This window comes from Triturus cristatus, chromosome 2_2 (genome assembly GCF_964204655.1).
Source record: "Triturus cristatus chromosome 2_2, aTriCri1.1, whole genome shotgun sequence".
Taxonomy (NCBI): Eukaryota; Metazoa; Chordata; class Amphibia; order Caudata; family Salamandridae; genus Triturus; species Triturus cristatus.
In genome coordinates, this window is record NC_140582.1 from 605,598,157 (window position 1) to 605,886,514 (window position 288,358).

Below are 288,358 nucleotides of genomic sequence, written 5' to 3' on the forward strand. Positions count from 1 at the left end.
CGCTATCCAATCAATTGACCACGGTTGAGACTCTAATTCAGTCCTAGACCGGAGTCCTGGATCAGTCTATAAAGGGTATTGCCAATAACAAGGTGAACCTACAAAGAACAGACCAAGAGATGAAAAGAGGGGAGGAACTAGAGAAGGGCTTGAAGAGCATCGGCACCAGAGCTATTCCCTCCTCCACTCTAGCTGAGAGGGTCCTTCACACATGCAGTTCAACTGCCTTGGCAACTAATAATATCTCCACTTTCCCGCTCAGATTTTTCTATAGACCTCCATGGGCTGATATAGACTTGCAGAACCCCTGGATATCAGTTAGAAATAAGATAGATTCCCAGAAGGGACCACAGCCATTGGCTTTTAGAATTTTTAGGGATCCCTGGAGAGCGGTTAACAGGTTGAGTCCTTCTCTGAGCAAAACAAACAAACAAACCCTGATCTAGGTAAACCCTTAGAAACAATCAATAAGGTGGGGAGTGAAATGCCTGAGCCAATGATTAGTAAGGGACAATTAAGGACCACGATGAGTAACCTCAAGATGGTTGTGCGCCCAAAGGCGACGGTAACCATAGGTCAAAGTAAAGGCTTGCATGTATTCACAGACCCTAGGTTGGGGCTTAGATCATGGACCATGTTAGGGCTCAAAAGCAAGATCGGTATACCTGATTGTCATAGATTGATATCAGATGTCCATATCCTTTGCCTGCAGGAAACATGGGAGACTTCAGCCCACTCTATTGACGGATACCTAGGCTTCTTTGCCCTGGCTAAATCCTCAGAGAGGGGAAGGGCAAAAGGGGGACTTGCGACCTACATCTTGAATATTACACCTTTTAAAATTCTTACATTTTTGAATAAATCTTTCTACTGCCACTTATTTCTAATGTGAAGCGGGTGAGGCTTCCGATATTCTCTAATTAGTTTTTATAACAACTGTTTTGATAGTTTGAGAACCCAAGTAGTAATGGCTTTGGGCCTCGCTATCCATAGAGTCTCGGTTTCGCATCCTAACCCTGTGAGCATTATCTAGGTAGGTGATTTTAATATACATTACCTGTCCATATGTAGTCAAACCAATCGTGGTATCATAGATACGCAAGGAGTGGCCTTCACCCATTTTTAAAATGGTACATATGGATCAATCCTGAACAGTCTTATGGGGAAGTTAAGCGTTAGAATCCAAAATAGGTCACTGAACGAGAGTGATAGCTTAGCGACCATTTTCTCTAGAAATGATTATGAGTCCACTATTGATTTCATTATGGCTTTCGAAGCTCTGGACCCAGATATCATAGGTTTTGAAGTTGCGTTTACAAGTTATAGTGACCATGCAATGCTAGAGATCAGGATGACTTTACCTATGAAAACGAAAGGCAGAACAAAGTTGGGATTCAACCAAATCCTGGCATCGACAAATGGGGTTTCTACCAAATAAGAGAAAGTAGACCATTCAGCTTTTCTCCCATTCAGCGCACTATTTCAGAGATTGATCTATGTCTAGACTCCGAGGCTGACCCAGTACAAACTATTTCCTCCTTTACTGCTGTCATTGGATGTGTCAAACAAGCACTAAGTCATAGGACACAGCCACTGCAAGCCCAAGAGAGAGGCTGGTTTGAATCTGAGTGCAGACTTCAAGAAAGCAGTTTCATATAGCGCTAGAGCAGCAACCAAAGGAGCTGACATCAATTAGGCTGGCTCATGTGCACTTCAAAGAGACCCTCACCTGGAGAAGTAAAAGTATTATAGAAGCGGCATGGGAGGAATTGGTATGGGCAAGGGCATTAAAGGATATTAGATCCTTCCGGAAGGTAATAAACAACAATTATTTTAAGGGGCCTCATGAGCCGTCAACTGAGGTGCATATTGCAGAAGAGGTCTCGGTCAATCATTTCTCAGCCATATATGAAGACCATCTCCCCATGAGAATAGAGCAAGTGGCACATAACAGCCCTAGGAACCCAGATACCCACAGTACAGACACCCTACAGTATCCCCTCCAGCCCGTGAGTCCGGCTGAGGTCGCAAGGGCACTAGATGAAAGAAGCAAAGGGAAGGCCTCAGGCACAGATGGGGCACCACTGAAAATATACAGGGAGCAGCAAGAACTCTGAGCTACGCTGCTTATAAATGTTTATAATGCTACTACAGTGGTATCCCGAACTATAAAAAAGGTGATAAGTCCCGACCTCAAATTTATATACCATTATCATTGTTGGATGCCACTGCGAAGGTTATGGGGCTCATTTTGCTCAATAGACTGGAAGACTGGGCAGCAGCAAATCATATGCTGGTGGACACCCAATTTGGCTCTAGAAAGGAACTGAGTACAGCCCATCAATGCTTGAATTTAAGTACAATTATAGAGAAGTACACAGTGGCAAAAAAGGGGTCGCTATATTTATCCTTCATGGATTTGTCCGCAGCTTTTGACTGTGTATCGCACTCAAAGATGTGGAAAATCATGGAGGATCTGGGGATTGAGGCAGGAATCACCAACTATATCAGGCAACTGTATGTGGATGCAAATGCCTGTGTGCATTTTGGAAGGAAGGGTGAATGCTTGGCTGGTTTCAACATCAGAAGAGGGTTCAGTCACGGGTGTGTATTAGTCCCCTTCCTGTTCTCTCTCTATATGAATCCGGTAGAGTCAGCCCTAAGCCTAACCGCCAGAGACTCAGGGATGTTGGGTTCCCGCCACCTCCCAATCCTACTTTATGCAGATGATGCAGTATTAATTGCTAGAACTGGGAGGGGGTTACAGGGCCCAATAGACAACTATATTGCCTTTATGGTGGACCTGGATTTGAAGGTAAATGGCTCAAAACCTTACACTATGACCTATGGTGCCAAACCTAGGACAAAACCTGTTTCTTATGCAAAACGTCATAAACTGAGTGATTCACCCACCTTCTGTTATCTAGGGATACTCTTTGATAGTAAGAATTCATGGTCCCCTATGATAACTAACAGGTGTGTGCAAATGGAGAAATCCATCAGTGGGATATCCACGTTCACAAAGAAGTTGTGTCTTAAGGCAATAAGGGAACTCTTTACCATATACGCAAGTAAAACATTGTCAGTGGCCTCATATGGCAAGGGGGTTTGGGGAATGGTCAACACACAGAGTATTCAAAGGGTTGAGGATTCATTCCTTAAACGTATTTTATCTCTCCCCTCAAACTGTTTGCACTATGTAGCCCATGCCGAATTGGGAACACCATACCTCACTGATAGGTTAAAGCTGGCTCCGATATTGCTTTGGCGCAAAATTTGGTCGCATGAAGAAATGGGATTTAATAAACAAATTCTTAGTGATGTAATGAATTTAGATTACACAATGGAGTTCCCATGGCTGAGATACGTCAAATCCGTATATGAGGAGATTGGCATATCAAATATTGTACTAATCCAGATTCCTGTAAATTATTATATAAAGAAAAATTTAAATATTGTGTCCGGAATAAGGCCATGGGAGACAGATGGGTGGGCGAAAGAGTAAAACCATCTGTACTCGCTTATAACAGAATGCCCCCCAGGAGGGTTTGAAACCATATTTGATCGGAGCTGGACTGGGATCGCAAACCAGACCTGGCAATTATGTCTGACTGGTCATGGTTGAAGGGAGGGCTGGCAGGAACACGGCTGCTTTGCTTTTCTTGCAAGGGGCCGATTTTGTAGCACTACGGCAAAACCGGCTCCCAATAACAAAAACGGCCCCTACTGGTCCAAAACCGGCCTCCACCCTTCCGACTCACCTGGGAAATGCCTACTGCCCACTACGGCCAGCCCTGCATTTGATCTTGGTACACAATGACCAGCAAAGGTTTATTCTGACTTGAATTAGGGCAAATAGGATGCTGCTAATGGTAGGGTTTCCAAATAACTGTCACTTACTGTCAGAGTTAGCATTGTGTCCCTGTGACAGTGTGTTGCCCATAACCAATTTGCACATTGTATTTTTTTGTAAATTTTATGGAATTCCTAGGAATAAATATATTTTACCCGTACTTAAAACACTTAATTTTAGACAGTACAGACCGGCTCTTTTGTTTTTCCAACAATTACATACACAATATATATATGCTGTGCAATCTCTTCTTTCGTATGACAGGTATTGAAAGTAAGGGGAACCTGCAGGAGGTATAACTGAAGCAGTTTACGGGATGACTGTTGTACAATACAATTGTGCAACAGAATTTTATAATGTCTTTTTTTTCTTTACTCTGAATTTCTTTTTAAATGAGCTACTCAAGTGGATCAAATTGTTTTTTAATTGGCTAGTCCCTTGGCCGTTTGCAATTGAATTGTATATCTGAAGAGAAGTTTTTAATATTTATGTTTTTCTATTTAATCTGCAGCATACTTTTAAGTTATTGAAAAATATTCAATAAAGCTATTACTGACTGATAAGAATGTGCAGACATGATCATGGAATTGACATAAGAACAGTCCACGCGTACAAGATATCAAAAATCAGATGAATATACCAGTTTTATACAATTCACATAAAATGAGTAAAGTGCCATCATGCCTCATGCAATCCATACATGGGCCATATTATATACAGTAAAAGTAGGATAACAGCAGTGAACAAAAATCCTTAGCAGCAAACCAGTAAAATTGTCAACATCAGGAGGCAAATTATCTCTCTGCCCCCTAAACTCAGAGAATAGATAGTACAATTACAGTACTAAATTGCAATGATGCCGTCGCTGCTTAAACATGCTACAATACATTAAATTAACGTGTATCTTTGATAAGACTATATAGAACATTTTAAAATTCTGACAATATAAACAGCCATCAAGATATCTCAGGTTGCACTAATAGCAGGTCAGGGCCCGCCTTTTTAATTAACTTAAGATACAGCCAAAAATAGCACCTCTACACATATCTTTAATATCTCTTATGGCATTTGTAGAGTTGCATATGTGGTTGCCTGACAGAATCATTTCATGAAGATTTATTAATATTTTGCAGAAACGTTGATCTACATGTTGGTGGATAATGTTTTGGACAGTTAGTAGGTAAAAAAGAAGATTAACAATTGCATTGCTGTGATAATTTATACTATTTTGATTTTAAAACTAATGTCTTATCACTTCTGTGTGTTTGTTTTTCTGTTTTGTTTAATTTCTTCTAATTCTTCTTTGTCATTGAAGTTACATTTTTTCATTGAAAAGACATTTTAGTTTTTAACAAAATTAGATATTCTCCAAGATGAGCGGCATATCTGTTTTTCAAACTATTATATTCTGTTACCAAGCTAATGTCTGCATTAATTATTGTCTCTTTTACATCTGTAATATACAGTCCTGTAAGTGTTTCTATCTCAAGATAGAGCAACGTATGCCATGCTCTCTTTGACTAGTGGTGACCGAATGTTAATATGAGCATAATCTAAGCTTATCCCTTGTGATTTATGTATTTGTACCACATAAGTCAAATGAAGAGGAAACTGTTCTTTACAAATATATAAATCTTTAATAATCAAGATCTTGCTACACGTTGGGAGATATGTTTTTGCTATCTAATGTGGTCGAATTTGATCAAAATATAAATTCAACATCTTAATTTTTTCCAGCTGTAACAAAGTTCACTACAAATTCGACACCTCCAATTACTAGTTCTTCTGCATTTAAATTTCAATATAAAATTGCATGACAATTTTAACATAGCTGTAAATCTTTCTTCAATCCCAGAGTGCGTGAAACCGATTTTCTCATCTTTTGTAAAGTAGTAGCTAAAGGTTTGCTTATAGATATGTTTTGTCCATGGTTATCCACTTTATCTTTAGAAGGAAGATGTCAAACTCTTTCTTTTTCCAAATGTAGCATGCCATAGTTTAGTGTGCACATTCTTCTACAGTTAGCATTAAACGGACAACAGGTTACGATTTTGAAAGAAGGTAATGCGTACTTCAGCAAGTGAATAAAGACTCCGAATTATTTTTTTTGTATTTCGTGTCTTTGGCATATGCTTTGCTTCATTTGTTACAATGCCAAGGCAAATGTATTTCAATGTCTTGACATAAGCTTCATCGTTAACTTGAATCATATTTTGAGTTAATTCTGTATATGTGAATTGCAACCAAATGTTGACAATGCTTATACTTCTCAAAGAATTCTGAGTTTGGTCTTGCATACATTTGTGGAAAATCCGTTGACCTTTTGCATGTGTTAGTTGTAGTAAGTCTCCAAACACATTCACATGTCTGCCTCCAAACAGCACATCATAAGACGTTTGTAGTACCTCCTGCATACGAAGATGAACAAACACCAACATTAAGTTAGAAACCATACTAACTTCAACCCTAATCAAAACATATTTTTTTATGGACTCTGCCAACATCTTAGCATGCATCACTATTTACTTTTAAGTATTCCATTTTATTATCATGCTCTACAGGTAGTAAGAATAGACAATGTAAGGCAATGTCTTTGATATTATGTGCTTTTAAGGCAGTAGGAGCAGTAACTACACAAAATCAATTAGAGCTAGTAACTTTGTGCACATAAGCAGTAATCACTATAATAAGAAGGGATTTCCCTGTGCCTTCTTGTTCAGTTATATACTGAAGTATAGGTTCATAAGTCGTACAGTCACACATTCAATTGTCATGTTTAAGTCCAGGACCTACTGAATTTTTTGTGTATTTGTACAATTCGTGCTGTTCACTATTTAATTGAGATACCTAAGTTATCTAAATTATGTACATCCTTATTCACTTGGTCCATTGCATTTTGAACCTCTTCCATGGCAACCACAGCTTCAGTATCAATATTGGTTGTCCAAGTGGTTCAGCAGTTCTGGAACTGGATGTATTATTTGTAGATGAAACATTGTGTTGAATTGCTGTATTAATATTGTTCTCTTCTATTTCTTAATTGAGCAATTTAAGTATGTCGAAATTCAGGCACTGCAATGCCATTTTTGTAAACATTAAATGCATCTTCATAGCATTGAAATGGAACTGCAAGTTGTTCTTCTTTGCACCATGGTTTGAATAGATGAAGACTTGCTAAATAGTAAAAATCTTACTTTTCTCCTATGTCATAACTAAGTTTACAATGATTAATAGAAGTAGGTTTACTATGACGTATTTAACAACCATTGGTATCTTCTACTCGAACTTTACTAATGTTGATATCTTCTGTGACATTGTTGCTATATGTGTAGAACTGCGCAACTTCATAGAGGCATAGTTTTCCTAACAATAGACTTTTCGATGTGTAGAATGTGCCCAACATATTGGTTTTCAAAATGTCTTTGTTTGTGGGGTCAAAATGTGCAAGATATTCAATTCGATAACGCTTTTCAGAACTCTTAGACGTGATGATGATGACAAGCCTCAACTAAGCCACATGATTGCCTTCAATTACCATATAAGCTTGAATAACTTAAGGGGTCACATGTTCAAAGCTACTAACCTCATGGCGAGATAGAATTTGTAGGCTAAATCTATATATTTGTTTGCTTAAAAATTGGTTGGCAGATATTTCTTCCCATACTTCCTTAATATCTGTTTTTATGCCTTTGCAACAAAGGAAAATAATAACGTGCAACCGCTGTTGAGTTATCTGCAACAAATTGTATATGCATGTTAGCATCCTATATATGTAGAACGAAAGAGTTGTAGTAATTGATCTGTAGTGATGCTTGTGGTCTTCTAAGATTTTACTTATTTTTTGGTAATTCACCAGTAACAGCATATCTTACATATGACATGAAATTGCTAGCTAGTCCTTTCTGTAGAACTGATCTTGGGAATATAAATTGGCATTTTGAGTAATATTTAGATTTGCTCCAATATTTTCATAAACAGTATTTACCACAATTATGTGATTGAAAGAATAAAATTAGCTCAGACAGAGTATTGCTCTTCTCTGGTTTTTGGGATGTCACAAGTCACTTAACGTTCAATAAAATTTAGAACTGAGTCATCTGAGTCATATCCAAACTTAGGTGGTTCCCTGATCCAGAGACGCATATGAATGTATGGTGTACCTCTTGCCTGAAACTCTTTTCACCAAAAGTAATCAAGTACTTCTTTCACTGGGACATAGCCTATTTTTGCTTTTTTTTGTGCTTTCAACCTCCTTTCAGTTAGTGGTGGAAAGGAGTAAGAAAGCAATAATGGATCCCAGAAACCTATACATTTCTGAAAAGTAGGAAAACTTCTGAATTCAGCAAGGGGTCAATTGTGTAAAACCTTCAAGTTTGTTTTTGTAGAAACTAACAGTTGAAAATAAAACATATTGAAATTAAGTTGAAAAAACCAACGTTTTTACCTGTAACTTCCAAGTATGGCAGATGTTTGAAAGCAATATGTCATTACGTCTGCTGGACCCTTCTGGTTGCGGGGATACATAGGACTTGTAGGTTCACCAAAAGCCAAAGGAACCCAGAGCCAATAACTGAGCTGTGTCTTGCAATAGTTTTTCATTGTGTATCGGGTATACTGCAATTTATTTGTTAAAATATAGAGAGTGAAAAATAGGTATCAAGGAAACGTATATAGTTCCAAAGTGGGAACAAAATATAGAGTTTAGAAGCAGTGGTTATTTGCAAATCTCCAAAATTGTGTCTACCCATACAAGCATGTGAATTAGAGGACATGTTTCAAAATGACTTTTCTTTTACACATTGTCTTACATTTGGAAGGCAGCAATGCAAATAAAGTAAATGGCAATAACACTTAATCTACTATTCTGTATTTCCCAAAGTCTCCCAATAAAAATGGTACCTCACTTGTGTGGGTAGGCATAGTGTCTGCGACAGGAAATGGCCCAAAACGCAACATGGACACATCACTTTTTTCCAGTGAAAACTGACCCCTTTTTTCCAATGTGCCTAGCTGTTGATTTTGGACCCTAGTTCAGCCGGCACCTAGTGAAAACTAGTAAACCTATCCATTTTTTAAAACTAAAAAAACACACAAAAAGAGGGTTGTGGCAAAGACCCGCACCTGTCACTACAAATGGCTGGCTGGCCTGGTGATGGTGCTTGGAAACCAGATATTGCACCCCTCTACACTTCCTATTGGGATGAGATCCCAAAAAACAAGTACAAAATAATGGAATAAGCGCACATCAAGTTAAAGTATCAATCTTGTTTCAAATTACATCAAATTGTCCATGATGACTTGAGGAAGAATGCTAGGTCCAGATTTTTCTTTATAATTCTTTTCTTTATTGAAAAATGGATGCAATCATTAAAATCCAATATTCACAAAATCCATTGTGCCATTTAGCCAACGCGTTTCACCTCCGAAGAGATTCCTTCAGAGCTCTAGATAATATAACGCATTTCGTCTCTGACGAGACTTCTTCAGGGCTAAAGGAAAACATACATAAATATAATTTAAAAACAAAACAAATGTACATATACCTAAATAACAAACATAATATAGTATTTCAAGTCATCTAAGAGTGTTGTTGAGCTGGCCAAATCAGATTATTATTACATCATTCAAATGATTAATCTGAACATTTCATAAATGCAGTAGTAGAATTGTAAAGATTATGTTCAAAGAAGTTCAGGAAGACAAAGAAAAAAAAGCATTCAATTTGTAATACTTCTATCTATGAATTTTCAAAATTCAGGAAGACAAAAAGAAACTATCATGACATTTAATATGCTTATGTCTATACATAAGCGTAATCTAAATGCATAGTGAACAGAAATCTTAATAACATGCTCATTTAATGAGCACCAATTCATTATCAACATAACTATTGTATCAAATATATGATGAATATATACATCCAAAATAGGTGCACGTGAAATGCCCATTGTACAGAATATGCAAACCCTGGAGGCATTTTTTCTAAGCAAATTACCTATTAAAAATGTTTGTAACAAATTGTGTCTTCAACATACCTCTAGATAATATCGATGTATTATGTCCAAAAATCCAATAGTAAGAAAATTGTAAAAGCATATAAGATCGTTTGCGTTACGGAGTATATATCTATAGCAAAAAAAAGACATAATAAGAAAACGTATTTAAAAAAGCATCCTTTATATGAAGCTTAAGACCAATGTAATATTTGCTGACTAAATTATACAATGAAGACAACCCATTTTTTATGAAAGGCAAGCAAAACTCAAAGGTGAATACTTATATTGATGGAATATTTTAAAGGCACATTATCGATATATTCATAATCTCACTAATCCGATGAGTACCGTTTGTCAAGAAAATAAGAGATGCAGCAGTAGCTACATTAAACGCAACATTATCGATACTCAAAAATGCAATTAGTGTTTTGTACCAATAAAATCTGAGATAATAATAATAAGTATATCTCAGTCTATATATTTGAAAACACAGAGGACTGGGTCACGTGCGCTATATGATTACTTGGCAAACATTAAAATACGAAGGCGCCATCTTTGAATTGTGACATAGACAGCAATAGTATAGATTAACGTTGGCGAGCATCAAAACCATTACGGTAAAGGTGAAATTAACATAACTATTAATGTGCTCGGGTTTTGTATAAAAGTGCTGCGTAAGAGGCAATCGCAAAGAATTCAGTAGCAATGAAATGGGCATTACTATTTCCGCACTTTTTTTGAAATCTGCGTGCACAGCCTAGTTAGTCAATACCCGATACAGTGCGGGGGCACCATCTTTGGTTAGTACAATTGGCACACTCTGCTTTTTTTTAAATAAGCGTGCACAACCTAGTTATTTAACACCCGAAACAGTACGGGAGCGAAATTTAAGAGTAGTACAATTGACACAGAAAATCATCTGACTATATTATCACTAAATCATAAACTACGTGAGAAATATCAAAGAGTAAACCAAAAAGTACCTCACAAAGATGATGGTAAGGTTAACATCATCTGCAGATAAAATGGAAAGGAGAAAAAAGAATAATTTTTAAATTACTTTGATCTGATAAAAGCCACAATGTGAATTATATTTAAATGACCAGAGATTTGACCAAAAATTCTGACAGCACATACCAATAAGCGGCAGGGTGGCCAGCAACGAGCATCTAAGCTTGTATAACGGAGAAGGTGCAAACCAGAACAGGTAATTGCGCCCATTTAAATACTGTGATCTACTAAATTGAAACACCTGAAACGTTAGTGACAGAAAGCGGACATGTACCGCCAGAGTCTTATCGGGTATGGGCCTTTTTGGAAAGGTTTAATACAAAATAGAGTGTACTCTACCGAATTGAAAACATGCAAAATTAAAAACAAAAGGAGGACATGCACCACCAGAATCGTAAACGGTGTGAGCCAATTTGTAAAGGTATAATACATAGTTGTTAGACCTGACATCCTTGGCGTGGGTTTTTCCCCTATCTTTTGCCTCTGCTACCTGGATTTTTGATGCGGTGATGAATTTCGTTTTTGCTGGTTTAGATGCTTTGGACACTCTGCCACTGCTAATCAGTGCCAGAGTGTAAGTGATCCCTGTGTAAAATATCATATTGATTGGATATACCTGATTGGCATATCTGTATCACCATGAAGTCCCTAGTAAAGTGCACTGTGTGTGCCAGGGCTGGTGATGACAGATGCTACTAGTGGGTCTGCAGCGCTGATTGCGCCACCCACCTGTGTAGCTCTAAAACAGTGTCTCAGGCCTGCCACCGCAGGCCTGCCTGCAGTCCCCGGACTGCCATGTCCTCCTGGCCAGTGTCCACACTGGCCGGGCCTAACCCTTCCCTTTTTATACACGTCAGTCATCCCTATGGAAGGCCCAAGGTACCCCCCTGGGCAGGGTGCAGTGTATGTAAAAGGTAGAGCATGTACTAGTGCAGGTAACATGTTCTGGTAGTGAACAACGGCCATTTTGTGTGTTCACTGCTGCAAGGTTATCTTGCTCCATAGGCTAACATGGGGGAGGCTGGTGCCAATGGCTATCCGCCTATCTTCTCATAGGAACAAGATAAGACATGAGTGTTTGATATCCCTGAGCTCAGCATTTAATAACACATCTTTTAGGAGAGGTTGTTCTTAAATCCTGAGTTGGAGAATAGTACTTTTTAGAGAGTAGCTGTTCTCTTGTCTGACCCTTCTGCGTGCCTGTGGATTGACTGTCTGGCTTGAGAGTGACAGGGGCTGGGGATCCCCCGGGAGGTTGGCTGAGTCAGCCCTCTGCTGAATGGCGACATTTGCAAGGAGAGTGGAGGGAGGAGATAGCGCCTGGGGTTGAATAGGGCTGTGCCTGCCTGCCACTCTGCTGGCTCCACCTCCTGCTGGGCGGCTGACGACTCTGCCCCTCATTCTGAAAAGAATGTAGAGGCCAGAAAAACAAAGTGCTCCAGCGACACCCAGAACTGGATCAGACCGGGCTCAGGACCCACTTGCACAAAGACTTCAAAGACTTTTAGGGGTATAAGTACAAGACCCCTGACAACAGATTTTTAGATTCTACCATCAAGAGGAACCTCTGCTGAAAGACGGACCGCTGAAGAACTAAAGGAAGATTGCCGTGCTGTGTGCTCTCAAGGCTGACCTGTTCTGCTGTACAACTGAAGCTGAGGAGGAGAAGGGGTCTTGCTGTGTGCTGACCCTACCCACTTGACCAAACAAGACTTTGCTGTGTGCTGTGTCTTCAACCGAATCTCCAAGGGCCTGAGAAGAGCTGGCCTCCTGTTTCGCGACCCAGGGATAGAAAGGTTGCCAAGAACTCAAGACTCTGCTGTGTCCCCCCTGCGCTGCTGTGTGCCGCAGGGACCGTGGACTGTTCTACCAAGCTTCTCAACATCTGCCTGTGAAGTGGGCTGGCCGCTCTCTGTCTTGCTAGAGAGTGCCGCACTGACCCGGGCCTGACACCGGTTGCCGCATCAAGAAGATCGACGTGCTCATCGGCACGTGCCTTGCCGCGACCCGGAGGCTCGAAGCAGATCGAGAGTCGTACTTCCCTGCTCTACGAAGCCGCGCTGTGAGTGGCTGACTCCGGTGACGTCGACATCGTCACTGGGGGCTCGTCGAGGGAGTTGTGGAATCCTTGCACCGAACAGCCCGAGGAGCGCTTGTACAACGAGTGCAGCGACACCGCCGGAGCAACGTAGCTGCCTAAACATCAAGAGCCTACAAACTGATTCATTCTCAGTGAGTATCGAATCACACAAGAGACTAGAGACTATCGTCTTACGATCCCGACCAACCAAGAGAGCGAATATTGTGTAAACCTGTGATGCTTGATTTCAACTGCGGAAGCTAGATAAAGATATATTATTTTTGATATAACTCACCTGTGTGGTCTAAGTTTGTGGTGTGCGGAGGGGGGATCATTGTGGTGTCTACGTGCAAATACCTTACACATTGCCTTGGGGATAAGCCTGTCTGCTCGAGCCAAGCTACCTAGAAGGTGAGCAGGGGTTATCTACCGTGGGTGTCCCTGTACCCTGACTAGAAGCAAGGGTCCCTATTTGGTCTAAGGTGTATACCTCTGCCAACTAGAGACCCCCAGATCTAACAATAGTGGAATATGAACCTTGGTCACCGTACTGTGACGGGAAAAAACTTTATTAAAAATGCTCTGTATGTATGTTTGTAAACTAACCGAAGTAGTAACATTAGGTTATAAGCACTCATGATGATACAGGTGCATGCACAATTCATCAAGGGCAATATTTAAATTGAATGTGAGTTATAGCAAAACAAGCATCCATAAGGATTTGAAACCTTACGATATAAATGAGGCATAACGTGATCATATTGGTTAACGTTAGGTTCCAAGCACTCGTGATGAAAACGGTGCATGCTCAATTCATTGAGTGAAATATTTAATTGAATGTAACTTACAACAAAGCATGCGTCCATAATAATTTAAACCCTACAATATAAATGAGGCATAAAGTGATCATATTGGTTATTCAAGAACCAATAGATAACCCTGGTGGTGATAAAGTCATGTATACTTAAGGTCTTATAAAAATTAAACGGCAATTATTGCTGCCTATAGTGAAAGCAACAAAGTCTGAAATAATCAATCATTAGAAATAGAAGAAAGCGTGTTTTGACTACAGGAAATAAAAAACAAAATATGATTATCAAGCCTACAAACACGAAGCCTAAAGCGATCTTCCAATGTGATTCGATCTGATGAGAGTAGAGGTAAATGGCAATATCTATAAGTGCGTACTTCCTAAACAAAAGACTCATTTCTTGTATAATAACAACAATTTCACAAAGATAACTGGGAGAACAGTGCAGAAGGACATAATTCATGAGATCACAAAAAATAATGAAATTCATTATTTTGATTCAGTCCAAATTTTACACTGTGGAGGCGGCAGATCCACTTAGCTTCAAGTTGTCTCAAATCCAGCTCTCTGTTTCTGCCTCTCTCATTTACAGTAACGTGATCAATGGCATGAAATTCAATACCTTTGCTATCTTTCTGTTCATTGTGGATATGACTCGCAATCGGATATCTAAGATCACAGTTTTTGATTGCCCTTGCATGTTCTTGAATACGTATCTTGAGGCTACGTATGCTGCTGCCAACTAAACACCCAGGAGAATCCAGGATGGGGTAACTTGTGTGGCTCTCACTAGGTTCTGTAATCCAGAATCCCTTGCAAACCTCACACTTTGAAAAAAAAACACATATTTCTCATATTTCTGTGATGGAAAGCTCTGGAATCTGCAGGGAGCCATAAAATTCCACCCACCCAGCATTCCTCCAAGTCTCCTGATAAAAATGGTACCCCACCTATGTGGGTAGGCCTAGTGCCCACGACAGGAAACCAAAACGCAACGTGGATACATCACATTTTCCCAGTGAAAACTGAACATTTTTTCACAAAGTGCCTTGCAGGGGTTTTGTACCCTAGCTCTGCTGGCACCTAAGGAAACCTAACAAACCTATACATTTTTTTAAACTATATATCCAGGGGAATCCAGGATGGGGTACTTGTGTGGCTCACACCAGGTTCTGTAACCCAGAATCCCTTGCCAACCTCAAACTTTGTCAAATAAAACACATTTTCCTCTCATTTCTGTGATGGAAAGTTCTGGAATCTGAAGGGAGCAACAAACTTCCACACACCCAGCCTTCCCCAAAGTCTCCCAATATAAATGGTACCTCACTTGGGAGGGTAAGCCTAGTAACAGCGACAGTAAACGGTTGTACGATGGTACAACGCAGGCAATTACTTTGCATGACTATGCCACGCATTTTTAGCGCACATGTTTTACCGCGAATATGCATTTAAAACACATGCCAATACCGGGCATTGTTTTTAGATTTAAAAACAATGTATTTGTGGGGGGAGACCCCCACTTACATTAAATGCGTGGTATTGGCATGCGTTGAAAATGCATTTTCGCTGTAAAAATATGTGTGCTAAAAAATATGTAATAACCTCGTTGTAAAGGCTGTTTCCCCAGTAAACAGCCCAAATTGCAATGTGGACACATCACTCTTTTCCAGTGAAAACTGACCCTTTTGTTGCAATGTGCCTAGCTGTGGATTTTGGACCCTAGCTCTGCTGACACCTAAGAAAACCTATCAAACCTGTACAATTTTGAAAACTAGACACCCAGTGAAATCCAGAATGGGGTGACTCGTGTGACTCTCACTGTTACCCAAAATCCCTTGCAAACCTCACACTTTGTAAAAACAAACCTATTTTTCTAATATTTCTGTTGTGAAAAGTTCTGAAATCTGTGGGAATCCACAAACATCCACCCACTCAGCGGTCCCCAATGTCTCACAATAAAAATGGTACCCCACTTGTGTGGGTAGGCCTAGTGCCCGTGACAGAAAACAGACAAAAATGCAACGTCGACACATCACGTTTTTCCACCGCAAACTGACCCTTTTTTAGCAACGTGGCTAGCTGTCGATTCTGGACCCTAGCTCAGCCGGCACCTAGTGAAACCTAGCAACTCTATACATTTTTAAAAACTGGACATCCAAGGGAATCAAGGAAGGCTTTTGCTGGGTTCTATTACCCAGAATCCCTTGCAAACCTCAACCTTTACGAAAAAAACACATCTTCCTTACATTTCTGTGATAGTAAGTTCTGGAGTCTGTGGGCAGCAACAAACTTTCACCCACCCAGCATTTCCCCATGTCTCCGGATAAAAAATGGTACCTCACTTGTGTGGGTGGGCCAGGTACAGGGAAGTGCCCAAAATGTTTTGTGGAGATATCAAAATTACCTATCTCAAAATGACCTGGTTTTGCACGGGAGTCACCTGCTTTTTTGGTTCTGGCATCGGAGACCATCTAAGGAAACCTACGTAACTAAACAGCCGGGGGATTCCAGGAAGGTGTGGCTTACATGGATCCCACAACGTTTTCCTACCCAGAATCCCCTTCAAACCTCAAATTTAGCTGACAAAATCTAATTTTGCTCACATTTCTGTGTGGAACAGTTGTAGCATTACCTGCATTCCCCCATGTCTTCTGATAAAAATGGTACCTCACTCTTGTGGGTGAGCCAAATACCTGCGACAGGAAATGGCCCAAAACGTATTGTGGAGACATCAAAATTACCTATCACAAAACAACCTGGTTTTGCAAGGGGGTCACCTGCATTTTTGGTCCAGGGCTCGGCAGAGCCCCCCTAGGGAGGGCAGAAACCAGCAGAGCAAAAAGGTCCCCCTTTGGAAGCGACCCTTCTGGGAAATAATCCCTGGTGCATGATCGCAACAACATGCGCGATCCTGCAGCAGGAATGCCCTGCAAAGAGACATCAGGGGAGAGTGTTCCACAATAGAAAGCATTTTCAGTACATGTGCAGGTCATTTACATACCAGAACTCTACATCGCCAGTGTGTGTGTGCAAGGTTTCCAGGTTCCACCCAAGACTCGCTAGTCCTACATAACAGCTCCATGCCCTAATAAATGACAGACCTTGTTTTTGTATTGTAGAAAGGTTGTAGCCTTCCAAACATAATCTGATTATGTTGCTTTTGTGATTATATTTTTTAGGGGCCTCAATTTATCCATGTGGCTTTTAAAACCTCAGAAAAACCCAACAATGCCAGGCAAAGTCCGCTTCAAATCTGCGTTCCATTAGAGTGTCAGAGAACACCAGGCTGTCATTGGTATAGTTTATTACATGTGCGTCAAGAATATCCTGGAAGAGGTAATTGATAAACTCTTAGAAGTAAGCTGGTACATTCCACAGGCAAAATGGCATCAGGGGTACTCAAAGTTACCATATCTATTTTCGGGAACGCTCTGCTACCGATGCAAGCTGCAGTGAGGGCAGAGCAGGTGGGCTTAAAACAGCTCGAGGACCCAGAATTAACACTTTGTGTTCTAGATTCCGTGGGTGTCTTCTTCACTTCCGGGTTCCTCCTACCACTTCCGGGTAATTGCGGCAGTTTTCAATGGTCCCCTTCATTCTGGACTCCTTGAGTCTCTCGTCACCTGGACCTCACCAGATAATCAGGGGAGCGAGCCGGAAGAGTTTCTTCGGGGCTGCCTGATTGTGACCTGTCTCGAGTGTATTTCCGCATCTGGACCACCTGCAAGAGAAAAGACAGAACCACAGCTAAAGAATCAGATGCTCTAGTAATGGCGGTAACGCACTTGCAGTGGCATGAAAATCTATTTGTTTAAATGAAGCTATACTTATCTAACTGAAGTTACCCATTGGAATTTTGGAATGTATCCGTATTCTTTCTGCACATTGATAAGGCTGTAACACCGAGAGTAGCAGCCTGTTAATAGTTCCCTGCATGTAAGGAGACTCATGGTTAGTCTGCATATTTTTGCATTTGTTATGTTACTTAAATTTGAAAATACATATATTGTGGTAGGTATTGGATAAATGTATGACTTATTTTTGGGCTATACTTTTTCTTTTCTTTGTATCTACATTGATGGTAAGAGATTTACCATGCATTCCCAATTGAATAGGTATTCTATACACACAATACCTTATCTCTTTGTCTTTGTTTTCCTTGATTATAGAACTATTCTGATTCCTGAGGGACGTTTTATTGGATTATAGTGGAAGAGGGGAGTGAAACAGGTAGTGAAAATAGCTACTTACCTTATTGATATACACACATTCTACACTCTCATCCCTACTGATTCTTACTCTTGTTCTCTAATTTCGGGGACATACAAATCTTACGTTAATGATTACCTGCTACAATGGTCATGCCGAGGGACATATCTTCAGTTTCTTTCCCTTGTTTCCCCTCTTCCCCTTATACGCAGGTTTTGCTTTGACTAAGCTGGGCATACTTGGAAGTTGAGGGAATGGGGGACTGGCTTTTCAGCCTCTTGCATCTCGTTCCTGCAGAAACTTAAGGTGAGCCCTGATACCTATTATTAAAAGCTGTCTTGTATTCATCTCCCTCGTATATGTACTAAATCGTAGGTACCTTTAAATCTAGATTGGTGAGTATCTTACGTTTTTGACATTTGATACAGTAGGACAAGGACCAAATGAAGGGGATATATGTTTCTGGAAGTTATTTCACATAAATCTGTGTAATCTATGCAAGTTCGAAAACTACCATCAACTTTTGGTATGAAGAAAATTGGGGCCCCTGATTGAGATGTCAAATAGTGGATTGTAAGAAAGTGTGTTAATAATTGGTGTGGATGCGAGTCCACTACAAGGAATAAAACCACAAACTTGCCAGTGCAAAATACAGCTTCAATAATTTAAACCTGGCCTCAACCTACTGGGAATTATGGCACAGAGCAGGCAGGCTTAACTTAGGAAAATGGGTAAAGCATTAAGCAGTGCCAAAACTGTTAAAAAAAGGCAAACACTACGCAATAAAATCCCTCAACCTAATTCTAAAAATAAAGAAAAATGTAATGAGCAAAATGGCACAAAAACACCAAAAATCCATTAAGGGCAACTGGAAATATATATTTTCAAGATTTAAAGCAAAAAGTTCAAGGAAAAATAAAACCCCAATCAGGAGTCACTGTTCGCAGTTTACCAAGACCTAGCTGTGATTACAAGCTGATAGCAATGAAAAGGCGGGTTAAATACCTGAAGCTGGTCATCCCAGTGACAGATTTTACCTTGTGCCTCAGTCTCTGAAATGGAAGTCTAAATCCTCTGACAGAGCAAGGATTGCAGACTGTAACTGCAAAGTTCTCTCGAAGCCAGATAACTTTTGGGTGAGATTCTGCTAAAGCAGTTGGAAAAACTCTTAATGGGAGAAATAAACATTTTGCAGCTGCCGACATCCTGTTTTCTGTTGGGTACTTTTCATGATTTCATCCAGTCAAGATTTTTACTTTTGCTCTTTTATTATGGAGCTCCTAATACTCCAACAGAGAAAGCCTGAAGCAGTTTCCGACAAATTCTCAAAATCATAGAACTTTGCCTCAAAGTCCTTCTGAAGCTCCAGAGATCTTGGAAGTCCAAACATTTTGTAAGTCCCAATTTTTCAGAATTTCTGAAACTTCTCCTCTTAATCACGTCTAATGCTCCCAGGACCTTAGCGGCAGCACATAGGGGCCCGGACTCACTCCAGAAGCAGCCACCGGCAGGGTCCAGTTCTGATACAGTTGCTATTGGTTAGCTTTCCACTTCACAAAAAAAGGAGCCTTGTAGCTTGTTTTGTCCCTGTAGTCATACAGGGACAAAACAGCCCACTTCACCTTGTTGTCAACATCTTAGTCCTGGATACAATTGGAAGCAGATCTTACCCTTCATGGTTCCACGCTAAATTAACCTGTTTTAACCCTCTGGTAGCTTGGCACAAAGTATTCAAGCTTAACTTAGAGGCAATATGTAAAGTATTTATGAAGTGCACAACCAGTTATAATGTGAAAATACAACACAAGAAAAATCCCAAACCATTTTAGAAATATAAAGTAACATTTATTAAACTATTTTGCACCAAAATGACAACATCCAATCAGTAGAACTGGAGAAATGCCATTTTAAAGATTTAGGTAAAAATAGTGCTTAAAAGCTCAAAGCGCCAACTGTGGTTATGTGGTCACGCAGGACTAGGACAAAGTCACAAGTTCACACTGACCCCAATGGAGTGCTGGCAGGCTACAGGGAGCAGGTTAAGCCCGCAGAGAATTTTAGCAAATGACCTAGATGCGGGCCGTTTCATCATGCTGGCCTCAGCGGTTGCGAAGAACGATCAGGGGGGCTGTGTTGTGTTGCATCACGCTGCGTTGGTTCTGATGAGGAGCTGTGAGGGCTGCTATTGGAGTTGCATCACACTGCACCAGTTAGTTCCGAGAAGCACCACAGCTGAGCTGGCAGACCACCTTTATCCCCCACTTCCAAGGGTCCAGGACTGGAGAGGCACCAGGGGTTAAGACTCACAGCAGGCAGAGTCCATGTGCAGAGTTCAAGATGGATGAAGCTGTTGGAAGGGCTAGCCCCAGGGGAGGACAGAACAGGTGCTTGACCACCCTGCGCCCACCCTTCCGGGACACCACACCATAGATTCTAGAATACGTATGCTTTATCTAGCAATATCAGGATCTTTATGATTTAGGATCTGGGTCAATGCGGAAGCGTATCCGGCGCACAGCTCTCAATCCTCGAGCCGGGGGATACGAGATGATCTTTGGGGTCCAGCCGGACCTGAATGTCTCTTGAGCGGGTGTCCACTCTGCAGGACTCGAGTCCGGGTGTCGGAGGTCGGACAATCTTCCAGGAGCCGAGAGTCACTCAGCAGGGCTCAGAGTTCTCTAGGGTGCAAGGTGAGCTGCGACCACGTCAGCAGGGCTCGGATGTCGTTAGGCAGAAGTCCGTCTCTGCCAGGTAGAGCCGCGACGCTTTCTGCAGGGCTCACCAAGGTTCCAAGAGTTCTGTAGGATATTGTGGGGATGTTCTTCAGCCGCGACCACGTCAGCAGGGCTTGTTCGTTCCAGGATTCAACTGCCGAGGGTCCCAGGGCGCCCCTTGTTATAGGTCGACTCCTCTTTGATGTCCGGTGTCCTCACGGGCAGGGGTCTTAGCGCCTGGGGGTCATTTGTTGGGGGTTCCTGCCACGCGGCCCTTTGATCCTTTCAAAGCGGGGTCGGGAGGGATCCCAGACATGCAGCAGGCGTGGAGCCAGCCCTCAGGGTGGCCGGAGGGCGATTGAAACCATCTCTTGGGAGGAGGCCAGGTGTGAATGAAACTACTCCTACCTCTCCTGCTGACCAGGAGCTCTCTCTCCCCCCAGCCGGCATGGCGCGACTAGGCCGGGGTTGCGCTTGGGACGAGGCGGCCATCGGGGGTGCGGGCCGGGTACTGGAGGCCGCGAGGCCGGGGGAATGGGACGGGTGCCAGGTGTCGGGAAGATGGAGGGGAGGACAGGGGTAACCCCGGGTTCTGGGTCGGGGAGGCTACGCTAGTCAGTGTAGTGTGGGGTGTAGGGGGTAGCCTGGTGTCGCTACGGGTCTGAATGGGCCACGCCACGAGGCCGGGTCCAACACGCGTCCCCCCCAGCTGAAGGCCGGAGAGAACTACCCATCTTCTTGGGGGTTCTCTTCGCTGAGGCGGAAGAATCTGGAGAGGCCGTCAGCGTTGGCGTGGTCGTTGCCAGGGCGATGCTCTACTGTGAAGTCCATCCCCTGGAGGGAGATGGACCATCGTAGCAATTTGGGGTTCTCCCCCCTCATCTGCATGAGCCACCGTAAGGGTCGATGATCCGTCTGGACTCGGAAGTGGGTTCCGAAGAGGTAGGGTCGCAGTTTCTTTAGGGCCCAGACTACGGCGAACGCCTTGCGTTCAATGGTGCTCCATCGTTGCTCTCGGGGCAGTAACCTTCGGCTAATGAAGGCCACAGGCTGATCTACGCCCTTCTCATTGAGCTGGGAGAGGACGGCTCCGATGCCATGCTCGGAAGCATCCGTTTGGACCACAAACTCTTTGGAGTAATCGGGGGCTTGGAGCACAGGGGCTGTACACATGGCGAGTTTCAGGGCGTCGAACGCCTCCTGGCAGGCAGGGGTCCACTGTACCTTTTTAGGTTGTCTTTTGGACGTGAGCTCCGTGAGAGGTCCTACGAGGCTGCCGTAACCTTGAATGAACCTCCGGTAGTAACCAGTAAGGCCCAAGAAGGCTCGGACTTTGGTTTGGGTGGTTGGTGGCTCCCAGGCCAGGATGGCGTCAATCTGAGGTTGGAGAGGGGCGACTTACCCGCTGCCGACCTGGTGCCCCAGGTAGACCACCGATCCTTGCCCAATCTGGCATTTGCTGGCCTTCACTGTGAGGCCGGCTTGGCGCAGGGCACCCAAGACCCTCCGGAGGTGCTGGAGGTGCTCACCCCATTCGGAACTGAATACCGCAATATCGTCCAGATAGGCGGCGCTGAATTCTTCCAGCCCGGCCAGGACCCTATTCACCAGTCGCTGAAAGGTGGCCGGGGCATTTTTCATCCCGAATGGCATCACTCGGAAGCGATAGTGCCCATCCGGGGTGGAGAAGGCGGACCGCTCCTTGGCGCCCTCCATGAGTGCAATCTGCCAGTATCCGCAGGTCAAATCGAAGGTGCTGAGAAACTGAGCAGCCCCAAGGCGGTCAATGAGCTCATCTGCGCGGGGGAGGGGGTGAGCGTCTGCGCGGGTGACCGCATTGAGCCCCCGGTAGTCCACACAGAACCGTAGTTCGGGGGCCACACCAGGGGCAGCTGCTTTCGGGACCAGTACCACGGGGCTGGCCCAAGGACTGTCTGTGGGCTCGATCACCCCGAGAGATAGCATCTTCGATACTTCTGCCTGGATGCAGGCCCGGACTCGGTCGGGGACGCGGTAGGCTCGGTGCCATACCGGTGGGCTGTCTCCTGTGTCCACGTCGTGGATGCACCAGTCGGTGACCTTGGGGACGAGGGAGAACAGGTCGGAGAACTGGCCCAAGAGCCGGTGGCAGTCCTCGTGTTGTCGGGGTGTGAGGGAGGGGAAGAGGATCACCCCCTCTACGGAGCCGTCTTTTTCCTTGGCCCGCAGGAGGTCAGGAAGAGGCTCCGTTTCCTCTTCCGCCCCGTTGTCTGTGGCCAGGAGCAAGCTCAACTCCGTCCGCACGAAGTGAGGCTTGAGGCGGTTCACGTGGAGGACCCGAAGGGGGTTCCGAGGGGACTGGACGTCCACCACGTAGGTCACCTGACTTTTTCGTTCGACCACCTTGAAGGGCCCGGTCCATTTGTCTTGGAGGGCGCACGGCTTCATGGGGGCCATCACCCAGACCTGCTGCCCGGGCTGGAACTCGACCAGCGTGGCGTTCTGGTCGTACCAGCGCTTAATTTCTTCCTGGCTCGTCTCGAGGTTGGCCTCGGCCAGCTCGCGGAACTGCCGAGTCTGGTTCCTGAGAGTCAACAGGTACCAGAACACGTCCTGTGGGGGGTTCCGGGGTGCTATCTCCCACCCCTCTTTGACCAAGCTCAGGGGGCCTCGGACTGGGTGCCCATACAGCAGCTCAAATGGGCTGAACCCCAAGGACTTCTGGGGAACTTCCCGTTAGGCGAACAGGAGGCAGGGGAGGAGGACGTCCCAATTACGCCGCAGGGGCTCCTCGAGACCCATGATCATTCCCTTCCGACCCTGTTAAACCGCTCCACTAGACCATTGCCTTGGGGATGGTAAGGGGTCGTGAATTTATACGAGACTCCACACTGTTGCCACAGGGATCTCATATATTTGGAGATAAAATTGGTACCTCGTCGCTCACGACCTCTCGGGGGAACCCTACCCGGGAGAAGATCCCCATTAAGGCCCGGCCCACCACGGGGGCCGTGACGATGCGGAGGGGGATGGCCTCCTGGTATCGGGTGGCATGGTCCACTAGGACGAGGATAAAGCGGTGACCCTGGGCGGTCTTGGGATCCAGGGGCCCCACGATGTCAATTCCGACCCGCTCAAAGGGGATACTGACGACTGGGAAGTGTTGGAGGGGGGCCTTGCGCTTCCCTCCACTTTTACCACTGGCTTGGCACGTGGGGCAGGACTTGCAGTGGGCCTCTACGTGGGCTCGCATTTTTGGCCAATAAAAGTGCGTTACTAGGCGATGGTAGGTCTTGTCCTGGCCCAAGTGGCCGGCCAAGGGTACATCATGGGCCAAGCCCAGGAGGAAGTCTCAGAAGCGTAGGGGTACCACCAGGACCCGGGCTGACCCTAGCTCGGCAGCCCGCTGTTCGCTATACAGGAGATCATTATCCCAATACAATAAGTGGGTTCCCGTTTGGTCGCCCGCGGCTTGGGTGGCGGCTTGCTGCCGGGGTCCGACCAGGGAAGGACAGGTCGCTTGTTCTCTGCAGAACTTCTCTCGAGAGGGGCCCCCTTCATGGCGCCACTGGGCCAACTCGGGCAGATCACCTAACTCCGTGATCTGCACGTGGTCGGGCTGAACGGACCCGTCGTCGGCAGGGGGCTCTTCTCCTGTGAATAGGGTGTGAGGTTCAACAGGATCATCTCCGGGGTGGGCCACGGAGGGAGTGCTGGGGGCTTCGTCCTCGACTCCCCCGCGGGGGGTAGTCGGGCTGCCATGGATCGGGTGGTTGCGCACACCCATTCTGGTAGACCCATCATCCCGAGGTGGGTCTTGCGCTCGACCTGTCTCCAGGGGGAACTTTCCAGGTCGTTTCCTAGGAGGCAGTCCATGGGTTGTGCGGTTCGGACAGCCACCCGCAAGGTTCCGGTTACTCCCCCCCATTCGAATGGTACCAGGGCCACCTTACACAGACTCTCAGTGTTGTCGGAAGCTATCACAGGGCAAAAAACATTGGGGATGATCTGGTCCGCTTGGACTAAGTGGCTGAGGACACCAGTGATGCTCGCCCCGGTGTCGCGAAGGGCCTCCACCGGGTGGCCGTTGACCTTTACAATCTGGCGGTACTTCTTGGTGTTTGCGGGTAGGGGGGCCCCGGGAATCATATCTCGATCTCCTAGAGAGACTAGGGCCATGGCTGCAGGTTCCCATCCCTCGGGGTCCTCAAACTCCTCTCCTAGGGTCACGGTGGCCATGTGTCGAGCTGGGGGAGTTGTCGTGGGGGGTTTCTGGGCCATGGAGCACTTAGGGTCGCTGGCGTAATGCCCTAGCCGTTGACAGCGGAAACATGTGATATTCACCCGGGGCCCTTGTCGGCCGGGGGTGGCGGCACTGCCTGGTGGAGGAGCTGAGAACCCCGGGGGTGGGTTCCTCGGGGGGCTACGCGGGGGCCCGGATGGGAACTCCCTCGGTCTCCCTTGATTCCCCTCCCTCTCTGACGGGGAGGTCCTTGCTGACTGCGGGTGTAGTCTCCTACGGGGTTCCGGGGGACCCGGGTGTTTACCCAGCGATCTGCTTCGACGGCCAGCTTCCTCGAGTCTGTGAGTTTGCTGTCGAGCAGGTGCTGGCGTAGTTCTACAAAACAGTTGGTGGACAAGTGTTCCCAGGCAATGAGGTCGGTCAATTCTTCGAAGGTGGTGACCTTGCTGCCCTTGATCCACCCTTCCAGCGCTCGGCTGTAATAGTTTGTGTATTCCACCCAGGTGGTGCCTGGGATCTTTCGGCAGTCCCGGAACCGCTGCCGATACATTTCGGGGGTGAGGCCGTATTTTGTGAGGAGGGCCTCCTTCATGTGGCTGTAGGATGTTTGCATGGAGGCCGGTAGGTCGAGGAGGGTGTCTCGCCCTTCGCTCAGTAATCGCCCCCACAACCAGGCCCCCCAGTCTTTCTGTGGAACGCGGTGGGAGGTCATAGCTACCTCATAGGCTTTGAACCACTGCTGAATGTCATCATTCCAATAGTACTCTTTGACCACATCCTTAGGGATGTGGACTTTCGGTTCCCCCAGGGGTGCGGGTTCTTGGCCCCCCAAGGGTCGAGCTCCCTCGCTCCGTGCTCTGAACTCCATTTCCTTCAAGCTGCGCTCATGCTCCAGCCGAAGTTTCTTTTCCTGGTGTTCCCGTTGTAACTTCTTTTCCTCTAGCTCCCCTTGTACTCGGAGTTGTTCTACCACTAGCTTTTTCTCGGCTAGCCTTATCTCGCCCTCTATTTTCAGTTTGGCCATTTCCAGTTCATGACTTCGGTCCCGTTCTCTGTCTGTGGCGTCTTCCGGGGACCAGCCCCCACCCGCTGTGTTGCCTTGCGCTTGGGGGTTACTGCTTGTCCTCGGGAAGCTCCTGAGCTCGTCCGGCCGCTCTGTCTCCTCACCGAGTTCATCCAGTCGGGGGAGGGCGGCTCCGGACTCCACCCAGGCTTTCAGGGCTTGTTGCATGTCTTCCTTGGTGTTTAGACCAGTGGTAGCGATCTTCCGTTGTTTGCAAAATTGCTTCAGCTCCTTGTGTGTATATTCTTCTAACCGCTGTACACAAAACGTAGCGCTCGCGTCAGTTTCAGTGGTGCTCATGGTGGCTTCTTCTGTCGTCTTTGCTCGGTAGTGCGTCAGCCGTTCGTTATACGATCTCTAGATTGCAGGCTCGTATGCCACCGCTGCCACCAGTGTTGGAAGGGCTAGCCCCAGGTGAGGACAGAACAGGTGCTTGACCACCCTGCGCCCACCCTTCCGGGAGAAATAGCCGAGCACTGGGCGGAGACCCCTTCAGGACTGGGTCTCACACTTAGGATCGTCCACGCTGCTTCAGTACCGGGCAACACAGAGACACCACACCGTAGATTCTAGAATACGTATGCTTTATCTAGCAATATCAGGATCTTTATGATCCGCAAGAGTATGTACAAGTAGAGCAAGGGCTCACAAAGTCTCGGTTGGGGTAGGGGTAGCGGGACAGTCTTAGGATCTGGGTCAATGCGGAAGCGTATCCGGCGCACAGCTCTCAATCCTCGAGCCGGGGTATACGAGATGATCTTTGGGGTCCAGCCGGACCTGAATGTCTCTTGAGCGGGTGTCCACTCTGCAGGACTCGAGTCCGGGTGTCGGAGGTCAGACAATCTTCCAGGAGCCGCGAGTCACTCAGCAGGGCTCAGAGTTCTCTAGGGTGCAAGGTGAGCCGCGACCACGTCAGCAGGGCTCGGATGTCGTTAGGCAGAAGTCTGTCTCTGCCAGGTAGAGCCGCGCCGCGACGCTGTCTGCAGGGCTCACCAAGGTTCCAAAAGTTCCGTAGGATATTGTGGGGATGTTCTTCAGCCGCGACCACGTCAGCAGAGCTTGTTCGTTCCAGGATTCAACTGCCGAGGGTCCCAGGGCGCCCCTTGTTATAGGTCGACTCCTCTTTGATGTCCGGAGTCCTCACGGGCAGGGGTCTTAGCGCCTGGGGGTCGTTTGTTGGGGGTTCCTGCCACGCGGCCCTTTGATCCTTTCAAAGCGGGGTCGGGAGGGATCCCAGACATGCAGCAGGTGTGGAGCCAGCCCTCAGGGTTGCCGGAGGGCGATCGAAACCATCTCTTGGGAGGAGGCAAGGTCTTAATGAAACTACTCCTCCCTCTCCTGCTCACCAGGAGCTCTCTCTCCCCCCAGCAGGCATGGCGCGACTAGGCCGGGGTTGCGCTTGGGTCGAGGCGGCCATCGGGGGTGCGGGGCCGGGTACTGGAGGCCGCGAGGCCGGGGGAATGGGACGGGTGCCTGGTGTCGGGAAGATGGAGGGGAGGACAGGGGTAACCCCGGGTCCCGGGTCGGGGAGGCTACGCTAGTCAGTGTAGTGTGGGGTGTAGGGGGTAGCCTGGTGTCGCTACGGGTCTGAATGGGCCACGCCACGAGGCCGGGTCCAACAGAAGCCTTTTCTGTCTCTACGGATCTGATCAGGAGGCCAGCCAACTAGCCATTGGAGTCACTCTGGAAGTCAGGAGTTCAAAGTGCAGGTCCATTCCTTTACTTAGGCCACAAGGCAGAACGGCAGTCCTTCTTGCAGCTGAGCAGTCTTTCTTCTGAGTCTTCTCCAGGTCCAGAAGTCATCAGAAGTGCAGGTCTAAGGGTCCAATATTTGTGAAGTGGGAAAAGCTTCTGGAGTTTCCCCCTACAGAGGTATCTGGAATTTCCTGCCTCCCTGCCCTGGTCTCAGCCTGTCTGAGGAAACAATAGGCTAGTGTGAAGTCTTTTGTGTGTTAGCTGAGCCAATGCCTTTGAAATGCAAGTGTGGTAGGTGACAGCTCCATCCCCTTATCAAGTCAGAGATGGCCCATCTTGATAACACCCAAATCAACTATTGTGATGCTGTTTGGGAGGCATACACAAAGTCCAACCGCCAATTACATCATGTGACCCAGGAAAAGATGGCAGGCATTAACTGGTTAGGACAAGAACATTCCAACTTTCTAAAAGTGGCACTTTTGGAATTGTGACTTTAAAATCCATGAATAGAACCTGGTTCACAGTTCCAAAGTCGGTAACTGCAACTGCAAGGCCACATTACCTCCATGATCCTTCAGTCATTCCCAGTCGACTCTTGGTGCCAAATGTGGCTTTTAAACAATGTCATTTAAACAGAACCTATGTAGTTAAAACGATTTTTCTTTTTGGACTAATAAAGAAAATTACACCTTAGATAATCCACTTATACCATACTATCAACTACACACTATAACACTCTATAGATCACTCCAGATGAAATGTGGGAAAGTTACTAATAAGGAGAATTTCATTAGTTAAAAAACATTGAGTTTAGTAGCATAATAAAACTCCCATTATGACAATGGGTTAAACAAGAAAATAATATTATAAACACAGTTTGCACAAACAGACAAATCAATATACATAAAACAAAATTTGATCATTAAAACAATAAAAAGAGTTTTTTTATCTCATACAGAAATGACAATTGGACATTTATATAGAAGGAAAGACAACAACTGACACCAAAATTGTGTCTCGACAATGTTAATTTGTAGCTTATGTGGACAGAAGATGACTGGAACTCATCAAACGACGTTCGTACAGACGCGTGTGTAGAGCCATTGACCTCATTCTGTAATACGTTTGGAAACAAAGAACCATCCCCTGTTCAGTAAGACATCTTTTTAGATGACGTACGGCTATTCCAACAAACTTGTGTAAGGGTTTTTAAATTGTGGAGATTATGTCACCCTCGGGGACCTATTGATTAAAACGAACTAATATATGGAGGGAAACCCCACCTGAATATCTCGAGATATATATCATCACTACGACTCAGGCCGTCTTCAATCCCAGAAGTCCATTGCCAGTGATTTTATTGCGGCAAGACCAAAGGAATGATCATTAAACTTGTCTAACGGAGGAAAAATATTGCCAGTCCTGAAGAAGGTGGTTTTTATGATTCCATACCACCGAAACGCGTCGACGCATGAGCTTTTGGTTTAATTTGTTTTGGGACACAACCTTAGAAACTAGGGTGAATTATTCCCAGTTCTTTTTCTGTCCACATAAGCTACAAATTAACATTGTCGAGACACAATTTTGGTGTCAGTTGTTGTCTTTCCTTCTATATAAATGTCCAGTTGTCATTTCTGTATGAGATAAAAAACTCTTTTTATTGTTTTAATGATCAAATTTTGTTTTATGTATATTGATTTTTCTGTTTGTGCAAACTGTGTTTATAATATTATTTTCTTGTTTGACCCATTGTCATAATGGGAGTTTTATTATGCTAACAAACTCAATGTGATGTTTTTTAACTAATGAAATTCTCCTTATTGGTAACTTTCCCACATTTCATCTGGAGTGATCTATAGAGTGTGATAGTGTGCAGTTGATAGTATGGTATAGGTGGATTATCTAAGGTGTAATTTTCTTTATTAGTCCAAAGAGAAAAATCTTTTTAACTACATAATTTCTGGTGCTCTGTACCTTTGGACTTTAATGAGCTTCTCTCCTTGTTTTTCAAATTTTAAACAGAACCACCACACTCAGAAATGGCAAGGTACAGCCTTTAGAGAGAGGTTATCCACTGACTATAATGTGTGCTCCCATTGATGGTAGGAGTCCAGGAGAGCCTCCTGCTAAAATAGGGATGCTGGGATATCTTAATTGATGGACTTGGCCCTCTCTGCAGGCTGCAGGGTCACACCCAAACATTTTGCTTTCGTCCATCCTATTTTTCTGAATTTGTTTTAGTTGGCTTTAGGACTCTGGGCACTTTACCTCTGCTAGCTAGTGCTAAAGGTTGTGTGCTCTCTCCCTAAAATATGTTAACATTGGCTCATACCCAATTGGCATATTTAATGTACTCATAAGTCCCAAGCACAGTGCACTATATGTGACCAGGGCCTGTAGTTTAAATGCTACTACTGGGCCTGCGGCATTGATTGCGCTAGCCACATAAGTAGCCCCTCGACTATGTCTCAGGCCTGGCTCTGCAGGGCCTGTGTTTGCAGGTTTCTGCTACTTCGACTTGTCATTTAAAACTACTTGCCAAGACTTAAACTCCCCTTTATTACATGTAAGTCGCCCCTAAGGTAGGCCCTAGCTAGCCCTATGGGCCGGGTGCTGTGTAAATAAAAGGTAGGACAGGGACTTTTATGTTTTGCATGTCCTGGAAGTGACAAACAGCCTATTTAGTTTTTCACCACTGTGAGGCCTACTCCTCTCATAGGTTAGCATTGGGAATTTCCTTATATACCTTTAAGTTCTAGTTCCTGATCAGAAAGGAGTTGCTTTTTCATGTTTGGTATGTTTAGAATTGTAATGATGAATCCTCCTTACTGGTGAAGTTGGATTCCACATTACTGTTTTTAGAAATGCCACTTTTCTCTGTGCTTATAACTCTGTGTGCTTTGTAGCCTGTCTCCAATACATGTCTGGGCTGGGTGACAGCGACACTTTGTGCATTCCGTCTAGACAGCCACACCAAATAAAGGGCTGGGTGTGACAGGTGATTCATCTGCATTCATCTGCATACTGATAGCCAATCCAAAAAAGCTTTATTCGACTTATTAGGTAATCAAAGCACACAATATACATATAAAGGAATTACACATTATTTCCAGATGAAATTCATAAAAGAAAAAATCATTTTAAAATCCATGCACACAATCTAAAATAGATTTATAAAATCTTTTAAGAAACACTATATACAATGTAAAATTTTATATAGAATGAATTAATTAAAATGTCATGGGTACTCTAAAACAAGCTGTCCAATCGGATGGGAGGTGAATGGCTACTCAATTATTGGGAAGCAGCGAGACAGATGTATTTATTAGGCTATTCTCTCCATGAGGGACCGTGCTCTAATTGCCCATACTCACCCCAAAAATGTCGCCAAGGCAACAACTATCACTTCAGATGTGTCGCTTCTTAAGATTCTTTCTGCCTCCAGCGCCCTTCTTGTTCCTAAGAGTTTGCATATTGGGGACAACCAGATGCACCGTGGAGCTCTGTAGCCATTACATTCAAATAGTACTGTAGTGAAGATCGTTATCTATATATGTACAATGCTAAGTTAGCACAACCGCGTTAGATGTTAGAAAGCCATCTTGACGCTTTTGCTGCTTTTGCACACGACACTGTAGTCACATGTTATTAAATTCAGAAGTGCTTACTCGACTTTGCCTCACATGAGAACTGTTTGTTGTTCACATCCCAAACAGTGAGCAGCGACCTTGGTCTGTACACAGTGTAAAGAAACAGTCTGGGTCGCTAGACGGTGCATGTTGTTGAGTACAGGTTGATTGGCCCACTAGTTTAGCCATAACACGCACGCAGCTGCAAATACCTGAAAGTCGGGTGCTTTTAATATTGCAGTGTTACACGTTTTCATTACATTCGGAAGAAGAGCGTTCCCAGGAGCAGAGCATAGCTGATCCTGTGATGTGAACTCACTGAGCTGATCTTTACGGTATGGGGTTCCCCATACAAGACCTTTTATTAGTCTAATAATAATACTCTTAGCTTGCTAGAGAAAGGAAGGTGGCTTAGATCCACTGTCATTTTAATATGATTGCTCCTTTCATTTTCTATGGTATTGTAACTATGCTGATGGTTTTGATTTTAATCGTTTGTCTGCTTATGTTAGCCAAACTGCTGCATCTTAGGACACGAGGTTTATAAAATAAACTCTTTAAACTTTTACCGTGTCTCTGTTTATTCTGTTGTGGACTGGTATGAGAATAATTACGAAAAGGTATTTCTGATTCCCACCATTCCTGAGAAATATACTAAGTCGCTTGTTCTGGGTTGTCTATACATTGGGACCGCCGAGCTAAACCTCGGATAACAAATGGGACACTGATACTGGCCGGATAAGGGGTTCTGGGTTCTGAGGTGAGTTTTTGGTACACCACAATTCACTGAAGGCCTGGGTTCCTGCGCATAGTTCTGTGCATAAGCAGAATCCCTGCAACATGGCGCACCTAACGTTTGGTCTATTGATTTGAAACGCCTTAGTAGTACTTGTATTAGTCCACAACACCCTCACTCTGGTTTCCGGATAACGGGAGTGACGGTTTAACCTACCTGGGTTTCGACTAATAGGTTCATTCAAGCTTGATCATTAAAAAGGTTATTTTTTCTGAACCCCAGTGCTACTGTTGATATCGTTGATACTCTTTATTGTGTCCTAATGGCGGTTGACATAGCCGCGCATAGTCGGGCACCTCTGCGCCGTCATTTGACGACGTATGGGGTGCCAGATGATGGGATGGCTGTAATTTTTGTGGTAAGCGCTGATGCGTCATACCCGTATGAGTTGTTCTACTCATGGGTGACTTTTCCGGCTGTAGATGACGATGATACGTTTCATACCTATACTGCCACACAGCTGACTGCGGTCTATACCCCATATAGGACACAAGAAATTCCAATCTCTGCCTGGCAGCATACTATTTGGTTTAATGGCGCCCTTCCCCATGCGGTTGCACCGGCGAGAATGGGCCCATTGTCTATTGCAGGGGCCACATGGCCGGTGCTAGCTTGCTTTACGCCTCATCCCCGCTATCTCACGGTGGCGGTGGCTGACTTGCGGGTGCTACACACAACCCTGATTACGGTCCATAGGGCTTTAGTGCAGTACGTGTCATGCAACGTGCAGGTGGGGGCACCTGCTGTTGTGGGACAACCTACGGACCACCACGCGGTGGTCATTAGTCCTGTTATGGTTAATTCGGTGGTCGGCAAGCGCCCCCAAAGTAAGGATGAATTTCCTTATTGGCTTGCTGAGAAATTTGACCAGTTGGAAGCGGTTTTTCCAAATACATCTCCTGTGGAAAAACACAGGATCCTCACCATTACTTTGCCTAAAGACCTGGTCCCGGATATGGCCGATTGTGACAACTGGGGTAAGGTCTTTGCCGCGACCTATTCAAAGTGCTATGGCACTCCGTCTATGTCTGTGCTACCATCCGTCATCAAGAAGGTTCAGGAGAATCATGGTGCGGAGGCTGCTATTGAATCGGGAATGAGGCTTGTCGACAGCTTTGATGTGGTATGCTCCATGGTAATGGGCAACCTCAAAGGTGATGCCATGCAGTTCCAAGTTGCAAATATGATGGACCGCGTGGATGACGTCGACAAGCCCAAAGAGTTCGCTAAAGTAATTGCGAAGGCATATAGGGCCGTGGGTCGTAGTGCCTTGGGTGTAAAACCGACAGTGATCATTCCTGATATAGTACAGCAAACTAAGGTGAGCTCGTCTACAAAAGACGAACGCCCCAACTTTCCTCAGCAAAGTTGGAGAGCTAAGAAACAGGGGAAACAGCAACAGAAACAGGGGTCACGTCCTACCTCACCGGTACAGTCGTCGACCGAACGCACATATAATCTGCGCGATCGATGTCGTATTAAGTCACCTGATAGATTTCAGGTTTCTGAACAACGCTCTCCTCGTTCTTCACAGGAAACATCGGCTTCACAATCCAGTGGCGGAGACCGTGGGAAGGGAAGGGGTGCTCAAAGTCGTGAGCAGCCCCGCCAGTCGGACGGCAAAGGCAAGCAGGACGAATCTGCGCGTCAACGACCCCCGTTTCAGAAGAAGACAGTTGCTGCGCTTACAGCGAGGTATGCCTCAGATGGTACGGACGCAGCTTCAGAACCTGACATGGGTGCTAACGCTCCTAGACAGCGCGGCGGAAGTTACAGTAGTGCGACAAACACTGCGTCCATATCTGGTGGCGACAGCAACTGATATATTCGTGAATATTGAAACTGCTGATACTCGGGTGTCTCCCCCTGATAGACTGTATAATATAGTCATTCAAATTGAAGGTGACATACAACGTACAATTCAAGGTTTTTTTGGGGATAATCTGACCACTTCCTATGATATTCTGTTGGCGGAGGCAGATTGGCCCCCGGCTTTCATTTTAGATGCTCCTAGAGGGGAGGAGGTGATCCTCCCGTCCTTTGCACACACAGTGCCGAAGGTCCAAGCTAAAAAGTACGCCGAGGAATGGGCTCAGGTGCTAGCACCTGCGTTATATCGAAATCAAGTTGGCTGGGATAAATTGTCTCCCGGCCATGAGATTCCGTTGCGGACTACGCCCCAACCTCAACCCCAATACCCCATGCGTCGCGAAGCTAGGCCTCACGTCGCGTCGATCCTTGAACAATTGGAATATCAAGGAGTAATCGAAACGTATGTCACCTATGAATAATCCTTTGTTCACTGTGACGAAGCCTGACGGGTCGTACCGCCTAGTTTTGGATTACCGGCACCTAAACTCTCATTGCCGGACATGTGCAGTACAAAACACCCACAGTTCGGCTCTCGTCAATAGTCTCGTGAGAAAAAGGTTTAAAACCACACTTGACATTTCCAATGGCTTTTACAGCCATAACCTGTCCTCTCTTAGTAGTGAGTGGACGGCGTTCACCTCAGGTGGCAAACAAAAACAATTCAAAAGATTACCAATGGGCTATAAGTACAGCCCTGGAGTCTTTGCCGCTCGCGTGGTCTCTCTTTTAGAGGGTGTAGACCCTGATGCGTACTCGTATGTGGATGACATTTATCTCACAGATGACGAGTTGGACCCGCATCTCCGTCGCGTTGATCGCATTATTGTTCTGTTTGCAGACTTCGGTTACAAATTCAACTTTGCGAAGTCTCACATTGCGGAATATACAGTGTTGTTCTTGGGGTACAAACTCAACAATGAAGGTCGAGGATTGGCTCCGCACTTTCTAGAGAAGTGCGCATGCCTCCGTGCTCCTACGTCACTGAAGAAATTACAATCTCTGCTGGGTTTTCTGAATTTTGGTCGAACTTACATCCCGGATTATGCCCAGCGTATCAAGCCACTTTATGCCTTAGTACAACCTACTTTTTCCAAATCTTGTTGGCTGCCAGAGCATTCAGCTATATTGCAGTCATTGCAAGCTGATCTCCTTGCTTCAAAATACTTACTGACGCGTGATAACCACACTAACCTGGTCATAAGAATTGTGCCAGGCGCAGTGGGTTTCACATACTTAACGTTCAATGAGGGCGACACCATCCCCATTGCTTACAAATCTCACTTGTACACTTCGGCTGAAATGCGATTTTCCACTGTCGAGAAAGTTCTAACGGCAGTGCAGATGGCGATTCTGAAAGAACGAGCGCTATCGCAAGGTAAACGCATGTTGGTGGTAACACCATATCCTGCCCTTGAGGCGGTGATGAAAGCAAGTGTACCAAATTCTAAAGCTTTGCATCCAAGGTGGATACAATGGGCCACTTCCTTGACATCGCCGGACGTCACATATATCTTTGACGAGGCACTTCAGACTCAGGAGTTTTTGCAGTATGAATTCGTTCATCCGGCTCCTCTGTCCTTGCGCCCGCTCGAGGATTACCATTGTGTCATATACACTGACGGTTCTGCGCAACCGGCAACTGGATCAAAGCACGCCTATTCAGCGGCTTGCGCAATTGTGGTCGGTGCTTTCGTAAATGGAGAATTCCAGTCCGATGTTGTGCATACGCAGTCATTGGGTGATTGTACCGCGCAGTTGGCGGAGCTTCGTGCTCTAGTGCTAGCGCTAGAGTTTGCTGATCCCAGACTCACCACCCTTATAGTGAGTGACTCCTTTTATTGTGTCCAATCTTACAACGACAATCTACATTTTTGGTCTCAGAATGACTACCATGATTCCAAAGGTAGCACAATTAAGCATAAACTGCTTTGGGTTCGAGTGGCAGATCTTAAAGAACATCTGCCACTCGTGAATGTAATTCACACTCTTGGTCACCAGCGAGTTGGTGTCCATGCTGTCAGCAACAGCCTAGCTGACGAGGCAGCAAAAACAGCAGTGGCGACATACTTAGTAGCAGCAGTTACAAGATCCAAAAGTAAGATCGATGATGACATCTTGGCAGCTATTGCTGCTACAGAGCAGGGAACTAAATTTCCGAGAGGTTTCCCTGCTCGTTACCATTATCGCTTAAGTCCTGATAAAGTCCCATTAGTGAGGATTAATGACGTTGGTGACAGATTGATTCCCAACGCGGACTGCAGACCTTCTTTGATATGGGCGGCTCACGAGGGCATGGCGTCCGCGCATGCCGGCGTTGCAGCTACTGTATCTCTGTTACAACAACGTTACTGGTGGTGCGGTTTGTATAAACAAGCCAGAGCTTATGTTCTTAATTGTGACATTTGCCAGCAGATTAAGCCTTCATCTGCGGCGCACCCACCACAAACTCAGTTGTACATATCTAATAAACCAATGGGTTGTGTTTATTTAGATCATTGCGGTCCTTTTACCTCTGATACTGCGTACAAATACATCTTGGTTGCAGTTGATTCGTGCGCACGTTTTCTGTGGGTGTGGCCACAAAGGAGTGCTGATTCTCGCACTGTCATAAAAGATTTGCGTGTCTTTGTTGGAAGTTTTGCATGTGGTACCTTTCATTCTGATCAGGGCCCTGCGTTCGCCTCTAAGGCGTACAAAGAAGCCATGAGAAATTTGGGGGTCCAAGTCAAATTTTCGTCTCCATACCGGCCTGAGGGTAATAGTGTAGTGGAGCGGATGAACCGTGACTTAAAGCAATCTTTGACTGCCAGAGTTTTAGGTACTGGCCGGAACTGGCTAGCCCACTTGTATGACGTGCAACGTGCACTTAATAATCTCCCTAGAAGGTCTCTGGGTGGGCGGACCCCATACATGATGCTCTTTGGTGTACGAATGTTTGTCCCAGACCTTGATGGTCTAGACATGGCGGCGTCAGCCGCACCCTTTGACGTAGATGAACACTGTGCTGTCTTGCAGAATCTTCAGGAAGCCAGAGACAGTCTAGCGAAGGAACACTTACCCTCCTCATCTGATGCTGCGCTTCAGGTTCCGGTAGTCGGCTGGCTACCTCGAGTTGGTGATCTGGTCTGTGAAAAGGTGGAGAACAAGAAGGAGTTCGGCCCCTCTTATCGTGCACCAGTTCCAGTGCTTGGAGTACAGGGTACTAGAACAGTCATTTTACCTCCACTTCCTGGTCGAAAGGATAACAGGTACATCTCAATTGACAATGTCAAGCTACAGCGAGTGGCCGATTCTTCTTAGTATGACTCCGGCAGTTTCTTGCCCTTCGATGCTGAGAAATTCTGTTGTGGCCCGAGCTTCTAACACCGTGCCGGATGTTGCCATCGAGATGCATACCGTTACTGGTCCCTTATTGCCACCAACACCTAGTGGTCTGCCTGAAGATGTTGAGTATGCTTATCCTGCGGATGTTACGTTGCCTGTTTTACAATCCACCACAGTTGCCCACTCACAAGACTCTTTTGATTCTCATTCAATAACTTCCATTGCCCCGTCCAAAGTTTCGATTTTTGTGGCCTGGTTCAAGAGACATTTTTTAATTCCCCCTTGGACTTACATTTGGCTAGTGCTCATATGTGTTTTTTTGTTTATGTCCATTGGCTTTGTGGTAGTGTTTTTTAGACTTATCAATGCACACTACCTGAAAGAAAGATCTACGATTCAACTAATTGATGGAACTTTGGCCCCCCACTCCTCATCACATATTATGAAAAGGGACCAGACTTTTGTGAACATTACTGCCTGGCCTGTACGTGATGGGATCGCTTGGGATGCCGTAAAATTTCAAATTCATGGCCCCACTGAAGTAATTAATGTGCCAAATGTATTTAGTGTTTCTATGGGTGATGTCGTTAAACAGAATATCCACTCAGATGACTGGGATGTTCAGGCCATAGAAGCACTATATTCTGATTTGAAATATTATGCTGCATTTGATGCTGAGGATTTGTATTTAGATACTGCTAATTATGATGAGCAATTTTGTTATCAACATTATGGCACGCATTTCCTACACAAAGCAAATACGTTTAGAAATGTTGTAAATTATATACAATGGGAACACTGCTCCGCCCCTAGGATGGGCAGCTCTGCCACGTTGGTGGAAAAATTCACCTATTTTTCTGATTTTAGTGTGTGAAATCCGGCCTCCTTTTATTTTAAGGTTGCACCTGAGTCTGCTTCTAAAGTTAGACTGACACACACCAAATTGTTGTATTCAAAGTCCTTTATGGAGGAGTTGGCAATTGGCGGGTATGATCTGTGGAAAGCTACTATCGATCTTAAATCGGTTTCGGGCTCCAAACCGTGGCAAGTACAGGGAACAGAAGCTTTGCATCGTGCCTGTCTTATCCCGAATAACATGTTATTTTTAAATTCGTCCATTTTTCAGACCACCTGTTTTGGATTGGCTACTTCTAAAAGATTACATTCTCCCTCCGTTCCGGGTCTGGGTGCTTATCCCGAATGGGGTAATCATACGGATCTATCGCTTGCAATGTTGCAGACGTATGTTTCCAACACATCCTTCAATATTTCTGAACTGAATCCGGAAGTGTGGTTGGTGTGGCAAACGAGTTCGGATTCCTGTCAACATCGGTTTCTGGATTTAAAGCAGGGGTATACACCGGTTCGTGTAGATCCCCGTTTTGAATCTTCTCATACTGTAACTACCTACTCAGTAGGGAAGTTATGCCAGTCTTGGCTGCAACATTCCACTTTAGCATCTGTTAAACTCCATTTAGCACGATTAAACGACAAAATAGATTTGAATGATTTTGTTAAGGGTCCTGCAGTTGGCAGGTCCAAAAGATGGGTGTATGCTGTTTACAACGAAGTTTGGAAGCTATCACAAATTGAGGCTGCATCCAGATTACGTGCTATTGATCAAGCCAATATGGAAAAGGTGTTGGCTGTTATAGATAATAGCATTAACACCCTGTCTTCCAGAATTTATACCTTAGATAATATTGTATCATCTGTGGTAGACATTGTGCAGGATGATTTGTCTGTATTGTATCATGGTCAAAATCAATTGCGTTCTGTTATGCAGTTTGCATGGACGTTGCAAACGTTAAAGGCAGGGAAAGTCCCTTGGGATTACATGAACACTTCATCTTTGTTCCTTCCTTTTAATTTAACTGCAAAACAACAGTTCATGTCCATGAAAGATGCTACATATTCATTACTACACATTGAAAAGTTAGAACCTTTGCCTTTCTCGGTTGCTGAATTGAATTCTGCTGTGTGGCTTGTACATGGGTTGATCACGTTACCGTTCCCCCTGTTTAAATTCAGTTTGTGCGTGAAACATTATGCTCTAGGCTGATATGAACAACTCGGTACTGAGTTCTTGCACGAAGTTTGGTCACTCCCATTCACGTATAGATGTGTGAGAGACGGCAAGGAGGTTTACTTGAAAGGTGAAGAGTGCACTTCCACTCCGGATCACTCTGTTGTGTGTAGGCACATTCAATTGCATGGTGCATGCAATGTGCACGCCCTTAATTTAGCATGCGTCCTGAAAGGGATTCCTGTGCCAGTTATAACGCCGTCTTTTACGCTGCTTGCTAACGGTAGTTATTTGCTATTAAATAATGAAGCTTGCTGTGGGATGTTAGTGGGAATTCCCTACATAGTGACTATATCACAGAGAGTAGTTTGCTGTAATAACGTCCTTTTCCCACCCCCGTACGGCCAGCTCGATGTATCCATCTGGCCTTCCATTCCAACCTTGAAAGCAGAGTTCAACAAGATGAGCAGAATAAGGGCTCTAATGTCTCAAAAAGAAGTCGCGTTGACTTCATCCCGGGAAACTTTTGTCCTTCATGTAGCAAACACCCGCACTGAGGTGCAAGCGCTTTTGAATACTGATCTCCCCCTTCATTTTGGGACCCTGATTCAGACTATCTTTAATGCCTCGTCAACAAGTGGCATGGCTCATTTTTTTTAAATTGTGGGCTCCGGCCTCGTGACCTCCTTTCAAACTATTTTTGGTGTGATCCCGGCCTTTTTTCATTCTATTTTTTCCAGCGTCGTCGAAGGTCTCCCTTTACTTCTCGCCCTCATAGCTGGAATACTTTTGTTGATCTGCGCCCTGCGCTATGGATGCACAACTTGCGTCACACGACAGCATGTCCCGGCTGCTCCATCTTCGTAACCGGATGCTTGAATACTATGGCACTTTACCACTGGCAACTCTAAGCATAGCCTATGGATTGTCCTTCCGGTTTCCCTACTTTACTTGTGTGCAGCCCGTCTTTCATTGCCTAGATTGTCCGTTCCAATGGGCTCTGGATTTGTGTCTGTCGAACTCGGTGTCTCCTGCCCCGGATTATGATCGGCTGATGAGCCCCTTAGTGGCTCATGAGTTGGACTGTTCTGGCGTCGGGATTATGGCCTGTGGAGCAGCACATGGAGTCCTTGGGAAATGGGACATCGGAACGGCTGCGATTGACTTCTTAGCAAGAAGTTATCTTGAAGAACACGCCAGTTGTCCTCATCTGGTGCTGGAGGCTCCGGTGGTAGAGGAGCATGTATGTTCCTTCCCCGTCCTGAACTGGATGGCAGATAATTTTGCGGAACGTTCCAATGATTTCCTCTTGGAAGCTGTTGCAACTTATTGTGCTTATACATTGATGGATTGACTATTGTACTATCATTTCGTCCTAAGTCCTTCAGTGATGTTTTTTTTAATCCTCTACATGGTTTTTTTACTCCGTTTTAATTTTTTCTTTATTTTCTTTCTTTTTTTTTCTTCGAACTTTTTTCACTTACCTTATATGGACTTACAGTTCATGCCCTTGATTCCGTTCTATCAGACTTGAACTCTGCGTTCTTGCAGTTGCGCCCCTGCTGGTTAGTGGTCCGATCAAGGGTGGGTGTAGTAAAGATCGTTATCTATATATGTACAATGCTAAGTTAGCACAACCGTGTTAGATGTTAGAAAGCCATCTTGCCGCTTTTGCTGCTTTTGCACACGACACTGTAGTCACATGTTATTAAATTGAGAAATGCTTACTCGACTTTGCTTCACATGAGAACTGTCTGTTGTTCACATCCCGAACAGTGAGCAGCGACCTTGGTCTGTACACAGTGTAAAGAAACAGTCTGGGACGCTAGACGGTGCATGTTGTTGAGTTCAGGTTGATCGGCCCACTAGTTTAGCCATAACATGCACGCAGCTGCAAATACCTGAAAGTCGGATGCTTTTAATATTGCAGTGTTACATGTTTTCATTACATTCGGAAGAAGAGCGTTCCCAGGAGCAGAGCATAGCTGATCCTGTGATGTGAACTCACTGAGCTGATCTTTACGGTATGGGGTTCCGCATTCAAGCCTAGAGACCTTTTATTAGTCTAATAATAATACTATTAGCTTGCTAGAGAAAGGAAGGTGGCTTAGATCCACTGTCATTTTAATATGATTACTCCTTTCATTTTCTATGGTATTGTAACTATGCTGATGGTTTTGATTTTAATCGTTTGTCTGCTTATGTTAGCCAAACTGCTGCATCTTAGGACACGAGGTTTATAAAATAAACTCTTTAAACTTTTACCTTGTCTCTGTTTATTCTGTTGTGGACTGGTATGAGAATAATTACGAAAAGGTATTTCTGATTCCCACCATTCCTGAGAAATATACTAAGTCGCTTGTTCTGGGTTGTCTATACATTGGGACCGCCGAGCTAAACCTCGGATAACGAATGGGACACTGATACTGGCTGGAGAAGGGGTTCTGGGTTCTGAGGTGAGTTTTTGGTACACCACAATTCACTGAGGGCCTGGGTTCCTGCGCATAGTTCTGTGCATAAGCAGAATCCCTGCAATAGTACATGGGATAAAGATTCATTTCCGGACTGGCACACCAAGCACAAATCATCACAAGATATGGACCATTTGCTAGTAAAGGTTCTTATAGGCAGTGTACCAACCCTGAACTGGAAATATAATTTCCGCTCTAAGGGCTTTGTGATGATGTCCCAATACCGATCTAACTCAGGTACCAATTTGCCACATAAGAAATGGCCAGTAAGGGAAGCTGACTCACAGTTCCTCACCCGATCCGTGTGGGCCATTTCCCAGTATTTAGCTTTCAAAATCTGCTTTGGGGGAAAGATAGCATTCTCTGGATCATCCCACAGTGAGCTCATACCCATATAAAATAAAGTGGCTCTAAGCTGTCTTGGCCATCTTATTTTGCGTAAACTATCCACCCTGATTACATCTAGGAAGCCGGCCGCATACTCTGCTAGCTCTGGGGTGGACCATAGTCTCCGCCAGTACAACAAAGTACGCAATTTTGCAATTTCTGCGATTGGCTTCCGCCCAAGGTCAATCAGCAATGGGCGCATCGGGGTGCTCTGGGGCAGTCTCGCTATATTTCTAAGGAACTTATTCTCCAAGATGGTTAGTTTGGCTAGGTTCGCGTTGCCCCAGAGTTCAGCACCATATAAGGCAGAACTAATTACCTTCATACTGTATATCTCCATGGCGGGGCTGATTATCTTAGTAAAAGAGGAGTTAACAATACCCCTACCAGTTGCCTATGCTTCAATGATGCTAAATCAACTTGATGTGACCATCTAAGCCCCTCCTGAATATTAACCCCCAAATACGTGAACTCCTTGAACTGATCAAGCTTGACGTTATTTAGTCTGATGCCTCCTTTAAACGCTCTATGTGGGTTAAAGGTCATCAGTTTTGTTTTGGACACGTTGACCTCCAGTCCCCGTTGAGCTCAAAACTGAGAGGGCCCTTTGGAGCCCACTCGGAGTTTTAGGGAGGATCAACGTGTCGTCCGCAAACATCAGTTTAGGGACCTTTTTGCCTGCCAGTGTCGGTGCATCAGTGTTTGTTAAATTCATGCAATTCACTATCCCATTTATATACAATGAAAATAGGGTCGGGCCAGCACACATCCCTGACGTACTCCTTTATCCACTGGAAAAAATTCCGTTACTTCTCCCTGTTTACCCCAACAAATCCTGGTCTTATTACTTTCAAGCAATCTGATAATAAGAGAAAGCAAATCAAGTGGTAGCCCCATATCTTTTAGTATCGACCAGAGTTTTCCTCGTGGCACAAGATCAAATGCTGCCCGAAGGTCAACAGAAACGGCATATAAACTCCCCTTACCCAGGGTCACTGTTTTCCAATGCAACAGAGCGAACCTGAATACTTGATCTATAGTGCTAGTAAAAGCATGAAATCCTGCTTGGAGGGGGGATAAAAAACCGTCTTCATCGATCCAATCTTGCACTTTATTTAAAACCAACCTGCCCATTACCTTTTGGAGCGAGTCAATGAGGCTGAAAGGCCTGTAGTTCCCTGGGCACGTTTTATCTCCTTTTTTAAAGACGGGTATGATCTCCGCACCTTTCCAGGAGTCTGGAATCGGCGACCCCTGAGCTATAGCATTTGACAATAAGAAAATATATTTTCCCCACCTTACCTTATTGGCAGGAAAAACATCCCCCGGTATTCCATCCAAACCCGGGGCTTTTTCTGCCATGATAGATTTTAAGGCCACCTCAACATCCACCCTACTAAATGCTTCCTCAATAAAAAACTGCTTAGTGATACAAACTGCACTATCATGCTCACTAGCTGCATATTGAAGTTTAAAGTGGTTAACCCACTCTGATTGTGAGACATGGTTATGGGGCTCAGCAGCCTGCCCTCCTCTGTTCCATTTATAAGTATTCCAAAATTGCTTTGGATTCCTGTTAACGCAGGCCTCCTTCAGATCATCCCACCTTTTGCTGTCCCAGTTCCTTTTCGCTTTAAGTATTGCCCCCCGATAGGTTGCCCCTGCTAATCGTAGATGTACAGGGTCCCCTAATTTTATAACATCTCCCAACTCTGCACGCGACCTTTTACAGTCGGCACTATACCATTCATGTACTTTAAGAGTAAATACCTTTTTTGGGTTTACTATTTACTACAAAGTGCTTACGCAAATGCCCAAAGAATTCATCATGTATGGTAGTTGGTAATTTGCGATCAAGTAAATTGGGCAAATTAGATGCACTAACATTTAAATCGCTAATCGCCCTGTTTAATTCATTATCAATGCTAGACAGCACTAGGGGTAATTCTTTTAATTTGGTCAATTTTAATCGTCTTTGGTCATTCGATGGTACCACATCCTTAGACATATAACTGTCTTCTATTTCTCTGCAAGACTTATAATTAAACATGTCCATATCTACACAGAGCGGATTATGGTCGTTTTCCAATCTACCATGTATTATCATATCCCTCACTGTATGCCACAATGCTAGGCTATCCAGAACATAATCAATCCTGCTCATGCTATAGCCATTATTAAATGTGACAGCCCCCAATTTACCGGACTTTGTACGGCCATTAAGTGCCCGTAGCCCATTTTCCATACATATGGAATTAATATGGATCACCACATCAGTCCATCTTTTTATTGGCTCTAGCTCTAGCTTTTGGGACTCCCAACCTTAGATCTTCCTCATCTACTATGCTGCCCTCCTCATTCAAAGGTTGTGTTAAAATCTCCCGCAATAATCAAAGGTAGGTGTAACGGGCTTGTGGTGACAGATACGCAGGACCAGGCTAATCAGTTATCAGGAGGGTTTTATTGCACACAGTAGGCTGGACAGTCTTGGCTTCCGAAATTATACAGAAAGATTGGGGAGTCCGACTTGTCTGGACGGCAAACAAAGTTCAGTGTACGCTGTGCGGGCGTCCTCTTAAGTAGTTTGTCCGGCCAGGATTCTCAGTCCGGTTTGACCCAAAAAGAAAAGAAAATCAACAATTAGGAGTGTCGCCTTGCAACGTAGGAAGAAGGGCCGGGAGTGAGGGACACCGTGTTTTGGTTCTGACGACTCGCGTTTTCTGGGAGACGTGCCTAAGTGCTCAGGGAGGGGTACTGCTAAAGGGGGTGATGGTTATTTATAGAGGGCTAGCAGGGCTCACGGTGTCACAGCGAATGGGGGCTCCTCTTTCCCACCCAACCCGTGACTTTTCCCCGTACCTGCTCCCGCCACGCTCCTCCCCTGGGAACATGGCAGGGCGCTTCTTGGAGGCGTTGGCCTCCTGGCTTGTTGAGGTCCGCTCCCGGGGTTCTCTCGTCAAGGGTTGCTCTCTCTCCTTCCGTCCACTCGTCTCGGTCCGTCTTCCTCCTCCACTCCGGTTCTCTCTCCGCCTCCCGGGAAACGCCGTCCGCTGTCTTCCTGGTTTCTCTCTCCTTTGAACTTCTGCCGCTTGTGACGTCATCCAGGGGAGGGGTTTCGGTCCATGGGAACTCCGCATTAAAGGAACCATGTCCTTTTTCTTGCCTCCAGTCTTGTGGAATGTACGGAGTCCATTCGTCCGTTCGGGGGTGTTCCTCTGGTGGCTGTAAGACAATAGAAGGGGGCAGAGAAGCGTCGGATGACCAGCTATTCCATGAAGTCTTTACTGACTCGGGTATGTCCCGTGCCCTGTCACAGTAGGCATGACTGATCACTCTCCAGAAGATCGTCAAGTGCCGCTAAAACACTCGACCTTCAACCTGATACTGATAGCCTTCTTGGGCAGGAATGGGGAGAGGTGGCTCTCACTTATATCTGAATAGCTTGTTTCCTGCCCTCACACATAGGGCTGATTTACCACCTGTTGGAAGTCTGGAGTCAGGGCTGGGCTGAAAGGGATCGTTGTGCACTTCAGAGACTTGCTTTGAAGACACCCCCTACATCAAAGGCACTTTTGAGTATTAGTACCAGGACTCTGGCCCAATCAAGACAGTACACTACTGGACCTGGGAATAACTCTGATGGAGTAAAGGCTGCTGTATGAAGGATTGCCACTGTGCTGTGATCGACTGTTCTGAGGAACTGCTTCTCTGAACCTCTGCTTTTCTGAGCTGCCCTGCTGCCTGCTGACCTCTGCCCTGCGGAGGCCAAGGACTGAACCCAGAGTTGCTCCAAGGGCTTGCAGGTATGCCTCCTGTTTTCTGAAGTCTCAGAGACATAAAAAACGTCCTCACTTTCTGCTGGAGCTGCTGGACTCTGCCTTCTGTGAGTCCGACCCTTGCCTCTAGTGCCTGATCCAAGCTCTGAGTCACAGAAGTGGGTCCTGCAGCTGCTTTCATCATCCACAGCTCCTGAGCCCTTTAAATCAGGCTTTTGGGTTCTTCACAACTGCGAACAGGACCGTTCGCTCCGGAACTGCATCACTCGCTCAAAGGATCAGTTGAGTGGACGCAAATTTGTCTCTTCGCACAGCAGCATCGCCACTTGGGACCATGAGTGACCACCTACACATCAGAATCAAACAAAGTACAGAGGATTATTAGTAAAAACTGAAAAAATTCTCACCACGGGCAAACTGTTGTTACATAAACCAAGGTTTGCCAACAAATGCACTAACAATCTACGCGATATTCTGGTACATACCCGTCCAAAAACTACCAAGTTGATCTCACAGGGGACCCTGTGGCGTGCAACACCAGTATGAGGACACTACCCTTGTGGTGAATGTGGAGTATGTAACCTTACAAAGGCAACTAAAGAACTTGCCCAGGAAAAGTCTGGACCCAAAAGAGGCATACGAACTGTAATTCGAAAAACTGTGTGTACCTTATCACTTGTCCTAGCAACTTGAGATATATTGGCATGACTACATGCCCCGTAAAAACGTGAATCATGGAACATCGTAGCAATATACGGTGCGGTAGATCTACCACCAAAATGAGCACTCACTATATCTCGCATCGACATGGACCTAACGAACTGCACTGGACGGTGCTCGAAAGCAATCACATCTGGTCCAGCCCAAAACTTTTTGAGACTGAACAGAGATGGATTTTTCGCCTTTCCACTCAAGAGAGGGGCTTGAACGATGAAATCCCGTAGTCAGAAATAACCTAACATCAACACCACAGAGGGTGTACCTGAGATACACCCAGTCCTCGCTGCTGACTCCTGACACACACTGAGACTCTTTCACTCATTCCAGTCCTAGTCCACTATATTACTGAGACTCCAAAGTAGGCGCCGCCTTCCCTGTCTTCACTGTTCATGTAGACACTATCTCGTGTACCCTCTATTTTAATTACTACCCCCTTCTCTGGTTGGTACTACCATTAATCACCGATCTCCCTAACTCCTGACCTACCGGTTACCCCCCAAAATCTCTTTAATCTTTTGAGATTGCCACTTCCTTGCCTCCTACATAAAGCGCATCAAATAGCATTGGCAGACATTGTCTACTATGACTTTCTTATCAATCTAAATTGCCTTCATAGGTTTTTGTTTTTCTTTTCAACATAAATATATGTATATATCCCTGAGGCTAACATTAATATTTCACTGTGAAGTGTCACCACATATAGCCTCTTCTGACCACTACTCAGACTCATCAGGGAGTCTTTCTTCACTGAGTCAGGCTCCCTGTCCCGGGACAAAATGGCGCACCCGCGGATGATCCCGCGCGACTTCAGCGTCTCTCCCAGGTTTAAGAACTCGGCCGGACCGCAGTTACGGTAATATTCAGGTGAGGACAAGATTTGTCACTACAGAGGCGAGTCCGCACCCACACTAGCGTAAGTCCAACGCAGCGCTTCTCTCTCACCCTGTGGGCCATTCCTTAGCCACGACTCGTAATTCTTATTTATGCATGTTGGTAATCAACTCGCCCCTTCTGTAGAGAGCGGAACGCTGTTGCAGCCCTTGTTTATTGTTTGTATACGTTCGCTTCAACCTTTTTTTGGCATGCACACCCGAGCCTCGCAGAGACGTGCCATGCACACGCTCTGATTATGCACATCACCCTTAATCGCACCCTGACTCCCTGGTACACCTTGCCGGTACCCAGCAACTTTGTTACCACACGCGGCTTTTTAACTCTTTTAACTTTTGCCTTAGCCGTGGTTTATGCGTAATAATTGCATGACGATGGAGTGCACGTTCCCTGATTTTGACCCACTCATACATGCTCCACCAAAGATGCTCTGTTATTTGCTTTGAGTGTGTTTGAAGGCAGAGTTTACTTCCCTTAGTCAGATATTGACTTCCGTTGTTCCGTACACAGATTCTACACCGAGGAGTATAATTACACCTCTTACCCTACTGAATCTAACGATCTCACCATTGTCTTACGGGCACTATCCCACTGAGGTACACGATATCCCGGGCTGTGAGACTGGGTTGCGTGAGGACCTTCCAGGGTTCCAGCCCTATACTCGTTCTAATTACGGATTCGATCTTGTTTTGTTTTCTCACGATTCGGGTTCACGACCAAACACGCCACCCAACTTTGGCAGACTCACACTCCGTTGCATGGTACCACCCACCCTCTCACTGCTCTTGGGGTGGCATTCAAGTGCGCTGTCAGTGTTTGTACTTGTAACTTCCTTTTACTCCCTTTCATCTAGTGGGCCCGTTCCAGTGGTCGGGTCGTCTTGCCCTCATCTATGAGGTCTCCGATCCTACTCCTTAGAGGTAAGACCTGTTTCTGGTTCGTCTCTGACCAACCCTCTCATAGATAACCACTAGGTTTTTCCTCATAGGTCCCAGGGGAATATTTTACCCTTATTTCCCGCGTTAGTTCATATATTCCCTCTAACTTTGTTTTATCCTATTTGTTTATATCAGACTAGAGACCTTCGCGTCTAGCACGGGCACCAAGCCTATTCCTGTAACATTGGACAGGTTTACCACCACCAGTTGTTGATGGTACTCTCTTTCTTTTGCCCTCTCCCATTTTTTGTCTCCACCTCTCTAGGTGGAGTCACTCTACAAGAACCCTGATTTAGGGTATTTTGTTCATTTGGGGTAGATCCCATCCCTTAACTGACCGACAGTGGTCATTACACATATAGATCTACCTCCGGTCCTGAAGAAGTGCCGCTCTATCTCGGAGCAGTGAAGGCACGAAACATGTTGACCCCAGTCAACCATAGGCTACCCAGATACCTTGACTCATTGCAGTAGCCCCACTAGTTTTATTTAGTCCCAGCCCGACACTCCAATTAAAGAATCAACAGGGCCAGGGCCTATTTTAATCACTTTTTTCTACACCAACTAGGAGCCATTGACTTGCTTCACTCACACACATCCTTCACATACGGCGTTATCAGATCAGAATATCTCCGCTAAAAATGCCACCAGCCCATTGGACATTGCAGCGCCGGTCCAACGAGGAGCGCCCAATGATGAAGCATGACACCCTAACAGGTGTGTGAGGGCATTAAGATCTGAAAAACAGATCTCCCCCGAGACTACAAAATTGCAGGCAGTTAGTGATCCTGATCACCTCGGCCTTAAGAGAGGAACTGTTTCCTTGTTGATATATCAAGTACACTCCGAGGAGCACAGGAACAGGACCTCTATAAATAACCAGCTCTTCCGTCCCCCCTTGATTAAACGCCCCAGCCTGTATGTCTGTGCCTCTGAGCAGCTCTTTGCACCACGCAGATCACCACCAGCGATGCTCACCGTGCTCCTAGTGAACTCTGTCCCTGCGAACGGAACTCTTGTATCAACTTGAGAAGGTAAAACTTCAGCAGGACCTGTTTGGAACTATATCTGACCCACGCTCCATTGCAGTTGGCTTGACGTTTCAGATTTACCTCGGTCTAGCGTGACACCAAGTAGCCTTTTTCACATTTAATCTTTAAAAATGTCTTTCTCTGCTTCTGCTTATTGGATGTGTGCCATTTTGGTCAGGTTTTACTAACATAAATACTCTCTATTTTTCTAAACCTGTGTGTAGTTGTTTTGTGGTGTTTTCATTGAGTTAATGTATTTTAAGTGGTGCACAAGTACATATTGCCTCTTGAGTTAAGCCTGACTGCTCCATGCCAAGCTACCAGAGGGTGAGCACAGGCTAATTTAGGGTGTGTATCTGACTTACCTTGACTAGGGTGGTGGTCCCTACTTGGACAGGGTGCAAACCCCTGCCAAGTAGAGACCACCCCATCTCTAACAGCAGTGTAAACTGCACACACAAGCTCTGCAGTGGTAGGCCTGAGACATGTTTTAAGGGCTACTTGTGTGAGTGGCACAATTAGTGCTGCAGGCCCACTGGAAGCATTTAATTTACCGACCCTTGGCACATGCAGTGCACTCTACTAGGGATTTTGAGATACATTAAATATGCCAGTTGTGAATAAGTCAATCAAACCATGTTTAGGAAAGAAGCGCATGCCGTTTAGCATTGGTAAGCAGTGGTAATGTGCTCAGAGTCCTAAAGCCAAAAAAAACAAGGTCAGAAATAGAGGCGGAGGAGAGCAAAAAGTTTAGAGTGACCCTTCAGAGAGGGCCGTTTTCCAAAAAGTCAGATTTACCAAACCATGCAAAGTCACCTTGGCTGGCTATGCATAAATTGTTAAATCTAGAGTAACGCTAGGCAGAGCAAGTTGCTGCCATGCATTTTGCTCCGCAAGGAAGACTTTACATAGGTGGAGAGTGAATGTTCTCCCTCGTCCACTCATGCGTTTTTGCCACATTTCCAGATTTTCTAAGAGTAGTACACCTGGGAATGAAACAAAATTGTATGCCTTCCAAATATCTTTCTTTCTCCTCATTGTTCCCTCTTTCTAAGTGTGATTTATCTGTATGAAAGGTCAGGGACTTATGGTTTCTGGCCAAAATTTACAGCTGCATGTTAATTTTCAAAGGCTAATGTGGGTTTCTGCTTCATGAACATTACCCACAGGACTGTTAAAAGGAAGAGCAGGAACACTGTGCTGATGTTATATTTAAGTAAATTCAGAACTCAGTGGTAATCTTAGTGCTATTAGCAAACAGTGGTGGTTGGTGAATTTTGAAAGTGGTAGGGCTTACATTGGTGACATAAATTGCAGCAAGTGTCCGAGACTGGGGTGGGGTCATATATACCACCTCCTACCTTTGTCACGATGTGAAGAGGGTGGGATTGGATGCTTTTCATCTTATTCCACCCTTTTGTATGTTGCAAAAGGCTTGGGTAGGAACATCACAACCAACTTATTGTATTGCATTGCATTGCAGCATTTCTATAGCGCTTAGTATCCCTATGTGGGGCGCTGAAACACTGCGCACATGGATAGCACGCTACATCATGTTGGAAGGATGTTGTCTTTGTTTTGATCTTAAGTGGGAAGTGTTTCCTTGTTGTGCGTGATGACCACCGAGGTGCGGATATTGTGTTATGGGACGCTGCGCATAGCAGTGTGGTCGTTGATGAAAGGGAGGCATAAATGTACAGTTTTAAGGTTTTTAGTATGCTGGTAGCTTTCAACAGCTCTGCAGCTCACTTTATGATATTTCTTATTATATAGTCTACGTGGCTGTTTAATGCACTGGGTTTGTCCTGAGCTGGCATGGTTGGAAGGAGAGAACTATAGAACCCATAGACGTATTCCCTAGAAACAAATTTTAATTTATCAACAATTCTTGAATGATTCTACAATTCTTAAGAGATGCTTAGGAGGGTTGCATAGCAGGCATGTCAAAGACCACACGTGTTATCATCTGGGAGAAGATTCTGAATTTGGAAAACTTGTTTACAATGCCTTACTCTAAACTACTGAGGCGGAGGGAACTTGACACTAGTTCACCTAATAAATTCTGCCACAGGAGTCAAAATAAAAAAACATAGAATATCGATTATCAGAGGTACCAGTTTCTGTTCAAGATGTTTTTATTACATATAAGGTAGACAATACGGTGGTTTAAAAACCTACTTTTTTTAGCTAGGGAAGTAAGGGCCACAAGAAAGACAGAATACTTCAGGTTTTAAACGACATCCAAAATACCATATCAACAGCCACCTCTACCATCCTGATGAAACCTATCAAAGGTTCTCTCAAGGGACAGCAAACTCTAATAACAAAAAAGATTCGCGAAAAGTCTTTGATTCCACTGACAAAACCTACACTTGGTTTCAGGTAAGAAGACAGAGTTTTAAGAAAATGTAAAGTGCGTGCGGCGTCTTTTTTTATTAATAAACGGTTTTAGGGGGCAGCTCGTCAATGATTACAGGGGACTAACCTTGCAGGACTACTCACAACAGAAGGATCAAAGAGCGAAGTACATACATTCGATGATGCGCTCTTTGCAATATTTCTGCAGTCAAATTGCATGTTTATAGATTGCACACAGTTAATACCAGCACATAACCCGCTCAACGCGCTCAAAGCATTAGTAGATACAAAAACTGATGCAGAGGCAGAAGATGTGATGTTACCAAGACCAGGCGCACCATTTGGGAAAGTCAAGATTGAACCCATTGCTCACTTCTCTACAATATAAGCCCCCGAGCTTTAAAGCCAATGGAGAAAACGGGATACATGCCAAATATGTATCTGTGGGCAGTGTAAAACGTGCGGGTTATGAAGATTGATTGGACCCCGGAAGTGGTTGGAGAGCCCTGTGTTCCCGCCAGAGTCCTGAGAGAATGTGCCTGTCCTCTTAGCTGGTAGTGATACCGGGCAGGACAGCCAAAGATGACCTCACTTTCCCTAATCTCTCTTGTTGCTGCCGCTGTTGGCTCCTCAGATGTGTAGAAGGATTAATAAGGAGCGGCTTGAGTGTGCTAAACTCAAGGTCGGGAGAAGCAAGCTCCGTGGCCCATGACGCGGCTAGAAAGAACCGTTCGAAGAGAAAACGAATGAGAGGTCCGAAGCCGTACATTCCAGGCTCGCCCGGGTTGCCCCAGAGCAGCAGACACCAACAGGAGACATGCACGAAGGATACCGAAATAGGAGGGCCTCAGTCTAATGTTTCTAAATCTGACAATCATCTTCGAACTGCACGTTTCTTGACAATGGGAAAGCATGCCTCTGAAAAACATAAAAAGGACAGCAACGTAGTTGTTTAAACAAAATTATCCGTGAGAAGAACTATTTACAAATTAAATTCAGTGTTTATTGGGTTAATAAAAACAAAAAAAAACTTAAAGCATACAATTGAAAAAGATCTAGAGCCATATTGTAATACCTTCTGTTAACAGTTCACCATCCAAAACCAACTTTATGGAATCCTGAGGATATCCTTATGCACTTTCTATAGAGCTGTATATCATTGAGCTATAATAAATCCTGGATGTCAAGAGGAACAGGTTGCACAACTTCGTTACAGACTATATGGCTGAGCTTTGTAAAACAGAGCTAATTCTATATCCTTATTTGTCTAAGGGAAACAATGTGGCATCACTGATGGAAATTAAGTTGTACTTCTTCCAGCATGGCTGTCCAACAACTTTCCACTCTATGAATAAGAAGAACCTTATTAATTAGTAACATACTATTTTCATTGCAATAATATTCGTTGTTTAAAGAAATTAGAAAGGAGGCATGCATTAAGGAAGAGAGCCTATATGCTACCTTGCCATTTTTTAATTACTCCTACCTGCCTCGACAGGTTCCTTTAGGTATTTTGTTTGCAGAGTTTTATATAGCACGAACTTGACCCGAATCGGGTATCAGAGTGCTTAACATAGCACCATGAGGACTCAGGACGCACATTCATTTTGGTTAGGCACAGGGAGATTAAGTGATTTGCCCAGAATCACAGGATGCTCAGCTTCATTACCGAGACTCGAACCCAGTTCCCCAGATTTGAGATCGACCACCCTAGCCGTTAGGCCAACTCTTCTCCTCCTCTATTTGTTTAAGAATTACAACACATCTAAACAATAAACCCCATAGGGCTGTTATAGAGCTCTTTGGCAAAGCAAGGTGGGACGGGGGATAGACACCTCCATAGCTGCTCGAGCAGTGGTTTCACAGAAGCCTCAATAGGAAGTCTCACAAAAGGCGATTGTCCTTCAAGCATCATTGAATCACGTTGATGCAAAGCTAAAGGTCAAAACTTGCTAGTGTGGAACTACTATTGGTTACAAGGAACGACAACGGAAAAACCAAAAGTGTTTAAAAATCACAATGAAGTTCATATAAAGAAAACATTTGTAGTAATAAAATTGAGCAAAGCTGACAAAATGTAACCCTTTTCACTTGACGATATAATGACCAACTCCGAACACAACGTCAGCAAAAGAGTAAAACATTTTAGGGTCAATTGTAGAAAATTTCAAAAGTAACCTTACATTATACGGCTTATAATGTTAATTGTTAATTGTTGAAAATAAAGCTATCACCATATGCATTTTTGCAGGAATGGGGTCTAAATAGAGGTGGATGTTTTCTTGGCTCTTCTTCTCTGGAGTCACCAGTCACATAGTTATGTCCAGCAAAATATCTAATAAGTCACATTGACTGAGTAAGTGGTTCTAGCGAAGAGACTTGGTTCCCCTGATTGACAGGCCTAACATAAATCTCCAAATACACTTCGTTTACCAAACGAGACCAAATGTATCAAAAAGTCACAGATTCCCTCTTGCTTTTGTAACATGTTTCAGAATTTTAGGGATATTAAAAAGGTTAACATGAGGACTCATGGGAAATTGTGACTGTCACATTTTCACACAGGATAATCCTGGGGCCAGTTGCACTGAATAAAATAAATATGCATTTTCTCAAATAGTATAGTGACACCCCCAAATAAATACATTCTTGGCTTTGAATTTACATCTAGGAGCTCTAGCTCTGGCCTGCTATTTTGGTGTTGGTTCTTTTCACCTGCACCAAGAATAAAAGCCAAAACAGTGTTCTTTGATGTAAAACAGGGGAGAGAGCAAGACAGAAAGAGACAGAGATATGCATTTTGTGGCTGAATTTCAAAATGAGGGATCAGATAATCTGGAAGTAATACCGGCTTTCCCTGTGTGATCGTAAGCAAACATCTTATTTCACAGTACCTCCATTTTTATTATCACATATGAGAGCACTTTTGAATACTTGACTTCAAAATATGGAATGTACAAGAACCTTATAGGTTTGATTTAATATACTATAACTTTGCTCTATCTATGAAAATAACCTAGGCCACTTTTAGGGTTTACTGGACTACTAACTTGCCTCTTAATTCACAGATGGCATCAACAACAAGGTGATGGATGGAATGCTTGAATTAATCTCAGTCATTGGCAACCGCTTGGGCTGGGTTGCTTGTGTAGGACCTGGCCTGACAGTACAGCCTGGACTGTTCCCAATGGAGCAGTGTCAAGAGTGATTTGCGTGTGGGTTGGTCCAAACTGAGGTGGCATGGTGTACAAAATAACGATGGCCTATGATGCGGCCCGTGTGGGTACCAGTGGCTGGGATTATTTCAAGCATTACATCTATCCATCACTTTTTTGTGTATCTTAGTTCACTAATGGCATTGTTGTTAAGGGTAAGTCATTAATGTTTTTAATTTCAGTTTTAAAATTTTAATAAATGCCTGTTTATGTAGCAACAAAATCAGATGTCCTGAGGTGAAATGCTTTAAGAAATAAATGTTTTGAATTTTGAAGTGACTGTATGATATTTTCTGCATTGTGTCCTTGGTACGATATACATGCCAATTGTTTTCACAGCTTGGCTCATGCATGAACTTTTAGTGCCAAGTCAACTTGCTTAACCCTGTTAATTTGCTGGCACGTCCACCTTTATTTCCAACTTCGTTTTAGTACATGAGGTCTTCAGTCATTTGAGAAAATTAATTGTAAAAAATGAGGACTAAAAGCATGGAACACTGCCTACATGCACTGCTTAGACAAGTCTACCATCGAGGCTTCTCGTAGCAGAGACGAAGAGTGCATGCAGTGAAAATAAATGTGAATCCCAGGTATGCCAGGACAATGTGTTGTACAGGCTCTTAGTCATGAGTTCCCAGAAAGAACTAGCAGGCCCAGTTGGGATGGGCAGGGACTTAGCTTCAGGCACGGGGGTGTTTGGGGTGTGACACCCCTCAAATGCATTCTTGACTTGGTAGTTGGGTCTGGAGGCCCTGAGTCGAATTTGCTATCTGTGTGGTTTTTTCCTCACTCCCATTTCAGAAGAACTTTTAACTTGTTCATTTTTTGGAGGGGAATCTCAAAGGTATATAGTGACTGGTTTACCCAAAAATCTGTAAATATGCCCCCATAGAGGGACTCCTTGAATGGGGGCAAAATTAATACTTTTTGCAATTCACAACAATTGGTAGCAGTAGGCTTGGAAAGCTGCCCCAATCTCCAGGCATACTGTTATTAATCAAACACGCAAAAGGTGATGAAAATTATGCTTGCAAATAGTCTAACCAGTGGTAATCGATCGGGTAGCATTCCACCCCATTGTTTTTCACCCACTGTGCCACTCTAGACAGAGGTCCATCAGTACTGGCCCTGTTCCCCATGAAAAAAACAGCCATCCGAAAACTTGGTCATCTCACCTTTCTGCTCTGCAGCTCTCTGCTTTTTTTAATTGGATAATTTGAGATTCCCTACCCCCGAACCTCACTTACTAAGCCAAGGCTCGATCACAATGGAAGGTCTGTGGCTGTTCTACTTTCAGGACATGTTTCTCAAACACCCTCTCCCTGTCCCTGAGAGAAGATTTAGTTCCACAAAAAAGAATGTGCAATTAATCTGTCTACGAGTGTACTACTTCGATTTGTGAATTACAAACTGGATTGTACACTCGTAAAAAAGGCTATTTGTGGCTGTATGCTGAACGTACACACAAAAATAGGTTTATGAATCAGGCTCCTTAAATTCTTGTGAGAATTTTATTGTGCTGATGTAAAACTTTCTGAGCAGATCAAAGTCACTTGCTAACTGTTTTTCACAGGGAAAGGGGATGTTCCCTATTCCCTGCACTTCCCCCAATTATGCAGCAGCATACATAGGAACACCCTCTATCTGCCATTCAGAGCAAATTTACTCCCACATGATATAATAATGTGTGAGTACTTGGACATAAAAATTTAAATGTATATTTTGTAATGCAAAACATGAGGCAGATAGCATTATATAGAAGGATATTGTTGCGTAGCTTATTCTGGTAATACAAAGATTCGTTTTAAAGCTAAAAGCAAAAATCTGTTTGTAGCGCCCCAACAGTGAATTAGAATTACAGAAGTCTAGTGAAGGACCCTAATATTGTTTAGAGTACCTTGAGGCCCAGATATATGAAACGTTCATGCAACGCAACACAGCAAGACACCTTGCTGCGCTGAGTGAAAAGGGGAAGGCGGTAATTCGCAATATTGAATATTACATGGCTCCTTTTTGTCCTCTCCTTGCGCTGGCTCACAAAGTGCTGGTCTTGTAATGTGTAAGGAAGATTTAATGGACCCACTTGGAAGACCTTGCTGTTTAAGAATTCCCTGACTGGAGGGAGGCAGCGCAGATGTTGTTACACAGCCTCACTATACACCTGGAGACCCCTGCATTCATTTGTGGAGATAAGGTGGATGCAATGCCTACCATTAGGGACACGCTCATTGGCTGTAGGATCCAAGCGAAATATGTACAAAGGAGTCTGAGAATGGGCCACTACAGCAGCACACAGAGTCTGTCTCTGTGTAGAATGCACTTGTGTGGGGCAATCCCAACGCACATTAACCCCAGCACATATTCTATAACCAGACCCATAATATGAGCTGCTTTGAGCTGATGCAATCTGATGTGTACATGGCTGCATAGTACCATTTAATTCCAAGTCTATACATTTAAAGTATCGCGTTATTTGAATAGATGGCATAGTCTAGAAAATGCTGCCTAAGAACATTTTTTTCTTAGTACCCCCAGGGGCACCCCGCTGTCCCCCCTCCCCCAAATAATGTTACCCAATGAAACACACGAAACAGTTGTAGGTGGGTAACAATTGCTGCAGGTTTATTACATAATTCCAAGATATGTAATGGGTGGGTTATCTTACGGGCGATCCAAGGGCAGGCAACCATCTGGGTTGCCTGCCCGCCTGATGAGCCGGGCAGCGCGGGAGCGATGCCCGCCGGTGCTGCCCTCCAGGTGATTCTTTCTACGATCACGTGCCGTTGGTAATTCTACTCACGCCCCCCCTCTCGGGGCGGAGCGTCGCATAGCAAGCCCCCGGTTGTTCAGGCCCACAACCGCCCGCAGGACTAGCGGGGCGCCGACACGGCTTCCGGGACCTCTCTGGAGGCTCCTCGTTTTGGCTCAGGCACCCCCTATGGTGCCGCGCAGAGGTACCCTTTGTACTGGCCTGCTTCCAGATCGCCCTGTAACTCCGCCTGCAACGCAAAAGAAAACATTACAACGCTCAGAACAACCCCCCCACCCATGCCTACGCCGGGTAAGCGGTAGGGAGGGAAAAGGCGAGGCGGGCGACAAAAGAGGTCGCCAGTGAGGGCGGGGGAAGGCTAAATAGCCTCCCCCTCGGCCAGGAAGTGACACGCATTGCGCGTCACCTCCGGCCCTGCCAACGGAGGGGGGCTCCAGTCTGCGTCCCCGCCCCCCCCTCCTTAGGGAGGGGGTGGGGAGGGGTGACCGGGGCCCCGGGGCCACTAAGGCGCCGACCGCCGAGTGGCCCCCTGCGGGGGCCGCGGTCAGCGGCATAGTACCCCCAGGGGCACCCCGCTGTCCCCCCTCCCCCAAATTAGGTTACCCAATGAAACACACGAAACAGTTGTAGGTGGGTAACAATTGCTGCAGGTTTATTACATAATTCCAAGATATGTAATGGGTGGGTTATCTTACGGGCGATCCAAGGGCAGGCAACCATCTGGGTCGCCTGCCCGCCTGATGAGCTGGGCAGCGCGGGAGCGATGCCCGCCGGTGCTGCCCTCCAGGTGATTCTTTCTACGATCACGTGCCGTTGGTAATTCTGCTCACGCCCCCCCTCTCGGGGCGGAGCGTCGCATAGCAAGCCCCCGGTTGTTCAGGCCCACAACCGCCCGCAGGACTAGCGGGGCGCCGACACGGCTTCCGGGACCTCTCTGGAGGCTCCTCGTTTTGGCTCAGGCACCCCATATGGTGCCGCGCAGAGGTACCCTTTGTACCGGCCTGCTTCCAGATCGCCCTGTAACTCCGCCACAGCCCTGGAGGCGGCTAACCGTCGCAGCCACGGCCCCCCACCAACCCGCTATAGTCTTACCTGCACCTCTCCTATCTAGGGCGTCCTGCAACTAGCTGGAAGGGAACCATCCCTGCAGACAGAAGAGTTTGACATTCTGCCACCTCATGACAGTTTGACAGTGCTCGCGGGACTCAAACCCTGTGAGATCCCTTATAACCACAGGCCCAAGACTTACCAGTGAGCTATAGCTCCTGGAGTTGTAGATGGCCCCATCTATGTCCCCAATCCCTAGACGCTATCCTAATCGGATAGGGTCTGTTGAAATAAAGGGGCCTGTGAAGATGTGCAATAACTATTCGCCCCCCAGCGGGTAGGTTACACCTATTCACAATCCTGGGCCTGCCCGCTTTGACTATTATGACGAGAAGGGTTTTACTTAACATTTGTACAGTCCCCTCAAATAGTTAACCTGGGGCACGGGGGTGCACCTAACTGCCAGCGCGTGACCATGGGCAAGGGGCGACTCTTGCCCCTGCCCACCATCCCTTATACTTTATAGGAATTATGCCCCTACGGATCCCTCAGTGATGATCCCTTAGGCATACCAGCTTCGGGAATCTGTTTGGCTTAAGCATTGCGCACTGTCATAATGTCCCCTTGTGTTTGCCCCGCTGACACCCCAGTTATTGGGACAGCAGCACCCATAGCGCGGTAAAAGTGTCCGTAAACCAGGATCCCAGTCTCCTGCAGCTGCAGTACGCGACCAGTGATTCCGGTGGGGAGTGCCACCAACCGCAATGGTCCTCCAAGCATTATGGAAAGCCCATTTTTACCTGGGCCTATCTCCAATTGATGGTGATCCAGCTGAAGGCCAGAGGCCCGCCTAAGGAGCCTAATCACTTGTTTTGCTACCCGGCTCGTAAACCACGGGTTGCAATCCGCTCGCGAGCAGCGCACCCGCAACCACTTGGACAATCACGCCGGTAACCTTGTGCCGTGATTTAGGCCCTAGTGATGCGCTATGTGGTGACCACTTATTATTTTGCCGCTATGTCAGTGCGTCCCCGAATTCAATGCGATTGGGGCACTGAGCTGCACCCATATCTAACCCATCTAGTGGCTCAATCCAGACTTCCTTTAGCATTAGATAATAACTACCATTCTATCTCGGGTGCGTTGCCCTGCCCGACTAGGCACCCACCCGGGTGTCTAGGTTACAGTTAGATATGTGTGAGTTCCCCAGATCAGTGACCGTTGAAGGCGGCCCACATAAGCATGTTGGCGGGGCCGAGTTGCGGGCTTAAGCATACCTCTTTTAGACTGTCGGCAGCGACCCGTGTTTAACTGTTACTAACATGGCAATGACAGTTCTACGTTAGGACTATCCCCACACTGGTCCGCCCTGCCCAAGGACTGATGCACCTGGGAGGGCGAGGCCGTAAGCAAAAGGTTGGAGACGAGCGACACGTGGTCACGTGTGGTCAGGATCGGACTGCGCGACCCTTGCTGTAATTAGCACCTTTATGTCGCACGAACTCGACCCGAAGGTATGGCAACGCTGTGCATGAGCAACATATTTACACACATATTCAGGCACGGGAGTGAGATCATGAGCCGCCAGGTCCGCGACCCTCGGGAACCCGGGCATACCAGGTCCAGCAGCTCGCATACATATTCGGGCACGGCGATATTCATTGATTTACCCAGCGTCACAAACCCAGCGCGAACTCGATCCGAAGGTATAGGCGCGCAGTTCATGAGCACCGTATTTACATACATAATCGGGCACGGAGAGATTAAGTGATCTGCCCGCAGTCACAGCGCGACTCGGCCGACGGTATATGTAGCGCAGTCCATGCGCACCGTATCTACATACATATTCGGGCACGGAAGTGTGATCATGAGTCGCGACGCTCGGGGGGCCAGGTAGACCAGGCCCGGCAGCACGCGTGTATATTCGCGACCCTCGGGGGTCCAGGTGGACCAGGCCCAGCAGCACGTATGCATATCTGGGCATGGGGTGATCAGTGATTTGCCCGGAGTCACAACCACAGCGCGAACTCGATCCGAAGGTAATGGTGCGCCATTCATGAGCACCGATATACATACATCATCAGGCACGTGGATAGTAATTATCTGTCCAGAGTCACAGCGTGACCCGCCCGAAGGTGTTGGGAGTGCAGTACATGAGCCCCGTATTTACATACCTATTAGGGCATGGTCGATTAGTGATTAGCTCAAACCGTAATGCGCGCAAAATTATTAGAGTGCTGGACACAAGCACCGACCAAATACCATTCATGTGCAGGAGTCGTCGTAATGCCCGGAATCACCTAATGCGCGCGAATGTGGGCACGAGCAAATTCTTGCGAGTAATACATGCACTTGAATCATGTGTCTGCATTATAGGAAGCCAGCCACTACATGTTGCATATTTATCTAGCGTGAACTCGACCGGAAGGTATTGGAGCAAAATCTTGTGAACAATGCCTGCACTTGTATCAAGTATCTGCCTTATAGGAAGTCAGCACATACATGTTGCATATTTGTATAGCGCGAACTCGACGCCAAAGGTATTGGAGCGCTTTATATGAGCACCGTATCTACATTACACAAACCGGCACGGGGAGCGTAGAAGATTAGTACCCATAACATGATCCCCGTGGCAGGTCACGCGAGCACCGCACCAGATTAACCCTTGAGGTGCGGGGGGGGGGGGGGATTCGTAATACCCGTAATCGCGTGATGTGGACAGTGCATGTACTGGTATCATGTATCTGCCTTATAGGAAGCCTGCAATTACATGATGAATATTTATATAGCGCGAACTCGACCGGAAGGCATTGGAGCACTTTACATGAGCACCGTATTTACATTACATCTTCACGCAGGGTGTGCTTAAGACATTCATACCATATTACCAGCTCCCCGAACCAGATCATGCGAGTACCGCACCAGATTATCCATTGACGTGCGGGGGTTTATTAATGCCCGTAATCGCGTATGTGAACAATGCATGCACTTGTATCATTTATCTGCCTCATAGGAAGCCAGCAATACATGTTGCATAATTATATAGCGCGAACGCGACCTGAAGGTGTTGGAGCGCTTTACCTGAGAACCTTATTACATTACACATTCAAGGACGGGGAGCTTACAAGATTCGTACCATACTAAACGATCCCCGTGCCAGGTCCATTGCGCCTGCCGCAGCCCACTGCATGCCCCCCCCACCCCCAACTGCAGCGGGAGGGGGGGGAGATAACCTTAACCAGGGAGCGCCACAGGTGTTGCACCGCCCGCGATCAGCGGGGACCCAGGCAGCTCCCAGCCTTGCAGTGCTGGTGTATTAGGGCCGTGAACCGACGCTAATCTCGTAACGGCTCCCCCGGCGCAGGGTGTGCGGCTTCTTTGCCGTCAAACCCCATTCATCTACTTTGCACGCGCATGAGCATCGTATTGACCCTACCCAGGGCACTGGTAACTCAGTACCTCAATCACGTTCGAACGCGAAATCGACACGAGGTATTGTGGCGCCTTACTTGAGTCTCGCAGAACAATATTAACATGCTTGAATGCCCCAGATCACGCGAGCTCCACACGAACGCATTGAAGCGCTTGCAAGAGCGCCGGCTGCATAGCACAAAGTGTATTGGAGCGCTTACATGACAAGTCCAAAACTCCGTGATTATGCACTCTAGGCAGCCCCCAATTCCTGTTGGACCCCGGCCGCCCCGTCACCAATCTCGATGGATCAACATAATTGCGCGAGCTCGACCGAAGGTGGTGCTGCGCTTCACATGAGTGCCGTATTTAAACTTCTAAATCTAAGCACTGGGCGCTTCGCTCCCAAGTACAATCTTGCGTGAGCGAGTGTCAGGAGCAACCTGTTGTATATTTATGCAGCGCGCCATCGCCCCGAAGGTATTTGAGCGCTTTACCTGAGTGCCCTAATTACATTACACAACCAGGCACTAGGCGCGTAATTCAAACCAAATGATATGCCTTTGATCACCGGGCCACACAGGTGCTCGAATGTCATAATCACCGTCTAAATTTACACATCGGGGCCGTGAATAGTTTAAACGCGCGTAAATGCTTGTTTCTTGTTGGGCACGGGGAGATTAAGTGAATTGCCCAGAATCACGGGATGTTTTGCCGACGCCGAGGCTTCGAACCTCGTTTCCTATTACCAATGTCGGCAGCTCTGGCCGTTACGCCACAACCTCTTTTTCTCTCGCCGATATTGGTGAAAAGACCAGTTTTAGAGTTTAGGGTTTAAAGGATCTACCAAATGTATGCCCATTTCTTTTAATGGACACCATTCTCTGACATTCGCGCTACATTCCCCGCGTCATCACCCGGACCCCACTCGAGGCAGGGGGGGGGAGGGGGAGGGTTAAATGATTTGCCCAGGATCACAGGAAGTAGTAGCGCGGGCACAACCGGAAGGTATTGAAGCGCTGGAGGCACCATGTTTACAACCACAAATCGCGTGTGAGGACCTGAGCCTGGGTCCTCGCATATGAATTCCTTTGCATGCCTAATGCGTCTTCTGTCGGGAACTCGAACCGAAGTAGCAGGCTAACATATCACAGCTACATCTTTAAACAGGGGGGGATTGAGTGAAATACCCCGAAAACCAGCAAACGCGGCCGCGAGACTCAGAAACCCGACCGATTGTGATTTTATCTAGCGGGCACGCGACCCGAAGGAATTGCAGCAGGGCCGTATCTACACAACCATTCCTACACCGGAAGATTACGTGGTCTGCCCGACTCCCTATGTAGCGTTGGACCAACCCGAAGGTAATGGGAGTGCTTAACGTGAGCGCTGGTTAAAGCGCTGTTGTAATTGTGAGGAGGGGGGGAGCAGGAGTGCCTATCCCCCCCCAATATTATTTATTACATGTACGTTTGAATAGCATCTAAGCATTTAGCCTGTTGTATTTACATAGCACGCGCTCAACCCGAAGTTATTGGAGCGCTTGAAATGGCCCGTCTAAGCATCCCGCCTGTTGCATTTATATAACGCGCGCTCGACCTGAAGTTACTAGAGCGCTTGAAATGGCCCGTCTAAGCATGCCGCCGATCACAGATATACTCACAAGGGCAGCAACGGGCCCGCGCGGGACCATGGAAGGCCCCCCGCATTGAGGGGCGCAGCAGGCAGGGAGCGAAAGGAGTCCCGGGCCCAGCAATTAGGCCACCGGCCATTGGTGCCCCTGACCCGTGCCCGAGGGGAAGCCAGTCCTGACCTGGACCTTTGAAGGGCAGCAGGCCCCGTAAAAGCGACCGACAAAAGGCGAGGCGGGCAACAAAAGAGGTCGCCAGTGAGGGCGGGGGAAGGCTAAATAGCCTCCCCCTCGGCCAGGAAGTGACACGCATTGCGCGTCACCTCCGGCCCTGCCAACGGAGGGGGGCTCCAGTCTGCGTCTCCGCCCCCCCCCCTCCTTAGGGAGGGGGTGGGGAGGGGTGACCGGGGCCCCGGGGCCACTAAGGCGCCGACCGCCGAGTGGCCCCCTGCGGGGGCCGCGGTCAGCGGCATTTATTTCAAAAGGTGTCGTCACACGACCGACCGGCTTGCATTGTGAATGCTGCAGCCCTCTATGCATCCTTCCCTTTGAGCAGCCCACTGACCTCCATTTTGGAACTGCCTCGTCATTTCAGCCAAGAGTTTGAATCAGGGTCATGGCTTACATCCATGCGCATTTCTTTGTTTACTTCCAGGTGTGTCACCTAAAGAATAGCCCATGAATAATAATTCAGAAACTGTGCGATTATCAGCAGAGATTAATTAAAGAAATCTTGTCTAAGAATAAGGAATGCCACTGAGGCAACGACAAACAACAGTACAAGAAGCATGAAATGCTGCTAAGAACTGCTTGTGAAATAAACAACGCGCCTTGTGCTGCAGACCTGCGAGGCTCCTTCGGCAGTTCTTCTAAGGAAAAATGATTAAATGAGACATATTCAAATGGCACAGGCCCCCAACCTCACTGTAATTCGTAATTGCTAGCTGTCTGCCGAAACACATTGCATCTAATTAAGTGCGCATAGCGAGGTATACATTTTTTAATTATCTGGCACGGCTGCACAGTGCAGTCTCTATCAAGATGCTTTTGAATAATAATGAAAAGTGTTTGTGCATCCCGCTGTCTTCTCGGTATACGGGGAATCAGGGAAAAGTCTGGCTTTATTAAATCAATTCCTATCAGTTAATAAGACGAAGTCAAAGGTTAACGAAAACTGAAAATGCATTCTGTCACTTCAGACTACTATGAGTAAACTGATTAACAATGTCAACCTTTCCAGATGTTGATTAGGCAGAACATTTTGCTCGTCAGACCTGATACTGTCCCCGGAAAGACCTTTCAATATCGGTTTCTCTATCAAGAGTTTTTTCATATCTTAGATTTCTTCAGCTTCTATACGAAAAGGGGCATTTTTGTAACTAGTTTTCTTTTTTTTCAACATACAATTTTCAAGCCAGTACAATTGTCAAGCCAGAACGTACAAAACACGAACACTGTTCTGCGGTGTTGTAGGCCACAAACAATCAAAAAACACACACACAGACACGCGCACACACACACACATGCGCGCACACACACGCACACACACCACACACACACACACACACACATCAAAGTCAAAGAAGGATGAGAAAAGAAGGTTCAAATACAACTGTTTGGCTACAGCCTTACATGGGAAATGGTTTTGTAGTAAAGCATGGAAATTCGCCTTGTACAACTGGTACATTCATGCAATCAATATATAGAATACACCAGTGATGCGCCTGGAAAGGATTGAATCGGTAGCCTGGGCCCTCACTTGTACCCAATTGTTTTAGCCACACCTCAATTGCTCATTCCGGCTGCTGGTCAAGTGCCACTCGCCCCCTTATAGACAAGTAAACCTGTCACGGGTGCAAATTTAGAACCACCAGGTGTCATAGCTGGTGTTGTCACAAAGCAGTAAGTACTTTCAACTAACTCCCCTCATCAAATGATAACTCAGTACTCAAATACTCATATTACTGTTTATACTGAAAGTAATGTGTGCGATCACAAGGTTGTCCACTGAAGGATATATATGAGGAAACACACTTCGTCCCTTGTGTTGTTTTCTGATTGCCAACTCAATTCAATGAAAAAGGGTGAAGAAAGAGCACCGACTCTGGATTCAGTCACAATTTAGAAATCATGTCTCTGGCAGGGCTGGAAAGGCATGGAAATTGTGAAATGCTGGGCAATAGGAACTGGGCTCATGCAAACATACCATACAGTTTCAGTAGACATCATCACTTGTGGGTTATCACAAGCCCTTCCAGGCGGCTAGAAGTGGGGGAGCCTACATTTACTGTGTTCTCATGGAGTAGACGCTTGCCTACATGTCGATTAGTTGCTCTTATTTCTCCACAAGTCCTTCCTCCTCAGATAACTCAAATAAATTGAGGAGAAGGAAGAATCTTTGATTGTAGTCTTATTCCAACTTAAATTTCCAAATATATCCCTCATTGACCACTTGTATTTAAATAATCCTTGCTCACTTAATTTATTTGCACAAGTTCCTGTACTGAGGGCCATAAACATTAAATATTTATCTCTGGTTCAAATTTGTAAAACAACTATGAATTGAGGAGAAATGATAGTGCTGCAGGTATCTTTTACGTCAGTGCACATTCTTAATGTAACCAAAGGTTAGTTCCCTGAGCAATGACAATCAGTATAAGTCTCTATAACATATATATTTCAAACAAAAATTCATAGAAAGTCGAAGTGTCCAATATTCATTCAAAGTCTTTATTTTCAATTTCCGTAGTCTCTCATGGGGGACTTGTTAAGACACAGATTCCATTCTTGGATCATACAGCCATACAGCCAACACGTGTTTCCTCTATGGTTACAATTTCCATAAAGACTTCCTCAGGGCTTAAGCAACTGTTACTAAAAAATGTGAATCCTTAAATCATCAGTGTCTACAGTAAATTCATAAAATCATATGCCAAGAAAGGTGCTTCCAATTTCAATGGGTAATATTCATAATTAACAATCTTCCCACGGACAGCGTGTCCCAGACTTCTTCTTATTTGATATCTCCTCCAGTGTCGAGGTGTGGTAAATATTTTATTACCGGTACTATTTTTTATGCGGTAAAGTCTAGTAAGAATAACTCAGTATAAATAAGAGGCAGAATCCGTGGTATTAGAGGTTCTGAAAGGCTTTATTCCTCTACAAAGGAATTATGGTTCGAACCATAGGCATCAAATTCCATCACCACGAGGGTTCAGGAAGGGAAAAGCCATACATTATTGACAAGTAAAGATATTTATATGAAAAGCATTACATTAAGACAGATGCAGGAAGCGTAACAGCTGATAATACAGATAATACTACACATACGTAATGAAAATAGGCGTAAACATAGGCGTAAACTAAAAACATCATTAAACATGATGTCACAGGTGGGTGGATCCATAAAAGAATCCTGCAATGTCAGCAGAAATACTTGGCAGAGATGCGTGCGCAGCCGCATGACATGTGATTGACGTGCAACTAGAGGGTGAAGGGGACTTGACATTTAGCTCTACATGTGGAGACAGAAGTCTGGGGGGTCATGTCAACCTAATCCCAAATCATATCTAATATCTTATGTTTAAAGAACTGTATTATCCAAAAGGAAAGGTCTCTCGGACGGAATCTATTCTATACTGACTGTTAGTGCGTGTACAAGCGTCTAAGTGTCTACATGAGATGCGAGGGGGCAGGAATCCTCCATAGTAACGGGGCTATGAATTACTTGCGTGAGGACAGTGAGGCCTGGCCCTTTGCTCGGTAGCTGGAAGAATGTTTACCTAAACTACTAGACAGGAATGCATCGGATGAGGAGCGGAGCAGATAATCTTGAAGGTGAAATACAGTTTTTTTGGCAGGCAACGGGCCGGATCAGGCATTGTTAGCCGCGCAGGGAGTAGGACAAAGTTCATGGATACAGATGCGGGCTCGGACTGGAGCTTTCAGAGGCAGAAAGCAGGAAAAGGCTTGATGGCAGAATTCAGGGCCTACTCGCCTGAATTGTAAAACGTGGAAATTGAACCACATAAAGTCGGTGGCCTTTCATACTTAGGAACGGAATATCCGACTCATTCATGGCGGATCTGAAAGAGGACATGTTGACGGTGGACGCACATGTATTTGCGTCTTCATAACTAGAACTGGAGGGAACATACATGTACTTGTAGCATGTACATGGAGCCGTTGGGGTCTAAGATAGGGGACATAACTGATCATAAAATTCATATTTCCTCATTCCCTCCTTGTCCCCTACGGACCCTCAGGAGATATCGATCTTCATCAATCCATCAATCTGTTCATATAGCATCATTTGTTCTTCTTTTTTCTTCCGGGATTTTGAGCGAAAACTTGAAGGCGGGATACACGATGTGGCACACAGACCACAAATCGCTGGCCCACATTGTAGACATAAGCAGCAACTGAATAGTATGAGAAAGCCAATACCTAGGAAGGATAGAATCCTCCATCCCCAGGCTGACAGCACGCTCCAGAACCAACCGGACCAAGTCCAGGTGCCTGGACTCTGGTGTATCTGGCTTATAATCTTATGAAGGCGAGTTATGGCTTTATATACTGACGGCGAGTTGTCTGGTATGAAAACACAGCAACTTGATCCGATGACCCTACAAGCTCCGCCCCTATCGGCCAGAATGACGTCAAGGACAAGACGATTTTGAAGAACAACAATCCGCATCGCAGACTGCTCCTCTGTTAAATTGCCTAGGGCGGAAGTAGTCTCATTCACTACTGCTTCAAGGGTTCTAGTTAATCTACGTATCAGTTTACTATTAGTGACTGTACCTATATAGGGAAAGAAACCTTTATTGAAATCTGTGTATTGCTCCCATGCCGTTTCAGTGTAATCGACAATCGGGAGATCTCTCTGCTGTCTATTGTGTACTAAATGGGTATTTCTGTGATAGTCAGGAGGGGCTAGGAAAACAGGTGGCAGAAGGAATGCTATGTAACAGGTACCATCCCAATCTAGAGGTAAACGTATATATGCAGTCTGGCCACATATGAAGTAGGAATGACGAGATGCTCTGAATGTAGACTTGCCTTGATCACTGAATTTTATCACAGTGGTACATTTACTATGGCCCAGGTGTATGGAACCATTCTTTCTTACACATAATTCACCTTTAACTGGAAATACTGACATAGCGGGCAAGATTGGTGTAGCTTCGGATTCAATATTCAGGATCATAAGATTAAGTGTAAAGTTACCTAATCCATATACTTCATTTTTTAGATCAGTTCCTGTTCTTTTGGGAAGTCCCTCCTTGTTAGGGTAGCAGACTTTAAGTAAAACTAGGTTCAGGTTTCCCCATACCCAATTGTCTTGGTAAACTACTGTATTTGAATCTAGGGAATTAATCAAACTAAACCATGCTCCACAGGAGCCATTGTGTGTGAACGGATACGGAAAGAGAGGCAAAACTCCCTTATAGTTCTGATAGGGAGGGAGTCGGCCACATATCCAACAATTGGTAGCATTGCTGGTCTGATGGGAATGATGTAACATACTAATAAAAGTGTTGTTGCGCAGCGCAAATCTATAAGACAACTCATGCGGAGGTAGTTCGCTAAAAGAATGTTCAGCAGTAGCATTGTAAGCACGCTTAGAAATAGGGTAATACATATGTAGCAATACACTAGAAATGATGATCAGAAGACTTAGAAAAAACAAAATTAATAATGTCATTATGCAGTGACTACGAAGCGATTTACAGTACGCATATTTTTTAAGCTGTATCTGTCTATTTTTCTCTCTATTTCGGTCCAGAGGATACATGTCAGAGACAAATTCAACCGATTCACCTTGGAGAGGACTTAAACAATCAAATTGTCTGACTTGCTAGACCTTAGTTTCAGTTTATAGAGTTCGTTCTCCGACCTTTCAACCAAGGGGAGCTTTGAGTCTGTCTGTGAGGGAATACAGGGCTGAGTGTTCACATCGGACGGTAGTCCATAAAATTTCTTGATATGGCTCGAGTGCAACCACCCTTTACGTCCCTCAATCTTCACGGCTGTCCTTGTAGTCAGCAGGACGAGCTTGGGCGACTGCCACCTAGGCTCCAGCTGGGTCTTCCGGTCAAAATTCCTCACAAGAACCAGGTCACCTGGAACCACGTCATGGGGCTTCACCTCAGTGTTATCGGGAAAAGCTGCAGCTACCTGTGAACGACAAGATTGTAGTGCAGACATCAAGGAAGCCAGGTAATCTGTCAGCATATTACAGTCAATATCAGTGATTTTACGAGGTATAGGCGTCCCCCACATATTTGGTGGTCTACCGAAGATCACCTCATAAGGGGATAGCCCTGTTCGAGAATGTGCTACCATTCTCATGTAAAAGAGCGCAACTGGTAAGGCTACTATCCAATCGACACCTTTTTCTCTACATATTTTGGACAATCTAATTTTCAGAGTTTGATTATGACGTTCCACGAGACCTGCTGCCTCGGGATGTCGGACACAGTGAAATTTCCATTGATAACCTAATAAGAGTGAAACGTGTTTCATCAGTTCGGATGAGAATGGCTGGCCGTTATCTGAGTATACAACACGTGGTAAACCGTACCGTGGGAAGAATTCTCGAACTAACTGTTTGGCAGTAGTCGGGGCAGTGTAATCTGAAACCGGGTAGGCTTCTGTCCAACGGGAAAGAGCACAAACAACTACGAGAACATATTTGAATCCTCGACATCGTTCCATCTGGATATAATCCATCTGGAGGACTTCAAAAGCGTGCTCGGGAGGTTGAAATCCACCCTGCTCTACGGGAATGCTTTTACCTGGATTAAACTGACAACATATCATACAGGTACGTACTTTCTGTTTGGCTGCTGCTCGCAAGTGTTTGTTGAACCAAATGTGTTGAATGCTGTCTAGCATAGCTTTTTCTCCTAGGTGTGCTGGACTATGTATTGTGTTAATGATGACTTGAACCATGGAATCGGGAAGAAACCATATAGATTTTCCCTTCGTCATCCATCCTTGATCCGTTTGGATCCCTCCTAATTCAGTCCATTTCTTTATTTCTTCTGGTGTAGCATGTGTCTGTATGTCAATTACATCAAGGGCGGGATCCTTAACTGTCATGCAATGTGTTGGTGTCGGGACTATTGTCTTTGTCGTGTCAGTTGTATGAGTCTGATTCTGAGCAGTCTGTTTAGCTGTTCTGTCAGCTAGGTCGTTACCCTGGGAAATGATGTCGGTAACTTTTGTATGGGCTTTGCATTTCATAATCGATATTGCAGTAGGTAGATGAATTGCGTCTAATAGGGCTTGAATGAGGGGTCCGTGTTGGATGTGGGCACCGTGAGAAGTTAAATAACCTCTCTCTCGCCACAGTACGCCGAAGTCATGGACGACTCCGAATGCATAACGTGAATCTGTGTATATGTTGTCTTTCCTATTTTTGGCTTGAATACAGGCTTGTGTCAGAGCGATGAGCTCTGCTGCTTGAGCTGACAAAGTGTTAATACAATTGGTTTCAATGACTTCAGTGTCTGTTGTGACTGCATAAGCGGCCACTAACTCTCCTGTACTTGTTCTCATACATGAACCATCTACATACAATGTTAGGTCCGGATCTAATAAAGGGATATCTGTCAAGTCTTGTCTGGGTTTCGTCGTGATAGTAATGACTTCAATACAATCATGTGCTAATGGATCTGTTCCGTTTACTGGCAAAAGTGTGGCAGGATTTAATGTATTACAACGTCTGATTTCTATGTGTGGCTGAAACAATGTTAATTCATAACCGGTGAGTCTTGCTATAGTCAAGTGTTGTGTTTGTGTGCGGTTCAAGAGAACCTCTACTGCGTGTGGTACTTGTACTGCCAATTGATGTCCTAACACTATGGCATCGCTTTGTCTGATTGCTAAAGCTGTTGCTGCCACTGATTTCAGGCACGCAGGAAGAGCCTGAGCTACGGGATCTAATGTACTAGAAAAATAAGCACATGGTTTGTGTGATCCTGCTTGTTCCTGAGTGAGTACTGACAAGGCAGTACCTTCGCGTTCTGTAACAAAGAGTGTAAAAGGCTTACTGTAACATGGTGTTGCTAAAACAGGTGCTTGGCATAAAGCTTTCTTTAAGCTTTCAAAGGTTTGCGTATGTTCTTGAGTCCAAGGGAGGACAGTCGATGTGGCTGCCTCCTGTGTTGTCAACTGAATGAGTGGTTTTGCTAGAAATGCATATTGAGGGATCCACTGCCTACAGTATGAAGTGAGACCTATAAAAGCCCGCACCTCCTTTTGTGTCTTAGGTGGTGGTATGTTAGCAATTAACTGGATGCGGTCGGGTGTAAGCTGTCTTCCCTCCTTGGACAGCGAGTGCCCAAGATAAACAACTTGCTGGACACAGAATTGCAGCTTAGAAGGGGACACCTTGTGCCCCTTGTCGGCCAGAAATTGTAAAACCGTCAGTGACGCTTTTTCACATTCAGGTTCGCTTCGGGCGGTGATCAGCAGATCATCGGCATATTGAAGCAGGGCAGTGTTAACTGGCATGTGGATACTGTCAAGTTCTCGTTTCAGTGCTTGGCTATAGATGCTGGGGCTTTCTGTGAATCCTTGAGGAGCGCGTGTGAATTTAAAACTCCGTCCATTTAAACTGAATCCGAACAAATATTGACTTTCCGAATCTATTGGGACGCTAAAGAAAGCATTTTTGAGATCAATTACAGTAAAGAACGTTGCTTCTGAATCAATAGCTGTTAATAATGAAGAGATATCTGGGACCACAGGGTATTGTGGTACAATACATTTATTTAATTCGCGCAGATCAATAACTAATCGATATACTGGTGGTGCTTTTGGATCCGTTCTTTTAAGAATCGGAATTATCGGTGAATTACATACATTGGAGTCTGTTTCCACAACCACTCCTTGTGCAATGAGCTCGTCAATGATTTGCAGTAAAGCCACAACAGCATCTGGTGGTAACTTGTATTGTCGCATTCGTGGTAGTACCACTCCTGTTTTTAGTGTAACTCGATATGGTGTAATGTTCATGCAACCAACATCAGTGGGGCCTTGTGCCCATAAATGTGTAGGTAAATTCTGCAGCCGGTGATCCATGTCTCTGGACACGTAGTGACCTTTGAAGTCACGTAAAAATAATCGTACTCCATCCGGAGAACAACATATTATAGCTCCTAGAGTTTTCAATGTTTTTATACCTAACAAGTTTTCTGGACATGATTTAGTAAGCAATAAATCTGTAGTTCGTGTCAATGGACCAACCGTAAGTGGTAGGGGTTGCGATACTTCATTAATGATAGGCTTTCCTGAGAATCCAAGGGAAATATTCTGTGAGCCTGAGAGGGGTACCCCTGGAACTTCACTGCGTCGTATAGTTGTTCTGCTTGCCCCTGTATCAAGTAAAAACTTTCTGTCTTCCCCTAATAGTTCACTATGTACATAAGGTCCCTCTTGATCTACTGGAACCTCAATAAGGGGTAAGCCAACTTCCCTCTCTAGGCTATTTCATGTGTATCGTTGATAATCGGGATAATCAGTTTGTGCATACTGGTACATCTGTTGTGTCGTTGCTTGTGTTGCAGCGATAGGCTGCTGCTGTGATGTTGCTACGGTCTGTTGTGGAGCTGCCTGTTGCGGAGCTGGCCTAGATTGTGCATGCTGAGGGATTTGTTGTTGGTTCTGATCCTGTCTAGGTGGACGTGGTCTTTCCTGGGTTTTACCCGTGGCAATATTATGTTTCAGAACTGCACAATCGTGTATATAATGACCTTGTTGTTTACAATAATTGCATGTCCCTTTCGCCGGACCTGCGGAATCACCCTTTTTATGACCATCAGCTGGAACTGACTGAGCCACAAGCATTTTCATTTTCGTGTCTTTCATACGTCTTTGTTCATGTTCTTGTTCTTCTCTAATTCTATTGTGGTGATATTGTAACATCTGTAACATCTGTGACGGGGTGTTACCTTGCCAGGTACTCTCAAATTTCAATACTCTATTCTTAACTTGCGGTAGGGAATTTTCAACTAATTTTGTCACAAACAGATGTGGATATGACTCGCTACTTGCTTTTATGCCACTATTTATACCAAAACATTTTTCAAATCGAGAATAGAAATCACTAGTGTCCTCATCTTGCTTTTGTTTACAGGCTGAGATTGCACCCCAGTCCTCCTTTTTCGTAGTTAATAAACGTGGCAATACCTGCACTAGTAATCCTGGTAGTGCTGTAGTCTTTTCCCCAAGCCCTGATCCTGCAGCTCGGGCCTTTTCTTCGTTTTCTAATGCTGTCCAATCTATCTTTTGGTCTCCTACCTCCCATTCCTTTTCCTTGAGTTTCTCGTAAATACCGGCAGGCATTAACACTTTTAATATTTTCATAATGTCGGGGTAGGTATACTCTCCCATGAGTAACATGTCTTTTATCTCACGGTGGAAACCTGCTGGATCCTTGTCATGGCTGGGTACTACTTTCTTCATTTCTAATAATTCAATTTTAGTTATAGGCGTGTACACAAACACGCGTTTAAAGGTATTATCTTCACCTCTGATTGGGTGTACTTCGCGTAAGGGATTCTGTCTATCTGTGTGATACATTTTTCTTCCCATAGTGGGAACTGGAACATGTTCTGGGCATACGAAAACTATATACTGGTTTCGAAATTCTAGAATTTCTTTAATTAAATCAGTACCTGACCCTCTCCATTTATTCGTGAGTAATTCGGTCAATATGTCAGGTAAGGGTCCTGGATCGGAGTGTTGGCTTATATATTATATGAGGAGGTGTTGAATCATGTATATACCAGCTAAACGCTGTTCGTATGGGGTAAGGTTCAGAAACGTGTGTGCTAGTGCATCTTCACTGTATTTGTCGGGACTGTCAGCCCATTCTACTGCTGACCTGGCCAATTCTTGTTCATCCATGGAATCGAGCATATGGTACCCCCTTCGGTCTCGGAGTAGTTTATCAGCAGCCTGGAATAGGTGTTCAGGAGACCTTGTATGTAACATAGGGGCTTGAAAATTTCTGTTACATTCTGGACGTATCGGATGTATCGGATCATTGAAGCATCTGGCATTATTAAAAGATCTTCCTTTACCTACATAAGCCATTGTCTCTAAGTGTCCAGTGGGCATTTCTGATTCTTCGTCCTCCTCTCCCTCTGATTCATGTTGGTCTGTCTCTAATCTTTCTTTATGTATTCGTTCTACTTCTTTGCGGATCTTTCGGCACATAACTACTATACATGTCTGTTTATCGTGTTTCCCTTCTGATATATTCTGACCCCATTTGGTAAGTACTTGTATTTCCTTCTGCTCTACCTCAGGCCTGTCTTGGTTTCTGATCACACAGTTTATGAAGAAGCGTAACAGTTGTCTCTGTACATCCACTTTCTGGTATTCCATGGCTTCGTCAATACTTTCAGGGCCTCGCCCTGATTGGACAAAGTGGTATATATTATCTAAATGTGCCACCATTCCTGGTAGCGTCGCTAAATACCTTGAAGCTCGTCGTATACGTAGTGATGAGAGCAGCATACCGTCCCGTCTACCGGGCACAGGATCATATCTACAATCCACTAGATGCTCTTTAAACATGTCGGAAGTTGCTAGTTGGGGTGTACGTTCGTACGCTAAATCTCTAAGGGATAATTTATTTCCTCGGGGTGGCGTGGCAAAAATGTCTGTCGTACCTCCTGTCGCACCGTCTGAGGTGCTAGGCACGAAAGGATTTGTTGGATGTAAGATAGAAACTGTAGATGTAGGAAAAGCGGTAGAAACAGATGGTCCTGTGGGAATGTGCGTAGGAGTTTGTTGTTGCGGGGATACAGACGGATGATCTTGGCGTTGAGCACCATCGGTGGGCGGTGCGTGTGGCGGAGCATTAGCATATTCAGGAGCTACATCATCTAAGTAGGAAGAAAGGAAAACGTCTTTTGCTGTTTTGGGATGTGCTTTAATCGGGAGTAATGGAGGTGTCAAGTCTTTCGGTATTTCCGGGGTGGCCTGAGGTAACCCTTCGGCCAGAAGAGGATACATAGCATTCATAAGAGTGTTTCGTTGTCTATCTACTTGTTCTGCTTTTACTCGGGTACCTTCCTCAATTAATATATTTTCTCGGGCTTTATTTGAATTCTCCCTACTTTTCTCTTCCCGTCTGAGCGCTTTTTCTGTACGTCTATATGATTCTTTACGCCATAATTCAATGGCATCTTTCTGTGACTGTCTGGCTTTATTTTTCCATAATACTTCTTCTACTCTCATGATGCAATCTGCATCCCAGGTCCCAGCTGCGGGCCATCTCTGACTTTCTGGTAAATCTTTGGTGTAGTCCACCCATAAATCAAGAAATAATACGGCATCTAGGCCATGTTTATGATACATAAAGTACCCTGGAGTGTCCCTAGGCGGAATGGGAACAGCTTCTTCGAGTACCCCTTTTCTGGTTTTGATCTGTCTTAATTTTGAGAAGAGCGGCATTTTTAGACCTTATTACTTAATCTTGAACACACTTAATACAATAAACACAATAATGAACAATCATTCACACCACAATATGTAGAACGTATTAAAACATTTAACATTTAACAGTTAACGAACGATGATAACTAATAGGAAACTTGTTACTGACATAATACTAACACTAGATAATACTGAATTATATGCAAGACATACTAGATATACTGCTAAACAGTACAGATACACTGCTGAAACAGTGCAGACCGGATTTGTGTACCCAAACCCGTCTTGACCGGCACAACCTATGTGCACGTCTGAATGCCTCCCCGGCAACGGTACTCACCGGGTAGCACGGAACGGAAGGCCTCGGAACTGAACTGAACTGGACCGGACTGGACTCGACTGGACTGGACTCGACTCGGAGCTTCGGAACCTGGTGGGCCTCTGTATACCTCGGATCTTGCTCTCTCAGCTAGGCTCTGGTCGGGATACTTCGCACTTCTCACCGCCTCGTCTGGGTGTTGATCGCAGCCTCAGTCGCCCCCGCTTGGCCGGAGGGAGATACAGGAAATCCTGCGGGTACGCGTTTTTGTCCGTCCAGCTGTGGCAGGAGACCGGGCCTGCAACGCACCTCCGGCGCGTGAGATGAGAAAGTGTCCCTGTTCGGGCGCCAATTTATGTGGTAAATATTTTATTACCGGTACTATTTTTTATGCGGTAAAGTCTAGTAAGAATAACTCAGTATAAATAAGAGGCAGAATCCGTGGTATTAGAGGTTCTGAAAGGCTTTATTCCTCTACAAAGGAATTATGGTTCGAACCATAGGCATCAAATTCCATCACCACGAGGGTTCAGGAAGGGAAAAGCCATACATTATTGACAAGTAAAGATATTTATATGAAAAGCATTACATTAAGACAGATGCAGGAGGCGTAACAGCTGATAATACAGATAATACTACACATACGTAATGAAAATAGGCGTAAACATAGGCGTAAACTAAAAACGTCATTAAACATGATGTCACAGGTGGGTGGATCCATAAAAGAATCCTGCAATGTCAGCAGAAATACTTGGCAGAGATGCGTGCGCAGCCGCATGACATGTGATTGACGTGCAACTAGAGGGTGAAGGGGACTTGACATTTAGCTCTACATGTGGAGACAGAAGTCTGGGGGGTCATGTCAACCTAATCCCAAATCATATCTAATATCTTATGTTTAAAGAACTGTATTATCCAAAAGGAAAGGTCTCTCGGACGGAATCTATTCTATACTGACTGTTAGTGCGTGTACAAGCGTCTAAGTGTCTACATGAGATGCGAGGGGGCAGGAATCCTCCATAGTAACGGGGCTATGAATTACTTGCGTGAGGACAGTGAGTCCTGGCCCTTTGCTCGGTAGCTGGAAGAATGTTTACCTAAACTACTAGACAGGAATGCATCGGATGAGGAGCGGAGCAGATAATCTTGAAGGTGAAATACAGTTTTTTTGGCAGGCAACGGGCCGGATCAGGCATTGTTAGCCGCGCAGGGAGTAGGACAAAGTTCATGGATACAGATGCGGGCTCGGACTGGAGCTTTCAGAGGCAGAAAGCAGGAAAAGGCTTGATGGCAGAATTCAGGGCCTACTCGCCTGAATTGTAAAACGTGGAAATTGAACCACATAAAGTCGGTGGCCTTTCATACTTAGGAACGGAATATCCGACTCATTCATGGCGGATCTGAAAGAGGACATGTTGACGGTGGACGCACATGTATTTGCGTCTTCATAACTAGAACTGGAGGGAACATACATGTACTTGTAGCATGTACATGGAGCCGTTGGGGTCTAAGATAGGGGACATAACTGATCATAAAATTCATATTTCCTCATTCCCTCCTTGTCCCCTACGGACCCTCAGGAGATATCGATCTTCATCAATCCATCAATCTGTTCATATAGCATCATTTGTTCTTCTTTTTTCTTCCGGGATTTTGAGCGAAAACTTGAAGGCGGGATACACGATGTGGCACACAGACCACAAATCGCTGGCCCACATTGTAGACATAAGCAGCAACTGAATAGTATGAGAAAGCCAATACCTAGGAAGGATAGAATCCTCCATCCCCAGGCTGACAGCACGCTCCAGAACCAACCGGACCAAGTCCAGGTGCCTGGACTCTGGTGTATCTGGCTTATAATCTTATGAAGGCGAGTTATGGCTTTATATACTGACGGCGAGTTGTCTGGTATGAAAACACAGCAACTTGATCCGATGACCCTACAAGCTCCGCCCCTATCGGCCAGAATGACGTCAAGGACAAGACGATTTTGAAGAACAACAATCCGCATCGCAGACTGCTCCTCTGTTAAATTGCCTAGGGCGGAAGTAGTCTCATTCACTACTGCTTCAAGGGTTCTAGTTAATCTACGTATCAGTTTACTATTAGTGACTGTACCTATATAGGGAAAGAAACCTTTATTGAAATCTGTGTATTGCTCCCATGCCGTTTCAGTGTAATCGACAATCGGGAGATCTCTCTGCTGTCTATTGTGTACTAAATGGGTATTTCTGTGATAGTCAGGAGGGGCTAGGAAAACAGGTGGCAGAAGGAATGCTATGTAACAGGTACCATCCCAATCTAGAGGTAAACGTATATATGCAGTCTGGCCACATATGAAGTAGGAATGACGAGATGCTCTGAATGTAGACTTGCCTTGATCACTGAATTTTATCACAGTGGTACATTTACTATGGCCCAGGTGTATGGAACCATTCTTTCTTACACATAATTCACCTTTAACTGGAAATACTGACATAGCGGGCAAGATTGGTGTAGCTTCGGATTCAATATTCAGGATCATAAGATTAAGTGTAAAGTTACCTAATCCATATACTTCATTTTCTAGATCAGTTCCTGTTCTTTTGGGAAGTCCCTCCTTGTTAGGGTAGCAGACTTTAAGTAAAACTAGGTTCAGGTTTCCCCATACCCAATTGTCTTGGTAAACTACTGTATTTGAATCTAGGGAATTAATCAAACTAAACCATGCTCCACAGGAGCCATTGTGTGTGAACGGATACGGAAAGAGAGGCAAAACTCCCTTATAGTTCTGATAGGGAGGGAGTCGGCCACATATCCAACAATTGGTAGCATTGCTGGTCTGATGGGAATGATGTAACATACTAATAAAAGTGTTGTTGCGCAGCGCAAATCTATAAGACAACTCATGCGGAGGTAGTTCGCTAAAAGAATGTTCAGCAGTAGCATTGTAAGCACGCTTAGAAATAGGGTAATACATATGTAGCAATACACTAGAAATGATGATCAGAAGACTTAGAAAAAACAAAATTAATAATGTCATTATGCAGTGACTACGAAGCGATTTACAGTACGCATATTTTTTAAGCTGTATCTGTCTATTTTTCTCTCTATTTCGGTCCAGAGGATACATGTCAGAGACAAATTCAACCGATTCACCTTGGAGAGGACTTAAACAATCAAATTGTCTGACTTGCTAGACCTTAGTTTCAGTTTATAGAGTTCGTTCTCCGACCTTTCAACCAAGGGGAGCTTTGAGTCTGTCTGTGAGGGAATACAGGGCTGAGTGTTCACATCGGACGGTAGTCCATAAAATTTCTTGATATGGCTCGAGTGCAACCACCCTTTACGTCCCTCAATCTTCACGGCTGTCCTTGTAGTCAGCAGGACGAGCTTGGGCGACTGCCACCTAGGCTCCAGCTGGGTCTTCCGGTCAAAATTCCTCACAAGAACCAGGTCACCTGGAACCACGTCATGGGGCTTCACCTCAGTGTTATCGGGAAAAGCTGCAGCTACCTGTGAACGACAAGATTGTAGTGCAGACATCAAGGAAGCCAGGTAATCTGTCAGCATATTACAGTCAATATCAGTGATTTTACGAGGTATAGGCGTCCCCCACATATTTGGTGGTCTACCGAAGATCACCTCATAAGGGGATAGCCCTGTTCGAGAATGTGCTACCATTCTCATGTAAAAGAGCGCAACTGGTAAGGCTACTATCCAATCGACACCTTTTTCTCTACATATTTTGGACAATCTAATTTTCAGAGTTTGATTATGACGTTCCACGAGACCTGCTGCCTCGGGATGTCGGACACAGTGAAATTTCCATTGATAACCTAATAAGAGTGAAACGTGTTTCATCAGTTCGGATGAGAATGGCTGGCCGTTATCTGAGTATACAACACGTGGTAAACCGTACCGTGGGAAGAATTCTCGAACTAACTGTTTGGCAGTAGTCGGGGCAGTGTAATCTGAAACCGGGTAGGCTTCTGTCCAACGGGAAAGAGCACAAACAACTACGAGAACATATTTGAATCCTCGACATCGTTCCATCTGGATATAATCCATCTGGAGGACTTCAAAAGCGTGCTCGGGAGGTTGAAATCCACCCTGCTCTACGGGAATGCTTTTACCTGGATTAAACTGACAACATATCATACAGGTACGTACTTTCTGTTTGGCTGCTGCTCGCAAGTGTTTGTTGAACCAAATGTGTTGAATGCTGTCTAGCATAGCTTTTTCTCCTAGGTGTGCTGGACTATGTATTGTGTTAATGATGACTTGAACCATGGAATCGGGAAGAAACCATATAGATTTTCCCTTCGTCATCCATCCTTGATCCGTTTGGATCCCTCCTAATTCAGTCCATTTCTTTATTTCTTCTGGTGTAGCATGTGTCTGTATGTCAATTACATCAAGGGCGGGATCCTTAACTGTCATGCAATGTGTTGGTGTCGGGACTATTGTCTTTGTCGTGTCAGTTGTATGAGTCTGATTCTGAGCAGTCTGTTTAGCTGTTCTGTCAGCTAGGTCGTTACCCTGGGAAATGATGTCGGTAACTTTTGTATGGGCTTTGCATTTCATAATCGATATTGCAGTAGGTAGATGAATTGCGTCTAATAGGGCTTGAATGAGGGGTCCGTGTTGGATGTGGGCACCGTGAGAAGTTAAATAACCTCTCTCTCGCCACAGTACGCCGAAGTCATGGACGACTCCGAATGCATAACGTGAATCTGTGTATATGTTGTCTTTCCTATTTTTGGCTTGAATACAGGCTTGTGTCAGAGCGATGAGCTCTGCTGCTTGAGCTGACAAAGTGTTAATACAATTGGTTTCAATGACTTCAGTGTCTGTTGTGACTGCATAAGCGGCCACTAACTCTCCTGTACTTGTTCTCATACATGAACCATCTACATACAATGTTAGGTCCGGATCTAATAAAGGGATATCTGTCAAGTCTTGTCTGGGTTTCGTCGTGATAGTAATGACTTCAATACAATCATGTGCTAATGGATCTGTTCCGTTTACTGGCAAAAGTGTGGCAGGATTTAATGTATTACAACGTCTGATTTCTATGTGTGGCTGAAACAATGTTAATTCATAACCGGTGAGTCTTGCTATAGTCAAGTGTTGTGTTTGTGTGCGGTTCAAGAGAACCTCTACTGCGTGTGGTACTTGTACTGCCAATTGATGTCCTAACACTATGGCATCGCTTTGTCTGATTGCTAAAGCTGTTGCTGCCACTGATTTCAGGCACGCAGGAAGAGCCTGAGCTACGGGATCTAATGTACTAGAAAAATAAGCACATGGTTTGTGTGATCCTGCTTGTTCCTGAGTGAGTACTGACAAGGCAGTACCTTCGCGTTCTGTAACAAAGAGTGTAAAAGGCTTACTGTAACATGGTGTTGCTAAAACAGGTGCTTGGCATAAAGCTTTCTTTAAGCTTTCAAAGGTTTGCGTATGTTCTTGAGTCCAAGGGAGGACAGTCGATGTGGCTGCCTCCTGTGTTGTCAACTGAATGAGTGGTTTTGCTAGAAATGCATATTGAGGGATCCACTGCCTACAGTATGAAGTGAGACCTATAAAAGCCCGCACCTCCTTTTGTGTCTTAGGTGGTGGTATGTTAGCAATTAACTGGATGCGGTCGGGTGTAAGCTGTCTTCCCTCCTTGGACAGCGAGTGCCCAAGATAAACAACTTGCTGGACACAGAATTGCAGCTTAGAAGGGGACACCTTGTGCCCCTTGTCGGCCAGAAATTGTAAAACCGTCAGTGACGCTTTTTCACATTCAGGTTCGCTTCGGGCGGTGATCAGCAGATCATCGGCATATTGAAGCAGGGCAGTGTTAACTGGCATGTGGATACTGTCAAGTTCTCGTTTCAGTGCTTGGCTATAGATGCTGGGGCTTTCTGTGAATCCTTGAGGAGCGCGTGTGAATTTAAAACTCCGTCCATTTAAACTGAATCCGAACAAATATTGACTTTCCGAATCTATTGGGACGCTAAAGAAAGCATTTTTGAGATCAATTACAGTAAAGAACGTTGCTTCTGAATCAATAGCTGTTAATAATGAAGAGATATCTGGGACCACAGGGTATTGTGGTACAATACATTTATTTAATTCGCGCAGATCAATAACTAATCGATATACTGGTGGTGCTTTTGGATCCGTTCTTTTAAGAATCGGAATTATCGGTGAATTACATACATTGGAGTCTGTTTCCACAACCACTCCTTGTGCAATGAGCTCGTCAATGATTTGCAGTAAAGCCACAACAGCATCTGGTGGTAACTTGTATTGTCGCATTCGTGGTAGTACCACTCCTGTTTTTAGTGTAACTCGATATGGTGTAATGTTCATGCAACCAACATCAGTGGGGCCTTGTGCCCATAAATGTGTAGGTAAATTCTGCAGCCGGTGATCCATGTCTCTGGACACGTAGTGACCTTTGAAGTCACGTAAAAATAATCGTACTCCATCCGGAGAACAACATATTATAGCTCCTAGAGTTTTCAATGTTTTTATACCTAACAAGTTTTCTGGACATGATTTAGTAAGCAATAAATCTGTAGTTCGTGTCAATGGACCAACCGTAAGTGGTAGGGGTTGCGATACTTCATTAATGATAGGCTTTCCTGAGAATCCAAGGGAAATATTCTGTGAGCCTGAGAGGGGTGCCCCTGGAACTTCACTGCGTCGTATAGTTGTTCTGCTTGCCCCTGTATCAAGTAAAAACTTTCTGTCTTCCCCTAATAGTTCACTATGTACATAAGGTCCCTCTTGATCTACTGGAACCTCAATAAGGGGTAAGCCAACTTCCCTCTCTAGGCTATTTCATGTGTATCGTTGATAATCGGGATAATCAGTTTGTGCATACTGGTACATCTGTTGTGTCGTTGCTTGTGTTGCAGCGATAGGCTGCTGCTGTGATGTTGCTACGGTCTGTTGTGGAGCTGCCTGTTGCGGAGCTGGCCTAGATTGTGCATGCTGAGGGATTTGTTGTTGGTTCTGATCCTGTCTAGGTGGACGTGGTCTTTCCTGGGTTTTACCCGTGGCAATATTATGTTTCAGAACTGCACAATCGTGTATATAATGACCTTGTTGTTTACAATAATTGCATGTCCCTTTCGCCGGACCTGCGGAATCACCCTTTTTATGACCATCAGCTGGAACTGACTGAGCCACAAGCATTTTCATTTTCGTGTCTTTCATACGTCTTTGTTCATGTTCTTGTTCTTCTCTAATTCTATTGTGGTGATATTGTAACATCTGTAACATCTGTGACGGGGTGTTACCTTGCCAGGTACTCTCAAATTTCAATACTCTATTCTTAACTTGCGGTAGGGAATTTTCAACTAATTTTGTCACAAACAGATGTGGATATGACTCGCTACTTGCTTTTATGCCACTATTTATACCAAAACATTTTTCAAATCGAGAATAGAAATCACTAGTGTCCTCATCTTGCTTTTGTTTACAGGCTGAGATTGCACCCCAGTCCTCCTTTTTCGTAGTTAATAAACGTGGCAATACCTGCACTAGTAATCCTGGTAGTGCTGTAGTCTTTTCCCCAAGCCCTGATCCTGCAGCTCGGGCCTTTTCTTCGTTTTCTAATGCTGTCCAATCTATCTTTTGGTCTCCTACCTCCCATTCCTTTTCCTTGAGTTTCTCGTAAATACCGGCAGGCATTAACACTTTTAATATTTTCATAATGTCGGGGTAGGTATACTCTCCCATGAGTAACATGTCTTTTATCTCACGGTGGAAACCTGCTGGATCTTTGTCATGGCTGGGTACTACTTTCTTCATTTCTAATAATTCAATTTTAGTTATAGGCGTGTACACAAACACGCGTTTAAAGGTATTATCTTCACCTCTGATTGGGTGTACTTCGCGTAAGGGATTCTGTCTATCTGTGTGATACATTTTTCTTCCCATAGTGGGAACTGGAACATGTTCTGGGCATACGAAAACTATATACTGGTTTCGAAATTCTAGAATTTCTTTAATTAAATCAGTACCTGACCCTCTCCATTTATTCGTGAGTAATTCGGTCAATATGTCAGGTAAGGGTCCTGGATCGGAGTGTTGGCTTTTATATAATATGAGGAGGTGTTGAATCATGTATATACCAGCTAAACGCTGTTCGTATGGGGTAAGGTTCAGAAACGTGTGTGCTAGTGCATCTTCACTGTATTTGTCGGGACTGTCAGCCCATTCTACTGCTGACCTGGCCAATTCTTGTTCATCCATGGAATCGAGCATATGGTACCCCCTTCGGTCTCGGAGTAGTTTATCAGCAGCCTGGAATAGGTGTTCAGGAGACCTTGTATGTAACATAGGGGCTTGAAAATTTCTGTTACATTCTGGACGTATCGGATGTATCGGATCATTGAAGCATCTGGCATTATTAAAAGATCTTCCTTTACCTACATAAGCCATTGTCTCTAAGTGTCCAGTGGGCATTTCTGATTCTTCGTCCTCCTCTCCCTCTGATTCATGTTGGTCTGTCTCTAATCTTTCTTTATGTATTCGTTCTACTTCTTTGCGGATCTTTCGGCACATAACTACTATACATGTCTGTTTATCGTGTTTCCCTTCTGATATATTCTGACCCCATTTGGTAAGTACTTGTATTTCCTTCTGCTCTACCTCAGGCCTGTCTTGGTTTCTGATCACACAGTTTATGAAGAAGCGTAACAGTTGTCTCTGTACATCCACTTTCTGGTATTCCATGGCTTCGTCAATACTTTCAGGGCCTCGCCCTGATTGGACAAAGTGGTATATATTATCTAAATGTGCCACCATTCCTGGTAGCGTCGCTAAATACCTTGAAGCTCGTCGTATACGTAGTGATGAGAGCAGCATACCGTCCCGTCTACCGGGCACAGGATCATATCTACAATCCACTAGATGCTCTTTAAACATGTCGGAAGTTGCTAGTTGGGGTGTACGTTCGTACGCTAAATCTCTAAGGGATAATTTATTTCCTCGGGGTGGCGTGGCAAAAATTTCTGTCGTACCTCCTGTCGCACCGTCTGAGGTGCTAGGCACGAAAGGATTTGTTGGATGTAAGATAGAAACTGTAGATGTAGGAAAAGCGGTAGAAACAGATGGTCCTGTGGGAATGTGCGTAGGAGTTTGTTGTTGCGGGGATACAGACGGATGATCTTGGCGTTGAGCACCATCGGTGGGCGGTGCGTGTGGCGGAGCATTTGCATATTCAGGAGCTACATCATCTAAGTAGGAAGAAAGGAAAACGTCTTTTGCTGTTTTGGGATGTGCTTTAATCGGGAGTAATGGAGGTGTCAAGTCTTTCGGTATTTCCGGGGTGGCCTGAGGTAACCCTTCGGCCAGAAGAGGATACATAGCATTCATAAGAGTGTTTCGTTGTCTATCTACTTGTTCTGCTTTTACTCGGGTACCTTCCTCAATTAATATATTTTCTCGGGCTTTATTTGAATTCTCCCTACTTTTCTCTTCCCGTCTGAGCGCTTTTTCTGTACGTCTATATGATTCTTTACGCCATAATTCAATGGCATCTTTCTGTGACTGTCTGGCTTTATTTTTCCATAATACTTCTTCTACTCTCATGATGCAATCTGCATCCCAGGTCCCAGCTGCGGGCCATCTCTGACTTTCTGGTAAATCTTTGGTGTAGTCCACCCATAAATCAAGAAATAATACGGCATCTAGGCCATGTTTATGATACATAAAGTACCCTGGAGTGTCCCTAGGCGGAATGGGAACAGCTTCTTCGAGTACCCCTTTTCTGGTTTTGATCTGTCTTAATTTTGAGAAGAGCGGCATTTTTAGACCTTATTACTTAATCTTGAACACACTTAATACAATAAACACAATAATGAACAATCATTCACACCACAATATGTAGAACGTATTAAAACATTTAACATTTAACAGTTAACGAACGATGATAACTAATAGGAAACTTGTTACTGACATAATACTAACACTAGATAATACTGAATTATATGCAAGACATACTAGATATACTGCTAAACAGTACAGATACACTGCTGAAACAGTGCAGACCGGATTTGTGTACCCAAACCCGTCTTGACCGGCACAACCTATGTGCACGTCTGAATGCCTCCCCGGCAACGGTACTCACCGGGTAGCACGGAACGGAAGGCCTCGGAACTGAACTGAACTGGACCGGACTGGACTCGACTGGACTGGACTCGACTCGGAGCTTCGGAACCTGGTGGGCCTCTGTATACCTCGGATCTTGCTCTCTCAGCTAGGCTCTGGTCGGGATACTTCGCACTTCTCACCGCCTCGTCTGGGTGTTGATCGCAGCCTCAGTCGCCCCCGCTTGGCCGGAGGGAGATACAGGAAATCCTGCGGGTACGCGTTTTTGTCCGTCCAGCTGTGGCAGGAGACCGGGCCTGCAACGCACCTCCGGCGCGTGAGATGAGAAAGTGTCCCTGTTCGGGCGCCAATTTATGTGGTAAATATTTTATTACCGGTACTATTTTTTATGCGGTAAAGTCTAGTAAGAATAACTCAGTATAAATAAGAGGCAGAATCCGTGGTATTAGAGGTTCTGAAAGGCTTTATTCCTCTACAAAGGAATTATGGTTCGAACCATAGGCATCAAATTCCATCACCACGAGGGTTCAGGAAGGGAAAAGCCATACATTATTGACAAGTAAAGATATTTATATGAAAAGCATTACATTAAGACAGATGCAGGAGGCGTAACAGCTGATAATACAGATAATACTACACATACGTAATGAAAATAGGCGTAAACATAGGCGTAAACTAAAAACGTCATTAAACATGATGTCACAGGTGGGTGGATCCATAAAAGAATCCTGCAATGTCAGCAGAAATACTTGGCAGAGATGCGTGCGCAGCCGCATGACATGTGATTGACGTGCAACTAGAGGGTGAAGGGGACTTGACATTTAGCTCTACATGTGGAGACAGAAGTCTGGGGGGTCATGTCAACCTAATCCCAAATCATATCTAATATCTTATGTTTAAAGAACTGTATTATCCAAAAGGAAAGGTCTCTCGGACGGAATCTATTCTATACTGACTGTTAGTGCGTGTACAAGCGTCTAAGTGTCTACATGAGATGCGAGGGGGCAGGAATCCTCCATAGTAACGGGGCTATGAATTACTTGCGTGAGGACAGTGAGTCCTGGCCCTTTGCTCGGTAGCTGGAAGAATGTTTACCTAAACTACTAGACAGGAATGCATCGGATGAGGAGCGGAGCAGATAATCTTGAAGGTGAAATACAGTTTTTTTGGCAGGCAACGGGCCGGATCAGGCATTGTTAGCCGCGCAGGGAGTAGGACAAAGTTCATGGATACAGATGCGGGCTCGGACTGGAGCTTTCAGAGGCAGAAAGCAGGAAAAGGCTTGATGGCAGAATTCAGGGCCTACTCGCCTGAATTGTAAAACGTGGAAATTGAACCACATAAAGTCGGTGGCCTTTCATACTTAGGAACGGAATATCCGACTCATTCATGGCGGATCTGAAAGAGGACATGTTGACGGTGGACGCACATGTATTTGCGTCTTCATAACTAGAACTGGAGGGAACATACATGTACTTGTAGCATGTACATGGAGCCGTTGGGGTCATAAAATTCATATTTCCTCAGAGGCGTCACTCTTCAGCGTATTCTGCCGGCCATACTCGTTGCCAATGGTTGGGCGATGCACCACTATGAACCAAAACAATTAACATGTAACATATGATAAACATTTTCATTGGTGATCCACAATGTGGCTGGACTAACCAAGTTGATTAATAACCAATTTCAAAAGAACACCTAGGCAATAACCTATTTCTTTAACAGTTTCCTGGGTGTATCAATAAATTATTCCAGCTGAGCATGATGTTGGGTTTATAGGGGATAAGAGTGGGAAGTGTTTAAAACATTTTTTTGTAAAAATGTTACCTTTTTATATTAATATAAATTTAAAATTATGTTTTAGGAGTGGGATGTTGGGTTTATAGGGGATAAGGATGGGGAGTGTTTTTCATTTTTTTGTAATTTGTAAAACATTCAAAAAAATATACACCAATGTCTGGTTGGTATGACCCTTCTTCGGGTTCTATTGTTGGCCACTTTAAGCAGCATTATGGTGACATAGATGTTCTTTACCGTGATAATTTCTATTATTATGACACAAGGTGTGATGGGTGGATGATTCTAATTTGAATAAAAAGTCAAAGATGGACAAACCACAAGAAATTATACTTGATTCCAAGGGTAAATCTATGTTTGACCCTATCCTCTTGCAGCATCTTCACTCTGCTGAATGTTCCCACCTTCATTTATAGAGAGCTATATTAAGTAATGGAATAAGAATCTGATGGACAGAGACACTAGAACTGAGATGAGGGCTGAATGCTTTAGGTCCACTATCATGAATAAGAGGACCCTCACTCCTACAATTAATCCAAAAACAGCGACCTTTCTTAGCAAGGGTGGGTACAGGCCTGAGAAAAGGCGTTGACAAGGCATGGGCCTTTTGTCAAGATAATCTGTTAGATATCTTTGGATCATGAGAACTATGATCAGAATTGTGTGCTTGGCTGAGCAAACCTAGATGTCGGGAGAAATCTTTGGATCAGGAAATTGCATCCAGGCGGGCCCAAAGGGCATTCTGTTTTCCGAGGATGGCCATGGTGAGTCTCTCCATTTAATAAAAAAGGGTTTGCTTTTGATGATAGATTGGAAACTGGGTGTTCTGGCCAGTTCTGAGACTTCTGCAAATATGCAAGTTGCCTTGTTTGGAGATGATTCTATTAGGAAAATACTGCACTACGTGCAGACCTTTTGTTACCTTGAAAAGGCACACGTCGCTTTAATGAAAGTGTTTGGGCGTGTTTCTCTCAGGGCCAGTGGATACAGGAGTTGCTTCACTGGCTGTTAATTTCCCTTCAGACCCTGCTAAAGTTGCCAAATGAAGTATACCAGACCCGTGTTCTTCTCTCTGCGAAGTCAGGGAGCTCCTTCTAAAGGTGGCGAGAAAGCATTGCTCTATGCATCCAGAAGGATTTGTCAGAATTCGTTTTCATGTTCAGAAGAAAAACAGAAAATGCAGACCTGTAATAAATCTGAATGATTGGAACTAGTTCAAGTTTTTTCTCTATCACCATTTCGAAATGGAAACAGTAATTTAACTGAGGGGGATGTTAGAGTTAGGAACCGGATCATGCATTTAGACCTGGAGTATTCTTACTTAAAATTCCTCATATTTCCAAATCACAGGTAATTTCTCCATTTCCTTTGGTAGAGAAATCTTTACAGGTTCAAGTCCTTTTCTTAGGTCTGTTTTCTACAACTTGATGTTTCACCAAGCTGCTGAAGCCAGTCTCATAGAATCTCAGGTCACAGGGTCTAAGTGTGTAAATAAATGACATGATTTTCTTGAAAGTAGAAGCATCTATTGATAGATCAGGTACAGAGAGTGTTGGACCTTATACAGAGACTGGAGTTCATAATAAATGTGGAAAAATCCGATCTCTCTCCTTCCCGAAGGATTGACTTTTTGGGTTTCCTCGAAGACTGAGAAAATGGCATATTGGTGAGGCCTTAAATAACATTGAAGAGGATCAGAAAGAGTTATGATCAGTTGGGGTCCTGAACCATATTTTGTTGAGACATTTGGAAAGGTTGATAGGCCTCTTAGCCTCTTTCATGCAGGCTAATTTCCCAGGTTCCTGTGTTGCGTCCTCTTCAGCCCAGGAGCACGTAAATGAAACACACCACACACAGAACTCGGTAACAGAAATCTTTATTCTTTAGCATACGATCACACAACTCCGCATTGTGTCATGATTTTAACAACCACGCCTTAACACCTCCCAGCAGCTTACATAATTCATTTTTTAGGTCCTCTCAGAACTGTGAAGGTCCTAATGCTCATAATATCAAGATTCTACATCCTGTACTTCAGGGCATAGCAAAGACTAAAGATAAGGAACCTGCAGAAAGAACTAAGCTATTCTCAGATGATTACTTTTGACGAAGAGGTAATATCAGAAGTGTCCTGGTGGTTGGCACACATTTACAACTGGAACAGGTGAACAATTTTCATTTCAGGCCCAGGTGTTTTATTAGAATCAGATGTAAGTCTATAGTGTGCACTTTTTGGACTGAAGGAAGATGGTCCAGGAAGGAGTTATCTATGCACATCAATGTTTAGAGCTTCTTGCAGCCTCCTTTGCAATTAAATCCTGGTGAAAGGCCAGGTAAAATATGCAGTCCTCCTTTATATCGACAGCATGACAGCAGATAGGTATATCAACAAGTTGAGGAAAATACAGTCAAAAACATTGGCAGGGTTAGTGAAGGCGTTGTAGGAATTCAGCCTCAAACAGACAATATCACTGGTGGCAGAGTACATGTCAGGGTCAATAAACAGTGTTAGATTGGTTTTGAAGGAATTTGTCAGACAGCAGGTAATGGAGTTTAGACCTCCAAGGTTTAGGGCCCTGGAGAAGAAATGGGGATCCTTCTCTATGGATCTCTTTGCATCTAGACCCACTATTTAGTTATTGTTTAAATCATGTAGGGGGGAGGGAGCTAGAAGGAAAGCGATGATCCATTCAACCTCCAAATGTAATACAAAAAATCAACAGGGGAATGGATCACTTGTAGCCACTTTACCAGGGTTTGTTAGTTAGTGGTGCCTCATACACGTACGTAGATGGAAATGGGAGGCGGTATATCTTAATTTTCTGCCTACACGTAACATGACAGCATCATCATAGGGTTTTGTTTGGTATGCAGACCTCCACCTGGAGGTTAACCACTGGTATTGCAGTAGTTCCAGAGACCAAAATTGCTAAAAAAGTGCTTGCAGTGAAGTGAAAGTTAAAATTCTTTAAACATCCTCACTTGAGTGCAAATATTTATTGATGGGTGGGTGTTTAAAGAAATTAAAATAGTGAGCGTGTGTTTTTAGTCCGTGTTACTATGTCTAACACACTAAGGAGAGTCCATATATACGGTCAACATGTTTCAGCCCCGTTTGCCCAGCCGGGTCTAGGGTGCTTTCTTCAGGACCAGAAAAAACTTATGTGTGCAGACACGATTTGTATTGCACTTGCAAAGTGGGTTAATATTTGTCCACTGTGAAGATCAAGTCGATAGTACCTGTAATTGAGAGCACATAAAAAAGGAGGGCGAAATCTGGGTGAGTACCTCCTTATGATGCTGTCCGGGTTTTATCTTTACATTCACATTATTATAGGAACGTTAGTAAAATTAAGGCTCTTTTTTATGCCACCTAGCGCATTTCGCTAATTAAAACACTACAGGAATTATGACATCACTTTAAATTATCGCGCATTGATTGTATGGTGTCATAATGTTAGTCAGTTTTATTATTGGTGTTGTGGCATTAAAAATAAAATAATGGGTGGTGGGAGTATATATTACTTATGTCCATATTTACCAAGTGAAATAGTGAAGCGAAAATCAGAATTAATTACAAAATTAGGTTCTCAAAGCTTTAGCTCGAGTGTAGTTATTTAAAATTAGTGATGAGGTTAACCGCCATTGCCGGCTGCGGCTTGATAAACAGACCCAGGCGCGGTTTAAAAGTTACCTTAAAAGACACTCGTTATGGCGTCTTCCGGGGTCGGCAAGTCTTTCCCGGCTTGCTGTAGGGGGAAAACAATATTTAATAAAGGCCTTAATTTAGTTCTGTAGAGCGTGGTCCTTCGGCGTCTCTCCCTCACCAGCAGCTGCGGGAGATTCTCACATGTGCTTGCTCTGCCCTCGGTGGAACGGGTTACTGTTGGAGCCCTCATTTGTTTCGTCACTTCGATAGACATGGAAAAAATACTCCATGGCTTGCGCTAAGTGAATATTTTGTGATATCTTATCCGTAAAAAATTGGTGCAATTTATGTGACATATTTTATGAAAATTATGACGTGAGAAATAAAAACATTATACAGTGAAAAAAATAGGGATTCGTATCTTCAATGTTAGTGTAGACAGATTGTGGTTTTGTTCTAAGCTATTAATAATATCATGACAAGGTGATTACCTTTAAATGGCTAAACTGTGATCTGAGTGCCAATGACTTGTCTTTTTTATGGCAAATATTTAGTAAGTATTCCTAGTATGACTATGTTTGTATTGTAGCCTATTTGGAAGATTGCCCAGTCAGTTGTGCGTTATGACTGGTTCAGTGGTTCAGTCAGTATATCTATCTCTACTGGTTTATAGACATGGATTATCGGAAAGGATAGATTGTCAATTAAACTGGTGCCATGGTATATTGTCGTTTAGTCCATGCACATTAGTCTTTAAGCGATGGACCTAACGTTTTTCTTTTTCAAACAATATACGTTCTGCATTGTAGTTTCTGGTAGTTAGCATCTCTATAATTGTCCAATTCAGTTCATCAATCGTATGATTAGAGTCTATATAGTGTTTGCTCATTTTAGTCGTAGCTCTCTTACACTTGATGTTACTTTTGTGTTCACCGATCCGCAGTTTCACTTTGCGACAAGTCATTCCAATGTATCTGAGCCCACATTGGCACGTGATCATATAGATCACATGCGTAGAATTATAATTAGTATGTTGTCGTTGCGGCCATACTAAATTGTCAGACAAGGACAGGGTTTTTGTTGCAGTAGTCAATTTGCAAACTACGCAGGAACCACATGGATAGTGTCCTGTGATCGGGCTCATATTCCAAGCTGTGGTAATACTTTCTGTTTTCGTCTTGGGTGCAGGCCGGGTGTGTACCAGGAGGTCTTTCAGGCTTCTTGTCCTTCTATTCGCAAACCTTGGGTTTGGCCACTTCAGGCTAAGAAGTGACAATCTTCCAATTCTTATTTGCAATCTTTTTTACTGTGTTACTGGCAATATTGTAAGTTGTTACACATGGGATTAAATTATCACTAGTCTCTTTAGGAATGGTATTCAACAGACATTCTCATGGTTGTTGTCTGGTTTTCTTCTGGCATTTGCGAATTGTTTTCATAGGGTAGTCTCTTTTCACCAACTTTTTGGTGAGGTCATTAGCTTGTTGTTTATAGTCTTCCAACTTACTACAATTATTTTTGAGACGTAGAAATTGGCTGTAAGGGAAATTATCCCTTAAAGGTCTGGGGTGAAAGCTCTTGTAAGATAACAAGCTATTCTTTGCAGTAGGTTTGTAATAGGTTTTTGTTTGGATGCTGTTATTCACTATATAGAGGGAAATGTCCAGGTATATCATTTGGTTTGGAACGACACCAGCGATAATCTCCAGAACTTCATACACTGAATTAACACCAGAGACGAATGCCTCAAATTCACCTATCCAGCTCACAGAAGCAGATTAGACTTCCTGGACATTTCTCTCTATATAGAGAATAACAGCATCCAAACAAAAAAAAAATTAACTTGGGCATCAGAAGGTTGGTGGTAAGCCAATTGGCAAGAATCCCTTGGTTTGTAGACTGCGATAACATATCAGATATAACAACCTCATTAATTCAAGGTATTCTGTCATGTGGGATGCCAATTTGGTGCTGCACTTGTTTGAATCATGGGAAGAAAACGAATGCTTATCCTTTACATTATGGGCTACTAAGTTGGTGACTTTATTATGCTTGATTTCTTTTTTAGGTTTTAGACATCAATGCTATCCATACAATTCACTCCAGATGAGGTTCATTACCAAATTGCGAGGGGCAAGATTAGAAGACATCCTGAAGGCTGCAGATTGGTCTATGGTATCCACTTTTGAAATGTTCTACTGTAAACCGGTTGATTGTGCTGCTATGTCTGTTACTAATACACTTTAGACATGCATAATAAGAAGTCTCTGTTGTAGGTGATAAAATTGCAGATTCTCCTACCCAGTTGTGAAGGAGAGTCCTGATTGTATTAAAGAAAATGGAAGTGATTATTATCCCATCTCTGTTGATATCCCTCCCCAGGACTGCTTGTTATTAATTACACTCTTTTGGTTCTTTCCCCGGAACACACAATCTAGCATCAATCTAGACCACAGGATCTGGTGAGGACCAAGCAGACAGATCCAAAGGATTCAGATTTTTGGACTCAGGAAGGACTGTGTAAAAGTCAAGAGGACTTGAGGTGGTTGTTTTTAGGTTTTTAAATGCTGTTTATGAGTTTGGGTTGGCAAAAACTTTCTGTGGGACACTTCAAGAATGAAGATGCCATACTTTAAATTGCCCTATTTATGCTATACGGTGATTGAAAATATTTGTTTTGTCGTTTCCAGGTTTAACCCACTTGATTGTGGGCACTGTAGTGTGTTAAAGTGCTGTGAAAATAATCAGAAAAAGATGAGAATGCATATTAGTTGCCTCTGTTGTCATTAATAAAATCAGGACTCTCTTTCATAACTGGCTTAGGAGTATATGCAATTTAGGGTTGCCTCCTTCGATAATGGATTCATTGGTCTTATGCTGGTTGGGGATACCACTAGACTAATTTAGAGGTACTTTGTGATTTGTTCAAGGATTTTTGCTTTTAGTTTAAGAGGAGGTCGATGATACATAAATAGACTGAATCGGATTTGCAGTTGGCTGCTGCTTACCTGTTCAGACAAGAACAGACAAGAACATTTAAGCTGGAATTTCACTCCTTCTCAAGGAGTACCTTCTTCACAACAGATGTCTGTGGACCCTATTGTGGTACTTCTAGAATGCAGTGTCAAGTGCTACCCATTTCTTTAAGCCTAGGAATAAGACTGAAGGCCATAAGGACGTTCTCCTGGATTGCCCTCATGATGCTGCTGACCTTACCTATGTGAAAGCCTCACAGCTCATAGAAGCCTTCTCTGACCATGAGACCAAAGGAGGGCTGAGCCAACAACTAACTGCTACAGGTGTAAGCGAATTAAATGATCACTCTTGACAGACCAACACACTCCCTTGAGGCACAACATTTGACTACATTTGATGGTACAATGACTCTCCCATCTCTGTACAGATTGGCCTATATGTTAGTGTGACTGAGAGGCAACTATATAGGACCATTGAGTGCCTTTTGTGCTGTTGTGAGGATCTTTTGCCCTAACTTGGTTCCCCCATTTCTTGGCTTCATTGGACATTTTATTTTTTATATGTTTTAGCTACATCGCATTTAGTAATGACCTTTGACATGTTTTATATAAGCTTTGCTTGCATGATATCATTCAAGGAATATATTGCACAAGTTGTTTTCTTTACTTAGCCTTTCCTCGACATGTCATCTGTACATTCTGTTCAAGGCTAGGTACATGATATCCTAATGCCTATGTTGCCTGTTCAGGAGACAGCTTCTAAAATCCATACTTATCATTACATTAGAGCTGTGCTTCTAGAACAGTGTATTATAAAAAATTATGCACTGACCTGGAAGGGGCAGAGGGGCATTCCAGCCATGAGCATAATGGGGCGAACGCTGTGTTCACCATTCAATTCTGCTAGCGCTAATCTACCAGCTTCCAGAGATGATTGCCATTCACACTACAGGCTGATTCTTGACTCTGTTCCAGGTATGAGGCTACGGCTAATCCTATAGATCAAGCTCTAGAACTCAGTCATCATGGTTGGACTGCTCATTATCTTTACCATGTTCATAATGCTGATAGCTTTGCTTTGTTTAATCTACCTAATTTTTGCAGGTCTTTCTCTCTATGCAAAACTACGATACTTTCAATAAATGTATTGAAAACATATTTCGTACTTCTTTTGTGGTTCGCCTGGGCATACATGACTAATACAACGAAAGGGTGAGATCTGTTTCCATGACCTTCCCGGGAGTCAGAGTTTCATGTTCAGGCTTAGATTTGTTTTTTTCAGCGGATTCACCCCTAGACTTTTTGCTTTTTGGCCTCTTGTTTTTGACCCTGTCTTTGTTGGTTTTAGGACTCTGGGCACTTTATCACTGCTATTCAGTGCTAAAGTGCATATGCTCTCCATGTATAGTGTGTTTATGGATTGGTGTTTCCATGATTGGCCTATTTGATTTACTATCCCTTTTCTTACATGTAAGGCATCCCTCAGTAAGGCCCAGGGTACCCCCATGGGCAGGGTGTAGTGTATGTGAAAGGTAAGACATGTACTGGTGTGGGTGACATGTCCTGATTGTTGAATACAGTGTATTTCGTTTTTTACTATTGAAAGGCAATCTGTCCCATAGGAATTAATGGAAGTTGCTTTGTAATAGCTTACAAGCATAACTTTCTACTGGGACAAGATAGGAGAATGGAGTTTAGAATGCCTGAACTCAGAATTTAAAAATACATCTTTTAGTAAGAATGATTTTTTAAATTGTGTGTTTGAAAAAGCCACTTTTAGAAAGCAGGCATTTTCTTGCTGAAAAATCCTGTGTGACTCTGCTGGTTTGTGGATTGACTGTCTGGCTTTGGAGTGGCAGAGAATGGGGATGTGCATTCACTGTAGACTATCACTGGGGGAGGAGGGGGGTTGAGGTGTGTCCTGGCTTTCCTGGATTAGTCAGGGCTGGGCTGCATAAACCTTGGCTGCATTTAGAGTAGTGGGAGGACATTTCCTTGCACCTGAATAGGCCTGGTCTGGCTTATACAATGCCGTCTCCACCTCCTGCCAGGAAGCTGGGACAGAGAGGACGGAACTGGTTTGGACTAAGCCCAGAGACTCTCTGCCACAAGAGAACAAAGGGAAATGTGGTATAAATATTGGGGCCCGAACCCCAGGACGATAGAACTCTTTTGGACTCAGAAACTTGCCACTTCTTCACTCAGGTTGACTCCAAATGAGTGTAAAGCCACTGACCTGGAGCCTCTCGAGCTCTCAGAATTTTAAACTTTCTTAATTATATAGACTTGCACCATGTTCCAAAACTCTACACCACCTTGTATTGCCTTTGCATAGTTATTGTTTTATTTTAGTGACTGTTTTACTGTTTTATTTTAGTGACCGTGGTAAGTTTTCAGCCAACAATTGTGGTTTGTAAGACTGTAATAGCGCAACCAGGTAACTGGTTGGTTTGTTTTTTCTCCCTTGTTTCAGGATTGTTATTGTTTTTATGATCATCTATTGATTGCACTACAGTGTTTGGATTAAATGTTTAAATCCAGGGACATTATTTTTATCTATGCATTCTTTTGCCTTACCATTGCATTGCGATGTGTGTGCTTTTACTACTACCCCTAAAAACTATAAAGACGAGAATTGGCCAACATAGATGAAGGATCTGCTGCAAAGTTACATCTACACATTTGATAACATGCTTTCTAGTAAAGGGGTACAGCGAAAAGGACCTGCACTGACAAGTGATTGAGCCGCTGAAAAACACATGAGATGGGACTCAAGACTATGGACGAGTGGTACCACATTACTGAAGGCTAATATGTTTCTTCTTGTTCAACTGGAACTGGAACATATAGCCATATACAGGCATCCGACTAAGATAGGACTGACGTAAGCGGCAGGTCTTGTCCTGACACCATGTGCATATTACATACAAAAGAGGCCAGTTTGTCTGCTAACCATGACCGCACAAAGACTTTAAAGTTTGTATGTGGAAGGTTTAAACTCAAGGTAACTGATATTTGGAACTGTGATAATAGCGAGCAGAGTGTGGAAGATTGCCGTATTATTTCATAAACAGGCTGACATTAGTCACCCTAACAAAAATAACAGAAATGTAGAAAAGATAACATCTTCCATTGTGTTGTTTAGGAATCTACATGCACTATTGAAAGATTATTCGACTACTGCAGCTGAGCACTGAGATAATGCGAAAGGTAGCAGGTTCTTAATATAATTGTCTGCCTTGCAGATATGTCTCTGAGGTACTGTCCATTTAGCAATGTAGATGTAAAAAGCTGCAAATGCAATCTCCCGCTCCTCTCTCCACAGAGAATCATTGAGGAAGAAGGTATAAAAAGACCTAAGAATGAGGGAGGGCAGACACGCAGACTAGTGAGAATTCCGGAGAGCTGATGTCTGACAGCAAAGCTTTTCAGAGGTGTGCAGAGATAATACATGGCTTAGCATAATATGGAAACAGTTGATGCAAACAAGTCACTCAAACATATGGCTTAGCATAATATGGAAACAGTTGATGCAAACAAGTCACTCAAACCATAATTGGGAGGCTAACCATAATATAGGTTTCAAGATGGTTAAGGTTTAGACTAATTACTATAGACAGAAGGGATAAAATGCTTGTTTTTTAATGTTAATTTAGTTTGATATACTGGATGATGAAATAATAATTCTTTGCATTATTATACACAAGGTTTGTACATTGTACATAGTAATTAATTGCTCTGCGTATCTACTACCTTCAAGGGTCTGGGCAGCGGTCTCACCTGCGACAGATAACCCTGCAGATAAGGGTATCCCTGGCAGCGTTGCCTGACATAGAACACTCTAAGAAATCTAGATATGCCTAACTTGTTATAGAAAACAGTGAGAAGCGCTTGTCTATTTTCCTTGTTTCAGGGGGAAAGAGGGGGCGATAAGCAATGCAAATACCCACTTGTATCTAAGGAAATCTATCTGGGTTGACCCCATATTTCGGGGGTTCAGGACAGGACTTGATCTCATAGCAGGTTTATAATAGACTGGCATCACCCTGATGCATATGGAATCATCGGAAGAGATCGGTTACGAATAAGACAACATTTTGTAGTTAGATGAAATGTTCTTCTAAATACATGTGGTTTTTCATTTGTATTTCGTATGCGATTATACTGACCCGTTGCTTTATTTTTCAATGTTTCTTCTCCTTGGAATCCTTGATTTATGTGACTTTGATTCTATTGTCCCACTTTCTCGTGGAAGTATTTTGTCTATTTTAAATGCCTACATTTTATTCTCCCTTAAATATGGTACATAGCGACTATAATTTGTTTAATACATTTAATCATTTTTTTTGTTGTTAAAGGATAGCTACCAGTTTCTCTGACTGTTATACACCCCACTGAACTTCTTTACTAAGTTTGGTCACATTGGACCAGTCGGTCCTTTAATTAAATGTCTGAGGGGCGCAGCGTGCCTATAATTTTCCCCACCTTACAGTGACGGCCCTCACTGCGGGTCTTTCCTTTTATTTTACTGGCTGTGGCATTTGATGACTGTATGCGCATTTTCCTGCACGCTCCCAGCCTCATGCAAAGCAAAATCTCAAAGCAGAGCATGCATAGTCTTGTTATACACTCAGGGGCTTATTTACAAGTCTCTTGCGCCACTTTTGCGTCACTTTTCCCATGTTAAACGTAACGCAAAAGTGGGGCAAGGAGCTTGTAAATCTACCCCTCAGTTTTGGCAAGATAGATAACTCGTCAACACCCGCTAGTTTATTTAGTTGTGAATGTTTTTAGTGGCAACTTACATGTTATTGATTTAAATAGCGCTAAGCCTATACCTCCAACTGAAGTTCGTGGTAAGTAAGTATGTTCCTTAACTGTTCTAATTGTGATGTCGGGCCTAGGGCCTAGAAATAAATCACTGGTCCACACGTGTGATGTGATAGTGGTCAGTGGAATGCCTGCCCACGCCCAGCGCCCTGGGCTTTTTATTGATGCTCATGCGTGCCGTCCGTGGGGACGTCGGGCGGACCCAACTACAGCCACGCTAAAGGGGGGCGTAACCCTGACACACACACGGACCCTCGGGCGATGGTTTGGTCCGTTGTGCAAACACTACATTCCTCCTTTACCCACAAATGAAAAACAAACAAACATGCCGCCTAACGCGGCCCAACAGCTTTAACAGTCTCTATGAGTCTCATGAGGGAAAACAATGGAACAGTCTTACTTGGTCTTGGTGGAGGTGCAGCCTACCATCACTCCAGGGGTTGACAGCGGGCCACAAAGTCGCGATACCTCTGGGATGGTCGCGGGCACGGGCGTAGATGGTATTTGCTCTGGCTGCGCCCGTCCGGTGGGGTGTGAAACATGTCCTCTGAACTGTCCGCCTCCACCGTGTCCGGGCGGCTTTGCATTCCGTGTGGCACCTCCTCTCTCTCGGTTTGCGTGGTAGAACTCGTTCCTGCACTCTCCGCCACGCGTGGCTCATCAGCTCCTGCGGGATTCCGAGGGCCGGGAGATGGCGCTGGGTGGTAGTCTTCTATCTCCGGAAGGTCTTCCTCCACTTCATACGGGACTCTCTTGAAGAACGATACATTTCTAGTGACTTCTTCACCGCCCCTGATCGCCATGATCAGGGTCCCTTTGACATTGGTGACAGTCCACGGGGCTAGCTCGAATGGTAGGCGGAACTTTCCTCCGGGGTGGCGGTCCTTCACTAGCACCCGGTCACCGACTTGGATCGTACTGTCAGCGGCTCTCCTCTTCCGGGAGGCGTCCTGGTTGGTCTTTGTTCGGTGTTCCGTGGAGCGGTTGGGTGGGTTTGGTGACGACTCCCACACGGGGTGGTGCGGGATGGTATCCCGGATTGCTCGGCCCAGACACAGGCGGCTCGGAGGGACCCCTGTGGTGCAGTGAGGCGTCAGCCTGTATTCGTGCAGGAATTGGTAGAGAGCTAGCTCCAAGTTTAGGCCCTCTGCTAGGGCGATCTGAATAGTTTTGTTTAGAGTCCTCATCAGTCTCTCAACTTCTCCATTTGCTTGCGGCCACCTCGGGGTTATGCGTCGGTGCTTGATGCGGTGGGACTGCAGGTACTCGGCCAACTCAGCGCCGTTGAACGGTGGACCATTGTCCGTGCGCAGCTCACCTATGAGTCCGTGGGTGGCCATGATTTTCCCCAGCTTGGGGATCACCTCCATTGCGGCTGTTGAGGGAAGGATCTCTTCCTCTGGGTACCGCGAGTAATCATCTACCACCACTAGCATGTATCTTCCTCCAGGTAAGCTGCCAAAGTCAGCACTGGCTCGTACCCATGGTGAGGTAGGGCCCTCTTCAGTGATTACGGGTGCTGGGGGGTCGGGTAGGCTGGTCGCCAAACACACAGGGCACCGCTGGACCGTGTCCTCTATCATCTTGTCGAGTCCCGGGAACCAGAGCTTGCACCTGAGGCGGTTTTTTGACTTGACGATGCCTTGGTGGGCGCCATGCGCCAGGAGGGCGGCTTGCTGGGTGAGGCTGCTAGGCAGCACCAGGCGGGGGCCTCTCAGGAGACAGCCCTCGGGAGACACAGACAGTTCGTTCCTGACAAGGTGGAGCGCCTTCAGTGATGCTTGAGCCTCTGGCGTGCGAAAAGACGACGGACTTTGGAGCGGCTTCCAGTTTCCTGACGTGACCGCTCGGATAGCCATCTGGAGACAATCGTCCTCTTTGGTAGCTAGCGCCACTTCCTCCAGTGACATCGGCAGGGGTCTGGACCTTTCCACAATCATCCGGACATACTCCTCTGTGGCTGCAGCCTCCGTGGCTTCCGCGTCCGTAGCCGGGCGGGCATGTCTGGACAGGAAGTCAGCTGGGTATCGGGCGCCTGGTCGGTACTCCACTGTGAATTGGAATTCTTGAAGCTGGAGTACCCATTTTTCTATCCGCGGGGGAGGGCGTGACAAGGAGCCTTGGAACAGCGGGACCAAGGGTTTGTGATCTGTGATCACCACGAACGGGTGTCCATACAGGTAAATGTGGAAGTGGGATGGCCTCCTTCTCGATCTGCGAGTACCGCTGCTCCGTCGGTGTGAGGGTTCTACTTGCATACGCGACGGGGGCCCACTCTCCACACCTCTGCTGCTGGGCCAGCACGGCCCCTAGGCCTGTCGGGCTGGCGTCCACTATGAGTTGTGACTCGAGCCGGGGATCGAAATACGCCAGGGTCGTGTCGGCTGAGAGCACCTCCTTGGTTTTCTGGAACGACTCTTGCTGTGCCGGGCCCCACTCCCAGGTGGCGGAGGCTTTGGTGAGGTCGCGGAGGGGCCCAGTGAGGTCGGACAGGTCTCTGATGAACCTCCCGCAGTAGGTGACCATCCCAAGAAAACTGCGGACAGCCGTCACGGAGGTAGGCGCGGGGGCCGCATGGATGTCCTTGACTTTATCCAAATCCGGGCCTATTCCTTGGTCGGAGAATCGGTATCCGAAAAAGCTAATGTCCTTACGCAGAAAATCGCATTTGTCCCTGTGGAGGGTTAGGCCTCGCTCCTGAAGCCGGGAAAACACTGCTCGGAGGCGTTGGATGTGTTCGTCCAGGGTTGGGGCGTGGACGAGAATGTCGTCACTGACGTTTAAGACGCCGTCCAGCCCTTGTAGGACGTTCTGGATAATGTTCTGGAACACCTCCGCTGCGCTCGATATCCCAAAGTTGAGCCGGGTGTAGCGCGAGAGGCCGGCGTGTGTGGAGAAGGTGGTAATTGGGCGGGAGTCCGGGTGCAAGGGGATCTGGTGATATCCTGATCTCAGGTCCATTTTTGAGAACCACTTTGAGCCCGATAGTTCTCCCACTATGTCATCTATGGTCGGCGTCAGGTGGCGTTTGCGCCTTAATGGCAAGGTTGGGGATGCGCTTGTCATCGCAGATCCGCACTGCATCCGGCTGTTTCGGCTTCTTGGCTACTACGATGGGTGACACCCATGGGGTGGGTCCGCTCACCCTTTCAATAATTCCTGCCTGCTCGAGTGTCCGTAGTTCTGCTTCCACCTTGGGTCGTAGGTGAAACGCAATGCGTCGGTGCCGGAGGGCCACCGGGGCGACTGTCCTGTCGATGTGGAGGTGTATGGCGGGTCCTTTGAGACACCCGATCCCTTCAAACAGGGCCACATGTTCCTGCACCAGGTGGTCCAAGTTGCGGGTTTGGACGGTGAGTGCAAAGTGGATCAGGCCCAGATCTTGGGCTGTTCGGCACCCAAGCAGGAATCCTGTTCCTTCCTGTGACACGTATACTTTGGTTTGCAGCCGAGTGGTGTCGTGGGACAGATCTGTCCTGAAGGCCCCGCACAGGCGTAGGGGGCGATGGGTGCCGTAGGCGTATACTTGCACCCTCGTTGTATGGAGTGGCGGTGCGCTCCTCAGCGTCTGGTATACACTGGCGGCCATCAGGTTGATTGACGCACCGGTGTCGATCAGAGCGGCTACGGCCTGGTCTTGTACAGTGACTGTGCACATGGGTCCTGTCGAGGGCGTCGCTGCCAGGGTGTTGAGCATCCGCACGACATGCACAGAGGCTACGTCCGCCTCGTCGTCGTCGTCCATGTCGCTGCTGGTGGAGGTGCTGGGTAGTGGTACCAGCTGTCTTACCCTCCCAGGTGGGCCTCCTTGCTTCTTTCTTGACGTTGACAGGCACACACTCGCGAAATGGTTGGCTTTGCCACATGCGCTGCAGATTTTGCCTTGGGCCGGGCATGCTCCTCTGTGAGGCGTCACTCCTCCGCACCACCCACAGGCTCGGCCGGGGGGCGGCTGGACTGGTCTCGGGTTTCTCCGGTGGGGTTGCTTCGTGCGAGTGTCGGTCACTTCCGTTTTGAGGGTGCACACCGGCTCCGTTTTGATTGCGACCGCCGGCTTCGGCTCCATGTGCGCGGCTCTGGCCTTGGACAGTTCCTTTGAGCGCCCTAGCATGAGGATGTCACGCATGGGCATGTTGTCCGCCTCCAACACCCTCTCGCGGAGTTTGGACGACACACAGCCTTGGATGAACTGTGCGCGGATCTCATCGTCCGCATCGGGGAGAGTGCACGTGCTGGCTAGCGTCTTCAACCTGGCGTAGAAGACGTCTACCGACTCTTCTGGGAGTTGGCGGGCCTGGCGGAGCAGGAATCGTTCATAGTCAGTGCTTGCAAACGGTTCAAAGTACGCTGTGATAGCGTCGCGCAGCGTGGCGTACGTCATGGGCGGCCCACCTTCTACCACGTCTTTTGAAATGTCATGGATCGCCTCACCTCCGAGGTGTAGCAGCATGGCACGCCTCCGCACAACCGCGATGTCCGCCACCACGAAGTAGTTCTCCAGGCGTTCCACCCACTTCTTCCATCGTGCGGCTTGAGACGGGGGGGTGCCGGTGACTTCGAAGGGCCCCAGGGGAGGCACGTTGGCCATGGTCGCTGAGGATGGCTGCGGGGGGCGTCACTCGCTCTCTTCGGGGAGTCACACCAACCACCCTTGCGTCGTCCGTGGGTAGGTAGGCTGCGCTGAGGGCCAGGGACCGCTGGGAAGGTGGCAGGGTCGACCAGGGACCTTCCAGACAGCAAAAAAGGGCCTCATGCGAGATGCGTGGGGAATGGCAGGCCCGGGCCTCGTGTTGCACGTGAGATGCGTGAGATTTGGCAGGCGGGTCCCAGCGCTCCGCGCGTGCAGGCTCCGCTGGATAGGCAGGCTTCCGGAGAGGGAGGAGGCAGTCGTCGGGGCCCGAGGGAGCCACCGGGAGCACAGCCAAGCAGGTGAGGCCAGCAGGGGGACCTCGCAGGGTGTCCAGGGGCCAGAGGTAGCGCGGGGGCCGGGTCTGCTGCAGGTGGTGTGAATCGCTCCTTGGGCAAGAGCGTGGGTTCGAGATCGCACGATGGGGTGGCGAGACCACCTCGTCGCCAGTGTGATGTCGGGCCTAGGGCCTAGAAATAAATCACTGGTCCACACGTGTGATGTGATAGTGGTCAGTGGAATGCCTGCCCACGCCCAGCGCCCTGGGCTTTTTATTGATGCTCATGCGTGCCGTCCGTGGGGACGTCGGGCGGACCCAACTACAGCCACGCTAAAGGGGGGCGTAACCCTGACACACACACGGACCCTCGGGCGATGGTTTGGTCCGTTGTGCAAACACTACACTAATCAATGCTGATCACTGGATAACATTTGACCCAATGACAACCAATTGTTGACCTTTTTACCTTTAACAGATCCTGCCTACCCCAGTGATAGTAGATCCTTTTTAATTTTCTATTTCCACCTCGCTGAAATGTTTCTAACATCTCTCATACACTCCCATTTTGAATAGTCGCACCTACAATCTGTAAGTAGCTTTTTGAAGTTGGCTGGTATATGACAGGTTGACACCATATCTTTCCTCTGGATAAGGGTTTATATTTTATGGGGTAATCAACTACCCTATTATGTAAGTGATATCCATGTAAATCTTGTTACTAGTCTCACTAGTGCTTACTGCATAGCAATAGCATTTTTTTTTATATCTGGCTCATTCCAGGTGTCACACTATTATTTCAGCCCTGAGGATGACATTTTAGCTCACAGACAAGTTTGAAACGCCATCGACACAGCTAAAGACAGGGTCCTTTATGTTAAACAAAAAAGATGCAGTGGAAGCAGATTATATATGTACCCAGCTCATTAATATTGTGTTTCCTAGTTGCAGTACTGTAGCAGTGATACCATGTCTTTAGTGCAAGCAAGAACAAGCATTGGCATAGCCAATAGGTCTCGCCTTTGGGACCTTATAAGTGTTTAGCAATGCAACAGTTGTTGATGTTGCACCAAGGATATTGTGCTGTATAACTAAATACTTATAAGGTCCCAAAAGCGAGACCTATTGGCATTTGCGAGAGATTAAGCTATTGGCATTGAAAATGACAACGCCTTTTATTTATCTGTTTTGCTAATTACCACATAAATAAAAGACATTGTCATTTACAATGCAGTAGCTCAAACTTGTAAATGCGAGACCTATTCAAAGAAGCGGCCGCCATCGTCCTGGGCTGCTTGGAAAGAGAAAGTATGCATGGTGCGCTAAATGTTGTAGGAAAGCATGTAGTGCCTGCAGTAGGAGAAACTCCTTAAAGGAAATAGTGCTTACAGACGAAAAACGACGTACCATGTAACAACTGCAATAAAAGAGCCAGTCCTCATGGAAGGGTACAAATGAAGACAAGGCGGTCCTAACAAGCCTATGAATCAGAACCCAGCATTTATGGAAGGAAAAGACACAAGCCAAATGGCAAATATGGGCAGAGGGTGTGCGGGGCTTCTATTCCATACTCCAAAACAGCATGCCACAGAGCAATGCATGTGCTGCCCAGGCTCGTCCTAAAAAGGATGAAAACCAATAAAACAGTGTTCTTGATGCCAACAGTGTCAAGTCTGTTTAGCAAGCTCTCATGAGAGACCATATCCAAAGCTGCAGAGGGTCTAAGAAAAGGAGTGTGGCTGCTCTGTCAGAATCTAGGAACAACCTAATGTCACTGGTTGTAGCAACTAGTGCAGTCAAAGTCCTGAGTTGAGGCGGACGCCAGCCTAGGAGTTGTGTAACAAGGCACGGCCTTTATATGCTTAGACAGCTGTGTGTTTACGCCGCTTTCAGTGATGTTTAGCAGTCAATGGTAATAGTGAAATGGGCCAATAACTGGAGACAACCGAGGGGTGGTACAAAGGCTTTCTCAAAAGTGGGATGATAAGCACTTTCTTACAGTCATCAGGTACCCTGTCAGAGTTGAACGAACTACTGCAAAGCAATGGAGCCAAAGAAGAGACAACTACTTTAACCCCTTTGATGCTCATGACGGAACGGTTCCGTCATGAGCATCGGTTGCGCTGTGCGGATGACGGAACGGTTCCGTCATGGCCCCGCCCGCACTCGAACCCTTCAGCACAGCGCGGGAATCCGCGCCGCGCTGAAGGGGTTAAGGATCTTTGCAGGACAAGGATCTAAGGCAGAACTGGATGAAGTTAGAAGAAGATCTGAAAAAATGTCATCCATGATTACAGAATCAAAAGGTGACCAGATGGAGGCTGAAGTATATGACGAAAGAATTGAAGACAAGGAGGAAGCGCAGTTGAAAGTCCTGTTCAGGAGAGTGAACTGAGTAATAGCTGCTGGGTGGGGATAAGAGAAATATAGAAAGCATCTTGGTGAGCAAACAAGCGATATCGGGAAGATCCATCTAAAAGCATGATTTTTTGCAGAAGCAATGTGCTCCTGAAAGTAGTTGGCTAAGGTGGTGTTTATAGATGCTGAGCTCTCTTTCGCGTAGGGTTTTGACAAAAGGGTTATAGGTGGATCTCTATTATCTTTGAGATTTCTTGCAACATCTCTTGCCGATCAAATGTTTTTCATAGTACCAAGGGGCAGAGGGATGAGCTGTGCCAGTGGTTCCAATTTTAAAGGTGATAGTAAATCAAGTGCTTTAGTAACCCAGTTTTTCTACTGGTCAGAGAGCGATTTATGTCTGGGGAGGGAGTAGGAACTGTGCCTTTGAGGATTGAAGCAAATTCAGAAGAGATACCTGGTTAACAACACTAACAAAAGGTTTTTATAAATGTGGATATTGCGGCGTGTGCAGATATGCCAGAGATAAAACGAAGTGTTTGTCTGATAGCAATGGGAAAATCTACAATATACTGACTAACATTAATTGCTGTACAAAATATGTTATCTATATTATTGTCTGTAAATGCAGTAAAATATATGTAGGCAGTACAATCAGGGCTCTCAAGGATCGTATAAGTGAGCATATGAGGGCTGTAAAAAACAATGACATTAGATATCCGATAGCAGAGCATGTACATAACTGCAGGGCACAAGGCCAAACGAAAAGTTTTGAGTTTTTTGGTATTGAGCAGATCTGTCTGGACCTACGTGGAGGCAACAGGGAACTTCAGTTGCGAAAGCATGAGTCAAGGTGGATCATGCGCTTGCGGGCCGTGGAAAATGGTCTTAATTATGATCATGAACTCCAATATTTTTTAGGAGATTAAGATACTGAGATCTGTTGAACCCTTAGGCTGCTGTCTTTCAAGAAATTCGAATCATTACGTATTTGGAACACTGTAACATTTAAGGGTTAAAATGCGGAACAAACTAAGTTGACTTATTTTCTGGAGTAAGGTAGACTATAAACAGATTTATATTTTAACTTTGCAGTAAAGGCGATTATATTGTTTTGTATACTTAGGTTTTATGTTGAATCATTAGAATGAACCCAATTTTTTGCCTTGAAAAGGATAATGAAGGAAGTGGGTTATGTATATACAATATACAATATTTTAGAACTGGCTATTGTACATATAACACTTTGTTATCTAACGTTATGATATCTGATTAATTTGGAAATATCTCCCTATTTCAAGATGTTGAATATGGATACTTTGGAGTAATTTTGGATATGTTCCCATTTCAAGATGGCGCTTATTTAGTACCGAGCTGAGGGATTAGGCGTCATCTCTTCGTTTCGATACGGGACATATACTAGTAAAGAATAGTTAAAATAGTGTTGTCGTGGCGGAAATCAGATGTTCAATTTGACGGAGGAGTATACCATATATTTGTAGAAATAATATACCTTCATTATATATACACGGAATTGCATTGAAACTCGTATAATATTCCCACTCTAAAATGGCGCTTACTGAGAACGCCAATGTAAGAAAGGCATCGTTGATTTCCACTGTTTGTATTTAACGCTAACTTGGACAGTGCCATACCGCGGCTGTATCATTGACGGAATATAGCTGAGAACTGACAGGTATGTTTCAAATGAGAGTCGTAATATAATACCTAAACTTTTATACGTAATCTTATGGGATAGTATCTTACTGCTACTGTTACTTATCTATAGAACCCCGCACCCGAGGGATATGAACCACTTCGTTACCACTACTGGTACACTAAAACGTATTGCGGCCAAAAATACATCGACTTAACGATATTAAATGAGGTAAGAGCGTGACAAACACTCAGTTGGTAAATGTGAGATAATTGATGCCTTGAGTGGCATAAGCTAATTAAGCTTCTAAAAATGTGTAGATATTAGACTTCTACATACAATGCACAATTTACCTTTGCAGGGCGATTTAATACGACGTACTGATAGAACCGGCTAAGGCGGGTACGAACAATAAACTCACCACAAAGTTGGAGGCTCTCTATGCTGAATATGAAAGATAACTTTGCTAGGATAATATAAGGTATGATTATTATTGTTCCTTTCCGCCAACGAAAAGTGATTACAGCGTGTTAGGATATTTTGCCTCATGCGTTCCGCAACTTACCCTGATGTTACCTTTGGTCAATTTCAGATCTAATATTGACGCACGAAACTTTGAGGTACTTAATAGCTAATATCATTAGGTTATTCACATTGGTACACCATGGTGGCATGTTGGTGTGTATAGGTGTTCTAGATTTACAATCACTATACTTTGGAGATGTGTAACTAAACATTGAGAATACTCTATTCAATGGATACTTTGTCCCCCATGTAATTTGGACATGTTCAAAACTTAGGATCACAGAAGTGACATAATGTCATGCCCCACGGTCCGCGACTCCTGACGCGGTAGTATTTAAGGCACCTTGAGACAAGGAAACGCGCTTAGCGTTCTTGTCTCGAGATTCATTTCCGTCACGACGCTCAGCTGCCTGACTTCCGGTTTTGTCATTTCCTGTTTCCGGCTTCACTCGAGTGAACGAAGCCGGGTTGTTGTAAACGCTGCGTGCTGCTACTCCTCGTGGCGTTTTATCCCTGCTCGCTACTTGACCAACTCTAGCAGGGTGGACTTTCCCGTTTTCCTTTGTGCCCACGTGAGAAGTCTCGTTCATGTAGGTGACAGATTTGTCCTCTTTGTTCTTGCACAGATCGTTGACTGTGCTGGTTTGAAAGGAATTTGTCATCCCTTTCTGCCGGGTGAATCCCGGTGCCTTCCCTTCAGCCAGAGTTGCCCATCCCCGCTTGCACGAGCATTTCTTTCCTTATTCTGTCCCCTTCATATTTTTTCCCTCGTTTTGATAAGCACTCCATTGGCGGATCCCGTTACTTCTACCTGCCAAAGACGTGGTTCAGAATCATAGTACCCTGATTGTAGTCCTTCACGTGCCCATTCCAGGGAGGTGTTTTCAGTCCTCTCCTTTTCCAGCAGTATCCCATTTCTCCCTGGGGAATTGCGTGAAACACTGTGTTGTGGATCTTCTCGTCAGAAACACGGTAAAAGCGCACTGCGCTACATTGTCCCTCAATTACTGTTTACAATCCCAGTGGGTATTTCTGTTTGTTTTGACATGTCATGTTATCTATTTCCATAGAATACCTTCCACAGTGATCATCAGGCAATTAGAGTCCAGGGAGTTGGTAGTTCCTACACACCATTATAGAGGGTAAGAAGACAGCGGATATAGAGTAGACTTGGGGCTGACTCTTACTTCATTCTAACGGTGTGCTCTCCTTCGTATAGGTTCTTATAGTGAAACCTGGAAGCCTTCTCATTGCAAGAGTAGAAAGCACGATACAGGGGTAGGTGAAGTCAAGGGCAAAGTTATACAAAGGGAGTTGGTTGTATGTGGCCTTGTTTACACCATATTTGTTTTACAGGGTGTCGATTGTCTTATCTACGGATCCAGAAGCCAGTGACCCATTGAAGTGCGAACCCTCCTTCCCTTGTTTTGTTTCCCACTTTTCCCTAGCTAGTCTTCTGAGTCTCTAGAGTCTGATAGAGTCGGAAGACAGTTGGGGAAGGCTGCGGAATTCGCTTCAGGTTCCTGACGCTCCTGCAGAACAGCAGACAACCATTACACATAACTGGTGTAGTTACACCTTTAAGTGGTGTTTTCTTTTTAATTTTTTTTTTATATATATTTTGTTTTACAGAGGTAATTACATATGAGTAAGATATGAAGTCCTTAGGCATAAGGCTCTATAGGGGCTCATCTCCAATTAATATATACTTATGTGAATCTGTTCTATTATATGTGTAATATGTATTACAATGGAAGTTATCTATTGCTTCCAGCCCTGATGAAGTCGCACGGTTGACTACCTAAGCGACGAAACGCGTTGGGATTGGAAGATTCAAGAAGAAAGGAAGATATAAAAAAAAGAGAAGGAGCTCCAGAATTTTTATGTTGAATCTTGAAAAGTTGCTAATATGCCTTATTTTTGAGTGTGTGCACCAACATATCTGTATATTGCAAATTCAGAAGAGTTCCGTTTGGACCAAGGTCCACATAGTAGATGGGTATGGGGATTGGATTTGGATCTTGACTGATGAGGGCAGATAATGTGACAAAAATAGCGTTATGATCGTTCCAAATAAACTTGCTTAAGGAGATGAGGCTGAGTAAGACCTCACAGGCAAAAAACAGGTTGATAGAGTGGCCAACTTCATGGGTACGCATCCAAGACTAATTGATGGAGCTGGCAGGTCATAGAGAACTGAACTAGGTCTTGGGCATCTTTGTGAGCTGTGGCATGAATACTAAACATCCCAATGACTATTTGACAGTATCTAGGCTAATGGTAGAAACAAGTTCAAGCAATGAGGTCGGAAAGCATTTGATAGGGCCAGGAAGTCCGTAAATAAATTCTATTTGAACGAGAATGTGTGTTTCATGGTAAGGGTTGTAGATAGGGATTGAGAGTGTCTTTTACATGACCGAGCATAAAATTTAGCACCATGAAGTAGTAATTGACGATTACTGCAACCCCTCCTCAGGAACGGGACGGGTGGTTACGTTGTTTTATATAACAGCAGAGGGGATCTGGAAGAACAATATCAGAAGTATAGTCCTCTCTCAGCCATGATTCAGTGATAAGGAGAGGTCAACGTCAAAAAGGAGGCTCGTAAGCTAAAAGATGTACTTAACCAAGAACGGGTATTGAGGAGAATACAAGGTATCTTAAGTTGGCCATAGCTATAAATAGGAGTATTATTTTTCAGGTGGGTACGGAAGCAGTGTAGTGAAGAAAGAAGCTCAGTAGAGGGAGTTATGGTGAGACAGGGCTGAAGCACGCAAGAAGAAATACCCAAGTGCAAACAAGAGATGGTGCAAAGTAAGGAATTCAGAGGTGGGAGGGTGCAAGGCCAAGTAAGCAGGAGTTAAAATACTTGGGGGCATCAGGAGAGACAAAACAAGTGCTCAGTTTACCGGAGCAGAAAGAGAAGCAGACTCCCTAGCCCTAAGGTGCATTCGCGGCGTGGGCGGGCATATACAGGCTAGCTTTAGGAACACCCAGTGCACACGTCTGTGTTAAGTCGCAGAGGGAGGGTGTGCCCATCATGGAGGGTTTGAAACATTGAAGGATACTGGGACACCACTTTTTCATTCCTGGATTTTAATTTTAAACATCATCATTATCAGGTGTGTCTATCCAATGAACACAATTGAAATGAACCAAGTCTACAACTTCCAAAATGCACTGCTATATTAAATCAAAACAAGGAACTAGAATGTTGAGCCTGGTGACATGATGTCATCTATTCACCCTACATGTGAGCGCATTCACCAGCTATTGGCTGATCAGTTTCTTTGCTTAAGGGTGGGATACCAGGAGTTTCCGTTTTTCTACAGAGCCAAAAAATACTTCAGTAAAATGTTTGTAGTGTGCGGTGGCAGCCAGCCAATCCAAACAATGTGTCTGTCTAAACCAATAAAACTCGCAATTTAAATTAAAATTTGACACGGTGAGGTAGTCTTTGAGAATTATTGCGACGACAGACACCACACAATTAAAAAACAACTCCTAGCTGCCAAGCGAAGGCACCTGTCCTCTTTGCGGCAGTGATTCTGTTTTTAACCATCATAATGTATTCTGCGGCTTGTAGTACCACGTTTCCCACCCGAAGAGTTCAATTAAAAAAGCTTACAACATGCAAAGTGTCGATAGATGAAAAGGCAGTAGTAGCCGAAAGCTTCACATGAAAAGTGCCACTTGGCATCGATGCAAGATAGCAAATACAAGCAATAAATAAACACGCTAATGAGAGGCATCAACTTTACAATAAAAATGCGCTCATCCCTAAACAGATTGAGGATTTAAATTGGTTTTCCAATATGCAGTGGCAAGTACCTGAAACCAATTCTTCCCGGTCTCGGTTCACACCTCGAGTAATCGGAAAGGCAGCCTCGGATAAACAGCATCGGAAACGTACTTCTGTGTACCAGGGGCCACTCCCACAAAGATTGAAAAATGCTGGGTCCTAGTGCCGCGTTCGTATGAAATTCAGAATCGGAAATTATCTGGGCAATGCGATGTGCTCAGCACCTGTGCACGAGAGGACGTCTTCTACCTCGCACCTTAACGGCCTGCCAGCTTCCTGCCAGTGTATTCCATGCCTTAAGACAAGAAAACAGCCCAAGTGTATGTTTGCTAGTTTAGCATATTAAAAATATCTGAAGGGAAAAACAGAACTTTGTCAAAAATCCACCCCAAAAAAAACCAAGCATTGGCCGCGCGGCCGTAAAAGTAACCCCGGCCGAGAAAGTCATCGCGATCACGATGAAAGCGAAAGTGATCGCGATGGTGCGCTCTGTGCTGCAAAAATGAAATTAAAAAAAACAGGCATTGGCCGTGCGTGCGAGAACAAGCATCGCGGCACCGGCGCTTTACTTTTAACGTTAAAAGTAAAGCGCAGGTGCCGCGATTATAGCAAAACTAAAGAAATAGATTTTTTTTCTATTTCTTTACTTTTGTGAAAGTGAAAGTCATCACGGTTCTAATGACCCGTGAAAGGCTGCTGGCGGCCGGCTGCACGCGTGCACGCTCGCGTGAACGCAAGCGCTAGGCCAGCCAGCAGCACTTTGAAAACTCATCTACAAAATGTCTCTCCGAGCAGCAAACGTGCGCTGACTTAGCAAAACCTAAAAATTGCTAAATCGCCCCTCAGGTCTCTAATCCTCAGTGCACTTCACCTACTGCACCAATGGTAGCTACGCCCCTGCCTGGTTGCCTGTTGCTATTTTTATAGACATTTTGAGTTATCTCTTATGTGAGCACTAAGGGCCCTTAGCACTTGTTTATTATTTTATATATATGTGTCAAACAAATTTCCTGTAACTGCTTAAAATGTATTAAACATTCTTTCTGATTATTGAGGGGCTACAACCTTCTTTATGTAAATGTATGGTTTTTTATATAGCGCCGATCACCACTACGGGTATCTCAGCGCTGTATTCATACCGCTGAAGGAACCCTTCCTGGCTTTCCATGTGAGGTGTCCACTCCTGAGCAACCCCATGTTGAAGGCCAGGCATCCCAGCGCTGTTGGGGTTGTTGTGGAGATTAAGCAAGCTATTGCCCAGAGTTGCAGCGTGGGACCCATGGTTAGAATAGGCACTGAGGCGAGAATATCCGGTCCGCGGAATTTATAGCCCTAGACCCTGCCGCGACGGGAATTGAACCCTGGTCCCGGACCAGTGCTCTGCATCAAGGTCTGCCGCGCTAACCATTGGGCCACACTTCTCCCATAGACTATTATTGTCTTGTTCATTTTACTATGACATGCAAATAATTATGTGTTTCTAAAAGAGTCTCTTGTGAACCATTGTTCCTTAATAATTATATAGTCAGGTTCCTGATGGGCATATTAGGTAGCTCTTGTATTATTTATGTAACTGAGGCCCAGGAAGGCAGACGTGTTGACAAAAACTGTCCACTTAACAGGAATTAGCCATCTGGGTGGAGGGGGGGGGGTGCATATCAGCTGGCAGAACAAAGACCAAAATTAACTTTTCTTCAAATGGCTTGCTGATACCAAATGTGACTGCCAAGATCTGCTTATATTTTTTCCAAGAGCCCCAAAAGAAGGAAGAAGGAGATCATCTAAATAGGGGTATGGCTAAGGGTCTGCCTGAAGCTCCACCAAAAAGAAGAAGGATTCAGGCATCTTAAATTTTGAGTTTATGGGAATATTTACATTAAAGGAGGAAGTGCAGCAAATGAAGGTGGATATAAGGTGAGAAAGTAGCCAGAATTGGGTGAGGGAAATGCTGTAATCACTGGCTAGTGCACAGGATAAAATTAGGACCTCACCACCACCTACTTAGGATATTCCTGGTCCTGAGAAGACTACACTGGAAGCAAAAGGCCCTTTATCCCATTTGGGGAAAGAGGACTCAAGAACTTAACAACTACTTACTCCTACTGGCAACTTGGGACTAGAACTGATCCCCAAGGGTCAAGTAGTTTGTTTGGGAATTTTATTCTGTTGTGTATTATCTTTTTTAAAAAGTCAGTAGTGCTAGAACATAACACAGAGTTCTCTCTGGATTGCTTGCTGTTTGTGCCATAGTAAGCAAGAGTAGAGCAGAGGAATATAGCTGGTTACATTGCATGCTTTTACAATGCATGCGAGTACAACGCGGTCGTTACAACAACCGCACGTAACATCGCAGTACCATTACAACACAAGTTGTTACAACAACTTTCTCTCATGGACTGTTCCCATTAGGCACAGGGTCAAGACTGATTTGCATTTGGCTGGGTCCAAACTGGAATGGCACAGTGAGCAAAACAATGGTGGATTTAGGCCCAAATCTCTGTACTGGGGTGAATGTATGATATTGTTCTGCATTCTGTCCATTAATTGTTCTTTTTTCATTTGTTACCCCCGAGTGGGACAGATATGCCCAGACGTGGGTCCCGTGCTCTCCATGCCACTGGAGTCAAGCTATCCTGGCTGATGAAGGCTGAAAGCCCGAAACCGGTCCTAGGATGCTTGTTTCCAGTCCAAGGAGGACCTGGTCTGGCAGTTCGGGCTGGACTGTTCCCATTGGGCACAGGGTCAAGACTGATTTGCATATGGCTGGGTCCAAACTGGAATGGCATGGTGAGCAAAAAAACTATGGATTTAGGCCCAGATCTCTGTACTGGGCTGAATGTATGACATTGTTCTGCATTCTGTCCATCAATTGTTCTTTTTGCATTTGTCACCCCAAGTGGGGCGGGTATGCCCAGACGTGGGTCCCGTGCTCTCCACGCCACTGGAGTCAAGCTATCCTGGCTGATGAGGGCTGAAAGCCTGAATCCGGTCCTAGGATGCTTGTTTCCAGTCCAGGGAGGACCTGGCCTCACATTTTGGGCTGGACAGTTCTCAATGGTCATAGGGTCAAGCCTGATTTGCATATGGCTGGGTCCAAACTGGAATTGCATGGTGAGCAAAAAAACGATGGATTTAGGCCCAGATCTCTGTACTGGGGTGAATGTATGACATTGTTCTGCATTCTGTCCGTCAATTGTTGTTTTTGCATTTGTTACCCCGAGTGGGACGGGTATGCTCAGACGTGAGTCCCGTGCTCTCCATGCCACTGGAATCAAGCTATCCTGGCTGAAGAGGGGTGAAACCCCGAAACCGGTCCTAGGATGCTTGTTTCCAGTCAAGGGAGGACCTGGCTTGGCAGTTCGGGCTGAACTGTTCCCATGAGGCACAGGGTCAAGACTGATTTGCATATGGCTAGGTTCGAACTGGAATCGCATGGTGAGCAAAAAAACGATGGATTTAGGCCCAGATCTCTGTACTGAGGTGAATGTATGACATTGTTCTGCATTATGCACATCAATCGTTGTTTTTGCATTTGTCACCCCGAGTGGGACGGGTATGCCCAGACGTGGGTCCCGTGCTCTCCATGCCACTGGAGTCAAGCTATCCTGGCTGATGAAAGCTGAAAGTCTGAAACCGATCCTAGGATGCTTGTTTCCAGTCTAGGTATGACCTGGACTGGCAGTTGGGGCTGGACTGTTCCCATTGGGCAGAGGGTTAAGACCGATTTGCATAAGGCTTGGTCCAAACTGGGATGGCATGGTGAGCTAAAAAAATATGGATTTAGGCCCGGATCTCTGTACTGGGGTGAATGTATGACATTGTTCTGCATTCTGTGCATCAACTGTTTTTGTTGCACTAGGGGCGCATTGGACTTAGGAATAGTATAATTTACTATTCTAACTCCAGTGTGTGCAACAGTAGGGAAGGTGTTGGAATAGCAAATTATACTATTCCATAGTTTAGAGCGCCCCCTAGAGCAAGTCGTTATAATGACTTGCGTTGTAATGGCACTGCGTTGTAACTCATGCGATGTGATGGCTGTTTCCCGAGCAGAGATTCTTCAAAAACTGTGTTTTGGCCAAACCAGACTGTGCTATTAAGTTGGTATGGGTCACCACCTCCCAAATTAATAACCCAATTCCTGGCACGTCCTCCTTCTCATTGCTTATCGTGCTCATGCCTAACCCTCATATCTCAACACTCACAGCAACATTCACAGTAGATGCTGCAATGTTAACTGAAGGCAGGAGACCATGTGTGCAGAGATGTTGCAGCGGAAAGTGACCAGGGCTAAAACATCAGCAATCCCTGAGCGGAAAAGTCTCTACACAGTGTGGATTCTTGTCAGGGGAGCTACAGGGGCCAGTGAATGAGTCGGAGCAGCACTCTCTCCCACCCACTCTATTCTTCTCATCCAGCTATTGTTTGATTGCTCCCTCTCCTTGTCACTGTATCTTTCAACCTTTTAGGGCGTTGGGGATGAAGTGAATATAGGACAAGGCATCCGGAGAAGGCAAGAGCCTAATTGGTATTATTTCAGCAGTCCAAAACTAGACACACCTCATAACAGCACTTACCCACCACCAGTGCTATGTCAACAAATGGGGAGGAGATGTCAGCTTAGCATTGACTTTTGTTAATAAGGAGGTGGTAAGTTGCTGTAATTTTAATGATGCCCCATAAGTCCTGTGACTTGCTACCATTATAGAACAGGCAGCGGATTGAAGTGCATCACAGCGATCTACCTCTCAAATACAGGCAATGTTGTGAATCACTGAGGGAACTTGGAATTGCCCCTTTTTGAAAGTTTGGTTAAGCATTTTTTCGATTCTTTAAAGACAGTGCCAGACTCAGCAATTACTCTGCAGTGTGCTCAGTAACTGTATCATTTTATACTTTTATCTCTGTCAGACTTGAGGTGGAAAAATGGAAACTAATAGGAAGAACTTCCCTTGAGAATTAAGACTGGGGGGAATTAGAGGCAATAACACACAAGAAAAAAGTCCATTCAAATAAGTCAGAGAGGTCAAAGATCATGAGAATTTAAAGAGATGACAAGTCCCCACAGAACCCCTGATGTGGTAGACCTCCATGGGTCAGTTGGCAAACCATCTCCTCTGACTATATCAATTCATAGAGTCGTATCCCAGCACTTTAAGTTACCCTCGAATCAAACATAAGAAGATACCAAATTAAACTTAGCTGCTGAGGAAATAAGATGCAGTTCAATATGTAATTTCAGCTTTGACTGCTCTCAGATTAACATTCCTATAACTAAATTGATATAATAATTGCGTCATCCTAACCTTTTTAAATACTGTCCATTGCCTTTTTGCCTTGTCATGTTTATCTAAGCCACCTAATGTGCTTGACTCCCATCGAGGTGGCTTCAGAATCCAGCCCTGATATTGCTCACCCCTGACCCACTTGCAGGGAGAATTGATGATGAGTGAAATCAGAAATATCCAGCCCCCATCTTCTGCTTCAAACATGCCTGTTTGTCCCTCATCATCCTGTTCCCTTCTAGATGTCCTACTATTGATGCACAGGATTTTACAAGGCATTCTAAAAACCTTTGTGATTTTGAAAAAAAAATAAGCAACAACCAATTTAGCTTACTAAAAAACATTTCATTTGAACAATGTATGGCCAATATTTTTCTCCCTTTCCTTGTGAGACCAGTGATGATATATGTACGGAACAATAATTGACCCAATAATAACGTTACAGTAGAGGGAAAAGAGGAAAGTGAGAAGAATGAAAAAGAAATAAGTTCTGTCCCAGCATCTAATACTTCACATCAGGATGCGGCTTCTTCTGTTTATATAGCTTATCTTCCCTTCTTTATTAAAAAGGGATACTGTAATTATGGGCCTTTGAAACTCTCTACATATAAAAGCACACTAGCACATGTATCCCAGGTAGAACAGAGGAAACTAAACTGTTGGCATGGACAGTAGAACAGTTCTGGAATCTGTTGTTGCTTACACGCCAAAACACAATGGCATGTCGTGCAGTTCCTACAAATCTATGTAGGATTTGCGCGTTTAGACAACATAAACTAAGGGATTGGTGTCCAGACTGATTCCAGACGCCCCAGAAGAATATGTTAGTCTGTGGAACAGCTAGCTCACAGTGCCACTACGAGCCTTTCTTACCAAGGAGCGAATAGTTTCTGGAAACTATTGAACATGACAACCCTGACCCCTCAGGGATCGTGGAAACAGTACAGTACTTTTCCCTCAGTCACTCGTGCTCACTTGCTCTCAGACAGAAACACAAAACAAACAATGGGACGTTTTCGATAAGCATTTATTGAACCAGCGTCAATCGATTATAAAATATGTGTGTTGCAACAACCATTAGACAGAAGCAGATATATCAGAGTATAAGCACCAACAGAGAACATAAAAGGTAGAATTCTACCATAGTGCTAAGGCAATGAATACATGCAGGTATATAGATACATGACATTAATAAATGCGTACTCTTACGATGCAACCCTAACTAGATGTACCTGAGTGCACCTAGCATGTATATAGGTTCATAGTAAAGCAATTTCAGTTTATTTTCTAAAACATCAGTTCATCATCTAGCGAAAAGGTAGTACCCCATGTTCTAGGTTTGTGTACTATTAGGCAGCAACAATTTGATAAGGCGATAAAAGCTCTTTTTCACCACAATTATGTGTAAAACCTATTAGGAAGATGATCACAGTATACAAAAGTAAATGTTTATCTTTGGCCACTGATGGCTCTGGCTTATGGGGATACTCTAATGTAAATAGTTTGCAAAAGGTCAGAAATAGTTTTCAAGAAGGCTCCTGGATGTTCCACAAAGTGGTTCCATATATCTTTGCCATTGTGAGTTGGGGGTGTCCTAAAATATGCTCTCTATTGCTATGGATTTCGACCTGTGTGACGCCGGAGGCCAGTTCTACAAGGACTGTTTGGTGTTTGATAGCGTGTTCAAGATTCCATGGCTCTCTTTCATCAAAAAGCTTTGCGGGCATGGGTGTCCCTGAACTGTTTAGTAGCCCTAAATATATTCATGTCTTTTCTTAATCCGCTGTTCTTCAAATATTTTGAGGATGCAAGTGTACCTAGAGAGTATTGCAAATCTGTGGTTAGAGCACATTCTAGTTTATTGACCTCGCCTCCTATGGAACCATATCTCTCTTTTGTGGTTAATTCGTAGCTCAGATTATTTATTTATTTATTTATTTATTTTATAACTGATAACACATGGTGACATACATAGCTGAGCGCCTACAACCCTGAGGCTGGCTGTCATGACTCTGAAGGGCACATCACATCACAGCTTATCCCACATCCCGGAGGACGGGCATCACTGTGTTCAGAAGGTGCAGTGCATTATATTCAACAAATATTGCGTTATTGTATGTCATTTCTTGTAGCCACTTCCCCTCTAGGAACACGTAGTTTTCTTATTAAACTGAACCATAAAACCAACACCCTCCCTCCCCCACCCGTAACCTTTGAGGCGTCTAGTCAGTAATCCTCCTGAGATTTATACTCGTACTCACTGCCTTGCTGTGAAGTCTCCATTTAGGAGCTACTTCACTTCCGTAATTTCCTTATCAGACAGGTGTATGTCAGTTAATGGCCTTTGTGTCCCCCCCGACCACCAGTCCCCTTCTAATCTAGAAGCATTCCTACACATCTGTCTATGAGGCCCATCGTTCTCTTGAAGGTCGTCCCCCAGTCTGCTCAGAGCAGCTGCGCCAGGGTCCGTCTCGTTGTTTGTCCCCGCCCTCATCTCCTCTGCCGCTCCGCCCCTTCTAAGATAGTCTGCATATAGTCCCCAGAAGTTCTTTGGCCTGCTCCGCGGTGGGAGCAGTTCCCTAAAAGTCTCTGATTGCGTACAGCAGTAGAGCACGTCTCGCGTCCACTGCGCCACTGTAGGCAAGGGCCCCCGCATCCAGCACATTGCTACCCTACGCTTCGCCATCATCAGTCCCATGTCCACCAGTTTACGTGCTGCCCTAGGTAGTTCTCTAGAGTAGCCCAGCAGTACCACTGCTGGGTCTGGGGTAAGTTCTCCTATCTTCCGAAAGATGGCGTCCCAGAATTTGAAAACACCCGGACAGTCCCATGCTAAGTGAATGAAGTCTGCAGCTGGGTGGCCGCATCTATCACAAGTCGACCCCTCCCGTAGGCCATACCTGTGTAATCTCTCTGGCGTATAATAGACTCTATTTATATATTTAAAGTGAATCAGTCTGTGCTTGCCATGCAGTGATATTCGACGCGTACCAGAACAGCAATACGCCCACATGTCGTCATCTATTACAGTGTCTAAGTCCCTTTGCCAGGCCAATCTGGCCTTGGTGTATTGTTGGGTTCTCTGTGACATCGCTATGCTATATTGTTTGGATATCAGCCTGCGGGGACATTTATGTTTGATGAGGTACGTTAATTCTGGAACCTCAGGCGGTTCAGCCATATCGCCCCCTAGATGCTGCCACCATGCCCCCCTCACCCTGTGGAATTGAAAGCGCTGCAGTTGAGTAGGGGCCTCTGCCGTGGCAGCAACCTCATCCCATGTTTTAGCAATGCCATCTGTGAACAGTTCCCCCAACGTGTGGACTCCTAACGCTCGAAGGGCCCGGACCACCCCACGATCCCTGCAAGGGGCCAACCATACCGCCCAGTCTAGTGGCATTGCCGGAGAGTATAATAATGCCCCCGCCGTTTGCTGCAGTATGTAATGCCATGCGTGCCGAGTTGAGTTGAGTGAGTCTAAAAATCCCGTTCTGCGGTCAGTCGGTTCAAAGATGATCGCCGGGAGTGGGAGAGGGTGTAAGGGCAGCCAGGAAGTTCTGCAGGAGCGTCAGGAACCCGATGAGAATACCTCAGTCTTCCCCAGCGGTCTTCCGACTCTATCAGACTCTAGAGCTTCGGATGACTCGCCAGGGGAAAACAGGGAAACAAAACAAGGGAAGGTGGGTTTGAACTTCAATGGCGTAACTGGCGTCTGGTCACGAAGAAAGGAGGCAACACCCCGCACACACTTTGTGGTTACTTCTATTCGTGCAGAGGGGAGGCGTCAAGGAGTCAAATGGAACATCCCCCAGTAATTCTGTTGAAGGACTACCGGCTCCCCGGATTCGACTTTGCCTTGAGACCACTGTGGAGGGTAGTTGTTCAACTGATACATATATCACGATCGTGATTCTGTTTGATGGAGAGTCAGCACAGTGATCCACGCAAGTATTCCAAGGGAAACAACAGGACACCTTCTTTAATGGGAATAGGTGCGGAAAAACCCACACCAGTATGTACAGCCCAAAAGAAAACTACCAGGCTGAACACACACTGAATAACGTCTGGCCGATGGAGAGGGCAGAGTCAGCCACTGGTACGAGCGCCACCAGCAGGGAAGAAAGGGGGAAATAAGAAGGTAGACAAATGACACACTGTACGGGCTGGAAAATGCGGACTTAGTCACTCCCTAGCATACGTGGAGTGAAATCACAACAGCCCGGCTTGAACAGCGAAAGAAAAGACAGCGTGCGTAACCCAGCGCTAATGTGAGCCACGAACGCGGGAAAAAGCAACAGGTGCTGAGTGCTACGGGAAGCCAGGAACAATGGAGGAACCTCTCTCTCTGCACTAAGGGGAGAGAGGCAAAGTCCGACCTGCTAGTGAAGGTGGTTATGGCTGCAGGACGGAACACCGCGTATGGAGGAGACAGCGGCAATGATACGGCCAGCCGTCTTCCCACACGGGAACAAAAGCGGAAGCAGGAAATGCTCTACCGGAAGTCAGGCAACAAAGAGTGGGACGGAAATGAAGCTCGAAGCAAGAACGCTAAGCGCGTTTACTTGCCTCGAGGTTCTTTAAATACTGTAGCGTCGAAGGGCTTGGACCGCGGGGCATGATAGCGGGTCAGCGAACAATCTCTCTAGCCTAAGATATGTGACTGATTCCTCACCGTGTATCCAACTGTGCGCCTGAGCTCCCTGTGCTATCCTGTAGTACAGCTCCAAGTCGGGCGCCCCTAGGCCTCCCATATAATAAGGCAATGTCAGTACTCGCCAGCTAACACGGGCCTGCTTGCCCGCCCACGCCAGACGCAACAAGGATTTATTAAGCCTAGCCAAAAAAGGCACGCGGCAGCACAATAGGGACATTAGTAAACAGGAATAGAAATCTAGGCAGTACGACCATCTTCATAATTGATACCCTGCCCACCAGTGACAGAGGTAGGCCAATACAAGTCTCCACGTCATCTTCTAGCTTATCAATAGCCCTGCCATAGTTCTCCCTGAGTACTATTTCAGAGTCCACATGCAGCCTTATCCCAAGGTATATGACCGAGTCGTCCGACCATTGAAGCGGATATTCCATCTCGAATGGTGTAGAGGACGGGGTCAACGGAAAGGCGATGGACTTAGTCCAATTGACCTTTAGGCTAGAAAGCGCCCCAAAGTGCACCACCTCCCGCAGCACGTTATTCTCAGGGTCTCGGACATAAAGCAGGGTGTCATCTGCGTACGTAGAGACCACTATCTTGTAGGTAGGAAAACTCACTCCTCTAAGGCTGTGATATTCCCGGAGAGCGCATGCTAAAGGCTCCGCAATCAGGGCGTATAGTATGGGCGACAGGGGGCAACCCTGACGCGTTCCCTTGGAGCTAGGGATAGCATCCGCAACTAGGTCACCCAGCCGTATCCTCGCAGTAGGCTGCTTATATAGCACCCCAATCATCTGTAAGAAGACTGGTCCCAGTCCCATTTTAGTCAAAACCTGTCACATGAAAGGCCATTCGATCGAGTCAAATGCCTTCTCCATGTCCAGGAAGACAGCGAGTGCTTTAGAATCCCGCCGGACATGCTGCATAGTGCCAAACACCGTCCGTAAATTGTAAGTGAGGTTTCTACCGGGCACAAACCCCGCCTGTTCCGGAGCAACCAGCTCCGGAGTGAGCAGGGCCAGGCGCGTGGCTAAGACCTTCGTAAATAGCTTAGTATCTACGTTTAGCAAGGAAGGCGGATGATAGGTCTCTCCTGGTTTGGGGATAGCCACCAAGATGGCCTTATGCATAGACTGTGGCATTTGACCCGTAACACACGTGTCGTCGAACAGCTCCGACATATGTGGGAGCAATAGGTCTATAAAGGTTTTGTAGAAAGTGACCGTGAGGCCATCCGCCCCCGGTGCGCTATTCGCCTTCATGCCAGCCAATGCTTCTAGAATTTCATCCTTCTCTATGGGGAGAGCCAGAAATTCCCTATGTGAATTAGTTAGGAAGGGTAACTGAATATGATCCAGGTAATCTCGTATGCTCTCGTCCATTTCAGTCTGTCGTGAAGCATAGAGCGTTGAATAATACGACTTGAAGCGAGCTGCTATGTCTGCATCCTCCGTTAGCAGTTCCCCTCCGTCCGATCTAATCTTGGTAATGGTGGCTTTACCCCTCCGGGCTTTTAGTATATTAGCCAGTACTGAGCCAGGCCTTTCGTCCTCACCATACTCCCTGGCCGTAGCATACTTCCCTAAATGCTTCACTTCGGCATCTGCTGCCTCATGATATTCTGCTAACATTGTCTTCATCTCTTCTGTAGTGCCCTCCGCCGCATCCGTCAGCTGCCTGACCTCCAATTCCCCCAATTTGCGCTCCAAGGTCGACAGTCTCTGCTGAATATCACGAAGCACCCCAGAGTGTTTAGTTATGGCCACCCCTCTGATGTAGGCCTTGAAGGTTTCCCAAACCGTTTGGAAACTATCCACTGAACCAAGATTGGTGTCAAAAAAAGTTGTTATCGCCTCCGCCATTTCCTCTTTAAAGAGGGGGTCCAGCAGAGAGTATGGGGGGAATCGCCATGTAAATGGAGGTATGGTCTTCCTGGGTGTAGAGAGGATCAACAATATAGGGGAATGAACTGATAAGGTACGCGGCAAAACCTGGCACGAACGCACCTGTGGCATAAGAGACGTTTGCGCAAGCCAGTAATCAAGGCGCGTGTGTAGGTTATGGTAAGCTGAGTAGTGCGTAAAGCCCCCCACAGTTGGGTTAAGCGTTCTCCACACATCAGTAAGTGCCATACGGATCATTGCCCTATCCACTATTTTAAATGCGGCAGCTGGCGCTCTGGCCGGGCCTCCCCATATGTCTAGGCTCGGGTTCATGACCATATTGAAATCTCCTCCCCACAAAATTTGAGGCACTCCACTATCCCTCACTGTATTGGTTAGCGAAGTGTAAAATTCCGGACAGTCATAGTTTGGGCCATAAACATTAACCAATAGTAAGTCGAGGCCCCTACCCTGACAGCGCGATAGCACAAACCTGCCCCCGTTGTCCGCTGACAGCAATTGTACCTTGTAGTCTGACTTAGGGTTAATCCAAGTCATTACTCCCCTAGCGCGTGTTGTAAAACCGGCTGCGTGAGCATTTCCCATCAACCCTCTAGTGCGCAGCATGGGGCTCTGGTTTGGGAGGTGCGTCTCCTGTAGGAAGGCTATATCAATGATATGTCTATTGAGGTAGTGTAACACCTTACGCAGCTTCCGATGATCATTCAGGCCTCTGACGTTCCAGGTCACCACTCTTGTGGAGTCCAGCGGTCCCCGGATAGCGGTGTTCCTAGTCATTACTATCCTGTCTATTACGCGTTACGTCTCCCACTGAGTACTGTATATAGCATTTAGACTGGAAAATGTGCAATAATGTGTACTGCATGACTAACCTCTGAATGAAAAAACGATACCCACCCCTCACCCCCGTCCCACAGCAGACCACCCACAACTCGGCCATGCCGCATCCCATTTAGGGACTTCCCACACCTCCCGCTACCCTCCCCCAACAAATTAACTCCTCAAAACTGTGTTATGCACTCGCGGGCGGAGGTCGCTCAGTTCTTAATCTATAAAGGGATATCACCGTGCACCCAGTCACGATCCCCAAACGCAGATTTCAAATCTCTGCCCGACCGCTAAGTAAGAATTTAACACTGTATGCATCAATGCGCGACCCGCATCCCCCAGCCGTGTGCCCCACCGATGTGTATACCATACCCTTTGCGTGGTGGGATCGCAGCCAAGGCCTAAACCTGTCTGCCGGCCTTAGACCGCCACCAATGTGGCATTTTGCCGACTGCTTTGTAATCTATATGTCAATATTTCAGTGAGCACACAACTGACGACAACCAAATGCACCTTGTCCACATAATCCCTCCCTCCGCCTCCACCCCCTTAGCCCTATAGAAATGAGAGAACTGCAACACATGCTTGCCGTCTGTCCAGGTTCAGCCTTGGTGCTCCAGCGCACTCCCCGCCACTGCCCCCTGCAGCTGCCTCTCTGGGCTCAGCTTCCGCTCTTTATTCCAGTCTTTCAGGGTCTTCTGCAGTGTCTTTGGGTCCAGGAAGATATGGGTTTTCCCCTGCCGGTTCACTCGCAACTTGGCAGGGTACAGCATCGCGTAATCCAGCCCCATTTCCCGCATCTGCTTTTTTATCGGGATAAACTGCTGTCGGGCCTCCTGCACACGGGCAGTAAAATCCGGATAGAGTGAGATGGTCGACCCCTCATAGGTCAGTGTATTTTTCTCCCTTGCCACACGAAGGGCCACATCCCTGTCCCGGTAGTTCAGTAGTTTCGCTATGATTGGCCGCGGCGGTGCCCCCGGAGGGGGCTTAGGTCCCAGGGATCTGTGCGCCCTCTCCACCACGAACATATTTGAGAACACTCCCTGACCGAGCAGCTCGATCAGCAGCGTCTCCACGAAGCACTCCATTCTACCGGTTGGCGTCGTCTCCGGCAGGCCCGTAATGCGCAAGTTGCAGCGACGAGTACGGGCCTCAAGGTCCTCCGTTTTATCCTGCAGCACCTGCATGATACGCCCAAGCTTCTTGTGTTCTGTATCCAACGAAGTTTGCGCTTCCTCAACTTCTACAAGCCATTGTTCCGACTGGTCCAGTCGCTCTGCATGTTTGTCAATTCGCTCCCCCATCCGATCCATTCTGTAATCTTTGCACCTAGTGAGGTAATGCCGTTCTGCAATCCCCTCTCCATGGAGAGCAGCAAGCCCCAGATATCCTGTCCTTCATCCGGCGGCGGGGCTGCGCTACTTTCTGCCCCCTCAACAGGGACCTGAGGTTTAGAGCGCTTCTGCTCGAATGTTAGTTGAGACTGAGTCCTGTCTGACTTGCCCATCGTGGATTCTGCTACCGCTTGGTGTCACCCACAGCGTCCACAACTTCACAAATAGTTCTAGTTGACAAGTAGATTTCCTCACCCGGAGTCGGCCTCCCAAGTTGTCAATCCCGTGGCTCCGCACGTTACACGGTAGCAGCGTCGTTGATAGGTCCCCACCTATGCTGCTGTGCCTGCTACTGCGCACACTCCCAGGCCTCACACCATTTCAGCACTGACTCCTGCTGCTGACCAACGCAACACGTTCAGGTGGGCACTTCACCGCCCCCCCAGAGGAACCGTCGTGTTGATCGTGGGGGTCGCGACTGAGGTCTCCAACTTCACTACTTCTACTGTGGCTTTATGTCCAGCGTCTCTGCGTCACCACTGCAGTCACACCACCGCTCCAGCGTCCAATTTCATACAGCACTTCGTGCCCCTCTCACCAGTGCCCCAGCTCGCCTCCGCAGTCGGCACCCTGTTGTTGCACACAGTGGCAGCGCCGGGCAGCCCCAGAAACGCTGCCCCTCAACTGCTGTGTCCGTCTCATCTGCAATGGGCCGCTGACAGGCCTGGGCCACCCAACCTTTGCTCCGGTAGGCACCGCCCAGCCTTGCCCCGTCGCCACCTTTGACAGCACTGGGGCTCCCCTTACCGCACCGAGTTGAGGTCGCCAGCGGCGACCGATTCCAGCGTCTCTCCTATCGTTGGTGCATCTGGCCGCGTCAGGCGCTGTCCCAGCACATCAAGCTGTTTCACGATGTTGCAGCAACCCACCGCTCCTTGGCGTGCTGTTTCAATGCGCCCGGTATGCTGCGCTCCTGGGCTCTTCCGAGTTTTTTGTGGCTCCGGCAGCCCCCTGCACATCCAGCAATCAAGCTGAGGCACTCGCATCAGTGGGCTCTCCCCGGCAGAGAAAGTACGAGGCGCGTGTGTGCTTATATTTCCAGTTGCTGCCTCCCTCGCTTCGGAGCGGTCCGTGGCAGCGCTCACGTTGTCCCCGCAACGTTGTACCTGTTGCGTTGCACACGTCTGGGCCGTTACAGTGGGGGCGATATGGAGGGCCGAGTTCCCTTCAGCATCTGAGCCGCACGCACGGTGACGTCGTTCCGCCTCTGCGCTCACCAGCACCCGGGGATCGGCGGCCTGTCGCTGCTCCATGCTCCGCTGGCCGTCTTACAGCCTCAGCAGCGTCCCCGAGCTCCGGACTTTCAACGTTGTACCACGCACCGAACCCGGTGCTCAGGTCACCTCATTTGCATCGAGTAACCAGTGGTTTAGGGCAGGATTATTGCAGGATTAATGTTCTGCGTGCCGGAGCCCGAGGCTCAAGCAGCCATCTTCGTTGCAAGCCAAGCTCCGCCCCCTCGTAGCTCAGATTTGATCTCTCTCATTTTAAGCTTCATTTTGTATGCTTTTTAGTTTCCTATGTGTGATTCTTCGTTCATGGAGATCCCATGCTGCCCTTGTGACAATCAGTCTCTTCAGACTACCTTTAAATGTTATGTAATTCAATACAAAAGGTTAAATAGTGATAAAAAAAGAAACAATCTTTATCAGCAAATAGGATAAGAGGTACAAAGTGAATAAAAAAGACAATCAGAGTAAATTAAAAAATATTAGTATTGTATGCATAATACAAATCCTCCATCTGTATCATGTATGAATACAAAGGATAAATGGGTGTTCTATCTAATAATTTATATATAAATAATTTATATTGATTTCCCAATAAAAGAGTCCCATGTTAATGAATCAACCTGATCCCAATATTTTCAATTTGTTTACAGTGAAGAAAATTAACAAACCACTATTACAATGAAACTTAAGTCATGCCATTGGCCTAGAAAATCTTCCCACTCTTAATATGAAAAGAAACACTTCAATTTTAAACCCCTTTTTCAATGTGTTGCATAGATGTTACTAATGCAGATTATCACAGTGAGGTGCAGAATGAAACCAATATACAGAAAAGAAGACGGAAGCCTACTAATCAACTATAGGCTTATTACACTCACAGATGTAAATTTGAAGCGATTTTCACAAATAATCTTGGGACATCTGGAGCAGTGGATTAGTGATAATAATGTTTTACCGACTGAACAGCGAACAGGGTGGAGAAAGACACTCCACAGAGGACCACTGCTTCACTTTATGATTGTGTTTTTGCTTTGTGGACTTCCCAACAGCAGGTTATCCGGTTTATAGAGCCTGCATGAAAAAGTAAGTACATAGAAGATCCCAGCAGGCTAATTACATCTTATTCAATCATTACACACTTCCAATTGAGCACATGTTTACATGGATTAGTTACCGCTTTTCTCAACAAAAAAAGGTGATATTAAATAGCTTACCACCGGGATGCCCTTGCTCCTTCGTTATTTGGTTTATATCTCTCAGACCAATGCACAGTTTTGAATGGAACATTTGAATGAAGCACCACTAATGTTAGAGGTATTATAACATTTAATTTAAAATATGGGAACTACTCTTTTGCACCCTCTAGGAAAGTTTCTCTTTATGACATGGTCACTCCCATTTTTAGCCTGGTATTTGATGCAACTTTGACTGAAGTGCGCTGGGTTCCTGCTAACCACATCCCCAGTGCCAGTGTTATTTACCTAAAAACAAGGTAACTGTGCAATTATTCCACAATTGGCAAGACATTTAGCACAACTGTAAGTCTTAAGTAAATGGTACCCCTGGTACCTAGGGCATGGGTACTAAAGACGGTCCCTAAGGGCAGCAGCATGTATTGTCCAGCCTTAAGGGACCCACCACCAAACTCATGCAAACTGCCATTGCAAAGCACATGAAATGGTGCAAACAAATAAGTGAAAACACGACATGACACACACTCTGTGTGGCATGTCCCCACACACTGCATGAAATATATGCAAGTCACCCCTACAGCCAGTCTTACAGCCCTAAGGCAGGGTGTATTATATTACATGAGTGTCCATATCTACATGAGCAGATCTGCCCCTGCGTTGACTAGTTCAATTACTAGATAGTACAAGTGAACAGGAAAGCCATCTTAAGTATATGTACTGGGCACTGGTCATTACAAGTACCCCAGCTACATGATAGCTTCACTGAAACCTATAGTGTTTTTTATATCAGACCCCTTGTCTTTCTAAATCGATACTGATGCCAGTAGTGGATTTATTAAGACATGCACCCAGAGGGCACCTTAGTGGTGCCCCTTGAAAACCAGCCAGCCTCTTGTGTGCAGGCTGACTGGTATTGATCAGCCTGACACCAGAGATGTGACTCTGGCTCCCTGGAGGTTAGAGCCTCTGCTCTCTGAGGTCAGAAACTATGGCTGCTCTGGCCAGAGGTGGTGTCATCTCCTCCAAGCAGGATTGCTAGTACACAGCATATCAAGGCAGGAAGCTTCAAAGGCCCTTGCCACCTTTGATATGCAACCCGGGCTTCTCCCAGAGAGGAGAAATGCCATCCTCTGTCCAGGGCCAATTTGGCACCAGGACAGGTGAGAAAATTAGCTAGTCAGGAGGCGTGTTCACTATCAGACTAGTTACACTTCTAAGGTGGGCTACCTGAAGTGAACACAAAAAGTAGAATTCCACCCCCGTGGTTTTTGGTGAAATTAGATACACTGGGTCACGGGTATGCCCACTCCCCACAGGAAGTGGTCAGATAGCGGGGTGTAGACACCCTAAAGGTAAGTAGCCCATTGGCACCTACCTTACACTTCCCTTAATGACCCTAAAATTAGTCGCACAGCACCAATACCCTGACCCTTTGCAGCAACCCGGATTCCAACTACGCCAAGATCGAGAAGTCATTGAGGGACATCAGGACCACAAAGTCCCACTTTGAAAGTGGCCAAGCTGTCCCGGTTATGTCCCCTCAACCGGTAAGGCCAACAATTGTGAGTGCCTCAACACACAAGCCCAGCCGACCTAACCACTCTGAACCAGAGTGCCCCATCCTGGCTTCCCGAGAAACAACTATGCTTTCTTGCTCCCAGGACCCTCACAAACCGAGCCCCAAGTAGGGAGCTCCCGGACTTGCCGCCAAGTCCCCCACTGCAGCCTGTTTCTAGGTGGCCCCCCTCTCCTTCAGCATAGCGTGAATTGCTACCAACCAGACCAGCACCTCTGCACCCGGACACTCCAGTGCAGGTGAAGACTGACTGCTGGTGGGTTTCTAGACCTTCACCCACACTACCACAAAAGAGAGCATTTTGGATTATTACTTGTGCCTCTGTAAACCGATAACAGTCACCTGGACTCTCTGCACAGTGCACCTCGTTTTGGTGCACTACATAAAGAGCCAGCTTCCTACACACCCTTTATGAAAACATAAACATGTAAAATCTTACCTGTGACACTTTATAGTAGGGGGGAAACATTATGTCTTGACTCAAGAATGTTTTAGTAATCTACAGAGAGCTTTTATGTTTTAATTTGTCTTCAGGACCCAGGGTCCTTGCTATCTGCAATGAACTCAGTGTCAGCTCCTGGGATGGAATGGCAGGAATTTGCTCTTTACGCATTTTTTATTTGTTTTACATGAGAATCCGAATAAAATCTCCTATTTGTGCCGTGATAAGCCCAAGGTGGTGATTGAATATTATCAACGTCACTTTTAAAGACAATACGTAAATTTAAAAATAATGCTTTCCTCGAAAATCAGCTTAGAAAAAACTGGCACTACACTTGTCTCTGATACGCAATAATGAATATATAACAAGAAAACATTCTGTTGCCTTTACCTTGCCTTCATTGTGAATTGAAGGTATTTTCCATGCGCTCACTATTTCCGCACCACAAACTAGACGCGAATTTCTGAAATTCCCTGTGGGCTGTAATCTAATATTTGCTATTCCTGTTTTCGTTTCTAAAGTGCAGGCAACATGGAATTTGCTTTGCTCATTTTACTCGACAGGCCTCATTACGAGTGACCTCTTAATTCCTTTAGGGGGACGGTTGGAGCAGGAATGATCAGATATGCGGAAACACCGCAGATCTCTTAACTTTTACCTGGAGATTTTGACTCCTGGAAGCACCCGAAATCTCCAGGTAAAAGTCTGTTATTCCTTATTTTTAGTGGACTCTCAGGGTTGAACTCATGATGGACCGACGCCCCCCCCCCCCCCCCCCACCTGAGTTACCCGTACCCCCTCCTCATTATGCCTGGCGGTGAGAACATTTCTCATCTGATAACACACTGCGGTTGTTTTTGGAGTCTCGCAGGAAGCTATTAAACCAATGTTTATAAGAGATTCTGCTCTTTTGAAACACAATGATATAGATTTTTAAGTAAATATATGCTATCCCGCTTTTTATGCACTGTTAAACAGTATCCTATTTAATTGATGGCGGTTTTATCATGTACTCTTTTCTGTTTTGCAAGCACATTGTCTTAATACACTTTGATTTTATCCATAAATGTCTGCCATATTCCTTCCCAGTAGCTAAATATGGAAACGCAACCCTGTAAACGTCTGCATGCCCAGGAATGAAAGTACGGCAGTATTACATCAGTGCTACGTTTTACTGCAATCACCACAGACAGAGACGTTTGTATGATGTAGGTTTGTGAAGTTTTACGTAACATAGATAACATAATTAACATAGTTTTGTGGACAGCCATGTAAACAGATATCTCAGTTCAATTAATCACGTCTTTAACTCTCGAGACAGTTGTCACGTTGGAGTGCCGCCGAATATTAAGTTTTTCAAAGATATTTCCGCCCGCGTTCAATGAACGGGCGGTGTTAGATAATGGCGCGCTGTGTACACGGCCTGCAGTGAACGGCGTAGATAACACGGGATGGCAAGCAGCAAGAGAGGCTTAAAGCATTACCCTCTGTGCCCTCTGCAAGCAGGTAATCAGCTTCTGTAATAATCAGATAGCAACAGAGGGCTCTGAAAACACAGGGAAGGCTAGAATAACCAGATACCTCTGCTATTGTTTGGCTGTGGACGAGCAGGTTGTTTTTGTAGCTGAATGGTCGATATCTCATTCTGAGCTGAAGAAATGTCAGCTAATGAAATAACTGCAGAAACTCTATCCGGAATCATAACATTACTTTCAACCATGCTCCATCCTTCCATCCATACAATAATGGAATTCGTGTTTCATAGTAAAGACCATTGGTCTCTCTGTGTACTTTTCCCAAACTTAACATTTTTCATAATTATAGCATGCTTTCACCCAGTAGGCACTGGGTAAATAAATGAGAAAACGCAATAAAAACGGAACAAAGAATCAAGACAAACGAGTAACTCCAAAAGAACAATGCACGTGAGAATGCAAGTAGAGCAACGTTGGATTCAGGTCTATGAACATTGCAGAGAAGCCACAAAGAATAAGGGGAGCGCTAAGGGCAGGGTCGGACTGGGAAACAAAAGCAGCAATGGCAGAAATTCTCAAACCAGCCCGGTACCCATCCCCTTCTCATCAGCCTCTTTTGAGCCATCCATTCTCTCTCTCTCTCTCCTTCTATCCTCTCTCTCTTCCAGCTCTGATTGCTTTATCTCTACCTTACCCCTACCCAGTGCTTTAAATGGGAAAAAATAAGTGCAGGTACTCATTATAATGAGCTAGAGATGTGGCAAGTGGGCGGGGCTAGGGGCTAAATATGATGATCCATAATGACTTCTGTACCAAGTGCAGCACATATCAAAACACATGAGAAATGCGTTTATGTAAACAAAACAGGCTAACTCATTACACAAAATGAAAGCCAAACAGGATGATATGTTAACAGTTCCTTGTTTTGTAATATTTTCTGCTTCTTAATGCCATACTGATATTTGTTGTTTGGCACAATACTATTTATTCTCAAGCGTTCACACACACACACAGAGAAACAAGCAGACATGTACACAAAAGCATTCCACACATTCCCTTTCAAATATCTCCTGAGAGTATATTGATTCTCTCCCTCATGCTTCCACTTTTCTCTCACAAAAACAGGCACACACAAGTCAGCAAGCACACAGACATAAGCAAACACTCACACATAGTCGTAGGTGGGATTAAAGCCATTTTAAACTCCTTACCTCCCATGGCTTTTTTAATTGCCACTGTTAGTGTGCTGCCTCCATACTTGTGTTTGCACAAATGCACAAGATATTGTGAATGTGATTAACAGCACAGGGCCTAAATGGACCCTCCACTGTCAAACACAGTGTGATGGTGAACACAGGGACATCATGCAAATTAGTCCACGCTAAATAGTTCAGCAGTGGCTCAGCTCAGGACTACAGAAGTGCCTTGTCTGTCAGAGATAGGTTCCAACCCAGACAGCCTAGTGCTCAAAAACACTAGCAGACAGTGAGCCTACCTTTCATGCGTATTGGTACTCTCCTCAGCAGTAGAGAAGTGCCGGTACTTACAGTGATATAAATAAGAAGTGCCGGTACTAAGTCCGTGTGAGTACCGGCCCATTTAAAACAATGTTATTGCCTTTTTTCCTACAATAAGGCTCTTCCTGTCTCTTACCTGTACATACACTTGTCCTCTCCACCGCCTCTCATCTTTACCCAGCCTCTAACCGTCTCTCACTGGTTCTGTCCCTCTTCCTCCCACCTTTCGCTTACTCTCTCCTCAAGTCTATTTGATTTTCTCTCTTTTTTTCCCTATTTGTCTCCTGTTCTCCTCTCCATGCAGTACTCATCCCCTAAGTCTGCCACCTGGCCAGTATTTTGTTCTGCTATATTTCATTATTTGTTTGTGTGCATATATATATGTATAGATATATAAACAAATATTAAAGTTAACAAGAAATGCCCCAGATTAATGACTTTACACAAATGTGTGTTAAAATACCATTTCTAAGCCCATTCATGATTTCACAGCTCAAGGAATATCTGTTATTTTTATCTGAAAACAAATGGTAATCCTAACATCACCTTTCAACTCATTTCTTTACATTCATCCCTCCCCCTTCCTTCAATGTTCACCTCATCTTTTCCCCAACCAAATATATTGCCAGTTGTCATGGGAGCTCATTCCTGGGGTGCTGCAGCTTCCCTGCTATTCATTGCTCTATGGGGAGGGCTAACTTCACACTCATGGACCAGTACCCAGGTCTGTTGCTGTTATCTTGTAAATGCAGCGATTAGTGTTGGAGGGGCGAACAAAGGGAAGCAGCTCCTGTGCTGAACCAAAAGATGAAAAGAAAACTGGCTTTGGCGAAGGTAGAGGATTGTGTTGCACTGCCACTCACTTTATTACGGCCAGTGCAATATCCTAAATTGGACTGGATTACTGACTGGCAGTCCAAGCCCATTTGCACACCTGATGGAGAGGGGCAGGGGATAGGGCTAAAGCCCTTTCATCCGAATAGCCATTGCGCACCTGATCGACAGTGCAGGGTCTGTCTAGACCCTGTACCGTGAAGCACAGCACGGCACTGCTGGAATCTCCCGCAGGGACCATGCAAAAGGCTACTGCAATAGGCTTCTTGTGCTTACAAGCTCTGAGAAGCAGAGCGGTATCTACCCTGTGCTAGAGGAGATACCTAACCTGAGCCTGCCATGCCGCCTATCAGGGTACCAATACTGTTATGTTATGTTATCAGGGTATTTGTAGAGCGCACAGCTACTCGGCAGAGTGTCCCGGTGCTAGTTAAGTGTGGTAGGCTGAAGTGAGTAAGACAACGCAAAGGCTATTGCTGGAACAACCAAGTTTTTAAGGACTTCCTATAGGGGAGAAGAGCTTGCATCTGTCTTAAAGTTGGCAGCATACAGTTCCACAGTTGGGCGACTTGCACCTGAAAAGATCGACCTCCTATTCGAGAGCAGAGGAACACGGGGGTGCATGCAAGCGTCAAGGACGCGGAGCGCAGGGAGCGCCGAGGATGGTACAATTGGACTCTTTTTCTAAGATAAGGGGCTCCAGTATCATGTAGGGCCTTCAAGGCCAGGACAAGGGCTTTAAAATAGATCCTCTTGCGGATCGGGAGCCAATGAAGAGATTTAACATGGGGAGACATCCACGTCCTCGGGCCAAGAAAAAGTATCGCCTTGGCTGCAGCGTTTTGGAGCACCTGTAGGCAGGTAAGTAAATATTCCGGTAGTCCAAGATAAAGGATGTTAACATAGTCCAGCATGGATCCGATCAGGGCCTGGACCACTGTTTTCCTGTGGGGGACCGAAAGAAGGGGTAAAAACTGTTTCAGCATTTTTAGGAGGCTGAAGCATTGTCCAGCTACCACTTGAATCTGAGATTTCATATTAAGGGTGTCCTCCATTTTCACCCCCAAGTTTTTAACTGACCTGACCGAGGTTGAAGGTGGATGCATATCCTGTGGCCACCAGCTGCACCACATATTGTTAGGGGGCAGACCAAAGAAAATTATTTCCGTTTTTTTTGAGTCACAATTCAGTTGAGTCTGCTGGAGCCAGGCAAACACCTCAGATAAACAGAAGTTGATCATTTCACCTTTGAAATCCGTGTCCTTATTGCAGGTAAAGAGCAACTGCATATCGTCAGCCTACAACACTATTTTTGCTCCATGAGTCTCAGCCAAGTTTGCTAGGGGAGACATGTAAATGTTAACCAGTGTAGGGTTGAGAATAGAGCCCTGCGGGACTCCCACCTTTAAGGGGGGAATGGGGGCCGAGAAAGGCGGAGCCCAGACTGTTTGTTGGCGATCCGACAAAAAGAGGCAAACCACTTGAGTACTGTCCCTCCGAAACCGGACTCCTGGAGCCTCAACAGGAGACGGTCGTGAGGGACGGTATCAAAGGCCGCCGATAAGTCCAGTAATATCAGAGCGGCTTTGCCGCCCCTGTCGAGGACGTCTTTAATGGTCTCTGAGATTTCTAGGAGCGCTGTTTCTGTACTAAAATTTGGCCTGAATGCTCCCTGGCTGAAGAGAACTCACCCTGGATAAAGAGAAGTGCCGGTACTGCCGGCCAGAAAATTTGGAAGTACTGGTACTCAGTACCGGTGAGTACCGTCTCATTGGAATCACTGCCCCTACGTCCCTTTCTTACTCTCGTTCTTGAAGATTCCTCCATGCCTGATGCTGTTACCTTCAGGGACCTGGGAAAGTGATAGAGAAACCAGAAGCCACAAACCTTTTTTTCAAGCTACAAAACTCTTGTGTTACATTAAAATTCAGCTGGCAAAGGTTTATAATCTTAATAAAAGTTTGTCATCTTTGCAAAACATCTCCTATAGGTAACATTTGTTGCAAAAAATCATTTTGGGCAATTTCTTTCACAAAAAATGTAGGTTTTTATTGCTGCAAAATCTATTTGAAGTTGGTGAAATCTATTTTCGCCTATTGTGAGTGCCTAGAAATCAACTTGAAAAATTTAAATATGGCAGTTTTATAGGATTAAGAATTAACGTACCGAAGGCAGACTCACACCACATTCAAAGTGGAACCCACTGTTTAGGGCTCGACAGTTGTTGAAGGCAACATATTCATATGGCATGGTCCCTCAAGCCTCAGCTTATTATTCACCTGGACAGAGGATTATGAGGGAGCTCAACTGACCTCCCCCAACGAATTAAGCAACCCAAGGAGCCAAGAAGAAGTAACAAAGCAAACTGCTGCGTTCCCCATTCACTATGCTCCAACCTGGCCTTAATAGGCACATTTGGTGCAGTAGTCCAAAGGGCAGGCCATACAGTGGGCTCTGGTAGAGTGATGAGTAGCCTGAGGATGATAGCAAACACATGTCGATTCGCTACAACTAACTATGGCCCAAGGAAGATTGGTTCTGTGGCTCTATGAAGTTGAAGTAGGCTTCAATCATGTGAGTTGGGTGGGGACCCAGAAGAAAGGAGTGCTGTCTGGAGGAGAATACTCCCTTGAAGAGCAGACTAATGAGAGGCTGTGATGAACGGTTCTGAAGTCTGCACCACCACCACCAGGGAGACCTGTTCAGAAGTGGCGAGGCCTGTGACCTCCACCAAGAGACCCCACCGATTGTTCCTGTTTGAAGGGCACAGAGTTGTGTAGTTAGCCACACAGCATAGGGAGAGATATCACTAAAGTCAATATTCCAGAGTGCTGATGATGAATAGGCCCTGCTGGTACACCCCGAGATTTCATCATAAGGCAGAGGCACACACACATGATGGAAAGTGCAAGAGACAGTTCTGTCTAATGATTTTGTTGCACAACAAGGAGGGACATTCCTTGGTCATGGCCATAGACTGCCCTGGGACATAATACCGCTTCTTGGGGCATGATACTAGGATTACCTGCTGAGTCAAAAAGGAGGGAACAAGAGCAGATGGAAAGAGAGAGTACAGAGAGAGATTAAAGAGAATTAGAGAAGATAGATACAGGAGAGAAGGAGAGAGCCAGAGAATGGTTTAATGGAAAAAGCAGGGGAAAGAGAGAGATAGAATTAAAGGAGAAGGCTAATATGAACATTTTTGCCTGGTCTGCTTTTGAAGTCCTGTGCAGCCCTGCATGAGAAATATTAACTGCAAAGTTACAGTGCTTGAAGAATTGATAACACATATAAGGCTGAAGAGCAGAAGATGACGGAGATGAATACCAGAATTACTTTGCTACAATTATGAATCTGTGTGAATAGTACATAGCAACAAAAATGATTAGGGATTATGTCATATTACCAGTGGTGCAGGTTGAGAGAACAGTGGAGGAATGGAAAATACAAGAGGAGTGACTAAAGTTAGATTCTTTGAAGCACTCCTTTTCCCTGAAGGTGTAGATTCCTGTGTTAGGTTGTGGGGTTTGTTTGGCAAAAAAGTGATCAGGAGTACTGAAGATTAATGACATGTTAGGTTGAGTCACTTATATAGTGATAAAGCTGTTGCCATTCTTATATTTAAATTGGTGATTTCAAGTGTTGGTTCTGGAAGCTCCTTAATGAGTACTGTATTGTTATTTTACTCAATAAAATAAATAAATATATAAATAAATAAAGGGTGATAAGAAAAGCGATAACGTGTAAATAAGAAAAGAGATAAGTGTAAATAACATAGTACCACAGTTTTGATCAGATTTATTCTTTGAGACATAGGTTGAGGAATTTTTAATTCTTAGTGAGACACAATGTGTGTAATAGGTGTTGCTTTTCCTTTTAAATACAGTTTAGTCTGCCTTAAATCCATTAAATGCTAGGTGCCGGAATTTTCGTAGGCATCTACATGAGTTAATACTCTAGTCACTCAAAGTAGAGAACAATTGTTCCTGGGTACTCTGCCAGACCCATAACCAGCTGTGGCGCATCGTTAGGGCGGAGGCACCCTTAACTCTACCTTTTTTAATACTGCAAGTGTGTCTGTCAGGCTGATCAAAGGTTAGAATGACAGACACGCCTCATGTGTGGGTCAGGCAGCCAAGTACTTGGCTGCCTGAGCCAACATTTACCAGGCTGAAGATCTCACAGCCCAGTGGGCTTAACCTCCTCAGTCTTCTGTGAACCCCCCTCCTCATGATGAGGGGGAGCATCACTAATTGACTCACACCTGGGCACTTCAGTTTTAGGCCTGTTTAAGCACATTTTGCTTCCAGTGCTGGCAGTTCCTACACTAGATGAGTATTGGAAGGGTGGACTCCATACAAAGACCTCTTCAGAGTGCCCATGTATATACGTGGCCTAGATAATCCTGGGAAGATAACAGGCAAGAAAAAGTTTAACTTGGACCAACATTTGAATGACTTACAAAGTCACTCACTAACTCATTATGTTTCGTCTGCAATAAACCTAGAAAGAGAGAAAGTCTGTTTTAAAAGGTACTTACAGCACTGTATCTAAACGCTCGGCCTCAGTGAACTTTGGCAGTTAGACACAAGTGAGCAAGTCCTTAAGAGAATGGTAAACAAAAGCGACAGACTGAAAAGTCAGTAGGAAGACAAGTAACATTAGCAAAGCGAGCACATAGATGGCTGGTGCTAAACTCGTATGAGGAGCAACAGGATCCGTCCTTCCTGGAGCCGCCCACTCTGTGAATGATAAGAAGAAATTAATGTCAATGAGATTGGGGGTGCTCCCCACCCTAGACTTCAAGCCCAAATGGCAGAAGAAAGAGCAATGGGAGGACTTGAATTGTCAGTTATGCCATCAGACAAAGAAAACATTACTGCACATCCTTTGCCTCTGTCCCTGCCTAACCATACAGTGGAGGGCCCTGCTGCGGAATAAGAACTTGCAGATCAGCCACTCTGGAGACCCTAAATCCTAACAACACTAAGCTGAATGTTATGTTAATTATATTTATATAGCGCATTAATGCCCTGAGGCGTCTAAGCGCTGTTGTTTTCAGCGAATGTAGATAAAAGACTGCCAGAAGAGTTACCCTGATTTAAAAAAACAGGTCTTTACAGCCTTTCTGAAAGATAGAAGACTTGGGGGCACATGCATCAACAATGCCATTTGCGATTCCTTATTAGCGAAAAATAAGGAATCGCTAATAAGGAATAGCAAAAGGCTATGCATGTAGGAATCGCTATTCAAATAGCGATTCCTTAACTTTCCTTAATTGCTACTAGCAAATTGCGAGTAGCAATTAAGGAATGCCATCCCAATCATTCCTATGGGCCTCCAGGCCCATAGGAATGAATTGGAGATTGCATGAGCAAATAGCGAGTACCAGTAGGTTCTCGCAAATTGCTCATGCAATTTCAAGGGTGCAAGGGTGTCAAAATGACACCCTATTGCACCCCTGAAATTGATATGTGCACATATGTTGCACACACACATGCTCTAAGGGCATGTGTGTGCGCAACATGAAACTTTGAAAAATGCACAAAAGTGCATTTTTCAAACTTTTAGCAAATTACCATGCAGTTCATCTTCATGGTAATTTGCTCCCCCTATTAGCGAATTCGCTAATTTTTTAACTTTCATGCATTGCATTTAAGGAATCCCAAATTGAGATTCCTTAAATTAAGGAATCTCAATTTGGGATTCCTTAAATGCTATCGCTATTTAAGGATTCCTTAAATAGCGATTTTTGCTTTTGGGTTGATGCATTGGGATTGGGTATTTTTAACTCAATACCGGGAGCTATTAGCGAATCGGTATTTTACCGACTGGTTTTTGGCTTGATGCATGAGGCTGTTGGTTCATTCTTTATCCCCAGAGGAAGTATATTGCATACTTTAGTTGCTTCTATCACAATGCTCCTCCTGCCCCATCGCGTTTTCTTAAAAACTGAGCTGTATCAACAGGTTTGCAGTAGCTGATCGAAGTTTCCTTGCTGGAACATACTGCTTGAAACTGTGACTCAGAAAGGCTGGGCCCAGATTATGGATTGCTTTGTAGGTTAGGCAGAGTACCTTAAAAGTTATTCTTTGTTTAATGGGGAGCCAGTGTAGTTCTTTCAGATTTTGAGTCACTGAGCAAAATTAGGGGATTTTCAATAGGAGTCTTGCCGCGGCGTTTTGTAAAACCTGAAGTTTATTTAGATTATGTTTAGGAGTAGTCAGAAGCAAACTGTTACAGTAATCTATTTTTGATAGAATTAATGCTGTAACTAGGGTTTTTTTCAGGTTAGCTGGTATCAGCCGCTGTCGGTAGTAGGAGTAACTGCAGGGCGGTGACGTGGGGAGGGGGAGGGGCAGGGTGGGGGTAGTAAACTATGGATTACGGAGGTTCACAGGTAAGTTAACATATAAATTAATAAAACGAATTTCGTTGCGTGCACTGCATCGCATTTGGGGATGCAGTGCACGCAACGAAATTCGTTTTATTAATTTATATGTTAACTTACCTGTAAACCTCCGTAATCCATAGTTTACTACCCCCCTCCCCACGTCACTGCCCTGCAGTTACTCCTACTATCGACCGCGGCTGGCTGGTATGAAATTCAGAACCTTTTAAATTATTCTGAGAGTGTTGAATGTGGAGGAGGTGAGTGGATTTACTTGATCTGTAAAATTAAGTTTATGATTGATAATTACTCCTAAATTTCGTCCTTTATCCACTGGGGTGGGGATTTGACCCATAGTAGTTGGCCATACCACAGGGCCCCAGAAATGCAGTTTCAGGCCAAACAGTAGTACCCCAGCTTTTCTGAGTTTAATTTGAGGCATTTTTTATCCATCCGATTCTGGACAGCTTTCATGCAGTTTAGAAATCTGTTTCCAGTGCAACCAACGTTTTTCTCTATGGAGACCACAATTTGGCTGTCGTCAGCATCGGATGTAAGTGAGAAACTAAACTTTCTTATCAGGGCTGCTAATGGGGAAACATAAATGTTAAATATTCAGCTGGTGCATTTTACTGACATTTTTAAAAAGCTGGTAGAGGCCAAATACCCTGCTACGTAGGGCCTTAGGTCCTGTGCCCTAGGCAAGTGCAAATGGGGGGCTGTGGATATGCACAGATGGTACCCTGTAGGTGTGTAGTAAGAATAACAATGCTTTTATCCCCTATCCCACCAAGAATAGATCTTGTGATTTCACGCCGTTTTGTACTCTGCACTTTATCGCCCTAAGCACATTGGCCACCAGCTGGTGTCAATTAGGCTGGCCTTTTTTGAATATTTTATCATGTGTGTATGGCATATGTTTTGTTGCTTAAGCTCTAGTCCGGGTATTCCTTGAATTTGCGGTTAATTGCTTGACGATAGAGTCCAGGTTGGGAGGGTATGTAGCTGTTTTTGGCACTCTGGCACTTTAGTAACCACCAAGCATTATCTCCTGCATTATTTACTTTTCAAAAATGATGGCCAAGTGCACAAGTTTTAGGAGCTGTATTGTTACTTCCTACATTGGGGGTTTTCCCAAATGCCCATTATTACACAAAGTGTACCATGGGCAGGCCCTTCTGGAGGACAATGCTTCTTTGCACCCTGCACTTTACAGGACCATTGCAATGCTGGGTCTTTTCCTGGCCATTTTGGAGAGGGAGGCAAGGAGAGGCCCAGATGAGGCTCCTCTAGGAATAGGCGTAATGCATCCTTGTTATTAAATCTCAATCGAATGGTTATGTCAAATGTATGACCTGTTTACCTTGGTTTTAGATTTATGGTTTTTATTAACTAATGAACTGTATTTTACCACACAAGAGTCACCAAGAGGTCAGGCAAAGTTTGTCCAATGTGAAGAATTCAGAAGCCGCCCCAGTGAAAACTAGGTTTTAACAGCTTCTGAAGGATGGGCCCCTAAAGTAGGGGATCTAATTCAAGAAAATATCTATGACAAGCAAGCCTTTGAACCATCCTACAGACTACCCATTCCAGTTGTTGGGATAAAAGGTGAACAAACTGTAATCCTGCCTCCTTTGTCTGATTCGAAAAAAAAAGGCAGGTGTCCATTGACCATGTGAAAAAGCATTATCTGCCTAATTCTGTACAGCAGACCCTCCTGGATATCAGGTAGTATTCAGAGCAGCCTTTCCCATTGTCTCAATGGAGAACCCCAGAAGAGAGCAGTAACATTACCAGCTTGAGTATACAGCCAGGGATATTTGAGCATACGGCATCTCCAGCTTTGGGTAGAGCAATGGATTTCATTGATGAAGCTGATGCTGTCATCACTACAGTTGAAAATGTTCCAAGCAACGCCATGGCTTATTATGAACCACCGTATAGGTCAACACTATTCGAGATGATGCCCTTTTAAGAAACAACAATTTATGAGAATGAATCTGAATTCTACACAGAGAACTTTTCATCACCCTCCATACACACTCTACAGCAGCGATTTCTACTCGCTTATCATTGGTCTTGTGACAGGTACTTGATACTGCTAAAGTCCTATGTTTGGATCCCTATAGGAGTGTTTCTTTTCATTATGTGGCTGAAAACAATGACCGTTGCTCCACTGCTACTGAATGGACATTACATCCCTGAAAGAACTATTCCATAATCCTTAGTTCGATGACATCTCTCATCCCACAGAACTCAATGAGATCTCTAAGCTGCAAACATCACAGGTTATCCTGTGTTCAACTGCATAGATTATGAGACATTGCAATTGCCATACTTGTTGAAGCTTTCAATGAATGATGTGATTATTCCTGGTTCTGACTCAGACGACTGGGATAATGAAATTGTAAAACGTATGCTATCTGATTTGCAGGCATACACTTCTCTATACAATGAACAGCCTTATTTGAATGTATTTGAATTACATTTAATTATTAAGAAATGTATTGGTTCCATCATTATGCACACTATGACATACATTGAGCTAGCTATCCTAGAGAAATATAGAAAAAAAACACAATGGAAACATTAGGAAGCTCTGCATAGTAATAGTCACCCACATTTCTTAAAGAAATGTCCCTACTTCCAGAGATCACAACCCTCAGCTGACGATATTTTTACAACTTCATAACAACTCCAGAAAAATGTAATGCTACTAATACACTGATGTATTCTGAGGTATTTAATCAGAATTTATTCATACAAGCACATGGCTATTGACCAGATAATATTGATGACAAAAGTATTTGGGAAGCTAAGTATTGGCAAATTAAAGGTGAGGAAGCCCTGATTAAATCATGCACAATACCAAAAGAAATTAGTGTTTTGAATGAAACTGACTACCAGACTGCCTGTCTGGGATTTGTAACTATGGTAGATCTTAAAATACCCTCCATACCAAATGTCAATTCTTCACTATTGACTAATTGGCAATCACAAATGAACATCTCCAAACATTATATAAATTACATGATTTCAAATGTAACTTATAATTCCTCCCAGTTCCTTCCTGAATGTTTAGCACTATGGATCTGTGATTCTAACACATGCATGCATCGTTTCCTTTCTAACTCCCCTCATTAAAAAGCTAAGTGCCCTGACCCGCTATATACCATTTGCATACCTGTAGTTGTTACCACATATAGGGCCATATGTAGGTAATTTGTATTTACCGATTCCTAAATACCGAATTTTACCGATTCGGTATTTAAGAATCGGTAAATAGAATGTAGGTAAAAAATCGGTAAATTTTACCGATTCGGTAATATTCGTTATTACCGATTCGGTATTTACCGAATCGGTAATAGGGGGAGCATATTCAAGGGTGACAGGGTGTCACATTGACACCCTGTTGCACCCCTGAATCGTGCATGTGTGCACATGTGGCGCACATACATGCCCTAAGGGCATGTATGTCTGCCACATGGCACTTTTAAAAAAGCACAAAATTGCTTTTGAAAAGGTATTCGGTATTTACCATCAACTTTTAGTTGGTGGTAAATAACGAATCCTTAAACCAAAAATGCACTCACTTGAGTGCTCCCTACATAGGATTTAAGGATTCGGTAACTTACCGATTCGGTATTTTACCGATTTCTTAAAATACCGATTCGGTAAATTACCGAATCCTTAAAACCTGCCTCCTACATTAGAAAGGGCTAAATACCGGTCGGTAACGGGAAAGTTACCGATTTTCAGACGTTACCGACCGGTATTTAGCTATCTACATATGGCCCATAGTGTAGGAAAGGTGCACCAACAGTGGTTAGCATATTCCAGTCTTCAGGCTACATAGGAGCACTTGTCTTTATTTAAAGAAATCATGGATATTTCTGATTTACTTCTGGGACCACGCCCTACTAGAAATAAATGGTTTACAGTGACAGGAACATATGCCAATTATAATGAATGGAAATGGTACGCAGAAAAAGCTGATGCAAAGAAAATAGATAAAGAAAATCTGCAGTTTTCAAATTTATCCAAAATTCCAAAAGAGTGTATTGTTTGAATAAAATCATGTACTACACATTAGATCTTCTCAAAGAAGACTTAGGTATTTTACAACATGGGCAGGCTTGATTGAGAGCTATAATACATTTAAATTGGCTTTGCAGACTCTGTGATCATTTGCCCTGACAACTTCTAGAGGCAATTTTTGTGCCTTACCATTTACCATTGACACAAAAACAATTGGTAAAAAATAATTTGCATACACAATATTGAGTATTGAAGAAATGGAAGAAACACCATTTCCATGTAGTGAAAATCCACCTGTGACATAGCTGATACAAGGAGTCAGTTCCTTGCCTATTACATCTTTTCATTGCCATAATTGTCAGACGTACACCTCCTTAGGCTGGTATAAACAAATGCACAATTCACATCTGTTCCAGTTGTTGAAATTTCCTTTGTCTTTCATGTGTTTTTAAAAGATGATACTTTAAGTATCAGTGTTTCCAGCTTCAAGAATCCTTTAGGTCATTCACTACTGTGTGATTTTATTTTATTACATGGCACGTGTAATACTTTTATGCCTGGATTGGATTGTGTCATCTGGTACTCCCATTCCATTTATCCCAACACATCATGAACTGTTGAATAAGGGCTCTTATTTAATACTAACCAACATCAGTTTCTTTCAGGTTGGAACCTTTCCAAACTTATGTGATTACAGTTTCCAAAACAACGTAGAGTTGGGGAAGGACCTGGGACCCACCACCTCAACATGTAATCAAAGTTGTCACTTGGTAAGGTGTATGTGTTCTGACAAGCTTAGCAAATTAGTCACTGTGTTACTACAAAAAGAAGTCCATTTTGTGCAGCATGGACCTATGACTTACAGACAGTCAACATGGCTTTGGAGATTCAGAGACTATTACAGACCCAATACTCAAGTCACTTTGCTGAGATCGTTCATATTATTTTCACTGCATCTACAACAACTGGTATTATGCAATTTTTAAAGACATCAGATCTGGTTTGGTGATGGATTTAAAGCTGTGTTTAGACTGATACCATCATTTTTTCACTCTTTGTTCTCCAGTCTTTTAGGAGGATTTCTACCATCCTTCTGTTCATTGGCTGTTGTATTGTTATCTTTCTCCTGACCTAACAAGGACATCAACAAAATAGAGTAAACATATCCAGCTGAGCAAAAGTGCAGAGAAATCCTAGCACACTATCTGGGACATGCTTGGCTTTCTGAAACTCAGTGAAAACTGTATGTTATCGTTTTAGAAAATTGATGATCTGTGAGTTGTATTCTGGTGCTTGAACTGTCCAACGGAAATCATCTTGGCTCTACATATGGAGCAGCTGCACATGGCTTTCCTAGACGTCGAAGTGCTCCTGCAATTGTTGTAATCACAGCAGAGACAATGCGAGCAAAACATTTGCCACTACTGCAATATGTTCTTTATAATGCATCAATATTACCAGTGTCTTTTTTTTGGCGAGCTTCCTAACAATTGGCTTACTTCACTGTTGTCGTTCAAGCCTCCGATAGAGGGACTTTCACCGTTGTTAAATGCTTTAAACATACAACGACTTCCTGGTTCATCCACTTCAAAAGCTAACTAAAATATTCACGCACTGACAGCCTATTGCCCTGGTCACACCTATTCTGCATGTGAACCCGATGCCATTTAAATCTCCTAAGATGACGACTAAAGAAAAGCTTATGAATCACCCGGAAACATGCACAGGATATTGTATCTACAGCAAAAACTGTATCATGAAGAAGAGGAGTTTCAACTAACTATCTTTTTAAGCTGCATCATTTTTTCAATTTGACATACTTAATACTGTACCTAGTTTGTTTAATCACCAAAACACATCTCTCATAGTAAACATCATGAGATAGTATGCTTTTATAATAATGTTGTTTTATGATATCTTTTATACAACGTAATGTTTTAACTATTTCTTCTTATACGCTTGAAACATGCAAAGCTTAAGAAAAGTACTTACTGCATATTTTCTGCTAATTTATGTTATCATATCTTCTAAGAAATTGTACGATTTAAATTTATGCTATATTGTATGAAATTGTTTTAGATATATACATTTATTTCTTACTTTACTGAGAGCATAGATTTTTTTTGTATGAATACAAATACAATCATTAGTCATATATACTCCCCATTTACGTCAGATTCAGACGTACAAGCTGGAGATGTTGTAAAGATTCTATGGCCAAACTTCACTTTGAGCATGCCGAAATTTCTTTTTCTGCTTGGTCATTGGCATGTCTACCTTTGACGTAAATGCTGTCTGTACTTTTCTTTTCAAGAACCTATGAAGGTGTAAAGTCATCCAGACAGTGACATTGATAAGACACCTTATTCAAAACCTAATGCGACATCCATTCGGGACAAACAGCTAACAGGAATAACATAAATAATGTAGTCTGAATTGACCTGTATTTGCCATGTTTCTTTATACTAATGCATCTAAGATTCACATATTGATACACACAGATTATATCAGAAATTTCTCAAGGATTTCCCATATCAGATAAGATCTGTGATCAACAATATAAAGGGCTTAAGTAGCCACTTAGATAGAGAGATCCTTTGCCCAGATTATCACGCAAGATACTGCCAGAAGATCCTGACAGAGACTGCCAGAGTGCCGTCGTTTTGCCACATCCCATCTCACACAGAGAGCTAACATTGAGCCAAGTCAGAAAGGAGCTGAACACAGCTGATTATTTGATTTCCTGTTGAGTGAATGCTGTCTCCCAGCTACTGATAACTGCAGCTTCTTCTTGTACACAGTTTTGCAGTGCACTGATTCTTCCTAGGGAACTCTAGATGCAAGGTAAACTACTCCATGCTCTTGTAGTATAACACATAGATGTAGGCTTTAGAAAATTTGGTTGCTAAATGATATTTCCATTATGGGACAAATGACCGTATTATTTTCCATGTCCACAGCATGATTAGTGCTGGTTTAATTATATGCTGTGTGGTTATTTTACATATGCTTAGCAACAACATGAGACTGTTGAAATAAAACACTTTTAAGCGTAAAGTGCCTTTCTGTTAGTGCAGGACTTGTTTGTGTCTATATTAACTATGAAATTGTGTTTAAATTACTACTGCGTCCCTAAATTGTAAGCGACTGTTAACATCCCAGAAATCACGGACATCGAGGGCCAGATGTACAACGGCAAAAATAGCGCCTCACATATTGCGAGTCTTTTGCGGCTTGCAATTTGCAAGGCGCTATTTGGGATGTACAACAGTATGTAACACACTGTTAGAAATTCCCAATGGGGTCGCAAATAGAGAGGCTCATGAATATTAATGAGCCTCTCGCAATTTACTACCCCATTGGAAACGGCAGGCCCTCCCAGGTATGGGGGCCTGCTGGGCTCAGCAGACCACCATGTCTGGGACTGCTTTTAAATAAAGCAGTTTTTAAAAACAAATGCAACCCGTTTTCATTAAAGGAAAACGGGATGATTTAATAAAAAAAAATTGTTTTCGCTTCATTTTTTAAGGGCAGGCAGTGGTCCCTGGAGCCTGCCCTTAAAAAATATTTTCCCCTGCGTTTGCAAAGTGGAAGGGGTCCCCTGGGGACCCCATCCATTTTGCGACCCCATTACCACCCTCTTGAAGAGGGTGGTAATTTGCGAGTGTTTTGTGCCCGCAATTGCGGACACAAAACATTCTTACTTAGCGTTGCGCTCGCTATTAGGAAGGGAACGCCCCTTCATAATAGCAAGTTTCAAAACCCTATTTTGCGAGTCTCAAAAAATTGCGACTCGCAAAATAGGGTTTGTACATTTCCCATGCTGTTTTTGCTTGTGCAAACGGGTTCGCAAACCCGTTTGCGCATGCAAAAATGGTCGTACATCTGGCCCCAAATCCACTATGAATTGATTGGGGTTTTGGGTGCTTACAGTAAACTGTTCTTTTCACATTCAAATGCTGATGAACTGAACTATATGCAGGCATCCATAGGTGTGAAAGCAAATTTTGTACAGCTAAGCCAGAGCCTTTGTTTATACAACACAAGTACATCCTCTGATGCCTCAGGAACAGCCTTGCTATGCTCTGCCACAATCATCATATGCTCAGTTATTGCCATACCATAATTATTTAGAGGCTGATATGGGAGGTGCCTTCATTTGGTTTTCCCCCTCAGAAACAGAAAAATACAGCTGTGTTTTACCACTAACAAATGAGTGAGTGCTCAGGAAATTGTTTTGTATTTTTCAAAGACACAATTAGTTTAAAGATTAGTTTAATCACTGACATGTAGCAAATGTATAGAGCTGAAATATCCTAACTATATTGGTAAATAACTTGCTTTTACACTTGATGAACATGTTAACAAATTTCTAAATCATCATCTACAAATTGAATGATGTCTAGTGGATTAAGCAATGAAAGGTGTTCCAATTCCATCAACTCAATATTGCTTATTTTATAGATAAAAAAAATAGTTAGGCAGAGTTTAGGAAATTAACTTGTGACTGTACATTCTACACAGGTTACTGCAGCCAGCAATGAACATGCTGACACACTGCAGGTAATATGCATTCTTAGAATGTAAATTGAATGTGAGATACATGAGAAGTGTGTCTAAATGATAGGAATGGCATTTTCGGACTCAACTTCATCAAAAGACTGGGTTCAATGGTGTTGCATAGTTAGAAAATGTTACATTTGTATTACAATATAAAAGTGTATGACTGCCTGGATATAGCTGACTTGTTCACCTGAAGGCAGTTGAAACATATTTAATACAACTCTGTGTACTCTAAGGGAAGTTTTAAAAACAACTCAAATACTTCCTCCTAAATAAGTTACTCCCAACTCTGTCCCAGTATAGGAAGGTCGGAGTTTCTAGCACTCTGAGCATGTGGGATAATCCTGTACTTTAGCCTCTCTGTCCCCCGCCTGGAGCCTCGCGCTGTGATTATCTTATATAGGGCTGCATACTATTGTCCATGTGAAGTCCACTTAGATTAGGGAATGGTGGATGTCTGTCTCCCTCCATCTTCCCATGGCCCTAATCGTGATCTTCTTGTATGTATAACTTTTTACTACTATTGATTATATCATGATGTGTACATAGAGGACTTGCTCTTTAATATCTACCTGTATGCAGTAGCTTAGGACACCACAAATTGGAGACAGATTTTGTGATTGTGTCACCTAAAATTTCAGTGTGATCTTGTACATAATACCGCTGCTTCCATCAGCTCTCTTCCATTCAACAGTTTCATTGTAAGTGGACAGGTTTTGCTATGTTGTAAAAAGAGCTCTGATGCTCTAGTGCCAAGTATAAGCTATATAGGAAAATTCATAAATACGTTCTTTTGAAGTGTAGACGGTGGATATGTTCTTTCCACATGTATCCCCCTCATATTATGTCTGGGTCTAGTTAAATCTAATTATATTGACCCATGCATGATGGGATAAGGATGTTCAACACCCTATGTGTACTCTTATCTATTACGTGCCCTATTTATATTAACTATCTCTGTGTCCTTCACAGAAGAAATTCCAATCTTTAGTGCCTCTGCTTATCACATATAAGTACAGATAACAAAGCCCCTCTTTCTTGACTTTCAGCAGCCTCTGCCTTTCACTTATCAGTATAGATAACCAACATTTTCCAATTCGCTGCAGTTTTAACATTCAGCACACCCTGTTTTTCACACATTAGCAAAAAGAACCAAGCTCTTTCATAACTCCTCAATGCTGACATTCAGGGCCCCAATTTTTGTAAATCAGTACAGAGAACCACTTTTGGCCAACTCACCCAATAGAGAGAACATATGGTTCAGCCCTTAAGTTTCTTAATTCAATTAAAATGAGGAACAACCCCCTGAATGCCTTGAGAAGTAAAGTTAAAGCCAAGGACTAGGAAAGTGATGTCCTGCTGAAATGGAGTGATGCTGACCTGATGACATGCTTCAGATTCTACTTCCAGGTCTGCATGCGCATCCAGGAACACCGTGAGGTTAGGTTACTAGAGCACTGTTTGTCACCAAGGTTTCAGTGCTCCAATTCTGGGCTCTACTTTTTCAAGTTGTTGTCTGATAGTTTTGTACAACTAGGGCCGTATTACACATTATCACCGTTTGTGCCTGGCGCACCTTTCAATAGGTATGCCGGCCGCAAACAGTGATAATGCGCCCCATTTTGGTGTATGCGCTGCCCCCAGGGCAGCTGCGAACTTGCGCTGCACTGGGGCAGCTCATTCATGTGAAAACATGTAGCAGCTGCTCTGTGTTTTCACAGTGCAGGCAGTTTAGAGCTCCCCTTGACTGCACCCACCTGCAAGGGGATGTCTGGTGGATCCATGTGACCCCCTTTTCCCCCTGTGGAGGGCTGCTGTCAGTATTATAGCAGAGGATGCACACACGTCTCTGCCCCCTTCTATAATACCAGAGTGCCCCAGGGGCGAGCAAAGCGGGCGCAAAGGCCCCTTGCGCCCCCAGGGCACCATCTGTAATATGGACCCTGGTCTTATTGATGTGACTTAAGTCTACAGCTAGAATACTACATTAGGTTGTTAATTCAAAGCCCCGGGCTGGAGTAGTTAATCCTTGATGACGCAGCATCATCTGGTACAAACTGAATAGCCTCTAATGAATTTTTGTCACTCTAAGGATTCTAAGATTAACATATGCTCTCCCTGGAGCCCTCAAGTTGAATCAGGGGTGATCCTGGTAACTGGGACAAGAAATCTAAATTTTTTCTCTGATGTTCCTGCTGTTTGTTTTAGGAAATTTAAATAATTCTAAAGCCAAACATCAATAGGCGGTCTGTTGTTTGGTATCCTTATGGGTAGCTATTAATACCAAAGGGGCATGATTGTAAGGGACGTTACAAGAGATACTGTCTGAGACTTGTGACTTCCACTTGATTGCCAAACACTCTTCTCTACCAGCGGCTGTTTCTGCGGGTGGGCGGAGATGCTATGCTCCTCCAATTAAATCATGTGATATATGGATACAGATGGTAAATATAAAAGCAATTACTATCTGTTATATTGCTCATCACCCACCCCGGTGGCGTATATGCTATGTGGTTTGGCCCACATTATGTGGGCGGGGTTGATAACAAATAGGCATGGCCGCGGGGAGTCAGTCCTGGGCTACGCGAGCAGTGAAAGCTCAAAGTGTGTGTGCGTGTTTATGCTGGCCTACATCACATGGCCCAAGGTAATTGTGCACTGCTAAAGATCGTGTCCCAGATATGTGCCGCGATTATCAAGCCAGCACATCCCGACACAACATTGGCGACGTGGCATACCGCAGTGGCTGAGCACATAGTTTGAAGTGCACAGTGCTCGTGCTGCGATGTGGCCTTGCATCGGGGACTGCCAGGCGCTCATTCTATGCAGCGGCTGACACAATGATCACTGGCTGTGTCTGGTGGCGCCAGGCCCTGTCTGGCAGCATAGCGTGTGATGGCAGGTCGCAAGGTGCGAGGTGCTCCAGCCTTCACAACGACATCCGCAGGATGCCGACGCTTCACAAACAGCTGTAAGTGGCATAATGCTGTGGCTTAGGGGAGAGAGCTTTCATTAAGGTAACTGGATTTACATGCCCCACGTTACTGTTCCACTACCTTTTCACCTACACGAGAGTGGTGAGACGAAGACGTCAGCACGGTCATCATGGCCCACGTCCCTGCAATAGAGCCATTTGTGGTCGAGAGAGCCCCGTCTGCACAAGCCCTGATATGGAAAGAATGGGTGGAGAGGGTGCTCCTCTTCTTTGACATCACTAAAGTTGACAATGCACAGAAATGTGCCATGTTACTGCATCTGGGAGGGAGAGATATCAACAAGATATCAAAGACGGTGGCAGAGGCAAAGCCAAAGACTCACCTCACACTTTTTGCGATCCTCAATGCTCAATTTGAGACCATAGCAAATCAAGATTAGGAATGTTTTGTATAAGGTAAGCGCGGCAGCAACTGGAAGAGTCCCTGGATGTGTTCCATGCACGCCTAAAAGAATTAGCAAGCTCCTGCAGGTTTCAAGATGAGACTTAGGAGGTCAGGGGCCAGATTATCCAAGATGTGCTTCGGCAAAGCTAAGAGAGTGAATTTAGGAAGAGTCAGGGAAGTCATTGGCAGACATACTTACCCTGGGGAGAACAAAGGAACTCTCAAAAGCCATGGCAGCACACATGGAGGCCGCTCTTCAAACCCCCATCAAAACCGAACCAGTGAATACAGTCATCCCACTGGCCATAGCGTTGTCAAGTCGAGCAAGAAGCCCAAGGACACGAACCTGCAGATATTGCGGGGGACCTTCCCATAGACCATCGGAGTGCCCATCAAGGGACAAAAGATGCCCAGCATGTGGAAAAATGAATCACATCATGGAGTTGTGTTGATCCAGCAAAGGGCAAGCCACGAAGGCTGGAGTCAACCTGTACCCAGAAACTCAGGAACGAAGCAGTGATAAGGACGATGATGACCGGGAAGAACATACTGTCCACTCAGTGTTCACAGTGGGGTCAGCATCTCAAACGCAAAGTCGATTGCCACAGTGCCAAGTGCTAGTGGGAGGGCACTCATCAACAGCTATAATAGACACAGGAGCCACCATAAACATCATGTCTCGTGAGGCTTATCAGAAGATGCAATCCCCTCCAAAACTGTTCCCAGCCAAAGTAAAGGTCTTCGCATATGGTCAGGCCAAAACATTAGCAATCAGGGGCAAGTTCAAGACCACCATCACATATGACCAACAGGAGGCAGAAGCCCTAGTGCATGTGACGGTGGAGGGGCATAGGATGCTGCTTGGATGCAAGTCGGCAGAGGCCCTGGGCATAGTCACCTTCGGGATACATCAAGAGGAAATAAGTCAGATACTGGAGGAGTTCCCCTAGGTATTCAATGGCCTTGGTTGCCTGAGAGAAAATCAGATACACCTGCACATTGATCCCTCTGTCCAACTAGTAGCTCTTCGACACCGGTGAGTCGCTTTTCATCTGAGACCCGTAGTCAAAAAAGAACTGAACAAACTAACTGGAAGAGGTAGGGATAATTGAGAAGGTAAAAGGCCCGACTCCATGGGTATCTCCCATTGTAATTGCGAGAAAGCCCAAGCAACCAGGGGAGGTCAGAATCTGTGTAGACATGCGACTTCCTAACTCAGCGATCAAAAGGGAATGACACTTAACTCCAACTATTGATGATCTGAAGGGGAAGTTAAGTGGAGCCAGCTGGTTCTCCAAGCTTGACCTCAGTGCTGGATATCATCAGCTGGTCCTAGACGAACAGTCCCGATACATCACAACTTTTTCCACGAATGTAGATTTGCGACTTTACCGAAAGCTGAGTTTTGGAATATCTAGTTCAGCTGAGGTGTTCCAGAACACCTTCAAAGAACTTCTCACTGATCTCCATGGGGTGATGAACGTCAGCGATGATATCCTTTCCTTGTCTATACGAAGTCGATCTAAGAACATAACACTCACCTGAAGCACATTCTCCAACAGATCCAGGACTCCAGTCTTACCCTGCATAGGGATTAGTGTGAATTCCTCCAACAGAGGTTACAATTCTTCAGGTAAATCTTTTCGGCGGAAGGTGTTGCTCCTGATCCTGAAAAGGTGAGAGACATCAAGAAAGTCCCCACTTCCACCAACGTGACGGAAATGCACAGTTTCTTAGGGATGGTCAACTACTGCGGTAGGTTCATCAGAGACCTCTCCTTGCTGACAAAGCCTTTGAGAGAACTTACCAAAGCCGCAAATCCGTGGTCGTAGGACCCTGAACAGGATGTGGCGTTTCAGGCCACAAAGGATGAACTCTCCAGCTCCACCACGGTGAAGTACTTTGATCCACAACAATACACCCAAATTGCTGTGGATGCTGGCCCAAAGGGGCTAGATGCGGTCCTGTTACAACGACCCCGAGAAGAGGATGAGCGGGCTCCAGTAGCATTTGCGAGCAGGTCATTGACAGCCATGGAACAAAGGTATTCACAAATTAAGAAGAAGGCAATAGTGGTGCATTGGGGGTGCCGCCACTTTCACTTGTATATGTATGGGAAACCATTCCTGGTCACCACTGACCACAAGCCCCTAGTCCAATTGTTCACCAGCACGGATTCAAAGCCTCTGCCTTGCATTGAAAAGTGGATACTTCAGTTAGAGGGATACAATTGCAAAATTGAGTACCACCCCGGAACAAGTAATCCGGCAGACTACCTGTCCTGTCATGCCAGAGTGGCCACAATCAGTGAAATGGAGGATGCGGAAGAAATGGAGGAATATGTCCGGTATATAGCAGACAGATCTCATCCGCTACTTATATCTCTGGGATAATTGTGCCAATCGACCAGTCACGATGAATGCATGCAGAAAGCAATAGAGGCGGTGAAGATAAACCAGTGGCACTTCTTTAAAAGCCAAGGGGCGATTCTCAACCCTGAAGCGAGGCGAGTGATTGAGAGCCTGTACCAAGTGAGTCAAGAACTCAGCACGGATCCAAATGGATGCCTACTCCGAGGTCATCAGTTAGTCATTCCTACAACATTAGTCGACCGAGTGATCCGGCTGGCCCATGCCAGGCATCAGGGTATGGTCAAAACCAAGAGTTGTCTCAGAAAAAGTCTGGTTACTTTGTTTGGTAACTGCTTGGGGGTGTGTGAAAGCCCACCCTGGCAGCGTATATGTTATTTGGCCCTCGTTATGTGGGCGGGGTAGATAATAAATATGTGTGCCCGCGGGGCAGGGAGTCAGTCCCGGACTACGCGTGCACGCAGTGAAAGCTCAAAGTGTGTGCGTGTTTATTCCTGCCTACACCATGTGGCCCAAGGGGATGTATGTCATTACATCGCATACTAATACCACGCGTGCCATTACAACGTGGGTATAACTACGCGATGTTAATGACAACGAAATGGCATCACATCGCAAACATTTATCACAGGTATGATTTTACCACGCATTCCACAACGCAAAGGCATGCATGGTAAAGCTATACTCGAGGTTAAAGTTTTCAAGGTAAGTGACTCTACACTACCCCTACACAACCCTCCCCTGACTCCCAGTCCTCTCCCTACAATTACACTACACTACCCTGCACAACCCCCCGACACTACCCTAAAACACTACACTACACAAACACTACAACACTACCCTAAACCCTAAAACACTACACAAACACTTCAACACTACCCTAAACCCTAAAACACTACACAAACACTACCCTAAAACCTAAAGCACTACACAAACACTACAACACTACCCTAAACCCTAAAACACTACAGTACACAAACACTACTACACTACCCTAAACCCTAAAACACTACAACACTACCCTAAACCCTAAAACACTACACTACACAAACACTACAACACTACCCTAAACCCTAAAACACTACACTACCCTAAATCCTAAAACACTACACTACACAAACACTACAACACTACCCTAAACCCTAATGCACTACACTACACAAACACTACTACACTATCCGAAACCCTAAAACAATACACTACACAAACTCTACAACACTACCCTAAACCCTAAAACACTGCAACACTTCCCTAAACCCTAATACACTACACTAAACAAACACTACAACACTACACTAAACCCTAAAACACTAACACAACCCTAAAACACTACACTACAAAAAAAACACCCTAAAACCTAAAAAAAAAAACACACAACACAAACATTACAACACTACCCTAAACTCTACAAAAGTAACCCCCACCCCAGGTACAAACCCCCTTACCTCTCTCCGCTCCACCGTCGCCGTCTCTGCTCCCGGTTCCTGCTTCCTCCTTCCTGCTTCGAGGGGCGGTGCACGTCATTGTGAGGAAACAGCCTTAGTTTCCTCACAACAACTTGGATAGCCGCCATTACTCATTACATCGCATGCGTTGTAAAAGCGCATGGAATGTAATGGTATGAGTGGTTTTTACCACGCGTTGTAACATCGCATGCGTTGTAACGCATGCGATGTAATGGCTACGCGTCGTATAAACCGCATTGTAATGGCTGTTCCCCGGCCCAAGGTAATGGTGTGCCGCTAAAGATCACGGCCCAGATATTTGCCGCGATTACCAAGCCAGCACATCCCGTCACAACACTATCCTATTTAAAATTATGTTAAAAATGTCTGTGGACATCAGGCACTTTAAATTAGATACATGTGCTAGTGCGCATGTACCAGTTGAAATCAGGGAAAGTTAAGCAGTATGGGCTGACATGCTGCAAGCCCCATTCTGCAAAAAATGGGTCCCCTGGGACTGCCCACAAACGACGCTTAAAAGCGTGACATTTTGAAGCAGCCCCAGGCGTGTACAGAATCAGCGCTGTACTCCTGGGGCTGCATGTCTATTATAAGCTGTCTTTTAGCACTCCTACCTTTCCAAAAGTCACCACAGGATGACGACTTGGAAAGTGAGAGGTTGGTTTGCAGCATTTGGAAAATGGCCTGATGTCACAGAGACATGAGACTCAACTCATGGCTCTGTGATGATCATGTTTAGAGCATTCCATTGAGAGGCGATTTCAGGAGCTGCAGGTGGGCCTCATCGAAAGGAAGCGCTGTGGACTGTTCTACTGAGACACAACACCGGACAACATGACTACTGGCGTGAGTGCTCTCATTCCTCCTTGGCTTTTGGGTTCACTTTCCCTCCTTAACCCCTTCCTCTCTTCCTTTCCCCTACTGTCCATGGCCTGTTCTCTCCTGTTCCCACAATTTCTTCTCCTCTCGAGTAGCACCAGCGGGGATGGTTCATTTCACAAGTTTAAATTAAATGCTTTTGCTAAAGTGTCCTTGAGTGCGTCTCCTATGCTGTAAAACCAAAGCCAGGCAGGCAGCTAACCAATCTCTCTTGACAGTGTGCCTGCTGCCTGAAATAAATGCAAATGTGCCCTACAAGTTAATCTGCAAATGTAATGGGTAAAATCTGCAAATATAAAGGATGCTTGGGAGCGGATACTGGCTTTAATTGATCAAAGGTTTGTGATAGCAAAGATGTATTCTTTTTTAGCATTATTGCAAAGACTTAACAACTGAGCTGTGCAGTGCTAAATAATTATTATATTTATATAGCGCTTACTACTACTGAAGAGGTGATGGAGGGACAGTTATGTAAAAAAATGAATTACATACAGTCTCCGTAATATTAAAATCTATATTTTGGAATCACCATTTTATCTTAAAACCTTTTGCACATTGTGTATCAGTATATCTTCTACTGTGTGTACCGCAAGTTTAAAATAGTGATTTACGTATTCATAGTGATTCTGTCACAGGCTGTGAACTCGTAGCACTAAAAATGCACAATTCACTATTCACCACTGAACCAACCAAGATTTAATTCTGTGACTCTCTGGTAACACACAGACCTCAGCAGTGTATTAACGAATAGACTTTCAAAATGTCCTGTAGTGCATTTGCCACTGAGTGAGTTATTTTATATGTAGCTACCTGATAGTGAAACTTAAAGCTTTTTTTTTTTTTGACCAACACCTTTTGTGCAACTGATATTCTGAACTCACATATTTAAACGTGCTTTCATGCGTGATAATGAAAAAAATTGAGTTTTAGTGAAATCAAATAATTGGCGGAGGTCACATAGTTTAAGTGGGGTGGCCATGATTTATTAATATTTTCTGGTTTTGCTTTGTACTAATCAGCCCCTAAATGAGCATCCATTTATCTTTCATTATGTGAAGGCTTTGTTTTCAACCTTTTTGTGAAGTTTTTATATAGCGCAAACTCGAAGTAATTTAGCGCTATCATGAGCACCAGTTACATTAAATTAAATCTAATTCCCTAGTCCTGAAACGGCAGCTCTGGCCACATCATCACATCCTGGGTACAGGGAGGGTAGTAGATTGAAATCAGTATTAGAACTCTGGGCCTGATTCACAAAGAGCCTCCACACTCATGACGAAGGCTGCGCAGCCCTATCTGGTGGAGTCTCCCCACTTGGGGAGGAACCTCCCTAATGAGAATTCTCCTTTCAGATATTCAGACAGAGTGAGGAGACTCCCCCTTCACTGCAGGGGCTCCGCCACGATTGCAGAGGCCATTTGTGAATAAGGCTCTCTATTTATGTCCATTTATCACAGAAATATTCCTGAAAATTGCACCAAAACACACCAATTTTCAAAACATTCCTCAGAGAAGAACACCCCCAAACCTCTCCCCTTAAACATTGGCATTGCTTGTTCTACAATTTATTCACTGGTTTTATGCCCACCACTTTCAAATTCCACCAGCCACCACTGTTTTCTACTGTGGCATACAATAACTTGCACGGAAGTCATCTTTCTGCTGCCAAGTAAGATTGGATGTGGCCCATCTGGGAATTTCTGTGACAAAATAGCCCCAAGACCAGCACATGAAGCATCAGTTTGTAAAAGAAAGAGTAGGTAAAAAACAGGGCACCATAAAACAGGATTTGAGTCAGAGGGACTAGATATGCCTGGATGGGCCATCACTGGCAGGATGGGGGCAGAGCTGGGCACAGCCTCACTTACAAGTCATTAGGCTGTGCCCTGCTTTTACTCAAAGGACTTCACACATACTGCCTGCAACCAGGTTGGAGCCTGGACAGGGGAGCCAGGGACGTCCAAGCACATCAAAGGGAATCTCAACAATCCTCTCCTACTTCAAAGAAGGCACCAGGTATACAAACAGAACCCTCAGACCCACTATTCAGTTCACTTTCTGGACCTGTGTAAAATGGTAGCGCAGGTATCGAGGGCCTATGAATTAAATGCTACCAGTGGGCCTGCAGCATGTATTGTACAACCCACTTAAGCAGTCCCTTAAAACATGCCTTAGGCCTGCTATTGCAGCCTGTAAGCAGTTTTAATCCACCAATTCAAATAGACAATATAACCCTCTTCCCAAGCCTAAGACTCTCTTTTTATTAGGTATAAGTCACCCCTAAGGTAGGCCCTTGATAGCCCATAGGGCTGGGTGAACTGTAATTAACAAAAATGGTCATGTACCACGTTTCACAGGTCCTGGGAATGAAAAACTCCTAAATTAATTTTTCACTACTGTGAGGCCTACTGCTCCCATAGGATAACATTGGGTTGCCTTATTTAATTTAATAAGTGCTAATGTTTGAGTGGAACAAGTTGAAATTCATGTTAGTGTCTGATAAATTGTAATTTACAATCGTCTTTAATGTCGAAATTTAAATCTCAATTTTGAAAATGGCACTTTAAGAAAGTTGCCATTTTCTTGCCCAAACTATTTGGTGCCTGCAGCTTGTTCCTGGGTTACATAATTGGGTATAGTTGGCAGTTGGACTTTGTAGATCGTCCTAGAAAGCCACAAAATAGGGGGACCCATGCTGCCTACAGCCAGGTTGGAGCCTGGACAGGGAAGCTAGGAACTTCCAAGCACGTCAAAGAAGACACCATGTATACAAATTGGACCCTCAAACTCACTCTTCAGTTCACTTCCTGGACCTCTGTATAAAATGGTACTACAGAGACCCAGGGCTTGTACATTAAATGCTACTAGTGACCCTGCAGCACTCATTGTGTCACCCACAATGTGAGCCTCTGTGTAGTTTTAAACTGTCATTTCATCCTGAAAAATAGACCTTTTGCCAAGCCTAAACCTTCATTTTTAATACATATAACTGTATACTTTAGTGTGTTGCCCTAAGTGGGATGGGCAGGTCCAGATGTAAGTCTCATGTTATTGGAACCACGCCACGCCTGGCTGATCAGTGCTAACTAGGGTGAAACCAGTCCTAGGTTGCTTGTGTTCCAGTTCAAGGAGGACCTGGCCTGTCAGGTTGGGCTTGACAATCCCCATTGGAGCTCGGTCAAGACTGAATTGCATGTTGTGGGGCTGAAAACTGAGGTAGCAAGGTGTGCAAAATAACGATTGGCTGGGATGCAGCCTTGAGTTATTACCATTGGCTGAGATTAATTCACTTTTTAGTATACTGTACTTTTAGAAAGTTGCCTTTTTTTGGCCTATCCATTTGGAGCCTGCAGCCTGTTCCTGGGTCATATGACTAGGTGTGCCTGGCAGATGGCCTTTGTGTATTCCTCCCAGACAGTATCCCAATAGAGGGTCTGAGTGTTGACAGGATGGGCCATCCTGGCTTGATGGGGGTTAGAGCTGTCAACAGCCTCACAAATGACTTCACAGTGGCATATTGTGCCCCCAGACAAATTGAGACCAGGGCAGGGAGGCACAACATTCCAGACATATCCGTAGGGGGAAAACACCAGAGGTTTTTTCCACTGCAAATGTGGGCACCAGATGTAAAAAGGGGACCCTCAGACCACTCTTCAGTAGACTCCTGGACCTATAGATACCTCAGAAGAAGAACTGCTCTCCTGCCAGAGAACCACTGACTGACCTCCTGTTCTGAGCTACAGGGACATAACAAGCTCCAGAGGCCTATCTGGAACTACCCAGCTGACCTGCTGTTTCGGGCAGTTCACGACGAAGTTCGGGCCTGTTTGCACCAAGATCTTGCTGCCCCTACGCCGTCCAATGACGCAGAGGTTCCGGTGAAGTGAACTCTTCGTGTTACAGTGTCCATCAGCAAAGACCGGCAATGCAAGAGCTGCACTCTGTGCTGCAGCATCAACAGCCTGCAGTGATCACCAGTGCGAAACTGCAGCAACCACCGTCCACGACACCCGACAGACAGGATATCTGCACGACAATGATGACTATCCACAACACCTGGCCTGCTCTTTGCGCTACAGCGACGACATACATAATGCTCTCCTGGATTCTCGTGGCCTCCTCCACCGCGAACTAAACTCCTCATGCTAGACTTTAGAAGTTAACTTTTTTGGCAGAAGTAACTTCATCCCTGTAGCCACACGCACTCCATAGCGGGAGCCTGAACTTATGACTTTCACCCAGTCTTCCATGACCACATAACCGAGAGTGGCGCTTTGTGCTTTTAGGCACTCTATTTATCATAGATGTTTGAAATTGCATATTTCCGGTTCTACTGATGTGCAATATAATTTATCAAATTTTACTCCATTTTTTTAAATTGGTCTGGATGATTTTGTGTTTTCACTTTATTGCTGTTTGTGAGCTGCATACATAATTCACACATTGCCTCTAAGTTAAGTCTGACTGCTTCTGTGAAAATCTACCAGAGAGTTAAGTACGAGTTGATTTAGTGACTTTTTGGATTGTGGCTGTATCTTGAGTAGGATTTCACCCCCCCTCAATCAACAACTCAATTTATAAGCGTATCAAATAGCAAAATCTAGGTAACCTGAATAAAATCAATACATAACCAGATAGAATTATCAGGTTAGGGTTCAAAGACCACGGGTCACGACAATTCACTAGTTCTTTCAGTCATAGACCATAAGATACCAAAGAAGAGTTTTATTTTTCTTCATTCGTACACTCCTCTAACGGCATGTCCAAAATGTTGTGTAGCTGACGTCTAAACAACAACTCAAAAGGACTAAAAATGATGACTTTCTAGTTGTTGCAACAATCAGGGCCTGACATGTTTGCCTTGATTTGTGAGGATCTCTGTTGGTGAACACACACTTGCAAAAAAATAGATAAGCACATCTGACACATGAGTAGTGGTTATACCCCTAAGCAGAAAAACATTTAGATACAGTTAGCAAAGTCAACTATCACTAAAATGTGCTGATGCCCTCTACCTGAGGGTTTGAGTTGAACCAATATTGTCCATTCCAATTCTGTGAAATGGGTTCTGTAAAATGTCATGTGGAGATTACAGAGCTTTTCCTACAGCTACTAGAAGCTTTAACTGACAATTATGAAACTGTTGACAATATTTGTAGGTGTCAGAAAAGACTTCAAGTCAATAAAATCCCTATACAAGTAATTATGTCTCCTCTGGTCTGTGGTGTCCGGTAGTCAAGTGCAAATGAGCAAGTTGCAACATCGCTTGCTTAAAAGGTAGCAATAACAATAATTGTTTTTGTTATCGAGTGGAACAATGTGATACACCGGACCTTTCCCTTGATGAGAATAGGGAAACTGGGTGTCATGATTCTGCGAGCTGCCCGCTCCTCGAGGAAGGAGGTTAGCGGTCTAGCACCTGTGGGACAACACGGAAGGTCGAAATACTCACTTCCGGTTGCTCACGCATGAAAGCCGGGAACTCCGGCGAAGACCTGCTTTGAATTCTCGTCATCGCCACAGACGGAGAGACGCCACTCCGGAGAAGACACCATCCGCCGAAGAAGGGACGCTGCTGCGGAACCCCTACGGCACAGGTACTGTTCTTTGACTACAGGCGATTCTTGGCAAGAAAGACGGCGGGTTCTGCCGTCACAACCCTACACACTTTGCTTGCCACTACACCACGGAAGGTGTGCGGGGAAGATACCCGCGTTTATTATTTGCGCAGGAGCGCTGGTTTTGTTTACTTTATTTTGGCACTTACTCTGACCCCACAGGATTGAGCACGTTTATTATTTGCGCAGGAGCGCTGGTTTTGGTTTCCTTGATTTTGGTTCGTGCTATGTTCCAACAAGCTGGAGTACGCTATTAGTTGCGCAGGAGCGCTGGTTTCGCTCTTCTGGTTTCTTGGTCCGTGGAGCTGCCCTCAATCCAGCGGCCACTCCCAACCAGAACAGGAAACGGAGGCCGGGCTCCCTACACCCCGTACCAGGTAAAACAGGGTTGCTTAGACGGGGCACGACACGAAGGAGGCAGAAGAAGAAACGGGGCAGGAAGTTAACCGTGTTCCCTTCTCTCCTTCACAGCGTGGGGTCCAGTGCCTTCTAGACTTGCGCCTTTCTGGCTTCTACCCCAGGTACCCCCTTATCCTAGACGGTGCCCGAACCTCGACTAGGGCAAGGCGGGGAACGGGGTGGTAGTTCATTTTCGTCCCTGCAGGAACAACCCACCAAGCAGAAGGTAAGCCTTGGGGGGGAGACTCTGACAGAATTCAAAGCCCAAGCACTTACTCCTGCCCGGGCGACATGGGTGACCCTGAGATCACTCTTCAAGACATCGCAGCCATCCTGACGACTATGCAAGCGGAAAACCGCAGCCTACGCCAGGATATCACCGCCTTGCAGACGCAAGCGGCTGATCCCGAAACCGGACCTTGGGGTCCATACCCCTCATCTAGGGTATTGCGAGAAGGCCTGTTGAGACCCGCTACGTTTCAACCCGGTGGTTCTCCCTCTACTCCCATGCAGGACACCTCCATCCAGGTGATAACCCCGCATACCGTACAGCTGGCCCCTCCGGAGCGCTTTTCTGGTGATAGCACGAAGTATAGCGTGTTCATGCACCAGTGTCAATTGCATTTCATGGCCCGTGCTACCGCCTTTCCTGACGATGCCTCTAAGGTTGCCTTTATCCTCTCCTATATGGGAGGCGACGCCGCTCTATGGTCCATACCATTGGTGGAGAACGATGACCCGGTGTTGTACAACTTACCTGCCTTCAGAGACACCATGCGACGGATGTTCGCCCGCCACACCTTTGTGCAGGCGGCGGACAACGAACTCCTCGGACTCAGACAAGGAACCACGGATTTGATACATTACGTGACCACCTTCAATAGACTGGTAATTGACGCCCAATGGCCTGAGTCCAAGAAGGTATCGGTGTTCTATCGGGGTTTGCGAGACGAGATGAAGTACCTTCTGTCCCAGATTCCGGACCCACCCGACGACATCGGCTCGTTCATCGATTTGGTGGTAAAACTGAACTTCAGGCTACAGGAACGAAAGACCGATCGACACAGAGGCGGGGATTCCCGAGTGCTACCACAGAGGGAAAAGATCACCAATGAGGCGGTAAATAACCTCGATGCACCAGAGCCGATGCAGATCGGAGGAATTCGGGGAGCCCTGACCAAGGAGGAACGAGAGACGAGACGGCGACAGAATCTATGTCTGTATTGTGGCAAATGCGGACACTTCGTGAAGGAATGCCCTATGAAACCCTCAAAACCGAGGCCGAAGAGACCCTTTGCGCTTCCTATATCCAGGGGTGACTGGTCGGGAAACGAAGAAACCCAGTAAACGGTGGGGTCCGGCTACTGGGTTCATCGTCCATTAGGCTATCAACCCCAGGTAACGGAGTCAGTTGCCATCATTTCGGAGTGGAAGTCACCCTAAAGGCACCATCTGGCCAGGCATGGCAGGTGATAGCCCTTATCGATTCCGGCGCCACAGGCAATTTTATCGATAATCATTATATGGCCAGCCTAGGAATGGCTGGGGTACCAAAGAAGACACCGGAGGCTGTGAAAGCGGTGGACGGGACGGATCTTACTTCTGGGCTCATCCGTTTCCAAACAGAGCTTCTCGAGATGTCGTTCCCGAATACGCACACAGAATCCATTACCTTTGATGCAATTGACGCACCACAATTTCGCCTGATCCTGGGTCTTCCATGGTTAGCGGCCCATAATCCACGTATTGACTGGGTGACCAGAGTGGTGCACTTGGATTCCGATGTTTGTAGGTCGCTCTGTTACTCCCGACCGTGCACCCCCCACTCATCGAGTATACGGGCTCACGTGTTGCCCCTTACCAACACGGTCTTAACCGTACAAGGAACAATACCTGAGGCGTACCTGGACCTAGCCGCGGTGTTCGACAAAAAGGGGGCAAACACGTTACCTCCGCATCGCAGTTTCGATTGCAGAATCGATCTGATTCCCGGCTCGAAGCTGCCCTGTAGTCGCATCTACTCGCTAACTGAGAAAGAAAACGAACACCTACGGATGTATCTAGACGAGTACCTATGCAATGGGTTCATCCGCCACTCCAGATCGCCGGTGTCGTCTCCTCTCTTTTTTGTGGCAAAGAAGGAAGGAGATTTGAGAACGTGCATCGACTTCAGAGCGATGAACGCCATCACGGTGAAAAATAGGTACCCGTTACCTCTGATCACGAACCTGCTGGATCAGGTGAAAAACGCCGTCATTTACACCAAGCTGGACCTCCGAGGGGCCTACCATCTCGTCAGAGTCCGAAAGGGAGATGAGTAGAAAACTGCGTTTCGGACCAAGTACGGATTGTACGAATACCAGGTCATGCCTTTCGGACTCTGCAACGCCCCAGCCGCCTTCCAGTTTTTTATCGACGAGGTGCTGAGGGATTTCATCGACCGGTTCTGTGTCGTCTATATCGACGACATATTGATCTTCTCCACAACCCAGGAGGAACACATCCTTCATGTACGCTCCGTTCTCCAACAACTGTTACACCATGGGTTGTATGTCAAGATAGAAAAGAGCGTCTTCCATACCACCGCCGTGGAGTTCCTGGGACATGTCATCACCCCGGAGGGGGTTACCATGGACACCAAGAAGACGGCAGCGATTCGACAATGGCCATCCCCTACGTCGGTGAAGCAGGTACAACGGTTCCTGGGGTTTGCGAACTACTATCGTCGCTTTATCGAGGGGTTCTCCAGGATTGTTACCCCCATCACTCGTCTTCTACGAAAAGGGGTCCGGTTTGACTGGGACCACGACGCTGAACGAGCCTTCCGAACCCTGAAGACTCGGTTCTCTACGGCCCCCATTTTGCTACATCCAAACCCCGAACGGCCCTTTGTCGTGGAGGCCGACGCCTCTCAAAACGCCATGGGTGGGGTGCTGTCCCAGAGAGATACCAACACGGGTTTGTTGCACCCAGTGGCCTTCTACTCAAGGAAACTACAGCCGGCAGAGCGGAACTACACGGTTTCCGACCGTGAATTACTAGCCATAAAAACCGCCTTTGAGGAATGGCGCCACCACCTAAAGGACGCTAGACATCCCATTACCATTTTCACTGACCATAGGAACCTCCAGTTCCTTCGTTCAGCAAGGGCCCTGACAGCTCGACAACTGCGGTGGACCTTGTTCTTTAACGAATACGAGTTCCACATCACATACGACCTGGCAAAAACAACGCCAAGGCTGATGCCCTGTCACGGCTCTCGGACTCCGATGATACCTTACCTGCTGAGGTTCCTACACCGATCATCCCGAACCGTTGTTTTCTGGGGCTCGTACTATCACCAGGCTTCTTGTCCCAGCTGCGTGACGACCTGCAACAGAAGTCCGCCTCGTCATGGATGGGGGTACATGAAGGTCTCACCTCCAAGGATGGGTACATTTACCAGGGTGACCGGTACTTCCTGCCTCTGCCGGACCTCCAACAACGGGCCCTGTACATGTGCCATGACCACCCTCTAGCCATTCACCCGGGCCGTCGGAAAACGAAGGACTTGCTGTCACGGCATTTCTGGTGGCCTACTCTAGACACTGATGTCCACACCTACATAGCGCGGTGTGCCGTCTGCGCCCAAGGAAAGGGTACTTCTCAACCCTCGGTGGGATTGTTGCATCCGATCCCTGTACCTCCGTACCCCTGGCATACCATATCAATGGACTTCGTGGTGGAACTACCCAGGACAAAGACAGGATTCACCACCATCCTTACGATCGTGGATCATCTCTCCAAGATGGCCCATTTTGTCCCGTTGGAGAAACTGCCCTCGGCGGCTGCACTGGCTGGTATCGTCCTGCGCAATGTGATACGCTTACATGGCATACCGTCGGTGGTGATCACGGACAGGGGGTCTCAGTTCGTGTCCAAGTTTTGGAATGAGGTGTGTCGCATTCTGCGCATGGAGGTACGCCTCTCCACAGCTTACCACCCGCAAACCGATGGCCAGGCCGAGAGGACCAACCAGACCATGGAGCAGTACCTCCGATGTTTGCTCCTGTCTGTGGAGGACGATTGGTCGGACGTCCTTTGGCTGGTGGAATTCGCCTATAATAACAGCAGACATTCCGCAACCGGCATGTCCCCGTTCTTTTGTCTCCATGGACGGCATCCCCGAACGGCCCCGTGGGAGGATCCTTTCACCAGTCCTCTGCCCACTATCCAGACGTATCATGGGTTCCTTCGCGATCTTTGGCAGCAAGCCAGGTTCGAGCTGGCCAAAGCCAAGGAGTCCTACAAACTCTTCGCGGACAGGCACAGACGAGCCGAACCCCAGTTCGCGGTGGGCGACAGGGTATGGGTGTCCATACAACATGTCAACACTCATGGTTCCAAGAAACTGTTGCCCAGGTTTGTGGGGCCCTATGCCATTGCTAAGGTGATCAACCGTGTTTCCATGAAATTGGCACTGCCTCCTCACATGAAATGCCATCCTGTTTTTCACGTTTCCCTCCTGCGAGCCACTCACCCTGATTGTGTTGCCTCCGCTCCTCCTCCTCCGGTTCTTCGGGGTGACCACGTCGAATACGAGGTCCGGGCCATTCTTGACTCCCGGAGGACCCGGGGTCGACTCTTCTACCTGGTGGACTGGAAGGGTTACGGTCCGGAGGAAAGGTCGTGGGAGCCGCTTTCTCATGTCCGCCACGCCTCCCGGCTGGTTCGGGCCTTTCACTTGGGTCATCCTGGCTGTCCTCGGCCTGCCACCGCGGTGTGACCCGCCGGCTGCCAGGTGGGGGTCCTGTTTAGTGGTGGGTGCTGTCATGATTCTGCGAGCTGCCCGCTCCTCAAGGAAGGAGGTTAGCGGTCTAGCACCTGTGGGACAACACGGAAGGTCGAAATACTCACTTCCGGTTGCTCACGCATGAAAGCCGGGAACTCCGGCGAAGACCTGCTTTGAATTCTCGTCATCGCCACAGACGGAGAGACGCCACTCCGGAGAAGACACCATCCGCCGAAGAAGGGACGCTGCTGCGGAACCCCTACGGCACAGGTACTGTTCTTTGACTACAGGCGATTCTTGGCAAGAAAGACGGCGGGTTCTGCCGTCACAACCCTACACACTTTGCTTGCCACTACACCACGGAAGGTGTGCGGGGAAGATACCCGCGTTTATTATTTGCGCAGGAGCGCTGGTTTTGTTTACTTTATTTTGGCACTTACTCTGACCCCACAGGATTGAGCACGTTTATTATTTGCGCAGGAGCGCTGGTTTTGGTTTCCTTGATTTTGGTTCGTGCTATGTTCCAACAAGCTGGAGTACGCTATTAGTTGCGCAGGAGCGCTGGTTTCGCTCTTCTGGTTTCTTGGTCCTTGGAGCTGCCCTCAATCCAGCGGCCACTCCCAACCAGAACAGGAAACGGAGGCCGGGCTCCCTACACCCCGTACCAGGTAAAACAGGGTTGCTTAGACGGGGCACGACACGAAGGAGGCAGAAGAAGAAACGGGGCAGGAAGTTAACCGTGTTCCCTTCTCTCCTTCACAGCGTGGGGTCCAGTGCCTTCTAGACTTGCGCCTTTCTGGCTTCTACCCCAGGTACCCCCTTATCCTAGACGGTGCCCGAACCTCGACTAGGGCAAGGCGGGGAACGGGGTGGTAGTTCATTTTCGTCCCTGCAGGAACAACCCACCAAGCAGAAGGTAAGCCTTGGGGGGGAGACTCTGACACTGGGGAGGTGTTTGCGGTTGTGTTTCTTTTCTTGATCTCTTAAAGGCACATCGCAACGTAGGATTTTGGCTCTAAGCTCATAGAACATGGTGTGGTTCTGCAGTCAGCAAACTATCACGGACTCATCAGATTGAGTAGCTAATAAGAGTCTTTCCTCTTTCTCCTTTCTTTTTCTGATTATTGCTTCTCTCCACTTCAGCAGGTTTCATCTCTAGCATTACCACATAAGAAAAACTGAGATTTGCTAGCCAGTAGTCTGTTTCTTTACTTAATCTAGTAAAGACACATTGTACTATGGCATTTTGGCTCATAGCCCATAGAACGTTCTGTGGTCATCTGCTCTTTAATCTGTCATGGTTTCATCACATTGAATAGCTAATAAGGATCATTTTTCTCTCTGTTCTTTATTTTTCTGATTGTTACTTTTCTTGGCTTAAGTTGGTTTAATCTATGGTATTCCCACATAGGAAAAAGGGGTTTTGGCAAGCAAGTGTTTTCAGAGTGTTTCTAGGAGAGCTTCTGGAATAAAGGGCTATCCATTCCTTAACTGCGGTCTTGGGCAGATGAGGTAGTACCCCACCCACTAGGAGGAACTCCCTTCCCTGAACTTCCAACATGATCCTGAAAAGAGAATATGTCTCGGAATAATCATGAATACACATGATTGGAATCCTCTGTCCTTTGGGGTCTATAGGATACGTTTGCGGCTGACCACATTCTGAAGACACCCATTACCTACTATGCATTCTGTCTTTACTCCACCTACATTCACACCATATACATAGGGATGTCTTCTTTCAGATGTTTGCCCTTAATGAATGCCAAATACTCCAACAAAGATTGGTTCAGGTTTGACCCATTGGGGACAATTCTGAGCCATGTGTCCTAATGGGCACACTCATGGCATTGAGGACTACTTTTTGAAAGGATCATTGGGTTTGAGCTGTGTGTTACAGAATTGTTGTCTGCGGGTCTCTTTGTCATATCTCATCCTTTTAAGGATGGCTTTCTTTACCTCCATGTATTCCATAGTCCCCTCAGGGTTTTCAGCATGATATGCTCTATGCACACATATGAGGAGTGCTATATAATCAACCTAATGTGCTTCCAACTAAGCTGCATTCTTTGTCAATTTTTTTCAGGATCACCTCCCTCAATTTTCTACTACAAAATAGAGGATGGCACATTGGGATGTTTTTTCAATTACATCAGCCAGCTATACCAGTGCATCTTGGTGTTTCTCACTGGTGGCTAATAAGTGTGTCCCTATAATTGCAGAAGTTACTGGAAATTTTGCCTACCTTTTTGCACTTTCTGGAGTTGGAATATAAGTGCATGATTGAATTGGTGTTGTCCTTCTGTCAGTTTTTGATGTAGGTTATCCATGGTGTTGAAAGGCTGTCTATCATTCCACTTCTGGAACCAACTGTGAGTTTTTCCTTGAGCAAAGAGATTTGGACAACAGATACTTTTTTTTCCTTTTTTTTTATGACTCTTTTTATTGATGAAGGTTATCATCATTATACATATTAACATTGTTTACCAGGGATGTATTGTTATATACAATTGCAGCGTATTAGTTTCTCTAGCTATACATATGGTAAGCAGCCTATTTGTTACAGTTTACAATTAACTCCGGTCCATCCAGGGAGGGAAGGGGTGAAAGAAGTGACGGGCACATATATATCCTCTGTATGTGTTCCACTTTTCCCAAATTTGCATCAATTTTTCCGGGCATCCTCTAGAAACATGCACCGTTTTTTCTCTGAACATACACCAGTCCATGTCCTTTTTACATGCACTTACAGTTGGAACCTCTTGCGCCCCCCAAAGCCTGGCTATGTTTCGTTTATCAACCATCTGTCCCAAAGTGACCCATTGTCTCTCTTTGCTGTTTAAGTCTGATGGCTCCCAAATATTCAACTGACATCTTTTGGCTTCTAGGGTCAAGCTCAGTCCCAAGGTTTCTTCCATACAATGTAATACCTTTTCCCAATATTTGTTAATGTGGGTGCATTCCCAAAGTATGTGTAGGAATGGGCCTTCTTGTCTGCATTGTCGTCTACAGTGAGTGTACACCCCGTACCCCATCTTCACCAATGTTGGTCCCGATAAATATATTCTGTGTAGTATTTTAAATTGCACTAATTTTAATCTGGACAAAACTGCGACTTCTTTGGGTGAAGCCAATACATCTAACCAGTCTTCTTCGATTTCCGTCAAATCGTTTCCCCATTTCCTACGAAGTTGCGTGAGCGGGTCAGGGGTATTATTAACTAAATTACGGTATGTCAGTGATATCCTTTTTTTGGGCATATATATATCAAGGAGTTGATCCTCCAATGGCGATGCCTCGGGGGGTGGGTTTCCCCCACAGGGATATTTACTTGGAGGGCATGCTGCCCCTGCAGATACCTAAATTGTTCTGTATTTGCCAGTTTATATTCTTGCTGTAGTTGTGAAAAAGCCATCACCTCCCCTCTCTTCCAAAGGTACCCTCTCGAGACAAACCTATGATGTCCCATTCATCAAATCCCTTCGTCTTCCTCAGGGTACCCAATTGTTCTGAATTCCATAGAGGGGTGGCTAGTGTGATTTTCTTGGCCCATCCCAAGCTCTTGTGAACAGTATGCCACATTTGGACTGAGTGTGCTGTGGGCTCAGTTAGGCGCATCTTCGTGGGGACAACAGCTACTTTGAAAACTTTTATCACATAGTATTTTGTCTTTATTAAACTTCCCATATTTACCAGACGTATGTTAGTGTCGAACTTCTCTGTATCTCATTCCGTAGTGTCTTCATTCTCAGTTTCTTCCACAGTACGAAGGTGCAAGGTAAAATCCGGCTGAGGTGGGACTGTCGTTATCCGCTGGTTAACCGCACCCTGTAGGAAATAAATTCTAGTCAGCAGCACATTCTCCCTGTCCATCATTGCCTTCTTCTTTCATCCCTATACCACCCTATGACGGCCTCTAGCCCCATCTTCCCATTTGACTCAAAGAAATAAGGTCCATTCAGCAGTACATCCTCCCAGTCCATTGCCTTCTCGCTTACTGAGAGGATGTGTCTGCTTATATAGAGGACTTTTCCCAGACTGCCTTTTCTAGACTGCTCCCCTTCTGTCCCAGAGTGCTATTTACTTACTTAGAGAAAGGTATGCTATTGGTGGTACTGTTTTTCAGACTCCACTGCCCCTCTCTTTCTAATTGTAGCCCATGCCCCTCCATAGCATCTCACTTGTTGGTGAGGTAAGAGATGTGAAGGTGTCTCATGGTGGGTCCTCATAGGCTGGGTTTATAGTGGCTGTGTATTAGATTTCAAGGGCCAAAGAGACATCCAATGGGATCTGCAAAGTCTTTTGCTCCTTCCTTCACTACTATCCATTCACAAGGTAATTTCTTCTCCTGCCTGGTAGTACATCCCAATGTACAAGTGGCATGTCAACAGTATTGTTTATTCGGTCGACTCTTTAGCCTTCCTAAACATGCCTTCAATCCACCAAACAGTCTTAGCGTCCACGTTTGATAGTGATGTATACATAGGACATGACATATATTTTGGCTCTACGTCCCGTGATCTACTCAACCCGTCACAGATTGCACGTGTGACTTATAAAAAAGCTCAGTGTGTTTGACAGTGTACAGGTAGCAAGAATTTCCATCAGACAGGCACTGCTTAAAGTAGAAGGCTGCAGAGTAAACCATGCCCAGTCCAGAATGTTACATGGAAGAATGGTTATGCTGAGCTGTTGTTCATACCTTGTGAATATAGAAATAGAATTATATGCCCAAACTCGTCCAGGAACCATTTTAAAATAGTCATCTGAGATTCCGATTATAACTCTGATTTGTCGATTTTTTAACTACTTTGTCATTAGTGTAAACTATGGATCTCCCTAAGTAATTTAAGACCCCAGAGGAGGGAGAAAAAATATACAAAATGAAAATAGAAACCTCTAAACCGGCCTATGTACTTAATTAATTGATCTATTCAGATTCTGCATTACCTGAATAATATGACATTTCTCATATCACATTATAGCATTGTTTGCATAGAACCACTATCAAACCGTTGAAATTTTAATACAAAAAATCATTTTTATTTCTTTTTTTCTGTATGCGTTTTACAATTTACACATAATTTCAAATAGACATAAACATTTGTTGTGGTTTTGATGCAAAGCTATTACATATTTAATATAAAAGGAAACATCCTAGACATCCTAGACAATAAATAACCATTTATTAGCCATTCATACATACATTCATACAAAAAAGATACCAAAAAAAAGGGAAAATATTTTTTAGAAGGGGTTTGAAAAGGTAAAAAAGGGAGGAAGAATAGGACCCTTAGAATGGTCAGATTTTTTCAGATTAACAATGCAAAAATTGTCAGTCTTCAGTATCACTGTATTGGAAACGAAGTCGCGGTCAACGCGCGTTTCAGTGGGGGACCACCTTCTTCAAGACCAACTGCATAGATTTAAAAAATGGAATATGTACAATAGGTGTCTGGGTGTCTGCAAAAAAGACAAAGGGAAATGACATTGGCAAATAGAAGGGAATGCTATATTATTTCAAAAGGAGATTATTTCCTGGATTCTTTACTATGTAAATCCTTGAGTGCTCATCATGCATCATAGCTATGTGCCAGCAAACCAATTAGGTTGTTCCAAGAGAAGTAGAGTGTAAAGTAAAGTCCGACTATTGTGAAGTCCATTGATGTTATAGGGATAGAGAGAAGAGATGCCATAGAGAAACCAAAAGAGTATAGTGCCAAATCCAAGCATGCTGTACCTAGGTGATAGTATAGAGGGCATCTACCTTATAGGACACAGAGCGATGTGCTTATAGCACGCTATGGAAATCGTCTGTCTAGTGCTGTGCAGCAGCATAAATTTCTAGGGAAAAAGGTTAATTGGTTATTCAAGCTAATACTAGTGGAGTTTACATGGCTAAATTCAATGTGCGAGGCCAAAAAATACCTCTAACAGCTAAGCTTTGGATGGTACATTACAATCCAAGGTTCGTGATTTTATCTCCCAGTATTTTTCTGAGCTAACGACTGCAATGATGCTGCGTGAGGAAAGAGAATTTTTTTTTTTTATTATTATATGAGACTGAACCATGTCATTTTTTGTAGGATTCAATATAAGAAAATGAGGCCAAGTATAACACCATGAAGTTGTGTACCTTTTCAAAACATGAGATACTTCATAGAAGTGGAGCCAGGAGTTAGTCCGAGTCTCTCTGTATTTCTGAAGAGATTTCTATTTATTTGTTATTGGTAAGAGTATTGCATCTCGACATAACTGCGGAGAAAGAGAAGGTATATGTCATGATGGTACACCTATCCCTAAGTTGGAACGGCTGTTGCACAGATATGTTGCAAGTTACAAAATCGACAAAAATTATTAAGGGTTTTCAATAACGTGCTATCCCGTATTAGAAATACAGGCGATTCATAATTATTGTGTGATTGCTTGATGTAGTGGGACATATAAGGTCCCACATGTGGCTTGTAGCAAAGAGCTACGTTCCTGTGTGTCGAGAAGCGGCATGTTGTGGCCACAGATTTCATAAGAGCTACTATAGAGATAGGAAACCATTTATTAAGGTGTTTTCAATACAAGGAACCAAGGGATTATACATTTCAGAGTGACTGTGAAAACAGGGGGAAGCCTGATCGATAAAGCTTAGCTAAGTCACCAAATGTTACCCCTACAAATTAGTGAGTTCATACCTGTTCGCGTGAAGTCTCCGCCGGAAAACATCAACAGCGGGCAGCCGACAGGAAGGGAAGTGGAGCTGACGTATTTTAACTTGTGCGTTCTATCGCGAGATTACGGGTCAGTGCGTTGTAATTGTGGTGAATCTCCGTATATTTGGGCGCCATCTTGCAAAAGGATTTTACCATTCTAAAGCCAATATTGAGTAGGATGCAAGTATGTGTCACAAACATTCTGGGTGGTTTAAAGTGTAGGTATAGTATTAGTCTCATGGTATGAGAAGATGAGAGTCCGGTGAAAGCCGGACTTGTCGTAACTACGGGCGAAATATGGCGCCATATTTGAATGGTGTGCAAATATCTGATTTTTGATGTTTAGAATATGAGCCCCATGTGAGAATGAGGTGAGGAGCTGTTTGAAAATTATTTACTCCTTAACTTCTACAGAGAACTTCGAAAGTTAGCCAGGGAGATGGGTCAGCCTGGATACAATGAATTACAGATCAGTGTGTTTTATTACCTCATATATTTGGTCGCCATCTTAGAAAGGAATTTAGTCCTTCTAAGTCCTAAGTGAGTAAGATCTATGTTGCCAGTATTCTAAATATTTGAATTTTGAGTTATGATATTGAAGTTTGCACAGGTGTCCGAATACTTAAGACCTGCAAACAAGACCAGTACCCCATTGGAATGGTATGTGTGTACCTAGTTGTAGTGATTTAAGGTTTGAGCCCCATAGAGCAATGGAAGTTTTTGCAAATGTTTGTTTAGGTTTTACAAACAAATTGGAGGATTAGAAAGCCTAGGTATGTAAGTTGTATCTAAGTCAATTTCAGCCTAGAATGTGTAGGTGTGAGGATCCAGTCCAAATGATGTAATTAAGTGATAATCCATGTAATCTCCTCATTGAGGCCCCTTCGGACCGTATCGCAATAAAAAATCCAGAAAGTCTCTCTGTTTTTTCGCACTTTAGTACTTGTCCTTGTCTCAAGACTATCTTTTCCAGGATTAACCATTGCAGATCATGTTCACCATGATTATGGTCAAGAAAATGTTTGACCATAGGAGCTTGCTTTTTTCGAGTTTTGATGGCCGATTTATGCTCGGAGAGCCTGGTTTGAAATTCCCGTCCAGTTTCGCCTATGTAGCCTAAGCCACATGGGCAGAGGATGAGGTATATTACGTTTGTACTTCTGCAATTGGTGTGGCTTTTCAACCTACCACCTCTTGTGCCATATGTCCATGTTGCCGTTGTAATGGCTGTTGGACATGCATGGCATGTGCCACATCTATGGTTTCCTAGGATCTGCGGTAGTCCGTCAATGGTGCTTTGCACAGCTGAAGTGCTGGTGTGTTTCATTCTGCTGTGAACTAATTTGTCTCGTAGATTGGCATTTCTTCTGAAAGCCACTATGGGTTTTGCAAGAGATTTACTACTTTCATTGGTGTTGAGAATTTTCCTGTTTTTGTTTAAGATTAACTACTTTGTCATTCCTTAATTTTTTTGAAGATAGTTCACAAAAAATGTGTTGTATTTTTTCTTATTTTGTTACAGCGTGTGAAATCCCTATTTATAATCATATTTGGGGTCTTATTTCAGCTCTAAATAAATTGCAGACATTGCATGTTAATCTTAGAAGGCTATTTAATACTTCCAAAAATGAAGGAAACCACCTTCAATTTGCACTTTTTCTACGCCATTATCTGACATGATGGTAGGAATAAGCACCAACTAACTAAGCTGTCTTCTGCATATACTGGGTCAGGCTGGCTGTGAACAAAAATATTATCTTAATTTTGATAGGTTTGTAAAGCGCGAACACGACTCAAAGGTATCAGAGCGCTCTGTAGAGCAAAGGCATTTGCTGTTACATACATCATACAAAAACAACCCGAATATCTTATTAATATAAAAGGTAACTTTGTCCGCCCACAACTCAAGGGGAGTACGTTGCAAAAGAGTTACCTATAGTCTGTCCGGTGTCTGGCCGCTGGCATCTGGGCTTGGTTCGCACGGGCTCACATAGAGAAGCTCAAAGGGAAGTTAGTAATGCAGCTATCGGCTCTCTGGGAAGCAATTCCTGTTGCAATTCCTGTTGCGGCATTGATTCATTCCTACTTGGCCCCATACCTGGTCATTTTCAGCTGTAATCTGTTTTTTTCCCAAGGGAGCACACACCAAGAATGGGGAAGTAGGAGCCTTCTCTAAATCAACAGAGAGCCTTACAGGAGGCTCCAGGCACGTTAATTGCTCCTTTCCTGAATGTGTGATCTGTCTGTTTCACTGCTATTGCAAAATACATCTCGGCTTTTGATTTCGGCAATGCATTTTAATGGAATGGATGATCCTTATTCCTCCCGTTTGGTATTCCTCAGTAGAATCGAATCTAGAACATTCTAGAAATCTTTAGAAGTCGTGTAAGCATGTTTCAACCACTGCATAGAATGTTGGGTGCCGTTAATATGACGGCTACAATTCTGTGTCAAACATTTCTCACCTGACCCGACATGGCCCTGTCTTGGGACAGTCATAATAGTTAAACACTTAAATGGTCGTGCCGAATAGGGCAGTCCACCCCCTCTTTTATTGTGCATATATGGCTGAGCTTGCTAAAAAAAAATCTTGTCTTCTGGTGAGACGGCACAGTCCTCCTAGGGTATGGCTCCGTTGTGCTGCCATTTCAGTGATGCTTCCAAAACTGGTACGCTAATTTTCTGTGCTACAGAAGTTGTGGGCTTTGCATTCTCGCCAGCACTCATGGAGATCTCGCAGTGGTCCTGCACTTCGGGTTTGTGGGCCATTGTGACCCTTTCCTCTGGGCTTGTTTTCTGTAATGGGGTAGTTACAGTTTGCTGTATTGACTTCTTGCCTTGTTCCTGACACGGTTGGTGTTTGACTCCCACCTTTTGTCACAGTTCTTAAATCTTCTGCAGAGGCATGTGCATACATGCCAACATTTTAGATGCCAACATTATAGAGCAGCCAAGTGGGAGATGTAAAAAAATATAGTCTGGAGAATGTATTTTCCCTACTTACTCTTATTGATGCAGAGGCAATCTACCTGAATCGGCTCAATTGGTGTGCATGGTGGCAGACAATCATCATTATCATTATTGAATTTTTGGCAGTTTGATAATCTAAGGGTACCCATATGTATCTGGGTACCTAGGGTTGCACCTGCTCTGAGCCCCGCACAATATGCTCTGAGACACTCTATGTTCTGGCGTGCACTGTCCTCATGCAAGCAGGCCCCCTTTATTTATCCCCTTGGGCTGCACCCAGTCCTCGGGGGGTGTGCCACGCCACTCTCTGCATTATGGGGCAGGGCTGCTCATTACATCCATATAACCACAGATGTTGAAAAGGAATTAAAAGACAAAAGAATAGAGGGTAAAGAGAAAATGATAAAAGCTAGAGCCAGGCACATAATCAATAAAGAACAACACCAATTTGGCCCTTCAGAGTGGCCCATCAACCTCTCGCTTTGGATTGAGCAGTGGTACTGCAAACGAAGTCAAGGTGTCGTTGGCTGGGTTGAGAATTCTCTCTCAGATGGTAGGGGTAACCCCGTGTCCCCATTCACTTTTGGGGTTGTCAGCTGGGTATCCTCGCTTCCACTTTCACTCACAGGCCATTCAACTCCTGGGCTTGGGGCCCCATCACCAAAGGATACCCCTAGCGTCAGGATGGGCCTGGCATCGGTGTCACAGTGCTCAAGCAGTATAGCTAGCTCCCATTCCTGATGTTCAATCTCACTGTCCAACTTGTCGCTGTGAGGAAGTACCCTGAATCAAGGCACATTTCTGATGCCTTCATTACATCCCATCCTCACCTTCACTGAGGTGCCCTTCATCCGCCTCACTTCCCAGGCCTCACGCTCAAAAGGCATGCAGAACTTCCACCCAGGTGACGATCCTTGATGACCACAGCATCATAAATCTGCAGAGTACGGCATACTGCTCTGCTGTCCCGACTAGCTCTCTCATTGTGGACCCTGCATCGCTGCTGGGCCGTCTGTTCATCTAGGACCTGGGGTTGCCAGTGGGATCCGGAAGGCACCACATCTTGGACAGCCCAGGACACTAGGAGCAAACCCAGCGGTGCTATGAGGCATCTGCTGGTATGCCCTTAGAAACTGTTATTGGCTGCACTCAGGATTATTACCTCTGTCCACTCCGATTCTAAGGGCCTTATTGAGAGTTCCTATGAAACGCTCCACTTTCCCATTGGCTTGTGGCCACAGAAGGGCGGGTGCGCTGGTGCCTGATGTTGAATTAGTGCAAATATCCTTTGAATTCCTGCCCCTGGAAGGGAGGACCATTGTTGGTTCTAATCTCTTCTGTCAATCCCAACATTGCAAATATTTTCTCTAGTGCAGGTTTTACATACTCAAAAGCCATTGAACGAATCACTTCTACAGCTGGGAATTTTGAATAGCAGTCCATCACAACAAGCATTGTTTGGCTGTCCGGAAAACTACCAAAATCCATGCAGATGGATATCCATGGCTGTTGGGGGGCTTTTCCATGATTTCAGGTGCCCCTGGAGATTCCCCTCCTGTAATAATGTAAGAATGACAGACTTTGATGGTCTCTTCAATCAGGCGGTCCATGCCCAGGAACCACACCTTACTTCTCAGGCAGGCTTTAGTTTTGGCTACTCCCTGATGATCTTGGTGTGCTAGGTCCACAGTCCTCGACCACAGACTCTGGGGAATGACTATTTGGTGATCCCTCAATATCAGGCCATCTTCATTCTCAGTTCATTTCTGCAGCGCCATAGCTGTGTCTGCGCTTCCTGTTCTTCTGGTGTCAATCCCTTGGTCCCATCAAAGAAGTTTCTCCACTGAGATTCCTTTAACACTTTTCTCACTTTTCTCAAACCGGCATCTTCCTCGGTGTGCTCAGTTATCTCTGCCAGTGTGAGTGCCCTGGGACAGGCGGTGGCTGTGACTATTTTCACAAACTGTTCCATGTCTTCCTCTTCTTCATGATCCTTGCTATCTTTCCTCACAACAGATGCCTCGACAGGTAATCCACCGGATTGTTAGACCCTAGTTGGTAAAGTACTTTAAACAAGTATTGCTGCAACTGAATGAACCATCTTTTGATTCTTGGTGAATTATTGTGAACATACCCTTCAAATAAGGGCACCAGAGGCTTATGGTCTGTGACAACCTGAAATTTTTGCAGGCCCATCGAATGGCAAGCGCCTCTTTTTCAATCTGGGCTTAGCGGTTCTCCACGGCTATCAATGCTAGGATTGCATTTGCAATGGAGACCCACTCATCTTCCTGTTTGATCTGTAGCAGCACGTCCCCCAGTCCCTCAGGGCTTGCAGCTACTATCAGCTCAGTTTTCCGTGTCGGATCGAAGTACGCCATGATAGCGTTCTGTAGGAGGGCCTCTTTGGCGTCCGCGAATGCTTGCACTATCTTCTCAGTCCAGGCACACTCAACTTTCTTCTTAGTCAATGCTCCGAGGGGTTCTGACAGCATAGCAAACTTCGGAATAAAATGGAATATACTATCTCTGGTCACATGGAATTTTTTCTTAATTTTCACCTTTCCTGCTGGCGATTTCAACCTCGACAACTCCTCTAAGGGAAATAGGGTCCATCCCCCATAGGTGTAAATGCGGGCCTTTGTTGGGCTAAGCACTGGTCGTGGGTGTAGTTTCATAAATTGCTCTGAGTTGAGGACATTGACAGATGTTCCCGTGTGAGTGAGTGCTGCCACTGGCATTCCATTCACTTCTACCTGGCACATTGGAGGCGGCCTCTTCTTCTGGTTGTGTCTTCGGGTGAATGTTATAGTTAAGACATCATCATCCTCCTCTTCTGGTGTACCACGTCTGCTGTCCTGGGACACCAACTGGTTATCTCCGTGGTCTTCCAACAACAGATTCCGGACATTCCAAATCTTTGCCCCTCGCTTTGGGGTCCTCGCTTTGGAACTGGAGCTACGGCAAGGCTTTTGCAAAGTGGTTTAACCCTCCACACTTTCAACACTTCTTTCCTTACCCTGGGCATCCTCTTGGTAGTTGACATGGCAGACCGCAGTTACCTCATAAGTTCTCACTGGGTCTGGGTAGGTGAGCTGCGTGTGCTTTGGCCGGTCTCCACTTTATGGCATCCACCTTCTCTTCCTTGATTTTGAATGCCTCCGCCTTTGGTGGGATTAAGGTGCTGCAGGGCAATGCCAGTTCCATGACCCCTGAATGACTGTCCGCTAGTTCGTGGGACCTTGCCTGTATCAGGATGTCATCGAGGGTTAACCCTGTTTAACAAAGTATTAGTTTCTGCAGACTGGACGACTTGCAGCCCTGATCAGTTGGGCCTGAATTTTGTCTTGCCGGCCTTAATGCGAGTGTGACAACAGGCTACCCTCTCCCCCAAGAGAAACCAAGAAGCAATGCTAAGAACTTTTAAATATAATCAGTGATCGAAATCTAACTAGGTGGTAATTGTATATTTTCAATGATTTGTTTGGCATGCAAATATTGTGTACAAAATTAAGTACAAATAGGAGTGTAGTCCCCAGGTCCTGAAGAAAAGCCTAACTAGGGGTACAGCTTGAATCAATTTGACCTTCAAGAAATCAGTATCCTAACCTACTTTCTTCCTAAATCTTCTCCTATCCTTTTAACCATACCAACTGGAAGTAGGAATAAAATATGATTAATCTACCAGCCAGGTATCATTAAACAATATCACTACCCCTACTCCACCATCCTTTATCATTGAAAAAGAAAATAGGGCTCCCACGCAATTCATAGGTCGCAACATGCCCTGATCCATAGCGGAACGGGGTGGACCCTTTGCTGAAGCATGCCACCAAGGGGTAACCCGGAGTGTGAGTGTTCTACAAGAAAAACTGTATTTTCTTTTATAGTGGAGCGTTGCTATCTATGTTGATGACAGAACGGGGTTTCTCTGTTTTTGGGACTAAGTTATTTGTAAAGGAGGTCAAACCCAGTTTATCCTCTTTTGCCCGCCTTTTTTGTTGAAATTAGTCTATCCCTGTACACGTGCTTGTCAGTTTGCTCAGCCGTGCAAAGAGCATGTCCACTGACTCCCCCTCCAACTGGTGGGCTTGCTGCAATTTGAAGTGTTCATAGTCTGTGTTCAATTGCGAGTCGAATTGTTTATCTAATGCAGCCATCACTGCCTCAAAGTCATGGTCCACCCACATGGAGCATAAGGGATAGTTTGATGGTGTCATCTGTTTCCCTTGTCGCCAGAAAAAAATGGTTGAGTCGGCCTTCCAGTGGCACCGCGCGGTGCCACCGTTGCTAGGTCTTCTAACTGACTGAATGGAGGGAGTGCTGTGATTGGTGCTTGCACACTCTGTTGTAGCAACGGCGGTGTTTGTGCCACTGCTCCTGGTGCACTCATTTGTATCTGTCCTATATGTATGATAACCCTCTCATCCACGTGTTCTGTCGTTATCTTTTCTTTTTGTTCTAATTTTATTTGTAACAAAATTCCACTTTTTTTTTGCAGCAGCGTTAATTTTTCTGTCTTTAGTGTCTGCTTGTCCAGCTGTTTGCCCTCTGGATGTATACACCTCTATCTCTGCATTCCCTCCTGCGATGTTTGTCTTATGCCTTCTCTGCCCTCAGGCCACGTGCCTACCTCACTCCTTCTCAGGCTGGCCTCTCCTTTCACGTCATCAGAAGGGTGGGCAGGGCCCGGCTGCTTAAGTCAGGCCTCATGCACGTGTTGATTAGAATCGGCCGCTCCAACGCCACTCCCCTCATAGACATCAACGGTCCGCACCAGCTCCTGCCCTGTGTGTGCAGCTGACGCGCTGCCTCAGCACACTCACGTACTACTGTCATGGCCACGAGCACATTACCTTGGCAGCCACTGCCATCACAGCAGGTTCAGGGCAGGAAAATGGGCTACGAGCACTCCCGCAACTCACACCCAACACAGCTAGTGGCGTCACCACCCTCATCGCCAGTGTAAGGATACCCATATGTATCTGGGTACCTACGGTTGCACTTGCTCCGAGCCCCTACACAATATGTGCGGAGACACTATATGTTCTGGCATGCACTGCCTGTGAGCAGGCACCCTTTATTTATCCCCTTGGCTGCACCCAGCCCTCGGGGTGTATGCCAAGACCCTTTCTGCATTATGTGGTCAGGTGCTCTTACAAATACCATAGCACAAACAAAAACAGAGATGTAAACTCTATTTTGTTTGCGCTATGTAAAACTGCCAAAAATAAAATGTCGAAGCATGTCACATGCTCTAATTTCCCCATCCAGGAATTAAGCACATAGCATTAACTTTGAGGTAAGAGGTAGTACTTGGAGGGTGTAATAATGAAGGATGTCTCGTAGACAGGCCGCTTAGAACAAGTCGTAGGTTTATTCATCAAGTTACAAAGGTCATATATATAAGCTCATTAGATCTCTTGTAGAGCCCCACCAGGAGCAGCCTCCCTGCTGCTCAGCCCATCTCTTCCAACTGCCAACTCCTCCAGTCCCTCACACCCAACATTCTAAGTGACATCACACATGGCTGAGCAGCAAGGGACAGAATAGTAATAAGGAAGATGCACACAACACAACAGGTTATAACACATCTCCCTTCCTTACAAAAACAAAGCATAAAGATACAAATGCATAAAATCAAAATATCACCAAAATACCATCGCATACATAAACAGCAAATTCATTATGCAAGAAAACATACAACAAATCAGAAAATACTGAAAATCAATAATGAACCCCATCCCCCTCCCTAGGGAACTAATTAGATGGGAAAACACCACCAACAAATGAACACCAATGGGGTAAACACACCACCCCATAGGGGAAAACACCTCCCTTAGAATCCAAAACAGCGTAATAGGGGAATTACACCTCCCTATAGGGAAATACACCTCCCTTAGACACACAGAACATTGTACTTGCAAAAGGGAAACTCACCACCCTAAGAAACTTGGAACACCGTAAAAGGGGAAAACACCTCCCAAAAACTCGGAAATAGGGAAAAAAAAAACCTCCCTAAGATACAAATCACAGAAATAGGGGAACAACGTCACCCTATAGGGGAAAAACACCTCCCTTAAACTCAGAAATAGGGGAACTACGTCACCCTATAGGGGAAAAACACCTCCCAAAAGACTCCGAAATAGGGAAAATAAACCTCCCTATGATACAAATCACAGAAATAGGGGAACAACGTCACCCTATAGGGGAAAAACACCTCCCTTAAACTCAGAAATAGGAGAACTACGTCACCCTATAGGGGAAAAACACCTCCCAAAAGACTCCGAAATAGGGAAAAAAAAAAACCTCCCTATGATACAAATCACAGAAATAGGGGAACAACGTCACCCTATAGGGGAAAAACACCTCCCTTAAACTCAACACATAGCAATAGGGAACCAACTCCCTGTGAACTGAAATGAACCGGAGCACATAACTCCCAAAACGTCTCAAAACTGGACATTCAGCTACCAAACTCCTCAAACACCACCCAATAACCAGGGTACAAACATCCCTATGGAACAAAAATTGGGGTACACACCACCCCACAACCTCAACTAAATCAGAACACACACTACCCCCACAAGATAGAGGCACACACTCACACCCCACAAAACAGTATTGTAACAACGAAAATAAAGAAAAAGGAAATCTCATACACCGGTGAGCGATCTCTCACCCGAAGTCCTCACCCAAAGTGAAGTCCTTGTCCATAAAATCCAATGTAGTTGTAATTCAATACAGTGCCTCAGGAATGATGCACAGTAGGTGCTTAACAAGTTTTCCCAAATATGTCCATACGGTACTCCTTCAACGCTCATTCAGAGATGTACTTTTGCACATCACCAACAAAACCAGCAGAGCCTCAATTCTAGCTTTATGCTATGAACTGCAAATAATTTACTTTAAAAGTTCACAAGGTGGCACTGTTGTCAAAAAGATGTAACTAAAACTTGCTCGTTTTACAGCAACGAGATCATCGACCAGCACAACAGCGAGTGAAGAGACTGACTGACAACGCTCACCTTATCCACCCATGAGTGTCACAAAATATTTCTTGGAAAGTTGACATATGTAAAAGCCCGTGGTGCGTTATTAAATCCATTTCCAAGCCGGCGGCATTACCATGTGTTCAGGTAACCATAGGAACAAGTTCACGGCAACGGCAAATTCACGTTGAGAAAAGCTGCGCGATGACGTACACGGAAAGAATAACTTTACCATGACGGTGCACTGTCTCTTCGCCAACACCTACGGAGATTCCAACACGTCATCAGTAGGAGGAAGACAGCACCCAGGGAAGGATCTCCAGACAGCAACGGTAATTAGGGGTTTGATACATTATACTGAAGGACACGCTTCACTTCTCACTTCGTATTGTGCCAATGTCGAATTCTCTCACATTCAGGTGCCTCACGAATTATTTACTGCTTGTCTCAAGTTCATATTTAAATTGGTAAAATCAGTTGAGAAACGCTCTTGCTAGAATTTAAATCATAACATGCGGCTTGTAATGTCGATGTCGCTTCAGTTATCTCATCAACATACTGAGTAAAAAAAAAACTCTTCTGAAGACTCAAACAAATCTGTGCAGCACGGATGTCAACCAATACAGTTCCGATTTAAGTGAATAACTTTACTCAAACATGCAGCATGACTTCTCAATATTAAAGCGTGGCTGGATGCACACACAAACCGCCAAATCGCGGCACATGTAGGCAGCAGGCAGTCAAATAGAAACTGGCACACTTGAGTTGTGGTCACTGGTGGAGCGTTTCCGATTCGTTTTTTCCAGTTACCTCTTTAGTTCTTAGCTCTTTTAAACACAGTCTCATTCCTCAAGCTTTTCTCAATTCCTTTAGTACATGGTACAACACGGTACAGAAGAAAGAAACTGACACTCACATTGTAGGGCGACCGATGGATAGGTCACTGGTGGGGCTCTTGAGTGTCAGCTTACCAAATTTCACTTGTAATCACTTTTCAAGTTCCAGTTCATAAGTTTCAATCACAGTTTCCTTCAGCAAAAACGTAGCTTGTAATCCCTATTCACTCACAGTTTCAGTACAATTTCTCTCAGCAACCAGCTTGAAAGCTCTCTCTTGAAGTTCCTTTCCACTTGTAAATCCATTAAGTTCAAAGTCCATAATCCATAGAAGAAGCACACACGTAGATTCTTTTCCAATCGTCGCCAGTGTAATAATGAAGGATGTCTCGTAGACAGGCCGCTTAGAACAAGTCGTAGGTTTATTCATCAAGTTACAAAGGTCATATATATAAGCTCATTAGATCTCTTGTAGAGCCCCACCAGGAGCAGCCTCCCTGCTGCTCAGCCCATCTCTTCCAACTGCCAACTCCTCCAGTCCCTCACACCCAACATTCTAAGTGACATCACACATGGCTGAGCAGCAAGGGACAGAATAGTAATAAGGAAGATGCACACAACACAACAGGTTATAACAGAGGGTGAGAGTGAAGCATGCATGACTGGGATGAACACTTTATTTTTGGGAATTTTACAAAACTCTGAATGGGGTTTCTGCATGCAGGAATGGGTAGCCTTGAAAACTATAGAATCGTGAGGGTTGGCATGTATGCATGTGGTCACAAGTTTCAGTTCCGATGCACACCCATAACCCATGGCATTTATAGGTAAGCTGTAGGCCATTTATTTCTTTTAATTAGTCCTTTCTACAAAAAGTCATCAATATCTGAGAGAGCTCGTCTTTCACTATGTCTCTCCACATTTTCCTTCTATTGTCTCTGATTGATGTCCCTTCACTTTCTATTCCTGGCCATCTCGGAAGTGATGGCTAGTGTCTGGTGGGTTAGTTAGCTATCCGTAAGGTCATGTTGCCAATCTTGTCATCTTGTCACCAATATAACAATTTTCCAAACATAATTAATTTATTAAATAAAGAATTACAAACCTTATTAATAAGTAAAACAGTCTTTTAAGCTGAAGCTGAGGAGCGTTTTCAGTTTTAAATTTATATGAAATTATGTTATGAATTTATTATTATTATTATTAACATTTGTAAAGCGCGACAGCTACCTCCAACGGAGGTGTCCCGGCGCTAGCATCCATCCAGTGAGGGGGGGTAGAGGCCAGGAGAGAGGCCTAAAGTGTTAGACGGTACAAGGGAGGCCAAACAACCACGTTTTAAGCGCCTTCCTAAAAGGTAGTTCCGCCTTTATCTGACGCAGGGAGTTAGGCATCATATTCCACAGCGTGGCCGTTCTTACAGAGAAGGCGCGCCCTCCCAACCTTGCTTTTTTAAAGCGTGGAATGGCTAGGAGGTTCATGTTGCTAGATCTAAGAGTTCTAGCGTTCTGGTATTTTTGGAGCCTACATCTCAGATAGAGAGGGCCAACCTCTCTAAGCGCTTTGTGGGCTAGGACCAGAACCTTGAACATCACTCTCTTCTTCACCGGCAGCCAATGTAGGCTTTGCAGATGGGGGGTAATGTGATATCGTAGGGGTACATTTCTAATAAGTCTGGCAGCAGCATTTTGGATCCTTTGAAGTCTCCTCATAAGATAGTCAGGGAGACCAATGAAGAGGCTGTTAGCATAATCCAGCTGAGAGGTGATGAGCGCATAGACCACCGTCTTCCTGCATTCCATAGGAAGGAAGTGGAGACATCTACGCAGTGCCTTCATTTTTAGAAGCACTGCGAAGATATGTGCGAAATTTGGGCCTTGCCTGTTAGTTGGGTATCAAATCTGAAACCCAGATTCCTGGCTGAGTTGACCGGAATTGGTGGAGGATTTAATTCTACTGGCCACCAAAGCTCAGATTGAGGGGGGAGAGGCTGGTTAAAAAATAATATCTCGGTCTTATCAGTGTTAAGTTTCAGGCAGTTATCTGTCATCCAAGATGAAATGTTCAAAAGACACTGCCTGAAATTGGTGAAGGCATTCTCACTCTGCTCTTTAAAGGAAAAGATAAGTTGAGTGTCGTCAGCGTACGAAACAGCACGAACACACCAACCTTCCACGATAGATGCCAAAGGGGCCAAATACACATTAAACAAAGATGGACTCAGGGCGGATCCCTGTGGGACCCCTTGTAGCAGTGTCCTAGAGCTGGAAACATGGGGGTGAAGGAAGACTTGTTGAGATCTGTCTTCCAGAAACGACTGGAACCAACGTAACACGGTCCCTGTAACTCCTAGTGAGTGGAGCCTGTTAAGCAGGATCTTATGGGAAACCGTGTCAAAAGCCGCCGAAAGATCGAGCAGCACAAGCACGGCGCAGTTTCCTGTATCCATCGTCTCGCGGATTGACTCAGCCACCTCTAGAAGAGCTGTCTCGGTGCTGTAACCTGCCCTAAAACCCGACTGTGAATCATGCAGGTGATTATTAGATTCTAAAAAATCCGACAGCTGCCTCTGGACCTCTTTTTCCAGAATTTTAGCTGGGGCAGGGAGCAAAGAGATCGGTCTGAAATATTTCAGCTCTGTTGGATAAGCGTCCTCTTTTTTTAGGATAGGACGGACAAAGGCTTTCTTCCATTCAGTAGGGAAGATTCCCGTATCCAGGGAGGTGTTCCAGACATTATTCAGCGCGTTGTTGACTACAGGGGCTAGGTGTTTGAGAACTCTGGCCGGGCAGGGATCGGAGGGGCATCCAGACTTAACTTTCATTAAATCCCTCAGGCAGGCGTCCTTCTCAAACCGACGGAAGTCTGACCATTTGCCTGACAGGCCATCCAGAGGCACAGCCTGCTTGTCAATAGTAGGGAAGGTAGAGTAAATGGCCATAATCTTGTCGTGGAAGAATGAAGCTAATTCTTCACACAGCGGGAGAGACGTCGGGATGGTACTTTTTAGAGACTGTGGTTCCACTATCTTAAAGATCTCCCTTGGAGAGTTTTCTGCCTCCCCAATTTGGTTAGCCATAAAGTCTCTCATCGTTTTACGTTTGAGGGTGTGAAATTTCCTCAGTGCCGCCTTGTAAATCTCTTTAGCTGAGGCTTCATAGTTTTTTCTCCAAATACGCTCCAGCTTTTTACAATGGCTTTTTTCCATTCGGAGTTCAGTATTAAACCATGGCACTGATGGCCTACTCCTAGGCACTTTGCAAGGTCTAATCGGGGCTATCTTGTCCAGGGCTGATGTCAGCCATGCATTAAAAAGGCAGGATCTCGAGTGGGGTTTCCGGAAGGGGTAGGAATAGTATTAGCTAGTTCACTGCTCATTGACTCAGGAGTTACTTTCCTCCAGTTTCTTCTGTTTTCTATAGTTGGTCCACAGTGCTTAGCAGGGCGCTTCAGTCCCAGCTTGAACATGACCAACATGTGGTCCGACCAGGTTACTGGTAAAGGCTTTTCCACTATGATGGCCCTGTCATTAGAGAAGATAACGTCTAAAGTGTGTCCAGCAGCATGAGTAGGAGATAGTACTCTTTGCACCAAATTTAGACTTTTTAGCGCATCGCCTACTAGGGAGACAGAGGGGCAGTTAGCCAGGTCCATATGTACGTTAAAATCTCCTAGCACAGTGTAGTTGGAATAACGTAACGATAGGTTGGCAATGCAATCAAATAGTATCGTCCAGTAAGAAGCCGCAGTGCTAGGGGGTCTGTAGATCAGAAGTCCTGCCATCGAAAGACTTTTAGTGAATTTAATTTGGAAGGACAAGGCCTCTATAAGACCCAGCTCTTCTATTTTCTTATATGAAATTTCCCATTCCTCTTTCAGAATTATTACCAGACCTCCCCCAAGTCTGTTGTCAGCTCTATTGGCTGTAACCATTCTATAGCCCATGGGAATGGCCAGACAGATGTCCGGGTTCGACCCTTCTCGCAGCCAAGTTTCAGTCAAAAATAGCAGATCCAAACTAGATGTTTTTAGAAGCAGCCAGATTTCTGCGGCATGCTTGGGCAGGGATCTGCAGTTTATCAGAGCTGCTTTAATAGGTTGTTCATCGTAGACAATACCCAAGGTATTGGCACTTGGCTGTTTAGTAGTGTCAAACGTTTTTATTAGGGCCGATCTAGACAGGTTGAACTTACAGGATTCACACTGTGTCTCGAAGGGTCTTCCATCCATTGACGACAGCCTGTCCAGTGAAAAGCAAGTAGGCCTTTCACAATTCGAATTGGACAGATCGAGCAGTTGGTCTCCCGACCAGATTTTTCTCCCCTGGGGGGGATGATGAGAGGCGTGTCCGGCGCTGAGCGCGATACGAGCGCGGACGGGCGCAGACGGGCTTGCCTTTCCAGCGGCGCGCCCGCTGCACGCCCGTGCCAGCCTGCCAATAAATACCTCTTTGTGCTTAGCGATTGGTCCGGGCGTCACACACCCCCTCATCAGCCCACAGTGTCAGTGCGCATGCGTGTAGCGCAGGCACTGTATCTCCACTACTGCGCTGTATACGGGAATAGCAAAACAGGACGCCAGGGATATCACCACTCAAACACGGGGAAACAGGCAATCAGGTAAAAAAGATTTAAAATATTTAAAAAGAGAAACTGTGCAAATCAGCGATTCTATCTAGCAAAAGTCGCGTCACTCCCGGCTCAAGCCTCAGGAGGATGCAGTAGTGCGCGCTCGCGCCAGCCTGCCAATAAATGCCCCTTTGTGCTTAGCGATTGGTCCGGGCGTCACACACCCCCTCATCAGCCCACAGTGTCAGTGTGCGTGCGCGGAGCGCAGGCACTGTATCTCCACTACTGCGCTGTATACGTGAATAGCAAAACAGGACGCCAGGGATATCACTACTCAAACACGGGGAAACAGGCAATCAGGTAAAAAAGATTTAAAATTTTTAAAAAGAGAAACTGTGCAAATCAGCGATTCTATCTAGCAAAAGTCGCGTCACTCCCGGCTCAAGCCTCAGGAGGATGCAGTAGTAATTAACTTCTGAACAATTGAGTAAGGTATTCATGGAAGGAGGCAGCACACCCCCTTGAAATTAACAGAATCAGCATGGATACAGAGCTGTAATTTGTGCTGTTTCAATTTAGAGGTTTGACTACACATTTTATATCCTCTTTTTATTGGTTATTTAGCTGCATGTTGTGCATGACACTGTTCAAAAGTCTTTTGTATGCAGTCCAAGCTCTAACAAAGAGCCCAATTCAGATGGGCTCATACATTTTACATGCAAGTTATTCTTTTTTATGCCTATGTTCGTTCTACCTTCTCTAATTTATTTTGACTTTCTTAATACCAAGTAATCAAATTCTGTCCCTGGAAAGCCTCTTCATTTTTCGGCCACCTCTTTTTGAAGGTACCTTGTGAACAACAAATTGCCTGGTATTATTGTTAAATTCACATTTCTTATTGTGTCCACCACAATCAATAAGTCTAAGCTAAATTGTATTTTCAAAGTATACATTAAAGCATATCTGTGAAAAATTGGATGGTTGGTTGACTAGGATGTGAGCTCTGGTCAAGCAACACCCTCAATCTCTTGCAGAGTGAACCACAAAACACAAAATTAACCTGTGCTTAAGCCTGGGTAGGCTGGCACAAAAAGCAGTCAGGCTTAACTTTGATGCAATGTGCAAAGTGTTTGTGCAGCTCACAAATAGTATTAAAGTGAAAGCACAACACTAGAAACATACAAAAGCAGAGAACATTTTAATACATTATTTGGCACAAAAAAGACAAAACTCCAATCAGTAGAAAAAGAGTTATGAATTTTGAAAGATGTTAGTAAAAATAGAGCCAAAAAGCATACAGTGGCAACTATGGATATCTAGTCGCGCTGTACTGGGTTAAAGTCACAAGTTCAGGCCAACCGTAATAGAGCATGTGTTGCCTACAGTCACCAGTCTTTTGGGTGCAGGTGAGAGGAGAGTGGAAGTCAAATGGTGCAGCCTCTCAGAAGAAAAGCTTGCATCAACCCACTGTGGACATTTTACTGTTTAATACGATGGCACACAAGCAATTCACTTGACATTGAGACCGTGGCACTCGGATGACCAGAAGATAGCGCAGCTGTCCCCGCCCATCAAAGCGAGTGTCACAAGAATTTCAGGTGCCGTGGGCTGTTTAGCGCCATCTTATGAGTCCGCCTATGAAGAAGTGCATACAGCGCACGAAACGCATCGGCAATTGGACTTGTTTGAAATTTGAATGCCAATTTTCAGAAGAGGTGGCGCAGCTTTCACAATAAATGCTAAGACCACACATACCTGCTGTATGGCTCTTTCCATGAGGACAACCAAGGGGCAACCTTTGTTTTGACTGATAGTTTGCGGCCAGTCCAGCCACGGAAGGAACCCCGCCGTGTTTACACGGTCCTGGCTGGCGCCAACCGACACCAGCTTTTGGGTGCAGGTGAGAGCAGAGTGGAAGTCGAATGGTGCAGCCTCTAAGAAGAAAAGCTGGCATTAACCCACTGTGGACATTTTACTGTTTATTACGATGGCACACAACCAATTCACTTGAATTTTAGATCGTGGCAGTCGGATGACCACAAGACAGTGTGGCTGTCCCCGCCCATCAAAGTGAGTGTCACAAGTATTTCAGGTGTCGTGGGCTGTTTAGCGCCATATGAGGAGTCCGCCCATGAATAAGTGCGTACAGCACACGAAACGCATCAGCAATTGGACTTGTTGGAAATTTGAATGCCGTTTTTCAGAAGAGGTGCTGCAGCTTTCACAATAAATGCTAATGTGGAAATTTAGCGTGCAAACTGAACATTATCTGCGCCATCTTGCCTCTCCCCAGCGCCAGCGAATGCACGGCCGCCATTTTAGGCACCCCACTCTCTCCCCGCTCATTTTCGATCACCAGCGCTTTCCCCTAGCGCTGCGAGCATCCCCCGCGCGCTGGCCACCCCCGCTCTCTCATACAGGCCATAAACCCTCTCCTTCTGCGCAACCCTGCTACGGAACCACATCCGACCGACATCCCATACATGGTCATGCCTCTCCTTTGATAACCCCCTTCCTCTGCGCCCCATTGTCTGAACTGGTCCCAGGCCATCACCTAGCCCTGCGGATGCAGTTTATTGCCCCTACTGTAAGGGAAACACCCCACATCAAAGGGATTACAGTAGATCAAAGCCCCTACTCCCTGAGACCCGACCGGTCACACACACCCCCCCAGGAATTGGCGGAATACCCTGCTGCGCAATAGCCATCTCCTACTGTGGGTGGGGTGGGAACTTCTACTGTATCTATATGTGGGATCGGATCTGAACCGGGGCTTCAGGGGATATTCCCCCATACATCAAGGGAATCTCAAGAATGTACCATGTGTAATAAAGCAATAAACCTGTGTATAAGAGACCAGGTCTCAGAGATGCAGTTAGAGCACCTCGTGACGATACCTTGCTGTCTGATCTGATGTGTTCTGCTCCGACGGAATAAAACTTTGTTTCCTGCCTTCCAGTCTCCGGCGCCTGCCTCTTTCATTGGTAAATTATCGAGTGGTATGAGAGGCGATTACCGCCGGGCAAATACTTGAAAGGTTATCGACTGAAACTGCCGCTACCATTTAACAATTGGCGTCCCAAACGTGGGGCCCATCAGCGACACGTGGATCCAGTGGGAGAGGTCCCGACGACAGAGTGAACGACTGCAACGATCGGGAGAGCTCCTGCCCAATAGACCCTCGTCTGGCAGCCGATCATCCGAACTTCACTGGTTCCGAGCAGACCTCTCTCGAGTGATCTACGGTCCTGACTGGGAACCATCAGGAGTGCCGCGGCAAATACGGAGAGTAGAGGACGATCGGGCGCTGGAGGCGGAAGACGAGAAACTGTCCACGCGGTCCGGGTAAGGTCGTGATACACGACAAAATGCGAAATAATTGATTGATTGTTTAAAGCTTTGGAAATACTAGTATTGCTCATTGATTGTGCTCATTGATTGTTCTCTTTGAGATATTCGCTGTCTACAAACGGGGAGGAGTAGAAATACTCTCTCTCTCTCTCCCTTTGCAGATAGTGAAGGGTAGGTAACGCAGACTTTTGTCCCCGTTGAAACCCGTCGTGCCTATCTTTATCTCCCCATTGATTGATTGTCCGAACATTGATTGTTTTGGAGAATAGTGCTTTTTGAGATATTCTCTGTTTGCAAATAACGTAGAATAGGAATATTCTGTCTAGTCTTTGCAAATAGTGAAGGGTAGGTAATGCTGACTTTTGTCCCCGTTGAAACCCGTCATGCCTATCTTTATCTCCCATTGATTGATTGATTGATTGTCCGAACACTAGTTGTTCGATATTGGTTCTTTGGAGGTATTCTCTGCTTACAAATAACGAGGAATAGAGATATTCTGTCTAGTCTTTGCAAGCAGTGAAAAGATAGGTAGTGCTGACTTTTGTCCCCGTTGAAACCCGTCATGCCTATCTTCTCCCCACTGATTGGTAGTTGGTTCTGCCCGGACCGCTTATTAGAGGTGAACCATCCGGCTCCACTGGAGGGAACCCCTAATAAGGACATGTTCACTAAATATGGACTAGTCGCCGTAGCTTATACCAAGCTATGGCATAAATATACAAAGAAGGACCCCGAGAGTCAGTGGCCACTGATGGGATCCTTCGACGACCATAAGATAGAAGCGCTAGAAGTAGCTCTGCGTAGCAATAAGACGACGCCTACTATGCTTGACAGTATCGGCATGTGGCGCAAAGAAGCAACGCAACGGAAAAAGAGGGAAGAAGTAAAAGCAGAAAAGGAATTACGAAAGGCAGCTCACCTTGCCGCTAGAAGGTTAGAAGAAGACATAAAGGAGAGAAGGGAAACTAAACTAAGACAGGAGCCCGAAACCTCAGGCCAGTACGCTGTTAGGACCCCTTCTTTGCTCTACCCTGAGTTATCCTCCAAGCAGCGAACGAATGACGAATTACTGTTAGGTCCCCCGATCATTTACATGCCCCCTCCGTATGCACCCTCCCAATCAGTAGTGCAACACCCACAACCCCCGAACACGAGCGAAAGCAGTACAGGGGCCTCGGTCCTCACGGCCTCCGCGCCGGCCGAGCCTCCTGTGCTGAACACAACGTCGGCTATAACGTTAGACGACCCAGAGATGAGAAAGAAAGAGTCCACCAGAATGAATCGGCTAGCGAAGGATGAACGAACAGGAATCGACAAGATAGTAAAGGCACTGGTAGGATCCTTTTTGACCTTACAAAAACTAAAGTAACGCTAGGAGTTAGCCCTTTGTGGGACATATGAAACCAAGGGAAGGAGTCAAGCTCACGGTCGAGACGACCACGAGGTAGCCCGACTCCATTACTCTCGCTACCCAAACATGTCTGCCCTACTGCCCACCCCACCCAATAAGCATGACAAAATCCCGCACAAACGGAAGCCTGCTGACACCCACCATCAACGTCACCAAACTAGGGCTAGATCGCGCACAATTGGGCTATGTTCTTTTTCCGATTGCACAGTAACCTCCTTGTGCTCGTCATCAGATTGCAAATATGTACAAACACTCCAACGACGTAGTATAGTTATAACATTTTAATAACTTATAAGATATAACAAACACACCAACAGGGTAAACAGGTTAAAACACGTTTTAAAACAACTATTTACATGACAGTCTGCTGCAACCTCCATCCCAAAGCCTTAACGTCCACGTGACACCGTCCTCGCCTCTCCTTCCTCGAAATTGCAACATTGGCCTGTTTTGGGCGGTTCTTTTAGTCGGCTTTGGGCTATAAAAGCCATGCAAAAATCCATTGACCTCAGTGGCGGACGACTGTGCGAATAGGCCGGAGGCTATACGAAGCGCCGAAGTTCTGGCAACCCCAAGGCGGAGCCCGCCACGCTGTGCGGGCCTTTCCGCTTTCTCTTCTTCTTTCTTTAATGAGGGCTGATGCCCTGGCGGGGGGAGGCGACGCAGACGGGCCTCCCCCACCTCCCCAGGTGGAGGCTCACCAGCAGATGAGGACGCCCCAACCGTCTTTTTCATCGGTCTGCTGGATCGCACCCTGCCACGTCGTGTGGATCCTCCCATTCTTTTCTTCTTCCTTCAATAACGGAGGGGTGCCCTGGCCGGGGGAAGCGACGCGGACGGGCCTCCCCCACCTCCCCAGGTGGAGGCTCGCCAGCAGATGAGGGCACCCCAACCGTCTTTGACTCGCCGGCCAGCTAAGCTGCACCCAACAGTCTTTGACTCACCGGCCAGCTGAGCTGCACCCTGCCGCTGCACGCGACCACCGGACAACAGCCCAAGCACGGGTTCACCAGGATCGCCACTAGCTCCCGACACGGGGAGTGGGCCCCCGCAGCAAGGTAATCGGGGACCCACCCCGGTGGTGATGCCATCCAAACTGCTGTCGTCACTGCTACTGGAATCACCCCGGTGGCAGTACCATCCGAACTGCCGCTGTTACTGCTGCTGGCTCCTCTCCGGTGACTGTACCGAAGAGCTGCTGCTACTGCTGCCCTTGAACTCCGGCGGTCGACTCCTCCGGATCCAGGCCTAAAGCCCACCGTGAGACAATTCTGGACTCGAAAGCTTGTCTGCTTGGGCATGGGCCCCACCCTTGACAAGATGCTCCCCTCAGCCTTGCAGAATCGGCTGGAGTCATTTGACACTCGACTCCCGCGGACTTCCGGTAAGGACAAACCGCCGCCATTGCTCTTTGCCCCGGACGGCAGTCACCTTGCCTCCGCTTGGTGCAGTGAGAAAGACTGGTTCGAAGCGTCGGCGGAAGAACCCGCCTCCTGCCCCGCCCCAAGAACGAACCATGGCATTTCTACGGGGTCGCAGTGACGCCATGCTGACGCAAAATTGATGCTAACGAAAGTTCTCGAACTACTGAAAGGGATTCTGGTCCAACAGCTAATTCATGGAAAGACTTAGACTGTACTCTGGCCCGACCTCGCCCCAAGATGGCGCCGATGTAGGAGAGGCCTACACACCCTTGTGGCGTCCCAGTCACGTGACATTTGTGTTAAACAGATATATATATATATATATATGCGATGCTTCCACACATGATGGTCGGGGAGGGGCGGCAAGGGAACCGATTTTATGCCGTAGTAGTGTGGAAATATGGATTTTTCTGGTCAGTTATGTCCCCTATCTTGGACCCCAACGGTTCTATGTGCATGTCACAAGTACATGTATGTTCCCTCCAGTTCCAGTTATGAAGACGCAAATATATGTGCGTCCACCGTCAACATGTCCTCTGTCAGATCCGCCATGAATAGGCCGGATATTCCATTCCTAAGTACGAAAGGCCACCGGCTTTATATGGTTCACTTATGCCATTTTACAGTCTAGGCAAGTAGGCCCAGATTCTGTCATCAAACTCTTCTTGCTTTCTGCCTCTGAAAGCTCCAGTTCGAGCCTGCATCTGTGACCATGAACTTTGTCTCATTCTCTGCGCGGCTCACGAAGCCTGACATCAGCCTATTCTCTGCCAAGAACTGTATTTCACCTTCGAATTATCTGCTTCCCCCTCAGCCGATGCATTCCTGCCTAGTAGTTTAAGTAAACATTCTTCCAGTTACCAAGCAAAGGGCCCGGCTTCTCTGTCCTCATGCAAGTAATTCATAGTCCTGTCACCATGGAATATTTCTACCCCCTCGCATTTAGTGTAGACACTTAGACGCTTGTACACGCACGCACAGTCAGTATAGAATAGATTCTGTCCGAGAGTCCTTCTTTTATGGATAACATAGTTCTTTAAACATAGGATGTTAGATATGATTTGGGATTAGGTTGACTTGACCCCCCAGACTTCTTGTCTCCACATGTAGAGCTAAATGTCAAGTCCCCTTCACCCCCTAGTTACACGTCAATTACACGTCATGCTGCTGCGCGCGCATCTATGCCAAGTATTATCTTATAGATCCACCTATAGGTGACATCACAACCAATTATGTTCCTTTTTACTCCTTGTTCCACCCATTTTCGGTTACGCAGACAACTCGTCATTTTCCTTATCAATTATTACGCCTACTGCATTCGCTTCATTGTAATGTATGTACTATAAAAGTCATTTCATGTCAATAATGTATGTACTTCACTTCCTGAACCCCCGTGGTGATGGAACTTGGAGCATCCGATTATAATCGATTATTGGAATAAAGCCCATTCCGAACCTCTAATACCACGGATTCTGCCTCTCATTTTACTGAGCTATTTTATTATGTTTCTGTATCAAATTCAGTCCTGGTAAAGGAAAATTATTTACCACATGAATGGCGCCCGAATAGGGACACTTTCTCATCTCACGCGCCGGCGGTGAGTTGCAGGCCCGGTCCCCTGCCACAGCTGGACGGACAATAACGCGTACCAGCAGGATTTCCTGTATCTCCCTCCGGTCAAGCGGGGGCGACTGAGACTGCGATCAACACCCAGACGAGGCAGTGAGAAGTGCGAAGTATCCCGACCAGAGCCTAGCTGAGAGAGCAAGATCCGAGGTATACAGAGACCCACCAGTTCGAAGTCAAGTCCAGTGTCCGACGAGTCGAGTCGAGTCCAGTCCGGTTCAAGTTCAAGTTACCGAGGCCTTCCGTTTCCGAAGCTACCCGGTGAGTACCATTGCTGGGGAGGCATTTCTGACGTGCACATAGGTTGTGCCGGTCAAGACGGGTTTGGGTACACAAATCCGGTCTGCACTGTTTTAGCAGTGTATCTGTACTGTTTAGCAGTATATCAAGTATTCCGAAGTATCAAGAATTAAGCTTGGTGATTAGTTATGCAGACGATCATCATTGTTGTTTCAGTTAAAGGTTTAATGTTTAATGTTTAATGTGTTTAAAAACGTCCTGCATATTGTGGTATGAATGACTGTTCATTATCGTGTTTATTGTATTAAGTCTGTTCAAATTCAAGTATCAGGTCAGTTGGTCAAAATCAAGTATAAGGTCAGTTCTCAATATGCCGCTCTTTTCGAAATTAAGACAGATCACTACGAGAAAAGGGGTTCTCGAAGAAGCCGTTCCTATTCCTCCTAGGGACACTCCAGGGCACTTTATGTATCACAAACATGGCTTAGACGCTATATTATTTCTTGATTTATGGGTAGACTACACCAAGGGATTACCAGAAAGTCAGAGGTGGCCCACAGCGGGAACCTGGGATGCAGAGTGCATCATGAAAGTTGAGGAAGAGTTATGGAAAAGGAAGGTCAGACAGTCACAGAAAGACGCCGTTGAGTTATGGCGTAAAGAATCTCATAGACGCACAGAAAAAGCACGTAGACAGGAAGAAAAGAATAAAGAAAGTTCAAATAAAGTTCGAGAGAATCTATTAATTGAGGAAGGGATCCGAGTGAAATCAGAACAAGTAGATAGGCAAAGAAACGCCCTTATGAATGGTATGTATCCCCTTCTGGCCGAAGGATTACCTAAGGCTACTCCAGAAATACCGAAAGACTTGCCACCCCCATTGTTCCCAATAAAGGTACATCCTAAGGGGCATCCTAGAACCGCAGAAGATGTTTTTCTTTCCTCATATTTAGATGACGCAGCTCCCGAGTATGCAAATTCCGCCCCACATAGACCGCATATCAGGGAGGTTCAACGCCAAGATCCAGTGCCCGTATCCCTACAGCAACAAATCGAGTCACAAGTTCCGGCAAGCACATCTGTTTCTGCATCCGCTCCTACAGCTACTTCTATAGCTGTGTCCACACCTGTAGTTGCTGTGTCACGTTCGACGAATCCTTTCACGCCCGACACCCCAGATGGGGCTACGGGAGGTGCTAGCAACATTTTTTCTACGCCACCCAGAATAAATAAACTTACTTTTCAAGAGTCAGCACATCCACGTACACCGAAACTCATAAGTGCCCGTACGCTGAAGGAACTTCTTATAGATTGCAGATATGACCCTGTGCCCGGTAAAGAGGACGAAATGACCCTGGCATCATTGCGTATCAGACGAGCCGCAGTGTATTTAGGAAAGTTACCAGGAATGACTGAGCATCTAGATAAAATATATCATTTTGTCCAAACAAGGCGAGATCCAGAATGTATTAACAGAGCTATGGAATACCAGAAAGTAGAGATACAGGGGGAACTGTTACGTTTCCTCATAAACTGTGTGATCAGAAATCAAGACCGACCGGGGGTAGACCCGGAAGCAATGAAAATTCTTACAAGATGGAGCCAGAATATATCAGAAGGGAGACATGATAAACAGAATTGTATAATAGCCATGTGCCGAAAGATCCGTAAAGAAATAGAACGCCTACACGAAGAGAGATTAGAGGTAGACGAGTTCGAACAAAGCGAGGAAGAAGGGTCAGGACTGCCCACCGGACAGTCGGACACCATAGCCTATGTAGGTAGAGGAAGATCTTGTAATAGTAATAGATGTCTTACTGACTCGATACGTCCGATATGTCCAGATAATAACAGAAATTTCCAAATACCTATAATTAATATAAGGTCTAACGAGCATTCGTTCCAAACCGCCGACAAACTACTCCAAGAACGAAGGGGTTATCATTTTCTCGATTCTATGGATGAACAAGATTTAGCCAGGGCAGCTGTCCATTGGGTGGACAGTCCCGGAAAATATAGTGATGATACAGTAGCACGCACATTTTTGAATCTCACCCCAGACGAACAGAGGTTAGCTGGGATTTATATGATTCAACAACTCATTATACTATATCGGAGTCAGCATTCGGACCCTGGTCCCTTACCTGACATATTGACCGAATTGCTTATGAATAAATGGAGAGGTTCAGGTACTAAATTAATTAAAGAAATTCTAGAATCAAGAAAGCAGTATATTCTTTTTGTATGTTCAGACCGTGTCTCATTGCCCGTCAAGAAAAGAACCACGTATCACATGGATAGACAGAATCCCTTACGAGAAGTACACCCAATAAAAGACGAGGACAACGAGTTTAAGCGCGTATTTGTATATACGCCCATATCAAAAATAGAATTGTTACAAATGAAAAAAGTGGTACCCAGTCATGACAAAGATCCAGCGGGTTTTCACCGAGAAATTAAAGACATGCTACTCATGGGAGAGTATACCTATCCCGACATTATGACAATATTAAAGGTATTGATGCCTGCTGGTATTTATGAGAAACTCAAGGAAAAAGAGTGGGAGGTAGGAGACCAAAAGATAGAATGGTCAGTGTTAGAAGCAGAAGAAAAGGCCCGAACTGCAGGAGCAGGACTTGGGGATAAAACTAAAGCACTGCCAGGTTTATTAGTACAGGTACTGCCACGTTTATTAACTACGAAAAAGGAAGATTGGGGTACAATTTCAGCCTGTAAACAGAAGCAAGATGAAGACACTAGTGATTACTATGCCCGATTTGAAAAATGTTTTGGTATAAATAGTGGCATAAAAGCAAGTAGCGAATCATACCCACATCTGTTTGTAACAAAATTAGTAGAAAATGCCCTGCCCCCAGTAAAGAATAGAGTATTAAAATTCGAGAGTACCTGGCAAGGTAACACTCCATCACAAATGTTACAAATGTTACAGTACCATCACAATAGAATTAGAGAGGAACAAGAACATGAACACAGACGCATGAAAGACACGAAAATGAAAATGCTAGTTTCCCAGACAGTTCCAGCTGAAGGACATAAAAAGGGTATGACACATTCCGATTCAGCAGGACCTGTAAAAGGGACATGCAATTATTGTAAAAAGCCAGGTCATTACGTACACGATTGTCCAGTTTTAAAACATAATATCAGCATAGGTAAAACACAAGAAAGATCACGGCCATTTAGACAAGAGCAGAATGAACAAGGAGCCCCGCAGCATGCCCAGGCCATGCCAGCCGCACAACAGCCAGTACAGTTTGTGCCAGCTGCACCACCGTTGCCTGTTGCTGCCACACAGACAACAACACGACAAATGTATCAGACCGCACAGTATGAATATCCTGAGTATCAGCGTTACGCATGAACTAGCCTAGAGAGGGAAGTTGACTTACCCCTTATTGAAATCCCAGTAGATCAAGAAGGACCTTATGTACATAGTGAATTATTAGGCCAAGACAGAAAATTTCTACTCGATACAGGGGCAAGTCGAACGACCATAAAACGTAGTGAAGTTCCAGGGGCACCCCTCTCAGGCTCACAGAATATTTCCCTTGGTTTTTCAGGAAAACCTATTGTTAATGAAGTATCACAGCCACTGCCACTTACGATAGGACCTCTGACCCGAACTACAGATTTATTGCTTACTAAATCATGTCCAGAAAACTTGCTAGGAATAAAAACGTTGAAAGCTCTAGGAGCCATAATATGTTGTTCTCCGGAAGGAGTAAGGTTGTTTTTACGTGATTTTAAAGGTCACTATGTGTCTAGAGACATGGATCCCCGACTACAGACATTACCTACACATCTATGGGCACAAGGCCCTACTGATGTTGGACGCATGAATATTACACCATATCGAGTCACATTAAAGGCAGGAGTGGTGCTACCACGAATGCGACAATACAAGTTACCACCAGATGCTGTAGTGGCTTTACTACAAATCATTGACGAGCTCATTGCCCAAGGAGTAGTCGTGGAAACGGACTCCAATGTATGTAATTCACCGATAATTCCGATTCTTAAACGAACAGATCCTAAGGCCCCGCCAGTCTATCGATTGGTTATTGATCTGCGCGAGTTAAACAAATGCATTGTGCCACAATTCCCTGTGGTCCCAGATATCTCGTCATTACTGACAGCCATTGATTCCGAAGCAACATTCTTTACTGTAATTGATCTCAAGAATGCTTTTTTCAGCGTCCCAATAGATCCGGAAAGCCAATATTTGTTCGGATTTAGTTTAAATGGGCGTAGCTTTAAATTCTCACGCGCACCTCAAGGATTTACAGAAAGCCCCAGCATCTATAGCCAAGCACTGAAACGAGAACTCGATAGTATCCACATGCCAGTTAACACTGCTCTGCTCCAATACGTCGATGATTTACTGATCACCGCAAGAAGCGAACCAGAATGTGAAAAAGCATCACTGACAGTTTTAAAATTTCTAGCCGAAAAGGGGCACAAGGTGTCCCCTTCTAAGCTGCAATTCTGTGTCCAGCGAGTTGTTTATCTTGGACACTCGCTGTCCAAGGAGGGAAGACAGCTTACACCCGACCGCATTCAGTTAATAGCTAACATGCCAATGCCCAAGACACAAAAGGAAGTACGGGCTTTCATAGGCCTCACTTCATACTGTAGACAGTGGATCCCTCAGTATGCATTTCTAGCAAAACCACTCATTCAGTTGACAACACAGGAGGCAGCCACATCGACTGTTCTCCCTTGGACTCAGGAACATACACAAGCTTTTGAAAGCCTAAAGAAAGCTTTATGTCAAGCACCTGTTTTAGCAACGCCATGTTACAGAAAACAGTTTACACTCTTTGTTACAGAACGCGAAGGTACTGCCTTGTCAGTACTCACACAGGAACAAGCAGGAGCACACAAACCATGTGCTTATTTTTCTAGTACATTAGATCCCGTAGCTCAGGCTTTGCCTGCATGCCTGAAATCAGTAGCAGCGACAGCTTTAGCAATCAGACAAAGCGATGCCATAGTGTTAGGACATCCATTGACAGTTCAAGTACCACACGCAGTAGAGGTTCTTGTAAATAGAACGCAAACACAACACTTGACTATAGCGCGACTTACAGGGTATGAACTTACATTGTTTCAGCCACACATAGAAATCAGACGCTGTAACACATTGAATCCTGCCACACTTTTGCCAGTAACCGGAACAGACCCACTAGCTCATGACTGTATTGAAGTTATTACTATAACGACAAAACCCAGACAAGACTTAACCGATGTCCCATTGTCAGATCCAGACCTGACGTTGTATGTAGATGGTTCATGTATGAGAACAAGTACAGGAGAGTTAGTGGCCGCTTACGCAGTCACAACAGATACTGAAGTCATTGAAACTAATCGTATAAATACTTTGTCAGCTCAAGCCGCAGAGCTCATCGCTCTGACACAAGCCTGTATTCAAGCCACGAATAAAAAAGTCAACATATACACTGATTCACGTTATGCATTCGGAGTTGTACATGACTTCGGCGTGCTGTGGCGAGAGAGAGGTTATTTAACTTCCCACGGTGCCCACATTCAGCACGGACCCCTCATTCATGCTTTATTAGATGCAATACATCGGCCCACTGCAATATCAATTATGAAATGTAAGGCTCATACGAAGGTTACTGATATCATTTCCCAAGGCAATGATCTAGCCGACAGAACAGCTAAACAGACTGCTCAAACTCAAACCCCCGACATGACAAAGACAATAGTCCCGATGCCGACACATTGTATGACAGTTAAAGATCCTACTCTTGACGTAATTGACATACAGACACATGCTACACAAGACGAAATAAAGAAATGGACTGAATTAGGAGGGATCCAAACGGACCAAGGATGGATGATGAAGGAAAAGTCTGTATGGTTCCTTCCTGATTCAATGGTCCAAGTTATAATTAACACTACACATAGTCCAGCACATCTCGGAGAAAAAGCTATGCTAGACAGCATTCAACACATTTGGTTCAATAAACATTTACGAGCAGCCGCAAAGCAAAAAGTCCGTACCTGTATGATCTGTTGTCAGTTTAACCCAGGAAAAAGCGTTCCCGTAGAACAAGGTGGATTTCATCCTCCTGATCACCCTTTTGAAGTGGTCCAGATGGATTATATCCAGATGGAACGATGTCGAGGATTCAAATATGTTCTCGTAGTCGTCTGCGCTCTGTCCCGTTGGACGGAGGCATACCCGGTTTCAGATTACACTGCCCCGACTACTGCCAAACAGTTGGTTCGAGAATTCTTCCCACGATACGGTTTACCACGTGTTGTCTACTCAGATAACGGCCAGCCGTTCTCATCCGAATTAATGAAACATGTTTCACTTCTGTTAGGATATCAGTGGAAATTCCACTGTGTCCGACACCCCGAGGCAGCAGGTCTCGTAGAAAGACATAACCAGATACTGAAAATCAGATTGTCCAAAATATGCAGAGAGAAAGGTGTCGACTGGGTAGTAGCATTACCAGTTGCACTCTTTTACATGAGAATGGTAGCACACTCTCGAACAGGGCTATCCCCGTATGAGGTGATCTTCGGCAGACCACCAAATATGTGGGGGACGCCTATTCCACGCAAAATAACTGATGTTGACTGTAATATGCTGACAGATTACTTGGCTTCCTTGATGTCTGCACTACAATCTTGTCGTTCACAGGTAGCTGCAGCCTTTCCCGACAACACTGAGGTGAAACCCCATGACGTAGTTCCGGGTGATATTGTATTTGTGAGAAATTTCGACCGAAAGACTCAGCTGGAGCCCAGGTGGAAGACACCCAAGTTGGTTCTGCTAACCACAAGGACAGCCGTGAAGATCGAGGGCCGCAAGGGCTGGATTCATTCAAGTCATATCAAGAAATTTCATGGACAATACTCGGGTATAGACATTGTGCCCTGCACTCCCTCACAGACTAATTCAAAACTTCCTTTGGTTGAAAAAACTGAAAATGAACTCTATAAAGCTAAATTGAGGCCTAGAACGTCAGACGGTTTGATTGTTTAAGTCCTCTCCTAGGTGAAGCGGTTGAATCTGTCTCTGACATGTATCCTCTAGACCTGAATCATGGACAGTCGCGAAAAATGATGAAACGACAGGCGTATTGTAAATTACTGCGTAGCCATTGCATAGTGACATTAATAATCTTGTTTTTCTTGAGTCTTTTAATAATTACTGCAAGCATATTGTTGCACATATATTACCCTATTTCTAGACATGTTTATAATGTTACTGCTGAACATTCTTTTACTGACTTACCTCCGCATGAATTGTCTTATAGACTTGCGCTGCGCAATAACACTTTCATTAGTATGTTACATCATTCCCATCAGACTAGTAATGCCACTAATTGTTGGGTGTGTGGTCGGCTCCCTCCCTATCAGAATTATGAAGGAGTCCTGCCATTCTTTCCACACCCATTTACACATAACGGCTCCTGTGGAGCATGGTTTAGTTTAATCAATTCCATAGATTCAGACACAGCTGTTTACCAAGATCAGTGGGTATGGGGAAATCTGAACCTAGTTTTACTCAAGGTCTGCTACCCTGATAAGGAGGGTCGCCCCAAAAGAACAGGAACTAATCTAGAAAATGAAGTATATGGATTAGGTAATTTTACACCTAATCCCATGATTCTAAATGTCATATCCGAAGTTGAACTAGTCTTACCCACCATGTCAGTATTCCCAGCAAAAGGGGAATTATGTGTAAGAAAGGTTGGTTCCATACATATGGGCCATAGTAAATGCACTACTATAGTAGAATTCAGTGATCAAGGCAAATCTTCATTTAGAGCTTATCACCACTCCTACTTTATATGTGGTCAGACTGCATATATGCGTCTGCCTCTAGACTGGGACGGTACCTGCTACATTGCATTCCTTTTGCCACCTGTTTTTCTAGCTCCTCCGGATTATTACAGAAATATTCATTTAGTACACAACAGAGAGCGGAGAGATCTCCCAATTGTCGATTATACTGAAACAGCATGGGAGAAATACACAGATTTCAATAAAGGCATCTTTCCCTATATAGGTACTGTTACTAATAGTAAACTGATACGTAGATTAACTAGAACCCTTGAAGCAGTAGTGAATGAAACTATTTCCGCCCTAGGCAATTTAACAGAAGAGCAGTCTGCTATGCGGATTGTTGTGCTTCAAAATCGTCTTGTCCTTGACGTCATCCTGGCTGATAGGGGCGGAGCTTGTAGGGTCATCGGATCAAGCTGCTGCGTATTCATACCAGAAAATTCGCCATCAGTATATAAAGCCATAACTCGCCTTCATAAGATTGTAAACCAGATACACCAGAACCCAGGCACTTGGACTTGGTCCAGTTGGTTTTGGAGTGTGATATCAGCCTGGGGATGGAGAGTTCTATCCTTCCTAGGTATTGGCCTTCTCATACTATTCAGTTGCTGTCTATGTCTACAATGTGGACCAGCGATCTGTGGTCTGTGTGCCACATCATGTATTCCACCACCAAGATTTCATTCGTCACGGAAGAAGAAAGAAGAACAAATGATGTTATATTAACAGATCAATGGATTAATGAAGATTGATATCTCTTAACGGGCAAGTAGGGGACAAGGAGGGAATGTGGAAATATGGATTTTTCTGGTCAGTTATGTCCCCTATCTTGGACCCCAACGGTTCTATGTGCATGTCACAAGTACATGTATGTTCCCTCCAGTTCCAGTTATGAAGACGCAAATATATGTGCGTCCACCGTCAACATGTCCTCTGTCAGATCCGCCATGAATAGGCCGGATATTCCATTCCTAAGTACGAAAGGCCACCGGCTTTATATGGTTCACTTATGCCATTTTACAGTCTAGGCAAGTAGGCCCAGATTCTGTCATCAAACTCTTCTTGCTTTCTGCCTCTGAAAGCTCCAGTTCGAGCCTGCATCTGTGACCATGAACTTTGTCTCATTCTCTGCGCGGCTCACGAAGCCTGACATCAGCCTATTCTCTGCCAAGAACTGTATTTCACCTTCGAATTATCTGCTTCCCCCTCAGCCGATGCATTCCTGCCTAGTAGTTTAAGTAAACATTCTTCCAGTTACCAAGCAAAGGGCCCGGCTTCTCTGTCCTCATGCAAGTAATTCATAGTCCTGTCACCATGGAATATTTCTACCCCCTCGCATTTAGTGTAGACACTTAGACGCTTGTACACGCACGCACAGTCAGTATAGAATAGATTCTGTCCGAGAGTCCTTCTTTTATGGATAACATAGTTCTTTAAACATAGGATGTTAGATATGATTTGGGATTAGGTTGACTTGACCCCCCAGACTTCTTGTCTCCACATGTAGAGCTAAATGTCAAGTCCCCTTCACCCCCTAGTTACACGTCAATTACACGTCATGCTGCTGCGCGCGCATCTATGCCAAGTATTATCTTATAGATCCACCTATAGGTGACATCACAACCAATTATGTTCCTTTTTACTCCTTGTTCCACCCATTTTCGGTTACGCAGACAACTCGTCATTTTCCTTATCAATTATTACACCTACTGCATTCGCTTCATTGTAATGTATGTACTATAAAAGTCATTTCATGTCAATAATGTATGTACTTCACTTCCTGAACCCCCGTGGTGATGGAACTTGGAGCATCCGATTATAATCGATTATTGGAATAAAGCCCATTCCGAACCTCTAATACCACGGATTCTGCCTCTCATTTTACTGAGCTATTTTATTATGTTTCTGTATCAAATTCAGTCCTGGTAAAGGAAAATTATTTACCACAGTAGCGTTGCTTATGACACTCGACGCCTCCCCACCACGTGGCCGGCCTGAACGGTTGTAGGCCCGTATCTTGTATGCTGACATTGTTTTAAATAAAGGGTCTCTTGAAAGAATTACGGAATCAGTGCCATGACTAATCACATAGGTTGATAGAGATTACTTCATTTGAATAAATGATTGTTACCCCCAAACAATAGAAAACAGATAATGCAGTCCCCATTTGCCTGAATCTTTTTGATTAACGGAATTTGTACCCATCACACCTATCTTTTTCCAAGAGTTGTTAAACCATGGTCAACCATAGCTCAGGGTATATGCCGAACGCAAGGTATGGTATCTTGCACCCTAATACACGACCGATTGAGAAATGCATATATGACAAGGGAACCCGAATTTAGGAAATGAAATAAATTAGAGCATCTTTGTCTCGGACAAAGAGAATAATAGGTCTGTGGTATCACCCATTCCTGCGACTAGCCTGGTACGTGGTAAGTAGAACTTTTTCGTGTCTGCGCGCGCTGGGGTACTTTGAATACTGCACATCCCCTCCCCTCTTTTTCCCCTCTATAGGTCACAACGAAGCTCCGACTGAAGAATGAAGTGGACATGGACCGCACCGAGTTCAATATCAGGGAAAATTTAGACAAACGTTGTGAGATAGTGCGTGAAGTGCAGACCACCATTGAGAACATAAGAAACTGTATGACATGATTGTGCGTGTGTGCTATGATTACACGGTATAAATGTGTGTGCATCTCATGCTTAGGTCACTTGGAGAGAGCGTCACTGTATGATTGAAATGCTCACCATCGATCAAAGGGAGGAGAATACAGGGTCCGACACCCCCTAGGATAAACTACAAAATACTGAAAGTACGCAGCATGCATAGGAAAGGAGGACAGGAAAGGAGAGGTCCCGATGCTCAACGTAGCCCTGAGTCTCCATCTTAAGTTTCTGCACTTGATGCATGTACTGTCACACCCTATCCAGCATTTGTGTGTACGTGATCACCGAATTTATGTCTTTTCCCCGCTTGTGTTTTCTTACATGGAACAGACCCATGCTACTCCATGTTGTGTGTGCACCAAGTGGCCTATTTTCTTACCCATGTCTCTCTCTCGTTTTGTGTCGTATGTATGCCAAATAGCCTACTTGATGCACACCTCTCTCTCTCTCTCTCTCTCTCTCTCTCTCTCTCTCTCTCTCTCTCTCTCTCTCTCTCTCTCTCTCTCTCTCTCTCTCTCTCTCTCTCTCTCTCTCTCTCTCTCTCTCTCTCTCCTCTCTCTCTCTCTCTCTCTCTCTCTCTCTCTCTCCCACTCCCTCCCTCACTAAAAAGCCTTCTTACCCTCTTTTCTGTTTGAATAAATTAACGACACATACCTCCTCGGTAAGTGTATAATTGGCCTGGAGCACGGTGGTGTTCGAACAAATTGACTGAAACAAAACGACCGTACTCTGCCACGTTACTACCTCTCCTTTCTACAGACATTGAGCTTAATTGGCTGAGAAAAGAAAGGACAGGTAAGACGACTGATGTCTCCCAATTTGGCCCTCATCACGGGGACTATATGTCAGTGGTTTCCGTTTTTCAGAGCTTTAACAACCCCATCTCCACCGCCCAGAATTACCCCCGCCCAATTACCCCGAAATAGAACGTCTAAAAGCACCCCGTCCTCCCAAGATAACCCCAGCCCTATACTAGCCGCCTCACTAATAATACATCGCCTAAACTGTTAAAGGGTTACCTATTGTCGCCAGCAAAAATAATGCTTAGCTTATGTTCCTCCCCGAAATGGATACTCGTGAACCCGTGACAGTAGCACCTCGCACTTTCTTTTCATAAACTTAGCAGTCCTCGGAAGGAAATATATATTAACAAAACTTGTGTTGAGACGAACGAGCCTCTGCCGGAGAAGCCGGTTCGAATTTTTAATAGACTAGAAGGTTGACAGATGTCAGGCTTCCTGCAACCAGTATCGGGCGCAGGAATCGGCACCTAGGGGGCCAGACGATGGACAGGGACACCCACAGAAACTTGCACCACAGCAATGATTAATAGATTAGTAACGCACACACTAACATCAGAGTTAAAAGACACCAATCATGCAGCAACCGATAAAAACATGTCCGCAACTACTCGGTGGTTGGGAGAGAGGATGAAGTATGTAAATGTCTTCCCTGCCAACTCTCTAAGACTTTTGTTTCTTGTACCCATTTAAAGATAACGTGCTGCCATTGGAAGGGAGGGGTCGGACGTGACGCACAGCCTGGCTGCAGACCTTGGAACATCTATGACATCGACCAAGGGGGAGGCTACGAAGCAAAAAGGGCGTGGGACGAGACACCGTTTTCAGGATGATAAGCGCGAGGGGCTACATCGAGGCCCCCTGCTCACCGACCAGCGTGCCTGAAGTCTCAACCCGTTGGGCCCGATTGATGGGCCCAGTGCTGGAAGATTCTGCTCCCCTTGGTCCACATTTTTGATCTGATCCCACTCCACCCCCTCTTCCCTCGGCGTCCCGGAGCACGTCACACCCTTCTCTCTCTCACCATCTTTTATATGGATTATGAATCTGACCTACCCACAGAAGAACAAAAGGCAGGTACCCTGTCTCAAAGTACCTATGGTGAACTGTGTTAAGGAACAGGGCTGTGATCGGAGAACAATGAATGATCACACCCTGCAACGTGAGAAATTGGATTTGAGCTGGACCTTAGCTCCACCGCCGGTGCTCAACAGTGCCAACGAAAGAAGAACAACAATGAGAGCTTACCAGTGATAGCTCTTTATAAAAAGGACACTGGAAAGAAGAACCCATGTCAAAGTCGAAAATCCTCTCCCAACCACCTTTTTATACTAACTATCTTCTTATCAAGTTTTTATGGTGTTGCATCAATCACTTCCGACTGTACACTGAGAAGTTAAGGAAATGTAACTTTGTATAGTAACATCCATACAACACCAGCCATGTACACGACTACACTGTAACTCTGTATGTACTACCTCCTCGCCTACTTTATCACCTGTAAATAACTATAAGCAAATGTGTCAGATTACTCCTGCATGCCCTAAAAACTCTGTATCTTTAAGGAATGTACGAAAGACATTAACGATATTATAGCTGAAGGTTAACGAAGAATAAATGACGGCCAGGCAAGCTGGCGAGATATGTTAAAAGGGAGGACTGTGGAAATTTAGCGTGCAAACTGAACATTATCTGCGCCATCTTGCCTCTCCCCAGCGCCACGCACAGCGAATGCACGGCCGCCATTTTAGGCACCCCACTCTCTCCCCGCTCATTTTCGATCACCAGCGCTTTCCCCTAGCGCTGCGAGCATCCCCCGCGCGCTGGCCACCCCCGCTCTCTCATACAGGCCATAAACCCTCTCCTTCTGCGCAACCCTGCTACGGAACCACATCCGACCGACATCCCATACATGGTCATGCCTCTCCTTTGATAACCCCCTTCCTCTGCGCCCCATTGTCTGAACTGGTCCCAGGCCATCACCTAGCCCTGCGGATGCAGTTTATTTCCCCTACTGTAAGGGAAACACCCCACATCAAAGGGATTACAGTAGATCAAAGCCCCTACTCCCTGAGACCCGACCGGTCACACACACCCCCCCAGGAATTGGCGGAATACCCTGCTGCGCAATAGCCATCTCCTACTGTGGGTGGGGTGGGAACTTCTACTGTATCTATATGTGGGATCGGATCTGAACCGGGGCTTCAGGGGATATTCCCCCATACATCAAGGGAATCTCAAGAATGTACCATGTGTAATAAAGCAATAAACCTGTGTATAAGAGACCAGGTCTCAGAGATGCAGTTAGAGCACCTCGTGACGATACCTTGCTGTCTGATCTGATGTGTTCTGCTCCGACGGAATAAAACTTTGTTTCCTGCCTTCCAGTCTCCGGCGCCTGCCTCTTTCATTGGTAAATTATCGAGTGGTATGAGAGGCGATTACCGCCGGGCAAATACTTGAAAGGTTATCGACTGAAACTGCCGCTACCATTTAACACTAAGACTATACTTACCTGCTTACCTCTTTCAATGAGCACAACCAAGGTGCAACCTTTGTTTTGACTGATATTTTGCGGCCAGTCCTGCCGCGGAAGGAACCCCGCCGTGCTTACACGGTCCTGCCTGGTGCCAACCGACGCCAGCTTGTGGGTGCAGGTGAGAGCAGAGTGGAAGTCGAATGGTGCAGCCTCTCAGAAGAAAAGCTTGCATCAACCCACTGTGTACATTTTACTGTTTAATACGATGGCACACAAGCAATTCACTTGAATTTGAGACCGCGGCACTCGGATGACCAGAAGACAGCATGGCTGTCCCCGCCCAGCAAAGCGAGTATTTCAGGTGCCATGGCCTGTTTAGCGCCATCTCAGGAGTCTGCCTATCAAGAAGTGCATACAGCGCATGAAACGCGTCGGCAATTGGACTTGTTTGAAATTTGAATGCAGTTTTTCAGAAGAGGTGCTGCAGCTTTCTGAATAAATGCTAAGACCATACTTACCTGCTGTGCGGCTCTTTCCATGAGGACAACCAAGGGGCAACCTTTGTTTTGACTGATATTTTGTGGCCAGTCCAGCCGCGGAAGGAACCCCACCGTCTTTACACGGTCCTGGCTGGAGCCAAGCGACGCCAGCTTTTGGGTGCAGGTGAGAGCAGAGTGGAAGTCGAATGGTGCAGCCTCTCAGAAGAAAAGCTTGCATCAACCCACTGTGGACATTTTACTGTTTAATACGATGGCACACAAGCAATTCAGTTGAATTTGAGACCGCGGCACTTGGATGACCAGAAGACAGCGTGGCTGTCCCCGCCCATCAAAGCGAGTGTCACAAGTATTTCAGGTGCCCTGGGCTGTTTAGCGCCATCTCAGGAGTCCGCCCATGACGAAGTGCGTAGAGCCCACAAAGCGCGTTGGCAATTGGAATTGTTTGAAATTTGAATGCCGTTTTTCAGAAGAGGTGCTGCAGCTTTCACAATAAATGCTAAGACCTTACTTACCTGCTGTGCGGCTCTTTCCATGAGGACAACCAAGGGGTAACCTTTGTTTTGACTGATATTTTGCGGCCAGTCCAGCCGCGGAAGGAACCCCGCAGTGTTTACACGGTCCTGGCTGGCACCAACTGACACCAACTTTTGGGTGCAGGTGAGAGCAGAGTGGAAGTCGAATGGTGCAGACTCTCAGAAGAAAAGCTTGCATCAACCCACAGTGGACATTTTACTGTTTAATACGATGGCACACAAGCAATTCACTTGAATTTGAGACCGCGGCACTCGGATGACCAGAAGACAGCGTGGCTGTCCCCGCCCATCAAAGCGAGTGTCACAAGTATTTCAGGTGCCGTGGGCTGTTTAGCGCCATCTCAGGAGTCCGCCCATGAATAAGTGCATACAGCACACGAGTGGCGTCGGCAAATGGACTTGCTTGAAATTTGAAAGCCGTTTTTCAGAAGAGGTGCTGCAGCTTTCACAATAAATGCTAAGACCATACTTACCTGCTGCGTGGCTCTTTCCATGAGGACAACCAAGGGGCAACCCTTGATTTGACTGATATTTTGTGGTCAGTCCAGCCGATGAAGGAACCCCGCCGTGTTCACAGGGTCCTGGCTAGCGCCAGATTTTGGGTGCAGGTGATAGCAGAGTGGAAGTCGAATGGTGCAGCCTCTCAGAAGAAAAGCTTGCATCAACCCAATGCGGACAATTTACTGTTTAATACGATGGCACACAAGCAATTCACTTGAATTTGAGACCGTGGCACTCGGATGACCAGAAGACAGCGCGGCTGTCCCCGCCCATCAAAGTGAGTGTCACAAGTATTTCAGGTGCCGTGGGCTGTTTAGCGCCATATGAGGAGTCCACCTATGAAGAAGTGCGTACAGCGCATGAAACGCGTCGGCAATTGGACTTTTTGAAATTTGAATGCCGTTTTTCAGAAGAGGTGCTGCAGCTTTCACAATAAATGCTAAGACCATACATACCTGCTGTGCGGCTCTTTCCATGAGGACAAGCAAGGGGCAACCTTTGATTTGACTGATAGTTTGCGGCCAGTCCAGCCACGGAAGGAACCCCGCGTGTTTACACGGACCTGGCTGGCGCCAACCGACACCAGCTTTTGGGTGCAGGTGAGAGCAGAGTGGAAGTCGAATGGTGCAGCCTCTAAGAAGAAAAGCTGGCATCAACCCACTGTGGACATTTTACTGTTTAATATGATGGCACACAAGCAATTCACTTGAATTTGAGACCGCGGCACTCGGATGACCAGAAGACAGCGTGGCTGTCGCCAACCATCAAAGCGAGTGTCACAAGTATTTCAGGGGCCGTGGGCTGTTTAGCGCCATCTCAGGAGTCCGCTCATGAAGAAGTGCGTACAGCGCACAAAACGCGTTGACAATTGGACTTGTTTGAAATTTGAATGCAGTTTTTCAGAAGAGGTGCTGCAGCTTTCTGAATAAATGCTAAGACCATACTTACCTGCTGTGCGGCTCTTTCCATGAGGACAACCAAGGGGCAACCTTTGTTTTGACTGATATTTTGTGGCCAGTCCAGCCGCGGAAGGAACCCCACCGTCTTTACACGGTCCTGGCTGGAGCCAAGCGACGCCAGCTTTTGGGTGCAGGTGAGAGCAGAGTGGAAGTCGAATGGTGCAGCCTCTCAGAAGAAAAGCTTGCATCAACCCACTGTGGACATTTTACTGTTTAATACGATGGCACACAAGCAATTCAGTTGAATTTGAGACCGCGGCACTTGGATGACCAGAAGACAGCGTGGCTGTCCCCGCCCATCAAAGCGAGTGTCACAAGTATTTCAGGTGCCCTGGGCTGTTTAGCGCCATCTCAGGAGTCCGCCCATGACGAAGTGCGTAGAGCCCACAAAGCGCGTTGGCAATTGGAATTGTTTGAAATTTGAATGCCGTTTTTCAGAAGAGGTGCTGCAGCTTTCACAATAAATGCTAAGACCTTACTTACCTGCTGTGCGGCTCTTTCCATGAGGACAACCAAGGGGTAACCTTTGTTTTGACTGATATTTTGCGGCCAGTCCAGCCGCGGAAGGAACCCCGCAGTGTTTACACGGTCCTGGCTGGCACCAACTGACACCAACTTTTGGGTGCAGGTGAGAGCAGAGTGGAAGTCGAATGGTGCAGCCTCTCACAAGAAAAGCTTGCATCAACCCACAGTGGACATTTTACTGTTTAATACGATGGCACACAAGCAATTCACTTGAATTTGAGACCGCGGCACTCGGATGACCAGAAGACAGCGTGGCTGTCCCCGCCCATCAAAGCGAGTGTCACAAGTATTTCAGGTGCCGTGGGCTGTTTAGCGCCATCTCAGGAGTCCGCCCATGAATAAGTGCGTACAGCACACGAGTGGCGTCGGCAATTGGACTTGCTTGAAATTTGAAAGCCGTTTTTCAGAAGAGGTGCTGCAGCTTTCACAATAAATGCTAAGACCATACTTACCTGCTGCGTGGCTCTTTCCATGAGGACAACCAAGGGGCAACCCTTGATTTGACTGATATTTTGTGGTCAGTCCAGCCGATGAAGGAACCCCGCCGTGTTCACAGGGTCCTGGCTAGCGCCAGATTTTGGGTGCAGGTGAGAGCAGAGTGGAAGTCGAATGGTGCAGCCTCTAAGAAGAAAAGCTGGCATCAACCCACTGTGGACATTTTACTGTTTAATATGATGGCACACAAGCAATTCACTTGAATTTGAGACCGCGGCACTCGGATGACCAGAAGACAGCGCGGCTGTCCCCAACCACCAAAGCGAGTGTCACAAGTATTTCAGGGGCCGTGGGCTGTTTAGCGCCATCTCAGGAGTCCGCTCATGAAGAAGTGCGTACAGCGCACAAAACGCGTTGACAATTGGACTTGTTTGAAATTTGAATGCCGTTTTTCAGAAGAGGTGCTGCAGCTTTCACAATAAATGCTAAGACCATACTTACTTGCTGTGCGGCTCTTTCCATGAGGACAACCAAGAGGCAACCATTGTTTTGACTGATATTTTGCGGCCAGTCCAGCCACGGAAGGAACACCGCCGTGCTTACAGGGTCCTGGCTGGCGCCAACCGATGCCATCTTTTGGGTGCAGGTGAGAGCAGAGTGGAAATCGAATGGTGCAGCCTCTCAGAAGAAAAGCTTGCATCAACCCAATGTGGACATTTTACTGTTTAATACGATGGCACACAAGCAATTCACTTGAATTTAAGACCGTGGCACTCGGATGACAGGAAGACAGCGCGGCTGTCCCTGCCCATCACAGTGAGTGTCACAAGTATTTCAGGTGCCGTGGGCTGTTTAGCGCCATCTCAGGAGTCCGCACATGAATAAGTGCGTACAGCGCACGAAACGCGTCAGCGATTGTACTTGTTTGAAATTTGAATGCCGTTTTTCAGAAGAGGTGCAGCAGGTTTCACAATAAATGCTAAGACCATACTTACTTGCTGTGCGGCTCTTTCCATGAGGACAATCAAGGAGCAACCATTGTTTTGACTGATATTTTTGGGCCTGTCCAGACGCGGAAGGAACCCCGCCGTGTTTACAGTGTCCTGGCTGGCGCCAACCGATGCCAGCTTTTGGGTGCAAGTGAGAGCAGAGTGGAAGTCGAATGGTGGAGCCTCTCAGAACAAAGGCTTGCATCAACCCACTGTGGACATTTGACTGTTTAATACGATGGCACACAAGCAATTCACTTGAATTTGAGACCATGGCACTCGGATGACCAGAAGACAGTGTGGCTGTCCCCGCGCATCAAAGCGAGTGTCACAAGTATTTCAGGTGCCGTGGTCTGTTTAGCGCCATCCAGGAGTCCGCCCATGAAGAAGTGCATACAGCGCACGAAACGCGTCGGCAATTGGACTTGTTTGAAATTTGAATGCCGTTTTTCAGAAGAGGTGCTGCAGCTTTCACAATAAATGCTAAGACCATACTTACTTGTTGTGCGGCTCTTTCCATAAGGACAACCAAGAGGCAACCATTGTTTTGACTGATATTTTTTGGCCAGTCCAGCCGCGGAAGGAACCCCGCCGTGTTTACAGTGTCCTGGCTGGCGCCAACCGATGCCAGCTTTTGGGTGCAAGTGAGAGCAGAGTGGAGGTCGAATGGTGCAGCCTCTCAGAAGAAAAAGCTTGCATCAAACCCATGTGGACATTTTACTGTTTAATACGATGGCACACAAGCAATTCACTTGAATTTGAGACCGTGGCACTCAGATGACCAGAAGACAGCGTGGCTGTCCCCGCCAAGCAAAGTAAGTGTCACAAGTATTTCAGGTGCCGTGGGCTGTTAAGCGCCATCTCAGGAGTCCCCCCTATGAAGAAGTGCGTACAGCACACGAAACGCGTCAGCAATTGGACTTGTTTGAAATTTGAATGCCGTTTTTCAGAAGAGGTGGTGCAGCTTTCACAATAAATTCTTCGACCATACTTACCTGCTGTGCGTTTTTTTCCATGAGGACAACCAAGGGGCAACCTTTGTTTTGACTGATAGTTTGCGGCCAGTCCAGCCACGGAAGGAACCCCGCCGTGTTTACACGGTCCTGGCTGGCGCCAACCGACACCAGCTTTTGGGTGCAGGTGAGAGCAGAGTGGAAGTCGAATGTTGCAGCCTCTCCGAAGAAAAGCTTGCATCAACCCACTGTGGACATTTTACTGTTTAATACGATGACACACAAGCAATTCACTTGAATTTGAGATCGCGGCACTCGGATGACCAGAAGACAGCGTGGCTGTCCCCGCCCATCAAAGCGAGTGTCACAAGTATTTCAGGTGCCGTGGGCTGTTGAGCGCCATCTCAGGAGTCCACCCATGAAGAAGTGCGTACAGCGCACAAAACGCGTTAACAATTGGACTTGTTTGAAATTTGAATGCCGTTTTTCAGAAGAGGTGCTGCAGCTTTCACAATAGATGCTAAGACCTTACTTACCTGCTGTGCGGCTCTTTCCATGAGGGCAACCAAGGGGTAACCTTTGTTTTGACTGATATTTTGCGGCCAGTCCAGCCGTGGAAGGAACCCCGCCGTGTTTACACGGTCCTGGCTGGTGCCAACCGACGCCAGCTTTTGGGTGCAGGTGAGAGCATAGTGGAAGTCAAATGATGCAGCTTCTCAGAAGAAAAGCTTGCATCAACCCACTGTGGATATTTTACTGTTTAATACGATGGCACACAAGCAATTCACTTGAATTTGAGACCGTAGCACCTGGATGACTAGAAGACAGCGTGGCTGTCCCCGACCATCAAAGCGAGTGTCACAAGTATTTCAGGTGTCGTGGGCTGTTTATCGCCATCTCAGGAGTCCGCCCATGAAGAAGTGCGTACAGCGCACGAGTGGTGTTGGCAATTGGACTTGTTTGAAATTTGAATGCCGTTTTTCAGAAGAGGTGCTGCAGCTTTCACAATAAATGCTAAGACCATACTTACCTGCTGTGCGGCTCTTTCCATGAGGACAACCAAGGGGCAACCTTTGATTTGACTGATATTTTGCGGCCAGTCCAGCCACGGAAGGAACCCCGCCGTGTTTACAGGGTCCTGGCTAGCGCCAACCGATGCCATCTTTTGGGTGCAGGCGAGAGCAGAGTGGAAGTCGAATGGTGCAGCCTCTCAGAAGAAAAGCTTGCATCAACCCACTGTGGACATTTTACTGTTTAATACGATGGCACACAAGCAATTCACTTGAATTTGAGACCGCGCACTCGGATGACCAGAAGACAGCGCGGCTGTCCCCGACCAGCAAAGTGAGTATTTCAGGTGCCGTGGGCTGTTTAGTGCTATCTCAGGAGTCCGCCTATGAAGAAGTGCGTACAGCGCACGAAACGCGTCGGCAATTGGACTTGTTTGAAATTTGAATGCCGTTTTTCAGAAGAGGTGCTGCAGCTTTCACAATAAATGCTAAGACCATACTTAACTGCTGTGCGGCTCTTTCCATGAGGACAACCGAGGGGTAACCTTTGTTTTGACTGATATTTTGCGGCCAGTCCAGCCGCGGAAGGAACCCCGCCGTGTTTACACGGTCCTGGCTGGTGCCAACCGACGCCAGCTTTTGGGTGCATGTGAGAGCAGAGTGGAAGTCGAATGGTGCAGCCTCTCAGAAGAAAAGCTTGCATCAACCCACTGTGGACATTTTACTGTTTAATATGATGGCACAGAAGCAATTCACTTGAATTTGAGACCGCGTGAGAGGTGCTGCAGCTTTCATAATAAATGCTAAGACCATACTTACCTGTTGTGCGGCTCTTTCCATGAGGACACCCAAGGGGCATATATATATATATAGATATATAGATATAGATATAGATAAATATATATATCACCCACTGGCGGTCGCTAGTAGGTAGTTATAGTTAGGACCAAATTTCCATAAGAAGAGCATTCTTTGTTTTGCTTATAACGTTGCCGTTGTTTGATGAATCTTCATGACATTTTCCAAACAAATTATTTGTTCATATCAACTCCTATGTTGAAAGTTTGGGGGTGACTTGTCAAGGGGGGCTGAGAAAAAAGGGGGGGGTCCCAAAACGTGTTTTCGCCATGCAATTTCCATAGGAAACTTTAGACAAGGCTACAGGTCGAACGGGTGAACGGTATTACCCCAAATTTGGCAGGGAGCAGGGTCTTGGTCTAGAAAGCACGCTTTTGTTTATTTGGTGTAAATCCGTTCAGTAGTTTTTGGAGAAATATCCAAATTTGTAGATATCGATATTTGGGAATTCTGCCATCTGATTGGCTGAGGCATTACGAGCACGAGCTTGATGCTTATTGGCTGCGAGCGGTGCGAGCGGTTGCAACTAGGAAGTGTTGACAGCCATTTTGTGATTCCCTTGAAACGAGTAAGAGGGAAAAAGGGTGAAAAGAGTAGGATAGGAGCACTGTAACCTCTGTGGGGGAGTGCAAAGCGAAGTAGTCTCTCCTACTGGACTGAAAGTGCGGTGTTGCTCAGAGTGACATGGTGCTGAGATGAGGTGCTGCTACACGGGAATGAAACCGAGAGCCTAAACCGTGAGGTCATTGCTATAAAGTAACGTGCTCCTCTCTTTGTAGCATACCTGTTTAAGTAGTGTTAGTAGGCGTTTATACCATACAGGGAGTGGGAAGCGAACTACTGACCTCTACCGTGCGTTTATACTATACCAGAGGTGGGAAGCGAAGTACTCAGGCCTACCGGTGTAAAGACTCGGGAATCTGATTGCTGTTATGTGATGGGGTCTGGGCGCTGTAGCATACTGGCCACTGTAGTATAACTGTGTAAGTAGTGTTAGTATGCGTTTATACTCTACAGGGAGTGGGTAACAAACTGCTCACCCCTACTGGTCTTAAGACTTGGGGATTAAACCATGAGCTCATTGCTGTAAAGTGATGTGCTATGGGCGCTGTAGCATACCTGTGGAAGTAGTGTTAGTTTGTGTTTATACAATACAGGGAGTGGGAAGCGAACTACTCACCCCTACCGGTCTCAAGACTCGTGGATGAAACCATGAGCTCATTGCTGTAAAGTCATGTGCTCTGTGTAGTATTCCAATGTAAGTCATAGTAGAATTTTAGTATGTAATGCTACTATAATGTAAGTATGCAATGTTAGAATGTATGAGGGGAATCTTGGGGAGTTTGTACACGGTGCTGGAGAAGACGGTTGCCTTACTGTCTGGTCCTGTTGGTGGCTGTTTAAGCTGTCTTCTTTTCCTGCAATATATCTACTTATCGGATCCACTGCTGTCTGCCTCTTTACTACATAATTTGTCGACGAGTGGGAGAAGGTAAAAAGAAGGCAGCACTGACCAAGATTTTGAGCTTGCTTGCGTTCTGCTGAAGACCCGTTTTCTTGGTGAAGCTGTTTCTACTCATCCTAGGGTCGTCGGCTCATTGAACTATGTGATCCTACCTCTGGTAGGATATATATTTTTTGATTTTGGGCTTCCTCTGCCTCTTCACTACACTCTGGTTGCTGTACTACACATGTGCAAGTAGTGTTAGTATGTGCTTATACTAATTCTGTAGTTATGCATTAACCAATGCATCATGGTCCTATGGAGCACCACCTCCCAGGCGCAGGTCATACAATGTCCTGGGGTGTGCATCCGCGGGACATTTATGTTTGCTATTACAGGGCGGGAGCATTGCTTCCACCCTGTGATAGTAAATTCTTGTTTGCCTCGTTGAAGCGTGAGGAGGAAACCTCGTATCGCTTCAATAAAGCGGATCGGGATGGTAAAAATGGAGAAAAAAAAAAGAAGCAGTGTCTCACCCGTTCATTTAAATGAGCCCACTGGTGGGTAATGTTCCAGGGCCAATCCTATTATTATATTGCGGGGTCTCTGCAGCACTGGGGACCTTAATCTCACATGTAAATTAGGAGCAGGAGGGCACAGAGACGTATCGCAGACTAAGGGATGGACACCTCCCCAGGTATTGTTTACGAATTGTTCGGGTGGCTTTGAGACCAACTCAAGACCAGGGATCGGCAACCTCCGGGGCTTTACTTAAATATGCAGGGTGGGCCTAGCCAGTCCTTGATGCCTCTGTGGCCCTAGGCAGTGCCTTATTGGTTCTGTAATCACACGGCCAGTACTCATGGGGTTATGAAGTGATACACTCATCGAACCCTTGCCGTTGTAGAATTACCCAGGCTTCATTTATGTAATAGTCTGTTGGTTTATATTTGGTAGGTGCACCGCAAAATTAATAAATGTTTTCCCTCATAACCTCCTATACACCGCCGATTTTCACAATAAACTACAGACAAGAGTTGTCAGAAAAAGAATACCCATACACTCACTTATTTATTGGTAGAAAAAATAACTTTTATTAAAACAACACAAATAAATGGAAGCGTAACTTTATTCGAACAAACAACAGTAAAACATGAAAGAAGTGGGTGGGACTCCTCCGGAAGTAGCGTACAAAACCTGCAAGAGAAAAAAGAAACATAAGTTTGTGTGCCATGTCCAAGAGAAAAAGAAAAGTAGTCAGAATGAAAGGAAGAAAGTGATAATGGGACAGAGAGCGAGTGGGTGGAAGGGAGAAGGGGAGGGAGAGTCAAAGAAACAGAGGGAGGAGGAGACAGAGCGTCAGCCTACTGCACCCAGCCCTCACTGTTCACCTCCCGTCACCCGTGTGTCTGGGATGCTGGGGTCCGCGAGAAACAGTGCAGTCCAGCAAGTCTTTAAAATGACACAGAGATATGAATGAGGCTAGAGATTATATTATTATCTACGGCAACATCGCTTGCCTGCACCTGTGCACCCAGGCTGCTGCACCCCAGCCCCTTACCCCGCAGTGTGCTCAAATGCAGCTCCTGCGCACCGAGGCTTCACTGCTTACCTGCTACAACCGGGGTGTCAAACGACATGCCGGTGCGAGCTCTGGCTCCGGGTTGCCTCTCAGGGTGGCACAGCAGGTCTCCGCTCTGGGACAGTGTCTTGATACCACGGTGGAAGGCGTCAGAAAGGCCAGAGCATCAGCACCGGTTGAGCACCTGCTGCGTGCTTTTTCGTGCAACTAACTCAGTGTCTGAAAAGGGAGCAATAATATAATGGTGGAAGCGTCTTAAGGTAAATGAAAGTTTATTTCAAGCTTAAGAGAGAACACCAGTTGAGTGCATCCTTCCTTCTTGAAGTATGATCTACCAACTGTTAGTGGTAATCGTGCTTCAAAGGGGAGTTGGAGTGCACGAGAATAGACAAGGGTAAATAATAATATGTTATGCCAACTTTAACATACAAAGGAACAGAGCGCATGCTAGGAGCATAATGTGCGCATGCAATGCAGTGGAGCAAGCCTGTGTGCATGTACACTTAGTAGTCAACTCACTACAGTGCCCCAAAAGCCAACGCCATGTGTCTGTAGGGCAGCACTGCCCACTGGCTCAGGCCTACAGTACAGTCCAGCAGGCCCTTAAAATGAGACAGAGATGTGACTGAATGAGGTCAGAGATCACATCATTACGCACGGCAACATCGATTGTTTGCACCTGCGCACCCAGGCTGATGCCCCCACCCCTCCCGCCGCACCGTGCACCCAGGCCCCACTGCTCACCTGCTGTCATTGGTGTGTGTCCAAACACGACGGCCAGCAGGGTTCACAATTCAGATGTAGTTTTGATTGCCAGGATGATGTACACCTCATGGATCCCTTTTTTTTTATTGCGCATTGTGATATGCGAGGTGGATGCGGCCATATCACCTGAAGCAGTGTGGAAGAACTGGGACATGTGGTGTCGTTGTTATCCTATTTATACGTACACAAAGTGGGCTGGGCTTACGTACGGCAGGCCAGCTTAGGGGTGTGAATAATTATTTCGGCGACCTGGGCGTTGTTCAGTTCTTGCCTGGCCAGGATGTGTACTTCTGTGTGTGTCCCTGTTGCAGATTTGACGTCGCACAAACTGCAATTTAGATTAATGTAGCATGTACCAGGAGGGCGGCAACTATCGCTAATGAGATGCTGTCCAAAAACATTGAATGGACAACATTACATGTCGTTGTCAAGCTTGTGGATATGCGCAGACACGCATATCACACACTACTATACTGGTAAAGCCTGACAACAGAGCATACTGCAACACAAATCTACACATTACACTTTACTGTTTGTCACATGTGATCTAGGATGTGCACTCTGCCCATGGCTGATGATACCCCATCAAGCCACCAATACCCAGGCTGAAAGCAGCATAATAATGCGCGCACACACACACACACACCAGGGGCATCGTGTAACACACATTTGTTTTTTGATGTAACGTTTCAGATGCAAAGCTATCACACGTGGAAGGCTACTGTACAGAGCATGATTATTGATTGAGATGATCGTTGCATGTTGTGTGCACTATAAGATATGTGTACACAGCAAAAAGGTTTTCAAAAAAGCTCTGTAAGCAGAAGAGGTGTCTCTCATCAAACGGTGTAGAGAGAATGACTAAAATGGGTGGGGTCCTCCAACTGTTACAATGGGAAATGTTATGAACCAATCAAAAGGTTTTTTTTAAGGTCACATGGCAATCGCGCACCGAGCGCGCAAGGAGGCCGCACCCGACGTGATTTTGAGAAAATATATTTACCATAATATAAGTTTATTACAGTTAGAAATATATAAATGTGGAAAATATTTTAGATTATCGCTTGCTCTCATATACACATTAAACTTGTTTAGATATAGTTTTGAGACATAAAAAAATAAATGAGGGAATGGCGTACCCGGCGCGATACCATATGTCTATGACGTAACACAGGGCCTGGCAGTGCGCACTCGTCGCATACGTGACGCGCAGCCGGCGCGACCCTATACGTAGATGACGTAACGCGCGTATTGGTAAAGCGCAGCCATCGCATACCAAACTAGGAGCTGGCGCAACCTTATACATATATAATGTTAGGTGGGACACGGTGCGACGAAGCCATCGGATAATAAAATGCGCATCTTAACGAGTTTCGCAATATGGCGAATAGGATTCGCGCGCTGATGGAGCTTGGTACACTACCGGTACGGGAGTCTAGTTTTCTAAATAACAAAAATATATATATATATATACATACTTTTTTTAGAAGATATAAAAAATTATATAATTTTTCAAATTTAAAAAAAAAGGATAATAGAGTTCCAAAATATTACACACAAAAATAGAAAAAATATAGGTTTTATAAATATTAAAATATGAAATTAACATTTAAAATACCTTTGAAATTCACTGAAAAAGCCATAGGTTTTACAGGCATTATAGTTAGGAATTAGCATTTAAAAAACCTTTGAAATTCACTGAAAAAGTCATAGGTTTTACAGGCATTATAGTTAGGAATTAGCATTTAAAAAACCTTAGAAATTCACTGAAAAAACCATAGGTTTCAGGGACATTATAGTTAGTTGGACATTTGACTCATAAAACAAGAGAAATTCGCCCGTTATAGCTAGTTGAGCTAACTATAACTCGCGCGCCCGCAATGCACTGGTGATGACGTCACATATTACATCACTAATGACATGGTCAGTGATATCACTCATGACATCACTGATGACATCTCAAATGACATCACTGATGACATCACTGATGACATCATCCACGTGATAATCTGATGCACATACTGATGGCCTAATATAAACTTTGATACATGCACTCTAAAATACAGACTATTTTTGAAACCATACACAGAACAATGCCAGATACTACATACCACCCACTATTTCCTAGGTCTACCATCACATCCACTCACTTATACATGCAGTTACTCATCAATACAGTACTATAATATGCACTCATACACCTATACATGCAGTCACAGTCCACCACTCATCCATAGAGTTACTCACACACCTAGTCAGTCATGCAAAGAATCAATCACATAGCCATTTACTCATGTATACAGTTATACACACCAACTGCGTTATCTATAAACACACCACATCACTTATTTATGCAGATACTAACACATACTTACTGTCTTATACAATAACTGATACAGGCAGACACTCTTTTATACACCCACTCTTCAAATAACTTACTGTCACGTATAGTCATTTATATACTCCAACACTCACATATACTGCCTTAAAACATATGGCAGTATAGATATATATGAAAAATATTTAAACTTTACAGAAACACACATTCACTGGATGATGTCATCAGTGATGTAATCAGTGATGTCACTGACCATGTCATGAGTGATGTAATATGTGACTTCATCACCAGTGCATTGTGGGCACGCGAGTTATAGTTAGCTCAACTAACTATAACGGGCGAGTTTCTCTGGTTTTATATGAGTCAAATGTCCAACTAACTTTAACGTACCTGAAACCTATTTTTTTTCAGTGATACATATATATATCCAACAACAAAGTTGCCTGTTTTGAAGGAGCCCACATCGGTAAGTTTCATTCTGCCACACATTTATTGGACGAACAGCAGTGTCCATGCAGTCAAAAGGCCTCACATTCGTGAAAGATCAGCCGACGCGTTTTGTGCGTGTAAGCACTTCTTCATGGGCTGGTTGTCGCATTCAGCAGGAGTCATGGCTTTTTTCTCTCAGCAATAAATAAATAAGATTCTCCCGCCTTAGTGGGCATGGCCAACCAGTGGCCTGCTGCTAATTGTAGTGCTTTGTTTCTTCCTCAGGTGAGTCACCTGGCTCTTGTCAATGATAAAGCTTTTATTAATCCCAAGTGGGTCGCGGGGCACTATTAGACAGCTTGTCATGCTTATTACCATCTTCCAGAGGCATCACCCATCCTTGGTGCTGCAGCGTCGGTTGGCGCTTTGCAGGGCTGCACACATGCAGCGGGGGCCCCTCGCGGCTCAGGCAGGGCCGCTTAAAACATCCAACAACAAAGTTGCCTGTTGTGAAGGAGCCCACATGGGAAAAGTAACGTAAATGAGGAAATTAGGAAACATCATAACTAATAAGTCTCCCAAGATGGCCACCAGAAAAAAAAGCCCAAATGTAGCATAAACATCACCCAGATGCAGCCCACATATAGCCCAATGACAGAAGTGTGGAAAACACTTTTTCTTTTTTTATATGCAGTTTTATATAGTGCAGACTGGTTAGGTATTAGAGTGCTTTACATGAGCATTGGTTACATCACACAAGGACAAACTAATTTTGGTTGTAGGAATGGGGAGATTAAGTGATTTGACCAGAATCATAGAATGTCAAGCTGAAGCAGAAACTCCAACCCGGTTCCCCAGTTGCAAAGTCTGCAGCTCTGGAAGTAACACCACATCCACATTAAAAAAAAACTAAAGATAACAAATAATTTAAAAGTGCTTTGTCGCTATTTGAGAACTCAGAAAATACTTTTGTTTTTAGAGCACTAACCATAATTTCGATGCAAATAAGACCCTCTCATTTCTATATTTTCTAAAGGAAATGCTTTAGGTATTACAGTTTTGATTACATCAAGATGATTTCAGACGTGCCACACTTTTGTAATAAATTGGAATGCCCACCATCTAGTTGTTCATTAGGATACTGTTGAAAGGCAGAGGTCATGGGCACGGACTCGGAAAATTGAAGGCAAGTAGGAAAGTGTAGAGGCAACAATTTGACCACACTGGGCAGGCAGGAAGGGCAGTGACAGCACAACAGACTATGGAGGGCAGTGGAAAGGGGGGCAGGGGCAACAAACCAACAATACAGGACTGGTAATAGAGGCTGTGGCAATATAATAGACCATTGTGTGCAGAAGGAAGAGGCAGTGGTAGTACAACCATACATGCCAACAGACTTGATCCAGCCAGGAAACGTCCAATTTTTTAAAGCCCAAATGGGCTGTATTTGATCTGTCTCCTGTCTACAACCTCCTCTTTTTCAATGTAAGTCAATAGGAAAAATCAATTCCCCAATTTTTTTTCTCAAATCTCCTTACCAAGTTCAAAATGTTAGCAAGTATGGAACATTGGATCACGGAAGGCAGGAGGAATTGGGGTAGGGACTAGGACTCGGATAACAGAGGACAGGAGGGACATGGACAGGTGCACCAAACTGACCTCACACGGTAGGCATCCAATAATCCATGGAAAGCATTAGGGAGGGGACAGGACCATGCACATGGACAACCAAGAACAGAGGGGAAAGAGGCAATGGCAGCAAGCTGACCATAATGGACAGACAGGAGAGAAAGCTGCAGTATAACAGACCATAAAGGGCAGAAGGGAGGGATCAGGGGCATTACAATGAAATAGACAAGCCAGGAGGGAGGGAATAGGGGTCTGCACATGCAAAACAGGGGGCAGCGGGTGAGGGGGCAGGGCGAGAGCAGAAAACTGACCATGGAGGTCAGGGAGGATGGGCCTCAGAAGCACGATACACCATGGAAGGCAACAGTGAGACTATGATGGCATACACACAGACCATGGAGGGAAGATGTGAGGGGGTCAGGGGCAGCTAGCTGACTACACAGGAAAGGTGGGAGGGGCCATGGTTGCATAAAAGACCATGCATGGCAAGCAGGAGGTTTAGTGTAGGCCTGGGCTAAATTTCCGTTCCGCTCGCGGAAATTGCGATAATTTGACATTTTCGTGTTCCGCGGAGAGCGCGAAAATGTCAAAATTTCCGCATTCCGCAGCTTGGCGATAATTTGGTTCTTGCTCGCGCTGTAAAATAATACATTCTCGCCTTACCTGAATCCCTGCGTTCGCCAACAAGTTTTCCTGATCCGGTCGCGTTCTCCATGAGATGTTGGATTGTTGGTAGCCATTTGCGCTGTCTCGCGACAGTTCGCGCCCGTAGTAACGTCATGCGTCGCGCGATCACGTCTTTCTTCTCGCGATCATGCACCGCGAGAAGAGTGAAAACAAGATGGCCGCGCCCGCAAGCATCCACATGGGTAAGTTGGCGAGCCGCAAACACGCAGAAAATACCGTGAACGGGCGGGAAAAAAACTTCCGCATCTTCGCGATATTTCCGCGTGTTTGCGGAGATTTTAAACATTTTCGCGATAATTTGCGAAAGTCGCTTTCGCAAATTCCGCCCACCCCTAGTTTAGTGGCAGCACAATGGTCATGATGGGCGGTAAAATGGACCATGGAGGACAAGAGGAAGGGGATAGGGGCATGGAGCATGGACAGGCAGGGTGGAGGTGGCAGAGACAGGTTACAGTCATCTGACAATGCTAGGCAGTCGGGAGGGGAGTGGCAGCTCAACAGGACACTCAGAGTAGATAGGCGGAACAGGTCAATGGAACATGATGGGCAAAAAAGATGGAGCAGGGGCATGCACACACACATCGGAAAGCAGGGGGAAGCAGAGTAGGGGCAGCAAGCTAAGCACATAGGCTAAGCAGGAGGTCAATGATGGGGCATAGAATTGGGCAATGAAGGGCAGGTAGAGTGGACTGGGACATCATGCTAAATGGAGGGCAGTGAGAGCACATCAGACCATGCATGGCAGGAGGGAGGAGGCTAGTGAATGGATTCAGACAACAGAGCATATAGAGGAAGTGGATGGGCAGCAAGCTAACTGTTCAGAGAAGGGGGGAAGGCCAGTGGCAGTACAACGGCCACAGAGGGCTGTAATGAGGGAGCAGGGCCATGGACTTGGACAATGGATGGCAAGGAGGAGGGGAGGTAGGAGCAGCAAGCTTGGGTGGGGGCAGCCTAATGTCAGGCCAGGCCCTGCTTCCGACCCCGACTATCCATAGTGATAGGCATCTTACTTAACGTTAAAAAAAACCTAGAAATTCGATGAAAAAACAAAGATTACAGGGACGTTATAGTTAGACTCAGATTTCACTTGTACAAAAAAACAGTGAAATTCAGCAGTTACAGTTACCTGAGCTAACTATAACTTATGCCACCGCAATGCACTGCTTATGAAGTCAGACATTACCACATTCATGGCATGGTCAGTAACATCACTCATGACATCACTCATGACATCTCAAATGAGCTGTGAATGGAATGGGACTATAATCGCTTGAACTTTATTTAGGGATAGTGTGTGCCTATTGACACCCCTTTTTTTCCGTGTAAGAACCATTATAAGACGCCCAGATCAATATGGCCGATAGCCTTTCACTTTAAATTAATGTGTAGTCCATTCTTTGTGTTGATGTTTGCAATAGTAAGTATGTTTATTACGAACTAGTCTCGTTGACGAACATACAGGTACGGCAGTCACCGGGGCAAAATATGCTGAAATGACATTGTTTTCTTTTCTTTATTGTATGAATTCCTGAATTTACGCATCGTAACCAGGCCAATATGGCCACCAGTTTTTGGGATTAACGTAATATGTAGTCCTTTGTTAATGTTGGCAACTAGAGACATTTGTACAATTAAATAAGGAAGCTACAATGACGTTTTGTATCGTTATCAAGGATGAGCCAAAACACGTGGATTGCGCCCTTTGCAGATTAAATACTTCCAAATTACAATCTGAGTGCTGATTCCTTCCTTGTAAGAGTGAGAGGAGATGGAATACATATATATAAAATTCACTGAAAAAAACACAGGTTTCAGGGATGTTATAGTTTGAAATTATTGTATAAAAACCTTAGATATTCACTGAAAAACCAAAGGACGTTATAGTTAGTCCGACATTTCACTTGTACAAAACCAGAGAAATTCAGCCGTTATAGTTAGTTGAGCTAACTATAACTTACTCCCCCGCAATGTCACATATTACATCACTCATAACATGGTCAGTGACATCACTGATGATATCACAGATGACATCTCAAATGACATCACTGATGACATCATCCAGTGACTGTAAAAAGTTTAAGAATTAGATATATATATATAATGATTCAGTCAGTGTGTGACTGACTGTATAAGTGGGTGATTATGTGTCTGGGTGAATGTATGGGTGAGTGACTAACCTGTGTGAATGTCTGTCACAGTCTGTCAGTTGGTGTGTAAGTGGCTGCATGGGTTGGTGAATAGGTACATGAGTGTCTATATGGGTTATTGATTGGTTATCTGAGTACCTGTATGGGTGCCTGAGTGTCTGTGTGTTGTGTGACTACCTACATGGATGTGTGAGTGGGTGAATGGTGTATGGGTTTGTGAGTGCATCTGTGAGGGGCTGTATGGGCGAAAGAGTGTGCATATGGCTGTGTTGGTGAGTGAATGAATGTCTCAGTGGTATATGTGTGAGTAACTGCATATGTGAATGGCAGTATATGTGAGTGTTAGAGTATATAAGTGACTGTATGTGAGAGTGAGCGATTGTGAGAATAGATATATGGATGAGTGTATGCTTGTGTCAGTGATTGTATAAGAGAGTAAGTATGTGTTAGTATCTGTATGAATAGGTGAGGGGTGTGTGTATAACTGTATAGGTAAGTAAATGGCATTGTGATTGACTCTTTGGGTGATTGACTAGGTGTGTGAGTAACTCTATGAGTGAGTGGCGGTATATGAGTGTCTGTATGGGTGTATGAGTGCATTTAATAGTGGCTGTATTGATGAGTGACTACATGTATGAGTGACTGTATGGGTGAGTGAGTGAATGTGTGTGTAGGCCTGTGAATCAGTGAGTGGGTATGTACTAACTGGTATTGGTGTGTCTATGGTTTGAGAATGGTAGACTATATTTTAGAGTGGGAGTATGAAAGGCTATATTAGGGTGTGAGTAGGTGCATCAGAGATTAAGTGGATGATGTCATCAGTGATGGCATGAGTGTTGTCATTTGAGATGTCATGAGTGATGTCACTGACCATGTCATGAGTGATGTAATATGTGATGTCATCAGCAGTGCATTGCAGGGGCGTGAGGTATAGTTAGCTCAGCTAACTATAACGGCTGAACTTCTCTGGTTTTGTATGAGTGAAATGTCACACTAACTATAACGTCCCTGAAACCTGTGTTTTTTCAGTGAATATATATATACATACACATATATATATGATATATATATGTGTGTATATATACACACATATATATATATGTATATATTATCTACTGGCAGTCGTCAGTAGATAGTTATAGTTAGGACCGAGTTCCCATAGGAAATCTGAAAATTCTATTTTGAATAACTATGGTGCTGGTTGACTTATCCTCGTGAAAACAAATGGGGCGCTCCGCTCAGCTCCTACCCTGAAAATCTCGGGGTGATTCGTCAAGCGGGGGCTGAGAAAAAAGGGGGGTCCCAAAACGCGTTTTCCCCATGCATTTTCTCATAGGACCTTTAGTCGAAGGTACAGCCCGAACGGCTGAACAGAATTACTTGAAATTTGGCAAAGATGTCAGGCATGTGCCTTTTTTGTATATGGTGTCAATCTGTTCAGTACTTCCTGAGAAAATCAATAGTAAAATCATATATATATCTAGGCGGAGCCTAACCACACATCTCATCGTGAGATCTAATTGGCTGTCAGCACTTCATTCAAGAAGTGTTGGCAGCCATCTTGGGACCAATATACATGATAGCACCTCATTAAAAAGCATTGCAGTTAATAGAAGGTTTTAAGACTTTAGTTACATTATAAATCATTTGTTGATGGTACCATACTCATTTTAGGAATTGTGGTGTGTTCTAAGGGGATTTTACCATGTGAAAAAGCCTTCTGCTGTGATATCATGAATCATGTTTGAGAGAAAACTATTTTCTCATGCTTTTCCCACAGAGGTTTGGAAGGTGATCTATAAGCTAAACTGAGAGCATATTTTCTGTAAATTCACATTATCTTTCTCAGTCATGTGAGAATGAAGTCTGACATTCTCAGTAAAACATGTACATCCAACAAGGGCAGAGACTGTCAGTTGATTCCTTTGTGTTCTACTGCAGCTTCCCAGAGTGTTCTAAAGAACAACTAGAGCGCTAACAGTCCTACTTATGACAAACGTATGGCACACCTGAAGCTATCTTGTTTGGAATAAAGTGGTAACTCTTAAAACATTTAATTTAAAAAGGAACAAAATGAGGGTGTTCATTTTGCCATCGAAAGTATGATTAGTGGTGCAGAAAGAAAAATTAGGGCACATTTTGAGTGACTTCTCAAATCCTCATCTATTTCATTAAAAACTTCTGACATGCAGACTGAAACATGCACTTTCAATACCAGCAGCAGACTTCCCTGGTGAGCAGTAGCTTTACTACAGTGATCTAATAAGCAACTAGAGTGCTAACATTCTGAATTCATGGCAAATGTGTGACACATCTGAATGCCTTCTTGATGGAATCAAAGTAAAAAACTGAAAGTATTTCTTACTGAGGAGACTGTAGTAAATGAGGAAATTAGGAAACTTCATAACAAATAAATCTCCCAAGATGGCCACCATAGACAAAAGGGCCCAAATGTAGCCCAAATATCACCCAGATGTAGCCCACGTATAGCCCAATGACAGAATGTCCCAGAGTGTTCTAACAAACAACTAGAGTGCTAACAGTCTTACTTATGACAAAAGTATGGCACACCTGAAGCCATCTTGATTGGAATAAAGTGGTAACACTTAAAACATTTAATTTACAAAGGAACAAAATGAGGGAGTTCATTTTGACATAGAAATTATGATTAGTTCTGCAGAAAGAAAAATTAGGGCACATTTTGACTTCTCAAATCCTCTTCTATTTCATAAAAAAATTCTGACATGCAGACTGAAACATGCACTTTGAATACCAGCAGCAGACTTCCCTGGTGAGGAGTAGTTTTACTACAGTGATCTAATGAGCAACTAGAGTGCTAACATTCAGAATTTATGGTAAATGTGTGACACATCTGAATGCCTTCTTGGTGGAACCAAAATAAAAAACTGAGGGGCAGATTTACAAGCCCCTTGCGAGACATTTACGCCGCCATTGCGTCACATCTGTGACGCAGCGGCGGCATAAACCATGCGCCATGTTGCGCCTTATTTACAATGTGACGCATCTAGGGAGATGCGTCACGTTGTAAAGCCCTGCGCTACATTAAACCTGCGTCAGGTTTAATGTATGCAGGGTGGGAGTTCCGTCGGAAAAAGCCTTGGAAAAGTGACGCAGTGAAATCTACAAGATTTCACTGAGTCACTTTTCCGACGCTGCTGCGTCAAAACCCTGCGCCTGCTTGAAGCAGGCGTAAGACATGACGCAGCATGTTCGGTATGGGTAGCCCCTGAGCATTGCTGGAGTTGCGTCGTGCTTGCGACATGACTCCAGCAATGCGCCGCTCTTATACCATCAGATGCGTCACGCATCTGTTTATTCTTGCGCCAAGATGCGCTGTATTGTAAATGCGGCGCATCTGTGGTGGCGCAAGGGTAAACTTGCCTGACGCATCTTTCCTGGCGCATCCCTGCTGATTTGCAGGGATGCGCCAGGAAACATAAATCTGCCCCTGAAAGTATTCCCACTGAGGAGACCAGTGTTGCCAGATTTTTAGACCCGTCCCAAGCCCAAAGCCGCTCAAATATAAGCCCAAAATAAGCCCAAAGAGACCAGTTTCAGCCCAAAAACCAGCCTAAATTAGCAAGTCTCCAATTATGCACCAATTGTCATCAGAAACAATTTTAACGACAAATATACATTCTATTACAGATGGTGGGAGGGTGTTAACTGGGCACCTGCCTTAATGCTATGAATTTTTAAGACCAGTTCTCACTGTGACTTCTAAGAGCCCCTGCAGCTCCACTCTGCCTATTGCTTAAAGATTCAGCCCCCCCCCCTCCCGAAATCAGCTCCAGTTCGAGCGGCAAACAGTGTGCGTCAGTGCGCTTGCGGCTTGGCATCAGCAATGTGGTGAAGCACGGAGTGTCAGATCCATACCAGGACAGTGGTAAACAGACGCACGCGGTGCTGCCAGCAGGTGCGTGCGATGTTGGGTGGCCCCTGCATGACCGTTTTCGAAGCTGGGCTGGCCTACGAACAACCAATGTGGTCAATTTTGGTTTGGGTGTTAAAACACTCTTTACCTACGTCAACTTCCTGGCATCTATCACTATTCATCACTTCCTACAAATAGGGTGACCAACAGGCATGGGTGAAAATTCAGGACGGTGAGTGTAAAAATTCAGGACAAAGGGTCAAAATTCAGGACAAAAATTCAGGACGGGAGGTCAAAATTCAGAACAAAACTTTGGGACAAAAGGTACGTTTTACAGACACATCAAAGGAGGTCGTGTAATAGTGTATAAGTAATTCCATCTATATCCAAACATATTCATCCATTTGAAAACGTACGTATCTTTCCATCCATCATTTCACTCATCCATCCCTCCATCCACACTTTCACTCATCCATTCATCCACCCTTTCACCCTATCCATCCGTACACTCATCCATCCACTCTTCCACCCAACCATCTACTCATCCATCCAGCCATTTATCCACTCACCCATCCAGCCATCCTTTCACTTAATCATCCATCCACCCAGTTACTCATCCTACCACCCAGTCCCCTTTTCAGTCATCCATTCATCCTCCCTTTCTCTCTTCATTGACCCTTTCACTTAGCCATCCTTCCTTTCTTCTTTCCACCCATACTTCAACTCATCCACTCATGAATCCATCAATTGAGACTATCACTCATCCATCCATTCACTCATCCATCCACCCATTCACTCACCGATCAGCCACCCTTTCACTCATCCATCCATCCTTTCGCTCATTATCCATCTATTAACCCTTTCATTCATCCATTCACCCTTTCACTAATCCATCCAGCCATCCACCCATCCCTTACTCACTCACCCACCTTTTCCTCGTAATTATGAGCTGAGCCTTTGTCTGCAGAGTTGCAGATAGAAGAGGCCCATCAAGAATTTCGCCCTTGCTGTCTTCCTAAAGTAAGGGGTGGGGTGGGGGAGGGTTCACTATGCACCTGCACATAGGCAATCTGAAAAAGTGGAAGTCATGAGTCATGCATGATGCACAGTGCCAGGCCATGAGGTGATTGTGACATGGTGTTTCCAGGGCTTTAAGCGGGATGAAAAAACTGGGGGTCTGATGTAATTAATGGTGTTGCTTAAAACAACTAAGCTAAAAATCTGTGCTTATCATTGTGTGTCGCCGGACTGGTATTTTGCCTCTTCTGTCATTGCATCCAGATATATATCACAACAAGTAACGTTACACCTACAACAAGCCAGAACCATTTGCTTTGTTAATGGTTGTTAAAATAAAAATGCAGCAACCATGGCTTCCTTGAATATAATATTGAAACTGCACTTTTCTAAAATGGTGAGACTGAAAGAACTCTAGCCCCTTCTTTTCAACTTGTTTCACCAGCTTCTTTGAATTAACTGGATTCTGTACCTAGTCTCTCTCTCGGCTGCCCCACAGCCTGTCTTTCCCTCCAGCGGGCGGGATCCGCCATCTGCTCTTTCAGCTGACGGGCAATCACGGCCTCCGACAGTGTCGCTGGGGTTTACACGTTGCCCCGTGCCCCGGAAAGGTCCAAATTACGGACCGTGGTTGGTCACCCTACCTACAAATGCACGCGCCCTTATTTCCCTGCCCCAATCTCCACTCTGTCTATTGCTTAAAGACTCAGCACCCCCTCAAAAAAAATTCTTACACCCCTCCACCCCCGTAATTTGGCTCTAGTTGCGCCTATGACTCACTCACCTGAGGTCCGGCGTCGAAGTCCGGACTGAGCAACTGCGGGCGCCGCCGGGCGGCCTGCTGCTGTGCTGCGTTCATGCGTCCCGTCTAGCCATCCACCGTTGAGCCAAGCGCCGCCGCTGCGCCGAAACTCGAAAGTAAGATCCCGTGATGTTACTCAGTCCCAGCATTATAGAGAACCGCTGGGGCTGGCCAAAAAATTATACCCAGGGCCGTCATTGGTAGCGTTTTCGCGCGCTACTGGATTGACGGCCCTGGGAGACCCCCACATTGGCCCACAGTGCCCGCACACACACAAGTTAACAATAAAGCTAGGTGACCCCTCTGGGTGGCACGTGCGGCGGTGCAGCATGCATGTGCAAAATAAGAGTGAGTGCACTGTGCACTACGTAGAGTAACAAGTTAGTGTTCTAGACTGCACAACATCATGTACGCCTACGCCGTCATGATGATGCATGCCTCCTCGTGGTCGGCGCCCGCCCAGGCCAGTGAAATTGCGCACACCCTTTCAATTCTAGCCCAAAAAGTAGCCCCCCGCCAGGCATGGGTTTTTCCGGCACAACTGGGAAAAAAGTCGCCCAATTGTGCGGGAAATAGCCCAATCTGGCAACATTGGAGGAGACTGCAGTAAATGAGGAAATTAGGAAACTTTATAACAAATAAATCTCCCAAGATGGCCACAAGAGACAAAAGAGCCCAAATGTAGCCCAAATATCACCTAGATGTAGCCCAAGTATAGCCCAATGACAGAATGTCCCAGAGTGTTCTTAAGAACAACTAGAGCGCTCACTGTCTTACTTATGACAAAAGTATGGCACACCTGAAGCCATCTTGATTGGAATAAACTGGTAATACTTAAAACATTCAATTTAAAAAGGAACACAATGAGGGGGTTCATTTTGCCATAGAAATTATGATTAGTGCTGAAGAAAGAAAAATTAGGGCACATTTTGAGTGACTTCTCAAATCCTCTTCTATTTCATTAAAACATTCTGATATGCAGACTGAAACATGCACTTTTAAAACCAGCAGCAGACTTCCGTGGTGAGCAGTAGCTTTACTACAGTGATCTAATGAGCAACTAGAGTGCTAAAATTCAGAATTTATGGCGAATGTGTGACATATCTGAATACCTTCTTGATGGAATCAAAGTAAAAAACTGAAAGCATTTCCTACTAAGGAGACTGCAGTAAATGAGGAAATTAGGAAACTTCATAACAAATAAATCTCCCAAGATGGCCACCAGAGACAAAAGTGCCCAAATGCAGCACAAATATGATCCAGATGTAGCCCACATGTAGCCCAATGACAGAAGTGTGCAAAACACTTATTTTTTGTGTATTTGCAGTTTTATATAGTGCAGACTTGTCAGGTATTGGAGTGCTTTACATGAGCATTGGTTACATCACACAAGATCAAATTCATTTTGGTTGTAGACATGGGGAGATTAAGTGATTTGAACAGAATCACAGAATGTTGAGCTGAAGCAGAAACTCCAACCTGGTTCCCCAGTTGCAAAGTCTGCAGCTCTGGAAGTAACAAAACATCCTCTCCCCTAGGTGCAACATTTAATCAAGTGGTCAACTGGATAAAAAAACATAAAGATTACAAATAATTTAAAAGTTCTTTGTCACTATTTGAAAACTCAGAAAATATGTCCTCATTTTCGTTTTTTAGAGCACTAACCATAATTTTGATGCAAATAAGACCCTCTCATATATGTAATTTCTAAAGGAAATACTCTAGGTATTACAGTTTTGATTACATCAGGATGACGTCAGGCGTTCCACACTTTTGTAATAAATATAGAATGTTAGCAATCTAGTTGTTCATTGGGATACTGTTGAGAGGCAGAGGCCAGGGGCACGGACTCTGAAAATTGAAGGCAGGTAGGAGAGTGCAGATGCAACAATTTGACCACACTGGGCAGGCAGGAAGGGCAGTGGCAGCACAACAGACTATGGAGGGCAGTGGAAAGGGGGGCAGGGGCAACAAACCAACAATACAGGACTGGCAAGAGAGGCTGTGGCAATATAAAAGACCATTGTGGGCAGAAGGAAGAGGCAGTGGTAGTACAACTATACAGACCAACAGACCAGTTTCAGCCAGGAAACGTCCAATGTTTTTAAGCTCAAATGGGCTTTATTTGATCTGTCTCCTATCTACAATCTCCTCTTTTTCAATGTAACTCAAAGGGGAAAATCAATACCCCAGTTTTTTTTCAAAATCTCCCTCTTACCAAGTTCAAAATGTTCGTAAGTATGGTACATTGGATCATGGTAGGCAGGAGGAATTGGTGTAGGGACATGGACTCGGATAACAGAGGACAGGAGGGACATGGAGAGGTGCACCAAACTGACCCTACAGGGCAGGCATCAGGGTTTGCAGCAGCACAATACACCACACAGCGCATGCGGGACGGGAGTGCAGCACAACAATCCATAGAAAGCAATAGGGAGGGGACAGGACCATGCACATGGACAACAGAGAGCAGAGGGGAAAGAGGCAATGGTAGCTAGCTGACCATAATGGACAGACAGGAGAGAAAGCTGCAGCATAACAGACCATAAAGGGCAGGAGGGACGGATCAGGGGCATTACAATGGAACAGATAAGCCAGGAGGGAGGGATTAGGGGTCTGCACATGGGTGGGGGCAAGGGGGCAGGGCAGGAGCAGCAAGATGACCATGGAGGTCAGGCAGGATGGGCACTAAAAACAAGACACACCATGGAGAGCAACTATGAGACTATGATGGCATACACACAGACCATGGAGGGAAGGTGGGAGGGGGTCAGGGGCAGATAGCTGACCACACAGGGAAGGTGGGAGGGGCCATGGCAGCACAGAAGACAATGCATGGCAAGAGGGAGGGTTATTGGCAGCACAATGGCTATGATGGGCAAGAAGGAGGGTGCAGGGGCATGCACAAAGGACCATGGAGGATAGAAGGGAGGGTCAGGACCTGGGCACATACAAGAGAGTTCAGGGGAAGGGGCCTTACAACAGACCGCGTGGGGCAGGCAGGAGGAGTAATTGCAGCACAACAGACCAGGGAGGGCAGAAGGGTGTGGCAGTAAAATGGACCATGGAGGACAGGAGGAAGGGGATAGGGACATGGCATGTGGACAGGCAGGGTGGAGGTGGCAGGGACAGGTTACAGTCATCTGACAATGCTAGGCAGGTGGGAGGGGAGTGGCAGCTCAACAGAACACTCAGAGTAGATAGGAGTGGCAGGTCCGTGGAACATGGTGGGCAAAAAGGATGGAGCAGGGGCATGCACAAAGACATCGGAGGGCAGGGGGAAGGAGAATAGGGGTAGCAAGCTCAGCACAGAGGCTAAGCAGGAGGTCAATGATGGGCCATAGAATTGGGCAACGGAGGGCAGGAGGAGTGGACTGGTACATCATGCTAAATGGAGGGCAGTGGCATCACATTAGACCATGCATGGCAGGAGGGAGGAGGCTAGTCCATGGATTCAGACAACAGAGGATAGGGAGGAGGTGGATGGGGCAGCAAGCTAACTGTTCAGAGAAGGTGGGTATTAGGAACTTTATTGTTTTTAAAATGTGTGTCTGTGCGAACTACTTAAAATATGAACAAGTATGCAGCATAATCCCACTTTTATTCAGGAAGAAGAGGACGTTTGTGACTGTGACTCCGGGCTCACTTGGCAGAAACACCCCCTGGCCCTCCACCCCCCATCGCAAAATGTAATGCCCGTGAAAAGGGTAGGTGGACGCAGTGTTATATAGAACATAGTCCTGAGAGCACGATTGAAAATGAAAACTAGATATAGTATATGGTATAAACTATGCACCGAAAAGTGTGATATAAGATGAACTGGGGCGTGAAATATAATATGCAATACATTGTGCGCAAAGACAGGTTCACTGGAGAGCGCGAGATAGCACAGGCACTAGCGCTTGATATGCGATATGCGCCTTGGAGTGTAATATGCACAGGGCAGTGTTGTGTAACCTAACTAGTCTCTAAAGTTGTAATATAAAATATGTGCTGGGGAGTGTAACGTTGCATATGCACTGTGACATAGATACGGATCCCAGATTGTAATATGTATAACATAGGCATCGAGGAAGGCACGTTAGATGGGGTAATATAACCCGTGCGAAGGCAATTGTGGCATGACATATTCACGGGGTGGTGTTACAGTGCACATGGGCTAGAGAGTGTCATAGCATACGCACTAGCTGGTGGAATACAACACAGAGGTGTGAGGCACTCGGCGGGCACTGGTGTGTGTAACACAGCACTGGGCTCAGCCAGGAGCACGCTGTGACTCTCAAGTGAGGTTCGTCTCCTTTCCAGAGAGTAAAATAAAAATTATTACACATCCGGCGGTGGATGTGTGTTTTATTAACCGTGAGGTGGGTTTCTTGTATAGTTTGGTCGAATTTTTGTCGAATCCCCTTTGAATGGCTTGGTGTGCATGTATATTAAATGTGCCCGTCAATTGCTACCCATGTTTGTATAAATAAACGACAAGGGTGTCTACTTGGAGAGTACCCGCCGGCGGGGGCGTTGGGATTAGGCACGGTAGGGCATCAGACACGTCAGAGCTTCACTAGTGGTGTAAATACATTCCATGTGGATTCATTCTATGCATAGTCGCCTTTTAATGAATATCACGCAAATCGTCATGGTGATAGGTACATACGGTTTGTCCAGCATGTCCTAGGTTTTTCTATAAATATATATTTTTTTAAAATATTAAAAAACAAAGGCCGGCCCCGGGGGATGGGGTCCCTGGGGCCATAAGTGGCCTGAGGAGGGGGCAACGCAGCCCCCTCCTAAAGTATCAAAAATAAAAAAAAAGCCCATGACCCGGGCGTTGGGGTCCCCGGGGCCGATTAAGGCCTTGGGAGGGCCAAATTTAAATGTAAATTTATTTTTTTCAACAAAACAAATTAGGGTGCAGGACCTCGGGGATGGGGTCCCCAGGGCCAGTAAATTAGAAAAAGAAGGGGGGCCACACAGCCCTCCTTCTTAAAAAAATAAAATAAATAAAAGACCGGCATCGCGCCGGAGGCTACGCCCCCTCCTTGCAGCACTCTGCAAACGCGCCCCCTGGCCAGTTGTAAGTTGGGGAATTAATTCCCCTTCAATACTGAGGGTCTCTGAGGGCCAACTAGCCCAACAGGTATCTCCAGTATGCGCCAGGGAGCTGCGTTGCAGACAGGTGTTCTGAGGCCACGCCCCTTTTTACACCTCTATGCAACGCAGCTCTGTGGCACTTACTGGAGGTACCTAGTGGGCTAGTATGACCCTAGGGACCCTTAGGATTCAAGGGGACTAAATCTCAACTTAGAGCGGCCACAGGGCGCGTTTACACAGTGGTGAAGGGAGGGGACGGGGCCTGAGGTGACGTGTGCAAACACGCCCTGTGGCGCGTTTTAAGTTGGGGAAATAATTCCCTTTCAATCCTGAGGGACCCTGGGGGCCAACTAGCCCACCAGTTGCTTCCAGTAAGCGCCACTGCTCTGCGTTGCAGAGAGGTGGAGCAGGCCGTGCCCCTTTTTACACTTCTCTGCAATGGCGCTTACTGGACGTACCTAGTGGGCTATTTTGCCCCTAGGGATCCTCAGGATTCAAGGGGACTTAATCTCCCAACTTAAAAAACGGCCACAGGGCGTGTTTACACAGTGGGGAAGGGAGGGGACGGGGCCTGAGGTGACGTGTGCAAACACGCCCTATGGTGCGTTTTAAGTTGGGGAAATAATTCCCTTTCAACCTGAGGGACCCTGGGGGCCAACTAGCCCACCAGGTGCTTCCAGTAAGCGCCACTGCTCTGCGTTGCAGAGAGGTGGTGCAGGCCGTGCCTCTTTTTACACCTCTCTGCAATGGCGCTTACTGGACGTACCTAGTGGGCTATTTTGCCCCTAGGGACCCTCAGGATTCAAATGAACTTAATCTCCCAACTAAAAACGGCCACAGGGCGTTTACCAGTGGTGAAGGGAGGGGACGGGGCCTTAGTTAACGTGTGCAAACAGGCCCTGTGGCGCGTTTTAAGTTGGGGAAATAATTCCCCTTCAATCCTGAGGGACCCTGGGGGCCAACAAGCCCACCAGGTGCTTCCAGTAAGCGCCGCTGCATTGCAGCGTTGCAGAGAGGTGGTCTAGGCCGTGCCCCTTTTTACATCTCACTGCAACGCAGCTCTGTGGCACTTACTGGAGGTACCTAGTGGTCTAGTTGGACCCTAGGGACCCTCAGGATTCAAGGGGACTTAATCTCCCAACTTAAAACGGCCACAGGGAGTGTTTACACAGTGATGTCATGAGTGATGTCACTGACCATGTCATGAGTGATGTAATATGTGACATCATCAGCAGTGCATTGCGGGGGCGCGAGTTATAGTTAGCTGAACTAACTATAACGGGGGAATTTCAATGGTTTTGTACGAGTGAAAAGTCCAGCTAACTATAACGCCCCTGAAACCTATGTTTTTTTCAGTGAATTTCTAAGGTGTTTTTAAATGCTAATTCCTAACTATAACGTGCCTGAAACCTATGGTTTTTTCAGTGAATATATATATACATATCTATGTGTGTGTGTGTGTGTGTGTGTATATATAAACTCATATTAAAATAATATTTGTTTATTAAGTGAGGATTGGTTTATATATAATCTGAGCCAATTGGAATTTGTGGTGGCACTTGAAATCTTGTTGGTTCAGGTTTCATCAGTAGATGATGTTATTGTGATAAATATGGTTTGTGTATATTATGTCTTAGTGTCTTAGGACTTTTGCCTTGTTCTTACTTTCATGTGTTCTGTGATATCTTTGTGATTATAGCAATCACATATATTAAAATGGAGGACGCATTATCAAGATTGTATCTAATTGTTATTACCAGGATTTGACATGCGGATAAGTTTGTTTGGAGACTGTTTTTTTGATGATAAGATACATTTTTTACATTAATTGTTCTTAAAACAACAGATATTCCACACTGGGATGATTAGAATTTCCAATCACTATAAGAGTATGGTTCTACAGTAAGCCATAGTATCATTAATATGATTGGTAATCAGAAAGGTATATTTTTCCTAAATAACCTTGTTTGTGTTTCAATATTGATTACTATGCTATGATTAATGAATTTTCAGATACACATTATTCCTTCGTGTTACATCAAATGCAAATAATACATTTTTACTGATAACTCCTCTTAGGACTAATGGGTCTCATTTGCACTAGATGTGTAGAATTGGTATATATAGTATCAGGCATCAACTTTAGGCCCAAAGTGTGACACATATATTAAAGGAGCTCTATTATACTTTTCTAAATGGTTTATAGATGCAGTTCCTTCTCTGCGCTTTGTATATGATTTCGTTTCCGTTCGGCTAGCCAATTTGTTTTTTCCAGACCTATAGGATCAGGTTCTGTAATTAAGTTATAATAGGTATTGGCAATGTTGTTTTATTATTCAATAATTGTGATTTTAATGTTGTGTAATTTTATAAATTGCAGCCATTATGAAGGGTGTGATTTATGAGTGAAACGCATGGGCTACCTGGTTGCCTTTTACGAAGAAAATCAGAAGAGGAATAAAGAACTGCTTTTTAACAACATCATTTAAAGACTTTTAGAGCCTTATTGTTTGTACTTATGGAGTCGTTTGTGTAATTAAGTATGGGATGTCTCCTCTCCATTTGCTAGATATGTAATCCCTAGTGTCATGTGGAGGGGTCAGTGAGTTTGGTGGCAAGGTCAAATAAATGGATTGAAAGAATAAAATATTCTGTAATTATTTAGTTGTTTTTTTCATGTTCATTTAACTGCTTTTAAGATAACACACACATATTAAATGAAAAATGAATGCAAGCTAAATTATTCAGTGGCAAATATACTTTTTACATTATGAGCCTCACTTGGTTAATGTTATCACTGAAGAGTTTGCGTGAGTGAACAGAGAATCACACATTGAATACTGGTTGGTGTAGTGAAGAACAGTGATAATGTCTCAGTAGGTCACAGAAAGGACTGTGAATATGTAAGTTATTCTATTAAAATTGCTGCATTATACACAGTATAAGATAGACAATGCTTTCAGAATGTATATGATAGTAACACATAAATTAACTGTACCTAGTGCAGTCATTTTTTATGTGCCCTTTAAAGGAACCCACTCTAGAACTCAGCTGATACCTCCCTTGAATTATCTCTCTCAAACAAAATGTAAATCCATCAATTGAAGCCTTTTCTGGTTTTCAAGCAGTCTTTGCCTTTGTTGATGAACACATTATGCACATTCACATTTCTCTCAGGTAGCAGGCACCCTGTTGAGTAGGTCTGTTTCTTCTTTAGCTGGCAGTCCCTACCTCAACTTTATAGCACAGGAGACCCCACCCCTTAGCTTTGAGCAAGAGACATTTCAATGTCTACATTAACCATTCAGAACAGTTGCTTTTTAATGTAAAAAATAACAGTGTGAGCATGTTTATCCCCACTTATTCCACCCACTTGGACCTCTGTTTATATGTAGATGTCCTTTCAGGTGAGTAGAGTGGGTGTCAGTGAGGAGGCCAGCAGGATCGCATTCAGATAAAGGTTTTTGATCCTGTGGCCCCCTGAAGTTTCAAAGTAATGACTCAAGAGAAAGTGAAAGGAGTGATATTCTTGGAAAGTGTCAAAATGATCACGCAGAGACAGGGGGCATTGTGGAGGCTATTTTTTTGTTTACAAATGGCTAGTGGCAGTTTCCTTGGAGAGGTGTCCCAGGGAAGGTGAAGAGATAGGGGAGACTTTTTTTAAGGGCCATCTCTATTATTAGTGCAGCAGGCACAGTGGTACTAGGGCCAGGAGTGTGAAAGAGCAATGCACTCCAATTGTGGCAGTCTCATGCATGTTTCTTGCTAGTATTATGACCCAGGCCACGCTTAAAACTCAAGGGACAGGGACTGTGCAACAGAGGTGGGGCAAGATGCATGGCTTTTTATTTTACACAATGGTGCAGATAGCCTGCTTCAGGCCTCAGGCCTCAGGCCTACGACTGCTGGCCACTGGAGTGGGCAAGGGAGACAGAAGGACTTTAGGTATCATTGGTGTTGCAGGTGGATGTGACCCTGGGGCCAGAGGTGTGATGGGCCAACAAAATACCAAATATGGCTGATTTACTGTCTTTTTCATTGCTTACATGAAGGCCCAGTGCACCCTTGCTGTGACAGTGTTGCTTTGTGCTTAGAGCAATGGCCCAAGGGAGGGACAAATTGAAGCAGAGGAGACACCACAGGCTGGGCCTCACAGAGGTGGGGAGGTGGGTGGAGCAAAATGGGGGCTCATGTTTTTAACAGAGGGCAGGGCAGTGGCATTCATTAGTGAAGCATGTGCAATGGAACTGGGGCCCAGGAATGTGAGGGTCTCACTGTGTCACGATAATGACTATCATTACAAATGGTGCATTGGAGCTTATTGTCCTTGCTAGGATGAGTTCATGTTTCAAGATTGGAGAGATGGCCAGGCATAGTGGGGTGGGATGGGGGTAAAAGAGGTAGAGGAGGCAGCCTAATACTCAGGGCTGCAGCTGTCATTAATACTGTAGGTGTAATTGCATTGGGCCAAGGAGTGTGAGGAGCTCATAACATACACATTATGGGGGGGGATCATTTTTGCTTTTGTTTGATGCTCTTTTGTAGGCCTCAAAGTTTGTGGATTATTGTGAGAAGTTGGCCTGGTATATACTGTCCACTAATTGAAGTGGGCACCTTGCACCAGTCCAAACAACCCTTATGGTGATTTAAGAGGTCAAAGATAACCTTGGGAAGCTATCCAAGTGGAAGCTGTGGAGAGCAGCCTTCAGGCTTGGTCTTGAAGGAATGTTAAGCAGCTTGTTTTACCAGAATGCAACCTTATAAGATTGGTTAAATGAAAGGAGAACCACACAGTAGTTATGAAAATATGTATTCATTAGTATAACACTATCTAGTATGACACAGTATCTCCTACATGGAGATAATCACCAAGCACACAATACTTAAGCACAGAAATGACAGTAAATAGCACTAATAAAATGTGGGCCCCAAGGGGGGACCAAACCATATACTAAGAAAGTGGTATAAGAACCACAACTCGAGTCAAGACAGTGTCGAGAAGATGTAGAATCACTGGGAGCCCAAGGAACCATCCAAGGTGAGTAGATAGGGATCCTACGGAGGATGTGTGCAGTGTGGGAACACAACCACGTGCACCGTACAATTCTATGGGAAAATCGCAGTTGAGGTTTTAGAGTTTAAGGACCCTTCCCAGTGGACTTCAAAGAAACCCAGTGGAAAACAGGTACCCAAGTTACCTATCCCAGGAAAGCTGGGTGCATAGGTCTGAAGTGGCGTCGGAAACCTTTGTCGAACCCAATGGAGGACTTCGAAGAAGAGCCGCTGCTGGAAGGAAGAAAAGTGTCCATTGGAATCCAAAGGTGGATTCTTGTTGAAGAGAACCTGAAAGCAGAGGAGACAGAGTCTGGGTCACTTAGGAGCGGCCAGGGGCTCGGTAGATGAATGCCCACCAATGTCGGGTACTTCAGGTGAGATGAGTCCTTGACTCAGCAGCTATGGGGACCAGGAGACATCAAGGACAACCAGGAGCCAGATACAAGCTGTCCCACGAAGGATGTCGAGTGCTGAAGGGTCGTGTCCGGCGGGAGCACCAACAAGCCTTGGCAACGCCAAACCACGTAGAAGCTCAAGGATGTGTACGGTTCGGACCAGCAAGGTCCAGGAGACTCACCAAACACAAGGGAGTCAGGGCAAGCCTGGAGCAACAAGGGGAGCCCAAGAAAAGCAAAGTTGACCCTCAAGTGGACCCAAAGGCTAGAGGCACAGGAGTAGCAAAAGGACCTCAAACGATTTCACCAAACAACAGCCCACGGATCACTCGGTGTGAGGAGGTCAAAGTTCTTGGTAAAAAATGGTTCCAGAGGTTGGGGCTACTCGAAACCGAATGCACTTGTTCAGGAAATGCCAACAAGCATATGCACTTGCAAATGTACGCAGTGCACAGCAGCTCAGGTATTGCAGCCCCCACGAGGGATTCTGACCTTAAACTCAGTGAGAGGGCAGCTTGGGCATCAATGGACATAAAAACCCATGTCTTATGTTGCTGGACCATTCGGACTCTGTAGGAGCTTGGGATCAGCAGACCAGTCAGCAGTGTTGAGGTGCCTGGGAATGCAGGGGAGTGACTCATTCACTCCAAGGGAGATTATCTTTGGTTGTCCTTGATGCTCCACAGGTTCTCCATGGACCCTGTATGGTGCACGGGCACAGACAATGCTTCAGACTGGGAGGGAGATCAAGTTGGGCCCAAAAAAAGTCCAGCGAAGTCCAGATTGTCCAGACGGTCGAAGCTCAGTGGTTTCTGGTTCAGAATCTTGTCCAAGTTAAATCTTAGGTCCTACCACCAGGTAAGCCCTTAAGTACCCATGGAAGAGGATTGGCAGGATTCAGGGGACCCTCCTAGGGGAGGGTCTGGACAGTGGGGCGGTTATTATCATGTCGTCTGTCCAGTTTCGTGCCAGAGCAGGAGCCAACGGCTCCCAGGACTGGTTTGAACTGGATTATGCACAGGGACACCAAATGTGCCCCTCATGCAGCCTTTCAGTCACTGGCAACCACACCCACCCGGCCCTAATACACCAAATCCTGTCTGGGAGGTGGTCACACCTCCCTGCGACAGGATGCCTATTGTTCTGCCTTCCCCTGCTCGAGCTTGGCTCACCAGCAGGAGGGCAGAAATATGTCTCTAGTTGGCAGCAACCATTTTGTGCTGTCCGGGACTAGAAGGCTGGTACTGGGAAAACAAAGGACCCCACGAAGATCGCTTACGAGGGGTGGAATCATACCTCCCACACCAGTTACCGGTTTGGGGGTATGAGTCCAACATGTTTGACACCAAACAGGATAGGGTTAGTTTCAGCCCTTTTTGAGTTGGTCATCACGCGGTCACGTAATGCCCCTCTATCTGTCGTATATGGCTGCTTCACTGACAACCCAGGAGAATGGACTCTGTAGGCTGCAAGGGTGTTCCTCTCACGTAGAACCAAGCACACTGCCCTCAGGATTGTAAAGGTCTGCTAGAGGGGTAACTTATAGGTTTTAAGTGCAGTGACCCTTAGATAGTAAACCTATATCTTAAGTAAGTGGTGCATGCACCAACTTACACAGACTGCAATGGCAGGCCTGTAGGTTCCATTTTGCATGGCCTCTCATGGGTGGCATAATACATGCTTCAGCCCAAGAGAGGCCTCTGGGTACCTAGGCCCTGGGTACATGGGTACTATATACTAGGGACTGACAAGGGTACCCCTGTATCCAATCTGGAGTGCACCTAAGTACATAACATAACAGTTTAAGGAGGATGCAGATAGACTGGGGTCTTGATTAGCAGGATCCCAGTCAGACTAGTCAAAAACAGTATTACATTTAGTAAAAAGTGGGGGTAACCATAAGAAGCAGATCCTACTTTCCTACAATTATGAGCTATCGAAAAAGCACACTTATGATTGCGTATTCCAATATGTTGCTTAGGGTAAACTTTTACTTCAATTTTCATCTCTTGTTATTTCTTATGTACTGCTTGTGGGAAATGTAATTCATTCCCTTTGCCATGTGCGTTAAAGAAAGTGGTAGTTCAAATTGTGGGGGCCTTGTGTGTGTGGCATTCAGAAAGGTGTTTGTGTCTACATTTAATTTATTTTTTTAAATAAATGTAGAAATCTTTTGAAATGTTGATGTTTACATATTGTACATGCACTACATTATGCATGCGTAAACCTAACTTAAGGAAATGTGTGCAACGTATGGCATCTGGATGTGTCTCCAGCCCTCGATTTATGTTGCCGAGTTGAAGATGTAACATAACAGGAGAAAGAGTTGGGGAGAGGAGTTGGCCTAACGGCTAGGGCAGTCGACCTCGAATCTGGGGAACTGGGTTCCAGTCTTGGCAATGACGCTGAACATCCTGTGATTCTGGGCAAATCACTTAATCTCCCCGTGCCTAACAAAAATGAATGTGTGTCCTCATGAAACGTAAATGGTGCTATGTAAAGCACTCTGATACCCGATTCGGGTCAAGTTTGCGCTATATAAAACTTTGCAAAAAAAAAAACAGTGACTGGGTAGTGGAAATATGTACTTGGGGAACATGGTTGCATCATTTGATTGTCTATAGTGGCTAAGGTGGGATGAAGGTTAGTCTTAGAATAGGTATGTGATTTGTGATAAACTCTCCAATTCTATTTACATAAATTCATTATGTAAAACATTTTTTTTTTTTAAATGTATAGAGTGTTAGCATTATAGGTTTATGTGACCATGGAAAAATGTGCACTCACTTACTGAGTTGAGATGTGGAGGGATTAAAATGGTATTGGGTGAGTATTTGCTATGGGTATGTAGTGTTAAGCATGATACCAGGCAGGGTAAATAGCTGTTAGATATGGATTTGTGTACATAAAGCCAAGATTAGTGTCATTGGTAGTTTATATTGTACATTTAAAAATGTTTTACTTTTTTTTCTACTTACCTTCTATTTTGTTGTGCAGTGTGCTAGTGCTCCTCCAAAACAGCCAAAACAGCCAGCAAGAGCCCAAGGCCTGGAGGTAGCAGGGTCATATTGATAGAGAAGGTTTTGTGGTTGTTTTCTGTTGGGTTTGCCTATATATGCTGGGTTCCCTGCAACATAAGTGTTAATGATGAAACAACATGTTTCTGTTAATAGAAATTATACTCTAAATAAGGTGGATGGGGTAGTAGCTTTCCATCACTCCCTTTGTCATGTTCAGGGTGTAACTAATTTGATGGAGGAAGGAAAACACGGCAGAGGTGGCAAATAATTGAAGTACTTTCATTAATCAAACCACCACACTCTAAATCCGATGGACAGGCCTCCAAGGTGGTGGACAGTTACCCATGCTATACCTATAAAATGTGAAGAAAGGAATGTTTAAAAAGAGAAATGGTCTGATGATGCTGCCTAAGTGAGGTAAGAAACAACATTTTACTTTTATGAATGTCCAAAAATAATATTGTTGCCCATGGAGCAAAATAAAAAATCATTCATTCAGTTAATAAGCTTTATTTTGACAAATATTGTCATGAAAGCATTTACAAAAGACATATCTGATAACAATATAATTAATTATAATGTACAATGAGCATACAATCTCCCTTGTATGAGAGCCTAAGCATCTCAGCATACATAATTGTTTAGCAAATATGTACACTAGGTAACCAAATACAACAAAGTATCAATAAATAGAAGTTTCATAATGAAATTTATATTAATAAATGCTTAATAAAAACAGATAAAAGGAAGTAGATCTGGCAATGCGCTAGCTAAAGTGGATTATATTTCAAGAGATTCTCTTGCTGGACACGGGGGTAGCTTCCAAGATTTTAATGCCCACATCCAGCCAAGGCACTTGGCAACCAAGCATGCAAACAGTGGCCGGGAATCTGACCTCAGAATTCTCAGTGCTGTTGTGCTACTTCTCAGCATTCCTTGTGTGGGCCTGCATAAGCAGGACAAACAAATAGGATATGGACAGCAGTTTCCACAGAATCAATGCAGGTTGCGGACATGCCGCCCGCTTCAGGATTTCATTTTTTAAATAGGATTTTAGTGGCAAAGGTCTACCCTGAATTAGAAGTACTGTTTTCTGTCAAATGGGACAGATATGATGTCTCAATAAGCTTCCATGGAACAACAAGATTCCAGTTCTAGGAACCTCCCTGTCAAAGTCGTACTCTCTACCACTTGTAGCTTGCATAGCGAGATCTATAGGCAATAGGGATTTTTCAAATGTTCTGCTGAAGGTATAGGAACAACGGTTGAATCATTCCATAGTTCCCTCATTCCTATGTAAGTCAATAGCTGTTTGACATGCTGGTGCCACTCGACTTTGTGTGATCTGTCAGCATCCATGACATCACTAAAGGCTTTGGCATAATGAGCCAGCTCAGGCGTAGACCATAGCCTTTGCCAAGATAATATTGGGCAGAGTCTTACTTTGTTGACTATCGCCTTCCTGTCTAGATCCAACATCAAAGATTTCAGGGGTGAATACGGCGGGATACGTACCACATTCCCCAGAAACGTATTCTCCGAACTAGTGAGGATGGGTATGTTCGAAAAGCCCTATAATTCCGAGCCGTAGAGGACTGAGCTCAAGGCCTTGGCATCGTAAATGTGCAGGACTGGACGTATGGGTTTAGAATAAGAACTGTTGTACTGTTCAACTAATGCACTAGTGATTTTTTGCTGTTTAAGGGCCATTATTTCCATTTACGGTTCCCATGACATAATCAAAGCTAATGTGACAGCCAAATAATTGAAGACCTTGGTTCTCTCAAGAGGCTTGTCCCCCAGCACTATGCTACCCTTGAAAGATGTGTAATGCTTAAATGACATAAACTTTGTCTTTGCGATATTAATCTCAAGGCCTCACACTCTACAAAATTACTCGAAGCAGAGCAGCGCACTCTGCAACCCCCTACGGTTTTTTAAAAAGATTATTAAACCTTACGTGAAGTGCTGTTTTGCATGGTGATCACTCTCAACAGAATCTCTTCTAGATACTAATAAATGCTGAATTCAAAAAGGAAACACAACAAGATGATAGACGGAGTGCTGAAACTTTTCTACCACTGACCCCAAGTCAAGGGATCTGGGTTTAATCCATTGTTCTTTTGCTCATTATGCCACACCAGTTTGGACTCAGCCATATGCAAATCAGTCTTGACCCTGTCCCTCATGGGAACAGTTCAGCTCAAAATGCTAGGCCAGGCCCTTCCTGAACTGGAAACAAGCATTCTGGGCCGGTTTCAGGTCTTGACCCTTCACCAGCCAGGTTAGCTTGAAACTAGTGGCACAGCAAGCAAGGGACTATGTCTGGGCATACTCTTCACCACCTTGGGCAAACATAGCAAACACAACAAGATGATTGACGAGGTTCTGAAACCTTTCAACCATTCACCCCCAGTCAAGAGACCTGGGTTTAATCCATCGTTATTTTGCTCACTGTTCCAACCCAGTTTAGAGACAGCGATATGCAAATCAGTCTTAACCATGTTCCTCATGGGAACAGTCCAACCCGAACTGCCAGGCTAGGTCCTCCCTGGACCAGAAAGAAGAATCCTAGAACCGGTTTTGGGGTTTCACCACTCATCATCTAGGCTAGCTTGAATCCAGTGGTACAGCCAGCCAGATACCCATGTCTGGGCCTACTCTTGGCCACTTAGGGCGGACATAACAAACACAAGATGATGGATGGAGTGCTGAAACTTTTAAACCACTGACCCCCAGTCAAGAGATCTGGGTTTAATCCATCATTCTTTTGCTCACTATGCCACCCAAGTTTGGAGCCAGCTATATGCAAATCAGTCTTGAGCCTGGTCCTCATGGGAACAGTACAACTAGAAATGCCTGGCCAGGTCATCCTTGGACCGGAAACAAGCATCATGGGACCCGGTTTGGGGTTTCACACCTCATCAGTCAGGCCAGCTGTCTGGGCATACCTTTGGTCACTTAGGGCAAACATAGCAAACACAACAAGATGATGGATGGAGTGCTGAAACTTTTCAACCACTGACCCCCAGTCAAGAGATCTGGGTCTAATCCATCATTCTTTTGTTCACTATGCCACCCAAGTTTGGAGCCAGCTATATGCAAATCAGTTTTGAGCCTGGTCCTAAAAGGGAACAGTCCAACCCGAACTGCCTGGCCAGGTCCTCCTTGGACCGGAAACAAGCATCCTAGGACCCGGTTCGGGGTTTCCCCCTTCATCAAGCACAAGGGTGTTGGTGTTGACTGCTTTGTTTTCACCATTTTTACTCTTGAATATCTACTTAATGTTTACCCTTCCCTACTTACTTAAACTGCGATTTTGCACAAGGAGCTGTGTTTAATGCTCCGGGGGGTTGCGAGGCAATTTTTAGTCAGGTCAGCGCTCTAGCTCCGTGACGCCGGCACGCACAGCCGGCCTCTTTAAGAGCCGATGACGTGACCGCGCGATGGCGCATACTTCAAACACTGAGTAGTTCAAGCACAAAGGTGTTGGTGTTGACCACTTTGTTTTAACTGTCTTTACTCTTGAATATCTACTTAATGTTTACCCTTCAATACTTACTTAAACTGCGATTTTGCACAAGCAGCTGTGTTCAATGCTCCTGGGGTTGCGAGTCAATTTTTAGTCAGGTCAGCGCTCTAGCTCCGTGACGCCGGCACACACAGTCGACCTCATTAGGAGCCGATGACACGACTGCGCTGCGGATGCATGCAGCAGGCGCACCGCTGGCGTGCCTAAGGCAAGCCCGTCTACGCCCATCTGCGCCCCAATGGGACCTAGGGCCAGGAACCCTGCTGGTTCAACTAAAGGAAAGTACTGCTATACTGCTGAGCAGCTTAACCTTCACAGAGGAGTGCCTAGAAGTAAGTGTATGCACTCCATGTCACCTGATAGCATCGTTACTCAGTGCCCCCTCTGTGGTTTTAAACTGTGTCCTACCTTACAAAGCCCTGATATTTTACTTGATAAGAAGGAGCTCAAAATGTTTTTACTTAACTGCCGCTCCCTCCCTAAGCACGCATTAGAAATCCATCTAAATTTAAAAGATGAGAAACCGGACATATTATTCCTAACAGAAACATGATTGAACAAACAGATGGATTACGCCATTGTACAGGCGCTCCCATCCAACTATGTAATCCAGAGGCTTGACCGAGTGCTGGTCGGGGAGGGGGTATTGCCATTATTCATAAGAGTGAATTTAAGGGCCATATCACTACAAATCCTATACCCAACTGCAAAAGTATTTCTTTTGCGATCAGGGTACCCCATGTATGTACCTTTTCAGGTATTTTAATATATCGTCCACCAGGACCTTTTGGCCAATTCTGTCAGAATATGCCAGACATTGTAGCCAACCTCGCCAGTTCCCTACCCATCTTCACATTATTGGGAGATTTTAATGTTCATTTCGATGACACACAACTTTCTACTACGTCAGAACTGGTTGATGGGTTAGCAGCCTTTCAGCTCCATCAAAATGTAGTCGGCCCAACCCACTCTAAAACCACTTGCTGGACCCCATATTCTCCAACATCCAGAATCTTCTGGTTACTAAACCTATTCCACTGCCATGGACTGACCATTTCTTGCTCCCATTTACCTGGTTTGTGCAGGACACTAGATCCTCCCCCTTGGATCTAACCTCCCTTCGGAGGATTCTGAGTCATCTCAAATCTGGCTCTCCAACAGATCCAGCCCCCCCTACCATTTTAAATAAGATCGTTGAGATTGTTTCTCCGGCCTTACTCGATCTGATCAATGCCTCTCTTCTGACGGGAACTGTGCCCCCGCTTTGGAAACAGGCGATGGTCAACACTCTTTGAACTCAGCCCTCTCTGCATTCCTGGAAAAGAACAACTGTCTTCACCCCTCGCAAACAGGATTCAGATCACAGCAGGGCATGGAGACTGCACTCCTGGCGGGAGTGGAGGAATCTAGAAAAATCCTTGATGGCGGAGGCTGCATAGCACTTATTCTGTTAGACCTCAGCGCAGCCTTCGACACGGTGAACCACTCTCTGATGATTCACAGACTCAGGGATGTAGGAGTGACTGGAATAGCATTAAATTGGCTGCAGTCCTTCTTGGAAAATAGATTTTTCTCAGTCTTTGATGATGAAACGGTTTCAAAGCAATTGCCCCTTACATGTGGAGTTCCTCAGGGATCTGTTTTGAGTCCCACTCTATTTAACATTTATATGAGCTCCTTGGCAGAAATAGTTACTCCGTTTGGAGTTCAGATTGTCACTTATGCCGACGACACCCTCAATAAACAGGACAACTCTGGATCTGGCATAGCTTTCTGCCTAGAAAAGGTCTCCAGATGGATGGATAGCTCATGATTGAAGCTTAATGGGGCAAAGACTGAGCTTATGCTCCTTGGTAATTCCGTCCCTCCTAATATCCATTTTGGCCTAACTGTCTGAGCCTACCCCCTGCCCTGAAAAAGCATATTAAGAGCTTGGGTGTATGGCTTGACTGTAACCTTGATTTTAAGGAAAAAGCCCGGAAAGTAGCAGCCAGCTGCTATGGCCTCCTGAGGATCATCAGGAAGATCCTCCCCGTTACCTTTCGCGGCCAGAAGGCTGTCAGTTCAGGCACTAATTCTGTCATGGCTCGATTATGCCAATGCTCTATATTTAGGAGCTCCCTATACCACGACCAACATATTACAGCCCGTGCAGAACTGCATAGCTCGCCTGCTCCTGAATATCCCTAAAGGTCTTTCAGCCAAACCTGCTCTTGCCTCGCTGCACTGGCTTCCAATCCAGGAGGGAGTCCAGTTTAGGGCCATGTGCATTGCACATAAAGCACTTTCTGGAGAAGGATCCCCTATGTTTTGTTCCATGATTCATTCCTATCGGCCCAATAGAGCTTTGAGATCCAAAAATAAGCATCTGGTGACAGTCCCAAAAATAAAATGTACCCGAAGTGGGGGTCGCCTTTTTTTGTACAATGCTGCTAGGCTATGGAACCACCTCCCCCTCCATATTCGTCAATAGTCAAACAACTTGAATTTCCGAAAGCAATTGAAAACCTTCCTTTTCCCTTGATATGCTCAGCGTCGGTATCTGCGTCACTATTAGTGCTGGGAGGCCCTCGGGTAACCAGGCGCTTTATAAATGCTACCTCATTCATTCATTCATTCATCAGTTAGGCTAGCTTTAAACAAGTGGCACAACGAGCAAGGGGCCCACGTCGGGGCATACCTTTGGTCACTTAGGACAAACATAGCAAACACAACAAGATGATGGATGGAGTGCTGAAACTTTTCAACCACTCACCCCCAGTCAAGAGATCTGGGTTTAATCTATTGTTATTTTGCTCACTATTCCACCACAGTTTAGGCCCAGCCATATGCAAATCAGTCTTGACCCTGTTCCTCATGGGAACATTCCAGCCCGAACTGCCAGGCCAGGCCCTCCCTGAACCGGAAACAAGCATCCTGGACCAGTTTCGGGGTTTGACCTCTCACCAGCCAGGCTACCTTGAATCTAGTGGCACAGCAAGCAAGGGACCATGTCTGGGCATACTCTTGGCCACCTAGGGCAAACATAGCAAATACAACAAGATGATCGACAAAGTGCTGAGACTTTTCAACCATTCACCCCCAGTCAAGAGATCTGGGTTTAATCCATATTTCTTTTGCTCACTGTTCCACCCCAGTTTAGAGACAGCCATATGCAAATCAGACTTGGCCATGTTGCTCATGGGAACACTCAAACCCGAACTGCCAGGCCAGGTCCTCCCTGGACCAGAAAGAAGCATCCTAGAACCGGTTTCGGGATTTCACCACTCATCAGCGAGGCTAGCTTGAATCCAGTGGCATGGCTAGCCAGAAACTCATGTCTGGGCATACTCTTGACCACTTAGGGCAAACATAACAAACACAAGAATATAAGGGATGGAGTGCTGAAACTTTTCAACCACTCACCCCTAGTCAAGACATTTGGGTTTCCTCCAATTTTCTTTTGCTCACTATGCCACCCAAGTTTGAAGCCAGCTATATGCAAATCAGTCTTGAGCCTGGTCCTCATGGGACCAGTTCAACCCGAACTGCCTGGCTAGGTCTTCCTTGGACTGGAAACAAGCATCCTGGTACCCGGTTCGGGGTTTCACCCCTCATCAGTCAGGCTAGCTTTAAACAAGTGGCACAACGAGCAAGGGACCCACGTCTGGGCATACCTTTGGTTACTTAGGACAAACATAGCAAACCCAACAAGATGATGGATGGAGTGCTGAAACTTTTCAACCACTGACTCCCAGTCAAGAGATCTGGCTATAATCCATCATTCTTTTGTTCACCATGCCACCCCAGTTTGGACCCATGCAAAAACAACAATTGATGGACAGAATGCAGAACAATGTCATACATTCACCCCAGTACAGAGATCTGGGCCTAAATCCATCGTTTTTTTGCTCACCATGCCATTCCAGTTTGAACCCAGCCATATGCAAATCAGTCTTGACCCTGTGCCTCATGGGAACAGTCCAGCCCGAACTGCCAAGCCAGGTCCTCCCTGGACTGGAAACAAGCTTCCTAGGACCGGTTTCGGGGTTTCACCCCTCTTCAGCCAGGATAGCTTGATTCCAGTGGCATGGAGAGCACGGGACTCACGTCTGAGCATACCCATCCCACTCGGGGTAACAAATGCAAAAACAACAATTGATGGACAGAATGCAGAACAATGTCATACATTCACCCCAGTACAGAGATCTGGGCCTAAATCCATCGTTTTTTTTTTTTGCTCACCATGGCATTCCAGTTTGAACCCAGCCATATGCAAATCAGTCTTGACCCTGTGCCTCATGGGAACAGTCCAGCCCGAACTGCCAAGCCAGGTCCTCCCTGGACTGGAAACAAGCATCCTAGGACCAGTTTCGGGGTTTCACCCCTCTTCAGCCAGGATAGCTTGATTCCAGTGGCATGGAGAGCACGGGAGTCACGTCTGAGCATACCCGTCCCACTCGGGGTGACAAATGCAAAAACAACAATTGATGGACAGAATGCAGGACAATGTCATACATTCACCCCAGTACAGAGATCTGGGCCTAAATCCATCATTTTTTTGCTCACCATGCCATTCCAGTTTGAACCCAGCCATATGCAAATCAGTCTTGACCCTGTGCCTCATGGGAACAGTCCAGCCCGAACTGCCAAGCCAGGTCCTCCCTGGACTGGAAACAAGCATCCTAGGACCGGTTTCGGGGTTTCACCCCTCTTCAGCCAGGATAGCTTGATTCCAGTGGCATGGAGAGCACGGGACTCACGTCTGAGCATACCCGTCCCACTCGGGGTGACAAATGCAAAAACAACAATTGATGGACAGAATGCAGAACAATGTCATACATTCACCCCAGTACAGAGATCTGGGCCTAAATCCATCGTTTTTTTGCTCACCATGCCATTCCAGTTTGAACCCAGCCATATGCAAATCAGTCTTGACCCTGTGCCTCATGGGAACAGTCCAGCCCGAACTGCCAAGCCAGGTCCTCCCTGGACTGGAAACAAGCATCCTAGGACCGGTTTCGGGGTTTCACCCCTCTTCAGCCAGGATAGCTTGATTCCAGTGGCATGGAGAGCACGGGACTCACGTCTGAGCATACCCGTCCCACTCGGGGTGACAAATGCAAAAACAACGATTGATGTGCATAATGCAGAACAATGTCATACATTCACCTCAGTACAGAGATCTGGGCCTAAATCCATCGTTTTTTTGCTCACCATGCGATTCCAGTTCGAACCTAGCCATATGCAAATCAGTCTTGACCCTGTGCCTCATGGGAACAGTTCAGCCCGAACTGCCAAGCCAGGTCCTCCCTTGACTGGAAACAAGCATCCTAGGACCGGTTTCGGGGTTTCACCCCTCTTCAGCCAGGATAGCTTGATTCCAGTGGCATGGAGAGCACGGGACTCACGTCTGAGCATACCCGTCCCACTCGGGGTAACAAATGCAAAAACAACAATTGACGGACAGAATGCAGAACAATGTCATACATTCACCCCAGTACAGAGATCTGGGCCTAAATCCATCGTTTTTTTGCTCACCATGCAATTCCAGTTTGAACCCAGCCATATGCATATCAGTCTTGACCCTGTGCCTCATGGGAACAGTCCAGCCCGAACTGCCAAGCCAGGTCCTCCCTGGACTGGAAACAAGCATCCTAGGACCGGTTTCGGGGTTTCACCCCTCTTCAGCCAGGATAGCTTGATTTCAGTGGCATGGAGAGCACGGGACTCACGTCTGAGCATACCCGTCCCACTCGGGGTGACAAATGCAAAAACAACAATTGATGGACAGAATGCAGAACAATGTCATACATTCACCCCAGTACAGAGATATGGGCCTAAATCCATCGTTTTTTTTTTTTTTGTTTTTTTTTTTTGCTCACCATGCCATTCCAGTTTGAACCCAGCCATATGCAAATCAGTCTTGACCCTGTGCCTCATGGGAACAGTCGAGCCCGAACTGCCAAGCCAGGTCCTCCCTGGACTGGAAACAAGCATCCTAGGACCGGTTTCGGGGTTTCACCCCTCTTCAGCCAGGATAGCTTGATTCCAGTGGCATGGAGAGCACGGGACTCACGTCTGAGCATACCCGTCCCACTCGGGGTGACAAATGCAAAAACAACAATTGATGTGCATAATGCAGAACAATGTCATACATTCACCCCAGTACAGAGATCTGGGCATAAATCCATCGTTTTTTTGCTCACCATGCCATTCCAGTTTGAACCCAGCCATATGCAAATCAGTCTTGACCCTGTGCCTCATGGGAACAGTCCAGCCCGAACTGCCAAGCCAGGTCCTCCCTGGACTGGAAACAAGCATCCTAGGACCGGTTTCGGGGTTTCACCCCTCTTCAGCCAGGATAGCTTGATTCCAGTGGCATGGAGAGCACGGGACTCACGTCTGAGCATACCCGTCCCACTCGGGGTGACAAATGCAAAAACAACAATTGATGGACAGAATGCAGAACAATGTCATACATTCACCCCAGTACAGAGATCTGGGCCTAAATCCATCGTTTTTTTGCTCACCATGCCATTCCAGTTTGAACCCAGCCATATTCAAATCAGTCTTGACCCTGTTCCTCATGGGAACAGTCCAGCCCAAATTGCCAGGCCGGTCCTCCCTGGACCAGAAACATACATCCTGGGGCCAGTTTCGGGGTTTCACCCCTCGTCAGTCAGGTTAGATTTAATCCAGTGGCACAATGACTAGGGGACCCACGTCTGGCAAAGCCTTGGCGAACATAGCAAACACAACAAGATGATGGATGGAGTGGTGAAACCTTTTAAACACTCACCCCCAGTCAAGAGATCTGGGTTGAATCCATCATTCTTTTGCCCATTATGCCACCCCCTTTTTGGACCCAGCCAAATTCATATCAGTCTTGACCCTGTTCCTCATGGGAACAGTCCAGCCCGAACTGACAGGCCAGGTCCTCCCTGGACCAGAAACAAGCGTCCTGGGACCAGTTTTGAGGTTTCACCCCTCATCAGTCAAGCTAGCTTGAATCTAGCGGCACAACGAGCAAGGGACCCACATCTGGGCATACCTTTGGCGAAATATCAAACACAACAAGATTTTGTCCATAATTTGTTGCTATAGCATTTAAGAAGCGGCATACCCTTCAACCACAGTCAGCTGGGCACAGCTGAAGGCCATGTCCAACAGACCCTAGTTGCATGGTGCCAGGGTGCAGTGTGTGGTTAAAGGGAAGGCAGGGGTCTTGAGCTGGCTCAGCATTGCCAGAAGGTGTGCTCAGTCGGCTTTAGAGGCAGTAGACCTAAGTGCAGGGAATACCCAAAGGTACATAATGCAACTAAAGCTCACTGGGCAAGGCATAAGTCCATATCCATCGATCTCTGTGGACAAGGGGACTCAGCACAGTTCATGCCCGAAGACCACACTCTGCTTTTGCAGTTAATTGGCCACTTCTGTACTGAGTGAAATATAGATAATGCTGGACACAACTGACTTCTGAGGGTGAAATATCAGTTATTTTTTACGTAATCTCTTCAGTTTAGTAGGGTCTTACTAAATTTATACATAGCATAAATCCACATTTTTGTTTTAGTTAATTTTTATTATTGGAGGAGCCAGGAAAATGCACCATACAAAGAAGTTAAATAATCTTATCAGATTACCCAAATGTATGATCAAAATGTAAATATTGCATCAGAGTGGAAAATACACCATATTTTATCGTATAAGTACTCCTTAAGATTGCGGCAAACAGAGCATATTCCACTTTACTAATCTTAACCATTTTATTGAGCCATTGGTCGAAAGTAGGAAGCCAGGAGAATTCCATACAGCGGTTATTAGTTATTGGGTGATCGAAATAGCCATAAAAACATGGATTCACCACATATTTTCATTGAGATGATGGAAGATCTCTTTTAGGGATCGTGTAAGGTAAACCCCTAATTGATGACTTAAGAAACTAAAAATGTTATTCTAATATTCAACAAGGTGGAGGTGTTCAAATAATATATTCTTCAAATTCCCCAGAGAGTTGTTAAGACATCCCAGTTTCTAAGAAGTATCATAACAACATCAATTTATTGAAAAATGCAATTACACCAATTTAGCATGGAACTAGATCTTGGTGCAGAAAACATTCTTTTTGGTGTAAATATGTTCAATAGTTTTTGAGAAATTAATGTTCAAAAACATATTTATATCTGGACAGTTGTGTTTGCAAGAATGCTGTGGTTGTGCAAATTAGAATATGGAAGCACCTGATTGGTTGAGGGGGCTTTTTTCCCCGTCAGCCTTCAAGTTCCCGCAGTAGCGAAAGGCTCCCGCGAGTCCTGCAGGAGCTCGAGCTTTGATTGGCTGGCCACCATTTCAGGACACGGGGAATTGGTTCCGGTGCCCTGAAAAGTAAATAAAATAAAGTATAGGAGGGCAAGGTAGCCTTATCCCTTGACCGATGTGGGGGAGACCCCCATGGAGCTCCCCCGAGTCTAAATATTTCAAACCAATTGTGGGGGTTTCATGATCCTGCAGATGTCCCATGGATGCCAACAAGGTCCCCTGGACTCCCACAAGAGTTCTGTGTGTGGTTCTCTTGTGGGACAGCCACAGGAATCAAACAATATATAAAACAAACATTAAAAAGGGGATGCATGATGGGGGGTAGGCCAGGCCCTGCGGCCAATCCCATGACATGCACGATCGAAGGTTGTGCAAGGTGGATAGGGAGTTAGCGGCAGGGCATAGGGAGTTGGCTGAGAATATATCGAAAAAAACTAAAATAAAAGTGACGTCTAGTTATATATGAAGATAATATCTTATTTTGCATTTTAAAAAATTAACAAATTCGCTGGACAAACTGAAGGCTGAAGGGACATTAAAGTTAGGTGAAAATGTCAGTTAAAAAACTACAGTTTTAATCTAACAAAACCATTGAAATTCACCAGTTATTGTTATCTCAAGTAATTATAACTCATGCTCTGAAGTAACTATAACTCTTGGCCGCACAATGCACATTTTGGTCATCAATTATGTAATTTCAAATGTAGCAGTGACTTTAGCAACACTCTCATAGAACATGTCATAAGTGATGTAATATGAGGGGTAATTCTCTTTTTTTGTTAAAAAATTTATTATGTTCAGAAGCATAAATGAGGCATGGATAAAACATTAAAATAAATGCACTCAGTTTGATGAATATACATTCCAGCAGACATATTGGGTTAAGCACGACGGGTATATATGAAGTGCAGCATGCCAATTTTAACAGCTATACATCACAACACACAACTTAACGTAGATCTCTATAAATACATTTTTCCATAAAGTGCAACGTGGCGACTTTCCTTCTAACTATAGTGCTAGGGATTAACCTTCACACAAACTAGCCAAAGTACAACCAGTTGCAATTTTAATAAAGTGCAGTACTACCAACCCAAATTATACTGGTGTACAAAGCTAATGCACATTCTATTCGAAAGAGAAATTCTCTTTACTGAAGTGCTACAGTTGCAATCTTATAAAGTGCGGTGCATAGTAACCCTAATAGTACTAAAGTGCAGTGCTAAAGTGCAACTTATTCTAGTAAAGACTTATGGTTGCCTTACAGTCCAGCTTTACTGAATAATCCCTGGCCTTACCATAAATTCCCATAGATCTTTTACTGGCACCAGCTCTCTTAGGAAATGGTTCTACCAATTTCCCATTTCGTATCTTTTGATTAGGCCATGCAAAGAATTGATACAGTAAATCGATGACTACACGTACTGTTAGAATCCGGGTTCTCTGGTTGGCACAGGTAGGTATTTGTGACAAGCAGGGAACCTTTCCTCTAGTCAGGGTAAGGGGTTACACTCCTAAAATAACCCCGGCTCACCCTCTAGGTAGCTTGGCGCGAGCAGACAAGGCTTATCTCAGAGCGTTATAGGTTAAGCATTTGTGAACACATACAGTAACCAAGTGACAACACTACAGATGGACACCACACAGGTTTTTATTTTAAAAATAAGGATTCTTTATATAGAGTCACCACAAGGCCATTAAACGACAAAAATACACAATACTGTTACTTTAGATGGTAGAAGTTTGCTTAGTTCTCTTAAGTTCTTAAATGCGACACTTTAAGTCAATGTACCTTAGATGCGACACGCAGGGCAACAAAAGTGTTGCAACGATGCTGATGTGATGGAGTTTTTGGTGCAAAGAAATAAAGACGTGAAGATCTTCCAGATGCGTTACGCTTCTCCGATGTTGCGAGAAGACTCGTCTGATGCGTCGGCTGCAGCGGCGTCACCCCTTTACGCGATGCGACGACAGCGGCCTTGGCAGCGGCACTCTTCTCCGACGTTTGCGAGACGCTTCTGCTCGATGCGATGCTGCAGCGGCGTCACCCCTTTACGCCATGCGACGACAGCAGTTCCGACGGCGGCACGCTTCTCCGTGGATGCGATGCGCTTTTCTTGATGTGGTGCAATGCGACACCTACGATGGCTGCGATGGCGACACGCTTCTTCCTCGATGTGAGACTCTTCTCTTGATGCGGTGCAATGCGTCAGCTACGATGGCTGCGATGGCGACACGCTTCTTCGGCGTTGCGAGACACTTCCGGAATGATGCGAGACGCTTCCGCTCGATGCGATGCTGCAACGGCGACACCCTTTGCGAGATGCGACGACAACAGCTCCGACGGCGGCACGCTTCTGCTTCCTGAGTCGCGCTTCCAGCTCCTTGCGACACGCAGTCCCTCAGAAGGCCCAACAACAGCCTTAGGCACTTCCAAAGAACTCTGGGGAGATGGGGGGTGAAGTCCACTGGTCCTGGGACTTCGTTCAGGGGGCAAGCTCAGCACAAGCCCTTGGAGATCTTTTAAGCACAAGTTGAAATAAAGTCTTTCTCCTCTCCTTCCAGCAGCAAGGCAACCACTGCAGGCCGATCACCCAGGTCAGGGACAGTACTCCTCCTTACAGCTTTCCCAGTTCCTTCTCCTCAGGCAGAGGTTCTTCTTGTCAAGCAGGATCTAATTTCTTGGGAGCAGGGTCCCAATACTTATACCCCTAATTCCTGGGGCAGAGGGGCCTTTGCCCAGTCCAAACCAGTTCTTGAGCACTTTGTTGACATGACTCTGCCTTTCTATTCAGGGTGCAGGGCAGAGACATCAGCCGCTCCACAGGAGGTGGAGCCAGAATTGTGGTGGCAGAGCACATCCCTATTCAGAGTCCAGGTGCACTCCTCCCACCCATCTGGATGTCAATCTCTCTATTCACCACCAGGCTACCTAGCCCTGCCCCTCTGGGTTTCCCCAGCCCTGTCACTCACACAAACCAGACAGGCAGATACACATCATAGCAGAGGTCGGCTGAAATGGTTAGGCAAGCAAATACCAACTTTCTAAAACTGGTATTTGCAAACACAGAATATTAAAATAAACTTTACTAAAAGATGTATTTTATTATTCTGAGTTCAGGCATACTAAACTCGAATTTCTACCATGTTCCCTGGGTCTGTTAGGATCATAGGATGTAACAATTCTAACAGCCCATTCTGGCCTATGGAGAACAGGTAGCCTTACAATAGTGAAAAACTAACTTACAATGCACCCTGTCCTTGGGCCTACCATAGGGGTGACTAATATGAAGTTAAGGGAAGGTTTAGGGACTGGGAAGTGGGTGCACTTGCCCAGTCAGCATGACAGTACCAGACTGCATTTATCCAGAAATAAGGGGAAAGTAGAGGTTAAGGTTAGGTTCACCCTCCACTAATATACCTATCAAAAAACTACCTGAACGAGTCAAGTAGACAGGAACCTAACCGGGAGAGACAAAAGGTGTAGGAAACAATTTGATCCTTAAGGACACCGTTTTCAGAAAGAAAGGGAAGGATTATCTCTTTCTATAGTCCCCTCACTCACCAGGGTTTCCCCACGGTGACATGCTTCATCATAGGGGTCCTCCCAGTCCTCTACGGACTGAGGCGTGCTACGACTTGCGGTGTTACGTAGGAGCACTAGAAACTCGTGGACTATGTGTAGTGCAAGTGAAGAAGTGGTGGAGTGGGAAAATTAAAATAATCAGCTAGTGGGCTACAAAATAAACTTTATTGGTGCTCTAAGCTGAAAAAATTAAAAACGGGGTAATATGACAAGGGACCCTAACTGTAATGGAAAGGTGTGCCTAGCATATCTTGAGGTCAACTAGTTTCGAGCTCCCCAGCTCTTCGTCAGGACTACACTGGGACCAGCCCAGTGTCGAGAAACTTGCCACTCCTAGTCAACCTTAATAAGGTGCAATAAGTGTGATGCCACAATAGTAAGGCATGCGTATTTTAAAAATACATACGTAATGTACGTCAGCACAATGGTCTGTAAGGTACAAAACAACAGTTAATTAGGAGGAAAAAAATATATATGCATAGTGTAATACGTAATTGTCACTAAAAATTGTGAGCACACTACACCTAAGTGTGTGCACACTTTCATGTCTGACGTGCCGCTAAGTGAAAGAGGGAAGAGATGCAATTATTCACTCCATGCCGGCGTGGTGCTGGAAAAAGTGTGCTGAAATTAATAAAATTATTAAGTCTGACTAAATACACACAAAAACATACAACATAGAACATGTAACATACTTAAGAAAAAGCAACACTGTGCCTCATGGTCACTGGAGGGGATGCGGAGATCTCGTACATCTAGTGGAGGATAGGAATCGAGATCGTTAGGGAAAGAGGCGTGTTCCGTAATGACGGATCGCCCAGCGTGATGAGAGGGAGAAGGAGAAGGGTCTCCTCACTCCGTCCGGGTATGGAGAATGGTAGCACTTACTTGTACGTTGAACCCCGCATACTTCTGACACCTACTCGAAGCCAAACCTCTCGGACCGCATTCTGGCGTGTCCTCGTTGCTGCACTGTTTTTATGTGCTGGCGAGACTCGTGTACAGACTCTCTACATCCAAACTGATTAAAATGTTAGTTGTGGGGTTGAATTCGAGATCCTGGATTAAGCAAAGGACTGCTTTGGTGTCCTGTAGATAGGTTTCAGTAGCCTGAACCAAGGGTCTTAAAAAAGCATCAGCAAATTTAGACAAGGGTTCCAAAATCAAACCGATCCCTGATACTATGGGTCTTCCTGGGGGTGTTTCCATAGATTTATGTATTTTGGGAATCGTGTAGAAGTAAGGAGTTATTGGTTTTTGATGTAGAGAGTCTGTACACGAGTCTCCCTCATAAGGATACCTTAGACATCCTGGAAGAGGTACTCTATCTAAACGATTGGGGGTACCACACACCCAGACATGTGGTCCTGGAATGTTGCCGTCTGGCTTTGACTGAGAATTTTTTCCAATTTAATGATGTCCTGTACAAGCAAACCCACGGTACCAGCATGGGAAGCACATTTGCGCCGAGTGTGGCGGGTTTGTATGTGCATCATTTGGAGAAGCAGAATATTCTCCACCAACACAATCCTCACATCGAACATATTAAACTATGGAAAAGGTACATAGACGATGTGCTGTTGATCTGGGAAGGTAATGAACAAGAAGCGGAAAATTTCCTAGTCTGGCTGAACCAACAAGACCCCTTCCTGAAATTCACCTTTTCGATGAGCCGATCCACTATCTTTTTAGATCTTAATATATCAGCACAAGACGGACGTCTCTTCAGCACTACACATTTCAAACCCACAGCAAGGAATTGCCTACTGGTATATGACAGCTTCCATCCTCGCAGCCTCAAAGACAACCTCCCATTTGGTCAATTTTTGCGCCTCAGAAGGAATTGCACGACAAGACAAGACTACAACATTCAAGCCAAAGAACTATCAGAAAAATTGATACAACGGAAATACCCGCAACATCTTGTGTCCAGATCCAGAAAAAGAGCCTTCAATAACAATAGGGAGGCCCTTTTAGAGACTCAAATCGTAGCCATACAGGATGAGCCACGAAGACAAATTTGTATCACTACATACAGTATTGCATCTAACTTGGTTAGTAAAATAATCAAGAAACACTGGCGCATCCTGAACAGCGGGGGTCTAGACCTACAGAAACCTATGTTCAGCCATCGCAAAGCACGCAACCTGAGGGATCATCTTGTCCATACACGTCCCACTACGACAAAAACTGCAGGTCCCCAACGCCTGCTCCAACCCCTACCAGAGGGCCATTTCCCGTGCGGTAACTGCAGTGTATGTCACCTCACAAAAGTGACTAAGACAGTGAAATGCAACAATGGGATAACCTGGAATCTTCGGTCTTTCACAAACTGCAACACAACAGGTGTTGTTTACCTGATAACCTGCGTTTGTAATTTCCACTACGTAGGTATGACTACCAGGAAAGTAAACACCCGAATGATTGAGCACCGTAGTAATTTCAGGTGTAAACGTGATAACACCAAGATGACCACCCATTTCCTGGAAAAACGCCACACACCCAATGACTTCAACTGGGTTGTCTTGGAACATATCAAGAATCACCCCAACATGGAGAAACAGCTACATGAGAAGGAACAACGTTGGGTGTTCAAGCTACGCTCAGACGACAGGGGTCTTAATGATGACATACCCTGGTGCCAGTTTACTTGACCAACCAACTCTGGTACACCTGCTGAATAAGCCATTAATATCTATCAGGTTGGGCATTGCGATAACCTCGCACAGTGTTATCCATTATTGTAATATTTATATCATTCCATCAGTCAATATCCCTCCTTCATATTTTCAATTCTGCATCCTTAGTCACCCAAGTTGAGAGTGATTACTATCTCTCCACGGCCCCATAGCTACTTGAAACCAGCATCTCATTCCTCATCAGTATTCACTACCTCCCCATCCCACTCCAAGATGGCGGCTCCCATCACAGCCGGTCTCATTGACCTATGTCTGAGCAGCTCCAGCCTGCCTTCTCAATAAAGTTCGAGTTTTCCTCAATATATTAACTTTACTACAATATCACTCCATATCTCACCGTCTCTCGCCCTCATAACTTGTTTTAAGTTGCGAGTGATTACCTACCCACTCTGGAGCAATGAGACGTACAATGACCTCTTTTAAAATATATTTGAATACTTAACAATATCTAAACCCACAGTCTCATCCCTTTCCAAGATGGCGGCTCCACTCGCATACCGGCATCGGAGCTTTCTCTCTTCTGTCTCTAGTCTTGTGACACGCCCGCCAGCACATAAAAACAGTGCAGCAACGAGGACACGCCAGAATGCGGTCCGAGAGGTTTGGCTTCGAGTAGGTGTCAGAAGTATGCGGGGTTCAACGTACAAGTAAGTGCTACCATTCTCCATACCCGGACGGAGTGAGGAGACCCTTCTCCTTCTCCCTCTCATCACGCTGGGCGATCCGTCATTACGGAACACGCCTCTTTCCCTAACGATCTCGATTCCTATCCTCCACTAGATGTACGAGATCTCCGCATCCCCTCCAGTGACCATGAGGCACAGTGTTGCTTTTTCTTAAGTATGTTACATGTTCTATGTTGTATGTTTTTGTGTGTATTTAGTCAGACTTAATAATTTTATTAATTTCAGCACACTTTTTCCAGCACCACGCCGGCATGGAGTGAATAATTGCATCTCTTCTCTCTTTCACTTAGCGGCACGTCAGACATGAAAGTGTGCACACACTTGGGTGTAGTGTGCTCACAATTTTTAGTGACAATTACGTATTACACTATGCATATATATTTTTTTCCTCCTAATTAACTGTTGTTTTGTACCTTACAGACCATTGTGCTGACGTACATTACGTATGTATTTTTAAAATACGCATGCCTTACTATTGTGGCATCACACTTATTGCACCTTATTAAGGTTGACTAGGAGTGGCAAGTTTCTCGACACTGGGCTGGTCCCAGTGTAGTCCTGACGAAGAGCTGGGGAGCTCGAAACTAGTTGACCTCAAGATATGCTAGGCACACCTTTCCATTACAGTTAGGGTCCCTTGTCATATTACCCCGTTTTTAATTTTTTCAGCTTAGAGCACCAATAAAGTTTATTTTGTAGCCCACTAGCTGATTATTTTAATTTTCCCACTCCACCACTTCTTCACTTGCACTACACATAGTCCACGAGTTTCTAGTGCTCCTACGTAACACCGCAAGTCGTAGCACGCCTCAGTCCGTAGAGGACTGGGAGGACCCCTATGATGAAGCATGTCACCGTGGGGAAACCCTGGTGAGTGAGGGGACTATAGAAAGAGATAATCCTTCCCTTTCTTTCTGAAAACGGTGTCCTTAAGGATCAAATTGTTTCCTACACCTTTTGTCTCTCCCGGTTAGGTTCCTGTCTACTTGACTCGTTCAGGTCGTTTTTTGATAAGTACCAGACTGCACGCAGGTTCTGCAATGGCAGACCTTAGACACATTTTACTTGGCCGCTTCTGTGGGTGGCACAACCAGTGCTGCAAGCCCACCAGCAGCATTTGTATTTACAAGCCCTGGGCACTCCTGTTGCACTTTACGGGGGTCTGACAGTAAACCAAATAAGCCAATCATGGAATCCAACCAACATATACATTTTAAATAGGGAGCACTTGCACTGTGGCACTGGTTGGCAGTGGCACAGTGCTCTGAGCAGCTAACACCAGCAAAACACATGAGGCACAGCGACAAAAAGTGGAAGGGAGACTCACGCCAAGCTGCCAGGTCTAACACGTACCTATATGTATATCAATTTTGAACAGAGCAAACATATATAAAGTACACCATGCAGTATTTAGCAACTATATATCATTGCAACCAAAATTTACCTAGACTTCGCATAAAGTGCAAAGTGCCTATTTTCGCCTCTAAACATGATGCCAGTGGCTAATCATCAGTGTAGGCTCACCAAAGTAGAGCCACTCCGATTTAATGCAGTGCTTTATAACCCTAATAATGCTGAAAGTGCAGTAGTGAAATGCATCCCCCCCTTTTGTTCTGTAGAAAACTTCAAAATACATTGTGGCCCTTTTTTTCCGGAGTGGTCTCTAGGCTCTCTATGTATTTCCAAACAGCAGTAAATATTTTAGTAGCCCCACTCTCTTCGCATATGCTTCTTCGAATTTCTTTGTGCGTATCATTTTATTTAGCCATTCTGAATAAGTAGGTATTTTTAAGGACCTCCAAATCTGAAGTATCAAAGAACGTGCTACAATGGAGGCAATTGCTGTAAATGTCTCCTCCCCTCTTGACATTGCAAGGATTACTCTCTGGCTAGTGATGCCAAAAAGTGCTACATCTGCCTCAGGGTCCAGTCTTTTCTGAACTCCATGGCTGAAAGCCGAAAAAATATTTTCCCAAAATTGCCCTATCTTTGGGAAAGTAAAATAAATGTGTAGCCAGCCTCCCTCGCCTGCTGTCGGACAACGAAAACATCTATTCTCAAGCTCTGGGCAAATCTTATGAAGAACTTTAGGGGTGTAGTATGCCATCCAGCGTGACAAGAAAGCCATTCTTTTAAAATTGTCCACTCTTAAAGCCTTACTGCCTAGTTGTGATATGGCCTGCCAATCGCGAATAGAGAACCTACATTGTGATTCCTGGGTGACTTCTTCTAGAAATGTATTGACCACCATTGATTCTCCTTGGGAGTGTAAAAGACAATACCAGTTTCCCACCCCTCTTAACTTTGCTCTAAATAGAGCAGTTACAAGCACATTTGGACCGGAACTGGAAGGGAGGCTGTGTTTTTTTTTTAGTAAATATGAGATCTGTATATATTCAAAAAAAGAAAAGCTTGCTCCGGTCTCTACACCTGGCTTGGACCTCTTGCCAAGTGATTACTCTATCTCCCACTAAAAAATGCCCCAGCTCTTTAAAACCGCAAGTGTTACAGGACCTTAAATGGCTGGTCTGTATTTGGAGGACCAAGCTTTTAAATTCAGCTAGTTTTAAGTAAACCCTGTGGAGAAAGCCTGCTTTGAATAAAAAGTCTGAAGTCTAAATGAGTATTCCTGCAAGGTCTTATACCTAGTTTGTTAGGGGAGTTTAGCTGTTTTTAAAAATACCGGGATCTGCGAGCCAGCCTCCTGCACCATTTTGTCCAAAAATAAAGTATCAGCTGATCCCTTGGAGTCAAGTAAACAGGCTGTAAGATCTAAAAATGGCTGCTCCATAATACATACGAACTTGCAGAAGTGCAAGCTCACCCTGATTAATATCAAGTTAAAGCACTGAGAGTTTTACCCTCGGTGCCTTCTTACTCCAAACAAACTTTCTAAACATTGTTTCTAACTCTTTAAAATAAATCATATTGATTTTTATATGGATGTTTGTGAAAAGAAAAACAAGTAAAGATAGAATGGACATCTTTATAAGGGACACACGGCCTATCAATGTGAGGGGTAATAACGACCACTCTTCTAGCAATTTTTTTATTTTGTTCCGCATAGCTTTATAGTATAATTTATAAAGTTCCCAGGGCCCGATTCACAGAATTAATTTAAGACAAAATCCCAAACTTACTACTTTTGGTATTCACAGAATGCACTTACTACTTTTGGTATTCACAGAATGCACTTACTCCTTTTGGTATTCACAGAATGGATTTACGACTGCTAACTTTACGTCCGCACTCGGACCGGAAATTCCGACCTGGAGGTGGAGCTTCCAACTCAGGGGCAGAGCTTCCAGTCTGAAGGCGGAGCTTCCGGCCCAGAGGCGGAGCTTCCGGCCCTGAGGTGAAGATTTCGGCCATGGCTAAATCGCCGCCATCGGCCGGAATCGCCACCTCCGGGTCAGAAGCTCCACCTCTGGACCGGAAGCTCCACCTCCGGGCCGGAAGCTCCGGCCCGAGTGCGGGCGTAAAGTTAGTAGTCGTAAATCCATTCTGTGAATACCAAAAGTAGTAAGTGCATTCTGTGAATACCAAAAGTAGTAAGTGCATTCTGTGAATACCAAAAGTAGTATGTTTAGGATTTTGTCTTAAGTTAATTCTGTGAATCGGGCCCCCAGCATTTATTAGTAACATACATCCCTAAATGTCGGATTGGGTTTGGATTAAGGGCTTGTCGCTTAAGATTTTCGGAGAGAAAGTGACTTGTAATATTAATAATTAAAATCTCAGTCTTGCAATGATTAATTTTATACCCTCAGATGAGTTTGAATTGTACAAATTCTGCTAATGTTAGCTCTATAATCTGTCTTTCTGGGCAAAGATAGAGGATGATGTCATCTGAAAACAGCTTTAGTTTTGCGATTCCTAAAAATTGGTGCTTTAATTGCCACATTGTTCCAAATTTTTGGTGGCTAGGGGTTCAATAAAAAAAGTAAAAAGCACGGGGTAAAAAGGGCACCCTTGCCTGGTCCCCCGGTTGACATTGACTATACCTGCCAGGTTATAATTAATAAAAACCTGCACCTGTGCCCCTTGATAGATATTCCATAACATTTTTGTGACCTGGGGGGGTCCATACCTGCCCAGACCGTAGAAAAGAGTATCCCAATTCACCAAATCGAACGTTTTTTCTGCATCTATCATCATAGCAAGAGCTGGGGTTTGATTACTATTAAAAAAAGTCAAGCGCCTGTACTAAAAACCCTGTATTTGCAGACATTAACCTCCCTGCGACAAATCCTGTCTGGTCTTTATGGATCACTTCTTGTGCCTGCTACTGAGATATTGACCTGGATCTTCTCAACCTTAGTGTTTGATAAATATGGGAGATCAACATACTCAAAATATTGGTGAATTGCTTCTTGCCCGACCATATATTTGGTAGCATATAGTTGATCGTAATGCTCCAAAAACACTTGGGCAATCTTATCCTTGTTAGTCACTGGGACATTTGTATCAGGATCTAATACTTCAGTGATTAGAGCTGCTTCCTGTTTTACCTTAGTTGACCAGGCTAGCAGTTTGCCTATCATTTGGCTCTCTTCGTAGGCTCGCTGCTGGAATGTCCGGGAGCTATTAATCTCTTCTATGAGGAAAAACTCTCTTAGCTGCGTTTTTGCTTTGTCAAGCTGGCCACCAACTATCTCATTTTCCTGTAGAGAGGCATTCTTCTGCAGCAAAGCAGTATCAACTGTCAACGGAAGTTTGGCTATATGCGTCCTCCGATTTTTGGACTGTGCGGCCATAAAGGCCACTATCTGCCCACGGACTGAAGTCATAAAGGCCTCCCATTCCGAAAAAAGTTCTGCTGTACCCTTGTTAATCCTAAATAATTCTTGTATCCATTCTCTTGTGTCCATTACTCATTGTTGATTTGAGAAAATAAATTGATCCCTCTGCCACCTGGACTTTATCCTCCTGCCCTCCCCTATTTCTATATCTAATTTGACCAAAAAATGGACTGAAAATGAGTTGGCCCCCATTTCCGACCCGACATGTTTCAAAGAGCAAGATATTAAAAAGAAATCAATGTGGGAGGCTGATTGGAATTGTTGAGAGTAGCAGGTATATTCTGATACTTCCTGATGGGCTCTGCGCCAGGGTCAATTAACTGATGATCTTGTGTAATGACATCTATTATTTTTTAGTCTTTCGCTTCAGCTGTTTTTTATTTTTATTTGAAGTGTCCTTTATCAAGTCTTGAATATAGGTAAAGTCCCCACCAAAAAGAACCTGCCCCTCTAAGTATCTCATTAATTCTAGCCATCGATGTAGGGTCATCAGTAATTGGTCCATAGTAATTGACGAAATTTAGAATATTCCCATTTAGATTCATTGTGACCCATATCCATCGCCCATGAGGATCCCTCTGAATTTGGACAAACTCCCAATACAGCCACAACTAAAATATATAGAGACCCCTCTAATTGCCAACCCTGCCGATGCAAAAAAACTTTTGAAAAAGATTTAGGAATAAAAAGTTTTGAAGTATTTGTTTTCAGGTGGGTATCTTGAAGAAAAAGAACTTGTGGTGAAAAAGAAGCTAGCCATCTTATTATCCCCCCATACTTTTGTTTGTTCAATACTCTGTTTGCATTGACTGAAATTATCCAACATTTAGTACCCAACTCTATAATTAATGCCTAAATGTATCCGTACTCCATTCAATACCCTATTTTCCCACCACCTCACCTCTATGTTTCTGCTAATTTCTTTCTTTTTCGCACCATGAACCCAGCCCCCCTTGCGTTAGCTTTTCTGTAGCTGGATCCCTTACACCAAAGTCCTGGTTAGGTTCTGGCAGCTCCTCTACAGAACTCTCCGAGCTAGAGTTTATAATAGAGCCGGGGCGTGCTGTAAGATTTTGCTCCGCTCTTGTCACGGCTGATGCTGCCTTCAATTGAGCTAACCGCGTTTTTGCTTTGAGGCCCACAGCTGAATCTACTTTGGCCATTATATTTCACAGCTTTAAGTGTGTCCCCATTTTCTCCTTTTAAAGCAGGGACCTCTTCCTGCAGCAACCCCCAGGGTTTCAGCTATCAGTGTCAATCTTGAATCGTGCTCAGCCCTGCGACTTCCCAGCCCAGCTCTGTTTTTTTTTTCTCTTTTTCTTCCCTTCTTTCCCTTTTACCTTTTTTCTCCCCTCTTTCCTTTCCCCTCTATGGATACACTTTCCTCTTGCCGTCTTCATACAGTCCTTGTTCCACTCCTGCAATTCCAGGCAATGTTATGGCAATACTATGGCAAGGAGGAGAGAGAGGGCCGAGAACCACTGTCCCCACTGTAGTGGGATAAGCAGCCACCTTTTATTGCAGCTCCCGGCAATGCTATGGGAGTACTGTGACAAGGGGGGAAGAGGGGATCCAACACCGCCATTGCCCTCTGCTTGCCCATTTGCCCTGTAATGAAAATGAGCGAACTCACTCTTTTCTCCTTTCAGGCTCCCTTCCTGCTTTCAACCCCTGGACCCGCCGGTCCTTTGAATTCCTTTAAATTCTGATGTAATGTTCCAATGCCAAAAAAAGCCACACACACAAAAAAAAATCAAAGTGGAGCAGAGTCTTTATCCGGGGCAGCAGCCCACACAGCCTGCAACCCACCACCATACACCCCTGCCAAACTGCAGGGAAGCTCACCTCCTCTCTTCCACAGACCTGGTGAGCATTCACCGGCTCACCTTCCCGCCAAACCAAGGCAAAGCATTCCTCATTAGCTCCGCTGCCCTCAGCCTACAGCTGTCAACATCCGTTAACCACCAAAACCGGGAAGGAGACACCGGGAAGGAGACGTGGAGTCCAGTCCAGCTCCCGGTGACAGCCAGCCGGACCTCGGGGAACAACATCTGTGAGAAACCTCAAGATCACGCCGCTGCACCATCAATTAAATGTGAGAGTGGTCTGGAGGCTGGGGGCAGGAGCAAAAAGTCACTAGCAGCTACGCGTGGACATCCCGTAGCAGTGATCAAGCAGTGAGGGATATTTTTCCCTGAGAAACTCTAGACTGCAAGTTGCTCTGCTTTCCATGCTCTCTTAAATTATCACATAGAAGTTGGTTTTTACGGTGTTAGGTTTTAGATGATATTCCATTTCAACCATTTTAGAAAGGTTTGTATTATTCTTGCTACTTATAATGTGGCTTCTTGCTATTTTTATGATATTCTGTGTAGTTGTTTTACACGTACTGAGAAACAGATTGACTATGAATAACAAAGTAGGTTTGTTTCTGTTACCACAGTGCTACTGTTCCCTTTACAGGGATTGTTAGTAACCCAAAAGCATTAATACCATCTCAAAAATGTATTGGATAGGGTACTGTAGGGCTAGAACATTCAGCACTGGTGTATTGAACTGAGTTCATTTGTGCCACCCGTGAGTGGGACAGCAAACATTGTAGAACTATTTCAAAGTCGTAGTTCATGCAACACTTGGCACCCAAAAGGGGAGCTTTTATCTTACGGTTAAGTCCTGAGTAGTTTTTTCACTATTCACACACCATTATGGAGATGTCCATTGTAAAAGCTTGCTAGGGGATAAGGGAGCACCTATTTATGTAGGCTTGTCAAGCTTAACTTATAAAAGCTGATACCCAATGTTGTGGGTTTTCTAACTTTTTGATTCCATATTCAATTGAATCAGTTCCCAATGGCAGCTCCTATTGTGATGGGACCAATTACAGGGAAGCAGTTACTCAACATCTCAAATCTCGAGATGTCCCCTAAGAGGGGGGCGTTACATTTGTAATAGCTGCACACACAGCGTATGACTTTAAAACATTTAACTCCTGGGTGGAGTTTGAGCCTATGGATACTGCAACTGGGCAGTTTCATACCCACATAGAAGTAGACCTGCTGGTACATTATAGGACTTACCAAAATTTGAAAATCCCTCTGGCCTACCGGGAACATCATAACTGGTTTGCTGGTCAATTGCCACACACACAGAAAGGTCTGTTTGGGACTGCTAAGCAATGAAGGGGTTACATTGCTGATCATGGCTGGACACATGCCTGTTCCTCATCCCCACAACCTAACACTTGCTGAGGTGATCAGGGTTTTGAATTATACCGTATCCTTATACAGGACACTTGTACAATTCATACAACATACTTTGAGCTCAAAACCTACCCTTGAATAAACTATTAGTCCACAGACTATTAACACTATCATGGGAAAAGCACCCACGAAGCGTGATGAAATGGCCTTCTGGATTGCCTGAAAATCAAGCAGTTATAGGCAGTGTATCCATAAACTACACCTCAAGACAAATGGAATGGTGCTACCCATAGAGGAATGTTATGCCAGGGGAAGTATTTTTGCATACATTTATACTAGCAGGCTTGTCATGCCTTCATTGGCAATTCTCCCTGATGGAACAAAATGACCACGGAGCTGCAAAAGCTTTGGATTTAGAAATACAATTAATGGGAAACATTTCCACAATTTCCTCTATCATCCTGAGCAATATTAAGGGAGAAGCTTTAGGTCTGACCATCTATCAGAGACTAGAAGCAGTTCCAGTTCAAGATTGTGAACGAGAACTACTAGAAATAATCGCAAGCATTTATACCTCTGTGGGGAGAGATACCTTAGGGACTCAATCCATTAAACCACATTTAAAACTAAGGTGGACACTAAGGGTTCCATTAAGGAGAAAACTGCAACAGAGGGAAGAATAAACAGAGGGACAAAGAAAAAAGATGGCCAGATCACCTGCTTCTCAGGAATCCGGTAGGGGTGGTTATAATTCAAAAGATCACAAGAAAAATGTAAAAGCCTGACAGTTTCAATAATCTTCACGATCTTTTCAGGACACTGATGGTAAAAGAACAGAAAGGGGAAGCCGATCCGAGGACCAAAGAAAAGAGGAGTACAGTAGGAAAAGTGAAGCAGGAAGCAAGTCTGACATCAGGATAAAGAGGTAGAAGAAATGATTGGACTTTAAAACCCCAGTTAAGAAGAAGAAAGTGGCAGGGCTTTCTAAGAAACATGCTGATATAGCTACAAGTCCTCCTGCAAAACAGAGCGTGAACGAGAGCACATCTAGACAGCACAGTAGAAGTCACGATAGTGCATCAGATGCGTCAGAGGCTTCTGGAGGCAAATCCAACTGATGAATATATACAAGTTGAGAGTCCAGATAGACATTTAAACATATAAATTGAAGGGGATATACCAGGCACCATTGAAGCAGTCTTGTGAACACAATTGTTCCATGATTATGATATCATCCTAGCCGAAGAAGACTGGCATCCAGTCTTTATTATGGAAGCGCCCCAGGTGGAGGAAGTCATACAGGTGACTTTTTCTCCCATAGTACCTGATGACATCAGGGAAATTTACACCAGTAAATGACCTGTAAAACAGGTTCTGTCCTAATACAGAAATCAAGCGGGGTGGCACAAACACTCAAATCAAAATATCATTCCCTTACGTGGTCAACCTCAACCACATGTACATACTCTCTAAAGACAGAAGCAAAACGTGGTAGAAAAGCAATATTAGATCAATTGCAATATCAAGGCATAATAGCACCTTGTCTTTGACCATTAAACACTCCCCTTTTTCCCATCCCCAAACCAGATGGATCCTAAAGGAAAGTATTAGACTATAGGAATCTGAATTCACATATGTGAATTTATGCAGTACAAAACACGCATTGCACTGGTTTAATGACCAACCTAGTCTGGAAAAAATAGAAAATGACCCTGGTTATTTCCAATGGGTTTTAGTAAAAATATAACACCTGAAAGTATCTAACCGCCTTTAGTTTTGACAGGGTCCAGTTCTCATTTTGATGTTTATCTAGGCGCAATAGAAACAGTCCTAACTTATTTTCAACATGCTTCATGCAGCTCTTACAACAAGATCCTGACGTATTGTCATAGATTGATTATATATATCTTACTTAAGCCAAAATCAACTTTAAAAAATTGAAAATTGTCTATGTGATGATGACCTTCCCAGGATACGAGTTATCCAGTGAAGGCCAGAGTCGAGCTATGGACTTCTTGCAGAAGTGTGCTACCTTACAACCTCCCAAGACACTGAAAAAGTTGCAATTCCTGCCAGGGTTTCTTAACGTTGGACATACTTACTTGCCTACAATGATGAGCAAATTAAGCCCTTGAATTACCTGATTTCTCATATGTTTCCCTCTAAACAATGGCTAAGCGTACGCTGATATCTTGTGTGTTCTACTAGCAGACATGTTGAGACTAAATATTTACAGACTAAGAATAATATAACTAACCTAGTTATAAGAATTATACTCAGCCACTATGGTTATACCTATGTGATTTACAACGAAAGACAGACCATTCCTATTGCTTATAAATCCTAATTGTATTCTTTAGCAGAAGTACGCTTTTCTTCTATTGAATCCTTACAGCTGTAAAAAATGCAATTTTTAGGGAGAGACCTTTGGCTCAAGAAAAACATATCATTGTTGTGTCTCCCATACCAGCACTGGAAGTGGGCACCAAGGCAAGCATTCCCAATGCTCACACCCTATACTCAAGGTGGGTGCAGTGGGCCTTTCTTTAAGTGCAGTGAATGTAAAGTGTTATTATGATCTCACTCTTCATACATAAGCTATTCTCCGAAATAAACAACTACTTTGCGCATTGAGTCTTACCAGAGCCTATTCTATATGGATGGCTCTGCCCAACCAGCAGTAGGAATGGCGAAAAGTACTCCACAGCTTGCGCAGCAGTGTAAGGTGCAGTGTAGTATGGTGAATTTCTTCTACAAGGTACACACACTAAAATCCTAAGTGGCAGCATTGCACAGCAGGCAAAATTACACACCCCGTTACTTGCACTACAAAATGCTGACTCCTCAGCTACCACTCTTATTGTTTCCAACTCATCCTTTTGTGTGCAGGTTTACAATGTTGACTTGCAGAATTGGCATTTGAATGGATTCAAGGATGAAAAGGGAAAATGCAGCTTTAGGGAAATAAGGTTATTTTGCAAGGTAAGCTTCAACTGGTCCATCTGAGGCACACTTTGGGCCCTCAGTGTGTTGGCATTCACACCAAAGAGAACTGTATGGCTGACCTAGCAGTAAAGGCTTCAATTCAGACTGTTAGAGTAGAAATCCTAACCATGTCTCAAATGAATAGCGCAAAGATTTCTGAACAACCATGAATGTAACCAAGAAAGGTGGGAAACCTCCTGCAGTCTTTCTTACCAAATACTCCTGCACCCTTAATTCAGATAACACTCATTTGAGGAGTAGGATACAGGATAATACCTAATATTGTGTTCAGATTAGACATAAACAAAGAAGCCCATGAGGGATTGGCATCTGCACATGCAGGGATCAACGCAACAGTGGCAATGCTACAGCAATTCTGCTGGTGGCCTGGTTTATACAAACAGACTAAAGATGGCATGATTAAACAAGCCTTGAGTGATAGAGTACTAAGTTCAGGTCTTAGTTGGTGCAATTATCTGTTGGAGTTCAGAGAGCATTGAATAACTTGCTTAGATGAGTACTGGGGGGATGCACTCCATACAAGGTTCTCTATGTATGTGCATGGTTTAGATAATCCTAGGAAGGTTGCAGATGAAGTAAGATTTTGGCTTGGAGAAACATTTACATGTTTTGCTGAGTAACCAAGAAATCAGACACAAGATGTCTAATGTGAACCACTCTGATGCAGCCATCTGTGAAAAGAAGGTTATCACTGCTGCTGACATTATAACTGCTGCTGGGTTCCAGAGTTGGGTGTCTAGTTTGTGAAAAGATCCACAACAATCAAGCTTGTGAACCATCTTACATACCACCCATCACTGTACGAGTGGTAAAAGCTACTGGAACCGTTAGTCTGCCTCCTTAGCCTACCTCAGGGAGAAGCAGACAGGTGTCAATCGACCACTTAATGAGCACTACGTGGCCAGTCTTCTACAGCAGGTGCTCGCAGACACCAAGAAGGATTCAGAGTAATACCTCTAAACCTCTTTCTACTCTGAATACCATACCCTTGAACAAAGCAGTAACATTACTAGTTCACGTTCCTAGCCGGGGTTAATAGAGTGCAACACTCTGTGCAGAACACTGAGTTTTATAAACACACCTGATGCTGTCAGTGTGATAGTGGCTACTGTCCAATGCAATTCCTTGGTGTGCTATGAAATGCCACCTAATGCTACATTTGAACTGGTGTCCTTTCAAGAACGACAAGAGACCAAGACATTGAGAATGACTCTAGATACTTTACAGAGGACTTTTCAACCCCTTCTACAGTCACTAACTGCCAAAGACTGCTTCATGGTTATCAATGGTTTCGTCACAAGTTCCTAATTACAACGTGGTCCCAAGCTTGAATGGCTTTAACAACTTTTCTTCCCAGTATGTGGCTGTCAATGATACTCGTCATTCTACTGCTACTAAACTGACATTTATTTTACTACAGAACAACGGCATGACCTGTGGTTTATTAATTGCAGCCATACTCCTTGTCCCACAGAGTCTGAAGAGATGTCTATGCTTAAAACATTATAGCTTATCCTGAGCCTGAGGGCACAGCAAGGGAGAAGGATCCATATCAGAATATGGGGTCTCCTGAGACATTGCAATTGCAATATTTGATAAAGATTTCAATGAATAATGTTGTCAGACCCGGTTCTATTTCAGATGATTGGGGCATTGAGACTGTGAAAAGAATGATGTCTGATTTACAGGCATATGCAACTTTGAAAAATGAAGATCCTTGTTTGAATTCAGCTAATTACAAAGACATTTATTTTTATCATCACTATGCATAGATTTACATATGTAGAACTAACTATTCTAGAGAAATTCACAATTACACACAGTGGGAATACTGTGAGGAGCTACCTCCTGATAGTCATCCTAATTTCTTACAGAAAATGCCCTTATTTCTAGGGTGCTGGCAGATCACACCCTTCACCCTTTTATTTCATACAAAAAGCTGCAACAGCTTCCAAAAAATCTGATCACTATTAACAAGCTGATTTACTCTAATGACTTTAACCAAAATCTATCTATTCAAGGATATAAGTATTTCAAAACAACTGCTGATGAGAAAAGTATTTGGGGAACAAAATTTTGGTATATTCAAGATAAAGAAGAAGTATTTGACCATATACAATACCGAAGAAAATAATTTTTCTGAACACAACAATCCAACAGACTACTTGTCTGGGCTTTGGAACAATGAAGTACTTAAATAAACCTTTTATACAAAAGTTAGTTTAACCTTGTTCAATAATTTGCATTTGCAAATAAATATGTCAGATTAGTTATAAATGAAATGATCCAAAATGGAGCATATATTTCTACTTAGTTCCATACAGAAGGTCTAGCCCTATGGGTATATAATTCTGATACCTGTGTGGGTTGTTTTCTTTCCAATATTCCTGGACCTAAAGCTAATTGCCCGATCCATGTTATTACACACAGATACCTGTAGTGTATACAACATATAGGGGCCGATTGGAATTCCGGCCGCAAAATGTACCGACCGACACGGACCCGGACCAGATACCGACGGACACGGACCAGCGCGTACGACCCGTGCAGTACGATGCAACGCATGTGAATTACAACCGACCCGTACGGAATACAAGCCGTACGACCGAGCCGTAGGGAAAATAGTGATCCGGCCGGAAAACCGACGCAAATTTCACCGACCGACACGAACCTGGAATGAACCCGATCGACCCGTACCCGCGACGTCCGATCCGCGCAGTATGATGCAATGTGTGGTAACTCAGACCGACTCGCACGGAGACCAAGCTGCACGACCGACACGCACAGAAAACTGATCCCACAAGCAATAGAGACCTTCGCAACCGACGCGTATGAAACACAGGAGATAGGCAGCGTGAACGAGGCGGAGAAGCCCGCACGAGACAACATCAGTGACCGTATATGTCAGATGAACCTCTCCTGAAAAAAGACAAAAAAAGGACCAAACAAGCAATGACAAAGCCAATAAATACCAAATAAAAAAAACCTGGGACAAAGTCACAACCACAACTCCAAATATATAAAGGACTACAATCACAACCATCATCCCTTGCAAACAGGAGGCACCGCCAGCAGCAAACACCATTACACAGCAACCACAGACACACTCACAACTCACCCATCACACAACTCACACACCTCAGCACCTCATCCAACATCACACACACATACAGCCAGCAAAACCAACACCAACCCCCCCCTCATTTGCACCCTCACACACACATCCCTCACCACCACCACCCATCACCATGCCCCCAAAGAAGAATCCAAAGATCACAGATAGTGAGTTAGAAGTGCTGGTAGACGAGATCATCAGAGTAGAGCCACATTTGTTTGGTACATTGGTCCAAGGGACCCCCATGTCACAGAAAACAAAGATGTGGGCGAGGATTGTGGATAAGGTGAATGCCCAAGCACCAGCAAGGCGCACAAAGGACGATATCCAGAACAGGTGGTATGACGTGCGCAGGAGGGTCAAGAAACTCATCGAAAAAGATCACGCCCTGAGTCAGTGCACTGGCGGTGGCCCTCCTGCCAAACCAGTCTACTTCAGGACCTGGTAGGAGAAGGTGCGGGACATCCTACCACCAGAGAGCGTCCATGGGCTAACAGACATACCAGAGCCTGGTGAGTACACAAACAACATACCCAAGATTGTGGGGCAAGGGGACAGTGAAACCATGCACCGCAAGCAAAGCTACACTAACCAATAGATAATCAACCCAAGATGTGTATGCCAGTCAGACAAACACAATACCTGCTATCTCATAGTGACTTGGAACTGTTTCATGACATGCACCAACCTACAAACAAATAGAGCAAGGCAGTGGCACAATGCTAAATAGACACTGCCAGACAGTTTGCTACCACAAACACACTACCTCACAGTGCAGCTGACTGACAGGAAGGAATTGTGGGGATGCAGGTGAAGTGAGTGTATCCAAAAGCATGATGGGGTTTGTAGTCACAGATAATTCTCCCCCTCAAAATTGGCCCGTCAAGACCTCCCTGAAACATGCCCAAATCACAGGGAGTGGAAAATGACTGACAAGATGGCTGACACTGTGTCCTGCTGTGGGGAGCACAAGGCCCTGCTAGGGCATGTGCGCAAATCAGAAGCAGGACACCACTGACTGACATCCTGAAAGACAACTTGCACGCCCTACAATGGAAGCACGTTTCATGGTGGGATGTTTGGCCGGGTGGGAAGGAGGACTGACAGCTCTCACCATACTTACCAGCATTTGGAGACACACACACCCCTCAACACAAACTCCACACAACTCACTGGGTAGAATGCATTGACTCACACCTCTGTGAAACATCATCAAAAGACACCCCATACTGGGTGCAGCTGTGTGAAGCACAGGGGCTCTCTTTGGACTTGTAGTCAAACAAACACCAGGATTTCACAGTCAGCCATCTTGTCATTGCTGTCACACCCCCTCACAGGGAAGCAGAGTCTAGAGGGAGGAAGTATGGGCATGCTGAGAAGGGGGTGTAGCCAAGAGCATGATGGGATTCGCAGTCACAATCTACACCCACCCACATGGCCCAGCAAGCATACACTGAACCATGCTCGCCTCACAGGGAGTGGGAAGGGACTGACAAGATGTCTGACACTGGGCTCTGTTGTGGGGAGCACAAGGCCCTGCTGGGAAATGGGCAACAACAATCTCAAACTCTGTCTGTGACAACCTGGAAAAAAGCAGTGTACAGGCAGGCATCTGTTCGTACAGTAGAAAATGTCATGTTTGTGAACCATTGATGCCTGTAGAAACATAACTCACATTGTGTGTCTCTTCCAAACATAGGTGGTGCTGGGGACCCAGCACCAAATGAAGAGGATTCCCAGGCCCAGACTCTGGTGAACACTGAGCTCTCTGGTTTGAGTCTGTCTCTGTCCTCTTTGGATGACGACGACCAACCTGGCCCCTCCGATGTGAGTCATCATGCAGCACCAGCAGCATCAACATCTGCACCCCCTGTACCCACGCCTCCAGCATCTGGACACCGACAGGGCACCCCCGCCAACACGGACAGACCAAGGCCACTGAACACCCACAGCACAGGGGCACAGGACCCCCCGTAAGCTACAGCAAACACCACCAGCAACACCACTCAAGGGGTCCCAGTGTCACCTGTGCGTCCCGCCGCTGGTCCTGTCAGTGTGCTGGGAGGGGTGGGAGGCAGAGGGCACGCCTTTCAGAGGGGTCTGGTCTGCATGATGACCCCCAACTGGCATGCATCATAGATGCGTACCAGGATAGCACCGGAGGATGTGGCCAGGTAGTGGGGATCCTCAAGGACATGCAACAGGAGCAGGCTGCCCACTATGCACGCATGGAGGCCAAGTGGGATGCCCTTACTGCGGTGCATCGTAACATACTCCAATGCCTCCGCTATATCAACACAAACCTGTCCACACCTCCCTGTGTGGCCACAAAATCTGTTGCAACACCATCTGCCAGCGCCACAGCGAGGGAGGAGGACTCTGGCGGAGAGTCCCCTGCACCGCAGAGGCCTGCACTTGAGGATCCCCCCCAAGAAGAAAAGGGGTCGTCCGAAGAAGGACATGTTAGAGGCAGATGTCCCAGCACATCCCCCAGGGCCTCTAAACCTGTTCTGGACAATGTTCTTTGTGCGCAACCCATTCACCTTCTCCAATCGCACACATCTCGCCCACATGACATGGAGGGTTCATGTTGGGCCAATGTAGCAGATGACTGTGGACTTCACTCTGGACATTTCATCTACCAGCACTTCCAACTCTAATGTGAACTTTGGATTCCAAAACCAATGTACAGCACCTACCATCCTGTGCACTTTCCACACACATGTTCGAAAATAAACTCACCAGTACACCATACTTGCCTCTGTTGTGATTCCAAATTGTCATGTGTCATGGAGATGTCGATCTGCTACACAACACAGTGCATGTCAAATACTGCAACAATGTGACCAACGTCAGGTGAGTCATGGTGACGTGACACATGTGAGGGAGACACACCACTATGGCAACATAACACATACTCACCATGGCCATGTTACTCATCACACACAATGATGGTGACCTGAAACACATAGGTATGCACAACCACCTATCCACACTCAGTGGTAACAAGTCCACAGGTGAGGTAAGCAAATGTCAGTCAGATGTGGGAAGACAGACAACGCACCTAACAAAGCATAGCACAGGTTCATTACACATCAGCAACATGTTTATTCCCCAATAGTTGCAAGGCAATTGTACGTTACGGTGGACACACGGTCACAGAGTGTCTGAGAATTGTAGTCCAGGGGTGTGTGGCACATCACTTGATGTCAATTGACTACTCCCACACTGGTGTCAGATTCTGGGAGTTGGGGGTCAGTGTTGAACAAACAACACGCAATTTACCCTGTGAAGGACAGACACAAGACACAGTCAAAAGCACAGCAAAACAGGAGAGAAATGCAATACACATGCACCAAACATGTCACAATAAACCTACACAAAAACAAGTTATCAGTACTACCCTATTGTGGAGCACACACCACCTGAATGGACACATCACTGCACGCATCCAGTCAAGTGGCACACAGACACATTCAGACAGCAACAGAGCAGCTACACCACATTCCAGGCTAACTCCATACATTGACATAACAACCCTGGAAACTCACTTTCAGGTGAAGAAGTTGTTGATGAGCTGTGAGCAGACATCACCCTCATCCTCATCATCACTGGCATCTTGGCCCAGGACGGGATCCTCCACAGGTGCCGGTGGTTGGTCATCGTCATCGTCATCCTGGATGAGAGGCACCTTCTTCCACACTGCCATGTTGTGGAGCATGTAGCATACAAGGATTATTTTGCACACCTTTGCAGGTTCATATGGGAGGGCCCCTCCGGTCTTGTCCAGGCAGCGAAAGCAACTTTTCAGGAGGCCGAATGTCCGCTCAATCACCCTCCTGCTCCGACCATGTGCCTCATTGTAGCGCATCTCGGCTGGTGTCACAGGGTTCCTGAGGGGTGTCAGCAACCAGGGCATGTTGGGGTATCCGGAGTCACCTACACACACAAAAATGAACAAGTAGCTGAGTGTTGTAGGAGTGCGGAATACAACATTGACAAACACACACAATGATAAACAGTCAGTACACACCAACAAGCCAGGCATGCTGAGCTGGCATCTGTGACATCAGCGTTGCAATGTGACTACTTCTCATTATGTAGGCATTGTGCGCCGAACAAGGGAACCGTGCACACACATGTGTGATAGACATGTCTGCAAGACATACCACCAGATCATTGATTGAGTGGAAATGTTTCCTGTTCCGGTATGCCTGCTCATGTGCCTGTGGTGGTATCAGGGCCACATGTGTCCCATCAATAGATCCGATGAAATTCGGCATCCTCCCCAGTGTATAAAAGGCCTCCTTTATTTCCGGAAGTTCAGCTGGGCTCGGGAACTTGATGTACAGGTCTAGGAAATGCAACATCCCCTCCAAGACATCACGTAGCACCCGACTAAACATAGTTTGCGACATCC

At 45.2% G+C, this 288,358-nt stretch overlaps 1 long non-coding RNA gene across 2 annotated transcripts; it reads right to left on the reverse strand.

The window, feature by feature from the left end:
- Positions 1–9,900: 9,900 nt before the first annotated feature.
- On the reverse strand, positions 9,901–176,303 carry LOC146862571 (uncharacterized). Of its 2 annotated transcripts, XR_014978486.1 has the most exons (5): positions 176,217–176,245; positions 175,667–175,785; positions 173,224–173,358; positions 17,161–17,472; positions 9,901–9,979 (listed from the first exon to the last, which is right to left on the reverse strand). It is a non-coding gene; the product is annotated as an uncharacterized LOC146862571 (long non-coding RNA). The 2 variants fall into 2 exon arrangements; XR_014978485.1 differs by lacking the exons at positions 9,901–9,979; positions 175,667–175,785 and having other exon boundaries at positions 16,705–17,472; positions 176,217–176,303.
- Positions 176,304–288,358: the final 112,055 nt, after the last annotated feature.